Source organism: Candoia aspera, chromosome 1 (genome assembly GCF_035149785.1).
Source record: "Candoia aspera isolate rCanAsp1 chromosome 1, rCanAsp1.hap2, whole genome shotgun sequence".
In the NCBI taxonomy this organism is placed as follows: Eukaryota; Metazoa; Chordata; class Lepidosauria; order Squamata; family Boidae; genus Candoia; species Candoia aspera.
Window position 1 is genome coordinate 44460897 of NC_086153.1, and position 288358 is coordinate 44749254.

At 40.1% G+C, this 288358-nt stretch overlaps 1 protein-coding gene across 2 annotated transcripts; it reads right to left on the bottom strand.

Annotated features, from left to right (window-relative positions):
• Positions 1-45695: 45695 nt before the first annotated feature.
• EML4 (EMAP like 4) lies at positions 45696-218945 on the bottom strand. 2 transcript variants are annotated; one of them, XM_063302940.1, is made up of 23 exons: positions 218623-218945; positions 133588-133770; positions 111244-111373; positions 107148-107327; positions 100901-101029; positions 99888-99913; positions 89461-89584; positions 86687-86836; positions 85812-85881; positions 84732-84842; positions 78282-78377; positions 75399-75533; positions 74938-75073; positions 71820-71971; positions 69909-70034; positions 69673-69804; positions 68263-68330; positions 62525-62613; positions 59508-59605; positions 52428-52515; positions 49956-50054; positions 49331-49461; positions 45696-48602 (listed from the first exon to the last, which is right to left on the bottom strand). In XM_063302940.1, the coding sequence occupies exons 1-23, from the start codon at positions 218645-218647 to the stop codon at positions 48105-48107; spliced, it is 2976 nt and encodes a 991-aa protein (XP_063159010.1). In that variant the 5' UTR covers positions 218648-218945; the 3' UTR covers positions 45696-48104. The 2 variants fall into 2 exon arrangements, with proteins under 2 accessions (XP_063159010.1, XP_063159016.1); XM_063302946.1 differs by lacking the exon at positions 107148-107327 and having other exon boundaries at positions 218623-218944.
• Between the last annotated feature and the right edge of the window lie 69413 nt (positions 218946-288358).

Consider the following 288358-nt stretch of genomic DNA (forward strand, 5'->3'; position numbering starts at 1 on the left):
CATTTATTATACAGAAGTACAACTATAAAAAGAAGGTATCTGATGTTCATAATCATCTCAAAATGCATTTCTATTGGCTCTCTCCCTTTCCTTCATACTAAAGCATTCTGAAGTGATAAGAGAAATGAACTGTGGAAAAACAGTGCTGAATACTGAGGTTCATTTTAAATCTATCAATAACATAGTAGCTATTGTGGGGTAAAATTCATTTTGTGATTTGCTTTTCTTCACTGTTATATTGCACCATGTTGTTGTCATTGTGGACCTCCAATAAATATGCACAATATTTCCATTTTTTGAATAACCAACCCAAATTCTCTTTTAGTGAAATAATTATCATAGGAATAATGATAAAGGGAGATTGAAATGCCAAAGAGGAACTTACTCTTGTTTGAAGAATATATGGAATGGAAAATGACACAGTTGAAGAGAACAATTTTATATATACTTGTAACACCCCTTGAGCTAGATTATGACCTAAAATGTGTTGGAGAACTAAATCAATAAGAAATTTAAAATAAAATGTTTTTTTCTATTGGAAACGCTACATTGAAAAATTATTGGAATATTATCTGTAGTTCTGCATATTAATCTTTCCTGAATTCCCCAAGTTAGACTTTCAGATGAAGGATGAAATATTATCAAGTAAAAATAGAAAGGCGATACTTTTAACCAAAGGGATATTGTTGGGGTTTGTTTCTTCCAGTGGAGAAAAGACCTTATATGATCTCTTAATGGAAAGCTTTGTAAAACTTCCTTAACTTTTCTTCCATCATTCAAGCTTCCTCCTCTTTGTGCCTGACATTCAGGAATATATGAGAAACTACAGAAAATGAGTCCCCAGTGATTCAACTTATTTTAAACAAGAGGTAGGTAGACTGAAATAACTTCCAGGTAAAACCCTTTGCCCAAAGGCACTAAATGCTGCTTGCAAAATATCAGTCTTGCTCTGGAACATTGGAACCGACAAATCAACATGTACTTTGCTCCAGTAAGATATAATAGCAAGGCTCATTTTCTAGTGAGGGCCAAAGTATACAAAGTATCTTTGTGAGCTAGCTCATTGAAACTTGTGCCAGTTGTGCAATTAACCAGATAAAGAACCACATAACTCCCCTTTCAGGATTGCTACCTGCCTCCTCCATTCTCAGAAAGTCTGAATCTAGCACCAGCTTTATTGCCATCTGTACCAGCTTCCAGTTCACTTCCAGGAGCCAAAGTTTAATTATAAAGACCTGAATGACTTGAAGCCAAATTATTTTGATGGAGGTTGGGTTGTTTGAAATACCACTTCCTTCTTGGTGAGCCAACTCTTCCATCCACTCCTTCATCTGAGTTTTGGTTCATGTCTTGAGTTATAGTTGGCTGTGGCACAGAGTTGAGCCTTTCCAACCCTAACTGTGGAACCTCTTCCCAAGAAACTTCAGTTGTCTCCATCTCTTTTAACTTTTAGGAAGTAAAACCACTTGAGTTTTGCCAAGCTCCTCGTGTGATCTGGGTTATAATTTCCTGCTCTTTTATATGATTTTGTTTTTTTTTCCTCCTGCTGTTGTCATTTTGTTATTAGTGGTAGAGGATATATTACTTTATTCTAGAAAGTGGGTCCAGATCTGGAACTTACATTCCTGATGTTGCTTAAGAACGAACCAGGAAGTTGCAGATTCAAATCTCATCTTTGTCTGCCCATCTTTAGCTCCATCAATTTTTATTCTGCATACTGTATGTAACCAATTTTAATACAGTTTTCTACAATACAACAGTTATTCCAGCTGTGCAGCACTTTGGATTCAATCTCCAATCATTTTCTTGCAGTTCTGGGAAAAGACACAGCTGTTTTAGGATGTGGCAGAAACAGCTTTGGGGAATCAAATTCAAACTGTTGCACAGCCCTAACATTTAACCTTTGTTGCTCCCAGTCCATAATATTTACTTCTCAAATAAATTAGTAGGCAAGATATCAAGTGGAGGAGGACAGGGAGAGAACTTTCTGCATTCTATTACTGCCACTGCTGGAGCAACAATCAAGTCAGGCAGCTGGATTGAAGGATGTAGGCAGGTAGGTGATAGGAGATTTGGAGACTGAGCATATAATTGATCCCTGTGGCACTTCTAGTGTCATAATCAGGGCAGAATTTTATTTAGAACTGGAGTTGGAATAGACACAATTGTTTTCCTTGTTTGAGTGCTCTTGACAGAAATTCTGAGATAGATTATTGAGGTGATCATTCTTCAACTGATAATGATTAGCATCTATTTCTCAAGCTACAGCTTCTCAAAAGGAAGAAAGCCACGACAGTATATGTTTACAGCAGCCTTCCCCAATCTGGTACCCTCCAGATATGTTGGGAGTTTGGGAAAGGATGGTTTATTGGGTGGATGAGTCCTTGGGCTACTTTCAGAAGACTTTTGCAGGCTATCTGTTTAGGTCTCTAGTAAGAATAATTTGTTGATCCCCTGGGAATCTTCTGGAACAGTACATATGAGAGACAAATTGGAAGAGGAGGAGGAGGAGGAGGAGAGGAAAGAAATGGAGAGCCCACCCACCCTTGGCTTAGCCACAGTCCAATGAACTTCACTCTGCCTACAACTTACATCTGGTCCCTGACTGATTTCTTCTGAGAGACTAAATTCACCAACAAAAATTCCTCACTGCTGGTCTTGGGAGAAAAAGAAAGTTTGAGTGTGGATTTCCCCATTTTTGCTCCTTCAAAGAATTATTGAATTATGTTCAAACTAGCATGGCTGATTTCTCACTTAGGAGTTAAGAACAAGCTAATGGAGGCAAAAGATGGGAAATCATCCAAAGATTTTAGACAGTAATTTCCTCAAGAATCACTGCATACTCTTTTTCTGAGGATGGAAAAAAGTATTATTCTCTGGCTTTATGTTTTACCCTTTGCATGAATTACTTAGTGTAGAGTTAAGACCTTAGAAAAAGAAACAACAGTCATTCTATTTTTCTGCCTGCTCAAAAGTGAAATTCATGAAAACATTTATGTAAATTGACATAGGTGCTCAACAGTAGGCAGCTGTGATGAACGCCTACCCAAGTTTCCAACCAGACTCACACAAGAAGCTTATGGATATCTGATTTATTACTAGATAGTATGCAAGTTCAAGAGCAAAGCTGAGAATGGCAAAAGCGTGCGTCTTTCAAACAATTAAAGCTTAGACAGTTCCAATCCCTCCCCCCAGAGTCAGAAACAGTCCACTCCCTGCAGCCTGCAGGTGTTCCTAACGGTTCCTGCCAGTCTTCCGGAAAGTGTCCTTGAACAGGCGAGATAACCCAAGTAGACATTCCAAAGTCTCTACATCAGTGCCTGGTACAAAGAACAAGAGCAGCCCCCTCCCAAACAGTAACACATGTCAACACCAGCATGGCATAGGAACTAGTTACGATGTTCACAGGAACATTGAAACAGGAACCATGACAGCAGCTTAACTACCCCATTTCCACCAGGGCATCATCATGACAAGATAGGACCATCCTCTATGCATCTAATGAAGCAGACTGTGATCTATGAATGTTAAGTTTCCCCAGGATTTTTCAATGTTTTGCTGCAAAACCCTCTGGAAACTTAATTACTAAGATTAGTTTCGAGAAGGAGAATTGTTTGGAATGAGTCCCATGTTACTTAGGTGTGGAAAAAGACTAAATTATGTCCCCTCCATTTGGTGATACAGTTTTGAATTCTATGGAATAAAATTCATACTCTGTCATTTTCTGAGTCCCAGATGTCGAATCTACTTTCCCCCCTCTTTGCAATGCTTTTAACACTAAAAGAATCCTATCTGAAGTCTTAACTGCTGGTGGAAATTTGCTTTTGCACACAAAGTATCTGGAATGGTTCTGCTTTAATGGAGGAGTTGTTCAAAAAGTGTGACAATACCAGAGAAGCAAGAACAGCTTTACAGGAATATAAACAAAATAGCCAAATATAACATGATCCATAAATGACCATAAATTCTTATTTAAAAATGGATCTGCAGTTCCTAGTAAAAGCTTGTGTACAAATAGACATTTCCCCTAATTTCTAGAGTATACAGTCTTCCCTGAAGATTTGGTGGTATGAAGCTATTTTCACTTAATACCACAAAATTTCTTTCTTGCTGCAACTGAATAATTCACTTAGATATTCATGAATGTAACTGTTCATATATCACCTTTCTCCATCAAAAGATCTAATTTTCAATATTAAAATAACAATTTAATTGTTATCAGAAAGCACTAAAACAGCCAATAAATCAACATTTTAAATAAACTTAAATAGAAATCAAAAGCTTGGTAAAATATTTTTCTTAAATTTCTTAAGTCTTAAGTGTTCCCTCCAAAATCATTTAAGATGAAAGCAAATTAAATGCCTTTGGTTATTATGATGCTACAATCATGTCCCTGTTGAGTCACATCTGTTTTGGTGATGATGAAACAAAGAATAGAGCTAATGTTGAATAGAATTCAAGTTAATCATTCCATTATCTTAATTCTAGGGCATTATATTATGCTAGACTTAGGGCCCCAATGACTTATCTACAAGTCCTGGTATGCCTGAAGATTCTTTGGAGCCCACAAAGTCCTCTGCAATAGTTTTTACATTTTAAAAAACCAGTATTTTCATTAAGATAAATGGGAAGCTGGCATGGTATAGAGGGAAGTGCCAACCTCTAGCATGGTCTTTGTTTCCTCCAATAATGTTTTTGAGCTCTCAGGGAACCCCATGGCATACTTTTCTTTGGGAAATACCACACTTCTCAGGAAGTCAACACAACTGGCCAGAAAAAGGGTAAAGATAAGCAAGTAGTCCAGTAGGATGGGAGACTAGAGGAGGTGGTAAATTGATACCTTTTAACTGCTAGTAATTCCTATGGCAGTCATTTCTCTGTGCATGATGCAGAGATCTTTGCAAAAGTGGGAAGTATGTGGCCTACTTATTGGACTGTGACTCCCATCTTTCCCCACCTAGAGTGAACAGCACTACTGGGTTGTTCAGCAACATCTGGATGGCCACCAACCCTGCAATATAAAATTACCCAAGTACACATTGGTCAAACAATTCTGGAGAAATGTACAACACAGCATTGAAGAGATTCTGATTAAAGCTTGTAGATTTCCATGTAAAATAAGTAAATAAATGACTCAATTCTATAAATCAAAGAAACAGAAAAAGCATGGAATGAAATAAAATTAGTCCAGTAAACATGGGGTTCAGAACATCTATGCGCATAAATAAATATTTAGGATTGTTCTCTCATAATATATTGAACTTTGCAGTAGAATTCCATTTAACCTTCTTTACCTATTCCTACCATTTTCCAAAATTTCATGTTTATCTAGTCCTTTGCAGCTATAATGGGTATTTTTCTTTTTCACTGTTTAAAAAAGTAGCATTAAAAAAATCTCAAGGATTTTTCCAGAAAAGTTTCAGCTCAATCAGAACTAAACAGATGCCTGTTGAGAGAAAGTCTTATTCATCTATGTGAAGAATTTAATCAAAATGCTGGTCAGCCTTCACTCTGAAGATACCCTTTTTGTCAGACCAATGAACAAAGCAGCTATTTCCATTTGTCCAACAATTTTAGGAAAAAGACAAAACACATCTCCTTCACCAAGCTTTCAACAGTTACTAATTCTAACTGTATTGACTTTAATGTTATGTTATGCATTTGCATTATTAATTATTGCAAATTGTCTGAAGTATTTATAGAAACAGAGAAGCAGATGTGCATTTAATAAATAAATACAAGCCCTATTTAAGGTAAAGGTAAGGCTAATGAATAGAGGTTATTCACATTTAACAATAACAAAATGTATAGTTTAGAAAGCAGTGCTTCCCAGGAAATAATACTTACTGTTGGGAGCAATATTTGCAGTTGCTTATTGGGATCCTAGACTTTCAGGGGCCTGAAGAACAGACATTATGAGCACCAGCAGTTTGTTATTGCTATGCTAGCAGTTAAGTTGGGTCATCAAAATATGAACAAGAAATTACAAAGAACCAAGTGCCACAAATGAATAATTCATGCAGAATCAAAAATAAAATATTTATATTTTATATTGGGTGTTCATTTATTAAAAGGATGTTTACCTTGTTTTTTAACTAAAGAGGCTTAGAGATGTCAATGGTAAATAGAGCCTGTCCTCAAGATTAGGGTCAAAGATGTAACAAACATCTTGAAGAAATGGGGAAGGGGGGAATAGTGGTAAGTGATGGATGGAAACAAGGTCAGGCTCCAGCCCAAAACTCCCCATTTCTCATGCCCATCTGGGATGGCAATAATTCAGGCAGGATGGATTTGCTGCTCACTAGACAGCCACTGGGGAGAGCCTAAGACAACTGGTTTTTCAACAGGGTAATATACTAGCCTGTTTTCCCTGTTTAATATATGTGTGTGTGTGCGCACGCATACAAGCTTATGAGGAAGGAACAGAGAGATTAACATCCTTCCTGAGCAATTTGAATGGAATAGAATATAAACAGAATATTTAATATTGGAACATTTAGGAACATTTTAAGGTATTATCCAGCAGAATTTGACTTTTGCCAAGCAAAGTATTTCACAGTTTCATCAAGCAAGATGAGGATACCTTCAGGATATGATTAAAAAAGAAATCAAGATGGCAGCCACAGAATGGTTCTTTATGTGTGTTGCACATAAAAGCAAGTTATGCTGCTGAAAGTTGTTGTCCTGAACTTAGGAGTAGGAATTCTCCTGCTCATAAATCTTCAGTATATTACAAATCAGGAGTAAAATTCAAGCAGTGTCCCACTCCACTCTTTTTCTATATCTGTGTTGGACCCCCCAAAACCATTAATATCTAATGCATATGAATCTGAACTGTAGATGTAAAAAATAAGTACCTAAATATTAAATGGGGAAAAAAAATATCAGCCTAAAATAATCATTTTAGTTCCAGTACATAGTGTTTCTTGTAATCTGAAAGCTCATTTTTGGCTTCTCACCAATATCTGTAATCACATAAAGCAAAACAGATGGAAAATATCTGTTCCACCCACCAGTTATCTAAACTGTTGGATTAGCAAAGACTCAATGGGAAATAATATTTGAAGTCCACTGAACTCTTAAAATATGTGTTCTATGAAGTTGATCATTCATAATCATGAAGGCAACAAACCACTTCTTCAAATCAGATAACATGTTTTATAGTTCAGTCTTTAATTCCAGCTTAAATTTAGCAGAGAACTTCCAGGAAGTGATAAAGTTGGGCTATCTCAGGAAATTTAATTCCCTTCTGATACAGAGGAAACTGCCCCAAATTGTTGTTTTGGACATCCTGGTGATGATGTAAATAAGAAATACTGGTGCCTTGTGCTTCCTGTTATTCCACCACTCTTTTATGTCTGAAGAAAAATGTCTTTGACTCCCCCACCCCATCCAGAAGGCAGGGTGTTGCACATGTAATGCCTGTAAAAAAAGGGGGGGGATTTTATTCAGATATTTGTAGTCATTATATTGACTTTTTGGACATCCCCGCTCAAATGCCTGTGCCAGAAGATATACATGCATTCAATGCTTGCCTTGTTTTGTAGTTCTATGTTGTCATCATTCTGCCTGTATGAATGAGCCACATAGTGGAAAATCTTGGTGTTACCTCAGATGGATTCATTTAATGTAGCCAAATACTCAATAACAAAATTAAGGCTGCAGTACTACATACTTAGTACCTGGAAATATATCCAATTTTACAAAATGTAGAAAAGTATCCAATGTACTTTTGGGTAGGCATATATACAGTTGCAATGTAAATAATAAAAAGGTCTGGGTGGCAAACAATATGAAAATTTTTAAAAAGTACAAGTACAAAAATTAAAATACATAGCAGACAAGGAAGTATCACAGCCATCACTTAAACAACCAAGAGATGGATCCCTTCACATACTCAGGGCCCTAGGCCTGGGCAAAGAACCAGGTCTTTAGCATCTTATGAAAGGCCAGCAGGGTTGGGGCCATCCTGATCACCAGAGGGAGAATGTTCCATAGGGCAGGTCCTACGGCAGAAAAGGCAGCCTTTCTTGGCCCCACCAACCAGCATTCCTTAGCCAATGGGACCTGAAGCATGACCATCCTGCCAGACCAGATTGGATGGGTATGCAAAGGCCCTCCTAAGCATGGCTGATAACTTCTCTCAGGGCTGCAACTAGGGTCTGTGTCACCCAGGGCAAACATGGATTCCATGCCCATTATGGAGCCCCCCCAGTGCTCATTTTGGTGCCCCCCTAGCATGGTGCCTGGGGCACATGCCCTGCTCCCCTACTCCAGTTGTGGCCCTGCCTGCTCTTCCAGCAGGAGCTGTGAGTTCAGGAGTAGCCCTAGATTGCATAATGGGTATGTCCAAGGCAGTGCCACCTCATCCAGGATCAATGATGGAAAATCCCCAGTACCAGAAGGTCCAAACACCCAAAGCCACTCAGTCTTATGCCCCATCCAAGCCCCCACAGCCTTCAGACACTGGGACAGGACGTCCAAGGCATCACTCAGGCAACCTGGGGTAGAGATGTAAAGCTGGGTATCATCAGCATACTGGTGATACCTCACCCCCAAACTGTTGGATGACCTCACTCAGTGGCCTCATGTAGATGTTAAAGAGGAAGGGAGAAAGGACCAAATCCTGCAGCACCCAACAAAGTAGGGATCATGGCCTGGACCCCTCCCCTCCTATCAAAAACAACTGGAACCTGCCCTGAGGGAAGGAGGAAAACCAGTACAACATAGTGCCATCTATCCCCAACTCCCGAAGCCTGTCCATAAGGACACTGTGATCAATAGTATTGAAAACTGCTGAGAGGTCAAGAAGAGCAAGGATGGATGCACTACCTCCATCCCAGTCCTACCAGAGGTCATCCAGAACACATTCAGTGCCATCTCAGTCCTGTACTCCAGCCTGAATCCTGACTGAAATGGGTCCTGACTGAAAGGGAACTGTTTCATCCAGAGTTCTTTGAAGCTGCAACGTGACCACCTTCTCCACAACCTTTCCTAAAAGCAGAAGGTTGGAAACTGAATGAAAACTGTCCAGACTAGTTGGGTCAAGTGATGGCTCCTTGAGAAGGGGGCACACCACTGCCTCCTTAAGAGCTGATGGGATCACCCCCTCCTTCAAGGAGGAATTAACCACTGCCCTAACCCAATCACACATCCCCTCCTGGGCAGCCAGTTGGCCAAGGTGGCCCAGGAGGGGCATGGATCTAATACGGAGGTGACCAGACTAAGAGCTACAAGAACCCTGCCCACTTCCTCAGGCTCAACAGGATCAAACTCTTCAAGGCCAGAGTCCAATGCAGAGCAAATCTGAGCAACTTTATCTATCAAATGCTTAGCGTATTCCTTGCAGTGGCCCTGAAGGTAAACACCAGAATTACTCCCTCCAAAGAGGGTCCATGTCACCTGAAACAGGGCCACTGAGCAGCTCTCTGCAGATGCAATAAGGACAGAGAAATAATTTCATTGCTGCCTTTACCCCCATGAGGTAGGCTCTAGCAGCAGCTCTAGCCTGTGCTGGGTCAGGTTCACTCCTTGTTGTCAACCAGCAACACTCTAGGATTCTCTTCACCTGCTTCATCTCCCTAAGCTGCTCTGTAAACCAGGGGGAGTTCCAGGATCCATGGGTGTGCTGGAGAGGCTACTTAGGTGCGATCTGCTCCAAAGCCTCAGCCACCCTTTCATTCCTGGCAGCCACCAGGTCTTCAGTCGGACTGTGCAGCAGACCTTTTGGAACAACCCCAAGCTCCCTCTGTATCCCAACCAGGTCCATTAGTCACCTGGGACAAACCGAACTAGTAGCTCCACCCTCCCTGAGGTGGGGGTGACACCAGAGAACTAATAACCAGAGAGCTGTCATGTTGAATCCTAATCTTTGGAATTTGTTCCTTAGCGGTCCCTGGGGTGTGGTTCACCTGGATATTGCGCTATGTAGAAGGAAAGTTCAGCTATACCACTGCAATTACAGCAGGATTTAGAATAGCTCCAACAACAGCTTTGCAGATTTCATCTCTCTCTCCACCCCCCCATTATGGCTCACTATGTCTAATTATCTGTTTAAAGCAGTCTTGAGAACCTTACAGATAATCTCGGGCTCAAGAGACTTGCAACAAGCTCTCACTTTAACTCCCTCCTATTCTTACAGGTTCACCACCAGCACATTGATTTTATTCCACTCTCGGCCTGTGATTCTGAAGTCGTAAGAGTTAAAGGAGGGTTTTTCTTCCTCATGAGTAGAGTTTTTCTGCTGACAGATAACAGCAGTAGACAGTTTAAACTGTGGGGTCACTTAATATCAGCTGCTATAGAGAAACTGGTCTGTAATACTTGCTTGCTGAGTATTAGTTAACTACCAGCTTTTTATTTTTCCTTGTTTAGCATGATTACTCTAGGTTAGTCATCTGTAATGTAATGCCCTCCAAATGCATAGCAAGTTAAATCCCAACATCCCTAGCTAGTACAATGTATTAACTAGGAATTCTGGGAGTTGAAGTCCAATATATTTGAAGGGTTCCACAGTAGGTGGCAGGACATAGAAGAATTTGGCTTTCTTGAAAAGCTAAGTAGGATTAGACCAGGTTAGTACTTGGGTGGAAGATCACCGAGAAATCCCAGAGCAGTAAGCTACCCTGGGAATCTTAAAAAATCCAAGAAGAAGACAATGGTGAGTCAGTTCCGTACTGTTGTCAAGATTACAAGCTTGACTGCAATGTCAGGGTGCTACTGGGGATGGTGGTTATCTGTTAATGCTTTGTTTCATTGAGAGCTTGACACCATTTTCTCTGACTTGAATTATAGCAAGTCCTGCAAAGGCAGCAATTCTGCCCATGGCATCCCTAACATGGTGGCTTGCTCACAGAAAACAGGATAACTTGTATTATTATAGTTGATCACACAGTCAGCCAGATGTTTAGACTGGATTTGGCATTTTTTGTATTGTTGTTGTTGTTGTTATTATTCTATCCTGCCTTTTTTAGTATAACTCAAGGCGGAGAACATACCTGACTTGTGCAGTAGGAAGCAGGGAGAATCAGCCCTTTCAACTTTTCTGCAAACTAAACCCAAGCAGCGTAATATGCTTAATGCAATGCAATTGTAAAGCAAAATTGAAAAAATATTTAAAATTAAGAACATACCATTTTATCTAACATTTATTGCAGGGTTTGCTTCTTAATTAATAATTAGGTCCATCATCCTGTATGCTTTTTTCCCTCACCTCTACAGGTAAAGACAGTTTTATTACTGTTTCTATATAAAACTAAACATTAATTTTGTCTCAGTTAAATAAAAACAAGTTTCTTTGTTTCCTTGACACATGGAAGTACTATTTTTTTTACATCTACAGTGGTTTGTTAGGATAATAAAGGTGCACCATGTCCTCCTAAAAGAGATTTTTACAAAATTGGGTAATTTAAACCTAAAGGATTTCTTTTTTTTCCAAAAACCTCACAACATCCATCATATTCTCCCACATAAGGATTTTTTAATCTACAGTAAACTATCCTTAGGGCAAATATATATCAGTGGTAATTTAAAATCCACTAGGAGGGCAGTAATCCTGATTAATAGATCTTCAGAACTTGTGGAACAAAAAATAAGAAAAGAATGTTTTTTTTTTAAAGAAAAAGTATACTCAGATGTTTTGATAACAGGGTCACATTTATCAAATATTGTCAGTCCTTTGAGATACACCAGCTCAGGAAACAGACACCACCAGAATTACTGGAACTCTATTGTTTTGAGGTAAAATAACAGACTGTTGAAAGCCTGACAATAATTTTCTCCCTCCCCACCCCCTTCCCCCACCCCCACCCCCACCAATATCAAAGAAAATCAAGGCAGGATAATCTTGAGTTTCTTTCTTTCCTGTCTTTCTGGGCTAAACTGATATTTACATAATGGCCATGGCATACATCTTCAAGGCTACATCAATATTCTTCTACAATTATTATGGTTCAACTAAAGCCCAGCCAGATGCTTTACACAGACTTTATTTTTAGATGTTTAATCTGCCTTTATTATTTTTATAAATAACTCAAGGCACCAAACATACCTAATACTCCTTCTTCCTCCTATTTATCTTTTTATTTTATTTTGAAGGTGGATCAGATAATTATGGCTGGCAATTTTAATCAAGGTTTGAACTCTGTGCTGGACTGTAGTATTGTCCAAGTAAGCTACAGTAAATGCTATTATTAACAGAAAATGTTGTAAGCCTATTTATTGGAATTTAACTTGGTCAATATAGCAAGTTCTGAATCCATCACAATGGGAATATACTTCCCTCATAAAACTTGCTTTTAACATGATTATTTAGTTGGTTCTCAATGTTTAGTAGATCATGTTGATAACTGTAGTATACGTTCTATTTCAGTATCTGATCATACTCCAGTAATATTTAAGGAAACATAAATTTACGGTTTCAAGATATATTTGAAAGTATGTTTATTAGAAGATTCAACTTTTATAAAGCAAATCAAACAAATTTTAAGGATTTTGTTTGTATAAGTAGTAAATATGCAGATTGAACAAATGTATAGGATGCTTTTATGGCATATATTCACTGTTGGTTAATTGTTCATACTTCATGGAAAGAAAAATTGGCATAGGATAATCTCGTGAAAGTTAGTGAACTTTTAATGAATTAAGTGAGATATCCTAGGCCAGAATCATATAAGGCTTTTACATCTAAATGAAACTTAACTGTCTTTATGCTGCAGATGCTAAATATTTAGTGAATCAAATTAAGCAATATTATTGGAAGCAAGGGGGGAAACTTAGTAAATTATTGGCTTCTAGGCTGAAACAGTATCTACCAAATGATATTATTCCTGCAGCAAAGGATTCTCAGGACAAAATATATAATGATTTTTAAATCATTATTGTTCTACCTGGATTTATTCAATGGCCTTGGAATTACACATTAAAGATTCTGGAGTTAAAATAAACCTTCTGAAGATTATTCTTGTGAAGATGCTTATTTTGCTACACCGTTATCTCTTCAAGATGCTATTCAGTAAATAAAAAGAGGCAAAAGAGTCCAGCTGATGTTTTCTAAGACATTCATTCATTCATTCATTCAATCATTGGTTAAGGCAACAGGCTAGGAACCAGGAGCCTGAGAGTTCTAGACCCACCTTAGGCCTGAAAGCCAGCTGGGTGACCTTGGGCCAGTCACTCTCTCTCAGCTCAACTCACCTCACAGGGTTGTTGTTGTGGGGAAAATAGAAGGAGGAAGGAGTATTAGGTAGGTTCACCGCCTTGAGTTATTTATATAAAAATAATAATAATAAAAGCTCACTTTTACTCACTCACTTTTGAGGCCACCTGACTCCATGGCATCTCTAGGCAGCTTATAGTTAAAATAAAAAGAAAACAACATATATCAAAGAAAATGAACACAGCTTAAGGGGACTTGGGGGTCTTAGTCTCCATTACCCTATGTGCCATATCAAGTCATAGAAGAACATGGCCGCAAGTAAATGCCGAGCAAGCGCTCTGGGGTGTGGGCTCTAATTTTGAATTTTAGACTTCACCCCGGCCCGCTGGTCCACCTGTTGAGGTTGGGGTGTTCGTAACCCCTTACCTTGTGGGCTGGTGTGGGACTGGGGGAGCCCCCTGGATGGAGCGATGGTGGAGGCTGGTGGATCCTGGCGGGGTGTGGAGTGCAGAGCTGGGATGACCTGGGACTGGAGTGGGAGCTGGAGCGGAGTGGAGAGTTGTGGAGGCTGGAGCGGCTGGAGCTGTTCATGGCCGGAACTGCTGCTGGGGCTGCTGCTGCTGGGGGCCCCCCGAACGAGCGGGAGTGCCTTGCTGGGCCGTGCTGGGCCTCGGCGCCGGGACCCAGCGGATGCAGATGTCGGTAGCGTGGTGGACCCAGCAGCGACCGGACCCAGGGGATATCCGCAGCGCAATGGGCCTCGTGTGGGCATTGGAGGTGCGGCCAGAGCTACGGCAGGGAAGCATGCTGAAGTCCCCCGAACGAGTTGGGGGGGCGGCAGTTGTGGAGAGCTGTGGATGCCATGAATACCAGCAGCGCTGCGGGCCTTGGGTGAGTCACCGATAGAAGGAACCACCTGGCTGCGAAAAACTGCTCCCGGGGCCTTGGCCAGGGCTCTCCAGATAACATGGAGGGCATTAGCCCAACTCAACTGGTGTGAACATCGACAATGCAGTGGGCAGGGTGAGCAGCAACATTGGGGCAGCCCCTGGATAAATGGATTGAGTGGGGGTCCAGCGACCCATAGAAGAACTAGACTCCCCAGTAGAAGAACTGGTCTGCAGGTGTTGATTTTTGTTTTAAGAGCTGAGACCTCAGGACTTATTGTGGATCACCCACCATTCTTTTAGTTATCAACAGCCTGTCAGTTCTGTTGAGATTCCTCCAAGTTGAATGGGGTACTCCCTCCCACGTGTGAGAGGCGGGAAAGGGAGTACAGGTTATTGATTGGGAAGGACTGTATGGGAATACTCGCCTCCTGAGTGAGAGACAGGGGGCGAGGAGTAGTGGTTGTGTGCCCCCCCAACTAGTGAGAGAAGCCAAGGGGGGCACAGTGAATGAGTGAGTAGGTGATGGTGAGGCCCTGACAATGCCGAGAGCCTGGGCTGGTGCGTTTGAAGGGCCCGCCATTGCCTTGTGATTGAATGAGTGTATGAGGGAGTGAGTGATTGTATGCTTGGATGGAGGAATCTCTATTTTTAACCAGGGGTCTTTGGAGTCCAGGACTGGGGGTGAATGGAGCGTGTTCCAGCCCTCCATGCTCAAACCCAGACCCTGGTCAGCAGACCCATGGAGGCCCTGATCTACGGCTGCTGCTTCGTAATGCCAGGTCTGTTAACAACAAGGCCCCCCTCATTTGCGACTTGATCGCAGACAAGGAGGTGGATCTGGCATGCATTACTGAAACCTGGCTGGGCCCGGAGGGAGGCGTCCCTCTTTCAGAGATGTGCCCAGCCGGGTTTCGACTATGGCACCAGCTGAGATCTCAGGGCAGGGGAGGTGGGGTGGCTGTCATCATCCGGGAATCTCTTGTGGCTTTCAGGGGCCATGCTCCACAAGTGACTGGGTGTGAGACCCTGTTTTTAAGTTGTGTTCCCGGGAACAGTTGGGGGTGTTGCTAGTGTACCAGCCTCCCTGCTGTGTAGCAACCTCCCTGCCTGAGCTGCTGGAGGCCATCTCGGGGTTGGCAGTGGAGTTCCCCAAGCTTATGGTTCTGGGGGACTTCAACCTGCCATCCCTGGGACAGACCTCGGAGGCAGCTCGGGAGTTCATGACCACCATGGCGGCCGTAGACCTGATTCAGATCATCCGAGATCCAACTCGGGACAGTGGCCTCACCCCGGATTTAGTTTTCTTGTCGGAGCAGTGGCAACATGATCTGAGGGGAGAGTTACAGCTATCCCCACTGTCATGGTCAGATCACGCCCTGGTGAGCCTGAGGTTCTCCTATGCCACCCCCCTCCGCAGGGAGGCAGGACCTATTTGATTGGTCCGCCCCCGGCGACTAATGGACCCAGCAGGGTTTCAGAGGGAGCTGGGGGTTATACCCGAGGACCTGCTGCATCGTCCAGCGGAGGCCCTGGCTGCCGCCTGGAATACGGAGAAGGCCAGGGCCTTGGACAGGATCGCACCTGTGCGGCCTCTCTTATCCCATTGAACCCGACACTCCCTGTGGTTCATGGAGGAGCTGCAGGTTCTGAAGAGGATTAAGAGACACCTAGAGCACCGCTGGAGGAAGACAAAGACTGAATCTGACCGAACACAAGCTAGAGCGGCTATTAAGGCCTACCTTGTGGTGGTAAGAGTGGCAAAATGCCAGTATTTCTCTGCTCTTATTGCATCCGCAGAATGCTGCCCAGCGGCCTTGTTCAAGATTACCCGATCCCTTCTGGGGAAAGGGGACCTAGAGATCCATCTTCAGGGCCGAGCTGAGGAGTTTTCCAGGCACCTGCAGGATAAAATCGCTCAGATCCGCTCCAAGTTGGACTCTGAGCATGAGGCAGTATCTGGGGAGATACCTGGGGAACATTTGTGCCTTGTTATCTGGGAACAGTTTGATCCTGTTGGGCCTGAGGAAGTGGACAGGATCCTCCAGACTGTAAACACCACCACTTGCCAATTAGATCCATGCCCCTCCTGGCTGGTGAAGGCAGCTCAGGAGGGGACATGTGGTTGGGTCCAGGCGATGATAAATGCATCCTTGAGAGAGGGGGTATTTCTGGTAGCCTTCAAGGAGGCGCTGGTGCACCCCCTCCTCAAGAAACCATCGCTGGACCCCAGCATACTGGACAATTTTCTCCCAGTCTCCCACCTCCCCTTTTTGGGGAAAGTGGTTGAGAAAGTGGTAGCGTTGCAGCTCCAGAGGATCCTGGATGAAACGGATTATCTAGACCCCTTTCAGTCAGGTTTCAGACCTGGTTATGGGACAGAAACGGCATTGGTCGCACTTATGGATGATCTCTGGTGGGAGCAGGATGGAGGCAGTGCATCCATCCTGGCTTTTCTTGACCTCTCAGCGGCTTTCGATACCATCAACCATGGTATCCTTTTGGGTTGGCTCAGGGAGTTGGGGGTGGGCGGTGTAGTTTTATGCTGGTTCACCTCCTTTCTCCAGGGCCAGTCCCAGTCGGTGTTGATAGGGGAGGAGAGATCGGCCCCATGGCCCCTTCTTTGTGGGGTGCCGCAGGGATCAGTACTCTCCCTTCTCCTTTTTAACATCTACATGAAACTGCTGGGTGAGAACATTTGTCACCATGGGATGAGGTATCATCAGTATGCTGATGATACTCAATTGTACATCTCCATCCCAGGTGAAGTAAGTGACGCCATGACCACCCTTTCTGAGTGTCTGGGCGCTGTGGGGGCCTGGATGGGGAACAACAGGCTTCGACTGAACCCTAGTAAGACAGAGTGGCTGTGGATTAATGGCACCTCGTGTCCCAGGAATTTGTCATCTTTAGTGCTGGATGGGGTCGCACTGCCCCAGACAGATCTGGTGTGTAACTTGGGGGTCCTCTTGGACTCATGACTCCTGCTCGAAGAGCAGGTGGCAGTTGTGGCCAGGAGGGCCTTTGTGCAACTTCGTGTTGTGTGCCAGTTACGCCCTTTCCTGGACCGAGAGGCCCTCCAAACAGTCACTCATGCCCTGGTTATCTCCCATATAGACTACTGTAATGCGCTGTACATGGGACTACCCTTGAAAAATATCCGGAAGCTACAGCTAGTCCAGAATGCGGCTGCGCTGACAATCTTGGGTGCTCCAAGATTTGTACACATAACACCTTTGTTGCGTGAGCTGCGCTGGGTCCCAGTTTGCTTCCAGGTCCAATTCAAGGTGTTGGTTATCACCTTTAAAGCCCTACATGGCATGGGACCAGGATATCTGAGGGACCGTCTCATCCCTATTACATCGACCCACCCCATCCGGTCATGCAGGGAGGGCATGTTACGGGCCCCATCTATAAAAGAATTCCATCTAGCAGGGTCTCGGAAGCATGCATTCTCTGCTGTAGTTCCCGCCCTTTGGAACATCCTTCCCCCAGAGGTGAGACAAGCCCCCTCACTCCTGGACTTCCACAAAAGATTAAAGGTTTTGTAGGCAGGCTTGGAATGGGAGGGCAAATAATTACACCTGGGGATGGCTAGCGCCATGAAGTGATCTGGAGGGACCTACCACACTGAAGGTCTGATTAAGATCTCTTTGCCATGCAGACTTTATTATATTTATATTTATATTGTATTTTTGATTGTAATGGTTTTATATTTTAATCTTGTTTTATTGTAAGCCGCCCAGAGTCCCCCTGTTAGGGAGAGATGGGCGGTGAATAAATTTATAAATAAATAAATAAATAAAATATGTCATTGCAGTGTTAATCCAATTTAACCACTATATGCCCTATTGATAATAATGCTTATGTGCCCCCAATGAGACAGAAACCCCAGATCAGAGCCTTGTGGGCTAAACTGGAAACTTTTGCTGCTGACCCTCTACTGTTAAATTCAAATGTATTTGTAGACCTCAATGCTAGATTGTGCCCCAATGACCACAACCTCTATGCACAGCACAAATGTTCCCCTCCCAACCCTGAAGCTGATGAATTCCTCCTCACCTGTTGCTCAAAAGATCAGAAATAAACTTTGCAGGCCTCTGTCTGGCTCTAACAACCTTCAGGCTACATCTCTACATTTTAAATGGAGCCCTTGAAAGTGACCATCCAGCTGAATTTACCTACCTATCTGGCTCCAGAATGTGTGCTATTGACTATATAATTGTCTCTAGGGACCTTCTCCCCTATGCCAAGGTCCTAGAAGTTATGACTAAGTTTGACAGCAATCATTTCCCAATCCTGCTCCAGTTAAATGTCTTCACTCAAGAAACACATACTGAAGACTGCTACCAACCCTTTCTAATGCCAGCAGGAAGAACTTACTACCGAGCAAAGTGGATCCCCCATCTAAATAAAATGATAACTGAGCTACTGGTCTCAGATCACTTACAGTGTCTACAGTCTGCCCTGACATCAGCTGAGTCTCCTATTTACTCTTGGAGAACTATAACACCCTTACCCAAGAGCTCCAAAGCATCTAACCCATAATAACGGTGCTGTCAGAATCCACGATCAAAGAATTGATGAACCATTTGATCGTGTTCATCTGCCATGATGAGCCAATGCGTGTCAAGCACTGGAAGGGAGGGGGATCCAGCAGGAGTGTGAAAGAATACTATTTGGGCTAATGATGAGAGTCAAGGTCATACCAACCAAAGACATCTGGACCTGGCATACAGGACTGTTGGAGCTAAGCGGGGAGGGAAGTGAAGGGGGTTTTTGCTTGCCTGCTTGCTTTTAATTAGGTAGTTTAGGCGAGAATTTTTAGTTGTGGCTTTTTACCTTGTTCTGTACACATCGTCAATAAATCTGAATTCTGCATTTCAACTGATGCATGAGTCAGACCATTATTGGAACAAGTGTGTCAGATTCTTACAAGTGCACCCTTGAGGCAACAACAGCACCACTCCAAGCCATGGTTTGACAAGGACTGTGTTAACGCCAGAACAGCTCTTCCTACCACTTACCAGGCTTATGTATCCAATACTACACCAACAGCTGCACTGGACCTCCTCCAGCAGAAGAGATACTACCAACAACTGCTGGCATGTATAACTTGTTTTAATAAATAAAAGGATTAACATTTTACAGAATGTTACATATGTATCTTTTCATTGTAAGATGCATTTTATTCAACCAAAGATTCTTTTTTGAATGCATTGAACTCCTCAGAGGATGTTTGTGAAGAGCTGGATGTCAATTTCAATATACTGGAAGTGTACAATAGCTGGTGTTTTAGGCTTGCTCTGAGGCTGACCTGTTTTGATTTAATATTTATAAGAATGAAAATAGTACATGGGAGAGATATAAGATTTAAAAATGTCAATGTGGTATTGGACTATATACCAAAAGTTGAAGAACTCTGGATTTATTGTGTATAGACTGTAGCTAAAAAATGGAAAGACTTGGTCAAACTTGCTTTTAAATCTTGTATTGATTACGTCTGTTCTCTCTTCACCTATGATCTGGCTTATATCAACATAAAGTCTTACTATACATTTCTGCATGGCTATGACCCAGGTTTTAGATAGATAGACAGATGATAGATAATCTTATTATGTAATTTTTCCTTTTGTCTTTCTTTTCCTTGTTTTTGTTTATTTCGTGTTTCAGTTTTCCTTTTTCTCTCTCTCTTTCTGTATAGAGATTAAGTTGGTCCTAATCTGTGCTTGAGCCTGGTATCCTGGTTGTATGACGGAGCCTGTTTCCTGGCTGTGGTGAAGGCTTTTTATGGTTCTCTGGCTGCTATGTGTTTTATTTCTTGTTTATTTTATATTTGCATATATTCATATTTGTTTTAATATTGTGAGCAGCCCAGAGTTATCTACGGAGATGGGTGGCTATATAAATTGATTTAATGGATAAATAAAATAATATAAGCAATATGTAATGATTGCCTATTCAAAATCACTGTCAGACTCACACAAGGCTTTTATGGATATCTGATTTAATAATGAATAGTGTGCAGGATCACAAGCAAAGCTGAGAATAGTAAAAGCACGGGATGTCTCCCAGTAAAAACCCAAGCAGTTCCCAGTCCCTCCCCCCAGAGTCAGTACAATTCCATTCCCTGCAGGTGCCCCTAACGGTTCCTGCATGTCCTCAGGAAATGTCCTTGACCAGTCAAGATAACCCAAACATGCATTCTTCGCTCCTCGCATCACAGCCTGGTACAAGGAAACAGGAGCAGCTCCCTCCTGTACAGCAACCCGTGTCAGCACCAGCACGGCATGGGAACATGTTACAATGTTTTCCAGGAACATTGGAACAGGGACCATGACACAATATTTTTCTAAAGTTCTATTATTAGTCAACCCTGTCTAAGTAACATGGACACTTGCTGTAAGATTGTTTAAGCATTGTAAAAATAATATATCTGTCTATTTTATTTATTTATGTATTAAATTTATATCACCGCCCATCTCCCCCAATGGGGAGATGGGCAGTGATATAAATCGGTGATATAAATTTTATTTATTTATTTATTGTTCAAATTTAATTACCACCCATCTCCCCCAAGAGAGGGACTCTGGACGGTTTACAATAAAATCAAACTCTGATCATAAACATTAAAATCTCATAAAACCAGACACATTACACTTATTATAAAATACAATAATAAATATAAAATCCAAGAGGCTATAGAATTCCAAGCTGGTGGGAGGGAATCTAGGGTGCGAGCCACCCCCAAGAATGATTACCCACTTTCCCGCCCCAGGTGAGACAGCAGAACCAAGTCTTCAGGGCCTTCCGAAAGGTCAGGAGTGAAGGGGCCTGCCTCACCTCCAGGGGCAAGATGTTCCAAAGGGTGGGGGTCATTTCCTGGACCCTGCCTTCTCTTGCAGAGAAGGCCCATTTCCTGGACCCCGCCAGATGAAATTCACTTACAGACGGGGTCCGCAACATGCCCTCTCTGCATGACTGGGTGGGGCAGGCCGATGTAATGGGGATGATACGGTCCCTCAGGTAACCTGGCCCCATGCCATGTAGGGCTTTAAAGGTGATAACCAACATCTTGAATTGGACCCGGAAGCAAACTGGCACCCAGTGCAGCTCATGCAGCAACAGTGTTATATGTGCCGACCTAGGGGGACCAAAAATGGCCCGCACAGCTGCATTCTGGATCAGCTGGAGCTTCCAGATACTCTTCAAGGTTAGCCCCATGTAGAGCACATTGCAGTAGTCTATATGGGAGATAACGAGGGTGTGAGTGACTGTTCAGAGGGCCTGTTGTTCCAGGAACAGGCATAACTGGCTCACAACCCGAAGTTGCGCAAAGGCCCTCCTGGCCACAACTGCCACCTGCTCTTCGAGCAGGAGTCGTGAGTCCAGGAGAATCCCCAGATTATGCACCGGGTCTGAATGGGGCAGTGCAACCCCATCCAGAACTATTTGGAAAGCTTGTCAGAAAAAAAAATAAACACCCTGGCCTGTACTTTATGGTGGACATCTGTGTTCAGTTGGAGAGGTGCTCTAGATATATGTAGACAAAGGACAAGTCACCTTCTGGGTATATACAATTCTAATGTAATTCTCACACTGATATTAAAACATTTCAAAATGTAAACTGCTCTATCAAATATCTTTTTAAATGGGAGGACAAGGACTCCTTGGCTTTCCCCAGCTGTAGCCTTGGTTAAATCTATTGGGTGAGCAATTAGAAGATATGGGAGACTTGGTTCAGAGCTACCAGATATAGTAGGGCCATGATGGCTGGGGATGTGATTTTGGCACCTACCTTGACTTGATAACAATAATGATAATGATAATATCGTTATTATCAGAGGAAGAGATGGTTGGCATGTAGTGGAGGAAAGTGCCAACCTCTAGCAACTTTGTTTACAAGCCTGCTTCTGACTCCCTTAGGTATTTAGAAAAGTTGGAAATGTGCCCATGAAGGGAGGTAAGCTGAAGATTGATAGAAGGTATCCTATCAGAGCTAGAAGGGTAAGACAAAGTAACTTCACCAGTATACCTTCAGATAAATACCAGCAAGGGAAAGACAAGAACAGACGATGCACCCCAACAGATGATATATAATTACAGGCTCTCAAAATTTCATTTACAGTATAACCATACAGTATAACCCACCCCCCAAATTGTGTTATGTTCTGTTGAATTGTAGCCAGCTCCTGGCGACTCTGTGGATAAAAGCACTGCAAGCTGTCCTGTCTCTGCCCACATTATGCAATTCAAATATTTATGGAAAGAGGTTCAGCATGAAAGAACAACAGATTGTCAACTCCTTGCGAAATGAGAGGAAGTGGGAATTTGAGCCTGCCATAACAATACTGGCTTTCATCCATTTACTATCGTGATTTTACCTGAAAGGGAAAGGTAGAGAGGGAGTGACCTGTCCAAAATATTAGCCCTTTATTGTTTCAAACTTTTCACAGTTTTAATGGTGACCTTTTTCTCCTCTGTCTGTGTCATCCAAGTTGTCCTATCCCACAATTGTTATCTTCATAAATGTTATATTTTCCTCTGAACTAGAATGAAGAAAAAGTTGAAGGGAACTTTCCATGCTTTTGTGGTGGAGACATCATTTTCTTGGCTGTGAAAAGTAAAAAATAAATATATCCTCTTCTTCATGCTTTTGTGAGAACAGAAAACAACAAACAGTGAACTTTACATTAGAATGTTTTGTCTTCCTAAAAATGAGTAGATTAGTCTGCAATCATTTCATTAGCACCTGGGAGTTTGTTGATCAACACAAAAACCAGGAAGCTGTGCCAAGGGAAATTAGCTTGTCAAGAAATCATATTCATTAAGTTGGAAAGATAGTTAATGTATTTTCCATGTTTAATTCAGAATGATGCTGAAGTTTTAGAGCTGCTCCTGGGACAAAGAGGAACTAATGGTCCTGAGCTCTGTTTTTTTCTCTTTTTGATTTGTATCATTAGAGCCGCCTTCTAGAAATGCCTGGGGGATCCCACCTTTTGACTTCCTTCAAATACATGCCTCAACACCCACTTTTTCATGACCTCTTGTTACTATCCCCAGTTCCTATATGTACTCCAGAGTTGACAAACTGCTGCTCTCTAGAAATTTGGGACTGTAATTTCTGCAATCACTGCTAATTTGGGGCACTCAGATTCCTAGCACCCAAGATGTTTCCTTACCTCACTGGAAACACCTCTCAGTTTGCACTAGCTTCATTTATTTCCCTAGCCCCTCACCAAAGTCCCCATTGCCAAAGTCCCTGCCACTCTCTGTCAGGGTTGCCAATAATGAATCTGGTCCCTGAGTCCTCTGAAAGGTCTTCCATATGACTGTAAGTATCTTCAAGAAGGCAGCAGACTGCAGCATCCACACCAGGATAAGGAGGTAAAGGGGTCCATCAGGGAGCATTCCGGATGAGGGACAATCAGTTGCACCAGGAAGCTGCTGCCTCCCCTCCTGGGACTCCTCCTGCATCTCAGCCGGGTGCATCTCTCCTCTCCAGTTCCAAACTACAATGTATCCCAAACAAAAACCAATGGTATGCTACCCCCCCATAATATAATCCCCCCACCCAGGTAAAACACAGCAAAGACAACTAATTAAACCAAAAAAACTCACTACCTTAGAGGTCACTAACTACACAAAACTGTCCTGATCGCCATGTGCTTGCATACTGATGTACCAACAAGGTTGGTTGCCTGAGGTTCCAGTTGTCAATCCCTTATTACACATGGCAAACTATTATATCTTAAGTTATAGACAGATCCCTTGCACTGTGGAGTGTTCTTTCTTCAGAGTTTATGTTGGCCCTTTAGGTAGACCAGGCTAGGAAACCAAAGTTATGAATACTAGTACTTCTTTTATCATAGGGTTACAATGACAGAATCTTGCAAGTCTGAATGTGCCTCACCCCTCCCTGCCTTTATGTATGAGAGAACTAGGGAGGGTCAAGTCTGAGATGCTTTCTCAAATTACATTTTGGTTTTGGACTCCGATTTTCTTTATCTGACTGTTGTCTTCGTTGCAGCTCTTCCTCCTGTTTGTCAAGATAATTCCCACAGTCCATTACAGTTCCAGCCAGCATCATTACAGGCAAACATGCACTTTTCTCTGAGACCCTGTTCCCCTTCTCCCCAGTTGTATCTCCCCAGCTTATTATATACACACATACACACAGCATTACATGTCCCCTGGAAGCATTCATTCATTCATTCATTCATTCATTCATTCATTCATTCATTCATTCATTCATTCATCTATCAAATTTGTCACTGCCCATCTCCTCTGACTGGAGGGACTCTGGGCAGTTTACAATACAAAACAATAAATATACAATAAAGTTCTAATAAATATACAATAAAATTCTAATAAAATCCCACTAAAACAATTTCTTAACTATCCCAGCTCATAAAATCCAGATGGCTGTGATCTTCAGTCAGGAGGGGCACTTCAAGGCACTAGCCAACCCCAAGTATGACTATTCTCCTCCCTGCCCCAGGCCCGGTGGCAGAGCCAGGTCTTCAACTTCCTCCGGAAGGCTAGGAGCAATGGGGCTAATCTTACCTCCGGGGGCAAGATGTTCCAAAGGGCAGGTGCTACTGCCGAGAAGGCCCGCCTCCTGGACCCCACCAGATGGAATTCTCTTATTGACGGGGTCCGTAGCATGCCCTCTCTGCATGAGCGGGTGGGACAGGCTGATGATACGGGGAAGAGGCGGTCCCTCAGGTAACCCGGTCCCATGCCATGTAGGGCTTTAAAGGTGATAACCAACACCTTGAATTGGACCCAGAAGCAAACTGGTATCCAATGCAGCTCGCGTAGCAAAGGTGTTATGTGTGCCCTTCTAGGGGCGCTGAAAATAGCCCACGCGGCCGCATTCTGGACCAGCTGAAGCTTCCGCATACTCTTCAAGGGTAGCCCCATGTAGAGCGCATTGCTGTAGTCTATATGGGAGATGACCAGGGCATGAGTGACCGTCCAAAGGGCTATTATGCTATTCTGGGCTCTACCTACCCACTCTGTGCCTGTTTATGGTTTGTTGTTTTGTTGTTGTTTGTCTGTTTTCTAATATTCTTTCCTCTGTCGGTTTCTCCAGCTTGCTAAGCCTTCCTTCCTGTCCTTGGATGGTGCTTGGATTTCTTTTAACTTCATAATGGCTCATACTTAGAGAATGAATTTAGCATTTGAACACAGGTATAAATACTCTGTTAAAACATCTCACCATGGATGTAATTGTTCTTGAAACAGAATGCTACAGCACAGTCAGAAATATTTTCTGTCTGGATATAGCTGCTGGCTAAATTGCCAACCAACTTGGCAGGGATGGGGGATGGCTACAAAAACAGGCTGCCTGTTTTATTGTTGCTTTCAGACCAATTTCCAGAAAAGCAGAAGGGGTGGGGGGTGGGGAAGCAGGCCATTTTTCTCTCTTCAGCTTTGGGTGGGCATGATTGAAGCTACATCAGTAAACCTTTCTTTATTACCATCTGACCTTGTGTGTGCTACCAGCTACAGGCTACACTTCCAGTTTCCACCCCAATACCGAAACCTTTCCTCTCAAGAATTGGCAACCTTGGGAGTTAAACATTTGTTCCGAAGAGCTGCATTTACCTGACTTGTGGGAGTCATCACAATGGGCAGAGTCTGTAGCTCAGTAGTAAGTTTCTATAGAAATTTTTCCAGGACCAATCACAGGCACTTCAAGATTTCTTTTTTCTTTTGAGTATCAGGTAAAAACAGATATATACCATGAGATCCCAGACAGCAACCAGGAGAAGACAATACTAAGTTAATAGGGCAGATGGTTTGATTGGGCATAAGGCAGTTTGTGCATTCTGTACATTGAAAGAGACAAATACAACAGACAGATTTAATTTCTTGGAGAAACATAAATTTCATTTAATTTGGAAGTCATATTTAGACTACAATTCAATATATAGATTTGTACCACATCCAACATTTGGATGACTTTGGGGCGGTCATTCTCTTTGTCAGAAATACCTCACAGGATTGTTGTTATGGGGAAAAATTGGATGAACTGCTAGGTATGCCCCCTTGTATTCTGGAATAGATGGAGGGATAAAAATCCAATAGGTGCTGGGCTGGGAAACCAGGAGTCTGGGAGTTCTAGTCCAGCCTTGGGCCTGAAAGCCGGCTGGGTGACCTTGGGCCAGTCACTCTCTCTCAGCCCAACTCACCTCACAGGGTGGTTGTTGTGGGGAAAATAGGAGGAGGAAGGAGTAATAGGTATGTTCGCCGCCTTGAGTTATTTATAAAAATAAAAAGGCGGGATAAAAAAAATTAAAATAAATAAAAAATTAAAATGTTAAAAGTTTGATTAGAAAGTATTTAGCCTGACACAGAAAGGACATTAAGTTCCATGTTGTGAAGGGCCTGGTCCTCTCTAGATGATTTGGGTTATACTTCCCTGTCATTTGGTCATGGTGGCTGAGACTTAGAGGACCTGATGTCGAAAACATCTGGAGGACACCCAACCTAAATAAATGATCAGCAGAGCCACTTGCCAAGACTGGTGGTAGACAGCAGCAAAAGCAGAATTTCTCCAGTGCCCCACTCCTGGCCCCTTTCCAACCCATGAGAAGTGTAGAGGCCCTTCCCCAACCATTACACCTATGACTCCTTCCCCTGAAGGCCTGCCCTTTCCCTGGTGTGCCATTGGCAGTTGGAACCAAAGAGTTTGCATAATAAGCAGGGGATCTGAAACAAGTTCAAAGCCTGCATGCATGCATTCCTGGACATAGATTCCTCATTTGTCCCTTATCTAGATTTTGCCCAGTTTGGGACTTTCAGAAGTAGTGGCTTGAAGAAGTTTTTGTAACACCAAAGACATTGCCAGATGCGTGGCGATGATGCTATTGCCATTCAATCGTGTCTGATTCTTGGTGATTCTATGGACTAGCTCTCTCCACATTTTCTGATCTTGTACAGTTTCTTTTAGTTGTTTTATGCTCTGGCTGGTATTGGCCTTGATGGTATCTAGCCACAGTGATTTTTGGTGGCCTTGTGTCATTTTACCACTGACCATTCCAAGCATAACTGCATTTTCCAGTGAGTTTGATTGCATGATATGGCCGAAATAAATAAGGCAGATAAGTAAGGCAGATAAGTAAGACGGATGAGTAAAGCAGATGCATAAGGGCAGACAAATTAAAAAGGTGTTTGATTTACAGTATACATTTTCAGTCCAAATCACCAAATGCAACTTTAAAATGCAAGCAGGAGAAATTAGCATTTAGCTTGTCCCAAGGAGCCCATTCTATCTTCTGCTTACATGGCTTGTTCATCTGCTGCTGCTGTTACAAGAACTTGCTGCCAAGGAAGATCAAAGATCTTGGCACCAAAAAAACATTCAAGGGGATAAGTGGATCAACAAGTACATTGTGAGTCATGAAGATTTATGTTCAATGCATGTTTGTTTTTGCAAGCTATTAAGCAAAGGAAAAATGATAGCAAGCCATGTACATCCATCACTGTATGGAATTGCACACAATGTTAAGCACATGGATCTCAATAGCATTCATCACTGCAACTGTTCACAAAGTATGAATTAAGTTTCTTATATCATTTCATTTGAAAGGATATGTTTTCCTTGATTTTATTCTTTTAAAAATTGACGTTTATTTTATTCTTTTAAAAATTGACATTCCCACCCCATCATGATCAATAGTTACTCCTTATGCAGAGTACACTTGGACCACTTAATCAGCCTGTCAAAGAATCAGAGTCAAAAACAGAAAAGGGACAGATAGGAAGTGGATTTGTTCAAGAAGCAAGGCTGTATTCCAGCTGGGACCAGAACACAGTGCAGCTTCTAAGCAGTAAGGTCTCTAGAAGTCATGAGAGTTGAATTAGACTTCAGGCAAGGCTACAAATGGTGTGTTTCTTGTGAATCATTGTGCCGAGGAATAAAGGACTAAGTAAGTAATCAACCCAACTTGAGGCTTCTCTTGTAAAATTAAGCCAGATTATTATGTGTAGTTGCGATCACAGTGAGATGCTTGAGAAGAGGAAGCGAATTGCATTGAAGAGTTACAGGCCAATTTAGAAAACTGCGTAGTAACTGAGTGAAATTGGCTTGAAGGGGAGAAGCCAACTGGTAATGAAGAAATGCTGCCAAGGATGGAAAACCCACCCTTCCATGCCCAAATGTTCTACTAGCACGGGCACTTGGAACCATCCATCACCACTAGGAAGTCTGGGAAATGTAGCTTCTCACATGGCAGTAAGAACTGAAAGTTTGAGTTTCTAGATTCTGAAACGTCTATTGTTGTCAGACATATTCATTCTCCCCGTCCCCCTGACCTTACTTTAAGATTACGTTTGGAAAGAAGAAGTCTTCTTGCGGCATATTGCTTGAAAAAAGTGTGTTTCAATTAGATACTCAGATATTGCCAGAAAAGAGGGAAGGACATTTTGGTCAAACTTCTAATACTGGAAAAATTAAAAAGGTGTGACAGCTGTAGAGGCTAAGATGTCATCTTTATGAAGATGACAACTTGCATGTTTATATGACATCCCTTAAAATTAAAGAAAACAATCCTATATAATATCCTTAGAGGTAAAAAGGAGTAATTATGAGTGTTCTGGGTGGAGGTGAACCTGAGGCATGATGATTATTTTTGAATAGCTGAGCTTCCTGTTCTGATAGAATTGTTCAGTAATGGATTTTGTAAGTTCCCCAAACCTGACAGCAGAGCATAATATATTCAATATCCAGTACAGAAAATAAATGAGACATTAGTACTGTAAAGTCACTGAAGCTTCCCCTAAGACTCATAGAGGCCTTGGTGTATAAAGTGATCAAGGGAAAAACTGTTGTGAAACAAAGCCTCAGCATTCAATTGTATGAAAAGCAATTTTTTTCAAGACTTCCAAGAAATTCCTCTACATAGTTTTGATTGTGTAGTCTTTTACTGCGAAAACCTGAAGAGGACCAACTGCAGTAAGGCCAATTCTCTCTGATTCACTAATGGTAGCTTCTGCACATGAGTTGTTCATGTATACAAGCCATGATTATTTAACAGAGCACCACAAAGTGGCTACTGTGTTTCTATAAAGAGAAGTGGGGTACTGCTTTGCTACTTTACTTCAAAGGGTTGCTTTGACTGAAGCATTGATGAAGTGCCCTTTTGATGATCTGCATAGCCAAGGTAGAAACAGATGTTCAGAGACTATAGGATGATCCACAACAGAAAATAGAGCTACAGAAATTATAGTCCTTTCAAGTCAGGTGTGACCTTGGAATTGTATTTTAAAAGAGGGAAGGGGTTGAAAATATATGTTGACATGATCTTTATGGGATATATTTTATTTATTTATTTATTTAAATTTATTATAGCCACCCACCTCCGATGGACTCTGGGCAGTGTACAACCCCCACCCCACTCAAAATCCATAAAAACAGATATAACATAAAACCACAGAGACGGCCTGGACTAAAATGATCTAAAAGCAACACAAATATATACACAGTCACATTTATATACTCTTCTCCTGGCAAGAAACGTAAGATTGCTCAATGAGGATGATTGGTATAAAATAGTTCACTTTTTTATACAACAGATGAAATTAGTCAGATTTGTAGTAGCTGACTGGGAACTTAGAAAGAAGCATATTGAAATAGACATAGTAAATGTAAATAGATACTTGTGTTCTATTAAAATTTTATCTTTCTCTCTAGCGGGGAAATTGTCCATTTTAACATGTTGTTTAAACCTCTGTGCTTTTAAAAGTAGTGTGATGGCACTGTCAGACTGAGAGCAACCTTGCATATGATTTTTATTATCTCACGTTTTCAATGAGATAATAAAAATCATATGCAAGGTTGCTCTCAGTCTGACAGTGCCATCACACTACTTTTAAAAGCACAGGGGTTTAAATAACATTAAAAGTTCTGGATGCTAAAATGGACAATTTCCCCGCTAGAGACAAAGATAAAATTTTAATAGAACACAAGTATCTATTTACATTTACTATGTCTATTTCAATATGCTTCTTTCTAAGTTCCCAGTCAGCTACTACAAATCTGACTAATCTATAGATGAGATATTTCATCTGTTGTATAAAAAAGTAAACTATTTATACATGATTGGCCTAGAGGTATCGTCTATGTTATCAACAAAGCCCTGGTAATATATTTGTTTACATGTAGCCTAATCGCATGAAAGATAGAGATTATACCTCTCAGTTCCAGCCTGGACTGTCAAGTTATGCAGTAATCAGCTGTGATTCATATAAATGTGAGAAGTTTTACACAGGTAGTAACCTATGTTCAAATGTTTGCACATGATGTGCTTGGTGAAGTGGTGCTAAAGCATTCTCCACTGATGGAGAGAAGCCATTTTACTAAGTTACACATGAAGCCCTGAATTTGTAAATGCAACCTGTTGCTAGCTGGACCATTTTAGATTGCACATGTTTCATATGGTTATTAATTGGACACTTCCTCATACAAAGCATCAACAGTAAAGGAACCAGAAGTCAAGACATAGGCTGCAGATTAGCCTGTAGAAGAATAGCAATGAAGGCATCGAAAAAGATATTCAGATGCCAGCACATCTTTATTTTTATTTTATTTATTTATTTCATTTTTATCCCACCTTTATTATTTTTATAAATAACTCGAGGTGGCAAACATATCAAATACTCCTTCCTCCTCCTGTTTTCCCCACGACAACAACCCTGTGAGGTGAGTTGGACCGAGAGAGAGTGACCGGCCGGCTTTCATGCCTAAGGCAGGACTAGACCTACAAAGATCAGAATCACGCAAGCAATGGTTTTCCCTGTGATACTGTATGGAAGTGAAATTGGATATTGAAGAAGCAGTATAGAAAGAGTATTGACATTTTTGAACTTTGGTGCTGGAGAAGACTCCAGAGAGTACAGTGCACAGTCAAGTGAACAGACCAATGGATCATGGAACAAATCAACCCAAAGTTCTTGCTCAAGGCTCAAATTATCCTACTCTTGACACATTTTGCGAAGACCCAGCTCTCTGGAGAAGGTTCTAATTCTGGGAAAGCTGGAAAGTAAGAGAGAAAGAGGATGACCAGCAACAATGTAGATGTTCTCAATTACAGAGGGAATGGGTGTACCCGGGACTACTGCTGGCATAAAAGGTGCTTTTGTGCAAAATTCCACTAAGTGCCCCATGCAGTCTTATAAATCATTGTTGCACTTGCTCTGCACTTCCAGCTGTGCCCATGCTTACTCACCTGACAAGACCAGTGCCAACACCTATAGTTCTGCTGTGAATTTTTAAAAATCTTGCAACTGGTACCACCCCCCATGCAGTACCCCTGTGCAGTGCACAATTGGCGCACCAGGTTGCGGCAGCCCTGGTACACTGTTGGAAGACCTGAAGGACCAGGCTGGGAATGGACCCTCCTGGAGAAAATCTATCTCTGTTGTTGCTGAAAGCTGACACCAACCTGATGGCACACAATCATAATTGATACTATACATATATAGGCTTGCCAGTACAATTAAAAGTATGTTCTGCACCATGGAACTGAGAATAAATTCAAGGGCAGGTGGGGTGGTCCCTCTGACTTAGAATCTTAGCACTATCATGCTGGAAGAGCTTATAGAAAAACCTACAGTGCAAGATGCAATTTAGATTTTGCTTTGTTGCTTTTACCATTATGACAGAGAGACCATCAATTAAACCACAAAGCCACCTTGTTGGGCTTTTGTAAATCTGTAAAAACCTGACTCTTGGGCGTAGTGACTGGCACCTGATGGTGGATGACTGGGAATGTTTTTTTACTTACCCTTTCTCAATATGTGCAATGTGGTCTACTAATGATTTTTTCCTTTGTGTTATTTTTAGTTGCTATTTCTTACTTGATGATTTAATTCTCTTGTATAAGCTTCCTAGAAATATTGAGATGGCGTACAAGATGATAGATGATAGACAGACAGATAGATCGATAAAGATGATGGAAGGAAGAGTAAGTCAGTCAGTAAATGTGGCTACATGAGGCTGAAGGTTTTGAAGGCCAAGGTGGACAAGAAAATGGCTCAGGCAGGAGCAACATCCAAACTACAGCAGTGCTGCACCATCTGAGGAGCTTTCAGCAGTTATAGAAAAGTAATGGAATGAGCACTCGTATTTCATTTTATTTATTTTTAGATTTTTTTTATCCCGCCTTTATTATTTTTATAAATAACTCAAGGCGGCGAACATACCTTCCTTCTCCTATTTTCCCTCCTCCTATTTTTCCCACAACAGCAACCCTGTGAGGTGAGTTGGGCTGAGAGAGAGTGACTGGCCCAAAGTCACTCAGCCGGCTTGTCGCGTCGCGCGACCAGTCCTTCAACCTTCGGTCTATGAGATTCCCCGGGGGGGGAATGAGCCAACGATTCCCTCGCAAGGGTGAGATCGAAAAGACAACGGTAGGTACAGGATTCTTTTGTGAGGAGAGACGCTACATTTCAGGAGGGTGCTGGTACTGCCCGCCCCTTGCCGCGCCCTCACCTCCTTTTTATTCAGCAGCTCTATCAGGGCGGGGGAGGGAGTACAGAGAGAATAGGGAAGTACAAGTCATGCCCTTATAAGGGAATATACAACATTCTGAGGCTACATGAGAGACATGCAATCTAGCTGTGCAGTAATGGAGTCAGGTTCGTCACATTTCTACCGTTTTTATTTAATTTTGTTCCCCCCCCAGGGGGTCTGAGTCGGGGAGCCAGGGACTCTTCAGTCCAAGGAGACCCATCCCAGCTTCCTCTTCCGGGGGGTAGTGTGACTGGGGGTCCTTGTCCATTTCCGATTCACTATCAGAGGACCATCCCAAGAGTGGTGTTTTCTCCATACCTACAGCAGTGACCAGGTGTTGAACAGCAATCTTCGTCTCGGATACCTCTGAGTCCAATGTATGAAGTCTCTGCTTTAAGAAGCGGAGAACGCGACCCAGCACACAGGGGCCTATGGTGCATACGAGAATCAATAAAAGGAGGGGCCCCAACAGAGTGGACAGCAGTGTGGTCAGCCACGGGGAAATGCTAAACATATTTTGATACCATGACATGGATTGTTGGCGTTCCGATTCCCTTGTTTTTAAACGGGAATCTAGCTCTTTCATAGAGTCCAATACTACTCCTGAGTTGTCAGCATAAAAACAGCAGTCTTCCTTCAGAGCAACACACAGTCCCCCTTGTTTGAGGAACAGAAGGTCGAGACCCCTACGGTTTTGCAAAACCACTTCAGATAGAGAGGTAAGGGAATCTTGTAGCGCCACAATAGATTGTTCGATAGCGCGAAGGTCAGTGTCAATGGTAGCAGTAAGGTGACGCAGGTTCTGATCATTGACAATAAGGGCTGATACACCGGTGGCAGCCCCGGCCACACCTAAGCCCAGTAGGACTGATAAGGTTACAGCAGTCACTACTTCGCGCTTAGCCCTGAGGGGGTAATGAGGGGGCTCCAGGATGGAGATAAGTTCTTCAGGGGAATAGATGGAGATTTTGGGGAGTAGGAGCACCTGAATACAAAAGGTGTTAGTTTGTAACAAGGCATCCCCATATACACATGCGGTGAGGCCAGAAGAACATGCCCAAACAGAGTTGTTCCCAGGGATGAAGTATTGGCCTGTCAATCGGGCAGAGATATTACCAGAGGCAGTATAGAGTACACCGTAGCCACCATGGCCGGTGTAACCGTAGATGTTCAAGCGATTTTTTGGGAGATAGAGGGCACAGTGATCATGAGAAGAATTAAGGCAATATTGAGTATAGTCAGCAGGAACACGGCCAAGGCAGCAGCCCTGTCCTATTATAGAGGTGATAGTCAACGTGGTGTTTTGCCAGCGGCAGGAGGAGGCTGAGGTAGAGTTCCGGATAGGGTCAGGAGAACCGACTGCTTCATAGAATGGTGGAGAGGAAGACAAGCAGAGCCAACATCGAGATACGTTAGAAGCGGTGTGAACGAGGGAAAAGGAGGAGTTAAGAAGGGAGACAAGGGGGTTTCTTTGTTTGTTGAGGGGTTTAAGAAAGGTGGAGTGAATGTCGTCGGCATTGGGCCCAAGAGGTGGGGACTGAGGGAGAGTGACCTGTCGTTGAATGTAGAACATGTTGCCATAATGAAACCCGGGCCATCTGGCATACATACGACCTCCCCATTTTACACCCAGTCCTTCAACCTTCGGTCTATGAGATTCCCCGGGGGGGGGAATGAGCCAACGATTCCCTCGCAAGGGTGAGATCGAAAAGACAACGGTAGGTACAGGATTCTTTTGTGAGGAGAGACGCTACATTTCAGGAGGGTGCTGGTACTGCCCGCCCCTTGCCGCGCCCTCACCTCCTTTTTATTCAGCAGCTCTATCAGGGCGGGGGAGGGAGTACAGAGAGAATAGGGAAGTACAAGTCATGCCCTTATAAGGGAATATACAACATTCTGAGGCTACATGAGAGACATGCAATCTAGCTGTGCAGTAATGGAGTCAGGTTCGTCACACCGGCTTTCATGCCTAAGGCAGGACCAGAACTCACAATCTCCTGGTTTCTAGCCTGGTGCCTTAACCAAAAACCAAAAACCAAATTTTTGAAGTAGTTTTGTTGTTATCTTTGTGACTCAGAGCACTTTGTCTACTTCATGTTCATTACTGGAACAGCTTTACTATTAGACTTCAGGAAGCTGATCCTGAGTCTTACTGAGAGGGAGTAGATGACTTATTTAAATTACTCATCAAATAATGGCAATGACAACTGCAATGATATTTGATATTAAATTGTAGTGATAGGCAAAACATACCAATTCAAGCTAATTCTGAATTGGAAACATCCTGTTCTGACTACAAAGCAGCCCAGTTTCTTTGAAATGGACCATTTTAAATTCTAAATGTGGCATCTTGAGTTTAGAATGATTTGAACGTTTTGTTCACCCAAGTAAATAGCATGACATTTTTTGCTGTCACAAATTAGTCTTTATTTTAAGTTGCTGCCAATCTCTTTATTATCTCTTTATTATCAAATTATCAAAAAAGAAAACATTGGCTATTGCTCTTCCCCAGCAGGATTCCTTTTTGCTTGGATTCTTGAATGGTAAAAAGATCTGCACAATTTTAGGGGATCTCTATGCCACCTTCCATTGCTCCACATTGCACCCTCTTCTCAGGAGGGGTCCGGAAAAGACAGTTATGAATATTATCTTAGACTTTTATTTAAAACAAAGAGATATTTTCGAAAGAGATATTATCTATGAATGGACAGATAATTACTGAAGTTATAAAACTGATGTTCAATATAACGTTAGTAAAATATACTGCATGGTATTTTTTTAATTCCAAGGAGAGAAAGATGGGTGCAGGCTCCTCTACCATAAGTGATTAGCTTATTATGGCAACTTGGATTTTAACTTGGGAAGGGACATCATTTGCTGCTGCTTCACCTCAGGAAACAGGCTCACCTTCTGTCTACAGCTTTATTAAATGCATATACAGAGCGGGGAAACAACAGCCCATGTAGGACTCTATATAATAAAATATAGATGGGCAGTCAACAGTGAAGAGAGCCAGTTTGGTGTAGTGTTTAAGGCATCAGGCTAGAAACCAGGATACTGTGAGGTTTAGTCCCACCTTAGCACGAGCCAGTTGGGTGACAAGCCTGCTGGGATGGAGGATCTGAAACATGGGACTGAACCACATATGTACCAAAAGATGAATCGGATTGTGTTAAGCCTCCAGTTGAACAGAGGACATCTTACAGTCTAAAGCAATGTTTCTCAACCTTGGCAACTTTAAGATGTGTGGACTTAAACTCCCAGAATTCCCCCAGCCATCTATTCTATTAAATAGCCAGTTTGGTGTGTGGTTAAGGCATCAGGCTAGAAACCGGGAGACTGTGAGTTCTAGTTCTGCCTTAGGCACGAAGCCAGCTGGGTGACCTTGGGCCAGTCACTCTCTCTCAGCCCCAGGAAGCAGGCAAGAGCAAACCACTGCTGACACCTTGCCAAGAAAACTGAAGGGACTTGTCTAGGCAATTGCTAGGAATCAACACTGACTTGAAGGCACAAAAAACAAAACAAAACAAAAAAAGTCAGCAGTGGAGTACACCTTTCTCATCTAATGAGATATTTCTCCTTTTCGAAGTATTTTTTCTAGCTACTTCCTACTTGACAAATGCTCTATTTTTGCCAGCACACTTTTGCTAGTAAATGATGCCTGGTTGGTGGTACATAAAACGTTTATTCTACCTGGAGGACTCTCTTCAGCACAGAGTCTTGTTCAAGCAAGAGATTGTTTCTATAAACCAATAAGAAATTATTGCCTCAACAAACTTACTTTCATCTAACAGAGTTTCCATGTCGGTATGAGTTTCCTGTTCAATGTTATTTCTCATTCTGATTTCTGTAGCAGCTATATGAAGCAATAAAATGTTATTTTCCATCAGTTTGATAATAACATGAGTAAATGATAACAGCTTCAGCATTGCTGAACTGATAGGCTGCTTTAAATAGCAGTAAGGACATATTTATTTTTATTTATTTTAAAAATTGAAATGCTGCCGAAATAGCTCTGGGCAGCTTAAAAATATACATAAGCATTACAACCACATAGTCAGCAGTATAAAAACAATTCTAAATCTGTAAAACTCATCACACTAAAATGAAATCACAAGTTCCAAAACTACCCAAGGAAGTGAATCTTCACTGAACATAGTATAAGGATAACTTCATGTAGGAAAATAACACACATACCATTATCCTGGGTAAACTATCCTGAATGTATAGTTGGCATTTCTTCACCCCTGTTCATTGCGTATATATGGCCTTCATTGAAATGAACAAAACTGCAGGTCCACAGTTGTGCTCTAAGATGGGTGGTCAATCAAATCAAATCTCAAATCAAATCAGATCAGTAAATGCATGCCTCCCTCTGAACGAGAGCTCACACTGGACTTTTGTTTGGGGCATGATTGTTTACAGGAGTTACCTATTGCCATGGCCATTTTGGGAACAGGTGCCATGGCTGAGCAGCATCACTAGGCAACATTTTCCAAACTAGATTCTCTGAAAAAGGCTTGGCTTTGTGTATGATGGCTGCACTCTGCACTTCTTTGTCTTGCTGCTAAAGTTGTGCTTAATATTTCCTAATAAGTCCAGGAAAAGGGAAATAAAGCCTACAAGACAGAGTACACCCTTGCCCTGAAAGAGGCTCAGTATGTAGTCAGGTCACCCACTGTTCTGAAGCTCTTTGTGTATCTACCTGGTTGAAAGACCAAAATATCAGCTTGTCTAATGTGGGCAGAAGGAAGGGCTGTCCCAGAACTCTGTTCAGCAACCTTTCCCTTTGGAGATTTTTGGATTTTGCAAGTCCTCAAAGGGTGCACAATGTGGGCTCGCCAGAAATAGCTGAACTGTATCTCCAAGCTTCCCTCACTATTGGCCGTACTTGCCTGGGGATGTTGAGAACAGAATTAATCCATGTTAGGAACACCTTCATCTTGGAGCATCTTGGAGATGGGTGAGGCAGCAGATAGAAGATTCAAGGAGAATGAGAACAGCACAACTTGTTGGTAGCAGGAAGTGCTGGCAACCCCCACTGCTTCTGCTTTTAAGAATGAGATTGGGGGTGTTTATTGGTGCAAGAACTGCTGCCTGAATATGCATGTGGGTCACGAGTGACCTGATGAGTCACATTCCTTCTTAAGAGCACACATCTCTTTTCAGTGCAAAGCATCAGCTCATCATTTACCCAATCTCTGGGGAATCACGTCTCAATTTAAAATGGCTTCCGTTCAATGTCTCCCCAAAGGAAAATACATAGTTTTTACATGGAATGCTAGCATCCCCATACCCATCTTTAAAGTTCTCTAAAATACTGTCCCAAACTAAATAAAGATGTGAAGCAAGAATGCAATCTAGACTGGAAGCAGAAACACCACCACTTCTGAGCTATATGATGCAATAAGAAACTGGTGCTTAGAGGCTGCTGTTTTCAGATGCAAGAAGCAACCAATGAAATTAAATTCTATGCAATTGTTCTGCTGCTCATGCACAGTTTTCTCAGCTGTCCATGTTCAACACACAGACATCAGCACTAACTCTTGGCTTGTTCAGTCATGTGCTGTTAGGCCAAGGCTAGCAGTGCAGTCTGCTCCTCTTTCTAGGCGACTCATGGCATCCATGCAAGTGATACATGAAGAGAGTAAATAATCCTGCATAAATCCCAGTCCTGCCACTACTTGATGCCTTTCTAGATCATTTGCCCTTTCCTCCATTGCTTACAAATTTATTCTCATTTATATACTCCAACTGATGATAACACTTTAACCCTCTGTACTATGCAAAATGCTTTTTCATAGATAAGAAAAATTCTACACTGTCATCATTTCGCTCCCCAGTCTCTAAAAACTGAGTACAGATAGCCTTCATCACTTCTGCCATCCTAACAACATCAAGAACAGGCAAAAAATCAAACAAACCCAGGAACTAATCAGTGTTCTCTGTAGCTGACCAATGGGAGGACTAACAAGAGCTCCTAGAGTAACCCAAATCCCCTCTCCTCCATACAAAAGGGAAAGAAAGCAAATTGGAGGCTCCGTCTCCCAGACATATTTTCAGTACTGTACCTGTTTTGTGCATTTGTCTGGCTGTTTGTGAACAAACAAAAATTGCTGCAACAGGAGATCTATCTAGCTGCAAAGGAACCATTCCTCTTGGTTGTTCTCTTTTAAAGCCACAGAAGTTGTGAAACTAAAAGAATAGCACGTCAGGATTTTTGCAATCAGACATTTTTCACTACAGCTTGAACCATGGTTCTTTAATGCTATGGTGACAGGAATGAAGGAACATGACCAGAATTGATCTGAGTTGTTTGGGTTGTTTGCAGACCTTTGCAATTCTTCCCTGGCCCACAGCAAAGCAAGAGAAGTGATTTCCCCTTTATCTTCATTAGGGGACCAGTGAGCTGCGAAGTGTCCATGAGATTGTTTTCCCACCCCCAAGCAACTGACTTGAAATGGAAGCCTCCCAGAGATCTGTATGGTGGGACGGGGAAGAAAGATGAGGTGGCATAAGAAAAGAGGTGACACCAGTGTAGAACCCAGATCTTCTCCAAGCCCAGGGTTTCAAAGTGCTGTGCAGTTTCAAATACACCAGAGCTGAGCCAGAAGGAACCTGTGCAGCCATCTAATACAGCCATGGCTGGGGGGTGAAGAGGTCAGGGGTTGCTTCTGCATTGCTGCAGAACCTTTGTGTGGCAGCCTGGCTGGCTGGAAGAGGACAAGTGACACAGTGTACATAACTGTAACAGTTGCCTATTCTAAAACACCATCAGACTCATGAGCAGGAATTCAAAGATATCTGATTTATTAAAGAATAGTATGCAGGATCACAGAGAAAGCTGAGAATGATAAAAGCGTGCCAAATGCAAACTAAAAACCCTCGGTACAAATGAGATCCCTCCCCCCATAGAATCTTCCCAAGTTCACAATCCCAGGTGCTCCTAACGGTTTCTGATGGTCTGCGGGAAAAGTCCTTGAACAGAGAACGTAACCCAAACACATTCCATTGCAATGAACACAGATACGGAGCTTGGTACAAGGTTTCACAGCAGCTCCCTCCCAAACAGAAACGCGCGTCAGCGCCATGGCATGGGAAACGTTACGATGTATACTGTACATTGAAACAGTGAACATGACATACTGTCCCCCCAAAAGAAAGAAAACACTAAGCAGCAGGCTTCAAAGGGTATCACACAAGTGATGTACATTTTATAGATTGTACATTGACATCATGACACACATGGCATCATTATGGCTTGCACCAGAAACCTCTATGTGGAATTACCTTAAAGCTGCTTAAGAGAGTACAAAGAGTTTGTGTGTAGCCTTGTGAACTGATACTTCAAACAGAAAATTATGGGAAAGAACTTTGTACAGTGAATGATTTTAATAGAAACAGTGATAAAACATGTTTGGTAAGACTGTCATGGAAGCATATGCAGGACAGGATTGAAAGCATAATTTAAAGAATCAGTCTCTGAATTTTACAGAGGTTGACTTCATGGACTAGACTGCCACCCTTAGATTATAGCAGAGCTCCATCTAGTGCTTAGTTACACTGGAAAGTTTAATTCAAGATTATCTCATTCATTTTTGTTAATTTAAAGACTCTTTTTCCAGTTTATTTTTCTAGCTTGCATTTGCAGCATTTAAATACTCTGTTCACAAAATGGTTCACAAAGGACACAATGACAACCTCTAGGCTCTGACCCCGAGACTACTATTCTCTAGTTTTGTCACAGTGGCTGTGTTAAAAAAAAAAAAAAAAAAGTGGCACAGTGCCATGGAAGCTGGTGATCTTGAAAAAGCCAAGCAGGATCCTTATTAGCACAGGATCTGTCTATTAGCACAGCTGTGACAAGTTTTCATTCTGGTTCACTTATTGATCTGGGGAGAAGGCAAGGGAGAGAGAAGATATCCCAAACTTGAGGAATGGCGTTTGCTCCCCCACTGATCCCACAGAGAGGCTTTCCTGTATAAAATAAACCTTAAAAGAGGAAGAAGCATAAGGGAAGATGGTTTACATATCTGTGAAGTTTTCCCTTACGTTTTTTTTGAACAAAAACGGTGACTGGAACGGTATCAGATTGTCTTTTAACCCTACATGTTAACCATGTTGACTTGGGAGTAGGGAAGCAACTGACCACTGGATTGTTTGACATAGCCTTTGGTGAGGGAGGGTGTGAGAAGATCCTTGGACAAGAAGAACAGGGTTAGTCTGGAGTGCTGCCTGCTCATTTTAGATTGCCTTTGAAATATTTAAGCTTTCAGGCAAGACTGGGCTGCAAAGCATTCTTTATCTGGCAACATACAGTCTTGCTTCAAAAGCACATGTGAAATGCATTTCAGGGTAATCTTGGAGAATCCTGGGCCAGATGGTAGCAGTTAGATGTGACCCATTTCTTTCTTGTTTTAAAACCCTGCTTATTACAAACACTTTGGGATACATTGGAGTTTTTTGTTTTTCTCATATACACGCACAGCATAATCATTTTTGTTTTCACTGAGATTGCAAACAAGAAAACACACACACACAAGCAACTGTCAGTTTCAATTACCTCTGAATTTTAAAGATCCTACAACTAATGCTGTATGCGGTGTGCGCGCGCGTGTCAAAAAAGTCAGGATGGCAATCCACAAGCATGTGATTGAAGCCCTGTTTTGTTTTGTTTTTAATGTGGGTCATGATATAAGAACCTGTCAGGAGAAGTTTATTTCAGAGTTTTTCTGGGAAAAGTGAAGCAGCCATTTTTCTGGGGAAAAAACAAAGATTTTACAAAAGTGTATAGATGGTTAACAACTTGAACCACCACAAAAATGTGGGAATGTTCCCCCAGGAATCCACAAATCCCTTAATGTGCATATAGTGAAATAATTTTAGATTTCAGGAGGGGTGAAATTTCAGAATGTGGTTAGAGAAAGGATCTAATCCAAGTTTAAAAGCCTTGCCCTGTGATATAATTCACCCGTGTAGTTTTCTTGGCAACAATGCAGAAGTGATTGGACGTTGTCTTCTGCTAGGTTTTCTTTTTCCTAATTCCAGGTCTAGCCTACAGGCCAGGATTTCTGGGAGATTGTTCATTTAAGCACCCTGCTTAGCTTCCACTTTCAGACACACTTGGCCAGATGCCGTTACTTCCTTGAAGGAGCACCTGTCTTTTGTTCTGTATCAGTTCTTCATTTGGACTTTACAATCTCATCCCACATATATGTTTCTAACTTATTGTAGCATGTTATCTTTTTGGTTTTTAAAATCTGTATTTTAAGATGACTTGCACAGAAAGTGTTCTGTGTAGATGTGTATAATAAAGTGACAAACCCCAAGCTTTAAGCAATCAAGCCAGACCTGGGCAGGATTACATTTTGCTCCTGGTATTTTGCTTACACTTATCTTTATATCATGAGGTGAAGACATATCTAATTAACATGAGAGTAGAAAATGAATAAAAGAATTCTCCAGCAATGCACCGATAGCAGCATTCACTTACCACCATTCAGTTTCTGCATGATTAAGCTTTTGGACAAAACCTGAGCCTTGAATGGCCACCAGCTTGAAACTGAAGCTGGGCATAAAAGAAACAGTAAGAAGAGAAGCTTTCACTTGCTATGGTGGAATGTTTTCTTCCTTTAGGAGCAGAGTTGGGGTTCCTTCCTGGGCAGAGGGACTTTGGCTTAGATCATCACTGTCTCCTGCTAACCCATCACTCTTGAGCCTACACGGCACAGTTGCTTCTCTAGGCCTAAAACGTGCTTTCACCTGCCATGAAGAAAGGGCTTTCAGAGGATTGCAGCTGGAGAAGGCAAGGCTGACTTTCCCTTGTGGCATCTACAGAAGGGGTCAAAAACGTCAAGAAGTGGTTGCCACTATGTGATTGAAGCCTTGCCCCCTTCTACATGCATGTAACATTAACAGAGATATAAAAGGAATGGGGCTTTGCACCATTACATCTTGCTTTTTTTTTGGCTCCCCCTACACCCAGTGCTGGTCCCCTTTCTATATGCTGTGACTCTTCCAATATTTCCATCCTCTCGTGGCAATTCACTTTTTAAAAAAAAAAATTAAAAAAAGTTTCCACTGACACTTCTGTTCATTTGACTGAATGTGGCCTTCAAAGAAAATAGTTCCCAACTTCCTCTATAATTATCTGCCTAAATTTGAATCCACTGGCCATGCAGAAGTTTCAAACAGCCTGCTTGGGATGTGTCAGCATCCTCACGTCAAGTTATAGCCCTTGAACTCTGTGCAAGTTGTAGGCAGAGCAACAACAAATCACTGCAGGGTTATGAAACACCCACACCAAGTTGATGAAAAGCCTGGGGCAATTTTACCAAGCATCTTATTTTCATTCATGTACTTTATTATACATGATAAAATATTACTTCAGGGGAAGACTTGCCATGGAATACCTGCAATGAAAAGGTGTACATATAGAGTATGAGCAACAGAGCTCAATCCAAGCACCAATTTAGTACAAAATTGTAAAGCAAAAAAACGTATTCCCAGCCCACCTGACTACAAAGATTTATAGGTCATGGATTCAGACCACATTTGAAGGGTTTTGGATTCCTATATAGTGGAGATTGCTCCTTAATCTTCTTGCATTAAGTCAGATCATCTTTTGCCCATGCCACCAAATGTGCTTGGAATCCTGTCTGCCATCTTGTTGGTTTTGACACCGCTCCCCACCTGAATACTTCTGATTAGCACATGGATCTCCCACTGAGTTAAGCTGCCTCCTCCAAAAGAAGGAAAATATGAGAAATAGGCCACAACTTCATCTACCTTTGAGTAATTCAGCTCCAGACAGGATTTCTGTATGAAAAAGTGATTGATCGCAAAGTTCCAATAGGCTTTCCCCAGGAATGTTTAGTATGCATTGAAGGAAAAGGGCTTAGGATCTCCACCTGAGAAATCCAAATGAGCAATCTAACACATCCCAGGTGTGCACGTATCCAATTACAGTATCACTTCTTGAATTCTGTACATTTTCTTATATTGCCATGGCTATTGGGGTGTTGTACTTTGAAATCCATAAGAGGTTTTGTGATACATCTAACCAAACTGCCTTTTTCTCTGTGAATGAAATCATAGACGTACCCCTCCGGCAGTCAGGCAACCTTTTTTGTAGCTGGGACAGCAATTTTTATGTAGGAGAGGTAAGTTTGAGAGGCCCAATTGTTTTAATGCGATCTCCCTGCTTTCCCTCTAATTTTTTCTACCATCAAATGACTGACACTTCAGCCACTGACTTTTGATGATTTTATGCTGAATTCCTGAGAGGCACCAGAGGCTGGAAAAATGAGGGACAGCGTATGTTTTCCAGGTTGCCCACTGTTACCCCAGGCAATACGTCATATTCAAACAGATGTGAGTCTATGATAAATTAAAAACAGCATTCTACTCAACTGACATCAAAATGACAGAAAGTGTCATTTTGTAGACAAGGAATATGGAGCAGTCTGATAAAAGAGGTGAAGTTCCAGTGTTCTCTAAGTAATGACCTAATGCTACATCCTTCCAACTTCCTCTGACTCCACCATTCATTAATTTTTCTTTAAAAAAAAACCTGGGAAAGACTTGGCAAAGAACATTGATTACTGGAGCCATCCTGCATTGTAATGCTACAACATTCCCTGTGAGCACAATCACTGTACCACAATTGCAATATTTACACTTTTTCTCCTAAAGCATTTCCTTGTAGGAAAAAGCTTGGGGAGAAATAGTTCAATATTTGCAGACACTGCTTGCCTTTGTCTTTAAAATTCCGGAACACTCAATAAGCTCCTGGAGTGCTCAGATCTGGAGGTGAGAACCTCTGAATGAAAACCCTAAATCTAATCAAATTAGCCTCTTTGAATTAGGGACCCTAATTCAATGCTCACCATCAGAAGTCCCAGATAGCACTGCCCGTGACAAGAGATTGTGGGAATACTTTAAAACATGTAGAGATACTAAGTTACCTTCTTCTGCTCTAAAGTTTGTTGGACAACAAGCCCCAGCACCACTTGTAGGCACCTTTTTCTTAGAACAAGGCCAAATCTGAGTATACTTCAAAGCAGGTGGTGGTGGCTAGGACAAAAATTAAATTTATAGTTAACATCGTTGCTCTTTTGTCGTTTAATTTCCCTTCTCTTGTCATATTCAGAACTAAAATTTGGTAACAATTTGTGAATATTTGGGGGATTATGCATCTGCAATTCTGGATAGGGTTGATAGGAATTGGGAGTCCCACATCTGGAGGCTTACACATTTCTTACCATTGCATAAACCCATTCCTCCCACTATCCAACCCAAATGCATGTTCCTAAGCTGTTAACCTTCTGCATCTATTTCACTTCCAGTATATGTGAAAGAGGAGAGCAGACAGAAAGGCTAATAGAACACCTTGATCATTAGCTTGTAGCTAGAAAAGGAGAAACTAGAATAGTGGTTCATAACCTGTGGATTATCAAATACCTCTCTTCTGGGATAAACTGGATATAAACACTGCACGCCAGACAAAATAACTGAACTCTGATATACAGATATATTTATGATATCTGTATATAAAACCAACCCAAGATATAATTCAGTAAGACTTCTGTTCTTAATGGTCATCATTAACTAATCCTCAATGTGAGGTTTTATTGGAGCCCACTGGCACTTTTGAGAACAGCTGAAACTTCTCTTTCTTAAAGTTGTTCACACATGCTTGTTGTGAACTGAACAAGTACAGTAATTTTTGTCTGTTTGCTTGTTTGGTTTTACAGTTTCCTATTTTTTCATAAAACAAAAAGTTTCTTAAGGTAGTAATAATGTAATCATTTTTAAGGATGAGGAATACTGAGGTGAGCAACTGCTTAACTCATGAGTTCACCCCTCTCAAGATACTTTAGGATGATGGATGGAAGTCTGATTGCAAGGGCACTCTGACTTGGACATCCCTGAATCCTTGCCATGCCCAGAGATTGAGCATGAAGCTTCATCGTAAGTTTTGACACAGAATAGGATGAGTTGGACTCATCTGCTATGCCTCAAGATAGATCACAACTGCCTTGAGTTCTCCAATCCACTGGGACACAGCTGTTTTAGATTACTGAAATTCAAACACATGAGCAGAGACAAAGATACACAAAAGAAAAGATTGCTACATTATGTAGATTCTTTTATTTTTATTATTATTCTTAAATCTTCAGATTTTTCTGCCATGAGACAGGAATGCATGATAGACAGAATGGCTCAAACATCTTCACATGACACACTCAAATCATGTTTCATTCACAATTTTACCCTATAACATTTACAGTTTACATAATCCCACCCATTTCTATTATCACAGATTTAATTATCTATTGAACAGTAGTTGCCAGCAATCAAAAGTTGTAAGGCTTTTTTTTTTCCTTTTCCCTTTTTTTTGGCGTATTAGAAAAAAATCATTTAATCTACATGAGGAAAATCACAACTATTAATTCTCACTTTACATGGCAACCTCAAGGTAAAAGATATTTCCAAACAAAATGCACTGTTTTCATGGTATTCACTGAGGATGAAAGAGCTCTACAATCCATTTAATGTTAACTAAAATTACTAGAAGAACTATTTTACCTTACTGTGTTTTTAGAAGTTGTGTTATTCAGTTAATCTCTCCCTGTGGAAAGAATGGAACAAAAAATGGGGGAGAATTTTCAGTGAATCCCCTTCCTCCATCTGTTATGGATGGTTATAGGACCCAATGAAGCAGACCTGGAAGTTGAAAATCACGGAAAATGTCCCTCCTCCCTGGTAGATGCCTCCTTTCCAAAGGAATCCATTATCTTGATACAGTATTTGTATTTGTGTTGCCCACAGGCACTCTTTGGCAAAGTGGCCAATCATACACTGGAGTACTCCAACGTATTATTTAACAGTACAGCTTTTTAGATAAAGCAAAACAGATCAGTTGCTTGGAATTAACATCTCTATCTGAAGATAATTTTGAGGTTTTCCGGAATGGATGTAAACAAAGATGTATATGCACCTGTATGTATCTGTATGTGACAGTATTTATGTCCTTTGGGTGTCTACACCAATTGTTAATGTTTCCACTGTTGAATAGATTACATACCTGATCTGTACCATTTACTCCTGAGAAGATAATAGAAGGGAATGACAGTTCTGATGCACTTTGGAATGGCACATTCACGTAAACGCTTGCACACTTAAGACTTAACAAACTCATCCAAGGTTTCTAAACACAATTTCTAACTAAGATCTAAAATATTAACACAATTTTAAAAAATCCCATGTAATTAAAATATAAAGTAGGATGTTTTTCAACAAACGTTTACACAGGAAAATCTAGGTATTTAAGAAAAATATAGCTGATGCATTTTTTAATTTTTTTTAAAAAGATATTTTAAACACATAATAAAATGCCATGATATCCCGTAACTGGCCAAGTCCAGCTATCTCTGAGCTGCACGGCTTACAAAATTGGATGAGAGAGAGAGAGAGAGAGGGAGAGAAAAGAAAAACACACAGAAAAAGAGAGGAAAAAAAATCCAAAAATAGCCAACATTATCCAAGAAAATGGGATGTTTATATTACAGCTATTAAAAAGATGGCTGTAAAAAGTCTTTTTGAAAATTTCTTATTTTTAAGGTTATCTCTATTTTTAAATAACCAAGTCAATCATTACATTACTCCCGAGTATCAGATTTCATAACTTAATGCTATTTCTCTAATATTTAGACTCTTACTGAAAGAATTAATTGTATCTGAAGGTCAGGTTTGAACTTGAGAATTAGAACTTCTATCTTCATGCAGTTAAGTCAGTTTGCATCAAAGTCACAGTTGGTGTTCTTGAATTTCAGTATGTTGAGGCAAGCAGTTCCTTGAAATTACATCATATAACAGTCATCAGGTGGAAAACAAAGAACTTGCTATCTTAATTTTCTTCTTTTAAGATCTACTATCATGGAACAATAAGAAGTATACTTTAATATGAGTTGTCTTAGGACAACCAGCATACGAAGTAGTGGCTAGTAAGAACTGATAGTTTTAGAAAATTGCATAGGTATTAATCAAGAAGGCAATAAGCACAGCACTGTCCAAGTGCCACTGTGATGTTGTCTTATTCTCCTCTCCTCCTCTTTTTAATGTAAAAAAAGAAAGAAGAGCTTCCTGAAGAGCTTTCACTAGGGTTAAAACACATAGCAGGCATTACCTAACACTTCTGTTTGCTCTTAAAAGTTCTTTCCCAGAAGATTTCTCTACCTGCTCCTCTCAGCAACTTTAATTCTCCTTCCCTCTTCCCCAGTTATTTGCATCATGCCTCTTTCTCACAGCAATTTCAGAATTATATTTAACCAATGGAAACGTTCTAATTTCTTAACTAGCACTTGACTGGAACTGTCAAAATGAGTCCTTACAATAATTCCATGCATTGAAAACAGAAGTAGATCAAACTAACAAGCCTTCCACAGAAACTTGAGTGCTCCGTGTCAAAGCTGCTTCCCTTCTTTACTTGAACCCTCTTCTTCTTTACAAAACAATGTGCACTGAGAGAAAATATCTAAAGATCATCTTGAGTTTCAAGCTGATAAGACACTGGAGAGTTTTCCTGCTGATCATCAATAACTGTGGATTCACTCTGCTCCTCACTCATTTCATTGGAAGGCTCTTCACAATTTGGCTCTCCTGGATCCTGACTGCTTCCCTCACTTTGCTCCTCATTCTGCTCTTCATTGGTCTTCACAGCATGCTCCAAGTGACTCTCCAAAGATGGTGAAAAGCCATCCATTAAATTTTCACTGGCTGCCATTTCATCAGGTGGTTGATTAAGGGGCACAGGGATGCTTGGCTGTGTAAAGGTGTCACTGGCAGTTACAGGCACTTTGTTTGTGCCCATTTCTACTGCAGTATCATTCTGCGGCAAAGTTGCTTTCTCAACCAGTCTCCACTGAATGATACTCATATCTTTGCCTCCAGTTGAAATTAAATGACTATCATTATGAGTGAAGCTGACATTTGTTACATGGCTACTATGGGCACTGAATTTATGACTTGGAGCCTGTTGACACAAATTAAAAAACATCAATTTTAGGATCAAACTATACATCAAGTAGTATTATCTCAATTTCCAATTACATGTATTTCCCAGAAAAAATGTATCTCATCTTTCCAATGGATTGTAAATTTTACCTCACCACACTCTTCCCCAAAATATGAATCATTATAAACTCAAACATGAATTCTACGTTAAGTCTGATGTGCTACTGGTCACCTTGGCATATATAAACTTTCAAGCAATAGATTTTTCTGGTAGAATAAATATGCAGGTCTCATAGGAATGGATTACTCCCATTCTTCATGTAAATACTGCTGCCATAGTAGTGGGGAAGTTCCTTACCAGACTAATTGGTTAGCATCTTCTAGCAATCCTAGTAAATTAAACATAATACAAATTTCTATTCTGTCCTTTCATTGCAGTCACTGTGCTGCTGACAGTTTAAAAATTGCAAATAAATATGAAATTAAAAAGAAAATGCAGTGAGAGACAAAGAGTAACTTGATCATTATAGCTAGTATGGCAACGGGACAGATTTTTTTTCTAGGTTATATCCACCATTGAAACCACACAAAAATAATGGGAAATTTGGTGCAGAGGAAAGGAAATGGTTATTTCTATAAGAGATTCCATTATTCTAGCATGTGAACCGGGGGTACATGGACATACCATTACAGTCTATACCCACATCTCTTCTCACTCCTGCTCTAAAACATTGCCTCTAGACTTACCTTTGCTTTGGAGCAGGGATATTGAAATAGATGGACTTTACAAAAGTCATCAGCCACAGCTATCACCTTCCTATTATGGGACCTCACAAGGGCATTTATATCTGTTCCATCTGATCCTTCTGGCCACACTCCTTCATTATATGAAAAGAGAAGAATAAGCATGTTACAGAAACCTTTGGCCCTCAAGATCTTGGACTCAAACTCCTATTAGCCTTAGTCAGCCAATAATTCTGGATGGTCACAAGTTCTCCATCTATGGCTTAGAAGAATCTTAAGCAACCTATTACAAATCTTAAGCAATCTATTACAAATGCATGGCTATTTAAGAATCTTAAACTAGATAATCCTATGTACAATAAATTATCCTAGAAACACAATTTCTCCTATGTACTGTATATGAGAAAAGACAAATGTTTTATCTGAAACGGCACAACCCCATTTAAAATATGTTCTAAGTTCTTTTACTCTTAATAAACAGCTAAAAAACTTACTATTGGCCAAATTTAGGAGGCACAACAACTGCAGAATGCTTAAAATACTCTATGAATAGTATGATCTTTGTGTTTTTCAGAGTAGGTTGATTTTAAACTCAAGAATAATAATTAAACAGGATTATGTTACTCACCAAATACCTGAAATCCCAGCACACAAGTGTATGTTGTCCAATCTATGTCCTTACAATCAGAGCGATTCCTTATCAGTTTACAGCCATTTGGAATGTCCCCTTTATAAAAATACATAACCGGTATTGGAGTTGCTATTTATTATTTCCATTTGTATCCAATCTTTCCATCCCTAGGTTCTCAAAGTAACTCTCAGAAAAGCAACATTCAGAAATATAAAGCAATTAAAACCCTGTTAAAAACAGCAACTAATCATTATCGTTCCAATTCAAAAGAGCTAGTTGAAAACAAACGTTATGAGTTATTTCCTAAAGCAGAGAAACAGTAATCTCGTGATGGAATATGTTCCAATATCTTGGGAACAACAGGAGAAGGTCCTCTCCTCTATGCCTAAAAAATGGGCCTCTGAAATTGGTGGAATCTTTAAGAGAGACTCTTCTGTCAACTTCTGTGTCTGGACAGGCTCAAACTACACAGTTAAACTATATTGGAGTGAGGTTTGTTTAAGCTATCTATACTATTATTTTTTTTAAAAAAAACGCTAAATAAAAACAACTGACAAATATTTTGAGTTTGAATAACTGTTGTTTAAAAGTGCTTACTAGCAGCAGTATGTTGCAAATTGAAAATATTTTTTCACTATGCTATCACCTGTTATTTAGGTATCCCAAGTGTTCATGATCCAGAGTGATGGAATGCCAAGCAGATTATTCCACATGGCATGTATGATCAAAGAAGGATTCAAAGATAAAATGGAAATAAAATCAAATTACTCAACTATCTTTTAGCCATAGGAGAAATAAAAGGCTAAACAGCAGCTTTAATTTTTTAAAAAGAGAACATTTTGTTATAATTAATAATGCGTACAGTTTGTACTGTAGATGTACTTGTACTGCAAGCCCAAGAATTAGGGGTGACACAGTCGTGTTAATATGAAAAAGATGATTTCAGCAGACTGGCATTCATAACTGCCTGTGCATATACTACTTCCAGTGCAAATCCTGTTGTAACATGACTGACATTTCTAAGCTGACACATCTCAAATCTCATGAAAAAGCCTCACATATCTTGAAAATTTGGGTCATAGCTACTTTAACTTACATTTTGGACTACAGACCTGTTTCCCTAGGTGCTAACAGAATTTAAACTTATTTATAGTGACAGACAGGGGAGAATAAAACCTTAAACATTCCTTTCCTTCATTGGATTTTCATCCCTTTGCTCCATTGGCTTTAGAGTTAAATGATATAATTTCTTTTATTTCTATACAAGGGAACTCCACACAATTACTATAAACAAAGAAAGTGACCAAAGACACCCTTCAGTGGAGTCTATACATAAAGCTGTCCATCCTACCTCTATGCTCAAAGGGATCAGGATCAACATATATGGAAATAATGTAAATTACTGCTAATAATAAGACAAGTCATCTTCAAATTGAACTTGACTCCTGCTGACTTACATGGATGCATCCATGATTTCTTGGCAAGATACAAAACGCCTCCTTTGTATCTGCCTCCTTTTGGAATTTTTTTGGCTAGAACGATCTAGCAATCTCAATGGTTCCTAAATCTCCTTCAGCTTACAGTCAAAAGCAGGAATGATTGAATGAAATAGGCATTGTGTTTTATAATTTATATGTAAATCCACCTTAAATTGGGACAGATCTGGATTTATCTGACTCACATCCTGCCTATGTTTCATAAGCCACTATTTTTCACCACTACAGAGTAACAATTTATGAAAGACATCAGACCCATCTATAGATCCATGGGGCCTCTTCATATGAGTTTACTGTTACTTCATTATTATTCAGTCTTGTTCAGTTTTGTAATGTTCATATGCTGGATGTCTTCAAGCTCATTTCAAACATACCTTAACGATTCAAGGTATTTTAACTCAAACTTGATTTTCATGTCTATAGTAAGCCTTATTTTGGCAATATAAGGGAAAATCCTGCAAATGTGTGACCATTAAGCTGAATGTAGCCTGCCAGTCATGGATTTTCCTAGTTTAGGAATCCCAAACAAGCAACAAACCCAGGAGATTCTGCCAGACATAAGGAGAATAATTCATTTTGTAGGTCTAATACACATTGAACATTTTGAGCATATAAAATAAAGATTACTAAAAGTACTAAAATAATTCTCTTTTAACTATTACATCAATAAAGAAGGGATTTAATCAAGCAAACACACATACCACTTTCAAGCTACAACTTATACCCTGACATATCATACCCCAGCACCACTCTTGTGAAGTATTAAATTAATCAATGGCCTTGCAGAGACAGCAACTATATTTGGAAGCAACATTAAGAACAAAATAGCTTTGAACAATATTGGAAGGTCAGGTTACAGAAGGTCATATTATTATCCTCTGTCAACAACCGTTCCTTGTACTGCATCCGTTTTTCCCTTCCTATGATTGTTAGCACTTTTCTAGTTTGGAGGTAGTTACAATTTTGTACTCACAGTATAATATTTCATAGTCTCCTGAGTTGGACATTATGTATTTGTTTTCTGGGGACCAGTCAAGGTGTGTAATATAGCTGGAATGTCCCTAAAACACATATACACATAAACAAACAAAAAGGAGATAAAGCAGCTATCAAAATTCCAGTTAAAAGAGTTATTTCTCCTTCTTTCATGTCTTATTTCTCCTTTAAAATGTTCACATAAACAAAATGACACAATAATTTATAAAACTAACCTACCAGGTCCTGTTGTTGAAGTGTGTCCATACATTTTGATAGGGCTGAACTAGAAGCCCATAAATGGGACTACAATTACCATAAATCCCAGCAAGCTTTGAAATTTAAGCACATGGCAGACAGAGGCAGATCCCTGCTTTAATCACATCCCTGTGTACTCTTCTTCCTTCTCAAGTGCAGTGATTTCCTCATACATACATGATTTAGTAGCAATAGCAAATCAGCCTGCCAATAACATCTGAACCTGGGCAAACAAGGTTTATATGAAGATGGAGTAGAAGACTACAATTTACTCTTAAACTAAAAGAGTGGACATACAATAACATAAATGTTTGTTATGACCCGTCTTTGTATAGAGCTTGTTTCATGCCAAGATTTCCTTATGGGATGCTAAATTTATCTGGCTTACATGAATGAATTTGCTTTTACAATTTCCCTGTTGCTCAGGAAAACATGCAATGGGCTAAAAAAAAAAAGAAGAAAGAAAAAGGAAAGAAATCTCTGTCCCCCACCCCCACCCCGCAAAGTGTGTTATTTTGAATCTTTAAGAAATGAGAAGCTAGCTCTAAGACAGGAGGAAAGGAGGGCAATCAATTACTAGATATTGCTGGGCATTTAGCAGCTGTTAACATTTTTACAGAATTTGGAAAATGGGGGGGGGGAAAGCAAATTCAGAGATTCTTTTGTGCAAGAATATCCCTTGGAGCAAATAATATGAGAGCTGAAGATCACATTGTTGCAACAGTCCAAATAGTTTACATTGAATGTATATTTCTATAAGTAACTACCATGCCTTCAGTGGCAGTCTCAGCAAGAGAGTTATTTTACATTTCATTTCTGATTTACCATATACGTACATGAGAACTACTGGCATCTCAGTCTAACAAAAACTACATGTACTATGTAGAAACTCTGAAATATGGAGGATAGGAGACTGTCAAGTTTCTGAAGAGAATGCATAGAATACAGGGCTATCACAAAGTGACATACATGAGCCAATTAAATGCTCACCAATCACATCTCCTTTTATTATCAGATAATTTTTTTTCTTTTTTTTTCTGCCAACTATCAGAGTCATTAACAGTTTACACTAAAAATGTAAAATTAAGAGTTAAAAAAGGCAAACTAACTTCAAAGACACGGGGGAGTTACAGCAAAAGCTTAACTCTGTGGCTGCCAGATGAGCTCTCAGATGACCTCCCTGAGGGGTGGAAGGTCTTACAGAAGATGGTATTCTCTCTATTAATCCAGACCTAAGCTTTAAAATTAATAACCAGCTCAGTGTATTTTGCCTGGAAACAAATTTACATACTAACACAAAGAGTGAAGAATATTCTACAGTCCTCATTCCCTGAAAGTTTTTGGAAAACGTATGACTTGGTGAAGCTTGGGTTCAAAAATGAAAGGCAGAATAAGCACATCATTTTACTCTGATCTTCCAAATAAATATATTTTCTGTCCTTCTTTCATGTGGGGTAATTGTTTATAATGGAAAAAGTTTCCAACCTCCCAATATTTGTATCTCAGGTGAGATGTATCACTTATTAAATTCTGATAGAGAATTTGGAATGTCAAATTAGCATTCAAAACTGAAAGATACATGTGCATTCAATTGACATACAAATTTGCTTTCTAGTCTCTGCATATCCAGAATAATATAGCTGACAAACAAAATAAGCACAATATGGAGAAGAACTGTACTAGGATTCATGACACTTGAACCACGATATACTGTATGAAGCAATGTGGCAAAAATGGTCCCTGAAAACAAGTTTTTGGACACAAAAATAATTCCAGAACTAACTAGAGAACTAATAAGCATGGAAATCATGGAACTCTACTGTATTTTATCACAGTTAAAAGCATATTTTTCCTACATTTAAACTGGAAGGAATCGTATATGTATATATCTTCATGCCCTAAAAGGGCAATCAAAAGGTAAAGGGCTAGGAAATCAGGAGACTGAGAGTTCTAGTCCCACCTTAGGCATGAAGGCCGTCTGGGTGACCTTGGGCCAGTCACTCTCTCAGCCCAACTCACCTCACAGGGTTCTTGTGGGGAAATAAGAGGAGGAAGGAATATTATGTTTACTGCCTTGAGTTATTTATAAAAATAATAAAGGCAGGATAGAAAATACATAAAATTAGAAAAAAGGAATATAATATAAAGTTCATCATACAAATCAACAGTCTGGCCCTCTGGTACACCAATCCTGCAAGCTATAATTAGAATACCATTCTATCAAAATCTGGTTTGTCCAACAAAGCTGAATCAAAAGTATAGTCAGAGATTTGTCAACCCACTCTTTGTAGCCTACAGTGTCTGCAAGTGGTATGAGAAAAACGAGAATGTAAGAGATATGTTTGGGCAGCAGCAACATACTAGGAAGCAGGTATTGATTGGGGAAGAATTCATGGAAAATAAACTCTGGGAAAAACCTTGCGAATGTATTAATGAAGGCACCAAGAAATTCAATAAAGTATCTTCTATGGACAGTAAAAAAAAAAAAAAAAATCTATATGTGAACTCTTGGATAACTTGCCAGCAACCTTCTCATGTCTATTTTATAGCAGCCTGAAATCAAGGAGGGAAAAGCAGCATTATAATTCCATTTGTTCTTATCTATGAGATCAATAGGCTAATGAGCCAGAGCTTCCAATAGTGATTAATCAAAATTATTATATGTTTCTTCTGTTCCTCCCTGAGTTCCCTACTGTCATCAGCCCCCCTCCCCAATTCTTCATACCTCAAAGCCTATTCATATTAACTGCTGCTCTTGAGGCATAACAAGAACAACTTCATTTACATCATCTACAGGTGCACAAAGCAACTTACACGATGCTCCAAATAAAAGGGAAAATGCTCCAAATAAAAACCGAAAAGTCTAATGTTAGAACCTAGAAAATCAATAATTATTCTTCAGGATAACATGTATGGGTGGAACTGAGACAAGAGAGTACTGAAAAAACGATTGGGTCATTCGGAAACCCCAAAATCAGCAAGGATGGTGACTGGTGAGTACTTGCTTTCAAGTTTCTTTCGAGTACACATTTTAGGCACATTTAAGCAAAAGATGAACGGCAAAGAATGACTATAAAAGTATGATAGATATGATTTCTACTACAAAATAGAATTACTGAAGGATGCAAACCTTGTGAAAGCTTCTGAATGTGGGAAAGACTATTTTTTGGTTCTTTCAAGAATGGAACTTGGGAGAAAAACAGATTAATCTCCCAAAAGTTAAATGGAAAATGTATGTAAGGAAAGAGGATGTGGAAGCTGAGAGAAGAATGACAGAGTGTCATATAAGTGTTTGGAGTTAAGCTATTATGTAATACTTACATAATGTTTTGAAAGTGAGGAAAAAGGGTGAAACGAAGAGCCTTCAGCAGAGTGAATGGCATTAAAAATAAAAGTGATTACATGATTCAGAAAGAAACTGAAGAGCAAGGTTTGGACAGGAGTATTTTAGAGATTTGTATGAGAATTATATTGAAGGAAGAAAGTTGTGTAAGTCTATGGTAGCAAAAAACCAGAAGGAGCCTAGTAGCATTTTTTTCTATATTTTTAAATAAAATTTGGTCAGAAAAGGTGCTACCAGATTCCTTACAAGAATTACAGTAATAAGTTGTGGAGCTAAATTGGGTAGAACGCTATAAATATTTGTGTCCAAAGACAAATTGATGGAAAGGAAATCATCAATGCTGTAAAAACACTGCAAAATGCTTAAGACTGCAGGTTTTGATAGAGAAATATTAAAATATGGACTTAGTCCGCTTATAGAATGCCTGTGTGACTGGTTTAATGTATGTGTGAAGAATGTATCTGTGCCTGGTGACTGGAAAAATGCTACTACTGTTCTTCTATGTAAACATATAGTGCACATGCAAAAACAGGGATTAGTTAAGTGTAGCTGGGATGAAGTTTGGCAAAATTCTGATTGAAAAGTCGCAAGAGGTGACAAATAAGCCACACAAAAATTAGAAAAGTGTGCTGTGGCTTTACTTCAGCAGAGGGTGTGCAGATCAGATTTTTGTTCTTCCTCATACCACTGAAGAATGTATGAATTTTAGAAGGAAAGTTTACTGTACATTTGTTGATTTAGAGAAAGCATATGATAAAGTGAATTTTAGAACTATGGAATATTTTGTGTGAATAGGGTTATGAAAGTTGCTTGCTCCATGTGATCAAAGCAATATATGATTAAATGGAATGATGCATGAGAATAAATTGAATGCTTAGCTAATCATTCAACATTGTGCAGGGAGTAAGATGATAAAGATGTACAATTTCCTCTAGGTTATTTGATACATTAATGGATAAATGCATAAGGAATGCTTACGTGGAGCTAATGTGTATTGCTTGGGAATATGAACCTATGTGTATGTTCGTATACAGTTGATGCTATCTTGTTGGCTGAAAACCTGTATGATTTATAGTGAGTGCTAGACTGTGTAATACAATAAGGAATATGCAGCTGAAAATTAATGTATAAAATATCAAGGTACTTGGGTTTGATAGGGAAAATTGAATTAACAGTTATAAGTTATACAAAAATAGTATAAACTAAAGCAAGTAGATGAATCTGTGTACCCTGACAGAATATTTACTAAAGATGGTGGAAATGAGTTGACAAATTTTAAAATGAGCAAATATTGGTAGAAAGGTAATATGCGGTCTGTGACAAGGAATATATGTTTGTTGAAGTAAACAAAAAGGTTATGCGTATAAGAGTGTGCTTCTGCCCACTTTGTTATATGTCAGGAGAAACATGAAAGTAAGTTGAATGCAGTGGGAATGCAGCAGATACTTGTTCCTGTGGCAAAATGAGAAGAGATAGGATCAAGAATGAAAAGGTGATGAATATGATTAGAATACAAAAGTGAGTGACCAGTACATAAAAATTATCTTAAAGTGGTTTGATCATATACCTCAATGAATGAGGATCAAAATGCAAACTGAAGAAATCAGGTAGTCCTCGTTTAGCAACTGACTCGTTCAGCAACCACTCACAGTTACAACAGTGATGAAAAAGTAACTTTGCAACCAGTCTTTGTATTTATGACCTTTGCAGGTCTGTAAAGCAAAGCAGTGGGTTGATGGGGCTTCATCTTCCGGGAAACTGTCATCTTTAGTTCTGGATGGGGTGGCACTGCCCCAGACAGACTCAGTGCGTAATCTGGGGGTTCTCCTGGACTCACGACTCCTGCTCGAAGAGCAGGTGGCAGTTGTGGCCAGGAGGGCCTTTGCGCAACTTCGGGTTGTGCGCCAGTTAAGCCTGTTCCTGGATCGTGAAGCCCTCCAAACAGTCACTCATGCCCTGGTTATCTCCCATATAGACTACTGCAATGCGCTTTACGTAGGGCTACCCCTGAAGAGTATCCGGAAGCTTCAGCTGGTCCAAAATGCAGCCGCGCGGGCTATTTTTGGTGCACCTAGGTGGGCACATATAACACCGTTGCTGCGTGAGCTGCACTGGGTGCCAGTTTGCTTCCGGGTCCAATTCAAGGTGTTGGTTATTACCTTTAAAGTCCTACATGGCATGGGGCCAGGTTACCTGAGGGACCGTCTCATCCCCATTACATCGGCCAGCTCCACCCGATCATCCAGAGAGGGCACGTTACGGACCCCATCCATAATAGAATTTCATCTGGCAGGGTCCAGGAAGCGGGCCTTCTCTGCGGTGGCCCCCGCTCTCTGGAATATCTTGCCCCCGGAGGTGAGGCAGGCCCCTTCTCTCCTGACCTTCCGGAAGGCCCTGAAGACCAGGTTTTGCCATCTCGCCTGGGGTGGGAAAGGGAATAACCATTCTTGGGGATGGCTCGCACCCTAGAGTCCCTCCCACCAGCCTGGGTTTTACATTTCTCTTGGATTTTATTTATTTATTGGATTTTATTATAATTGTTTGATGTGATTTTAATGTTTATGTTTTATGGGGAATTTTATTGTAAACTGCCCAGAGTCCCTCTTCTGGGGGAGGTGGGCGGTGGCTAAATATGAGTAATAAATAAAATAAATAAAATAAATAAAGCAAAGCTGAAGTAAGATCATAAGCTCAGTCGCACTTTCACTTAGCAACTGCTTCACTTAATGACTGAGTTGCTGGTCCCAACTGTGGTAACTAAATGAGGACTAACTGTTGCGAAGGACAAGCGAATAGGTTAAGAGGAAGGGGAAGAAGAAGGTAGGTGAATGGAGTTGAAAAACACCTCAAAAAAAGAGGTGAGAAGTTTACAGAAAAAACAGCAGAACACGAAATAGTGTATGGATGTAACAGAATGAAGATAGTTTGCAGGATATAAAGATATGGAAAGATATAGCTAATGGTATTATTCTAACTTAGTTTTAGCTATGTTCCCTTTTATTTTTCTCATCTCATGCCTCTGATCTTTTGGTCTACTATTTCTTACTCATTTTTTTAGAGTTCTGTATAGAGTTGCTTGTCCTGAAAGAAAACAGAATGACAGATATACGTGTGTGTGTGCATTCGCGCATGTATTTTTAGATGTTAGCAGTTATAAGTTTTGCAAGCAATCATGTCAAACTAGACGTTCCCCACAAGAGGGCAATAGATAACTATATTCTTAAGGCAGCCTTAAGAAGTGGCATATGAAGATAACACTGTGGTTAAGTGATAAGATCGCAGTATCAATTGGGAATATTTTGAAAAGAAATGTGCTGTTCATTTCTTGTGCCATCAACCATCAGAAATTGAAGGCTCATCATGATATTACTTGTGAAATTAAGCAGTTCTGGATGGGAAAGCAGCTAAATCTATACACATTTTCCCTTTATTTACAAAATAAAAAATGAATACTATTTTACAATTTTTAAAACTTACAGTGCACTTTCCATATCTGCTGTACTTTCTTCCATTTTCTGTTACTATGTAGAGGTAAATGAAGTTGTCATGGGAACCCACTGCAAGAAAGGTACCATCTGTAATGCAAGTTAGATACAAATGATAATTGGACAGTGCAAAACTGACTAGCATACCATATCTGAAACATCTGAAGAAGATAACAAAATAAATAACATTCATGATCCAGAGCACATGCTATTTCTATTTTACCTATGGAAGAAAAGTGATAAGCATTCAGAATATTTTAACTTTCATATGAGAGTTCTGAAGTACTTGCATTGGCTCTTGATAGATTATGTACCATCAACTCAGTGTTGACTTTTAGTGACCACATAAATAGATTTTCTCCATGACAGTCTGTCCCAAACCTTCAGGTGTCCCAATGGTACACCCATCAATATTATAACTGAGTTAATCTGCCCTGCTGCTTATTGTCCTCTTCTTCTCTTTCCTTCCACCTTCCCCAGCATTATAGACTTCTTCAAAGAGCTGGATCTTTGCATAACGTATCCAAAGTATAATGATTTGAGCCCAGCCATTAGTGCCTTGAGTGAGATTTTTCAATGGTATTCTCAAGAGTCTTCTCCAACACCAAAGTTCAAAAGTGTCAATACTCTTTCTATCCCGCTTCTTCTAAGTCCACAATTGGCTCTAGAGAATGCCATATCAAAGGAAGTTCATAGAGATGAGCCCACTGTCTCTTCTCCAGTGAAGTTCTCTGCATTCCAAAAACCTGCTACTCAGGGTCAGAGAGAATTGCCAGGCATTATAAATGGAGTTCCACTTACAGAACTATTTCTGCCTGATTCTTCAGGATCTCTTCTCTCTGGCCAGATTCTTTTTGTGCCATGTCATTCAATTCTATACCAAACACAAAGTTGCTTCGGGAGGGAGCAATGGGGGTTCCACTGTGAAATCAATGGCTTTCTTCTAGTAGAGGTTCTCAGGATGCAATTGGCAAACCCAGCCATTGTAAATCAACAAAACCTTTCATGTCTTAGAACTACAACAAGAATTACCCCACAAATTAAGTTTACAATGAGCCAGAATTGTCTACAGAGCTACTGAATGGCTTTTAGGGGTAAATTAAGATTTGCTGCAGTTTAATTTGGGAGTTTGCCTTCCCCCACTCAGAGCTTTATTTCAGTTTGGTTTCCCTTCAACTAAGACTGTTCAGTCAATGAAAACTTCAACTCACAGTCATATATTATATGGGAGTGTGATATTTCAAGTATCATCTTTTCCTATATAAAACTACTTGTCCACTAAAATAATCCAGCAGAACTTATTCTGATTTCCTCTAAGACCAGGGAGGCAGGAAATACAGAATGGGCCATTTCTGTAGCTACACCATGTTTCTTGAAAAAACTTCCCTAGTTCCCATTTGACACACTTGGCCAGAAGCTTGACCAGAGCCTTCTGAAGTGCTTGCAAATGATAATTAGTTGAAAAACAACATAAGCTGATATAGTTTAATTAAAATAACTCTCAGAGAGAATCCTACTCAGACACTAAGACTGCATTTCCCCCTATACAAGCAGAACACCTCACAAAGCTCTAGTGTAACTGCCCCAGCAATGCTGCCTCCATGACATGACATAATTTCTATAAAAGGAAATAGTTGTGTTTAGGAGCAGACTTGCTGAAATCAAGAAAGCGAAGTTATTTATGACTGGAGGTGTACACAGAACATAAATGTGTTTTGTTTCGTGCATGGCTGGATTGATTCTGGATGGGTCACAGACTGGCCAAAATGAAATTGGGAATCTCTTGGCTGTTCCAGGTTTCAGCTGAGACAAATTCTGGATGGTCTTGTGGGGTGAGCAGAACAAAGGCTGGGTACATCTCCCCTTCTCCCCTGCACTAGTCACAATGCCTTTCTTTTCTTCTCCTTCACAGCCAATGTACTTGAATTCAAGCATGGCATAACACAATCAGCCCATCCTCAGTTGCCTTCTTCTTTCCTGCTGCCATCAGCTATTACCGTTTCCCTATTTTCTCCCACCCTGGAGCATGTGTGTTTCAAGTCCACACGTTAACCAAACATGTATGTTCTTGGTCTAGATGAATTGTGTGTGTGTTATGGTTTGGGCGCAGACTGCCTGAACTTGGTTGGTCCATGCTTGGAATGTTTTATGTATCTGTAAATATGACTATAGGTCTATCTATATGCATGACAAACCAGCTGAAGAACTTTGGTGCCTGCCTTGGAGTAGCAAAAGCTTCCTGTCCACCCCTTGCATAGGATACTTTCCTAGAGCTGCATAAAACTTGGAATGAAGCATTCCAAAACCAGGCATTAAAAGATCCTTGGCTGCAATGTCTCTCTGCATACTTAAGAAAACAAAGTTACACAAGGCCTGAAAAGCAGCATAGCAAAATTTTCCTCTGACAGCCTTCCCATCTCCACATAACTTCTTACATACTATAGTTCTCTAATAGTTTAGAACAAACGTGGAGCAGTAAAGATCAGGAACTGTGGCTGTGTTCTATTAAGACCATCAATTTATTACAATAGCAGCAGCAAACATATAACCTTCTTGTATTATTATATAATGGATCAGGGATATTAAAATATTAGGTGAATAAACAATCTGATGCATAGATTATTCAACTGCCAACTGCAGTTAAATGCCTACTTCAGTCAGAACAATGTCCAGTTTTTGTACTTTTACCACTGCCTATACCTGTCGAGATATTATTTTCCATGTGAATTTGCATCACTACATCCTTATTTAGCTACTATTCAGGAAGGTAAGCTGGCAAACAATACTGTTGTTTCAGGTGCAGTAAAACCAAAACCAAAACCAAACAAAAAAAGGATGTTCCATATTGCTTTATTTACTTTACTAAGTAATCTTTTTTAATCTTGGGGTATAACTTGACACAGGGGTTAACATTATTTTGTTCTTACTTAAAACACGGCTTTACGAAAAGTTAACAGATATGTATGAGGAAGTAAACAAATGGTTTAAATACATTACAATTCTGCATACCAACTGTGTAGCGCATCACAGAGAGCTGCTCATTGCCATCGGTATGGATTGAAACCAGATCTCTTGTTTCAGCATCCAAAACAAACCACCTGTGAAGAAGAAATAGAAATGTTCTTGCAAAGTTACTTTCAATTTTTTAAAATGACATAATTGGTTTGAGTACTGTTGCCCTAAAAATGTACTGATAAATGTATTTTTGCTCACAAACATTCCTAAGTCAGTATTTGTATCTCTAAATAGGGCATATAGTGTGTATCACTGTAATAATAAAGTGGGCTTGACAACCTGTTTTTGTGGCCTGGGTCATACTTTCTATTTAAATGTTTATTATTATTTCCCCCCCAAAGGCTGCAAAAGGTCTAACTGGCGATGTATGCAGATAAGACCAAACACATTAAGGAGCATGACAGGTCCATTAACCAGCTATTAAACAGCTACCCACTTCAATGACAATAGGTAGCTTTGCCCCTGAATTTCAGCGGCTGCACTGGCAATTGAAAAAATGGGTTGGGAACCTGGGGCCTGTGGATTGCCCATCCCTGGCATATACAGATCTGTGATTTTAAACACATGCCTATATATCTAATGTTTGTACATAGGCTTAAGTAACCTAATCAAATCAGGAGCTCTGATGCATATGCTGCCAACAGAGAGCACGATTGACCACACAAAACAACTGCTCAGGAAAATGCAGTATCTCTTAATTCCTGAGAAAGGAATTAAATGAGTAACTGAAGCACTCTTGGAGCAGGACATAATAATACCCACTAGAAATCTCTACAACACTCTAAACCTCCCCATTTAAAAAAAAAAAGGCAGGGGGGTGGTAATAAGATTTTATGCAGGACCTAAGAATGGTAAAGAGTTATAATTCTTCCTTTCTAGTGGTTCCAAACTCTAATACTATTCTGGCCAGCATCCCTCCATACATGCTTCTCATTTTTCAGTTGTTGATCCCTTCTTTTCTATGCCTGTTCATCCTGATAGTCAGCTTCTTTTTGCTTTTACCTATAGGGATCCCAGTATACATGGTGAAGATTACCACAGGGGTACACTAAATCTCCCTGTTTCTCTCAAAACTATACATGATGATCTCTTTCTGATTCTTGCCTTGGTATCATCTTAAAGTTGCCCTTGCCTACTCCTGTAGCAGAGGTACACACTTTCCTGGGAATAGGAAATTTCACAGAGTTAGCCAAACTCTTATATATTCTTCTGAAAACTTCTGTTGCTGCTTTTCATTGGTCTGAAGTTGCAAACTCCTCTTTTCTGGCCTTAAAATGTGTTCTTGTTCCTATCCATACGCTAGGAATTCCTAACTATTCTAAGCCTTTTATCTTCTGCCATGAAGTCCATGGCTTTGCTCAATCTGTCTTAACATAGAACTATGGGGAACAAAACAGGCCACTGGCTTACTACAGCAAAGCATTAGATTCTGTTGCTGCTGCTTTCCTCCCATGCTTGTGCAGAGTAGCGGCTGCTGCTTATTCTGGGGAAGTTTCAGCACCCCTTGTCTTGGGTCATTAGCTTTTTATTGCTGTACCACATGCTACTGCTTTTTTTGTTTTTTGCTTAAAAGCCAGTCTTAAATACTTTCTTCTTCAAAAGTTTCTTGCTGTCCTGGAGTCTCTTTTGTTGTTCTCCTTCTTTGGTATCCGTCCTGCAAATTCTAAATTAAGTGTCAACTCACAAATTACCAGAGACAGCCTCTATAAGTATTGTTAATTCTTAAAGCTAGCACTGTTCTTAATTGCATTAATAGCTCAACTTCTTGACTATTAAAGCTCATCAGGATGTTCTCTCTGCCACAGTTTCTATGATTTCTTCTCTGTTGTTTGCATTGTCTTATTGATTTGAAGGATTACCTATGTACCAGAAATGCATAAAAGCCTGTATCATAATGCTGAAAGGGGGGGAGGGTGTAAGAAGGTAAAGAGAGAGGTGCCTGCCTCTATGCTTCCCTCAATCCCAGAATTTAAAATAAAGTATCTTTGGCTTTCACCCTGACTGCAAGTGCTGCTAATTTCTTTAACACCAGTAAGGTCAAAAAGGGAGGAACAAAGCTAAGAGTATTCCACAACAGGTGTAAGGGCAAGTAGGACTCTGCAGGCATGAAGGAAGGCAAATTACCTGGAAGAAGGAATTCCAAAATCAAATCTGTATGGACAAAGCTGAAATATTTAGACAAATTTGGATGCTAGGTGATGAGAACTCCCAACAAACACAAATCCCTTTTCTAATTACTATGGAATAATGTTGAAGTTTCACTGGTAGATCTGGAGATGATGACATGGTAAAAACAGTAAGGAAGTATAGTCACTGATGGTGCCAGTACTGAAAAAGGAAATCTTCAGTTTAAAAGGACACATACATGAGAATATGGATTATGAGAAGTATGAAATAGGGGAAACTGTCGAAGGGAAAATGAAGTAAAATGGGTCAGTTTAAAGATTATTAAAAGATATATTATGCAATGCATGAGGTCATATGAAGGAATGGGGAGGCAAAGATTCCCAAAAAGGATGTTGCTAAATATATGCTTGACTATAATGTATATATACTGTATATATATAATGTTTATATAATGTATATAATAAGAAAATGTAGAAGTGAAATCAAATCAGCCAGGATGCTTCCAGGTACAAATTGTGAAACAGGCTATTAATTATTGGTGTCAAATATTTATTTCTTAGATTTTTATCCGGCCTTTTATTCAGAAATTCAAGGCAGCATATGTAGCTCTCTCTTGTTATTTTTTTCCCAACAATAAAAACCTTGTGAGTTAAGTTAGGCTGAGAAAGAATGAGTGGCCTAAAGTCATTCAGTGAGCTTCTCTAGTTAAGGGTAGACTAGAACCTGGATCTCCCCATTCCTAATCTAGCACTTTAACTGCTACACACTGAGTTAAATTTTGGTAATTAAAATATGCATGCCAGCAAGAACTGATCAAGAGGACATGCAGTCAGAATTTAAGACTGATATATGGAGTAGATTTGATATGTTTAACATATGTGGAATAAAACCTGAACTGCTATGGGAACAGATAAGAGCCAGTGTGAGAACCAAAATGAAAAAAATACTCCTGAAACTTCAAGAAGGACAAAACTGATGTAGCTTTTAGAACAAGTAAACATGACAGCTAGAGAAAGACAGAGGATGAAAGTCTTGAGCAACAAGATGGACTAAACACAGGCTTTCAACATCAAACAAGGAAGAACAAGAAAAAAATATCTCAATCAAGAATGTCCAAAAACAGAGACAAATGGCAAGAAAAGGGAGAGACGCTTTTAAGGTAAGAGAAATCATAAGACAATTTATGTTACAGTTGGAATACTCAAAAGTAATCAGAGATCTGATAGAGGAGCAGTGTCTGCAACAACCTACAATGCCAAAATCATGACAGTCATGCACAGATGCAGCAACTTATGTACTTGCCTAGGCATCAGGCATGCCAGCATTTGCATGTTACACATTCATTGTTTACCAGTCCCCCCATGAATGTCCATATGATAGAGGCAAATTAAGTTTTTTAAAAAGACTATATTGAAATCCTTTACAAAGGATTTCTCTGTTCGCAGAGAAATGAAAATGGAAGATAATTTTCCTTTCTTAGGACAATGGGCTGCAAGAGAGAGAGAGAGAGACTGAGATTGAGTGATTTTAATCCTAGGGAGGATGGCAATGATATACCTAGAAAACATCATGAAAGGTAAGGATATTTCTCTGACAACGAGTATCAGAATAGATGAAGTAATTCCCTCTTTTGGGGGAGATGGGCGGTGGCTAAATTTGATTAATAAATAAATAAATAGTCTTTTCAGTGGTAATATATGACTGTGAAAGGTGCACACTGAGAAAGAGAGAAAGGAAATAAGATAGACATCTTCATATTGCGGATCTGGAGATGGTTACTAAAATTACCATGGACTGCAAGAAGAACCAATCAATCAGTCTTGAATCAGATAAAAAGGAATTGTTCCACTGGAGGAATTATCAGCATGCAGAAACCTCTGGACAACTGATGGGAGTGGTTGATGGACTAGAAAAATGATTATATTTAGCAAGGTTGAGGAAAGCAGAAGAAAAAGGTGGTTGGATAAGTTCACTGGAATTTCCTTGGAAGAGCTACAGATTATTCTTGGGTCAGAGGGATATTTGACTATTTGTCTATGTAATCACCAGGGGCTGAGCTCAATTCAATGGCACCTAACTAGCACATTCAGGAGCAAGTGTATGTATAACGTATCAGCTTCCAAACAAACAGGGCTCTGTAGTGATCCAGGTTTGAAGGGCACGATGGGCATGGATGTACATGTAGTAGTACCTACTGGGAATATTTTAAAGCATTGTCCTAGATTCTAAGAGTTTTCAGAATATGCCAGATGGGCCGCCACAAACATTCCAAATAAAATGTTGCCCTTCAAGATGGATTACTACACAGGTCTAGTAACAAAAAGAGTTAGTCTACTACATTGTGAATATATGCTGGTACTTAAAAAAAGTGAAGAAAACACTTCATTTACATTCTTATGGATAAATTTCGTGTGTGTAGAAAATTACTGAATCTGTCACCCTAGCTCTGCAGGCTGCCCCAAAGAGGATAATTTTAAGTAACTATGATGGGGGTCACTACTTTCTGTACACTGGGAATTACAAAAGTACACCCAAATAACTCCAGACAGTGCAATTCCACTTTTCTTAGGTCTATGAGATTATCTGCCACTACTGTCAGACAGACAGCACTGCCTATAAATATCATGTATAATATCAAAAACACAGCAAAGCATTTTTTCTTGACAAGTTAAAAAAATCCAATTAAGGACAAGAATGGCCAGAGTTAAGCTCATCTTGTAGCAATCGCTTCTTATTATTTTTAAAAAAGAAAAAAACAAATCTACAGTCTTAAAAACCAGGTATCTGGAAAACGGCCTATTCAAATGGCTAAAAACCAATTTGTGGTTAAGGGACCACATGAAAGGCACAACACATGAAACAGCTCAACATACTACCACAACTAGTGGATATGCTGTGTGAAGATGGAAAGAAACAGTGGAAAAATGGCTGAAATGTTTTCATTAGAGAGCAATGAATATTATCAATTGAGGAGAGGAGAGGGGAATTCCACCTCTGGGCAATTCAGTACTGCAGCTGGAGAAATGATGCTTCAGTGTTAAATTACACTCAAATTATCTTCCTTCTGCTATTTTACAGTATTACCCAAATCACTAAAAATGTTTTCTTTGCTATCTGCATTAAATTCTGGGTAACTGCAAGTAGGTATGATGCTGCATCGTTTTTGGAGCATACAAATGCTCTTTAACAAACATGCAAACCAGGTCACACGTAACTGCCATTGATTTTGGATCTCCTGGTTCACTTGGAATAAAGTGACCCATACTAGGAATTGTGCTAATGAAAATAAAAGAGAATCAGAATAGTGTAGCCCTAAAATTCTGAAATATACCCCAAACATTATCAGTATACTACCCATACTTTCTTTATTGATGGAATGTGAGCAATAGTATTCTCTTGCAAGTTAGTCTCTAGCTTAGAGAGCCTAGCTTGCATAGAATAGCATTAGCATGTTTACAATAAAACTGAGCTCTGGTTGCACTTGTGGTATAGTGACCAAGGGTAAAATATGTACAACAACAGTAAATAACCATCAGACAGAGAACAATTTCCAGAGGAGGATTATCTTTGCTTTTGCCTGAAGAAAAGCATTACAACATTTTTACCTTCCTGAGTGTGTTCCTATTGCTACCACTGTACCACTTGGATGGAAGTCAGCACAATGTCCTGGTTCCTGAAAGACACATGTTGATCTTATGATGTAAGCTGAAATTTAATAATATTTACACAGGCAATTATTCACTGGGCTGCTTCACCTGGACTAAGAGAAGTAAATTGGAGTGAACCCCACAGTTCTAGCTTACAAAACCATATGCTTTACAATTACTTCACACATGTGGAGCACATGTGGCCCATTATCCTATACTGATTTTGACCTCATGCGTTTAAACTAAATCTGTAACTGTGCAATCTGAAGATCACATCAAAATTTACTAAAACTAATTTGGGGATTAATGCTAAGGCAACTATGAACCAGACCATTTTAATGTAATGGTTGCTACTTATTTAATAATTTAGCAAAACATTGCTATTCATCCCCAGTTTAAGTAACTGTAATTGACTACTCTAAGAGACAAAGTTTTGTACCACTGTAGAAACACTGTCAGCAACTTTTTCCATCTAGACCAGCATTATTTAACCCCTCTGTGGCTCTTCAGGCATAAATTGTGGTCATCCCTCACTGCTAAATGGGACGCGGTGGCGCTGCGGGTTAAACCGCTGAGCTGTCGATCGGAAGGTCGGCGGTTCGAAACCACGCGGCGGGGTGGGCTCCCATTGTTAATCCCAGCTCCTGCTCACCTAGCAGTTCGAAAACATGCAAATGTGAGTAGATCAATAGGTACCGCTTCAGCGGGAAGGTAACAACGCCGGCTCCAAGGCTTAGAAACAGAGATGAGCACCGCCCCCTAGAGTCGGATTCGACTGGACTTTACGTCAAGGGAAACCTTTACCTTTACCTCACTGTTAAATCTTTGTAACTTAAGATGCCAAAGAATGACCTTCCATGCAAAGCTTATACTTTACTACTGACTTATAGACCAGAGATGGGCAACCTTTTTCAGCCTGAGGCTGAATTTAATATATATATATAAATATATATATATATTTGCTTCCAAAAGCTGCAGCAACATGGTAATAATGATGTGATGTTATAGGAGGGACAGGACAGAGTTTTCAGCTCCCCACTTTCTGTGTAAAATAAGATGTATTAAATCAATCAGAGGCTTAAAAAAAAAACTGGAAATCATGCTGCTGTGAAAAAAAAAAGTGGTTGCTACTGAAGTTTGAAAAAAAAAGCTTGCGAGGTTTTAGGGGCTTTGAAAAGGCTTTTCACAGAGAGCCTTTCACAGCCCATGGACTGATTCCTGTTACAGACCCTCTCTGCAAAGGAAAGAATTTTCTTTGAATGTCATGACTGAAAAAACTACTGTTCAATTTTCTCTTAAGATGGAATCTCTACTTAAGAAACATCCCATAACTACGGCTAATTTCTTCACAGAGGATAGGGCACGTACATCTAGTAGCCTGGTCCATTCAAGAGTGTGGTCCACGGAGTTCCACATACAAACTTGACGATCTTGAGCACATGTTAAGAACAGATCTTTGAACGGATGTGTTCCCAGGCCCCAGAGTTCATCTGTGTGGCCCTAAAAAACATAAGTTTAATTAATGGACAGATATCCTTAGCTATCTAGCAAACAAAACAGATTAAATATCTATAACTGAATTCAAAGAGAAGAAAGGGATGCACCTGTACTTCCACTTGGAAACCATCATTAAACGTTCCACGCAAAATAAAATTCCTTGATGTCCCAAGAATAAATTGATCAGCTTTGCCTTCTGCCACAGCTCTGATTGTCCCATACTGATCAGGAACCTATGAAAATCACACTTCCTTGAAATCCACTTTGTAGATTACAAAGCATAATATATTAATATTCTAAAATATGAAGGTCACAATTATCTTTCTTGTATAAACAATTCTCAAGTACTTCCAATGACATTCAATGTTTCCTTTTTCACTTTGTTACTTTTCCTATTTTTATCTACCTCCTTCTCTCTACAAAGATCTGAATGGTGTATATGACATGATTTGAGTGATAAATATGCATTTAATTTTTTTTTTTGACGTTGTTGTTTCCCTGTTATAATCCCTGTTTCCTAATCCAGTCTTATTTAAGGAAAGACAAGGCAGCAAATGGGATTTCTCCATATAAATCTGTTTCTTTGGGCAACAAATGATATACATAGTTCATTTTTCCACCCATAGAAGATGGAACTTAGTTACAAGTTTCATTACTACAAGCATAAAATAATGCTCATCCATCACTGCAGCTAGTGAGAGCTACCTCACTAGCTGACCATATGTATCAGATTGGCATCTACTTGTTAATTTTATTGATTACCTTTTTAAAAGAATTGTTTTGAAATTATTTCCTCTATTAACAAACTGCAGTTAAACATTCCCAGAGGTATCAGTATAATAAAATAACTGCATTTTTGCAAAATTCGAAGTAAAATGTCTTTAATGTATCTGACAGTTGTCAATGTCAGATGAGGGGATTTTCAGAAATGGCACGCTGCACAATTGAAGTTTTCAAATGTGACTTTATTTTTCTTAACATGGCTACATCCTGTTTTACTGTTTGTAAAATATGTCATACCATGACCACACCAGTTTTATAGTTACTGGATTTTACTGTGCTTTTTTGCGTGCTGTCTCACAATTTGTTTCCTTTTTGTTTTTTGAGTTGGTCAATGACTGTGGCAAAGCACTACCACCAGAATTTTAAGTCAAGAGTGATGTACAAGTAGCTTCACTGACAATACTCCAAATACCAAAGGAAAAATAAATTTGGAAGATCTCTGCACGACATTAAATCCATCAGATAAAGTTTTGGTACAGTTCACTCCAGCAAACCTAATGCAAAAGAAGACAACTCTATTAGTTGTATTTTGTTGTCCGAGAGGTAAGAGAGTCCTGAAGGCTACAGATTTTCCCTATGCCAATGGGAAGGTGATTTATCCCAGAGTCCTCCCTAAGAAGGGAACAATAGTTTCTCACCTTCACCTATACAGAGAACAAAGCAGGCAATGCGGTTTTACTTGAGGTTTTGCAGTCTGTATGGAAAGGTCTATTGGCTGCATTCAGCTTATGGTCCGGAATTTTTTTATCACTGACCTAGCATTTTAGGTAGATTTTTGAGCATTTTTGTGTCATGGGGCTAAATAAGTTTGCTTGCATTTAAACTCCCCCCCCTTTATTCTTAATTTTGCTGTACCTGATTTTTTAAGTTTTTGAAATTTATTTTCAAGTCTTGGATTGTAAATTGACCTGGAATTCTTGTTGGCTGAAAGGTAGCTCAGAAATTCTTGTGCAAACAAACACTGTGTTAATTGTGTGAAGCAGGAGTTAGAAGGTAAAGGTACATGGACACAAAAGGAAAATAGCCACCATGATTCTTACTGTAACCTGAACTTTCAACTTAATATACTTAACAAAATCATTGTGAAATAAAATAGAAAGTAATCTTCTAAGGTTTTTTGAGCTTCTCTGAAGGACGCCAATCTTTAATCTTAATTCTTGCCTGCCCTTCAACTCCCCTCATCTCAGCTCAAAAGTACAGTCTCCCATTATTTGTTCATCAGCTATCTTTCTTACCTCTATTTCCCTTTCAGGATTCAAGTCATGATCCCACAAAATGATTTTTCTATCCTTCCCACCTCCAGTTAGCAGCATCCCATTCCTCATTTGACAGAGTGTGAACACACTGCCATCGTGAGCTTTGATCTGTTTGCTGATTTGATACACACCTGTAATCATGTAAGAGACAATACAATGCCAATACAAAGTGTTTGCCAACCAGCTTAGAAGATTATTTAGAGAAACAAGAAATAACTAGTGCTATACATATCAATAAGAAAAAGACGTTTTGAGGGAAGGGTAGAATCTTTTCTGTGTACATCAGCCTTCCTCAACTTTTTGATCCTGGAGGAACCCTTGAAATATTTTTCAGGCCTCAGAGAATCCCTGTATATTCAGGCTCAAATATAGCCCAGAAGTTACAAAATTATTATATTTGTTTCATGTGTAGGCCTGTATATAGGCATAACAGTGTTCTTAAACTAAAAAATAAAGAATAAAACTTACCTCTTTAATTTACCTACCTGAATTTGAAATAATTTTTAAATAAATCATGATCTCCCAGGGAACCCCTAGTGACATCTCGCAGAAACCTAGGGTTCCACAGAACCCTGGCTGAAAAACCCTGGTTGAAAAACCCTGGTCTACACAGTTGAATAAAGGGAGCATTTCTTAAGTCTGGCCAAAGTGCATCTGAATAGTTTTAACTGCTTCATGATAGTTCCCTGTTTGAACTTGATGGCTAACTTTTTAACAGGAGGAAGAAGAATCAGCTGGATTCATAGACAGATGTAAACAACTAAATTTTAAAAAACATGACAATTGAGCCTCTGATACCTACTTTTGTAGGGGCTGCGGTGGCTCAGTGGTTAAGACGCTGAGTCAGAGGACCATTAAGGTCGGCAGTTTGAAACCCGAGAGTGCAAGCCATGTGACAGAGTGAGCTCCCGTCAACTTGTCCCAGCTCCTGCTAACCTAGCAGTTCGAAAGCATGCAAATGCAAGTAGATGAATAGGTACCACTTTGGTGGGAAAATAACAGGGACATGAAAGGAGCCCCCTCAGGCGTCCCCTGGGCAACGGTGACATCACCGGCAAATCCTCTCAATACAGAAGCGCCTTGGTAGGTGCTTCTGTCACGGGGAAAAAAACCCCCTACTTTGTTACTAAGATGTCTAGAGAAAGTTAAAAAGTGTGAAACATTAATAGTCTTCTGGAGTGGGTAGCTATAATAAATTTTAATAATAATAATAATAATAATTTTCTGCAGACATGCTCAAGATTGAAAATTGAATTAAGAAAAATATATAAACCATAGTTGGACCTTTCTGGTTACTGAAAGATGGACCCAAGAGGAAAGGGGATTCACTTCACCTTTTTTAGGTAAAAGGCAGCCCTTGGCTGTGCCTATCAAAGAAACCCCACCCTTCAGTTACATGTGCTAATTAGTGAAGAGTGTAGGTCAACTTCTTCATTGTTAATTCAACAAAAATTTGCCAATGGCACAAACACAGAGAAGTGGAAGAACAATAAACTAAATCTTTATCAACCCTATGGTAAATTCAGCAAGACTCATCAGTCATAAAAAGACCAACTCAACAAAACCTGGATCTATTTAAATAATGAAAATAATAAATTTTACATTATAAAATATTTGCTATATATAGTGAAGTGTTATTTGCTTTACAGGTTATTATAATACTAAATGCACTATCCATGGTTTGTTTGTTTGTATATTCAATTTATATTGCCGCCCATCTCAAACTAGTGACTCTGGGTGGCTAACAACAATAAAACCAGTCATGATATAAAACAATAAGAACAATAGCAAAAATTAAAAATAAATATAAATACAGCTGAGCGATCTAAAAGCCATGGTGTTAACATAACTATAATTATGCTTTTACTTCATTATTTTCTTTAGAAACAAAGTTCACTGAAAATATATTTTTTCAGTTAAAATGTCTTGTACTGACACTTCCTTTTTTCTTTTTGGCGTGCCTACTTATGCCCCAGCATTTTAATTAGCTGCCAAAGAAAATAATTATCCTTGGATTTAAGAACTTTCTTAGGGCTCAGCATTGCCAGGCATGCATATTTCTGGTTGCTAATAATAATTCTTTTTTTAAAAAAAATAAATTGAAATGAAATGTAGCCTCTAAAGCATATTTAACTTAAAAGCCAGAACGTTAAAATTAAAACAAGGTCTAGTGCCAGTATTTGATGCTTGGCCAGATTAAGAACTGTTAAAAAATTTATATTACGTTTTTCTGTTTCTTTCATGTTTCTATTCATATGAAAATTAATATTGTATTAAACAGCATTCTATAAAAACATTTTATCCAATGTTACAACTCATATGTTAAGTTAGAAACTCTGCACTGCTCATGTACATTTCTTATTCTAATCCCTGATCAGCTGTAGAGGCAAGTTATACAATCTGTTCATATATATTTTTCATCAGTTGATAATTATGAATAGCCATATTGGAAAAGACTAATGATACAACTAGTCAAGTATCCTGCCTCTCAAAGCAGTCAAAATAGGATACTGCCAGGAAGTCCACAAGAAGGATAAGAAGGCAACTATGTGCTGCTGTATTACTTCCCAGCAACAGGTATTCAGTGGCAAAGCAAGCTTCAGAACTTCTGAATTTGAAAGCAGCACATAAACACCACTAGAAATCGTTAGACAGACCTGAGCCATAGTTCGTGGCAACAAGTTTCATAAACTAATTATAGAGCATCCTTCCTTTTATCTATCCTGATTCTGAAATACTCCTCAATTATACTTCAGTTTGTTTTAAATATTTTGCTTAAAACGTGAACAGAACATAAAAGCTTGCTGAGAAGTTTATAACCTGAAAGAAAATTAAAATGTTCAGGAGAGTTTTAAAATCCTTTTTAGATTACTTTTCAAGTATGTTTGACTGATGTATTGCCAGCCATGAGAAACTAAAGACTGATAGTATAGTATTATATGTATTAGTATAGTTTTGTTGATTATATTTATCAGTATAGTTTTGCCATCTGCATTCTCAGGAACCTACAGAGGTAATTTGATTTCCAGTGTTTCTTGCATTTTTATTAAATTTTAAGTATATTTTCATGACATAGATCATTAAATAAGTATGATACCTTTTGATCCTTTTCCTGATGTGCCTTCTACAGTAGTTTTGCTCCATATAAGCAATATCCCACCTGAATCACCAGTGAGAACTTCTCCATTGCCTAAAAATGCTAAGCACTGAACAAATTTGGGTTTGTCATATTTCTGAAAAAGAACAAAATGCATTTAAGGCTTCTTTGTGAACAGCTTATATATGCAAACACAGGCAAGTAAGCTCAATTCAGACCATTTTACTGGGGTTGGGGTTTGGAATATTGCCTTATTAGAACATGTTAACTTACATACATATATATATATATATATATATTTGTCTATAATGTGTGATTAGCTCTCTTATATTCTGAGTAAGAATTATTATGGAAAAGAGTCCCTAAGCCTTTGTTGAAAAGAACATAATCTAATCAATATAATACTTTCAAACATTCTAATTTACAACTTCAGGAAATTTACCTAACACAAAGATTCTTACCCCAAATATTCCTTGTTTCCTTGTTAATGAATTTGTACTCCAAGTCCAGAAAAAGATATGAGATTTGCCCGATGTTATTATTGTATCTTTATCAGTTGGATGGAATGCTACTGCCAGGACAACTTCATTTGTAGTCTTTTAAAACAAAAAGGGAGTTGTCATTACTAAAGTTTTTGTTCTTATAAGTAATTGGAGAGCTTCTTATTATGCATACAGAAACATAAAGCACAATACTGAAGCAGACTGGCTTATTTCTTATTCATGATTCATTATAAGCACTCTCTGTCAAGCAATTTTATTTCAAGGTATGCCTCCCATTATTCTACACAGAAAGCAACATGTGATCTGGTGGCAGATGGGTTTATTTTTCAAATACTTCCAAGGTCTCTCAGCCTTTTGGCTAAGTGTGTGATACTTCCAGAGCTGTTGCAATAATGGGAAGTGCTGTGCACATCCAGCTATGTATAAGAATGTTGCAGTTTACTTTAGTTGCTTTCCATACAAAGGAATATGAAGATTCTGGCTCAGAGACACCATTTCTCTGGGTATTTTACTAAAGCACTAGAGATCGTCAGAATCAGATATTTAGAATGTAATAGTGATAAAATTGGAGAAAGGAGAAGAGGAAAGATTTACCTTGGAAGTGTAGTTTACCTATATTATTTATATCTACTATAAGAGTCCCTTTACACTTATATTTTCCTTCTATTTCTCTCTTTAACTTCACTATCTGTCTCAACTTGAGAAGTTTTGCTGTAGGATATAGGCAGTCTCCTTGACATAACTAGGGGGAGCTTCTTATTCAGTTATAACTCAGCACTTTTTTTTAAAAGTACTTTTTCTACATACTGTCCAAATTCCCAAATAACATTTCACTTAAGCATATAAATTAGGCTAGTTCTTTGAATAAAGCAACATCTTTTTCATTTATCCCAATGTCATTCATAAAGGGTTAATAAATATTTTATCAAACATTAAGTACTATACTGTATACTCTGTTGAAAATGCAGTAATCATAAGAACAATTCAAGAAACAACCCCAAGGATGTTGGGGTTCATGTATGCATATTAAGGCTTTTCACAATTTGAAAAAAGAGCTTTGGATCTTGCATGAGTGTGGTATCTCCCTGCTTCTGTGTGGGGCTGAAAGAAGAGACTGCTACCAGTTTATCACTGCCAACCAGTCCAGAGATTCCTTAGGTGGAAGATACAAATTAAGATGCTTTCCAACCACTCCCCTTTGATTATTTTGGGAGAGGAGTCTGGAAATTAGGCTGTGAGATCTGTGGATAACATCACAGGAAAACTTTTCCTGTTGTCCCCTGGAAATCTGTAGAGACACTGGCTGCTAGATTGTTATGGTCTATTCCAGACTGAACACCTTTCCTAAATTCATCACTGAAATAGGCTACTGCTGAACAGTCCCCAACAAAAAACTGCAGACTACATGAAATCAGATCATAAATATTTACTCTGGTGGGACTGCACTTCTTCCAAAAGTCTTGGACTCTTGCTTCCTGCTGTAGCATAATGTGGAAACCATGGCCAAGGGAGTCTTTGCCCAGGTCCAGCTGGCAAACCAGTTAAGACTCTACATTAGCAAGAATGTCCTGGTTACAGTAACTCACAACCTGATCACTTCCTGGTTACACTACTGTACAACACTTTTTATGCGGCTGTCTTTAGAAATGATCTGGAAGCTGTAGCTGGTACAAAATTCTGCAGCAAGATTGTGATGGGGCAACCCCATCACTGTAAAATGGCATTAATTTTGAAGTCACTGCACTGGTTATCAATAGGCTTCTGGGCCCAATTCAAAATGCTAGTTATCACATTTAAATTCCTTCATAATGCAGCATCAGGTTATATCAGACAAACACCTCAACAAAACAACCTGGCTATCTAATGTGGACATTTAGAGAAGGCATGTTTAGGATCCCACCCTCCTCTTGAGGAACATGGGGTGTGGAAAAGATAACAAGCCTTCTAAGTGGCAGCCTCCATTCTATGGAAGACCTTATCCTCAGAAGTTCAGGTAGCTTCAAACCTCTTGCTTTCTGGAAGCAAGTTAAATCAATACTATTTCAACCCCTAGTTCTGTTTGGGTGGCCATCACAGGTAGACTACTATTGTTGATTCATGGGCTGGAATTGTTGTCTGCCAACCAGGGTGCATATAGATTGGGGCAGCCTATAAACACTGTTAATACAGCATACATGTATCAGATCCATCCTTAACTTTACAGTAAATACAGTGATTATATACAATAAATACAGCGTTGACTGTAATGTAAATATCCTGGCATTGGTAAGCTAACCAAAAGTTGAATACATCTCATTGCTTTGATTCATGAATAGAAGTCAGTTTGTATTTTTTCATTTCATTTCCTTATAATATCCAGCCTTCTCTCACAAACGCTTTTTCCTGTTAACTTAGAAAACACTTCATGCATCTGATGAAATGAATTTTTTTCCCAAGAATGCTTATGCTATTATAAATATGTAGGTCATTGGGTAGTATCCAACAGATGTCTGCCTATGCTGATGGAAAGCTATTTGATCCAGCTGACACTTTGGTTAGTGAATGGAGATATGCTGTAAGTCAGGTTATTGTATCATTGGAGTGACACCACCTGGATGGTATCCTTTCTTGCTTTGGCCACAACACCGACCCATACATTCCCCTCTGAAAAATTGGTGACATTATTAAGAGGGAGAAACATTAAGTTATTCACATAGTAACTATTTGTTTTGAACGTTTTCAAGTTTCCAGTAAGATGGTACAAAACAGATTTATGTTCTTATGCACTGATTCAACATAAGTTTTGTGACTTTAGTAATACAACTAAGTATTACTTGGGTCAAAATGAAATCTACTATTTACCTTTATCTCTGCTACTTTTGATTTCTTCTGCCAGTCCCAAACAGTCAGCATGTGTTCATTCGAATCATCAATCACACACAAATGTGTACCCGAATCCTTGCAAAAAAGATTTAAAAATAAAGTTCATGTCATCATGTTATGTAACTATAGGAAGCAAGATTGAACATGCTTTCACTCAAGTTCCCCAAACATTTCCTCTTGTCTGTAGGAATGTTACGGTGCAATAGTTTTCAGATTTTGTTTAAACGTAAGGGTAATTTACACGAGCCAGATTAGATCATTGTTCCTTATCACACCAGCCTAATTTAATGTGACTTGAGTGTGGAAGGGAAGTATTTATGTGTGACATTCTTCAGAGTCAGCTTTATTTTAAAATTGGGCTCTTACCTAAAAGTGAATGTTGTTGCAGCTGTTGTTTGAGTTACAGATCCTTGGAATACCACTGTTGTCAATATAGGTAAAATAACAAAGTAATGCTTCAGGCATATGCACATACCTAAACCAAGCAGCTCTGTATTAAGACTGGGTGCTATATAGTCTTTAATATGAATTACTACTTATAGGTTTCAGAGTCTCATACCAGTAATTTCAGGCAAATTACTGGTATGAGAAAATGGCATTTATATTTTTCGGTTCTAGTTTACGTATTTTCTGTGCAAAGTGCGTGAAGATGTATCAAAAAGAATTGTTCCATCAGGGGTTAAACCAAACTTTCCCTGCTAGGCTATGATTTATGAAATTCTTCAACGAGAAGTAGAAATAATATGACACAAGAAAAGTTTTTTTTACCGCAACCTCATAAATTAAGTCCCCTCTGCTCTTTATAAAATTTAGTTGATGATTTACATTTGAAATACAAAGTTAACAGTTGAATGGAATAAAGAAATAGAGAGTCCTAAGAAGCATTAAAGTGACTTGGGTAATTGAGGCAGCCTACACATTAAGTGATAAATAAATAATAAATAAATGATACAGCATCAGTATCAAAAACTTCCCTAGATCTTAGCTTACATCCTATTCAATAAAATATAATTTTGGAATTATTAGCAATGTAGATTAGGAAAGGATGATTATAATAAGATATGAAATGAAATGCTGCTATAGAACTGTATAACTATTATGCCCTGTATGATTTTTCTCCTTTATTTGAATTGTTTATTTTTCTTTCTGTTTGGTAGTCAACTAATAAAAGTAAAAACAAACAAAGAAACAAACAAAAACCTCCCTTTCACTTCCTTCCTGGGTAGATGGGAAAATGCATTTGTGGCAATAAATTCCAGCACAACATTTGAAAAATATGTAATAGAAAACCACCAATTAAATGCTCTTTTTCACTTAATCACTTTTCTCTTTTCCTATAATAAGACAACTTATGATATTAGATAAAGGGAGTAAGAAAGACAGAATTAGTACTGCAAACTAAATTAAGTGACTTTTTTAATGAACTAATGCTCAACTTTTAAACACTATGATGATGGGTGGCATATTATTAATAGAAGAGAGGAAAAATTAAGCTTTGAGCATATGATATAGGGTGACAAAAATTGCCATAACATATGAGAAAATTCAGCTCAAATGCCTGCCTTCTGATTGTCTTTATTGCCCTTGACGGCACATTTTTTCTACCCAGGCTTTGAATAAACAACATGTCTCATAGTTAGAAACCTTGGAAATGTCTTGTTACACCCTCAAAACATTATTTTGCAAGGCTTCATACACTTACTAAAAAGCAGACAAATAAATACATATTTTTTGTTTCTGCTTCTCCTTAGAGAATACTGCCCAGAGTCCCTCTGGTGGGAGGAGATGGGTGGTGACAAATTTGATAAATAAATAAATAAATACTGTCCACTGCAGGAAATTCCTGAGGCCCAGTTGTAAGAACTACATGTGACACTCCATTGAAATGGCACTACAATAAACCAAAATAATTGCTTGTGGCAGATAAATCAAGATAAATTTCAGAAAATTATATGTAATTCTTGTTGTTTATTCGTTTAGTCGCTTCCGACTCTTCGTGACTTCATGGACCAGCCCACGCCAGAGCTTCCTGTCGGTCGTCAACACCCCCAGCTCCCCCAGGGACGGGTCCGTCACCTCTAGAATATCATCCATCCATCTTGCCCTTGGTCGGCCCCTCTTCCTTTTGCCTTCCACTCTCCCTACCATCAGCATCTTCTCCAGGGTGTCCTGTCTTCTCATTATGTGGCCAAAGTATTTCAGTTTTGCCTTTAATATCATTCCCTCAAGTGAGCAGTCTGGCTTGATTTCCTGGAGGATGGACTGGTTGGATCTTCTTGCAGTCCAAGGCACTCTCAGAATTTTCCTCCAACACCACAGTTCAAAAGCATCAATCTTCCTTCGCTCAGCCTTCCTTATGGTCCAGCTCTCGCAGCCATATGTTACTACAGGGAACACCATTGCTTTAACTATGCGGGCCTTTGTTGTCAGTGTGATGTCTCTGCTCTTAACTATTTTATCGAGATTTGTCATTGCTCTTCTTCCAAGGATTAAGCGTCTTCTGATTTCCTGACTGCAGTCAGCATCTGCAGTAATCTTTGCACCTAGGAATACAAAGTCTTTCACTGCTTCTACATTTTCTCCCTCTATTTGCCAGTTATCAATCAAGCTGGTTGCCATAATCTTGGTTTTTTTGAGGTTTAGCTGCAAACCAGCTTTTGCACTTTCTTCTTTCACCTTCATCATAAGGCTCCTCAGTTCCTCTTCACTTTCAGCCATCAAGGTGGTATCATCTGCATATCTGAGATTGTTAATGTTTCTTCCAGAGATTTTAACTCCAGCCTTGGATTCCTCAAGGCCAGCTTGTCGCATGATGTGTTCTGCATACAAGTTGAATAGGTAGGGTGAGAGTATACAGCCCTGCCATACTCCTTTCCCAATCTTAAACCAGTCTGTTGTTCCGTGGTCTGTTCTTACTGTTGCTACTTGGTCATTATACAGATTCTTCAGGAGGCATACAAGATGACTTGGTATCCCCATACCACTAAGAACTTGCCACAATTTGTTATGGTCCACACAGTCAAAGGCTTTAGAATAGTCAATAAAACAGAAATAGATGTTTTTCTGAAACTCCCTGGCTTTTTCCATTATCCAGCGGATATTGGCAATTTGGTCTCTAGTTCCTCTGCCTTTTCTAAACCCAGCTTGTACATCTGGCAATTCTCGCTCCATGAACTGCTGAAGTCTACCTTGCAGGATCTTGAGCATTACCTTACTGGCATGTGAAATGAGTGCCACTGTTCGATAGTTTGAACATTCTTTAGTGTTTCCCTTTTTTGGTATGGGGATATAAGTTGATTTTTTCCAGTCTGATGGCCATTCTTGTGTTTTCCAAATTTGCTGGCATATAGCATGCATTACCTTGACAGCATCATCTTGTAAGATTTTGAACAGTTCAGCTGGGATGCCATCGTCTCCTGTTGCCTTGTTATTAGCAATGCTTCTTAAGGCCCACTCAACCTCACTCTTCAGGATGTCTGGCTCTAGCTCACCGACCACACCGTCAAAGCTATCCCCGATATTGTTATCCTTCCTATACAGGTCTTCCGTATATTCTTGCCACCTTTTCTTGATCTCTTCTTCTTCTGTTAGGTCCTTGCCATCTTTGTTTTTGATCATACCCATTTTTGCCTGGAATTTACCTCCAATGTTTCTAATTTTCTGGAAGAGGTCTCTTGTCCTTCCTATTCTATTGTCTTCTTCCACTTCCGCGCATTGCTTGTTTAAAAATAATTCCTTATCTCTTCTGGCTAACCTCTGGAATTTTGCATTTAATTGGGCATATCTCCCCCTATCACTGTTGCCTTTTGCTTTCCTTCTTTCTTGGGCTACTTCTAGTGTCTCAGCAGACAGCCATTTTGCCTTCTTGGTTTTCTCTTTCTTTGGGATGTATTTTGTTGCCGCCTCCTGAACAATGCTGCCAACTTCTGTCCAGAGTTCTTCCGGGACCCTATCTACTAAGTCCAGTCCCTTAAATCTATTCTTCACCTCCACTGCATATTCCTTAGGAATATTAGTGAGCTCATATCTAGCTGATCTGTGGGTCTTCCCTAATCTCTTTAGTCTGATCCTAAATTGTGCAAGAAGAAGTTCGTGATCTGAACTACAGTAAGCTCCAGGCCTTGTTTTTACCGACTGTACAGATGTCCGCCACCTTTGGCTGCAAAGGATGTAATCAATCTGATTTCGGTGTTGTCCATCTGGTGAAGTCCATGTATAAAGCCGTCTCTTAGGTTGTTGGAAGAGAGTGTTTGTTATGCAGAGTGAGTTGTCTTGGCAAAATTCTATCAGCCTGTGTCCTGCTTCGTTTTGTTCTCCCAGGCCATACTTACCTGTAATTCGAGGTGTCATTTGACTGCCCACCTTAGCATTCCAGTCTCCTGTGATGAAAATAACATCTCTTTTAGGCGTGTTGTCCAGTAGGTGCTGCAGATCCTCATAGAACTGCTCTACTTCAGCTTCTTCAGCATTTGTGGTTGGGGCGTATATTTGGATCACTGTGATGTTAGATGGCTTGCCCTGAATTCGAATTGAGATCATTCTGTCGTTTTTTGGGTTGTATCCAAGCACTGCTTTAGCCACTTTACTATTAATTATGAAGGCTACTCCATTTCTTCTGTGGTCCTCTTGTCCGCAGTAGTAGATCTGGTGGTCATTTGATGTGAAGTGGCCCATTCCAGTCCATTTCAGTTCACTGATGCCCAGAATGTCTATCTTTAATCTTGACATCTCACCAATAACCACATCCAATTTGCCCTGGCTCATAGATCTTACATTCCAGGTTCCGATGGTGTGTTGATCCTTAGAACATCGGATTCGCCATTCACCACCAGCACCGTCGGCCACTAGCCGTCCTTCCGGCTTTGAGCTAGCTGCGTCATCACGTCTGGGGCTAGTTGAGCTCATCCTCTGTTCCTCCCCAGTAGCATTTTGACCATCTTCCGACCTGGGGGTCTCATCTTCCGATGGTATACCGACATATCTCTGGTTGTACTGATCCATTTAGTTTTCACGGCAAGAATACTGAGGTGGGTTGCCATTACCTTCCCCAGGGATCGCATTTAGTCTGACCTCTCTGTCATGACCTTCCCGTCTTGGGTGGCCCTTCACGGTTTAGCTCATGGCATCATTGAGGTGCTCAAGCTCCAGCACCACGACAAGGTAACGATCCTTTGCTGAAGATATGTAATTCTAATTGTATGTAATTCTAATTAATGACAAATTCTTCTACTACCAATGATTTATTACAACAATTTTTTATACTGCAAGCGCTACTATACTGCTTAAGTAAAAAGACTAGAAGGATGCTATTTCAAGAAACAGGAAGGGCTAGCTATTTCTGTTAAAGGGCAGAAGTGTGAAACAAGGTTGTTATTTCCCTCTCTGTGCCAATATTTGAAATCACCTTCAGAATGAAAATTAAACTTTTGTATCAGGGCTTGCTAAGATTTCTTGAATACCCTTATAAGAAAGCAAGCTTTCAACTGATGTAAAATAAATATATTTTATTAAGCTATATTTCCAGGTATTACTTTCAGTTAATACTCCCATCTCTGCAAAGCAGTAAACAATAATCTATTCTCTAGAGAGAGGTAACCTATGGCATTCCAGAAATTGCTGGATTTCAACTCTTTATCATTTCTGATCATAAATCATACAGGGTGAAATTGAAGACAATATCAGAATAACAGCAGGTGGCCTACATTCTGTTCTAGGCAGTCAGATTATATAGCATCATTTATTTACCCGCCCACATTTATATGCCTTCTACTCCTGCAATTCTAAGTGGCTGTTTATCCCTATCTCTATGGTTACCACTATAGTTTATTATTGGATAAGTTATATAAAGGATCTAGCTAAGTGTTCAAGTTGGAATGCCTCAATATATTGTATTTGCACATTGATACATGACATTCTCCTATCATGAGATGATTGACTAGTTTTGCTACCAGGACTATGCAATGCTTTGGATTCGGTTCCAGAAAGATGCCTCACAGTATTTGGGGATGGAATCAAGCACCTCTCTGCAACTCTTTAAGGCAGCTCTAACTGCAACACTACCAGTAACTGCTGGAGGCAGCTTTGTTTCACAAAACTACAATTTCATTAATTGTTAATGAGTAAATAAGGAAAATAATGGTTACAAACCAGGTATAAAAAGTATGAGATATACTGGGATTGGAAATGATGCAGTTAATCACCAGAAAATTGACTTCATGAAGAGAGCTTCTTGTATAAAAAATTGAAAGCAATCTTTCATAGCTTGAATAGAGTGTCTACACAGGAAGATATAAGGTTGGGAACAGCTGTGCTAGATGCAATGTTACAGACAAGTGAGCAAAGTTCTCACAGCTATTTATTCAAACACACTCACCCACACACATAATAGGATACATCATTTGAGAAACAAAGACGTGCAATTTTCCTTACTGCTTTTGAAAAGTCCAGACACCCCACTCCACGTTCAAAAGTCCCAAGGCCAATAACCTGTAGAGTCATCAGGCTCACTGAATCCCATACTCTAACATGGGGCTGCAAAGGCTGTAAGTAAAAATAATTTGAAAGGGATGATTACTGAAAAGTTAGAAAGAGACCCAAACAGAACTGATATTACTTTTTTTTTAATCCGTTCAATCATGTCCGATTCTCGGAGACTGCCTGGACAAGTCCCTGCAGTTTTCTTGGCAAGGTTTTTCAGAAGTGGTTTGCCACTGCCTTCTTCCTTCTGCCTTCTTGAGAGTGACTGGCCCAAGGTCACCCAGCTGGCTTTGTGCCTAAGGCAGAACTAGAACTAGAACTCATGGTCCCATGGTTTCTAGCCTGATGTCTTAACCACTACACCAAACTGGCTCTTGATATTATATTAAGCAGACATTGATTTGTATGGAGATAGTCATCAGTTGGTATTGACCTACAGAATAAATATTGAGTTGAGTGAAGTCCTTGCAATAAATACATTTCAGTTCAATATTCTTAAAAAGATTTGGAGTATAATCCTATCCATATTTACTCTAAAATGTGTCAGATAAACAGATATAAGGCTGCAGCTTCCAACCATCACTGTGCCATAAACAACATCAAGAGGTACTGAAATGTTTTAAATAATACAATTAAAGAAAGATATAGTTGAGTAGCAGTATCTGAGCATTTGGATTAAGAGCATTTACTGAAAAACAATGGGTGGGAATCCAGACTTGTGCAATGTGAAGTCCATTCATATCATAGGGCTTTCCCATCTTTTCTTTCCCACTGCACCTCCTTCTTGAAAAAAATGCGTAAGATAAGAAGGTACAGCAGAAGTCTGGTTAAAATAAACTTTTCAAGATTCATGTGGCCAACTGAAGACTTATTTGGAAAATACAAATTGCATAATGCAAGTTAACATGACATGCACCAATTCATGCCTTTTGAATTATTCACCAGACAAATGCAGTAGTAAGATGAGAAATTCCTAAGGGTCTTTCCAGAATCACAAACCAATTATTGAGACAACATCTGCTGAAAACTTACTCTTCCATCTTTATCCACTCCGGCTATCTGTCCAGTTGCAATCCTAATTTTGTCTGGGTGAACAGCAAGGCTAAAAGAAATAATGTATCTTGTTAGGAACAGTACATGCTTTCACACTAACTAACTAACTGGAAGAGGGGAAAAATGTATTTGACAGCTCCATGTAGTTCTTAGGAAAGGAGCGGCATACTGTTTATGAACCCAGACCATTCTATTCAAAATGTTAAATAGGACCTGTTTTGTACCAGAGTGGAGGATCTGTATGGTCTTGTCTTCCTCATGTGATCCAGAATCAGCACACAGGCACACCCAAGACTTGAATGACATTTTTCTCTTTCAAAATCAGAAATTTTATAACCCATAGAAATGTTAGAAAAGTCCAGAGGTAAATAGTTACCACACCAATATTCTGATTTCAAATATTGGAAATATTTATATTTACTATACCATGATTTTCTAAGGAACATACTAAGATGAGGAATTGTTCAGATAATGGAAGAGGAGAGATAAAAATTAATTAGGTATGTAAAGACACAACTTAGTCCCTTATTAATGTTGAGGTGATATGGGGAGAATGCACATTATGTCAGTTTAACTAGCTTTTATTGGAGAAGAACTGAAATATTTCATTAATAATAGGGGACTGGTAAATCTCTTGATAAAATTAAGTATCAGAAAGAATGCCTCCTGCCTCTCCCCACTAATACTTCTGGAAAAAAAACACATGATTTTAACCCAGATACGTGACAGTCTACATCATTGTTCTTGGCACGTTTGTATACTGGATGTTGGAAATCAAGCATTTGGCAAATAGCATGAAAATATTAATCTGTTAACATTAACCTAAAGCATGAATAATGGAAGCATATACTAACCATTTAACACAATCTGTATGGCCCAAGTAATGACGTTGAGTCCGCTCTTCATAATTAAACAGTATTACCACGGATGCTATGAAATATACTATTTCTCCAGTAGGTAAGAGGTAAACATTAGCTCGACAGTCCCTGCCACGATAACCGTATCTATTTTTTTAGTCAAGGTTTTTCAAAATGAATCAGCATTAGTGACAGAACCTTGTGCTGTAAAGATCTGTGGTAACATGAAAACATGTTTCTCTCATATGTTGCCTATGGTTTTAAGAATCAGATATACCCCAATCCACCCCTTGGAATTTTGCCCCCGAGAAACTTGCTTGGGGTCCACACTGGTATCTTTTCAGAATCTGGCATTTTCTCACAGGCAGTTTAAAGTTCTTTTGAAACCTCTAATTGAAATTTATCATTTCACAAGACTGATACTATATTTTTTCAAGCTTGACTGACAGCTGCACAGTTCTTAACTCTTCAGTTTTTAGCTTTTATAAAATCACTTTTGCATTCCTGCTGACATAAATGATGTTGATACTCACTTTTTTTGTGCTGTTTGTACCTTATGTTTGGCATTTACATTTTATTATTTGTACATGGTATTTTTTTATATATTGCCCAAAAAAGCATGGAATGGAATTATTAATAAAGATGACATACTTTGTGGGAAACACTCTTCCTTCAGATGGAGAAAATATCTCTGACTCTAGTGAGAGATAGGGAGACTATACATTAAGTATGAAAATGTGTGTCCATTTGTAAACCCAAATTATGAATTTCTCATTATGTAACTTAATCTATTTTGCAGCCCCAGAATCGTATCAGTCAGCAGGATTTCCTAATGTTGCACTCTATATAGAGACTACCTTAGTTCTACATGGCTTTCTAAAAGTAATGAGCAAAAATCCCAGAAACTTCTCGTAAGGTGAAAGATGTCTAGAATACTGATAATCACCTTCAGTATTTCAGTGGAAGGAAATTTAGTTTTAAATTAAGATTTGAAATAGAGTTATTCTTCAATAGTCAAAACTTGAAAGACCAAACATGATTAGTTAGCCAGCAAGTACATTCTGCCCTGGCATTTTAACTAACCATGTTCAATGCTACGCCAGTTTGTGATAATTAATTATGAAAACAAAAGATATGACAAAATTGTACATGATGTGGTAAAAATTATGAGCTTTCCTGTGTCCCTGTTCTCTTAACCAGCCTCTTTTATTTTCTAGGAATTAATTTCAAATCTTAATAGAAAAGTTGTGTTTTGCTATAAAATTTGATCCAAAGATATGCTACTATCCTTGTATTAGACCAGATTATAAAAAGTTAATGGGGAAGCAATTAGCTATTTTTATTCTAAGCTTTCTACAATTTAGCACTGAAATTGGGGGGGGGGGAGAGATGGGAGGGGGGAGAGAAATAAAAACCCATTAAGTGTAAGATCTATAAGATATCTAACAATAAATCAGGCAAACTGAGATCCAGACTAATGAACTGACAGGATGTCAGCCCTTCAGGGCAGGCCAGGTATGGGAATAGAAAATGCAAGGACTATTAGAAGCCTATTGCTGTAGTGTATTACAGAATCTTGAAAGCCTGCCAGAATTTTCCACTATCCTGCCTTACATGCAGAATCAAGTTGGGGTTATTTTGAGTCTCTTCCTTATGTTTTCCCCAGGGCTGAGATTTCATTTACTATCTATTTTATTTGTTAACAGCTCTTGCATTCCTTCACTATCTCTGCCTCCCTTTACAATGGGAGAGGCATCCACAAGTCTGATGTTTTCTTCAAAATAATGACATTGGTGTTGCTCCATAAGCTCGGCCCCTTTCACAAAAGTGTGTCACATCACAATGCAAAAGAAGTGGAGCTTGCATTATGGTAGTGCTTTTGTCAATCCCTTCCCCCACCCCAGACATCTCTGTGGACACCCTGCTGAAAGGGTAACTTATATAAATAGAAACTGGACTTGTATTCATTTTATAATAGTGCTTGTTACGCAATTAAAAAGTGTATCAATGCTGCATTCACATCTTTGTGTTTACGCACACGTGTGTACCTATATTCATCTGAAAGGAAGACTAGTTTCCCCCTTTTCCCATCAAATGGGATGGCTGTCTGAGATCCACTGAGAATATGGTAACAGTCTACTTTCCGTAACATTAAAAGCTATGTCGCAATCCAACTTGCTACTCTGATCATCCAAACTCATCTGGTGGTCTTCAGTCTTTTCTTCCTGCATGCTGCATCTTCTCTGAGACTGTACATGGGTAATGAAATGTTTGGATGAATGAATGGAAATGTGGTTTGTGTATGGCTTTGGCCTGACATTCTGCTGGCATTCAAAAATTACACACAAGGGAAGGTAGGCCTTAAGATAACAAACAACTAAAAAAGTTCCCTAACTGGTAAAAACACAGACACTTCTCTGATCCAATAGGGCAACTGCTGCCTTCTGAAGTGATAGTAATCCAGCGCTTAACAGTATGAAGAAATATAGGGCTCTAAAGTAATTGTGGGAAATGTCTGTGTGAAACTAGAAAAAAAAATCACTAGGAGTAATAGAAATAATTCATGAGTGGTTGCTGCAAGGAAACTCACATCCCAGGAATTCCAGAAGACAGCAGTATTTTTTTCCCTAGGAGATATTTTTAAAATTTTATCAAATTAAGAGAACCTTAGAGTAGTAAGACAAAATTGGAAGTTAGATTTTAAAGGGAAGGGGGGAAAACAAAATACTGGAAACACAAAGTGTTTTCCTTGAAACGTGCAATTAGGATACACCCACTCCAGTTTTAATTTCTCAGGGGGCAGCTCTGTCTTGATTTCGTAATATTTGTCAACATCTGAAGGAAGGAACATTGTGATGGGCCGTCCCCGCATGAACATCTTGATATACTCGCCTTCTGTTAAAACAAAAAATGCGTACCAGAATGAGAATGTTTTGCAAACAAAAAAATAATAGGCTTAGTAAAGAACTATAAAGTTGACAGTAAGCTCCATTTTAAGAGTATAAATCTGAGATCCAAAATTTTAGGTCAGAACGCACAAGCAGAATTACAAAAGCAAAATCTCGTCAATGGCAAAACACTCATAATAATGTCAGTAAACTAGTGGCTCAGAGTATTGGTGCTGGAGCAGCAGAACATATCTACCCAGCCACCCAACTTTCCCACCCCCCTCCTCTACAAGTGCGCAACAGAATTCTTACTTGATTCTTTTCACTACTACTCATATATTACTTTTCCCCCTTATTGTCTTCTATGGTTTAAAAATTATAAGCAGAATGAGCCAAATAATTATAAAAAAATAGTGCTGGAGCCAGCATCTGAATTAAAAAGGAAAAGGAAAAGAAGCATCAGCAATATTTTACTTTAAAGGTCAAGAGTATGCAGACTAAGCAGGGCTTGATGGCACTTGGGGTGCCATCACACTATTCCAGTGGTTTTCAACTGTTCTGCCACAACACGCTATGAAAGGTCTGCAGGTGGGCTGCGTCATCACCCCAGACAGACTGCCTCCTTTTCTCCTCTCAAGTCCCAGCAACCTGTGACATCACAGAAGTTCCACCTATGAGATGTGTGTCATGAGATGAAAAAGGTTGAAAACCTCTGCACTATTCAAATAAATCTAGAGCAACTGCTTCTCTCTCAAATGGACATCGAGATTGCCCTAAACCCCTCTCTTTGGGGAATAAATCACACAGAATAGCATTGATTATCAGGATTATCTTTGCCTCAGAACTAATACATGAAGTATGCTCTGTGTAGCTAATTTAGAACTACAGAATGGTCACTGTGGGAATGTTGGTAATTAGCAAAATCCTGGATGAAGACAGACTGAAAATGTTCCTTTAAGTAATAACAGTACACGTAGATTCCATCTAAAGTAAGAGAAGGAAATGGACCACAGATGCCAAGTAAAAAACCCATCAAGGAGACATTTTATTAAAAACAAAAATATGTGTGAGTAGAGTAAACTTATACAGATAGTCCTTGACTTAAGACCACAATTGGGACTGGAACTTTCATTGCTAAGTGAGGTGGTTAAGTGAGTCATGTCCGATTTTATGACCTTTTTGTTGTTAAGCGAATCATTGCAGCCGTTAAGTGAAACGCATGGTTGTTAAGTGAATCCAGCTTTCCCCCATTGACTTTGCTTGTCAGAAGTTGGCTGGGAAGTCGCAAATAGTGATCATGTGACCCTGGGACACTGCAACCATCATAAATACATGCCAGTTGCCAAGTGCCTGAATTTTGATCAAGTGACCACAGGGACACTGCAATGGTCCTAAGTGTGAGGACCAGTCACAAGTCACTTTTTTGATTAAGGGGTAAGTTGTGAGAAACATGCCTCCCTCAATAGTAAAACTTTGCTGAATTCCTGCTGTTGATATTTCATTAATAACCCAGTTCCTGTGTTTTGTGTGGAAGTATTTCCTCCAAGTAGACTAGAGGTCTCTTCAATAAAATTGGGAGATATCAAGGGAACATTTTGTGAAAAGATGGGCATGATAAAGGACAAAAAAGGCCTAACAGAAGCAGAAGAGATTAAGAAGTGGTGGCAAGAATATACAGTAGAATCATACAAGAAAGATCTTAATGTCCCTGATAACCACGACAGTGTTATCACTAACCTTGAGCCAGACATCCTAGAGAGTGAAGACAAGTGGGCCTTAGGAAGCATTACTAACAACAAAGCTACCGGAGATTACAGTATTCCAGCTGAGCTATTTAAAATCCTAAAAGATGATGCTGTTAAAGTGCTGCACTCAATATGCCAACAGATTTGGAAAACTCAACAGTGGCCACAGGATTGGAAAAGGCCAGTTTACGTTCCAATTCCAAAGAAGGGCAATGCCAAAGAATGTTCAAACTACCACACAATTGTGCTCATTTCACATGCTAGCAAGGTTATGCTCAGAATCCTACAAGCTAGGCTTCAGCAATATATGAACCGAAAACTACCAGAAGCACAAGCTGGGTTTCGAAGAGGCAGAGGAACTAGAGATTAAATTGCCAACCTTCACTGGATCATGGAGAAAGCAAGAGAATTCCAGAAAAACATCTACAGCACTTCTGCTTCATTGACTATGCTAAAGCCTTTGAGGTTGTGGTTCACAACAAACTGTGGCAAACTCTTAAAGAGATGGGAGTACCGGACCACCTTACCTGTCTCCTGAGAAACCTGTATGCGGGTCCGGAAGCAACAGCTAGAACCAGACATGGAACAACTGATTAGTTCAAAATTGGGAAAAGAGTATGACAAGGCTGTATTTTGTCACCCTGCTTATTTAACTTATATGCAGACTACATCATAAGAAATGCCGGGCTGGATGAACCACATGCTGGAATTAAAATTGCCGGGAGAAATATCAACAACCTCAGATATGCAGACAATACCACCCTAATGGCAGAAAGTGAAGAGGAACTGAAGAGCCTCTTGATGAGGGTGAAAGAGGAGAGTGCAAAAGCTGGCTTGAAACTCAACATCAGCTAAGATCATGGCATCTGGCCTCATCACTTCCTGGCAAATAGAAGGGGAAGAAATGGAAGCAGTGGCAGATTTTATTTTCTTGGGCTCCAAGATCACTGCAGACGGTGACTGCAGCCATGAAATTAAAAGACGCTTGCTCCTTGGGAGGAAAGCTATGGCAAACCTAGACAGCATATTAAAAAGCAGAGACATCACCTTGCTGACAAAGGTCTGTATAATCAAAGCTATGGTTTTCCCAGTAGTAATGAACAGCTGTGAGAGTTGGACTGTAAGGAAGGCTAAGCACCGAAGAATTGATGCTCTCAAACTGTGGTGCTGGAGAAGAATCTTAAGAGTCCCTTGGACTGCAAGGAGGTCAAATCAGTCAATCCTACAGGAAATCAACCCTGACTGTTCATTGGAAGGACAGATATTGAAGCTGAAGCTCAAATGCTTTGGCCACCTAATGTGAAGAGAGGACTCACTGGAAAAGACCCTGATGCTGGGAAAGACTGAAGGCAAAAGGAGAAGGGGACGGCAGAGGATGAGATGGCTAGATAGCATCACCGATGCAATGAACATGAATTTGAGTAAACTCCAGGAGACAGAGGAGGACAGGAAGGCCTGGCGTGCTATGGTCCATGGGCTCACGAAGAGCTGTACACGACTTAACGACTGAACAACAAAATTTCCTCCAAGTAACTAATTAAAGAAATATTTTTTTACAAATTGTATGGTACCTAGGACAAAACAAGCTGTTAATCACTTTTAACACTAGATTGCTTAGAATTTTACTTATCTGTTTGCGAAACAGCAACTATCTATGCTTTGCAAAGCTATGGTAAGTACAAGAGAAACTCAAAATTCAAAGCACAAGTATGTCTGGTATAGCATAAATTGCACCTTTAGAAAATATGGGTCCAAAAGTGCTCTTGGAAGAGCAGAAAATACTACTGCTTTACTGCTTGTGCAAAGCACCTCCTTCCACTTGTGCTGATTCCTCTCTCCCATTATAATCTCCTGAAGAAAACCCCACATCATTTCAGAGACCCTGATTACTCATGTTTTTGGATCCAAGCCATCAAAATGAAGTCTGAACAGCTGAGACCAAGAAATGCTTCACTGCATATACAGTCCATGCCTTTGCCAGGATAGAGGCTTAGGGTTGAATCCAATGAGAGACTAGCCAAAATAACTTAATTCAAGTATGGGGAACATGTAGTCCTCTGGAAGTTCCTCCACTAAAATTGCCAGGAGTTTTTACTGACCATCATGGCCAATAGTGAGGGTTGCTGAGAGTTGTTCAGATGTTAGTAGAACAGCTAGCACTAGCAACACCTAGCAAAATGAATTGTAAAGAAGTATGAAAATGCCTGTACAGTGGATTGTGTAAATGAAGGATTTTAACAGGACTTCCTTAAATAGTAAAAGTTTGCAGCATAACACAACTTGATAGAATATTCTTGATAAAATGAGACATACAAAAGGAAAAAAACACTAAGAATATATGATAAAACAGCTTCCTTTATGTTTCAAAAATTCGGTCTAGATTAAATTGATTACATATTCAATAGTTCAACTATTGAACTATGGATATTAATGGATGTCAATGGATATTAAGTGCCTTTAGTCACCATTCCCTAATGTGCTATATGCAAATTGTACTGGGGGGAATTAGTACTGCTTCCTGGCAGGCATTTTGTCTACCTGCCTATCGTGGGAAGCAAGTGCTTTTGAATACTGCCTAATGAGCTTTTGAAAACACAGAACTCCTAAGAGAACTCAATGACATCAGAACAAAAACAGGAAGTTAAAAGCATGGAGCTTGCGGAGCTTAGATTATAAATAACTCCCTACAAAGATACCAAGCCACTCTTGTGTTCTTCATGCACAGAAATACAAGAGAAAATATAAATACCAGTATTGTTTTGTTTGGGCACATTACGCAAACTTCGTAAAATGAATTCATTTCCCAGATAATTTGATTAAAACGTCTGCATAAACAATCTATCACTAAACTATCTGGGGCAGCTTGGAGAGGCAGTTGCTTCTTACACTTATCCTTGATTCTCTCTTTGAAAGCCAACACCATGAGATGGCCTCATCAGTTTACGAACCTGCAGGGCAATTAAGGTGTTAATGAAAAACTCTTTTGAAAACTGTACAGATAATGTCAGAAGATCAACAAAAGCATTTTCAAACAAAGAATCCTAGCTCTGGGCCAAATTCCTGCAAATACAAGCTAAAAGAAGAAACAGACTCCCTTCTAATTTATATTGCCTTAATTACCATGTTCCAGAACATTAGTCTGAATTTTACTGGATCTTTTCCAAACTATTTAACAGGGTTTTTTTAGGATATGACCAGAAGAGATAGTTCATGTGTATATCTAGCAAGTTTCCAATATTCCCTTTTTTATCCTCAGTTTTTCTTCAAACCTTAGTGTATTAGCTATTTTTAAAAAGAAGTGTGTAATCTCCGATATATTTTAAAAGACAAAAATAATAGAAATTCAGCCATAAACTGGTAACCTATCAAATGGGAAAATAAAGACTGTCAAAAAATGGTTAAAAATAGTATTTTAATATGATAACTTCATTAAAAGAAACATGGTTTACATACATGTTCAGAATATTCTTCCTCATATGAAAGCAACACTCTGACTGTATCTTGATCTTGCCTACCGAATAGTAGAGAGAACCAAAAAACGTTTGCTATAATACTGTAATTGGAGTAAGAAAAAAGAACCATTTGTATTTTTTTTTAAAAAGCCTGACATTAGGATAATGGTTCCATTATCAGACAGTGACAGTTTGAGATGGCTGCTCATTTTGCTTTACAGTATTGTAGTTGCCCATCACAAAGAATGTGTAAATGTCACTGTAACACTGGTGTGCTCGAGCATTGCACACAACCTTATGTTCAAAACAGGAATATTTTTATACAGTATATTGCTCTGGCACTGAGAGTAAGTCATCGAAAAGTGGGATGCAAGCAACCTTTTCTGTCAAATCACTTCTGTCTCTACCTAAGGAAGAAAAAATGTAGCCCTAAACGTATGATACATGGGTTTTGCGGTTCCCTTTGCAAAAGGAAAACCAATGGTTCTGTCATAATGCCATAATATTTGAGACGGTTTTTGCACCAGGCCTTTCTTTTAAAAGAATTAACATGTGTTTCCAAAATGGTTATGGTAAATACAAGTGGGAAACAGCTATATCCATATGGAGACAGTTCAACAGAAACCCTAAGCCATATGCTATTATGTTGTTCACTCTAGACAGAGCCTTATATATCCATTACTGAAGAAATTTCCAGGTAGGGAGAGTGACTTCTAATGCTACTTCTTTCAGATAAGGACCCGAAAATATCCTCCCAGGTTGCCCAGTTTTGTGCTACCATCTGCACAATATGCCACACCATCACTTAGATTTGGAATTTTTAACATAGTATTTTAATTCATTTAGTATTTTTAAACAAATTTTGGATCATAGTATATTGATTGCTTTTGTTTTTACATATATATATATATATATATATATATGTATTAATGTAAGATTGTTATTATGTATAGTTTTATTGTGTCTGGCCTTAGGGCTGTAATAAACTTGATTGATTGGGAAAACAGATGCAACAAAGGAGCCAAAAAAACAGATGAATTTGCACAATTCTAAGTCATTATTTGTATGACTTTATGCATACAAATAATACATGAAATATGTAGTGGCAAGGGAAGACTCTAGACCAGTCTTCTCCAATTTTAGTGCTCTTTAAATATGTTGGACTACAAAGCCCATCATTTTCAAACAGCATAGCTATTGATCAGTGCCTACACAAACCTCCAAGGTACTCATCTCAGCTATTTCTACAGCTCCTTTTTGTTTACATTTTTTCTTGAAAAATAGAACTACAGAAAAGTATCTACTTGAAGGAAGGAATTTCACATTTGCAGGCAAATTTGGAAAATAAATACAAAATTACATGTTGACAGATATATCTCACAATATTTTAAAGCAAAAGCCCTTATATCTACAAAACCAATGTACTATTTATGAAGCAAATGAAGGGGTGGGTGGGTGTATCTCTACTCCATACGCTCAAATCAAACAGGTAACCCTGCACTGCATTACCACCATTCTTGCTAAAGAAATCTGCAGGTAGAGACCTGCTGTCCCTGGCAGCAAGCTGTCAAGGCTTTATGGCACATACAGCCGTGTCAAAAGCTGAGTTCTTAAAATAGGCACTGGCACAGAGCTGCACCCTTGATGTAAAGCCAAACATGGTAGAAAATTTATTAGAACCATTGGAACTGAGTCTGAGAGTCACGGCATGTTGTTGATATTCGTTTCAAGGCATTTGTATGCTCTTGAAAAAATGTATGTACAGTTAGCCAATGCTGTTAATGCTCTAATGAGTCAAAACCCATTAAAAGGAGAAAAAGAATGAAGAAAAAGCACTTTTCATATGTTTCCCTTTAAAATATCATGCCACAAACTTTTGGGATTCAGGCCTGCTTTATAAGACACATGAAGCATTATTCTTAACTGAAATGCACTGCAAACACATAAACAAATGAGAAAACAGAACTATAAACAATGGGGATAAGTAAGTCATGAAGTATTTAAAAGTTTAATCTGCAATAACCCAAAGTAATCTTAAAAGTATGTAAAATGGCCCTAGAGATCATCACAACAGCAGTGATTGGTAATCAACAGGACAATTCTAGCAGTAATTAATAATTATAGTAGGACCAAAAAATCTTTACCTAAAGTCAGATCTATATGGATAGAATCAAATATCCTGACAAATTGTAATATAGTGATTTCTTCCTATGAAACTCCTTTTTAAGAATATAGTGATTTTTAGGTCAGCAGAAGAATGTCCCGGGAGACTGAAATGTTTTCCCACTGTTTTCAGAATGCTTCCTTCTCTTAAGCCTGTAGGCCTTCATCCAGAATCAACAAGAAACCACAGTTTATTATTCTTAGAACAAATTTAATTAAGTTTTGAGCCTGTGTTTCCTGCTTTCCCTTTCTGTTTTTCCTTCTATGTTGGATAACCACAATTTCTATGAAATTTCAAACTAAGGTTATTATTATATGCGGTTTAGTGAGACAAACGAATTTCAAACCTTGGTTTATAAAGCTACTTTGATTCAATAAACTTTAATTGAGATTAATCTTATTGTAAACTTGGACTGTGGTGAAATTTAAAGTTGAAGATTCAGATCCCTTCCTCTGGAAGAATAGAGGGTAATGAGGGATGCATAAAAGCTGCCTTTGACTCACAATGCCAGCTGTTTATTTATTTAAATAATTTATATGGCTGCCTGATCCCAGGCAGCTCACAACAACCAATAAACATAACAATAAATAGCAATAAAAACAGAACAAACCTTTCCCACCAGGTGCCAGGCTACACATACTATTAACCTCCTGACTCAACCTGACCATATATGTTATATATCCAGAAACAACTCATGCATCACATAAAAAGTTTCTGATCTAATAATGTTTATGCTGTAACCAGTATTATTTTTAGAGGATCATAAGCAGGAAACATTTAACATCCAAATGCAACATTTGGAGGTCCAAAACTGTTTTTCAGAGTGGTCTACATCTTGGTCCAATGTAGTGTGACAATTATTAATATGGATATGAAAGCCTTTCCCAACCTGGCACCCTTAGTGTATTGACACTGAAATTCCTATCCTGTAAGATACCTGGGAAATTTGGGGAGCTGCAGCCCCAACAAATTTGGAAGAAACCAAGGAAGGAAAGGTTGGTATATGGAGTGCCACAAAAAACGCACCAAATAAGTAAGGGACATTTGCCCAGGTACAGGGATGGATAAGCAAGTCATCTGGACCAAACAACAGAGGAGGAAGATAATCTCATATTTGCAGATAACTAAAGATTATGAATTTGTGGAAGTTCTAAATATGAATATGTGTGTGCCTCTACAAAACAAAAATTGCAGCCACTATAGAATAAAAAAATATTCCCTTCTCATCCCTATGGGTGGTACATGTCTTCCTCAACCTTGGGTCCTCTACCAGAGGCCTGGGAGTTTGAGGGTTCTGCGCAGTATCTTAGCTGCACTCTTCTGGACAGAGAGCTCTGATGTTGTTCCTGGTATCTGTTGGAGCCACTCTCCTAGCTGGGAGTCACAGCCCCAAGTACCCCTACCACCACTGGGACCACTTTGGCCTTCACTTTCCACATCCTCTCTAGTTCTTCCTTCAGGCCCTGGTACTTCTCCAGCTTCTCATACTCCTTCTTCCTGATGTTGCTGTCGCTTGGCACTGCTACATCTATCACCACTGCTGCCTTGTGGTCCTTGTCTACTCCCACGATGTCTGGTTGATTTGGCCAGTACCTGCCTGTCTGTCTGGATCTGGAAGTCCCACAGGATCTTAGCCCTGTCATTCTCCATGACCTTCTGTGGAATCGCTCCATGACCTTCTGTGGAACTGCCATGCACCTAAATGAACTTGTTCCACATTTCAACCTTTATGCTTTAGTCAAATTTGCAAATCAAAGCAATTTTCTTCTAATCCTCAGTAAGAACTTTTCTTAGCTAATAGTAAGGTTAATATAACTCAACATTCTTTGTCTTCTTTTGATATGCCAGTTGCAGACAGATAAACAAAAATTTCTGACACAAACAAATTTATTATTTTGTAAGTGTCTTAAAATGACATTTTAAAAGCTTTCAATTTTGTTTTTTGATTATATTCTGAATGATTGGTAATACAGAATACAGAGGGCAAGAAAGGATCTGTTAGTTAGCATTTCAGGATACTATTAGGAGATGACCTGGGCAATATCTCAGCTTAGGTGTGTGTATTTTGTGTCCATTCTCCAATGAACATTTGGGATTTAGAGAAAAGTGTGATTATTTCTTGATTACAATGTTGTATTATTGCAGTTTAAAAAATTCCAATAATTAATTTCAATTAAAATTGCATAGACTGGACTCATGTGCTTTGTAGAAGAAGAAAGAATAAAAAGCCAAATTAAAACAAAACAAAACCACATTTAACTAAAAAGCAACCAGCAGGAATGGTTTTAGTCCTTATCTTGATTATTCTTTTGCAAGGTTAACATTTTCTAGTTTTGAGCAGAAATAAAAGAACTTACAGGTGTTTCCTGTCCCAGGTGAAGCCTACCATTTCAAACTAAATCTAAGTTTACAGAAAAGAGAATATGCACATGGGAAAGAAATCAAGTACAGCAAATAAACCACAAAAACCCTATACTACACATGGAGGTCAAACAATATTCACAGCAGACAGAATTCTGTACAGGGGTATCTGTGCTGGATTTTAGTACTGTATGGGATTTCAGGCCATACCCAAGTCCAAAGTCCATGTGACTATCCAACAGCCTGCAGTGTTTTTCTGCATGACAGAAACCCCAGTAGTTTAAAATTAAGGCAGCAGATCCAAACCCACAGAGGAGTGAGCACAAGGAGCAGCTTCTACAAGAGACATGAATCAGGACACAGGATCTTCAGATACAAGGTTCTTCTAACTAACGTATGCAGTTTTCCATTCTATAGGTGTGCAGGCAGAGAAACAAAGCCACTGAATTGTACACAGTAAAGCAAATTTTATCATGTGAACAATAGATTTTAACTAATTATTCAAAAAAAACCCTGCTGCAAATGGTTATAACATATATTAAACTTAATTAATAAAAATAACAGCAAAAAGCAAGTATTTCTGATTACCTTGGCTGACGATGACATCTTTGTGTCTATGGAGAGAAATGCATGATATTACTAATATATGAAAATATGACTCTGAAAGCTTGTATCATTTATCCCCAAACTGGAGCCCTCCAGATGGGTTAGCATAATTCTCAGGTGATAGGGCCCATTGGGATTATTGGCTGGAGATAATGACTATTGTGTTCCAACAGAATTGGAGGGCACGAGTCTGCCAAGAAAATGTCACGAAAGTGGCGTCCCCCCCAAAGGGTCAGACATGACTCAGTGCTTGCACAGGGGTCCTTTCACCTTTCATACACAGGGGAAGACTGATTTTGATCTTAAAATACAGTGACGTTGGTACTTTGGAATATAAATCAAATTACAGTGTTAAATCACCTACATGAAAGGTTATGGATAAAAATACGCATTTTTAAAGTGGAATTTTCTACATGAATCTATTTTTAGAACTTCAGTGTTTTACATTTTATATTTTTAAAAGTAATTCTGCTTTGCACAAAATCTGAATTTAATACTCTAAGTAATGGCAACAAACAGAATAATTGACTTCAAAGCTACCTAGATAAAGGAAAATCATGTGGTATGGTAAGAATGCAGGTGTGTAGAAGACCGCAACAGATACCTGGAGCTTTTCTTGGTGTCTAGAACTACACCACCCAAAAAGCATGCAGGTTCATGACTTGCATATCAAACCATTAACCAAATTTTGGAAAAGGGGTGAAAGGCAATGTAATTGTATAGGGCAACATCCAACATTTCATCATTTTGCTCAAGGAATGTGATCTTCCCCATCCTTCCCCATCTTAATTCCCAAATCTGCTCCTGATGCTTTTATTTAGAACAGATTTGGGTGATGGTAGTGATGAACTCAAGGGAGACAGAAATCCATTTTACCAGTGACAGTGATGGGCAGCACTGGTCTTCAATACTACTATACATTTTTACAAAGCTTTATATACATACTAACAATTCAGGATAATTCTTCTAATGTCAACAAGGAATCCAGTACTTACTTGTCTGCATTCTTGCCACTTTTGGGTATCAATTTTGATGCAGAAGTCGCCCTCACTAATTTATTACGACTGTCTTCTGAACTTTCCCATGTGCTATGTGATTTTTCAACTGTTGACAATCTCTTCAAACTAGGAAGACAAGCACAGTGTATTTCTATATTTAGTGTATGTTAAACCAAGAACTAAATGAGATACCGCAAGCAACTGTACTGGAAACAAAACAGGTCAAGCAGCAGGAGATAAAAGAAATGCCAGGATAGGCCTTTCTCCAAGCAAATCCACAGGACCCTCAGAAATAAGGATTAGATAGTGCTCTAACTGGATCTTTAAAGACAGTCAAAAGGGCAACATTTCTTAAAGCCTCTTAGCACAGTTATCAAAGTTGCTCTAAAACACTTAGTAAAAATAAAAAGATCACTTGATTGGCATGGAGTTATTCCCAAATGCTTAAAATCTAGAAACAACAACTTAACAACTTTACCCATCCTAAATCAGGGGGAAAACCAGGGGAGGTTTTTAAGTAAAAGAGCTTATGAGTCCTGGTTGGACGTGCTCAAAGCCCTTCTTTAAACTTCAATTTTCCATCTGGTTCTGGTTGGTGGACCTAAAGCTTTAATAGGATTACAAAGAATGAATGATTGCTAATCTTTACCACAGTAAAGTAAGCTGTCAAAATGAGTGACTAAGAATGAAACATAGAAAGTTTCCCTCTGAAGCCACCTGGTCTTCAAACAGTAGCTACAAGTCCAGGAAGACCCCCAAACTGTGCATCAATTCCATTTGGGAAAGTACTATTCAGAAGTAAAGACAGAAAAATCACCAAAGCCAGATGGTCCATGAACCCGTTGCCATAGAGTCTTGCTAGGGTTGAACTTAAGCTTGTCCCTCCCCATTCAGACCTTAACAGCCTCCAGGCACTGGGACAAAACCTTGACAGCATCACTTGGTTGCCCAGGGGCCAAGATGTGCAATTGACTATCATCTGGTTACAGATGCTACTTGACCCCATGCTGACAGCAGCAGCAGCTTTATTTAGAAGTTAAATAAAGGGTGAGAGCATAAACAGAAAGGATGAGAGGGGGAATTCTGCAAACTAGGAGCTTCAGGCTCGACCTCTCCCCCCCCCCCCGCCCCCCAATATCAACTGGAAACAGCCATAGAGAGAGGAGGAGAATCAGTGCAACACCATGTCTCCCACTCCCACTCTCCTTAGTTGGTCCAGAGGGATACTACAATCAATGGTACTGAAAGCTGCTGAGAGACGAGAAGAAACAGGATGGTTGTACCACGACCACCCTGGTTCCACAAGAGGTTATGAGTAAATGCTGTATGAATCCAATGCCCCAGCGTGAAACCTGAAGCTCCAGCCCAACCACCTTCTCAAGAACCTTCCCCAAAAGTGGAGGTTGGAGAGTGTACAAATTAGGTCCAGGACTGTTGAGTCTAGTAATGGCTTCCTAAGGGGTGTACCACCACCTCCTTCTAAGTGGGCATGATTACTGCCTAACTCAAAAAGGAATACATCACTGTGCGGATCCAGCCACATGTCATCTTCTGACAGGCCTTCACCAACCAGGAGGGACATGGATTTAATGAACAAGTGGATGAATTAAAAGACCCAGGAACCTTGCCCACTTCCTGGGGAAGTACAGGATAAACTTCTTCCATATAACCAAGCCAGACCGTGACTCAGTCAACCTGATAGATGGCCTTGCTCTCTGACGAGGAGTACCCGGCATACCTGCTGGACCCTATGTAGCTGGTTTTGCACCACGAGAGGGAAAAAAGCTGAAAGCAGCCTTCCAAAGAGGGCTTTCAGCTCTTTTTCCCTTCTTTGCAGCGCAAAGCCCTCTTCGGAGCTCCTGGGCAGGGGGTCAGGCTGGCTTCAACTTTATTTCAACTCTGGAAATCACCCTTATTGGATGTTCCTCTAAAAAGACCTTTCAACTTGACACTGTCGTAAAGTGAACAGGGACTTCCTTATCATAACAGGAGGAGCCGAGGAGATGTGTGAGATGCTCATGAGTTGGCTTCATGATGGGAAGAAAGAAAAAAATCTGAAAGCAGCCATTTCCCCCCCCCCCCTTCTTCCCAGTGCTCCCTCTTGTCCCTGGGGGCTGGCTGAAAAGGTTCCATGCCAAAATATCTGGAGGATGGCTGAAACAGCTCCGTGCTAAAATCCAAGCAGGATTTTCAGCCACAGAGGATTTTCAGCCACAGAGTGGAGAGGTTTCAGAACCCTCTTAACTCTGGAGATGAAAATCCAAGCGGTTCTGGGGCCCTCGTGTACCCACCCGCACTGCACCCCCACGCATCTGCACCAACCTCCCCCACACACACCTCATTACTCCCTCCCCCATCTGGCAGAGCCTGGGGCTTGCAACTTGCAATCTGGACTGCCATCACTAAGCGATGCAGTCATGTGATGTTTCTCCTAATGACTGCATTGCTTTGTGACAGAAGTTCCAGTCCCAATTGTGGTTTAAGTTGAGGAGTACCTGTAAAAGAAAAGAAAAATCCATTTGCCTCAGAGAATAACTAAGTATGTGTTCTGAATGTCTATGGGATCTATGAGCCAAATATCAAGGTAGCCTGATACTACAAAAATTCTGAATGAAGCCAGTGACTAATTAAACTAATGGTTGAACTAAAATTGCATCTCATTAGGATATTTTTGAATATAGATCAGCGGCTCACAATCTGCAGTATTGTAACTCTTTAAGAAAGCTCTTGCAATATTCTACATGAAACACTGAGTCCCATACTCTGGAATTCACACAAATATTAAGCATGACATACTAAACGTAATAAGCCTTTTGTCTAGATATTAATCATTATAGTTAACAATTAACAGTTTTTGAAAACTTGGTTCTATTTTTGCTTGGTTTAGCAAGAAGACAGCTACAAATGAGGTTGAAAATTAGAGTACCTCACAGTTCCTACAGTTGCCCAATTAACTGCCTTGCAATGCATCCAGTTAAAACTATTTTTAAAAGACTATTTGTGCAACAGTAAGTTAATTTCCACACGAACTTCAAAAGCTAAAAGGAAAAGAGAAAGTGACAAACGTTATGAAGTCAAACATTAGGAAAAAATGAGAGCACAGAGTTTCTCTTTTGCACAGACAGTCACAAATTAACATGCAGATCCCAGAAACAAATACCTTGTACAGCAAGATACCAGACAGAAGGGACCAAATTCCGCATTAAAGCTAAATTTGTGCAGGATAACAGAGTTCATGAGAAACTGTTAAGCATGCATTGGTTAGAGCTGCGTTAAACATCATGATTTTGCTTCATGGAAAACATCTGCTGTGTCTCCAAGTACTGGAAAACTAACCAGGTACAGCTTTCCAGTAGATGGGAACATGCAGAAAAAAAAATACATGAGTGACATATGTGAAAGTTTAGATTTAATCTCTGATTCAAAGTGCTCTTGCAGAAGCAAACGACATATTTGCTTACAAATTTTTTGCTCTTTACAGCCTTCAATCTGCTACCCATCTTAGGCAGTGGAAGGTCACTAGACCGTAAATGATTATTTAATGGAATGGTCAACTCAGCCCTCCATCCTTCCAAGGTCAGTAAAATGAGCACCCAGCTTGCTGGGGAAGGTGACGACTGGGGGAGGCCATGGCAAACCACCCCACTCTATAGTCTGCCAAGAAGACGATGCGAAAGCGGCGTCCCCCCAAAGGTTCAGACATGACTCGGTGCTTGCACAGGGGACCTTTCACCTTTCTTTCAATAGCTGTACTTAGGACAGAAGGGTCAGCAAAAAACAGCTGTGTGAGTGAAACATGGCTTGCTGATCTAAGGATCCAAGGCGTATTTTCTATTTTACAGGAATAGGAATAGGAACATGAAACTCATGTTTCAACAATTTGAAGCAGCTTTAAACAATAGTATTAGATTCCTCCCCTTTTGCAACAATATCTCTGAATGTTTGTGTCCAACAATGATTAAAATATATGGGGCTGAATCCAAAGTAAGTTAGCTGTACTAGAGTTTCAGTGAAATTAATATAGTAAAATTAATCATGAATATTTCTGTTTGATTACAATGAAACTTAAGCTGAACGTAATATGCAACTAGCCCATACCTTGGGATAGGTAGCCTATATCCTACAAATGCTCTGGAGGAAAAATTCTGCAATCCCTGATTAGCTTGGCTAAGCTGTTGGGAAGCTATAATCTTCTGAGGGATAACATGTTGCCCACCCCTCAGCTACATTTCAAAAATATACTTTTAAAAGGCCATTTTGATTTTGATGCATAATGCCATTTTATTTACTTATTTATTTACTTGATAAATTTATATGGCCATCCATCTCATATACATGACTCTTGGCGGCTAACAATTAAAAAGAATTCTGCTGCTAATGTATTTGGGAGGGAAAAAATCTGCACAAGAGATTTCAGCCTGAGTCAGATATTTAAGAGCTGCTACCTGCCAAGGTCTCAGTGACAGACTATGTGCTTTACATCTTCAGCCTCTCTGATAAAATCAGGTAGAAATGATCTTTAGAAGCCTCTGACTGAGATCATGGAGAACCATTGCCTGCCATACACTGTTAGGACAGAATAATTTATTCAATTTTTCCAAATTAACTGGATCCCGCTTTGGGATTATACAGTACTAATATGCAAAATAATCTGAAGATATGCTTTACTTCTTCTGACCTACCTAGAAGGTTGTATGCTCTCTGTTTTTAATGGCAAAATGTAATAGGGTAACTGTATTTAGATCATTTCAGAAACAAGCCTCAGGGCTGCTACTTTTGCTTCAAAGAGCTCAGAGTTTTCATGGTGATTCTTTTTTTGATTTTATTCAAAGATGTGGACATTTTGGAACCAGAATGCCTGGGAAATTTTGCTGCCTATTTTTCTCCTCTACCCTAAATCAGAGAAGGTCCTACAGCTACTGCTTTGCATGCAGAATGTCACAACTCCAGTCTTTGGTATCTATAGTTAAATGGTGCTAGGAGATTGGAAAGACCTCTTCTCAATTCCCTGCAGACTAACAGCCAGAGTAGGTAGTCAGACATGATGGAAAACAGTTTCCTAACCTGGCACCAAAGCCAAAGATGATAATGCAAAGCACCCAGCAGAAAAGGGAGGCACTGCAAACCACCCAACACACTGAACAGCAACCTAAGAAACAATGTGCCAAAAAGTGTTATACTACTACTGAGAAGAATTGAGGGCTATTAGAATGTATTCATCCAAACAGCTGAATACATTATGCTCATTGAGCTACGAAATGCACTGAGGATCCTAGAGAAGCTGCTTGGACAAGCAGCGGAACGTTTCAACCGAAAAGAAAGAAATCCAGTTGCCATGACTCAACCCTACAGACAATTCGACCTGGGTGACTGAGAATCGTCACTGAGGATCCTATATAGAAACTGTAGATATGGACAGTGAGATCACTCATACTCTATTTAAATTTGTCTTTCCTTTGTTTCCAGGAAAATGCATGGGGTGCTCTGGTTGGCACAAGCCAGAATGCATAGTTGATGTTTAAACGAACAGTCCTTGCTACCACATTTAGCCTTCTCTCCTGCCTTCAGAAGGCTTTTCTCCTTTGGCTGATGTTATTTCAGGGCAGCCCTTCTTAGCCAGTAACTGTTCTATAGTAACAAGCCTCATTTATTTATTTACTTACTTACTTAGCCTTTATTTGTTAGATTTATATTCTGCCTGTCCTTCAGGGGCTCACATAATGCTTTTCCCATTTTACCTCACAGCAACAATAACCCTGTGAGGTAGATTGGGCTGACAATGACTGCACCAAAGTCACCCTTTAAGTGGACTTCTAGTCCAACACCTTGACCACTACCCCACACCTTACATAATTGACACTGAAGGGAGATCAGATTGACTATCACTGTAGAGTTTCAGACAGGCAATAAAAGCTAAACAATTTTATTAAGCTTTGACAGCTCTTAATAATATTTGGCTTCTTTTAAGTATTTTGTTCTTGCTTTGTATTTTACAGTGCTATTTTAAATTGACCATCATTTTAAATGCTTCTAATAAACATTTACTGGGGGAAAAGTGGCTCAGTGGAGAACTGTTACCCTCCAACAAGAAGTAGTATGAACTCCAAAAGGAGTTCAAAAGAAGGATGGAAATCTTTTGAGAAAAGATCTTAAAAGACATATACATGCTTTTAATGGGAAGCAAAGCATAACGTTAGTATCACTGCAGTCGCTTCCTAGCTCTGTATTTGGGTACTTAGGAAACCTTTTGCCTGGAGCAGAGCTCTTGACTTCTGGGGTCTGCCTGTGTGTTGGGAGAATCTGTGCGGAGGGCTGGGGAGAAGGTGAAGGTGATGCTTGAGATTGTGGGTTTTGATCACTAGAATGAGGGTCCTCTTTTTTCTCTGTTTGTCCTTGATGTTTTTCCTTCTTTTTTTCTGTACCGCTGCAAAACAAAGTATAAAAAAGGTGTATATAGACTGTATATATATATATAAATATAATTTTTTTTAAAGTAAACGAAGAGGGAAAAGCCATTAAAAGTTAATCAGGTTAATTATGGAAGAACCAGATATTTGAATAATTTTCTTCATCCAGCTTTTGCATTAAGAACTTTAATATACCTATTAAACAAGATGGATACTTGGTCTAAGAATTTAGTGAATACATTACCTGATCCATGGAATTCATCAGCACCCTGTCCCTCCCTACATCACATAGGTTATCATATGCTATATTTTTTCCCATCAACATTCAAAAAACAAACTACAAATAACATATTGCAAAAAAACCTGAATATTTGCTTTAAAAACTACTTCATTGTACCTATTTTTAAACAAGGTTTGAGTTCACATTTTGTAAAATTATAGCTCTGGAGTTAACTTTCAGCATTTCTATAGTCAATCTTAAGGCAATACATCAGAAAATATTTTACCAATATAAAATACATGAATATTATTATGATAGCTGTATTAGCAGCATTTTCTTGCAGGTACTACGTGCTTTCACAATATTTATCTAATTTGTTTAGTTTTCTTTTTACATCCTAGCTTCTTTGTTGTCCTAGATGTGGATACATTTGATAGACACTTAGGGTGTTAAGAAATGGAGTGGTATATAAACAATGACTTCACTACAAATAATACTCCTGGGCTTTTTATTTACTATTCTACAATTAGCACAACTGTAGAATAATTTCTCTTAAATGAATATATACCAAACCTGATTATTTTACACCATGTCAATGAACTAGGATTGTTGACTTTTGGAGAAAAAGCATTTTATGGCACCATCTTAAACTGCATAGACACTTCTTTGAAATTATGAAGCTTGGAAGAAAACAAAACCCTGGCATTTTTTTCTATCTTCTATTTAGGGTTAGACAACCTAAGGTTCTCCATATGTTGCTGAAAAGAACTTCTTATCATTGACATAACTGAACAAGCTGGCTAAGACTAACAGGATCTCAATCCTTATAATAACTGGAGGATTACTTATTGCCCATCCCTGTGCTGTACAGTTCCTCCAGTAGGTACTAAATCAGAAAAGACTGAGATAAAAATTATGCTATTAGCTTACACATCAGCAATGAAAAACATATTCCCAGTGGACTGAGAACTTATGAAATCTCACTATCTAGCTCTGCTTCTTTTCTAAAATCAAATAGCTATATGCCTGAGAATTGTAATTTTAAATAAACAGTCCTGTTGAATGAAGTTAATGGCCCATCTAGTTCAGCATCCTATGTTCAAGAATAGCCACAGATGCATTCAGAAAACACACAAATATGGAAATGAGCTTGATAGCCTTCCACTGTTGTTCTCTAGCAAATGGTATTTATGGTTTACATTCTGCTGTTCTGTAAGAAATAAACGGCCATCAAGACTAGGAGCTATTGAGAGCCTGATTCCCCATGAAAACACACAAACTGAACACAAATAAATATTCTTATTTTTCTTTAATATATACAACTACAGGTAGTCCTCAGTTAATGACTGCTCTGTTTAGCGACCATTCAAAATTATGACAATGCTGAAAAACTAACTTTATGATGATTGGTCCTCAAACCTATGACCACTGCAGCATCCCCATGGTCATGTGATCACCTATCCAAGCGCTTTACAACTGGCACACATTTACAACCGTCAAGCATCCCACGGTCATGTGATCACCATTTGCGAGCTTCACAGCCAGCTTCCAACAAGCAAAGTCAATGAAGAAGCCAGTAGCAAAATGGCAAGTCATGGTCACGTGATGTCTCACTTAATGTCCGTGATTCACTTAACGGCCACAGTGGAACTGACACTGTAAGTCCAGCACAGTCACATGATATTTTGCTTAACAACCATGTTGCTTAGCGACAGACTTGCCAGTCCCAATTGTGGTTGTTAACTAAGGAATACCTGTATACAATACTATATAGTTGTATATTTTTATTTGTGTGTTGTATGTTTGTATATTGTTTTGAATTTCTATAACATTATACAGAAACTTATGGAGTGAGGCAGTCTTAGAAATCTGATAAATAAGAACGAAAAATGAATGCAGAACTATCTCATGCAGCTATTTTCAGGCAGACAATTCAAAGCTAAATTTACAGTCCAAAGCAGAAATGGAATGGAATGAGAGTCTGCCCCCAATTAAGCAATAAGAACACAGCACCAATGTACAGCTCATTTGTACAAATTTCTCCTTCTTTCATATACCTTCATACTACTGTTTTCCCATACCATATCTTCCTTCGTGTTTGTTTCCTTCAACTTTACTTTTTACATAGCTTACTCTGTCTCATTCAGATATATAAATATGGGGAGACTATTTTTATCCTTGGATCGTAGGAGGTAAGGCAGAATATTAATGTGATAAATGAAAAACATTTTTAAACTTTACATAAGTTATTTGAAATTAAAACACACATACATAAATCATTCAATTTTTCACTCTAAATTTAACTTCCTAATTTTGATTTTTCTTATCTATAAATACGACCAAAAAAAGGTAAATTGACTAGAATTATATAACCATATCTTCTTACTTTGGAATTGTTTCTTAAAATGTTACTTCACTGTTTAAATTAACATTATTCCATGTTTTGACAAGGAAATTAAGTTGACACTACACTCACTATTTATATGGAGATGGAAATCATTCACAGATAATTTACCAGATGGAAAATCCCTAAGAATGCTAAAGTCTTACATCTTATTTTTTGGTGTCTTGAATAAAAAATCTCCTCCAAGAATCTTCCTGGAACATAAAAGAAAACTGATAGAAGTGGGGAAAATATATCCTACTTTACAGAACAGTATGTATGTATGTATGTATGTGTTCGTTTGTTTGTTTGTTTGTCAAATTTGTCACCACCCATCTCCTCCGAGTGGAGGAACTCTGGGAAGTTTACAATATAAAACAATAAATACACAATAATTTAAGTAGCCTTAAATTTGTACAGCAACAGCCAACAGACTCAAAGTATCCAGGGCACCTGGTTAACTCTTCTTCATTATGAGATACACTGTAGTAAGCCACAAACCATTTTTTCCTCCAATTACTGGGTTATACCAACATGCACCCACCTTAACAGATGACAGAATCCCACCTTTCAATATAAAGGCATGCCCACTCTCACAATGCTTTGGAAACCTTTGGAAAGCTTCTGAGGCCTTCCAAACCACTGCAAGAACAGGGCTCACTATTTGGAGAACAGTGCAAGTGGCCTTGGGAAGAACGCCTCTGCAGCCAGCAGCTGCCTCGTATAGGGCCTCACCAGCAGTGGGAGGAAGACAGCTAAGGTCAGCTGGGCGCAGCAGGGCCTGTGGAGTGCAGGGTGACAGGGGTAGGAGGCTTTGCACTGTGGCACTGGGGTGGCTGGCCACAAGGCAGGGCTTAAGGTGGCACTCCTGGGCAGCAGCTGGGGCCTGGGGCTAAAGTAGAGGCCTGGGGGCAATGGTGGCTGGCTGGGACTGAGATGGGGGGAGATAGGCAGGTGGGGGGAGTTGAAGTACCCCCGCACTGTTAAGTGTGAGCGGGCTACCAAGTGCCCAAATTTTGATCACGTGACCAACAGGGCACTGCAACAGCCATGACTTTGGAGACTGGGCATTAAGTACCATTTGTTCAGCGCTGCCGTAACTTTGAATGGTCGCTGAATGAATGGTCATAACTCGAGGACTACCTGTACAGAATATACAGTACCATCTCCTAGGCCCCCAAATTAAACAAAAAGAAAACTGGGATGGGTGGGAGAGAGAGATTAAAAAGCGAAAAGTGGTGGCAGATTTTTGAATTAGCCTGTTTACCAGATCATCTGTTTAATAGCTCATGTCAATGTATTCCACTGAAAAAGACAGTCTAAGGTATACCTTTTAGCAGCAGATGAGAGGGTTTTTTTCCCAGCAATAGGGATGGAGGGACTACGATTATTTTTTCTGTTTCCTGCGCTTCCATTGGTGATGCAGGACAAAGAGATAGCTTCACGGAGAACAGGCTGACCTAAACAAATACAGTAAGAAAATAATTTGAAACAGTTTTCAAAATACTCATCTGAATTTTAAATTGAGTTTTATTGCACTGAAGATCAGTTTTGACAGAACATATTTTTTAAAAAAACTTTACAATTAGTATTATTACATGGCAATTTATTAGTCAACTGCATGTGGGCAGAATTTAAGTAAAAACTGTCTTTTCAAGATTTGTTTGAATCAACAAAACACCATTTGGAACAACAGTTCTAATGCATTTTTTCCCCTTCATTTTTCAGGAACAAACCTTTTCTCAGTATAGTATAAAACATGGTTGGTTTTCAACTATTTATTTATTTATTTTCTATCCTGCCTTTATTAATCTACATGGAAAAATCTATGAATTGGCTGACCACATCTTGTTATGTATTTGATATGTAAATGGAAAACTCCAAAGACAGTATTAGCAGTACAAAGAAGCCAAACAGCATCAGATTATTCAGATGTCCTTCACAGTTATAATAAATAATGTACTTTAAAATAATGGGACATGATATATCTATTATGTCCAGAGAAAGTACATAGCTGCACTTAATTAACAGAGCATCATTTCATGGACCAGACCAATACAGTTGATGTCCTGTTGGATACCTGGAACAGGGAACTCTTCTTGGTTATCCTTTTCAATCTACAACATTTACAGAAAACTATAGAAGCAGCAAGGTAGATGACTGGAATGCAAATAATAATAAATTCAGTAACATAGCAAAGAGCTCATTTGAAGGCCTATTTTATGGCAACACGTGCAAGAAAGAAACAATTTATTCTGCATATATTGCATTGGCAAGTTCATATCCAGCAGAGCTTTCCCAGGTTGTTAGGATTTAATTTAAGTCCTTCCAATTTAAGTTTGTTCCCAGAAACTTTGTCTGTGATGCTTTTACACAGGTATCTGCTGATAATTTTTTTTTTTTTTCATAGCTAGGCTGACCTGGACTGCAGAGTCAGATAAGGGGATGCTTTGAAGTTCTGAAGATATGGATAAGCTGCTTGGGGCAGCATGGTTCATCATTTATCCTTTGGACCTTTGCTCAATGTAGCTGATTTCATCATGCATGGGAATTATTAAAATATTGATAATTTATGTTATTAATGCCTCACTGAGGGACAGAAGGAAGTCTCCTTGCTTAAAAGAGGCAATGGTTAGACTGTTTGTTAAAAGGTCTACCCTGGGTCCTTTGGTTGTAGACCAGTCTCCAAGATCTTGTGGTTGGGAACTGGGATAGAGAAAAGTTGGTGCGTCAAGTGCTCGCTAAACTGAGAAAGACTGAGTTGTATGCTAAACTGTCAAAATGTGCTTTTCATCAGTCGGAAATTGATTACCTGGGCTACAGGATTTCAGAAGGGGGCATTGAAATGGACCCTGCTAAAATTGAAGCCATTGTCGCATGGGAACCCCCACGCACGCGACGCCAATTACAAAGTTTCCTTGGCTTCGCCAATTTCTATCGGGCATTTGCCCAAAATTTTGCAGAAATTGCCCTCCCCCTCACTGACTTACTAAAGACTAAAGCTCATGGGGATACGCGGCGTTCAAAAAATCCAGGCGCACTACTTAAATGGACCCCAGCCTGCCAACAGGCGTTTGACGCGCTCAAACAGCTATTTACAACTGAACCCATCCTAAAGCATCCCGACCCGACTAAACCGTTTGTGGTGCAGGTCGATGCCTCCGACTTCTCTATCGGAGCCCTTCTGCTCCAAGCCGACCACTCGGGCAGTTTGAAACCCTGTGCATATTTATCTCGCAAGTTCACGGAAACAGAGAGAAGGTGGCATGTTTGGGAAAAAGAGGTGTTTGCTGTAAAAGCAGCCTTGGAAACATGGCGCCACTTATTAGAGGGGGCTTCCTACCCTTTTGAAGTTTGGACTGACCATAAAAACCTTGAGGCATTGAGCACTAGTCGAAAACTCAGCCCTAAACAACTTAGATGGGCTGAATTTTTTAGCCGCTTTGATTTCTCTCTTAAATTCATTCCGGGGAGGAAAAACTTTTTGGCAGACGCCTTATCCCGCAGACCCCAAGATGCTGGCCCTGTGCCAATCGTTCAGGGTACTGTGTGGACTGAAAAGCAATTGGGCTTTGCGGCGGTGACGCGCAGTCAGACGCGCACCCAACCAGCTCAACGGCCAGCCACTCCTCCTCCTTCCAGTCCGGGCCGTTTGCCAATTCCGTCAGATTTGCAACAACAGTTTCTTCTCCACCTGAAATCTGATACTTGGTTGCAGGCAAACTTAGATGCTGTTACTTTTGATGGGGCATTTGCCTGGAAGAATGATCGTCTTTATGTACCTGAGGCTTTACGAAAGACGATCCTGGTGCGCTGTCATGATGATAAACTGGCTGGCCATTTTGGGTACCTTAAGACCCTCCATCTCATCAGACGTCAGTTTTGGTGGCCAGCTCTCCTGAGGGATATTAAAGCTTACGTAGCTGCTTGTCCTGTTTGTGCGGCGACTAAGCGCAAGGCTGGAAAACCCCAAGGCTTTCTGCAACCTGTGGCTAACCCTTCCTATCCTTGGCAGGAAATCTCCATGGACTTTATAGTTGATCTACCCCCCAGTCAACGTAAAACAGTGATTTGGGTAGTCAAAGACTTCTTCTCCAAACAAGCGCATTTCATCCCCTGCACTTCCATTCCCACCGCGCAGCAGCTGGCCCACCTATTTCTCGTACACGTGTACCGCCTTCACGGGAGCCCCTCCCGTTTGGTGAGTGACAGGGGCTCACAATTTACGTCACGATTTTGGCGCGCATTTATGAAACTGGTTGGTACCAAACAAGCCCTCTCTACGGCGTGGCGTCCTGAGACAGATGGATCTACTGAGGCTGTTAATTCCACATTGGAACAATATCTATGTGCGTTTGTTAATTATCAACAAGACAACTGGGTGGATCTTCTTCCCTTTGCTGAAGTTGCTTATAACAACGCCGTACATCAAAGCACTGGCCAAGTTCCTTTTAAAACTGTGTTCGGCCGTGATTTCGTCCCGATACAGGAACTCCCGCACCCGCAATCTCTGCCTTCATCTCTAACCGATTGGGCACAGACTCTGACAGACTCTTGGCAGAAAATCCAACAAGCACTGCAACATGCCCAATCCTCTTATAAAAAACATGCAGATGCAAAGCGCTCCCCGCAGCCTACATTTAAAGTGGGGGATAAAGTCTATCTTTCCACAAAGTTCATCAAATCACCACAACTGTCTAAGAAACTTGGTCCTAAATTTGTGGGTCCTTTTCCTATTGTTGCACAAATAAACCCTGTGACCTTTAAATTGGATCTGCCACATAATCTTAAACGTTTGCATCCTGTTTTTCATTGCAGCTTACTCAAGCCGTTTCTCCTGTCCGACCGATGGCATCCTCAACCATCGCTTCCCCCACCCGTTATGATTGATAGCCAACAACACTTTGAGGTCAAGGAGGTACTTGATTCTCGTCGCCAGCGGTCTACCTTACAATATCTCATTCGTTGGAAGCATTTTCCACATCCTGAGTGGGTTGCCGCTCATGATGTCCGCCCTCCGGACCTTGTTGCTAGATTTCATGCTGCCTATCCGGCCAAGCCAGCTCCTTAGCATTTTTTTGGGGGGGGGGGGGCGATATGTCATGTTCACCGTTTCAGCGTTCTGTTAACATTGTAACGTTTCACATGTCATGCCTCTGATCCGTGTATTGCAGGCTTGCAAGCTTATTGGTATTTTTCCGTTTCACGTTGTTTTATTTTGCTGCTTAGGAATGTATGTTTGGGTTTGTAACTCTGTTCAAGGTTACTTTCTCAGGCCGACATGGGTAACGGTTGCTAGCACCTGGGGGGGGGGGTGGTTGCTAAGAGGGGGTAAGGGCGGGACTGGTTTGAAAGCAAGGGTTTTAGTTTGTATTTCGCGCGCTTTTGCTCATTCTCAGCTTTCTCTGTATTTGCACACTATTCTTATAATAAATCAGATATCTTGAAGCTCTGGCTTGTGAGACTGAGTATTTTGGAGTAGGCAACCATTACAGTTCCCCAGTCAAGAAAAGCTACATCTCAGAGAACTGAAGGGACGGTGAGGCATGAAATTTCTGTATCAGTCATGATCAAAATCTGACCCATAAATGGAGTGAACGTTATTGTTTTAAAAGGTCATTTCAGATGACCAAGCATCTGATTATAAAAGGAGAGAGTTTATAATCTCTACTCTGTGTCACTGACATCCACATAGAGAAGCCAACCATCTTAAAGGCAGGCTATGTAGGAAAGTCAACATTTCCATGAGTCATTACAAATGAATAGCTTCATCTATGCATGTAGCTGCAACAGAGGGCATTCTAAGCAGCGAAATGGATTACCTGAAACAGCTATAACGGAACAGCACTGTTGTGTGTCCCATGTACAGAACTGTTCAATGGCATGATGCACATCAAACACAGGCACGAACTGCCTGAACAGCAGTCACTGTTAACATTTGACTCAGGACTGGAGCCAGATGAGAGCTGAATATGAAATGCGTTCCTGAGTATGGGTGATGGAGATTAGAGGCAAACTGCAGAAGATTGAAGTGGTGAAAATGTCTTCCACAGATAATCAATTCCATCTCCATTGCGATGATTTTCCTAGAATAATATCTGCCAAATTCAAGAGCGATCCTTCATTAAAGTTCTGTCAAATATCCAACTGAGTGAATAAAAGATTACTTAGGTTAAGGTAAAGTCCTCCATAACCTTTCTTTTTCCTTTTTACAGGAACATAACTGGAGAGCCAAAATGGTCTTTATTAATAAAGCTGAAGAATGATGAAGGGTATTGTTTTGCAAGAATATATCAAACAAAATTATTGATCAAGCAGAGTTTTTAAAGGAAGTTAATTTTATTCTTTGAAATCTGTAGCAGTTCTAAATGAGACATGATTAAAATGATGATGGCAGAAGAAACATGCTAAAGTTAATTGTCTATATTAGACCCCACTTCAACGCATGTCTCAAAGACATACTAACTGATCTTAGTCCAAAGCATGGAAAAGAGAATTGCTTGGTAACCCACAGTGACTTGATAGGCACTTTTGGATAAAGTTATTCTTATCTGTTCCAATGTAAAAGCTGCAGTTTTTCATAATTACATAAAGCAGTACTAAATAGCATACCACTGCATCTGTGTATCCAGGTAGAGTAGATAAATTTTAATTTGTGTAGCCTAATGATGCAGATGGAATTCTTGGAGAAGTAAAGATAACCAGATATGTACTTAATCTAGGCCCTTCCTTCTTAATAAAGCCCAGATGTGGCTGGCTGAGTGGAAGCTGTTATATGTTTTGGTATGAGAGAGTGTAAATCCAACATTTTGGAGTTCTGTATAGTAAGTTCAGCGGCAACCCTGGTAGGATTGTCTTCTTTGGATGCACATGCACAGACAGTGAGTGATATAGTGTCTTAACACCGCAAACAGCCGGTTCAGACAGATACTTCAATAAATTCTGAAATACAAGTTCAATATTTCGCACAGATCTATTATTCACCATGTGTGTTTCTTTATAAAGGATACACAAGATGTGCTGAAGTTACATTTTAGATATAATAATTGCTCAACAATCCATTACCACTGATGGAGATTAATTCAGCCTATGTTCTGCTGTCATAATTCCTGGAGAAAGTACTGTCAGAAAATGTTCCTGCAGGATTCCTGTTGATGCCTTGACAAAGAGTTTAGTATTATCCTTATATTTTTTAACAAATATTTGAAACCAGTGGGCAGATCATCTGGAATTTTGAGAGTTTGCCATAACCAAAACATAGATGATTACAGGTAGTTCTTGCTTAACAACCATTCGTTCAGCAACCTTTCAAAGCTACAACAGTGATGAATGAATGCTACTTATGCCCAGTCCTTGATGTTATGGCCATGGTCATGTGATCAAAATTCGGGCATGTGGCAGCCCACCTGCATTTATGACTGCAGGGTGTGCTTCAATGTTCTTCCATCCACCTGTCTACCCCCCATCTCTGCCCTTTTGGCCACTCTTCACTCTGCCACAGGGGGTGGAAGCACGCAGGGCGGCGGAATGCAGGGTGGCAGGGGAGGCGAAATGCAGGGCAGCCAAAAGGGCAGAGCTCGTGGGGGGTGGAGATAGGTGGGGGAAGTTGAAGTGGAAGTGATTGTGGCAGGGCAGAGGAAAGGTGAGGTCCTGGCTCAACGACAATTGGTACTACCAAAACTGCTGTTGCTAAGCGGTGTGGTAATGTGATGTTTTGCCTAATGACAGAAATTCTGGTCCCAATCAGGGTTGTTAAGCGAGGACTATCTGTACTCAATGTTATGTCTTCTTCCTGATTTCAAAAAGATTGCAAGAGTCTGAAATTGTTGCCTGCCTAGCAGCAGCAATACACCAAATTTACTCAAGCCTCAATTAAAACAAGACAGGAGTGTTCCAAGAAATGGGGAACTGACCCGTTGCTCCCAAATGCGCTAGTACTCCTCTTGAATATCCAAGATCTTGATTTGAAGGATCTTTTGGACAGAACTCAATCCTGGATATAAAAATGCTTTTACTCATCTAGGATTACAGTTGTTTTTCAAAAAAGCAAACCTGGCTATGATAACATCTACATTTGTTACATCACATTAATTCAATTTAGCCTATATAATTCTGCCTTTGATGAATGGAACTGCACATTCTTATTTGCAAAAAGATAAAATAAGTATTGTAATTTTATACACTGAATCAAAAACTATTTAATCTTCATTTCTGAAGAAATTAAAATATTTTGCAACTTAAGGAGAATATTATTTATATAACATATGCTCAAATTACAGGAAATCCTCCAGAGAGAGGGAAAAACACAATAATACTTCCAAGCATTTATCAAAGTTGTATATACATTTGAATGAAAATTGAGCCCTGGCTTTATTTTTGTAAGACAAATCCATCCAGCTGTGGTATTTATTTGCATCTCCAAAAATTATTCTTTATAGGAGAAAGATAACTCATACATTCCATATGCATAGAATTTTTTCCATCAGAAATTCCACCTGAACCAATTCTCATGTTCAATTCCATTCAGGTGTCTTTTTCTCTACATTACACAAACCTTCAGCTGAGAAGCAGCTTCTTCTAGGGTGGGGGTCTGGGTAGGTGGGGGAGGCAGTAGTCTTCATGCTGGATTTCAGATGCCACTTAATCCAAGATGACTGCTATTAGTGCCATTAGTGCCATTGTATGCTGTGGATACAACTCAGATCAGGCAACTGTAGCCTTGGGTTAGACTCCATGAGGTCCTAATATATTTCCTAGGCACCACGATGGTGCAGTCTATCTTGCTGGCCTCTCACGTATTAGGCAACATCTTTTACTTTTCTGCTGCTTTCAAATGTGTGTCTGCATAAATCCACACATATATACTGATTCTCAATGACAGTAACTTATAAACAAACAAAAAGGAATCACTACTCCTTGATTATGAAGAAGGAAGATTCCTTTAGCAACAAAAGATGACTTTGATCTTTCTTTGGGTTCCATTCTTACCACAGCTATGCACCAATCTCAGTGTCTGTATCCGAAGAGCAACTGACTTAACTCACCTATTCAAGAGCTGCTTATTTATAGCAAGATATCTTGAATAGTAAGATGGCTGAAATTACAACTCTAGATGTAATTCTGTATTTGAGGCTTAAATGCCAACATATCCTTACTGATCATTTGCTTGCTTGTTTGTTAGTGACAGGGAGACAGAAGTCTTGAATATCAAAACTGAATAGAATTGGAATTCACATATTTTTTCAAGCTTCATCTTGTAAAATCAACTAGGTTGATACATTGTGCCAAACCATAGTTCATTGAGAATGACACAGTTCACTTGTCCAAACATGCTAAAAACCTAAATACCTAAAAACCCACAGCATTATGGCCATATCAGACATATCTGATACGGCTTCATCAGCATGCTTATATACTTATCCTGCCACTGGAAACTGTGTTAATGACCACTAACTGGGAAGAGAAACGCATCACTGTTAATAAACTAAGAAATTGCAAATATTACGTAAGGGTAGAAACTCACCATGATAAAATAGCCAAAATACATTACAAGTTAATATTGAGCCTAACTCAGAGTATTAGTATTTTAGAATTCCTCTCAAGAATGAAGGTGCTGAAAGAAAAGGCTGGCTTGGCATGGAAAGGAATATTTTTCAGCCTGTCTCTTGCCTGTTGCTTTTAAATAACCCCACTTGCTTATGCCGATGGAGCTATGTAGAAAGCAGCAGCAATTTATAGCCAAGCTAGGGTGTATGAGAGTATACCCGAGGGGGGTGGAATGAGAGAGAGATGCAGTTTGGAGCTGGCGCAAATGTTAATGCAGACATTTCTTATCAAGAGAATTGGAAATAATTTATCTCTGAACTACAGAGCTGATTAAAAGCTAAAAGCCAGAGGGAAAATAGTTTGCTAAATGAACCTGAAGCAGGTACAGATAAAGCAGCATCAAGGCCTGGAAAAGTCTCAATGGATGAGATGAAGAATTGCTGCTGGCTATTAAACAGGCCAAGACTGGCTTCATGGGAGAGGGTGGTGTATGGTAGTAGGCCCTTGAAAGAGAAAACTCCAGGGAAACCCATATTAGGCCTGTAGCCCAGTCAGCATCAGTAGATATGTAGCAAGCTTAAATGTTTAGTGGTTCACAGAGGAACTGTAGGTACCCCCATAGTTAATCAGCGCTGTTAATATTAAAAGGCATGCATTTAAAAAGTGGATGGGAGAGGAAAATACAAGTCTGGGTATTAAACATGCTCAGGAGTCTTCTCCAACATCAAAGTTCAAAAGCATCAATACTTTCCTATCCTGCTTTTTCAAAGTCCAACTTTCACTTCCATAGAGTATCACAGGGAATACCATGCCTTGCACAATTCTGATCTATGTAGGCACAGAATAGACACATCATGGCATTTGAATATATTTCCCAAAACCTTCATAGCTGCTCTACCAAGTGTTAGTGCAGCTTTGGGACTTCAGTGACAGGAACTGTTCACTGATAAAGAAATCATATTGGGTGTTATCTGCATATATTACTTAATAACCTAATATAGTGAATATACAGTACATTTACTTCTTTTACCATACTAGTTTAATATTTCACACAACACACTTATCTTTAAAAGCTACTTTTGAAAATGAAGAAATGAAAGAGGAAATGTAGGTTTCTTGCTTATGCGTGCACATTAATAAGATCTACCAAAACTTGTAAGCAGATACTACTAGTAGTACACTGAAATTCAGTGGCTGCAAACAGCACACTATGCCCTGGTTGGTTTTTATCATGGTGTATTGAAGAGGCTAGAAGAAAGCAGTCATTCTTGCGGATGAACAAATAACTGTGGCTCATTTCTGATTTTTAGCTACTCTTGCCTTGCACCTCTGTGAATTAGATAAACCATTAGAGACTTAAAAACAAAGTAGGAAAGAGATAGGAAACCCCAAACTACATTTTCCTATTCCACTAATTCACACTTGCAAACAGACAACGATCTATGGTTTCAAGAACTGTCTTATTGTCCTAAAACAGCCCATAGTTTGTTCACTGAAGTGGGGCTTAGGGTGGCTGCTGCAGGGTGGGGGAGGGTGTGCAAGTGGCTAGGGAGGCAAGTGCAGCAAGGCTCAAGGAGGGTGCATGAGGGTGTGAGTAGCCAGCGAGGTGTGAGCACAGAGGGGCTGAAGGAGGGTGCACAGGTGGAGGAGACTTATCCGAGCAACTTCCCTGCCATTGACTTTGCTTGTGGGAAGCTGGCAGGGAAGGTCACAAATTGTGATCATGTGACCACGGGATGGCACAACTATCGTGTGAGCCAGCTGCCAAGAACCCAGATCATGATCACAACTGCAGGGGTGCTGTAATGGCCAGAACTTAACCACTGCTCTTTCAGCACTGTCATAACTCTGAATGGTCACTGAAAGAATGGTTGTTAACCAAGGACTACTTGTAACAGAATCAGAATGACAGTTCTGTCCCCTGGAACTCTGCTATTCTGAAAGCATACTTTAGTACTGCCAGCCACAGAAATTGCATTTCATCCAGTTGGTCAAACAAGGTAACTGGATGTTAAGTGTCAGTCCTCTCAGGTAAACCAGACAGGAAACACAACCAGATGAGCTAATAGTGTGCTACTTTATTGTAAGGCTACATTAACAGAATCTTGCAAGTCTGAAAGTACAAATCTCCCGCCAACTTTTTTTATAGCCTGATCAATTAGGGTAGATACTTCCTAAGTTTCTTTCTCTGACCATTAAGCAGCTGGGGGCTCCTCCCTCTTTTATCTGACCATTCCCTAGGCAGCATCTCTTCCCCTTATCCCTCAAGGTTATTCCCAGAACAAGGGTACCTACACTGATTCTTAAGCACCTTTTCCTGCTTCAAATATAATTTTGGCACACCTCTAATGTAAATATTGTTCAATTTTTTAAAAAATTGGTCTTGAATAGGCTACTTACTATATCTACCAGGTCTACCTGCTGCCCCATCTCCCACATACTCAAAGCGTTGCTTGATTTTAGCTATCCAATTCTAAACTTCCTGAAATAGACTGGTGTTTCTTTAATCAATAACCCAAAACACTTATTATACTTCTGTACTTTGGAATGAGAATTTAACTGTAGTTGCTGCCAATAATAAAAGGCATTAAAATGTCGCTAATGGCTCTTAAAACAACAAAGCAGCTTTTATAAGAGCAATCTTGCTACATGTCAAGTTCTCTTACAGTACCATCTTCTTCAAGCAACTCATTTTCATTTTTGCTTCCCCTGTATTAAACAATATGCAAATACTACCAAGTAGTCACACTTTGTTTTATGACTCATTAATCATCAGAAGTTGTTCACCAATGTTCTACTAAATTAAAAATACCAAGCTACTTTCAATCCAAATATTAATGTTGCAAACTAAACAGTAACAGAAGTGTAAAATAATATAAATGATACAGTTCATTTCCCCATATAAAATGGATTACAATATTATTGCAGCTGAAAAAAGCAAGTTAGCCAGTAATGTTATCACCAAGGAAAAAATAGTCAGGTAAGCTTTGGAAATCAAACAGGCCAATTTATTAAACATACAGACTTGATGAATAATGGCTCACTTCTTTTTTCTATGTATATCTGTCATGCTCCCAAGTTCAACATTATCAGAACATCTGAATTGCCTCCCATGCATGTTCTAGTTACACGTCTAATCACTGCGGGCTGAACATGAGGGTGGGGGCACATGGTTGGAGTGAGACATCATCTTGTTTGGGTTATCTGCAACTCCCGACTCTCAAGGTCGCTTGCTGAAGAGCCATTGTAGACAGCTGTGGAAATCTACTGTAACTGGCACGAGAGGAAGGTGTAAGGATTGCCTACCCTAATAGACTCAGACTCACAAGCAGGGACTTAATGATATCTGATTTATTAAAGAATAGTATGCAAATACAGAGAAAGCTGAGAATGAGCAAAAGCGCGCCAAATACAAACTAAAAACCCTCGGCTCAAACGTAATCCCTCCCCTCGCCCTGCCGCTGCAAACTCCCCCCCCCCCCCAGGTGCTGGTAACCGTTTCTGCTGATATCCTGGGAAAGGAACCTTGAACACACGAGATAACCCAAACACGTTCCAATCCAGCTGCTAACATATAACAATCCCACGCGATGGAATCCTCCTCCCCTCCCAGACGAAACACACATCAGCCAAATGACATGCGAAACGTTACGACGTAACGGTAACATTGGAACGGTGAACATGACAGGAGGGTGCATACCTGAGAGGGGGAGTAGGAGGGAATCTGAAATCACTGTAGATGTTTAATGGGAAAAGCACAGGCTTTTTCATTCGCAACTTTTTCTCTGTACTGAATGCTTTGTATCATTAAAAGATTTTGAAGTAATCACTTCTGACGCGTGATTAATGAGGGTTTGAGTATTGCAGTCTAAAAGTCTTACATATTGCAAGATTTTAACAGATAAACCATGTATGTGTAAACTTCTAGAAGTACATCTCCCTCCCCCCCACAAACACATGCATATGCACATGTCCAAACATGCATTTTTTCAGTTCTTTTCTTTCACAGAATAGAATAGAATAGAATAGAATACAATAGAATAGAATAGAATACAATACAATACAATACAATACAATACAATACAATACAATAGGACTTTTATTGTCATTCCAATATACACCAAGGTGCACATTAAAATGAAATATCATTGCAATTGGCTCACAAAAAATAATTACTATACTATACTGTATAATACATATTCTTTACCATTCCACTCCCCTAATCATTATCCCTAATAAATATCACAGTCCTACATACAACATGTACCACAATGAAGTAAGAGGGGATTATTAAGAGTTCAGGGGTCTAATAGCCCAGGGGACAAAACTGTTACCTAATCTAGCTGTTCTGCATGGAAGGCAGCGGAACCTTTTCCCAGAGGGTAACAAGGAGAACAAGCCACAGTGAGGGTGGGAGGGGTCCCTGACAATATTCCGGGCTCTAGACGGGCATCGTGTGTACGCTGTACCCTGAATGGGAGGAAGGGAAATCCCAGTTATCCTCTCTGCTGCCCTCACCACCCTCTGCACAGACTTCTTATCTGAGGCACTACAGGCTCCAAACCAAATAGAAATACAGTTGGCCAATACACTCTCTATGGTGCCTCTATAGAAGATAAGGAGGATGGGACGTGGAAGATGCACTTTCCTCATCCGGCACAGAAAATGCAAACAGTGCTGTGCCCGTTTTACCAAGGATGCAGATAATAAAATAATAATAATTGTTTTGTCTTTTTTGGAAAAAGCACTCCTTGCTAGGACTACAGCAAAGAGCTATTCACTTTTCCTTACCACTGCTGACCATTTGGCTTAAAACATGCCATAAAAATGAACAGCTCTCCATGCAAGTGGCTGAACGCCTCAAGTACCTCAACAAGGGAATTCAGTGATGCTCCCCACTTGATACTCCTATCTGCTCCCCACTTGATACTCCTATCTCTACTCAACTCCAGCCCCAGATACATTAGACTTCAATTTAAATAATCTCTGTTAATATTCTGTACTTTATATTTATACTTTTCAGGCCAACATATTGCTCCTTGCATTTATTTTTAGATTTGAATTAATTTTAAAGCATTCGAAAGGAAAGGGTGGGGGGGGGGAAACTACTTTTTGGTATGCTAAGAGTTTCTTTTCTTTTTATATACTTCCAAATTATTCCCTTGATCTGCTGTTTCGAGAAGCAGATTCATGAACCAAGCTAGCAGTAAAGAGGAACTAGCACCTCAGCAGTGGTGTAATTTTCTCGGTAAACCCTTTCTGTGAAAAACTATTTTCTGCTTCCCTAGGTAATACTAAGTTTAGAATATGCCCAGTGAGAACTGGGGTGAGGATTTTTTTTTTAAAGTCATTTTTACAGGAAGCAGAATTTCTTGCCATTGCTAATAATATATGCCTTTTTATGGCAATCTGCAAAAGACAATTACTTTTAAATTTCTAGACAAAGGCAAATTGCCATTTAAAAGTGCTTTCTTAATTTTCTTCCCCTAATCCTATCCCCTGGTTACTTAATTGCAAATGCTTCTCAAGACATTAGGGGAAAGGTCATACTTCCTTAGGAAAATGCATGCTTTGCTTGTTAATTATCCAAGGTTAAGTCTACATGAAGAAAAATCTCTGCCTAAGGGGTAGGAAATTGCTAGATGGCAGCAAAGACTTCTCTGTGTCTCTTTGCTGCCATCTATAGGTCATCCGGGTTTTTGCAGCCCAGCTCTGAAACCCTTAGGACAGCCACTGACAGGATGCTGCCCATAGTCCTCTATTTTCAACAGCAACAGCAGCAATGTGGGAATAGTTAGTTGTTAGAGAAGCTCTCTCAGTTACTTTTGCATTCTCTCTCTTGGATGGACTTTCACATCTTCTCTGCATACTGCTCAACTGCCATGTTTCTATGCGTTACAGATGATCCTGAATCAGTTCCTTTCAACCTGATGCCGTGTTACTGTGTTGCCCATTATCCACACACAACATTCTTATTCACCATGTGCTGCCTAGGAGAGGGCAAGACTTGCAGAAAGATGCCTGGAATGCACCAAGTTGAGGAAGACTATCATATAGTGGCTTAGCAAAGGCTGAGGGAGGGGGGTGCGGCAGTCTGCCCCAAGTAAGAGGGTGCTGCCAAAGATAAGGAGGCTGGCAGCAGCAACCTGACTTTGTTGCTGCAGTTGTGCCTCACCGCCAACCACTAAACAGTTGAGATTGTGCAGATCAGCTGTTTGGTGGTCAGCAGAGCAGTGCAGGAACAGCCAGGGAGCTGGAGCCAATGGTACATCAGCGACCTCTTGGTACAATTCAGCACATGCAGGCAGTCGTAGGACAGCAGGCAGCAGTGGGGGGTTTTTTGGCGGGGTGGGGTGGGGTTGGAGGTTTCAGTGTTCTTCATAGTTTTATAAATCTTTACCAAATGGTGAAAAAGTATTGCGAACTTGAAAGGTTTATTCAAAACCAAAAATATTGTTTTGTTTTTTTCTGCAGACTGTTTGCTGATAAGGAGTCAACAGCTGGACACCCAGCTTTATAACTAGCTTTAAAACCTAGAGGAAATTAAATCCTAAATTCCGTGAATGTGAGGTATCTAAACCATATCTCTCCTACTTGGAAAATGGAAGACCTCAACAATGGAATTAAAACTAAAAAGAAAAATGATAAAATCTATCAAGTATGTAAAGGTAAAGGTTTCCCTTGACATTAAGTTCAGTCGTGTCCGACTCTAGGGGGCGGTGCTCATCTCCATTTCAAGGCCGAAGAGCCGGCGTTTGTCCGTAGACACTTCCGTGGTCATGTGGCCGGCATGACTACACGGAACGCCGTTACCTGCCCGCCGAAGCGGTACCTATTAATCTACTCACATTTGCATGTTTTCGAACTGCTAGGTTGGCAGGAGCTGGGACTAGCAACGGGAGCTCACCCTGTCACGCGGATTTGAACTGCCGACCTTCCGATCAGCAAGCTCAGCAGCTCAGCGGTTTAACCCGCAGCACCACCGCGTCCCTATTCTATCAAGTAGAAATGGATAATTTTAAAAAATGGAGAAACATTTTACATTGTCTTTTGGATGTAATTATGTTTTGGCCCAAACAAAATCTTCCTTTCCATAGTTACAGAGACGATATGTCATCATCAGCAAAGGGAGGAAATTTTTTGGAGTTGGTAGAATTACTCTCAAATTGTGACCCAATTAGAAGGAACATTTTATAAAAATTAAACATGCTATACCTTCTGAAGGAGACTGATTTTATACTTACCTCAAAAAATTCAAAATGAATTCATTTTCTCAAAAATTATGTCAAAGAAAAAATAGTGGGACTTATTAGAAAAGCAAAATACTTTGGAATTTTTTTTGACAACACTCCTGATGTTTCACAAACCGAGCAAGTCTGTGAAATGATCAGATATGTCCATACTGAAGATGGTAAAGCTGAAAGAAAGTGATCATTCTTGGACTTCTTTCCTATTTCTGGGAAGACTGCTGCTGCACTCACAGAAGAGATCTTGAAACAACTGGAAAGTGAAGGACATAAACCATTGTCCTGGTCAAAGATACGACAATGTTGAATCTATGGCTGTCATGTTCTCGTTCTAATGTCTGGTTAACATTGTAACGTTTCCCATGTCTTTTTCTGTTCCGTGTTCCTTCACCCGGGGTTTTTCCATTCCTTCGCCTTCCATTGTTTTGAAGGCTTGGAATGCATGTTTGGGTTTGCGCTCCTGTTCAAGGTTACTTTCCCAGGCGCGTCTAACGGCTTCTAGCACCTGGGAGAAGGAGCGTCCTGACGGGCGACGGGGCGGGACCTGCTCACAAGCAAGGCTTTTAAGTTTGTATTTGGCGCGCTTTTGCTCATTCTCAGCTTTCTCTGTATTTGCATACTATTCCTTTAATAAATCAGTTATCTTTAAGCCCGAGCTTGTGAGACTGAGTATTTGGGTTTAGGCAATCGTTACATAAAGCTGAGAATCATTTTATCCATTTTCCGCTAGCCCCATCCAATCATTGGATAAGAGGGTACGCTAGCGATGACAGAACCTCAACTTCGCGCAAGTGAGGGAAGCGAAGAGGAGCGGGAGGCGGCCAAAAGCCGGCCAGCGCTAACCTCGAGAGCGCAAAGAGCAGCACGTCGGGAGTTGCGAGATATCCAATTGGACGAGCTGCTGATATCCATGCAGGAGAGTCTCAGGAGTGAACATAGAACGGTTATGGAAAGAGCACCGGGGAGGGGGTCTCCACAATTGTCCTGGGAGCACGAAGTCCCCTTGTCACCGAGGGTGGTGGTAACCAACCAACCCCCGGAGGAGCCGGTCACTCCGGCTCGTATGAGGGCATTAGAAGATAAGATGGATTTAATAGTGACGATCCTCAAGGATCTACCCAGAGAGGATCTACCCAGAGAGGCAGAGCCCACCCCGGAGGATTGGGAAGAAGAGCCGTCACAGTACCCCAGGCACAGTACCATGTCGACCCGGGGGAGAAGCAAGACTCGATCAGCCCGTCAAGGGGGGGAGCGAGAGGCAAGACCTCCTAGGGATCGACCACCCATGGGGGCTCGGCGCACGCTGACATTCGCGGCACCGCCACAGCCAGCTGAGCCGGCAAGAACCTTCCCACCATTTGGAGTGAAGTTCGATGGGGATCCCACAACGCTCTCCTTCTTTATTACTAATGCCAAGCATTATATAGAAGATTGGGGTCGAAACTTTCGGTCTGAACATGGCAAGGTCAATTTCATTGCCAACAAGCTGAGAGGAAGGGCAGCGGATTGGTATGTGCAACTATGCCAAGCTGAGGCAACTGAGTTAGAGGACTTCGATGACTTTTTGTGGGCACTTAAAGAGCATTTCGAAGACCCCCTAGCTCAAGAAACGGCCAAAAATGACCTGCGGAAACTCTACCAAGGGTCCCTCTCAGTTGCCAAATATGCATTGGAGTTTAAAGCTTTGGCAGGAAAAGTGGAAGACTGGTCTGAGCCAACAATCATCGAATTGTTCAAGCAGGGGCTTGAACCCGAAATCCTTCGATGGGCTCTGGGCAGAGATGATCCTAAAACGCTCTATGGGTGGATTCAGTTGGCGGGAAGCGCAGAAAATGCCCTACGAACCTATGCCCATACCAAAGAACTTAGACAAACACGTCTCGCTAGAGGAGCGCGCACATCTGGACTTGCCAGCCGCCCCAAACCGAAAACCTGGGAAGAAGAGAGGGAGCAACGGTTCTCCAAGGGTCAGTGCCTCCGATGTGGGAAAGAAGGGCATCGAGCCACGTCGTGCCCGAGACGCCGTCCAGAGGAACGACAGACGAAACCCACGGTAAAGACGCCTGCTCCTGTTCCACCGCGAAAACTGAAGGCAGCCCTCGCGGAACTGGACCCCCCAGACCTTCCCTTCGGAGAAGAGGAGGAAGAGTTGCAATTCGAGCAACCGGCGGGAAAAGCCTACCACCTGCCCTGAAGGGCGCCCTAGGGCAGGTGGAAGAAACCGGGCGTAACCATGATTCGGTGAGTGGAAACTTCCCCACACTGACTGTTAAAGTTAAACTGAGCTCAAAAACCAAAACGGTGGAAGTGTGGGCCATGCTAGACTCGGGTTGCTCCCGTTCCCTAATGCACCCTGATGTCGTAGCGGCTCTGGAACTGCCCACGTTCCCTTTGCCAAGACCCATGATTTTCACTCAATTGGATGGAACTATGGCGGGAGGGAAAGCAGTCAGTCTTTCCACGGGACTGGTCGCCTTGCAGATGGGCTCCCATCAGGAAAAGCTGCCATTTGTGGTAGCTCCAGTGGGGGGTCCTCTGGTAATCTTGGGGATGCCTTGGTTTGTGCAACAAAACCCTTTTATCAACTGGCTGCATAGAACTGTGACGTTTGCAGATGGATTTTACAAAGTACCCGAAAAGGACCTACTGGAGGACATGGAGGGTGGAGGGGTAGCGTATACCACTGTGCAAACGCTTCAACCTCTTGAGGGACTACCCAATCAGTACCAAGATTTTGCTGAAGTATTTGGGGAAAAGGAAGCGGATCGCTTGCCACCCCACCGAAAAACGGACTGTGCCATTGAGTTTTTACCAAATGTAAAATTGCCTCACCCAAAAATATACCCCATGTCTCCCAAAGAGCTTACCACGCTAAGGGAGTTCATTGACAAAAATCTGGCTAGGGGTTTCATTGAGCCGGCAAATTCTCCGGTAGGAGCTCCTGTCCTATTCAGGCCAAAAAAGGATGGGTCATTAAGGCTTTGTACCGATTTCCGCGGGCTCAATGCGGTCTCAATATTAAATAAATATCCTTTGCCCCTGATCAAAGATATGTTATCACATCTGGCCAGAGGCAAAATTTTCTCAAAACTGGATTTGAGAGAGGCTTACTTTCGCATTCGCATAAGGGAAGGGGATGAGTGGAAAACAGCGTTCAACTGTCCTCTTGGGGCTTTCCAATATAAAGTCTTACCATTCGGGTTATCTGGGGCACCTGGGGTTTTTATGCAACTAATCAATGAGGTCTTGCATGACCACCTATTCAAGGGGGTACTAGTATATTTGGATGATGTATTGATTTATACTGAAACCATGTCCGAACATATCCACTTGGTGCGTCAGGTACTGGCTAAATTGAAAAAAGCAGAGTTGTACGCAAAACTGTCAAAATGTGCGTTTCATCAGTCACAAATTGATTACCTAGGGTACCGGATTTCAGCTCAGGGCATTGAAATGGACCCGGCAAAAGTAGAAGCTATCGTGGCATGGGAACCTCCCCGTACCAGGAGACAATTACAAAGTTTCCTTGGATTCTCTAATTTCTATCGGGCATTCGCCCAAAATTTTGCAGAAATCGCCCTCCCCCTTACTGAACTGTTAAAAACTAAAGGACAGGGAGGTACGCGACGTTCAAAGAACCCAGGCGCACTCCTTAAATGGACTCCAGCCTGTCAGCAAGCGTTCGAAGCGCTCAAACAAATCTTTACCACTGAACCAATTTTACAGCATCCAAACCCCTCTAAGCCTTTCGTTGTACAAGTCGATGCTTCTGATTTTTCCATAGGAGCAATTTTATTACAATCTGACCAATCTGGCGCTTTAAAACCCTGTGCCTACCTCTCTCGCAAATTCACAGAAACAGAGAGAAGATGGCATGTTTGGGAGAAAGAGGCTTTTGCTGTAAAAACGGCTTTAGAGACATGGCGACACCTATTGGAAGGCACTTCAAACCCTTTTGAAGTCTGGACTGACCATAAAAACCTGGAAGCTTTAAGCACCAGTCGGAAACTCAGTCCCAAACAGCTGCGCTGGGCTGAGTTTTTCAGCCGCTTTGACTTCACTCTTAAATTTATACCAGGCAAGAAAAACTTTTTAGCTGACGCACTCTCGCGCAGACCCCAAGATGCTGGCCCAGGGCCAACGGTCCAAGGCACCGTCTGGACCGACAAACAATTAAGTTTGGCAGCAGTGACTCGCAGCCAGACCCGAGCGCAATCAACTCCGCCTCCAGCCGCTCTGCCTTCCAGCCACCCACCGCCCTTGTCAATTCCCTCCGATTTGCAACAACAGTTGCTTTCCCACCTTAAAACAGATACTTGGTTGCAGACCAATAGACACATTTTAACTTTCACCGATGATCTTGCCTGGCGCAACAATCGTCTCTATGTACCCGAGGCAATGCGGAAAACCATACTCCAGCGCTGCCACGATGACAAGCTAGCTGGACATTTTGGCTACGTAAAAACTTTGCACCTCGTTCGCCGCCAATTCTGGTGGCCAACTTTACTCAAAGACTTGAAGGAATATGTCACTGCGTGCCCTGTATGTGCGGCGATAAAGCGCAAACCAGGCAAACCCCAAGGTCTCCTTCAACCCGTTGCCACTCCATCTGTCCCTTGGCAGGATATCTCCATGGACTTTATTGTTGATCTACCCCCTAGTCAACGCAAAACTGTCATTTGGGTCGTCAAAGACTTTTTCTCCAAACAAGCCCACTTTATCCCATGCGCTTCTATCCCCACCGCGCAACAGCTGGCACGCCTCTTCCTCATCCACGTGTACCGCCTCCACGGTATCCCCGCCCGTTTGGTGAGTGACAGAGGCACACAATTTACGTCACAATTTTGGCGGGCATTTTTAAAACTTTTGGGTACAAAACAGTCGCTTTCCACCTCCTGGCATCCGGAAACGGACGGATCTACAGAGGCGGTTAATTCTACATTGGAACAATACCTCAGAGCTTTTGTTAACTACCAACAGGACAACTGGGTCGATTTACTCCCATTTGCTGAGGTCGCTTACAACAATTCCATTCATCAAACCACTGGTCAAGTTCCCTTTAAAACAGTTTTTGGACGTGAATTTGTTCCGATTCCTGAACTTCCTCATCCTCAACCGCTACCAGCCACCCTTGCTGACTGGGCAGACTCTCTCAAAGACTCATGGTCTAATATTCTACTCGCTCTCCGCCATGCCCAGGCTACCTATAAACGCCATGCCGATGCAAAGCGTTCCCCAGAACCATCCTTTGCGGTCGGGGATAAAGTCTACTTATCAACTAAGTTTATCAAGTCCCCACAACCCTCTAAGAAACTTGGTCCTAAATTTGTGGGTCCTTTTCCAATTGTTGCTCAGCTCAACCCCGTTACGTTTAAACTTGATTTGCCTCACAACCTTAAACGTTTACATCCTGTTTTCCATTGTAGTTTACTCAAACCCTGCCTGTCGTCGGACCGTTGGCATCCGCAACCCATTCCTCCACCTCCCCTCATGATTGACAACCAGCAACACTTCGAAGTGGCATCTATCCTCGACTCCAGACGCCAGCGCTCTGCTTTACAGTACCTCGTCCGCTGGAAACATTTCCCTCATCCTGAATGGGTTGCTGCTCCAGACGTCCATTCTCCTCGTCTCGTAACCCAATTTCACTCTGCCTATCCTGACAAACCGGCTCCCTAGTTTCTTTTGGGGGGGCAATATGTCATGTTCTCGTTCTAATGTCTGGTTAACATTGTAACGTTTCCCATGTCTTTTTCTGTTCCGTGTTCCTTCACCCGGGGTTTTTCCATTCCTTCGCCTTCCATTGTTTTGAAGGCTTGGAATGCATGTTTGGGTTTGCGCTCCTGTTCAAGGTTACTTTCCCAGGCGCGTCTAACGGCTTCTAGCACCTGGGAGAAGGAGCGTCCTGACGGGCGACGGGGCGGGACCTGCTCACAAGCAAGGCTTTTAAGTTTGTATTTGGCGCGCTTTTGCTCATTCTCAGCTTTCTCTGTATTTGCATACTATTCCTTTAATAAATCAGTTATCTTTAAGCCCGAGCTTGTGAGACTGAGTATTTGGGTTTAGGCAATCGTTACAATGGCCAGTATTCAGGTAAAAATCAAATAAATCAATCCCAAGTCCTCATTTGTGTCTTCTGCAAAATTCCCTGAGCATTTGAGGACTTCACTTTTTTGGAAGCGTTTCTTCACGTGTGACTTTTATGGAACTTTGGAAAAGATTTATTCATTCTTTTCAGTCTCACCTCATTGATGGAAAATGCTGCAGAATGTGAATATCACAGTGAAATGACCTTCCCAGATAAGATGGAGTGCTCAATATGAGGCTGTGAGCACACGTGAACATATCGCATAGCAACAGCAGTTCCAGTAGTCCCAGCTGCAGTCATTAGACCAGGACAGCACCATCATTAGGCGAGGACCTCATGTTTCTTTTGCCCTAGCACACATGCCTTTGCTTCAACTCCCCCAAGCCACCTATCTCCCCATCATCTCTGCCCTGGGACTGAAGTAGAGGCCTGGAGGCAATGATGGTCAGCTGAGACTACTGAAGGCCCCGGGCCTCTAATTCAGCTCCAGCGCTGCCGCCAAGGAATACAGGGTGGCTAAAAGGGCAGTGATGAGGGGGAGATAGGCAGGTGGAGGGAGTTGAAGCACCCCTGCCATTGTAACTGTGGATGGGCTGCCAAGGGCCTGAATTTTGATCACGTGACCACAGGGGTGCTGCAACAACCATAACTTCAAGTACCGGTCACAAGTCCCTTCATCCGGTGCCGTCATAACTTTGAACGTCGCTGAACAAATGGTCATAAGTCAAGGACTACCTGTAGATCACACACTCAATCTTACATGAAAACAATATGCAGAGAAGGCCTATCTTACCTTTAGTCGGTGCCGATTTTCTCACAGATGCAACGTGATCTTCTGAGATGGCAAGTCGTCTCAACACATCAGCCAGAGCTGCTTTCAGCACTGTGATTTCATCTTCTTGCTGCTGCACTCTCAGTTCAAGAGCCGAAAGGCGATCTTGGACATCAGAGGTACTTGCTGCAGAAATGCTATCATCTGTGAATAAAAGATATGAAGCTTTCAAGCTGTATCATAACATTCTAAAAGAGAACTTTTTGTACATTTATATTGTGCCATCAAAATAAAAGCTCATGATGACGAATAATAAAATAGAAACAACCAATCCATATAACAGAAACAGGAGAAACACAATAAAATTGAGAGTTCTGTGAAAATATGGGGGGAGATGGGCAGTGGCAAAAAAAATTGACAAATAAAAAAAAATTTAAAGTCTCAAGTTCATTTCAAGTAGATTGAACTGTGGACATATACTTGTATCTGTAACTACAGTATCATTATCTGCAGCAGGGTTTCTCAGCCAGAGTTCCGTGGAACCCTCAGGTTCCACGAGAGGTCACTAGGGGTTGCCTGGGAGATCATGATTTAAAAAATTATTTCAAATTTGGGCAACTTCACATTAAAGAGGTAAGTTTCATTCTTTATTTTTATTTAAGAACACTATTGATGCATATATACAGGCCTACACATGAAACGTATATAACGATGTGTAACTGCTGGATGGAACCAGCAGAGGAGCTGGCACCTGGGTTTGGCGAAAGTTGGGAAGTATGGAAATCGCTGAACAGACTGCGCACGGGCATAACAAGATCCAGAGATACTCTGAACAAATGGGGCTATCCGGTGGCCTCTGCCCTTTGTGAATCTGGAGACATGCAGACAACAACGCATATGTACACTTGTCCTCAGTGCCCCGATCAATGCACATTTGAGGACCTCATGACAGCGTGACAGAACACAATTAATGTTCCCAGCTTCTGGGCAAGATCTGTTTAACTTTTATATATTTTAACTTTTATATCTTATATTTTAAATTCTATGTTTTACAGTATGCCTTATTTTAATTGTGATGCTTCTGACACGAATAAACAAACATTTGTAACTTCTGGTCTGTATTTGAGCCTGAATGTGCAGGGGTTCCCTGAGGCCTGAAAAATATTTCAAGGGTTCCTCCAGGGTCAAAAGGTTGAAAAAGGCTGATCTATATTATCTACAGTTTCATTATTATAGAGGCAGTTTGGCATCCTTCAAATGTAATTACCAGAATTCCCAACCAAAGTGGCAACATTTGGAGAAATAAATACCTTGACTGTAAACCTTTTCATTAGATGTGAGAAATTGTTAAAAGTCCCATATTATAGTAAGCAACTGCTTCTACCCACACAACCCAAAAAAGTGCTTATGGAAGATTAAGCTAAGGGGTACCAAAAAGGGAAGCTTAACGAAGTGTGCAAACTAGTATACAATATCCCTCATTTCACATGGTAGTAAAATAATACTTAGATTCATCCAACACAGATTAGAGCACCGTATATACCATTCTACATAGAAACTGAAATTTCAGATATTTAAGATGGTTCTAGAAAAGATTGAGGAACAAGGTATATTGCTGATGGGTGCTGGATAATTGAGAAAGCCAAAGAATATCAAAAAGAAGTCAATATGTGCTTCACTGATTATAGAAAGACCTTCAATTGTGTCGACCATGTTGAGCTGTAGAACGTCCTTACAAATGGGAATCCCAGAATATATCATTGTCCTCATGCAAAACCTATACACAGGATAAGAAGCCACAATCTGGATGGAACATGGCAAAGCAGACTAGTTTCAGGTTGACAGAGGAGTGAGGGAAGGCTGTATACTCTCTCCTTGTTATTCAACCTATACACCAAATATACATCGAGGGAAGCTGGCTTGGAAGAAGATGAGTGTGGTTTTAAAATTGAAGGAAAAATCAACAATAACCTATGCTGGTGACACTTCTCTGATAGCTAAAAATGTAAATAATCTGCAAACTCTAGTAATAAAATTCAAGGAGCATAGTGAAAAAAATGAGAATAAGATTAAACATAAAGAAAACCTAATGACAACAGTTATAGCAATCTGCTCTAGAACTGAGAATTATGACACTGAAGTGGTGGATAGCTTCTGCCTTTTAGGATTGACTATCAATAGTATGAAAACAAGTAATCAGGAAATATGCTGCAAAGTAGCAATGAAGGCACTGGAAAAGGTATTTCAATGCTGTGATTGTCTGTGCCTACAAAGATCAGAATTGTGCAGGCAATTATTTTCCCTGTGATGCTCTATGGAAGTGAAAACTTGGCTTTGAAGAAGCAGGATAGAATGAGTATTGGTATTTTGAACTTTGGTGTTGAGAATACCATGGATAGCCAAGAAAACAAACAAATGGATCATAGAATAAATCAATCCATAATTCACACACAAGGCACAAATGACCAGGCTCAAATTACCATAACTTGGACACATATTAGGACATTATAGAGAAGTCTATAATGCTGGAAAAGATGGAAGAAAAGAATGACCAGCAGCAAGATGAATGGACTAAATTACAGCACCGATGAGTGGTGTATCCATTGGATGATCTGAAGCACTAGATTTGGGATAGATCATCCTGGAGAAGGTCTATCAATATGGTTGCTAAGAGTTGACACATTCCATGGCATAATCAATTAATCACAATAAAGGGACCTGCCCATATTGTACTATGCTGTTATAATAATTACAGTCACATCAAGGCAGATAGAAGGTCGTTTTGGTTCGGCCATAAGACACAGTACAACTAAAATGCTAGTACAAAACCAACTACTACTTATAAAACCGTAAGTAGATCTTTTAAAAAAATTAAAACAAGCATATAAACTCCCTCTTCACAGCAGGGCCAAATAAATTAGTTGCAGGCATTTAGTAGAATTTTTCTATCTCTGAATTCACCAGAATCTGCTGGCAAGAAACTATTCCAGATAGCTATTTTATTTGGCTGCAGTGGCACAACATAACAAGTTGTGGGGTACGTGCTCATCTAATGAATCAGTATACACAAAACCTTAAACTGGATGAAATATGACTATAATGACATCAAAACCAGCTTTTTACTGCATTATAACTTCCAGGTATACATTACTGCATTGTTGTTGTTTATTCGTTTAGTCGCTTCCGACTCTTCGTGACTTCATGGACCAGCCCACGCCAGAGCTTCCTGTCGGTCGTCAACACCCCCAGCTCCCTCAGGGACGAGTCCGTCACCTCTAGAATATCATCCATCCACCTTGCCCTTGGTCGGCCCCTCTTCCTTTTGCCCTCCACTCTCCCGAGCATCAGCATCTTCTCCAGGGTGTCCTGTCTTCTCATTATGTGGCCAAAGTATTTCAGTTTGGCCTTTAATATCATTCCCTCAAGTGAGCAGTCTGGCTTGATTTCCTGGAGGATGGACTGGTTTGATCTTCGTGCAGTCCAAGGCACTCTCAGAATTTTCCTCCAACACCACAGTTCAAAAGCATCGATCTTCCTTCGCTCAGCCTTCCTTATGGTCCAGCTCTCGCAGCCATATGTTACTACGGGGAACACCATTGCTTTAACTATGCGGGCCTTTGTTGTCAGCGTGATGTCTCTGCTCTTAACTATTTTATCGAGATTTGTCATTGCTCTTCTTCCAAGGATTAAGCGTCTTCTGATTTCCTGACTGCAGTCAGCATCTGCAGTAATCTTCGCACCTAGGAATACAAAGTCTTTCACTGCTTCTACATTTTCTCCCTCTATTTGCCAGTTATCAATCAAGCTGGTTGCCATAATCTTGGTTTTTTTGAGGTTTAGCTGCAAACCAGCTTTTGCATTTTCTTCTTTCACCTTCATCATAAGGCTCCTCAGTTCCTCTTCGCTTTCAGCCATCAAAGTGGTATCATCTGCATATCTGAGATTGTTAATGTTTCTTCCAGAGATTTTAACTCCAGCCTTGGATTCCTCAAGGCCAGCTTGTCGCATGATGTGTTCTGCATACAAGTTGAATAGGTAGGGTGAGAGTATACAGCCCTGCCGTACTCCTTTCCCAATCGTAAACCAGTCTGTTGTTCGTGATCTGTTCTTACTGTTGCTACTTGGTCGTTATACAGATTCTTCAGGAGGCAGACAAGATGACTTGGTATCCCCATACCACTAAGAACTTGCCACAATTTGTTATGGTCCACACAGTCAAAGGCTTTAGAATAGTCAATAAAACAGAAATAGATGTTTTTCTGAAACTCCCTGGCTTTTTCCATTATCCAGCGGATATTGGCAATTTGGTCTCTAGTTCCTCTGCCTTTTCTAAACCCAGCTTGTACATCTGGCAATTCTCGCTCCATGAACTGCTGAAGTCTACCTTGCAGGATCTTGAGCATTACCTTACTGGCATGTGAAATTAGTGCCACTGTTCGATAGTTTGAACATTCTTTAGTGTTTCCCTTTTTTGGTATGGGGATATAAGTTGATTTTTTCCAGTCTGATGGCCATTCTTGTGTTTTCCAAATTTGCTGGCATATAGCATGCATTACCTTGACAGCATCATCTTGCAAGATTTTGAACAGTTCAGCTGGGATGCCGTCGTCTCCTGTTGCCTTGTTATTAGCAATGCTTCTTAAGGCCCACTCAACCTCACTCTTCAGGATGTCTGGCTCTAGCTCACTGACCACACCGTCAAAGCTATCCCCGATATTGTTATCCTTCCTATACAGGTCTTCTGTATATTCTTGCCACCTTTTCTTGATCTCTTCTTCTTCTGTTAGGTCCTTGCCATCTTTGTTTTTGATCATACCCATTTTTGCCTGGAATTTACCTCCAATGTTTCTAATTTTCTGGAAGAGGTCTCTTGTCCTTCCTATTCTATTGTCTTCTTCCACTTCTGCGCATTGCTTGTTTAAAAATAATTCCTTATCTCTTCTGGCTAACCTCTGGAATTTTGCATTTAATTGGGCATATCTCCCCCTATCACTGTTGCCTTTTGCTTTCCTTCTTTCTTGGGCTACTTCTAGTGTCTCAGCAGACAGCCATTTGGCCTTCTTGGTTTTCTCTTTCTTTGGGATGTATTTTGTTGCTGCCTCCTGAACAATGCTGCCAACTTCTGTCCAGAGTTCTTCCGGGACACTATCTACTAAGTCCAGTCCCTTAAATCTATTCTTCACCTCCACTGTATATTCCTTAGGAATATTAGTGAGCTCATATCTAGCTGATCTGTGGGTCTTCCCTAATCTCTTTAGTCTGATCCTAAATTGTGCAAGAAGAAGTTCGTGATCTGAACTACAGTCAGCTCCAGGCCTTGTTTTTACCGACTGTACAGATGTCCGCCACCTTTGGCTGCAAAGGATATAATCAATCTGATTTCGGTGTTGTCCATCTGGTGAAGTCCATGTATAAAGCCGTCTCTTAGGTTGTTGGAAGAGAGTGTTTGTTATGCAGAGTGAATTGTCTTGGCAAAATTCTATCAGCCTATGTCCTGCTTCATTTTGTTCTCCCAGGCCATACTTACCTGTAATTCGAGGTGTCATTTGACTGCCCACCTTAGCATTCCAGTCTCCTGTGATGAAAATAACATCTCTTTTAGGCGTGTTGTCCAGTAGGTGCTGCAGATCCTCATAGAACTGCTCTACTTCAGCTTCTTCAGCATTTGTGGTTGGGGCGTATATTTGGATCACTGTGATGTTAGATGGCTTGCCCTGAATTCGAATTGAGATCATTCTGTCGTTTTTTGGGTTGTATCCAAGCACTGCTTTAGCCACTTTACTATTAATTATGAAGGCTACTCCATTTCTTCTGTGGTCCTCTTGTCCACAGTAGTAGATCTGGTGGTCATTTGATGTGAAGTGGCCCATTCCAGTCCATTTCAGTTCACTGACGCCCAGAATGTCTATCTTTAATCTTGACATCTCACCAATAACCACATCCAATTTGCCCTGGCTCATAGATCTTACATTCCAGGTTCCAATGGTGTGTTGATCCTTAGAACATCGGATTCGCCGTTCACCACCAGCACCGTCGGCCGCTAGCCGTCCTTTCGGCTTTGAGCTAGCTGCGTCATCACGTCTGGGGCTAGTTGAGCTCATCCTCTGTTCCTCCCCAGTAGCATTTTCACCATCTTCCAACCTGGGGGTCTCACCTTCCGATGGTATACCGACATATCTCTGGTTGTACTGATCCATTTAGTTTTCACGGCAAGAATACTGGGGTGGGTTGCCATTACCTTCCCCAGGGATCGCATTTAGTCTGACCTCTCTGTCATGACCTTCCCGTCTTGGGTGGCCCTTCACGGTTTAGCTCATGGCATCATTGAGGTGCTCAAGCTCCAGCACCACGACAAGGTAACGATCCTTTGCTGAAGACATTACTGCATTAGCAAGGTGCTAATGAGCAACACTGAGATGTCGATACAACTATTCCTACGATTATCAAACAGGGTACCAAAAGAAGAAGAAAAAAAACAGAACAGTATCTCAAGCTCATCTGGTATTCTGCTGTGAAATACGATTCCTGTTTCCTACTGTTAATAAGGACAGAATATTTCAGTTTCAGTATTATTTTTAAAATTGCCCATTACTGATCTATACTCTGAAGATTTTAAGCAATTAAATATTACCTCCCCATTGCCAACATCAGCAGCTTAATAAGCATTTGTTTTTCTCAGAACGAAATAAACTCTCAATTAGATTTATCCCTCAGAAAAGGAAGAATAAATGGGCAATAGTTTTATTTGTTGGGCAGGAATCTAGAGATAAACTGCCATCAATGATTAAATCACAATATTACTGCATGAAAAATGCTAATTTGAATTGTAACACAGCACAGATAACAAAAATGCTTTCTTTAGCACAAAGCTCTGCTGAAATAAACTAGAGCCAGTTTTGAGCACCACATAGATTTAAAGGTGGTAACAAAGAAGCACAACAATTGGGTAGTGAAACATACATGTCTGTAAGCTCTGGAAACACTTAAAGGTGTTAGTAACAGGATGAATGTGTGGGAAATTTGAGCTCCAGATTCAATAGATAAGATACTTGCAGGGCTGCCATACTGCTACAAAAATCTAGATGGCCACAAGGTGGCAGCAAAGAGATACATAACTCTTTGCTGTAATCTAGTAATCATCCGGATTTTATTGCCCAGCATTGGTAGCCCTTATATTTGTAGATTTTAAATCTACTTAAATGTGACCTAATACCTTGCACATACACAAAAATATCACACTGTCACTGATGTTTCAGAACTGTTTAACATTTTATGTTTCATATGCCATCCACTGCCTTTGATCTTGACAGCTGCGCTCTTGATGACTGAGACAGGTATATTTTGTAAGTGAAAGACAATCTTCAACGAGAGGGTTTTGAAGAAGAAATGGTGAAGTGTTTTTAAAAGAACTTATGGTAGCATCAATTGCCGACACAGAATTCACTAAAATGCATCACACTTAACCTTGATAACCATTTGAGACTTCTTCTTCCTTTCCTTTTAATCGATTCAGTCGTGTCAGATTCTCAAATAACTAAGCTCGATGCACGGGGTAAGCCCCTGCAACTTACAAGTTATTCTGAAAATACAGAAAGAGGGGCAAAGAGGTATGACTTCACACATTTTACTTACCTGCACAAAGCAGTATCCTTGTGACAAACACCATGTCAATTACAAAGATAGCTAAAAGTCTGATTCCATGACATAACATGGCGAAGCGTAACAAAACATAAAATATCCACAAACTTTGATATATTTTCTTTGTTTGTGACTCTGGAATGTTTTTGCCCAGAAGGACAATTGTCTTGTTTAAAACCATCATTTCCTGATCAATTCTGGGACATTAAAGACAAAACTGAAAAAAAGTTGAAGTTATTATACTGAATAATCTAAGACAGAACAAGCCTGACTCTTCATTTATGAATTGTGCTTATTTTTTTTAACTGATATTAATCTGCAAGCATTAGTTATCCCATATAATTGAAAATGGAATGGGACGGTGTCCCAGAATGATTTACTTTGAAATGGAAGTAGTTCTTTCGCAACATAAAGTCACAACTATGATGTTGAAGAGGCTGAAGCTCATAAAATGGTTACAGTATTCAAATGGAATTTTGATATCTTTTAATGTAGTGATGCAAAGAACAGATTAGGAAAAAAAGAGAGAAGTTACAACTCTGAAGACTATTCCAGCCAAGGTTCCTGGTTCCATTTTTGCACAAATTGGCTTCATGCCACATCACAAACTCAACAAAATAGACTGCGAAAGTTGTATACAAAAATGTATACAAAAATGCAAAATTGCAGAACCATTTCTTTTGTATTGTTCCCATTCATTTCCAATATAGTGTTTTGGGACTCATGGAGTCTTTTTACCTTTACAACTTTCAATAATTGATGACTGGAGGGACTGGGTTCTGTTTTCAGGGGTTCACTAAACTTTTGTCCACTTTTATGAACAGGTTGATCAAGGGGGATCCTAATCTTGCTGGGATTTTGTAAAAAAAAGTCTTTGGATATAGGACTTGCTCTCTCTAAGACAAGTGCTGACAACTCAACCAGCTGGCTATGATGTTGAGTTATTCTTTTATGTAATTCAATGAAGAGAATAGGTATTTCTCTACCTTGCTGTAAGTCATGTGGCATCTTGATCTGGATCTGCTCTGACTGTTTACAAAGGCTTTGGACATAACATTAAGGTGCCACTCACTCAACAGGTGTAAAAGTCCCTTCGGAGCCAACTGTACCGAACTCAAGTCCAATTGGTTCATCAATTCATGCTGGGACCTTGATCTCTACTCTGAACATAACAGGCTTGCCTCTTGTCACCGGATCCCTAATTAGCTGTCAGAATAGCATTCCCTGTGCCAAATTGACTGGAATTAGCCCCTATGGGCTCTTAATTGGCACCCATATGCACAAGATGAGTTCTTTTGGCAATTTGGTCCTGGAGTGGGAGGAGGAGCCACTGGTAGTAGAAGCTGGCCAAAGATACTGAGTCCAAGGCCTAACTATTGCCCCCTGTAATTTTGCCAGTGTTGTGAAAGTCAGCTTCCCAGATGCTAGGATGTCCCTTACAACCCTTAGAAGCTTGAAAGTGCACTCCTCACCTAGGAAGTTTCCTTTCCTTTGAGTTAATGGTGACATCCAGTTGAAGGATTATTTTGAGGGTACAAGTGTGCTCTTGGTAAAATTCACCATGAAACTGAGCTCCTGGAGGCAGTGAAGTGCTGTTGAGGCTGCTAACTCCAAATAGGGTACTCTGATAAGCAGAGAAAATCCCAAATGAACCCATCTGTCCTTGCACTGTGCTCCCCAGCGTGCCAAATATTTGCAGTTTTCCACTGAGGGGGCATTTTTTTCTTGGTTCTTGCCTAATTTGCTTAGCTTGTTGAAGTACATTATTGTTCGAAGGTTGTTTTCCTGTCTGTTCTTGTTGTAGTCATCTCTGGAATGAAAGGCCAATGCCAGTCTTCTTTATCTTCTCACCTCCCTCTTAGGACTGGGAGGAAGATTTTTTTTTTTATCCTTGCTTTCTCTTAGGACTGAACTGAAAAGTAAAAAGTAAAAAAGCTTTATCCTGCACTTGTGATGCCTCCCATTTATGGGACAGTGTTACAAGGACAATTCTCTTACTGCTTAACTTTGGTATATCATTTTTATTTCTTCTGTTCTATGCCACCTTTATTTGTCACAGATTTAAGACTGTTTAAAAATAAATTATACTGATCCTGTTGAAAAAAATAGTTTTATCGGGGGAGGCAGAAATTAAATAATTTGCTCAGATAATCCAGAAAAGCCTGTTGGGAATTAGCAGATTTGTTAACTCAACTTTGCCGCCAATCCATTCAGAGCTTCTACAAGTTTTCTTGTGTTTTGTCTATTACTGCATCCACAACTTGACACTCTTAAAATACACCAAGACAGCAAACACCCGCCCACCCACCCCCAGGAAATTTCAAATCAGTATGGCCAAACGTTTGGTCTAGTGGTTAAGGCAACAGGCTAGAAACTGGGAGACTGTGAGTTCTAGTCCTGCCTTAGGCATGAAAGCTGGCTGGGTGACCTTGGACCAGTCACTCCCTCTCAGCCCAACTCACCTCACAGGGTTGTTGTTGTGGGGAAAATAAGAGGAAGGAGTATTTGGTATGTCGCCACCTTGAGTTATTTATAAAAATAATAAAGGCAGGATAGAAAATAAATAAAAATTTTAAAAAATAAATTCTGTAGTTCACACACATCAGGAGGACACCAGTTTGTGGACAGACAGTCTCTAATATTCAACTATACCTCCAGTGTTCTTCTGCTGGCAAGCTTATTATTTTGAATAGCTTGAGGCTGAGCAGATTTTATGGCAGCTGAAAATATTTTACCTTAAACTGCAAAGGAGTACAATGATTCTCATAGAAAATGTTTCAAACCATTTGTTAAAATATCAAACAAGAACAAGAAAATGCATCCAATCATTTTGATTTTCCTCTGAGGACTTCAGGGTGGCTTTTACACCGTCAAGTGTTCTCCCATGTTATATGATCAGACTTCTTTTCCTACAATAGAAAAGCACCACTTACTAACCACAATTTAAAATAGAAAAATATTTAGGCATTGCCCCTGTACGGGACAACTCCAACACTGCAGCTTTCAAGATAATGTAAGTACCTGTAATTTTTTTAAAAAGCCTTTAGCTTAAATGAAAGAACTATAGATAATATTTAAGTACACAACCATATTAACAATAAAAAATATTACTCAGAGCCAGCAATACTGAAAAATTGCCACAGGTTGGGATCTCATCTGTAAATCTCATCACCGCTGCTGTTTCTGCCACTAGCATCCCTTCACTGTCTTATGATGATGGACATGTTTGCTTTTCAAACAAAATGTGTGCTGTAGCCAAACACTGACCACATAAGATCTGAATGGTAGTATTTCTATAATGGCTTTTATCAAGTTCGCTCCTGGAAACATCCCAGAGAGTGGAGTATTCTAATTACTCAATTTTGGAACATGAAAACTAAAGAAATTTGAAGTTTTCTAACTGTGTTCCAGGATCTGTCTAAATATGGTGGCAATGGCATCAGCAAGCAAAACTTTATGTTAATACACACACACACACACACACACACATACACAAACACACACAGAGCATGTGCAAGCATTTTCACATATTGCGCTTTAATAAAGAAATACTAGTTTTGTATGAGAACTGATACATAAACCCTAAAAGGCAGATTCATACTGAGGTAGATTATTTTTATGCCTGTTTACATGCAGTAGCTAAGTTGACAGAAGCAATTATTTATTTTGTTGAACACACTATTGGCATGGATTCACATGTACTGTAACATGTGAAGATTTAGGGTGATACATGAAACCATTATCGATATTAGGGAATGACTTTTCTGTCCAGAGTCGGCTTATTTAAGTGGATTATATTCATCTAACATTTTTAATGTAACCAGTTTTATTTGCAAATTCAGATACACGGCAAAGTCCTTTGACTGTCGATTACTATTGTTCTTTAGCCAAATTATAGTTTTTTGCACAAATATCAACCAACATATGAGCTTTCAGTGCTGATTAACTAGTTGGTTAAATAAAAATGAGTGTGAAAATAAAAAAGAAATGTTGGTTATTTCCTAGAATGACTGTAAACCAAATCTAAAGCAAGAAAAAAAAATCTGCAATAGAAATCAATCTTATATGAATATTTGCTCAATCTGATCCAGAATAGAACCTTAAAATAAACCCAGTTTTTCATGTTTCAATTAAAAATGAAATGCCTCCAACAAGAATTAATAATGAAACTATTTCACACATTTTATGTTTGTCTAGGCTCCTGCACTGTCTTCTTAAAAGGACAACTTGCAGTATTCAAAGTATGATAATAAATAATTCAAATTAAAAAAGATGTTTCATATCTATAAATTGCTAAAATTATTGTAACTGAAAGCATAATGTCTATGGCTCAGAAGTGGATTATACTTCTGTACCACTTAGGTTACTTTTCTTATAAATGAAAAGGAACCATTTACTAAACACTTATTGAGCTGAAGCAGAATATAAAAAAGGAAAACTTAAATACCAAAATACATGAAAATTTGTAAATACATAAAGCAAACTGAGATCAAATTCCCTTTAGTACTTCTAAATGCTATCCCCAACCATGCAGCATGCAGTATTTAAGTTCATCTGACTTCAATGTACTATTTCCCCAAACCTGCTCCTTATGTTTCGGAATGGCAGATTTATTATTATTTTTTAAGTTATAATCAAAGTCCACAAATGCAGCACTGTAATATTTAGTTTCAGTGGGATTTGTATCACATCCAAAGAAGACATTACACAAAAATAAAGCATCAAGTACAGAGCTGAATCAAACCTCCTTCAGCTCCCTTGCTGCCATTTATCTGTATGATCAAAAGAATAAATGTTATTCTTAAAGGCAGTATTTAACAACTAAATTAACAGTCCATCTAAAACAACTGGGTTCCTCTCTACCCAATTTCCAACAAGCCCTGCTCCTACATTCTGCACAATTGTTAATATCTTAATACAACATTTTATACCACCTTACACTTAACACCTTTGCTTTTTCAGTGGAGGGAGTTTTGAACATTAGTGGTATTAGTGATATTCTTATAAAGGAACATTTTTCTTCCAGATTAAACTGTAGAAAGATATAACAGTAGTGAAGCAGTTTCTATTTTAATATTCAATATCTTTCTGTATAAGTAGTTTTCCATTCAACTTTAATCCCCTAAAATTCCCCCCTCCTTCATATACATATATGTGTTCATTCCAAAACTGATTTAAGCGAATCAGCAGAATTAATAAAGGTTGCATTATCCTGAGTGTGCTTGCAAAATAAGATTGAATTTAAACTCTCACATATATTTTGTTCTTGCTCCATAACCTTAGCATGCTTTCAATAGGCAAAGATATAGACACGCACAGAGACCCAGCTGGTCTACATGGATAGGTACATATATACGCACACATGTTGGAGTGAGAGCTGGATAGCTAACTTTCCTGTATCTATACACATCAAACTAACGATATATGCAGGGGGATTAGTACTGCAGTATTTTAGCATCTGTCAATTAAGAGAAAGCATGGAATAAATTTGGAAAATATCACATGCTAAAAGAAATACAAACTGTATTGTAAATGTTTCAGATTATAACATACATAATGAAGTATTCTGCACAGATATTATATGTATTCTGCACAGATATTTATAGCTCCCTGCACATCTCCTGTTCATGAAAAAAAACTATCCCAGGATTCAACTTTTAGCAAAAGCTACTCTAGTTGAAGTGTCTTACATATAAAGGAGTGTCAAGTTTAAACTGAAATTAATTCAATTTCTATGCCAGGATTCTTTAGTGAGATGGGAATTTTCATTCTGCCATACGGAATGAGTTTCAGCTTAGTCTCTCTTTCACAAAATACATCACAGCCATTAATTGATAAAAACAGATTTCATTTAAGGCTTCCATAAGTGATCTAGGAAAAGAATATATTTCAAGGCAGCAGTAGAAGTTCATTTTTCCTGATATACGTTTGATTTGATAAATATTTTGTTGACAGGATAATGAAAAAATTAAATAAGAATAGAATTTCCCCCGGAATAGTAAGATATAACAGGTATTCACTGGCATTGACAGTTCACAAAAAAAAAAAAAAGCTGTACTTTACCAGTGCAGAAGTTCATAAGAGCTGATGAACTGCACACAGAAGCAAGACAAGGCAAGGCGTCTTCCATTCTTGCCACCTATGTAACAAGAGCTGCAAACCAGTTCTGTCTACGTTTCCTGCTGTCTTCCCAGAGTTTCAGAGCAATCCCCAGTTCTTCAAATCAGATAACATACTTTGAATTCTGAGGAAATCCTGCCAGTCCAGATGGTCCACCGCAAACGCACTTAGGCACAGCACAAGTAAGAATCTTTAAGAAAAGCTTCTCTCTTTCTGGAACTCTAACTTACTAAGGAGATATTCCCTTTTGCCTACTACCACTTAGCAAAGAGTGTGCGTGTGTGGGGGGTGAGAAATAAAGAGAGAGAGAGGGCAGGCAATCTGAATAGGGGTGGGTTACATGGGGGGGGGAAGAGAAATGTGAGACTGCTGTAAGGAGTAGCTAAACCTTAGTGGCCATAAGTACAGTAATAAGGCATTTACTAGAACAGACATTATGCAGTGATTTAGCATATAGAATAAACCAGAAATTAAAGAATTTGCCAAACACTACATGTTTAATTTGTTGTATTTTTAAATGGAAGGATAATAAGCCTTTTATAAGATTTTTATTAAGTGACATATTATTCTGTGAAAGAAAATCCAGACCATCTTTTGTTTCAAAACAAAGAATCTATGGTTTAAATTTAGAGACCTGAATTTTAAGCTCCTCTTTGTCAGGTAAGGCTGAATTGTTGATACCAAAGCACGTAAAATAATGAATAGCAATAATCATTTTTATGACATCAGTAAGATGAGTTATGTTTTTCCCCTATAAGTCATGTCAAAGAACATTCACAATGTTGATTTCTACAATGTAAAATATTCCACAATAATTGTGGGGGGAGGGAGAAACTAAAAAATTATGCAGAGAAATCAGTGAAAAAGACAAAGCTAGCAGTGTACCCACTGAATACAATTAGAGAATAAAAATATTTGTTTCAAAGTACAAAAAAAAAGATATGACAAACAAGTTCCACCTATATAGATTTGCTATAATGTAAAAAATGAATCATAGACTCGATTCTTTTGTGACTTGAAAAATAGTAAGTATACAATTTGGCATCTTGTGCGGATGAACAGAATATGTAACCAGAAGCTATCACCACTTTAACATAATGTATCAACTTTGGTCAGATATATACTGTCAGACTAATTTCTGCTGAAGCATCTCAGAAAAATGACAGAATACAAATAAGATTCTCTCTCTCTCCCCCGCCCGCATGGCATAATTTTGAAGTTACATACTTGACCATTAAAAAGACACAGTATCGCCAATTGGGGAAAAATGCAGCTCTCTCCAGATTATCATTTCATTACAAATGTGAGAACTCATATTACAGCTGCACAACAGTCCATTTAATATGATAATGCTTTTGTCTGACTTGCAAAATTGAACAGAGCCAGAGGAAAGTTAATGAATGCAACATGTGTTCAGTCTTTTGGTAGCTGTGACTAAAGCCAACTGGCAGAATGTTCACGGCAAGATAAAAGTCAAAACAAAGCAATCTTAGTATGTAAAGTGCTCCCCACCCCCAATAGGCCTTTCATGCATCTCTCCAAGTGCACAGCTTAAAAATATACAAAGGGAAAGTAGCACTACAATGAAAGCACAAGTTGTGGTGGTAGCATATTAGTTACTTTCCTAAAAAGTTGCCCACTATTATCAGATTAGATTTGTCAATGAGTCCTCTTCTCTGGATTCCTCTCTGCAAGCATGACTTTGTGCACAGAAAACAAATTCTTGCAATCTACATTTCAACTGCCTGTGCTCATTCCCAAACTCAACCAGAATAATTCAAGTTCATAGATGGAAGAACTAACAACAATTTATTAATGAAGTGGACAATATAAAGAACTTATAAAGAATGTAAGAACTAAAAATCTTTTGTCTATTTCATTCATAAGTATGTGCACTCTACAGCTCTGCTTTATTTTCTTAGTGCACATGACTTACTATGTACTATACTGGTAAAGTCATGGCAGATGGCAGCACCTAGCTGACCTTAGCTGATCTCGAACAAACCCAAGAAACTCAGCCCTGGTCAATATCTGGATAACCATCAGGAAATCCTAGGCCTGAAATCTAGACTGGAAAGTCAAAAAAAAAAAAACACTTCTTGGAAGAAGTCAATAGCAAACCAGTTTGTTTGTTTGTTTGTTTGTTTATTTATCAGATTTGTCACCACCCATCTCCTCTCACCAGAGGGACTTTGGGCGGTTTACAACAAGAAAGTTTCATGTTGTTGCTATTTAGATACATTTAAATATTCACCAGGATGTGAACTCAACTTGGAGGAATATACCAGTAAAATAAAGAACCCTGTGTTACAACTAGGATATAAAATCATACTATTTTAGATCTGCATTAAGCTTGGGTCTCCCCCCCCCAAAAAAAACAGTTATGCCAGTCTTCAGCTGATGCAACTAATCCTGCACATATCTTGAGTGACAATCCATTCACACTTTGAAATTGCCCCATCACTCATACTGCTTTTTAATTTCTTTTTACTTCTGCATATCAGAACATTAGAAGCACCCTGCCCATCTAGATGAGCATTCTGTCATGTAAACTGGGTGCTTTCAAAAACATAAACACTGGTGGAAGGGTAATAACCCCTACTACTGCTCCCGAGATATTCAAGGCATGCCAATTGTGATTTTAGAGGTAGCAAAACACCATCGAAATTAGTAACAAAATAGCTACAGAGAAAGAAAGATCATGCATCTAAAATGAAGATTTCAAATGATGTCAGGAGTCTTTCAACAATACTAGAAATGGAAGTAGGCACAAGCAGGCGTTTAAGGATACACTAATTGTCAGCCCTATGAGGTAGATCACACTCAAACACCAAAGTCATAAATACTAAAAACTACTTTTATTTTAGGGTTACAGTAACAGAATCTTGTAAATCTGAATGTGCCTCCCCCCTCCGTGCCTTTATCCTAAAAAGAACTAAGGAGGATCAAGTCTGAGATGCTTTCTCAAGTTCCATTCTGCCTCAAGATTTCTCTTACCTGACCATTGTCTTGGCTGCAGTTCTTCTTCCTCTTCCTCAAGGTTATTCTCACAGCCCATTACATCAATATACACTTTAGTAATATTCTTTATTACAAAATATTGTAGACGTAGAATCACCCAAATGATTAAAAAATACTGTAGACTTAGAATCATCCAAAATACATTCCGTTACTGATAAAGGACATTTAGACACTAATGCACCTAGACCAAATTGTGTAATTGATATTTTAATTGAATATATTTTACAACTTTAGGCAATCATAATTCCTCTTGCTTTAAAAACTTGATTAGCAATAATTTGATCTAAACTATGAATACCCCTACTTGCTATCTCTCTCCCCCACACCAAAAAAAATTTACCTACAATTTTCAAACTGAAGTCTGTCATGTGAATAAGTGTTGAAATTATATTTCTGTCCTAACCTCCAAATGTCTCTTTACAAATATAATAGAGTTATGGCAAAAAATAGAGCCAAGCATCTGCCATGATATCAGAAGGGCCACATACTAACTTTTTAATTAAGTATATAATAGTGGTTGGACTTGGTTGTTAAGTGTTCCACAGAGAAACTGAATTCAAAGTACATGCCCAATGAATAAGCTGAAAGTAAAGGCACCCAAAACCCATCATCATACGGTAGATGTAATTTAGATAACATCTAGGAAATTGTCCTTCCCATAGAAAACTTAATATCTTATTGATCTCCTTAGTTCAAGTGCATTATCATAGGAATTTGTATAAGTAACTATTTCAATCTTGCAGTAGTATTAATTTTTACAACATTCACAACATAGGAAAAAAAAAGTAACGACAACCATCAACTCTACATACAGCTTTCAATAGCAAACTTTTTTTCTTTCTTTCAAAGTTTTGTATTGAAGAATTTGCAAAATCTTAATTCTTGGTTATAAAAAAATACAGTGGCATTCCAAAAAGGCATATAAATGTGTAATTGCAAAAATAATGGCTTCATATATATTTTAGAAATTTCAGTGAGGAAGCTAATTGCCACTGTTTTTTAAAGTAAATACTTTAAAAACTGTAGTCTACTTATGAAAACCTGTAAACAAATGATATCAGAATCAGCATACACAAATGTTAAGAAAACCTTTAATTTTAAATCTACAACATTAAAATACTTGGAAGGGTGAGAAAGGCTTTAGAATTTTCTAAATTTGGCTGTACAACAAAACACAGTCACATTTATTTTCAATTACATGTGAAAGGGAATGGACCTTTTTTTAGAGGGTACCTCATATCACTATAAACAGGATGATCTACACTTATCTATAGGAAATGGCTATTTTGTTAAATATCCTACAATAAACCTTCCTGTTGAAAAAATACCACCACCATCACCGAACTGATAACACAGATGGCAGTGTGGAAAAGAAGGGAAGACAAGAAGATATATGAGAATTGTTATTTTACAATTAGGATTTTAAAAAGAGTTTTTCACATTCACTAAAAATAAAACAATCTTGAATAGTCACTATGTGAAATGTGTTAATCTAGCCATTTGTCTGTAATAGAAGAGCCATTTAATTTTACTAAGTATAGTGGAGATGGGGTTCTTCTGGAGTTAATAGGATGTGAGAAGGGAAGGTTGCTTACCAAATGTTATTTTCCCATTTCTTCCTCTCAAATGCATAATTTTGTGACCTTCAGCACATCATCTTGGCCCCAGAGATGAGGCAGGCCCCTTCACTCCTGACCTTACGGAAGGCCCTGAAGACTTGGTTCTGTTGTCGCGCTTGGGGCGGGAAGGTGGGTAGCCATTTTTGGGGGTGGCTCGTGCCTTAGAGCCCTTCCCATCGGATTGGAATTTTTCTAGCCACTTGGATTCTATATTTATTTATTGCATTTTGTATTTGTAATGTGCTTCATTTTTATGGGCTTTTAACATTTATTGTTGTAGTATTGATTTTATTGTAAGCTACCCAGAGTCCCTCTTTTGGGGGAGATGGGTGGTAATAAAATTTGAATAATAAATAAATAAATAGTAGAGAATTATGGGGCTTTTCAGACTAACAACCAACCTGCCATAGTGTCATGTTCATCATTCCAATGGTCTGGGTACATCGTAACGTTTCACATGTCAATTTCCAGATTCGTGTCTGTCATTTGCTGGGAGAGGAATTTCAGCCGTGCCGGGCTGTACTCTCCTTCATGTTACTGAGGAATGTGTGTTTGGGTTATGGCATGTGTTCAAGGTTACTTTCCCAGGCCGATGTGTAACGGTTACCAACACCTGGGAGGGGGTGGTTGCTATGGTGGGGCGAGGGGCAGGATCGGGTTTGAAGTGAGGGTTTTTAGTTTGTATTTGGTGCGCTTTTGGTCATTCTCAGCTTTCTTTGTATTTGCACACTATTCTTTCAATAAATCAGTTTTCATTAAGAACCCGCTTGTGAGGCTGAGTATGTTAGAATAGGCAATTATTACATAAAGCTGAGAATACCTTAAATCTCTTACCACTAACATCCTTCCAGTGTTACTGTGAGGAAATAAAGTTAGTGATGGCTGAACCTACTTCTCGCTTGGGAGAGAGTGAGGAGTCCAGCGTGGGGGACTCGGATTCCATGGGACAAAGAAGGGAAAGAACCCTCACTCTGGAATCGGAGGAACTGTCGGAGTCTTCGGACGCCAGCTCAGCTACTGCGAAAGCGGTAAAGTCCAAGGTGGTCAGGAAGGCAGAGGGAACCCTGTCCAGAACGCCCCAGGCACCTGTAAAGCCAAGGTATCCGCTGTCCCCAGATGTGGCCATAATGGAGAGGAGTGGGTCGGACGTCTCCGAGGCCACTGAGAAATCACAGAGGTTGGAAGCCAGGGTAAAGTCTTTAGAAGACATGATGGCAAGGATGTCATTTGCGAGGGGCAGCCAGGACAGAGGAAGAAGGGAACATCAGTCCAGATGGTCGTCCCCGTCTGTTTCTCCCTCCCCCCCTCCGAGTGTGAGGAGGAAAGACCGGAGGAGGTACTGGGGGGGATCGCCACCGCGTAGTCCCCGACGGGTGTCTCCATCGCCCCCGCAGCAGGCTGAGGACAAAGGGAGGGGACGAAGCAGAGATTGGAAGAGAAGTCCCAAAGTTGGGGTTGCGAGTCCCCCCCCCTCGAGAGGAAAGGTCTCCAGAGCCCAGAAGGAGGACTGGGTGGAAGGAGAGGAAGAGCAGCCCACAAAGAGCCAGGTATAGGGATTTCACTGTCAAGTTTGATGGGGATCCCACGAAGCTGTCATCCTTCTTGACTAATGCAAAAAGCTATATGGAGGAATTTGGGAGGCTGTTTCCTTCGGAAAGGGCAAAGATAAACGCTGTAGCTACTCAACTGGAGGGGAGGGCAGCTGATTGGTTTGTCCAATTAACCGAAATTGGATGATTTCAGAGACTTTCTGTGGGCGCTAAAAATGCACTTTGCTGACCCGTTAGCAAAGGAGAAAGCTAAGGTGGCTCTGAGGGAACTGTTCCAAGGATCCAAATCTGTGGCCGAGTATGCCCTAGAATTCCAAGCCCTAGCGGCCAAGGTCGACGATTGGTCGCCAACTACTCTAATAGAAATGTTTAAAGATGGAATGAGACCCGACTTGCTGAGATGGGCGTTAGGAAGGGCAGATCCGATCACTCTATATGATTGGATTCAACTGGCGGGGAATGTCGAGCAAGCTCAGGCTAAGTTCGCACAAACCAGGAGGGGCCCCAAGCAAATGGCCATGACGAAGATGGGCAAGGCACCGGGCACCACTGGCAGAGCGGGACGTACGACCTGGCAGGAGGAGAAGGAGAGCCGTTTTGCGAAAGGGCAATGCCTGCGATGTGGGAAAGAGGGGCACCGAGCAGCAGCATGCTCGCAGAGGAAGACCGAGGAGCATCCGGCAAAGCCGTCAGGGAAATCCCCCTCCGTGCCCAGGAAGATGAAGGCAGCGATGGCTGAAACCGAGGCTGAGAGCATTCCTTTCTATGGGGACAAAGGGGAGATCGAGCCATCTCAGCCAGCGGGGAACGCCAGCCACCTGCCCTAAGAGGCGCCGCTGGGCAGGTGGTAGAGGAAGGGCGCGACCACGCTTTGGTGAGTGGAAATTTCCCTACGCTGACAGTGAAGGTGAAATTGGGGTCCCATACACGAACTGTTGAAGTGTGGGCAATGGTCGATTCAGGGTGCTCGCGGTGTTTAATGCACCCTGACGTGGTGGCTGCGTTAGGGCTACCCATGTTCCCTTTGAAACGGCCCATGATCTTTACCCAGTTGGATGGATCTACAGCGGGGGGAAAACCGGTGACTCACTCCACAGGGATGGTGGGATTGCAAATGGGCAGCCACTGGGAGAAACTGCCTTTTGTGGTGGCGCCTGTGGGGGGTCCGTTTGTCATTTTGGGGATGCCTTGGTTTGTCCAACAGAACCCACAAATAAATTGGGTGCACAGGACGGTGACTTTTGCAGATGGGTTCTACAAAGCCCCTGAGGGGGATGACGTGGACAACAGCGCTGTGGGGAGGGCAGCAGCAGCAACTCCGCATTTCCTCACCAGTCCGCTAGACGGGCTGCCGGAACAATACCAGGACTTTGCAGATGTGTTTGGCGAAAAGGAGGCGGATCAGCTGCCACCACACCGCAAAACTGTGCCATAGAATTTATCCCTAATGCACAATTGCCTAAGCCAAAAATTTATGCTATGACCCAGAAGGAACTAGCCATGCTTCGAGAGTTTGTCGACAAAAATCTGGCTAGGGGTTTTATTGAACCGGCCAATTCCCCGGTAGGTGCTCCTGTTCTCTTCAGACCAAAGAAAGATGGAACTTTGAGACTATGTACAGATTTCCATGGATTAAATGCAGTATCAATATTAAATATCCCTTACCGTTAATCAAAGACATGTTAGCACATCTGGCGAAGGGGAAAATATTATCTAAGTTAGATCTGAGGGAGGCGTATTTCCGTATTCGCATACAGGAGGGGGATGAATGGAAAACTGCTTTCAATTGCCCTCTGGGCTCTTTCCAGTATAAAGTGTTACCTTTTGGGTTGGCGGGAGCACCTGGGGTCTTTATGCAACTGATCAATGAGGTCTTGCATGATCATTTATTCAAAGGGGTCTTAGTGTATTTGGATGATGTGTTGATTTATACTGAAACAATGGAGGAACATGAAAAACTGGTGAGGCAAGTGCTCAGCAAACTGAGAAAAGCTGACCTGTATGCTAAACTATCTAAATGTGCATTTCATAAGTCTCAAATTGACTATCTGGGCTACAGAATTTCTGACAAAGGTATTGAAATGGATCCAGCTAAAATTCAAGCCATCCTGGAATGGGAGCAGCCATGTACACGTAGGCAGCTCCAAAGTTTCCTGGGGTTCACGAACTATTATCGGCAATTTATCCAGGGGTTCGCTGAGATAGCATTGCCGCTCACTGAATTACTCAAAACGAAAGGGTTGGGGGATACCCGAAGGGTAAAGAACCCTGGGGCGTTGCTCAAATGGACGCCTGCATGCCAGGTGGTTTTTGACAAACTTAAACAGCTATTCACTGCTGAACCTATTCTGCAACATCCCGATCCAACCAAGCCTTTTGTGGTTCAAGTGGATGCCTCTGACTTTTCCATTGGAGCACTCCTGCTGCAAGCAGATGAGTCAGGGTGTCTAAAGCCCTGTGCTTACCTATCTCGTAAATTTTCTGAGACAGAAAGGCGGTGGCACGTTTGGGAAAAAGAGGCTTTTGCAGTTAAAGCTGCTTTAGACACTTGGCGCCACTTGCTGGAGGGCGCTACCTACCCTTTCAATGTTTGGACTGATCATAAGAACCTTGAAGCGCTCAGCGCGCCTCAAAAGCTCAGCCCCAAGCAAATCAGATGGGCTCAATTCTTCAGCCGTTTTAATTTCAAATTAAAGTTTATTCCGGGGAAGAAAAACTTTCTAGCTGATGCCCTTTCCCACTTGCCCCAGGATTCAAGCTCTGCTCCTGACGTGGTGGGCAACTTATGGACTGAACCCCAATTGGGGATGGCAGCTGTAACTCACAGCCAGACTCATGCACAGCAGCCCAACGTTTCACTTCCACCCCGTACAGGTAGTTTGCCAATTCCCTCTAACTTGCAACAACAGTTTCTCTCTAAATTGAAATCTGACACTTGGTTGCAAGCGAATATGAACAATGTTACTTTTGACCGGGGCTTTGCTTGAAAGCACGATCGCCTCTATGTACCTGACGATTTGCGCAAGGACATTTTGCTCCGTTCCCATGATGATAAAGTGGCTGGTCACTTTGGGTTTGTGAAAACCCTCAACTTGATTCGGCGCCAGTTCTGGTGGCCCACGCTAAGGCGTGATGTCAAAACTTACGTTGCCTCCTGCCCAGTGTGCGCCAGATCCAAAAGGAAGGTTGGCAAGCCCCAGGGGTTATTGCAACCCGTGGCCAATCCCTCTCACCCCTGGGAGGAAATTTCTATGGATTTTATCGTGGATTTACCTCCGAGCCAGAGGAAAACTGTGATTTGGGTTGTAAAAGACTATTTCTCAAAACAAGCCCATTTCATTCCCCGTGCTTCTATTCCCTCTGCTCAACAGCTGGCCCGCCTCTTCCTTGTACACGTGTACAGACTCCACAGGAGCCCCGCCCGTTTGGTGACTGACAGAGGCACACAATTTACTTCCCAGTTTTGGCGGGCTTTTATGAAATTGGTGGGCACTAAACAAGCATTGTCCACTGCGTCGCATCCTGAGACTGACAGATCTATAGAGGAACTTAATTCCACGCTGGAGCAATATTTGCATGCTTTTGTTAATTATCAGCAGGACAATTAGGTCGATCTCCTGCCCTTTGCTGAGGTCGCCTACAACAATGCAGTGCATCAAAGCACTGGGCAAGTCCCTTTCCATACTGTGTTTGGCAGGGACTTTGTTCCCATTCCTGAGCTGCCCCAACCGACGTCTCCTCCCTCGTCTCCTACGGATTGGGCAGCACATTTGGGGGACTCCTGGCCCAAATTCAACAGGCTCTGGCAGATGCCCAGGCTGCTTACAAACGCCACGCAGATGCCAAGCGTGCACAGCAGCCACCTTTCAAAGTCGGGGATAAAGTCTATCTCTCCACCAAGTTTATCAAGTCCCCACAACCCTCTAAGAAATTGGCACCCAAGTTCGTAGGTCCTTTCCCCATTGTGGAACAAATTAATCCTGTTACATTTAAATTGGACTCGCCACACAATCTTAAACGTTTGCACCTCGTTTTTCATTGCAGTCTGCTCAAGCCTTTCCACCAGTCGGATCGCTGGCACCCACAGCCTGCACCTCCTGCACCCATTATGATTGATGGTCAGCAACACTTTGAAGTCAAAGAAATTCTTGATTCACGGCGGCTTCGTTCTACACTGCAATACCTTGTTCGTTGGAAACATTTCCCTCATCCTGAGTGGGTTGCTGCCCGCGATGTTCACTCCCCTCTTTTAATTGCCTGTTTTCATACTGCCTATCCTGCTAAGCCTGCACCTTAGTTTAGCTTCTTTAAGGGGGGCGGTATGTCATGTTCATCGTTCCAATGGTCTGGGTACATCGTAACGTTTCACATGTCAATTTCCAGATTCGTGTCTGTCATTTGCTGGGAGAGGAATTTCAGCCGTGCCGGGCTGTACTCTCCTTCATGTTACTGAGGAATGTGTGTTTGGGTTATGGCATGTGTTCAAGGTTACTTTCCCAGGCTGATGTGTAACGGTTACCAACACCTGGGAGGGGGTGGTTGCTATGGTGGGGTGAGGGGCGGGATCGGGTTTGAAGCGAGGGTTTTTAGTTTGTATTTGGCGCGCTTTTGGTCATTCTCAGCTTTCTTTGTATTTGCACACTATTCTTTCAATAAATCAGTTTTCATTAAGAACCCGCTTGTGAGGCTGAGTATGTTAGAATAGGCAATTATTACACATAGGGTCCTTTTCAGGGACATCGTATAAATTAAGTTCCACTGCAAAAGTTTTGGATTGCCCATACAATGCTGGATTTAAATTACAGCATTCTTACAATATTACTAGCAGTTTTATTATTTCATTCTTTTTCTCACTTTAATACTGGAAAACTCTAAAAACCAAAGAGTTTATCAGGCATATATAAGATCCAAAAAGTCCTTCTACTTTTTCATTAGCAGATCATCATTGCTACTGCCATCAGGTATCATATTGCTTTTGCAAATCCCTTGAGCACCAAAGATCTCATGCTGTGAGGCTGGGAAGTGATTTAAGAGAGGAACACTTTTTGAGGAAAGACAGGACTAGAAGAAGAGCTCTGTCCTTTCAACGTGATTATACTGACATCAGCATAAGATGTTTTCTCTTTAATTTAGTGATTATTTTTTTGCAGAATGCTTTTTTATTGTTAGTTAAGGAAAGTATACTTGTTTCTTTCCTAATTGTTGAAGAAACAGTCTACATATCTCCCTCATCTTCTGTAAATATATCCCATCTCTAGATATCCCCTATTCCACATCACGAAAGTATCCCTTTTTCCATTTGCATGCAGAACTATGAACTTCTGTCTACATCCTTTCTTTGAAAAAGATTATTTTTCTAGTTCCATTTATCAGCTATCCCCTTTCATGCCCTGATCTTCATTTGTGCACTGTAATACTTGCTTTTGTGTTTGTAATACTTCCTTTGCAGACCTTTTTTTTTTCTTTTTACCTCTCACTATTTTATTCCTTTACCTCTCACTATTCATTTCAGGTACCAGTTCTGTTACCAACTGAAGGTAACAAAATGTCTTGGAACAGTCCTAACTGGAAAGTCAGGCACTCCTCCTGAAAATGTTTGGTAACGTTGGATTTTGCTGCCACAATTTCTCCAGTTGCAAGAGCCAGGAAGGTATCTCGAATTTGCTTCGTTTTCAGACTGCAGTACTTAGTGTGCAGTTTAATCAACTGCACAAAAATAGAATGGGTGGCTAGCAATTCCATTTCTAAGGAATTAGCCTGAGGAGTCACTTTAAGTTTGCAATATAACTAAATAATCAGACTTAGTTCACTGAAAAAGGCATTTAATATGGAACAAGATTTTTTTTAGCCTGACATATTAGAGAATTAAGAAAATAATTATATTGCAGGGAACTGATGTGAGGGAAAAGAAAGAAAATTATGAGTGCAACATGGACTCATTCTCTATAAATACTGAAATTAACTTGCTGCATTTCTGCATGATCAACATTTATTTTGGAAAAATTGTTCCAGGCCTACTGCATCAGCAAAAAGAATGAGGCATTTGCAGCACAGTTAAGGAACAGTGAATAAATAAATTACATAAATGGTTCTGTACCTAAAATTGTCTTGTTAATGAGCCTATCCAGAGTTTTGCATAAACAGAATTAACCCCTCTGGCTCTGGCAAAGATCCATTTCCTCATGCAACACTATCCGTTGAAAACAGCCGCTGAGCAAGCTGAAGATGTTCCAGCTAGTGCAAGAGCAGTTCTGGACCCAATCCAGTATTACTCAAATTTGAAAGTTTGTGTTTGCTCAGCTTCAACCTAAAGTGTATCCCAACACAGTAAAGCACATCTACTTCACACAGAAAAATGTTATCTGCTACAAATAAGCCAGTTTGGTATAGTGGTTAAGGCGCTGGCCTAGAAACCAGGAGGCTCTGAGTTCTAGCCTGCCTGAGGCATGAACAACCAGCTGGGTGGCTCTGGGCCAGTCACTCTCTCTCAGCCCAACCCACCTCACAGGGTAGTTGTTCTGGGGAAAATAGGAGGAGGAAGGAGCATTAGCCAGGTTCACTTCCTTGAGTTATATATTAAAAGGGTAAGACAAAATAATAATTGTAATAATACTAATGAATTACTTATAATTACCTACTGCAGTTGCTTTCATCAAAAATACGTATCAAAATATGTTATTAGCACCACACTGAAATTATGGCATTCGTATCTCATTCTTTTTCCATGTTTTCAAAGATGAAGTTGCAGTTTTGTTTTGAATGTTCCAAAGTTATCTTATTCTAATCATGAAACAATCAGGAGACCGCCCGACAGTGCCACACAGGCAAAGATATATATGGGATAGAATGTTGCTGCAGCTCAGTTTTCAGTCCTACACTTCAATCATCCTTTGGAGGAAAGAGCAAAAATCCCCATTATAAGTCAGAAATATGAACATCTGATTGCAAAATGTCAGAGCCACATATAAAACAAGCTAGTACAAGAAGAGAGAGTTAGTTACTGCAACATGAATTCCTCAAGAGTAGGGATATGCAAAATTCATTGATTTGCAAAACACTGTTTAAGGAATTAATTCTGGAAACCAGACCCAGGACAAAGTCTTAAGGAGCTTCCACATTACTATTCAGGATAAAATAAACATATGCTTCACTTGCTTATAAGACAGATTTTTTCACAGATTTTTTCTTTATACCAAAAGAACAACAACCAAGAGTCAAATCTGATTTTAAAAGTTCTTGTCAAATGCAAAGAAAATGTATTAAATAATGTGAAAATATCCAAAAAGGGTTAAATGTGAAACCATCAACATCAACCATCAAATGCAACATTTTCTTGAATTCTTCAGACCAGTTTTGGAACAGCTTTACAGTATTTATAGCACGGAATGTTTCAATTTCACCCCTCAGAATCAAAATACTGCAACTTCCAAATTAGTTTCTTGCTATCTGCCATGTGCTCACAAAATGCTACAAAGACAACTGTTCTGGCTTTAAGTCTAAAATGAATGAGTATTTCTTGTTGATTAGAGGAGACTATACATCATTAGTACCACAGGTCTGCTAGGAAAAAGCTTGTATTTCTCTCTTTTTTTCATAACCTAGTTCTGACTACAAAGGAGGATACCTCAGGCTAATTATTCATATCCCTCTACAGATGGCTAAAAAGAGAGCAATTTAGGAAATCTATTAATTACTTTGCAAGGTGGCTGCCAGTGCACACATACACCTGATTATTGTGGTTCAAAACTGTCAAAACTAAAAAACAAAACACACACACACACACACCATTCTTATAGCCATTCTATAAGGATGCAAGACATCATTACAATAATGTGTGATTGCTGAAAGATTCTAAAGTCTACCAATGTTAACTATTAATATAAAATTCTATTTGTTTTTATCAAAACAAAAAAACAAAAAATAAAAATAAAAACTTGTGGGAAATCAAGTGCCATTTCTAAACAACAGTAATCAGTTGAAGCTGTGGACACTGCAAAACCGGGGGATTTTGAGTGTCTTGAGCTCCTTGTCCTAAGTAAGTTTTCATTGCTCCACTCTCTAATATCAAGATATTCAATCTAATCCTACCTTCTTGAGAGAACATGCATTGTATCAAAAATTGTTATGACAAATTTTATTCAAACAACATGCTTGCTTTTCGTTTTAAACAAATGGGAGGGAACTAAGTGCATGTCTCACATAACTGCAAAATTTGAGATAATTTTGTACAGAAGTGATCCCTAGAGGAATAGTTATAGGGGCTGTTTATAGACACATTATTATAATAGGAATGATTCCAAGAGGCAGGGTAGGTTACCCCATTCACCTAGTCAGCTTTCAATAATGGAACATACAGCAAAAGCTTTGCTATCTTAATCACCTATCATGCCTTTGCCCTTCTGAACTTTTATTTTCATGGAGCTGCTCTGCTCTACAATAACAAAGATAGCATAAGCATGGGCAATTTTGCATACCACACAATTCTCTTATTATCAGGAAATATATGAGAATCTTTAGACAAACAGATGCTTATCTAGATAGCACAGCAATGGGAATACCACTGAAGGCAGACCACAGGTGTTATAAGCCTAGTTACATGTCTCCAAATATACAAGTATAAGACACTTGGTCATGAAAGACAGAAAAAAAGTGTTTTAAACCAGTAGATATGAGACTTATTGAACCCAGTGCCAAGAGAACTGGGAGATAAGAACAATTCTAAAGCAAGTGAAAAAGGCTGCTTTTGACACCATATTTACTAATGAAGAAAGGGCAAAAGGGTCATGTTAAAAAATGTGGAGACAGAATGTCAAGAGCTAACACTACAAGTTCCTTTGTTGATGCTTATCTCTCAGCACAGAAAAGTCAATCTGTTTTACTGAAGCAGGAAAAGAGCTTTTGTTGTTGTTTATTCGTTTAGTCGCTTCCGACTCTTCGTGACTTCATGGACCAGCCCACGCCAGAGCTTCCAGTCGGTCGTCAACACCCCCAGCTCCCCCAGGGACGAGCCTGTCACCTCTAGAATGTCATCCATCCATCTTGCCCTTGGTCGGCCCCTCTTCCTTTTGCCCTCCGCTCTCCCTAGCATCAGCACCTTCTCCAGGGTGTCCTGTCTTCTCATTATGTGCCATTACCTTCCCCAGGGATCGCATTTAGTCTGACCTCTCTGTCATGACCTCCCCGTCTTGGGTGGTCCTTCACGGTTAAGCACATGGCATCATTGAGGTGCTCAAGCTCCAGCACCACGACAAGGTAACGATCCTTTGCTGAAGGAAGAGCTTCACTAATGAATAATTAAGAAACATGCTAGTTGGACAACTGCAAGAAATATCAAAACCACCAAGTCCTTTAAGGAATAGAAATATTGTTATTCTAATTATCAAGAAACAGAGCTTACTATAAATGTTACAGCAAGAGCTCACAGTAAAAATCTCTGAAACAAATATAGTTTTGCTCTCAAAATTCAAGCATTATACATCTCACTTGGAGTTCATTCAATTTATATGTTGTACTGGGCCCAATGACACTGACTTGAAAACATGTCGTCAATAGAAGAGGTCCACAACTGAACAAAATCTTGGTAAGTTTATACGCTGGAGTGGCTAAAGCATGACTGGCAAATGAACAGTCAGGAACAATTAGCATTCATGGTCTTAGAAAAATACTTTTCTACTCTCCACTAAAATGTGGCTGAATACTACATTTCGCTGACCTTGAATAGAATACAAATGAAATAACCTTCTCCTCGCCCTCATCCTCTCCACAATCTCTAAGCAGGGTGGTAGTACAGGAAGAAAAACAAAATACAGCAACAAGAGGGAAATAAGAATAAAAGTAGATGTGTATGTGAGGAGGTGATAAAAGGGGCATGCTGTGAACAGGAAGAAACTAAAGAATAATGCCAATTGCTTAGTCCAAAGGTACATTAAAAAATAAACTATTTTAATTAAACATAGCAAGGATAATATGAGGAAGAAAATGAAAGTAAAAAGTAGGAAGTGGAAAGACTAAACAATTTTTTTCATAAAGTTTCATAAAAAGTAGTGAAAAAATAAAAAGGAATTAATGGCATTCAGTGAGAATGAAAAGTAAAGCACGTTTTTAGGTTGAAGTACAATTATTTCAAAATAAGTTTCTCCAAGTCAAGGAATCTGTTCATGGTCAAATGCGTAAGTCATTTCTTACCAATAATTTTTCTATCAATTTCAATGTATGAAGTGCTTTATATGTACCTAAGTTTGATTTTTTTAGCTGCAATTCGTAAAGCACCAATATTAAGCCTTAGAATCACCTCCCTGCACCTGACTCCTTCTGTACCAAAGTAGATCACTAGATAACATCAATGTTCCATGTCTTAAGTTATATATCTGCTACATTCTAGAATATGAAATACCTCATACCTGCACAAATATTTGATCTAGAGCATTTTTGTAACTGTACAAAAACCATGAGCATGACGTAAATCAAAGCCCCTTGCAAGAATAAATCCTAAATTGCTTTATAACTTATTTTTAAAAAATAATGTTGTATCCACAAGGACATCTGCCCTAGGTTTTAATGGAATGCAGTTTGTTTTAAAAAGCAAAGCCGTTATCTCAGCACATTAATGTGTTGTAAGAGATGAAGGATGTTTCTTATTTTAGAAAACCACAACTATTGACAGCTAAAGAACAGATGCTTCACCTCTGTGGTGTCATCTTTGATAAAGCATATATTTCCACTTCTGATTTTTAATAGAAACCCAATAGCCCTCTTGAGGGTTCTGACTTGAGGGTTGTGACTCCTGACTTTTCTGAGAAGTAATACATGTATTCTTCTTTAGGAGAAAAATATCCCTCAGGATAAATTTAGCTCTCCCATTGACATTTTATCAGATCCATGGTGAGCTCCCTGCTGCTACTCTATTCTTGTTCTTAGAACATACAAATCCAATGTTAACTAGATGTTAAACACAAGATGTTTAGTGACAGGTGGACTGGCCAGAGATATATTACAAGAATATTGTCAGTTTTCTGAATTAATAACTAAATCAGAATCTTGCAAATGATGAAGCAAACAGAATGGAGAACTATTTCTTTTCCTGATTTCTTAAAAGCTTCTTCCATTATGCTATCCAATATTGAAGGTCAAGTCTTTTGCTTCATAGGAACAGTTTTTAAATGAACATGTATAGCACAAAGTATGCAGGAGTGGGTTAAAGCCCAAGACAGATATTCCCCCTTGATGCAATCCCCTCTACTGAGGAAAAAGTTCATAGACTTAAACAAATCAATTCTTCACTCCATTTCTCATATTATATAAATTGGACGGGTACCAATGCTCTCAGTGCTTTCTTGGTGATGCACTTTGGAGCATCACCAAGGATATAAAAACCTGTACTGATCCTATGTAATTGCCCAATAGGCATGGGAATTTCAGGTTAGAAGAGTTGATTTTATATGTTTTACAATGGAATTGTTTATAGCATTTTAGTTCAAAGATAGCAGACTTGGTTTTCCTATCTGTTTTGAGCTACATATAACAAACAAGAAGAAAAAGGGGGAAAAAGCAATAATAAAACAAAAATATAAAAACTTTTTAAATAAATATTTATTTTCAACTTAAGACTGATAAACAGGACTTAAAGAATGCTTCAGCCACCTTTGCCTAGGTAATGGTTCTTGCATGTTTCTGTCAAGGTCATCTCTCTTACTCTCTACAATTACAAAAAAATTCTAATCTAATTGTAGTTACATGTAAACATATTTAAAATTAACTGGTATTAATATGAGATGATATGAAGCCCACAAAAACCCATTTAGTAGCCTATAATTTGTTCAGGCATTCCTATATAAAGTAAAATATGTATCTATATTACATATTATGTATGATTTATGATTGATATCTGAATAAGAAGAATAATGTTGATAAATGGATTGCATCAAGTTATAATTTCCCCCTATTAGGTAGCTTAGCCCTCCCAAGGGGATTAATCCCTTGACACTGTTGGACTGATCAATAGGTTCAGTGTCCCTTAGAGAGATGCTGGTGGAAGCAGGAACTAGTGAGAGCCAGTTTGGTCTAGTGGTTAAGGCAATGGGCTAGAAACCAGGAGACTGTGAGTTCTAGTCCTGCCTTAAGGCATGAAAGCCAGCTGGGTGACCTTGGGCCAGTCACTCTCTCTCAGCCAACTCACCTCACAGGGTTGTTGTTGTGGGGAAAATAGGAGGAGGAAGGAGTGCTAGGAATGTTCACCACCTTGAATTGTTATTAATAATAATAATGATGGGATAGAAAACAAACAAACACTCCTTGTAGAATCAGCTTTGTCAGTAAAGTAAAAAGGGAAGGGTAAGAATAATCCGAGCCTCAAGTGGCGCAGAGTGGTAAGCAGCAGTATTGCAACTGAAACTCTCCCCACGACCCGAGTTCGATCTCAGCAGAAGCTGGATTCTTGGGTAGCTGGCTTAGATCAACTAAGCCTTCCAGCCTTCCAAGGTCGGTAAAATGAGCACCACCTTGCTGGGGAAGGTGACGACTGGGGAAGGCAATGGCAAACCACCCCGCTATAGTCTGCCAAGAAAACATAATGAAAGCGGCATCCCCCCAAAGGGTCAGACATGACTCGGTGCTTGCACAGGGGACCTTTCACCTTTCACACAAGAATAACCCACAATAGGGGTGAGGACAGGAAGAAGGAAGGAAAACCAGAAAGAAGGCAATGGCAAGTCAATTCTATATTATTGCTAAGAGAACTATATGTGCATGGCTGAAAGATTTAGGGAAGTTTCTATACCAGATGATAAGACACCCATTCACCCATCCCTGATCAAAAGGCACTTTTCTAGTTACTGGGGACAAACACTGAATAGATCTGAAGGCCATGACATGTGCTAATATTGAAAGAGGGGCTCCTCATTTTAGAAGGGCACATATAATTAGGACATGGAATACAGGAAGTATGAATTAAGGAAAATTTGAAACTGGCAACATGGAAATGAAATGCAATAAATTGGACATTTTAGTAGTAAGGGAACATAGGCAGACCACATGAGACACTTTAAATCTGATGATTACAAGATATACTATACACTGCATGAAACCATATGAAGAAACAGAGTGGCAATAATACCCCAAAAGGACATTGTTAAATAATGTTCAGCTATTATCTAGTAAGCCTAAAATTCATATCTCTTAGAATTAGTGTTATAGAAGTGACTTACAAATTTATTTATTTATTTATTTATTTATTTATTTATTCAATTTCTATAGCCGCCCATCTCAGGAAGTGACTCTGGGCAGCTATAGAAATCAAATAAATATTGTTGAAAGAATAAAAACTGACCTCAGAAACAAGGAAAGGCTTCTAAGAAAAATGACAAAAGTTGAAGTACTGTATGCCTAGAGCAGGGTTCCCCAACCCCCGGACTACAGATCAGTACCGGTCCGCGGCCTGTTAGGAACTGGGCCGCAGGAGGTGAGTGCTGGGTGAGCGAGTGAATTTACAGCCTGAGTATTTACAGCCGCTCCCCATTGCTCGCATTACTGCCTGAGCGCCGCCTCCTGTCAGAGAAAGCAAGCTCATTGGCTGCTATCTCCAAACGGCCTGAAGAAAAAAGAATAAAAGGTTGGGAAAAAGAGGAAGTGCTTGAATCATCCTGAAACCATCCCCCCCTGGTCCGTGGAAAAATTGTCTTCCACGAAACCGGTCCCTGGTGCCAAAAAGGTTGGGAACCGCTGGCCTAGAGAATCAGGACCATATATTAGGGAGTATATACAAACAGTTAGATATGGCACAGAGATAAATCAAAAACTGCATGACAGAATGGATGTAAAACTTTAAAGAAACAATCACAATACAACAATAGAAAGAGCTATGGTCAATGAAATTTACCCCACATTACAATTTATGAGAAAACTGGTCAAAATGTTTATAGGCCATATACAAGTCCATCAATAATTGCCAAGATAGACAAATCATATAGTAATAAATGTTGGAAATGCCATGACACAGAGGGAACATTTTACCAAATGTGGTAGAAATGTAAACAACTACTGGAAAGAAATATGCAGCACTATTCAGAGAATTTTAGAAACCAAATTTGAATTGAAACCATGTTTTTTAAATTGGGTATAATTCCAGGACATATCAACAAAACATACCACAATTTATACATGTTGATGGCTGGAAGAATAAACTTAGTACAACATTGGAAAAGAGATACATTACCAATGATATCAGATTAGGAACTTAAACTTGGAGAATACACATCAATGGCGAAATTAACAGCACAGATTCACAATAAGAGTTTGACTAAATTCAATCAAGATAGGTTCCCATATATAGTATATATTATGCAGCAAGGTACATGTGTGTGTGTGTGTGTGTGTATGTATATATATACACACACAAACATACACATATATTTTTAGAGTATGGTTTTTAAGGGGAAAAAAAATTGATTAAAGAACTGAAGTTAGGGGTGTGTAGACTTTTTATATCCACTGTGTGTGTGTATGTGTGTTTGTGTACACACGCACACCCACATATACACTTTTAGAGTATGGTTTTTAAGGGGAAAAAGAATTGATTAAAGAACTGAAGTTAGAAATTTATGAAAATTTTAAATGCTTATAAATATTGTATAGTAGTCAGAGTACAATGAAGGAGTTAGAAACTAAAAATCTATTCAATTAATGTTTTATTTTTCTCTTTTTTCTCTTTTTCTTTTTTTTATGTTAGGTAATTTATTTTAAAATAATAAAACAGCAGAGATATTGGCATCTACTCAAAAGTTTAAAAAGACCTTTAAAATTGTAACAGGTGCTAAATGCAACATCCATATAGGCAAATGTAATAATATAGAGAAAGGGCAGTAGAGGATTCTTGGATTATTTCCCCAGACCTGTTTCAAGCAACATAAACAGAAATTCTACACATGGACTATGAGATGGACAACACTAGAATCAGATCGACTACATCAGAGAAAACAGAAGATGGATAAATGCAATTTTGACACCTAAGTAAGTGAGTAAAGTTTATTGTTGTAACCACAGGTCATAACGTAAGAATGCAATAAAATACAATTTTATTTACTTACAATTTTGATACCAAGAATGCTTCCAAGTACAGACTGCAGAACAGTCAATATATTAGTGGTCTGCGAGCAAGAACTGTTCTGGAGGAACTACATTCAGAATATAGGATCAATATGAATTACAGATACTTATAAGAAATAAAACCTGAGAAACTATGGGAAGAGGTAAGGAACAGCATGAAAACCAAAATGTAAAAAAATATTCCCAAATTTCAAAGAGGTAAAGATCCAAGTGGCTTTCAGGACAAGTTAACGTCATAGCCAGGGAAAGACAGGTTGAATATCATAGTCAACCTTGTGGATGGATGATGACCTTTTGATGAATGCAGACTTTCAAATAAAACAAGAACAGACAAGAAACATATGTCAATCAAGAAGGTCCACAAATATAGAAAAATAAACAAAAATGGGGAGAGACCCTTTTTTAAGATCAGAGAAATCACACAAAAACATAAAGCTAAGGTAAAAAATAATTATCTTAGATCTGATATAAACAAATGAAGATAGAAAGACGACACTGCCCTCCATTACAAATAGGATTGAGGGAGAATATGTCCAGGAAATGGCACCACAAAAAAGGGCAAGTTAACAAGCAATAGAAGTGCTATGGACTAGAAAAACAGCAGGTACAGATGAAATGCCCACTGAGCTGATTAAACTCTCAGGAGAAGAGGCAGTTAAAGTGTTAACAGATCTATGTCAACAAATATGAAACAAGAGTGTGCGATCAAGACATTGGAAAAGATTGGTCTATATGTCCATGCCAAAGAAGGCAGATAAAGAATATACACTCACACAAGCAAGGTTTTGTTTAACAAATTACAAAGAAAAATAGACCTATTTATGTAGGGAGAAATGCTAAATGAGGAGTTATAAAAAATACAGAGACATGAGACCAGACATCTAACACAAGATACATTACAGGTAGTCTTCACTTAATGACAGTAATTGAGCCCGGAATTTCTATCGCTAAGCCATGCGGTTGTAAAGCGAGATGGCATTGTTTAGCAACAGCAATCCTAGCAATTCCTCTTGCCATCATTAAGTGAATTTTACCAGCCGTTAGCCTGAGCACCCACCCCCATCCAAGCCATTCCAGGCTTGGTTCCTCCCAGCCCCGAATACTGCCTTCAACTCCTCCCTGCATCTCTGCCCTTTTGGAAGCCCTGCAACCTGCCTTGGGAGCGGGAAGCCCACCCGGACAACACATCCCTTCCCATCCTGTTCCACCCACGCTGGTGCGAGGCCACCAATAGCAAACTCCACCCTCCCCAGCCTGCATTCTTTCACCCAGCTGCCTCCTCTCCCAGTTCCCCGCGCCTATCTTTGCCTTTTTCACTCAGCCGCCGTGGGTGAAGCAAGAACGCCTGGCTGCCTTCGCTGAGTCCTTTTCAGACACAGCTTCTCGATCGCTTCTTCCACGTGGCTCCCTTCAGAACACCATCTTCTCACCTTAACGCTATCTTCTCAGCTTACACTATCTTCTCAGCACCGCTGAGGGTGGAGCTTGCTATTGGCAAGCGCCCAGGCAGGTGGGATGCATGGGTGGGATGGGACACCCACACAGGTGGGCTTCTAGTCCCAAGGCAGGTTGCAGGGCTTCCAAAATGGCAGAGATGGGGGGGAGATAGGTGGGGGGGGAGATGAAGCACCCCCACAGTCATAAATGCAGGCAAGCTGCCAAGCACCCAAATTTTGATCATGTGACTGCGAGGGTGCCGCAACAGTCATAATTTCAGGCACAGGTTGTAAGGCCATTTTTTCAGCACCATCATAATTTCAAATGGTCACGGAACAAATGGTCGTTAAGTGAAGACTACCTGTATTGTAAAATAAGGAAAAATCAGAAGAATTCATTATGTATGTAAAAATGTAAAGTGAAAAATCTGGGTTAGAGTTAAATATTAAGAGCTCAAAGTAATGTCAACTAGCATGCTTTGCCAGTCCCCAGTAAAGGTGGTAGTTAAATTTTGTTTTCTTGGGCTGAAAAATAGATAAAAATGGACAGTGTACTGGAGAATAGATTAGTCCTAGGGAGGATGGCAGTAACAAACTAAATCAAACTCATGAAGGATGAAGATATTCCTATGACAACAAATATCAGACTATTTAATTAATTGTAACATATGACTGAGAAACTGGATATTGAGAAACAGCACAAGAAACAAGACAGACACCTTTGAATTATGGATCTGGAAAACCAATTGATAAATGCTGGATCAAAGACTGGCTGTCCCTTGGGACAATCCAATGATCAGCATGCAGAAACTCTCACAATTGGGACATATGATGTAAGCAGAGGATAAACTAGAAAATAAAACTGGACTTGGTAATGTTGTGAGTAATAGAAGACGACAACCAATAAGGTGGGTAGATGAGATCAAAAAATTGCAGGTCTGTGCTTGAAACAGCTACAAGTTATTAATAAAAACAGAACAAGGTGGCGAGCACTTGAATCACCAGGAGTTGAGCCTGACTTGATAGTACTTCATTTAAAGGGTAGGAAACTATCTTTAGTTTTCAAACAAAACTATCTCCCTGATTACATCAGCCTGCCCCATTAGATCTGGCAGAGAAGGTATGCTGTGGGTACCATCACCAAGGGACGTACATTTGGTGGGTCCCAGGTGACGGGCCTCCTACACCGTGGCGACTGCCTTATGGAACATTCTTCCCCTCAAAATTAAATTAGCTCCATCCCTTTTGATGTTTCGAAGTCCCTCAATACCTGGTTATGTCACCAGGCCTGGGGCTCCGAAGGAACCAGAGACATGCTTAGATGGCTCCATTTGTGAGGTGGCTATTCTTATTCTTTTTCTGCCTAGGGTTTGTATATTTTGTTTTTTATATTATTTATCTTCTAATATTCTTATATTTTTATACTCATACTCATTGTTTTCTATAAGTGCTGTTTTTATCAGATTGCTGTATGCTGCCCAAAGTTGCTTTTGGTGAGATTGGCGGCCATATAAATTTGATTAATAAATATTACTCTTCATAACATAGCAGATAATGACAAAACTATGAAAAAAAATTATACTGTTTGGGGGGAAAAACCACTAATGCTTGAGAAATTCTCAACAGGATTTCACTTTTAAGAAGATTTTGTTAGGATCTTATTAAGTAAAACTTGTATAAAGTTCTTCAATAAAGATACATCTATAAATTTACCATATGAAATGACTATGTGGCTGATTTCCAGCAAGACACAACCAAATTTTACTGCCTATACAGAGATAACAAGCTGCATTTTTATTACAACTATAGCTTTGCATCTAAAACTAGATACAGATTAACCAGTTGTCTTTTATTTAAACAAAAGCCGTTTCCCCTCCCAAATATATTGTACAATTTGGGAACATTCATGGTAGTTACTGAAGCAGATTCTATTATATGAGTTTGTTAACTGAAAACAGGCACATCGATGTCAAGAGTTTTCCAATACTCTGGACAGAAGGCATCACGAGTATGAGTCATGTGCTGTGAATATCACATAACTCTGACTTGAAGACAGGGTTATCTCTCCTACACAGAGCAAATTTAAGCACTTAATTATCAACATATTTAAGTTTACATGGATTCAGCTTAAGTATGAAAAAAACCCACAACTTATTCTAAACTATTTTTAAATATGCAATGTATAATTCTAGCTATCCTAGGTATATTAGTTATAAAAAATCAGCCTAGCTCCAGAATCATTACAGTTCTTCCAGGTTCAAGTTTCCATTTGACTATGAAGTTCACCAGGCAACTTTATGTCAGTCACTACTATGTCATAAGTGGTGTTGTGGGGATAAAATAAAAAAACTACTGCCCTGTACACCACCATTTACTCCTGGAGAAAAGAGGGAATATAAATGTAATGTAATAACATAACACTGCATAGTAGCATAATTCCAAACTAATTCACAAAATTACTAATCTGAGGATAATAGTATACATTAATAAAATAGGCAGATTGTTTTCTAGTATGAATATGGATTCCCTTTCCATACAAACCAGGAGCACATCAATTCCAGGGCTTGCCTCAAACAACCCAAATCAGCAAGGACAAAAATACAGAGACTCGAATTTTCTTTTTAAAAACCAAGTTCATCTACATAAACAGTTGCTAATATAAAATGGGTTGTTCACAAATCTAGGAAGAGTGTTTTGGCTGAAGCATGGCAAAACTGTTTTGGAGAGGTTTCAACTAAATCCTACACAGACTGGAGATAAAACCCACAACTAAGGACTTTAAATAAAGATTTGTACTTTACAGGAAAAATGAAAGAATGGCTGTACCAAGACCTATTAAACCACTCAATAAAAGATCAGGAAGCATACTGATTCATAAAGTTCATGAATACTTTTGTTTGTGCACTGTTTAGAAAATGAGTAAGAAATAAAATTAACCTAAATTCTGAAGGCAAATCTGACATTATACTGTAAGTATAAATTCCTGGAATATAGCAACTGAACGACACAATTTGTTAAAAACAGCAGAAGCCACTGGAAGGAAAGAGGAATTGCACTGAATATTAAAAATATCCAAACCTGCTCAGAAATCCAAGTGAATGACATTGGTGATTCTGTAAAGACTATATAAACTAATCCAGTGCTTCCAATGTACCAGCATCAACTACCAGCCATTGCAATTAATATATATAGTTAAAATATGTGTTGAATCCAAATTAATGTTTTGTGGTTATTACTCTATCAATTTCACTATACTCCAATAAAAACTTTATCTGCAAAGGAATAACATCCCACTGAGACTTTCTTCAGTGCTTTGAACTATCATCTATCAAATCCTGCTGCTACCCAACTGTAACTGAATGCAACAGTAAATAAAGCCTACAAAGAAATTTGTGCTCACTTCAAGGGGTTTTATGACTTCCAGTGCAATTGCAAAACAGTATGTTAATATGCTTTAGCTGTTGTATAATTCCAGCAGAGACAAGCATACCAGATATTACTGCAAGAAAAGAAACAAAGGTTAATAACAGAAATAACTTTGAAAAGATGTGATTGCGAAACCTAATATGGTCAAGTCAGATTTGGGGCTAACCCAGCTTCATCATTCCAAAGGGAACTAGTATGGCTACCCATTTTTTTCACAACATTACCCAGTTATTAATTATTTACATTGACATTGCTAAGAAAAATGACATGACAAAAAGAATACCTTTGAAGTGTAATATATTCTCACTTTTTCAAAACCAGACTTTTATTAAACAAACAAAAAAGGAAAAGGGATTCATACTGTATGCAGCCAGACACAATACTTCCAGGTTCAAAGCAGCATCTCCTATGGTGTGTGAAGCATGCAGAGTTACAAGAACTCTTAGAAAACAAACAAACTGAGGAACGCAGAAATCCTTTGAAGCTTAAACTGAAGTGACAAATTATTCAAATGTAAAGGTCTGGACTAAATGCTTCAGCCATTAAAAGGTGCTACGATAAATGTGTCCACAGTGAATACCCCCCACATTGAGTATCCTGGTAACACCCATTTTTATCTTTGAACCGCAGGTTGGACAAATGAGGCTGTTGAGATTCTATCACAGTGTTCAGAGGCTATATGGACCTGGATGGGGAGGAACCAAGTCCAACTCAATCCTACCAAGATCTGTGAATATTAGGGCCACCTGGATCTGGGAATATTTCACCTTTAACTTTGGGTGAGGTTACACTTCCTCAATCAAGAGTGGGTGCAATCTGGGGATCTTACTAGACTCATAGCTCCTGCTCAATAACCAGGTAGCAGCCATGGACAGGAAGGCATTTGCACAACTCCATCTGGTGCACCACTTGCACCCTTTTACTGGATCAGGAGGCCCTTCAGATAAAGTCAGTCATGCTCTGGTCACCTCATAGCTTGACTTTGCAATGTACTCTACATGGGGCTGTCCTTGAAGGCCACTCAGAAGCTTCAACTGGTGCAGAATGCAATGCCACAGGCAAAGATGAGCATGCCCAGGTATGCCTTTGTGACTTCCTTGCTTTGTGACCTGACAGGGTAGACACACCTAGATCCCTTCAATTAAACAGTGTTATCTACTGGGACCCAGGAGGTGTGCCTTCTTTGTCACGGTGCCTGCCGCCTGAAATGAGGTTCCCCCAGAGATACGGGTGGTTCCCACCCTGATGGCATTTCAGAAAACCTTAAAGATCGGGCTGTTCTCCCAGGCCTTGGTTAGGGCCTCTGTTGCATATATATGTGTGGGTGTTGTTGGCCAGATTTGCCATCTTGTTCACTATTTTTTTTCTCTATATTGTAATTTTTACTTTGTCTTGTTTTACCCAGAGTCAGTCTGGAGTCAGGCAGTGCCTAAACTGAATAAAATAAAATAAAAATCACACAAGGTTCCTACTGCTTGCAGAAATGTTTTTTTATTTCTATGTAAGGGTCAAATCTAACATTTTTATTACATATGAACAAGTGATTATGACATTGTTATTCTAGATATTGTTTGCATTAGCTATACCAATTGTTCCACAAGCATAGGAGTCAACAATACATATAGGCAATTCAGCCAAGATCCTATTAAAATTTGAAAACTTAAGGCAACAAAATTCAATTCACTACAATATAATACAAAATTCAGCCATAGGCTATAATGAGGAACTATTCAACCTACTGTACGGTACCCACAATTGCTTCTTCTTCTATTGTTATGAGATGAAAATAGGAAGAATAATAGGCAAATCATGCAACAATTAAAAAAAAAAACCTGAGATGTAAGAAGAGTTTCAAAACCTTCAAAGAGACTCCACCATAATTAATCAATAAATTAGGGAAAGAAGCTCCTATAAGCAGTTTTCAAGATTCTGTACCTTACTCAATCCTTGCATTAAAACAGCTTATTAATGTCAGTGTAATTCTTGCCTCCTGGATTATGCTGTGAAAGGCTTTGAGATTTATAAAGGAACAGTCACAGAAGAGTTATTCATTCAATACAAGACAGAGCTTGACAAGTGGCATAAAGGAAACAGGATTTTTTAGTTTTGTGTCTTTGAACTGAGGAGGATGGAGTGGGAAGATGAAAAGGGAATGAGATGGGAGAACTGAAAGAACTGAAGAACTGCAGAGACTAGACATGGAGAAATTGGGACTAAACTACAGGTAAAATGAATTAAGGAAAGAGGAGGAATAGCAGCAAACTAGATTTTTAAAGAAAAAGAACAGCAGAATAAAGTCTACCTCAGTCTCCAAGTAAACTTGCCTAAACAAATTTTAACAGAAAAATGAGACAAATAGCAGAACAGCACTCCCCAAAGTAGTCTGATAGTCAAGATCTGCAGAGGTGATAAAATGTAATGGCCAATTACTCATATCAGTATCAGAAAGCTTATCACAAACTAGAATTTTCTGGGGATTTCCATGCAGAACTTGTATAGTGAAAATAAAGAAGAAATGGTTCATAATGGGGCACTTTGTTACAAAGTAGAAGATGCCAATAAACTTAGTGAGGCTTCATGCCTTTGGTTTGCAAATGCAATTATTCCCATTACTTGACACAGAGCATTGTTTAGAAAATCAGACTACCATACGGCATTTTAGGAAAGAAAAAAGATTAACAGTAAATACATTTAAAGCATTAATATGCTGCCTTTGTAACATACAGTCTTGTAGAATCTTTCAATTAAATAAACATGTGGTCAAGCTTTGTTGAAATAAGAATTTGCAGCAATACCGGTTTCCCACATACAGAGGGCCAACAGCACTTTGTACAGACTGCAGGCTGGTTACCCCTACATCATTTGCAGGCTTTAAAGACAGCACAGAATTTAATTCTAGAATGACAGAATTCTTTTTCAATTTTAATACCTGCTACCATTTACCATTTACAACCAACAGCCTTGCCCAACTCTTCATCTTCCAGTTGTCTTAGAACTGTAATTCCCGTAATTTTTACTATGGCCTTTTGGACGGGGAATTCTGAGAGTTGCAAACTTAACATATCTGGTATTTACCAGTCGTAAATACCATTAGTTCAGTGCCATCGTAACTTTGAACCGTCACTGAATGAATGGTGTTAAGTGAGTAATACCTGTATTTTTTTTTATAGTGTAAGAGTCTCACCCGTCTGCTTTTATATTAGTGACAGGAAAAACTTCATAGATACAATTTTGAAAGGGAAGTTGTTAAATGATAACATTCTGTTGCGATGGGAGTAGGGCATTTTATTAAATTTGCATAAGCAGTATTAATACAATCAAAATTGATCCAGATAAGAAGAAAATTATCCTAGTCAGGAAGCTAAGTTGCAAACTGCTACTCAGACCAGCAGTTTTGGATCTGGCAGTGGATTTGTGCTACACACAGACTTCCACGTAGCATCATAGCTAGGATTGTCCACTACCAGTTTGGGCTGATTCACCAGCTGAAATCATACCTGAAGAAGGCAACCATATACCTGTCTCAAACAAACGACTACTATAATGCTCTCTCAATAGAGCTACTTGTACAGCCAGTTTAAAAAGCTCAGCTATATAAGGCCCGAAGCTGGTAAGATGGGAACCAGTGCTGCTCAGTCCAGATAGAACCACTGTGAGGACAAGGAGCCGGTGTATTACAGCCACAAGATTGAGAAAAGGAAAGCCAAGAAGCTGTTGACCTGAAAGACAGGGAGAAAAAGGCTTTAAATCCCCGAATGGTTCAGGACAGGGCCCTAAAACTAGCCTCTGAACTGTCATTAAGATCTGTCAACATATCTGGTATTTACCATGAATAAGTAATTTCAATAGTAGACTCACATTCGCGAATTTGCTCTAAGATATTCATGTGTATTCATTCCCTATATGAGGACCTACTCTAAAAAATTGGTTAAACTCAAATAGATCTATCATGTGGAATTCAAAATTCAAATCTCACCTCCTAGATGAGTGCTTATGTACTATATGGGTTTTATCTAAGTGAATAAGGATGTGGAAAATTGTGTGCTACTGGTATGTTAAAAGACTCCTTGTACATTGTGCAAAATGCAAGGAAGCCAAGCTGCAAGGCTGCAGTTGGCAACACTCCATATCATGACCAATGTGTACACCTGATGCACAGGAGATTTGGTCATGCTAATTTCAAGTATATAGCACAAATGCCACAGCTGTGTGCTGACCTAAAGATAAAACCCTGTGACAAATACTTAGATTGTGTAGTTTGCAAAGAATGCAAAATACTAAAAGCTCCTGTGGGTAAGCACAGTGACAAAGTTACAACTGTTGTTGTTTATTCGTTTAGTCGCTTCCGACTCTTCGTGACTTCATGGACCAGCCCATGCCAGAGCTTCCTGTCGGTCGTCAACACCCCCAGCTCCCTCAGGGACGATTCCGTCACCTCTAGAATATCATCCATCCACCTTGCCCTTGGTCAGCCCCTCTTCCTTTTGCCTTCCACTCTCCCTAGCATCAGCATCTTCTCCAGGGTGTCCTGTCTTCTCATTATGTGGCCAAAGTATTTCAGTCAAAATGATATTCAGATTAATATCATTCCCTCAAGTGAGCAGTCTGGCTTTATTTCCTGGAGGATGGACTGGTTTGATCTTCTTGCAGTCCAAGGCACTCTCAGAATTTTCCTCCAACACCACAGTTCAAAAGCATCTATCTTCCTTCGCTCAGCCTTCCTTATGGTCCAGCTCTCGCAGCCATATGTTACTACGGGGAACACCATTGCTTTAACTATGCGGGCCTTTGTTAGTGTGATGTCTCTGCTCTTAACTATTTTATCGAGATTTGTCATTGCTCTTCTTCCAAGGATTAAGCGTCTTCTGATTTCCTGACTGCAGTCAGCATCTGCAGTAATCTTCGCACCTAGGAATACAAAGTCTTTCACTGCTTCTACATTTTCTCCCTCTATTTGCCAGTTATCAATCAAGCTGGTTGCCATAATCTTGGTTTTTTTGAGGTTTAGCTGCAAACCAGTTTTTGCACTTTCTTCTATCACCTTCATCATAAGGCTCCTCAGTTACAACTAGACCTTTGGAAATTGTACACTCTGACATTAGTGGTCCTTTTGCTCCACGTCTTGGACAAGCAAGGTATGCAATGACCATCATTGATGATTTCTCAAGATACACATTTATCTACATCTTAAAACATAAAGATGAGGCATTTGAGAAATTTAAAGGTTTTGTGACATGGGCAAATGGAAAATTCCCTAGGCCTGTATCTGCACTCCAATGTGATAGAGGAGGAGAGTACCTTTCTCACAAATTCAAAAGGTTCCTAGCGGAAAAGGGGATAGAACAAATTCTTTCTAAGCCTTATACCCCTCAGCAAAATGGTGTTGCTGAAAGAAAGGGCAGAACCTTGCAAAATGCAATGGAATGCATGCTTAAAGATTCACATTTATCTTTTAAGTATTGGGGAGAGGCAATATCTACTGCCTGTTATGTACAAAACAGATTGTATAACTCTGTGATTCAGGACACTCCATTCCATTTGTTTTATGGTGTGAAACCAAAGGTAAACCATCTTAGAGTGTTTGGTAGCACTGCTTGGGTTCACATTCCAAAACAACAGAGAAGGAAAGGAGGCCCCACAACAAAGAAAGCCATCTTTGTTGGCTATGAACAAAGCCAAAGGAGCTACAGGTTCATAATGGGAGAGAAATTAATAATTAGCAAAAGCGCTTCTTTTGCTGAACAAAACTGGGGGAGATTAAATTCTAGCTCTCCAGTTGATCTGACCACCACAAGAGAACAGCAAGCACTTGCTAATGGTGATCTTTTGCCTGATGAGGACATTAAACCAGAAAAGCAAACTGAAGATCTGTCTGATGAGACAGATGCTTCTCAGGAAAGTGATAGGAGTCAAAATTTAAGCCCTGTATTACCTTGCAGATCTCAGAGGAGTAATAAAGGCGTTCCTCCATCACATTTTCAGGCTGAAACAGTAAAGGCTTTTCACATATTCACAGAACCTGAGTTTTTAGAACAAGTGAACGCTTTACCACCTGAGATTGCACAAAATTGGCATTCTGCCATGCAACAGGAATTAGCATCCTTGAAAGAAAATAAAACATGGAAACTGGTAAATCTACCTCCCAATGAACACTGTCTGGGTTGTAGGTGGGTTTTCAAACTGAAAAGGGATGCTGATGGCAAAATCCAAAAATATAAAGCAAGGTTAGTTGCAAAAGGGTTCACTCAAAGGAAAGATTTAGACTTTGACAAGACTTTTGCACCAGTTACTAAAGGTGAATCAATTAGATTACTGTTAAAAATTGCTGCACTCAAAGGAATGTCAGTTCACCACTATGACATTCAAACTGTATTTCTCTATGGTGATTTAGACCACAAATTATACATGCAGCAAACCCCCTGGCTGTGAAAAAGGGGAGAATCTAGTCTATGAACTGCAGAAGTCAATCTATGGGTTAAAACAAGCTGCTAGATCCTGGAACCAAAAATTAGATGGAAAACTGCAGAATTTTGGTTTTGAAAAAGGAAAAGCAGATCCATGTGTATATATGAAGAAAGACAAACAAGGCTGTATGCATCTGTGCATTTATGTTGATGATTTGCTGCTGTTCACACCAACAGAAAAACAAAGGCTTGATTTTGAAGCCTGCATGAAAAGCCATTTCACATTAAAAAGCCTTGGAACTGTAACAAATTACCTAGGTTTGGAAATACACAGGGAGAAGGATGGTAGCTTTCTGTTAAACCAACATAGTAAAATTCAAAAGCTCCTAGAGGATTTTAATATGCAAGACGGTAAACTAGTCTCTACTCCGATAACAGATTTTCAGAAAGATATAGGAGAAACTCAATTAACTGAGGCAGAGAAATATAGATCTGCAATTGGAAGTTTACTGTACGTTGCAAATCACTCTCGCCCAGATATCTCAAATTCTGTGGCCATTTTAAGTAGACAGGTAGAGAAGCCTACATCTACTGGAAAAGCAGCATTGAAAAGGTTAATGAGGTATTTGCAAGGAACAAAGAATTATTGCCTGAAGCTAAATGCCTCTGGAACAGAGAAATTGCAGGCATTTGCCGATTCTGACTGGGGAGCAGATGTCAGTGACAGAAAATCCACTTCTGGGATTTTAATTCAATTTGCTGGGTCAAGCTTAGGCTGGCATTCTAGAAAGCAAACACTTGTTGCAATTTCCACTGCAGAAGCAGAGTTTTATTCTCTAACACAAACCTGTAATGAGGTTATATGGTTTAAACATTTGTTAACAGACATAGGCATGGAAGTGAACCAGCCTATAACTGTTTATGAGGATAATCAAGCTTGCATTGCTATGGCAAAATCTGAAGCCTGCAAAAATAGGACAAAACATATCGATATTAGATATCAATATATCAAAGATATGATAAGCAAAGGAGAAATAATGTTAAAATATTATGAATCAAAAGACATGATTGCTGATATTTTAACCAAACCTCTTGCTGTACCAAGACACAAAGAGTTAACAAAGCAAATTGGTTTGCATCTTATTCTGTAGTATAAAAAGGGAAGTTAATATGTTTTCTACTACAGATTAAGGTTACTATGGTAACTAATCATTTGGGTGAAGAGATTGAATTTAATTGTCCCCTTTTCAGTTGTTAATTTTTGCACCTGGGGGGAAGAACTTGCCTGGACTTGTTTTAGTTTCAGTTTCCCTTCTGTGTAGGCTTGCAGAGAATATGCAGCTGAGAGAAATATCTCCTCTCAGCAAACAGCCTTTAAATATGTGTTTTCTGTAAATAAAATTATTTTTATAGAAATGCCTGGTGTGTCTTTTCTGATCTCTCCTGGGCCAAATGCTTTCCTAGCAATCTGCCAACACCCTTGTTGGGGTCTTTCATGATCAGCACTGTCCTAACTGGTGCTAGCCAGTCTGGTGGGAGCCTGCTGCTAGCAGCTGGTTCATCTGTGTTGTTAGACGTTCATGTGCTGCTGTTAGTTTCTTTAGCCAGTAGGTGTGGATCATGTCCGGGCCAGGTGCTGTCCAGCTCTTCACGTTCAGGATCCGCTGTTGGATGTCTGCTACTGTGATGGTGACTGGTTCCTGCTCTGGGAGATTTCTGTGGTCTGCTCTCAGCTCCTGCAGCCACTTTGTACTGGTGTTATGTGTCTTCTTTTTCTCCCATATGTTCATCCTGTACTGTTCTGTTTCTGCTGTTGGTGGCTATGCTGTTACTGTGCTGTTGCACTGCAGCTGGGAGTACACCCTGGATGGTTCTTTGGTGAACAGGGCATTTATCTTCTTGGCCTCTGCTTCTCTAGTGTATCTCCTTAGCCTGGTAGCCAGTGCTGTGAGCCTTTGTTTAGCAGTCTAGGGCTTCAGATGGAGTCAGGCCCTTGTAGTTTTTCAGTAGCCGAGTCTTATCCTTAATCTCCACACCCTTCTGTAGTTTCACCAGCTGACTAACTTCACTTTGTTGCCTTGATCTTAGCCTCCAACATCATTTTCCAGGGAGGGTATGTACTGTTGTTCTTCCTGATCATGTAGCCGAGCATCTCCAGGATTACAGCGGTCCATTGGTTTGAGTTATAGTGGTAGTAGGGATTGTTGTAAGGGCTCTGTTGGCATCTTCGAGCATACTACCTGATGGTACTTTTCCACCAAGCCTTGGTAATTAGTCTCGAGACTTGACTGTAGCTAGTCTATCCATGAACGTTTACCTCATATCAGCTGCTGTGCTCTGTAATGGAGAGGGTGGCAGTGATGGTCCAGCTACAGGTGTTGGCTACACCTTCAGTTCTTCCAGGTCTTCTTGAGTCTGGAATTTAATGTGTAGTTGGTCTATCTCAAGGTTCCTCTTCACTATGTTGAAGCACTGGGTAACTAGCTGTTTCTCAGTCAGAGTGGATGCAGGCCTTCTGTCCATCCATAGTTCCCTCATACATTTCATATATCCCCTCTCATTAGGTCTACTGTTGTAGTAGCATTCCATCATGTGCCTTCAAGTCAGTGCTGACTCCTGGCAACTGCCTGGACAAGTCCCTGCAGTTTTCTTGGCAAGACTTCAAAAGTGGCTTGCCATTGCCTGCTTCCTAGAGCTGAGAGTGACTGGCCCAAGGTCACCCAGCTAGTTTTGAGCCTAAGGTGGGATTAGAACTCACAGTCTCCCAGTTTCTAGCCTGGTGCCTTAACCACCATACCAAACTCCAGGCATATCAACATGATGTTTGAGAATATTTGTTTATTTAGAAATTTTATATGGCCACCCATCTTGCATATGTAACTTGCACACATACATAGTGAACAATTCATAAGAAAACAATATCATAAAACCTCTATAAATAAAACAAAAACACAATTAAAATAATCATAACACATTAACCAAGGTACTGTATTACAAACTCACAATACAAATCACACCTATATTGGGCTCAAATAACATCTTAACCTGCCCAGAGTCACTTGTTGAGATGGGCGGCTATAGAAATCGAATAAATATATATATAAATAAAAATAAATCTGGGGGAAAATTCATGTCTTCACAGCCTTCCAAATGTCAAGAGGGCTGGGGCCTCCTGATATTTATTAATCAGATTTATATCCTGCCACAATAATAAGTTATTTATAAAAATAATAAAGGCAGGATAGAAAATAAATAAAATAAAATAAAATACTCTTGGTGACTTTTTAAAAATATTTTTTTAAATAAAATAATGAAATGTTGGCCCAAGTTCCATTATCATTCCCTAGATTAGGTACATCTCTTGCTCCTAACAGATTACAATATATAAATATTTTCGTTATGTATTTCTTATACCAAATGTTATCCCACACCCCACTTTTTCCTAAGGAATCCCAATTTGCCATGAAATAAGTTGAAACTGAATAAGTAAATAGCATCCTCCATTCTTTATCCCATAGTCCATAGAGCAGACACTTTGCTTTTGATGTATGACTTAACATATTCTTATAAATAATAAAACAAAGCACAGTATTACAATGTAACCAAGGACCCTAGAAACTATCGCACTATCATAATCCCCTACATGCCAGGGTCAATTAACAACCTGATATCAACTTGAGGGAAAAGCTAGTTCTTCAGAGTTTTCTGTAAGGATAAGAGGATGGGGGCCATCCAGATCTCATGGGGAATGCTATCCCACAGGGGAGGTGCTGTAACAGAGAAGGCAATTTTTTTCTACCTTGCCCAGTTTACACATGACAGATAACGTCATTCTGATATCTTAAACAGGGATCTTCCATACAACCTATTATTTAATCAATTTAACATATAATTCCAAAGATGTGACACAAGACTTTCTGCATGCAAAATCTAAGTTCTGCCACTGATCTATGACCCCTGAACTCTGCTGAATGGTCCAAAAGACCATCTTATGCAGAAAGAGGCCACCTGATTAAGGACCTTAATAAACTTTTTCAGGTAACTGTTACCTGTTCTGCTTCAGGAAAATGGATACATTATAACATGTGTGTTTGACAACCATTCATCTACTTGCCTGTTGCAAATGATCAGTTTCTCTAGATAGCCAAACACGAAACTTTATAGAAAATTGATGTATTAGGCCCAAACTGCCATATATATATGCATATATACATAGCCTTCAAGTCAGCATTAACTCCTGGTGACTGCCTGGACTAGTCCCTGCAGTTTTTTTGGCAAGGTTTTTCAGAAGTGGTTTGCCATTGCCTGCTTCCTAGGGCTGAGAGAGTGTGACTGGCCCAAGGTCACCCAGCTGGCTTTGTGCCTAAGGCAGGGCAAGAACCCACAGTCTCCTGGTTTCTAGCTTGATGTCTTAACCACTACACCAAACTGACTCTCCAATAAATATACATTTCAGCAAATGAACATATATCAGGGGGAGGGGAATAATGAAAAGGTGCATTTGCAAAAACTGGTGAATTACCAAAAATATAGAACCCAAATGATTCAGCATAATCTCTACAATAAGGAAAACCAAATTATAGTTGCACTCCATCTGTGGCAAGAATTTGACTTTAATATTAAAAGAAGGTTGTGTTAGGAGAGGATGTAGATTCAGGTTATTTGGTTGCTTGCTTATTTATTTATTATTTTACAGTACTCATAGCTTGTCCCAATACTAAAGGACTCTGGGTGGCAGCAACATCAAACAAAAAGAAAAAAACCCAAAAACAAACAATATCTAAATTCAGATCAGTATCAAAAACAAAACAAAACAAAGCAAAGCAAAAATAAAACCTTAAATAAGATCCAGGATAGGTGCCCAGAGTTAGCCAGCTGGGACTATAAAATCACTGTATTAAAACAACTTCAACCTGAGTACAGAATTGCTGTAAGGTAGGAGCTGCATGTTCTTCTGGGGAAAGAGTATTCCATAAAGTGGGGGTTATTTCAGAGCAGGTCTGCCTCTAAACCCTACTGCACAAACCTCATGAAGGGAGTAACCTTTTAGCAGGCCTTCCCCAATGACCAGACTGGACAGGCAGATTCTGGCAAGCTATTACCTATTGTATCCTGGTACTGCATCATTTAGAGCTTTAAAGTAAATGACCAGTACTTTAGATCAGGCCCAGAAGTGACTTCACTATAGATTTGATATTGAAAACCAACAGGCCTTTTTTGTGACTGAATCCATGACAGTTTCATGTGGAACATATATCATTTGTCACAGCATGCAAAATATTCTGTATTCTGTTAGAGAGCCAATAACAACATTTTGTTATCGAGCTCTCTTAGTCATTTGTAACTTTGACAAATTACATCCATATGGTTTGAAAACCTATGCATTTGATTTTTGTGCATAGAAACAATTTTAGTGCTTTGAATCTTAATTATTTTCTATTCGGGGAGTATAAGAAAGATGATATGCCACTCTCCTACAAAAACTGAATTAGCAGAAGAAATGAATTGTTAAACATTTTTTTACTCTACAATATTATCACTGAACTATAGGAGCAATTATAAATGGTTAATGGCTACAATGCTCACATCCCAAAACTGGAGTTCAGTCAAAGAGAAATCCTAGTTACAGAGATCACTCCAAAAGTCTTAAATTGAATCCCATTCCTACAAGAGTGAGACATGTTATACAAAAATGTTCTGTTTAAGCAGGAGAGTATTTTGAAACATGTACAGGTCCTCATATGGGACGCGGTGGCGCTGCGGGTTAAACCGCTGAGCTGTCGATCGGAAGGTCGGCGGTTCGAAACCGCGCGGCGGGGTGAGCTCCCGTTGCTAGTCCCAGCTCCTGCTCACCTAGCAGTTCGAAAACATGCAAATGTGAGTAGATCAATAGGTACCGCTTCGGCGGGAAGGTAACGGCGTTCCGTGAGTCATGCTGACCACATGACCCGGAAGTGTCTATGACAACGCCGGCTCCAAGGCTTAGAAACGGAGATGAGCACCGCCCCCTAGAGTCGGATTCGACTGGACTTTACGTCAAGGGAAACCTTTACCTTTACCTTACAGGTCCTCATACAAACACATACTATTTGGGCTGAACCTTGCCCCCCCCCCCCTGAGTTTTCATGGAGCAAGCATATGCAAAGATAAAGACAAGGAAGAAGTCCTGTTCAGTAAAAAGAGCAAAACTGAGAGTCAAAGATATTGCCCTCAGCTATGTTTTTTTCATATTAACATGGCAGCCAAATACACTTCAGTTCTCAAGTCAGTGCTCCTGCCTTACTTCAAGGATGAGACAGAGATACTTGGAAAGTGGATTGCTTATGATTAATCTTTAAGAAGAGGGAAGATCCTTTTATTCAGGCACATCTTATTTAAAGAAAAACAACTTAAGGACTGATATACCAATATGGCTCAAATTAAGAGATAAGAAGAGAAAGATCTAAATGTACAAAGATCTGTAGTTTTATTGGTGTTGTTTTCAGATCTTCCTTTAATTTGAATGTAGGAAGGAGATTGGAATATAGGAAGGCATTTGTAACTTTGTTTTTTGTGTACATCTGAGCTTACATTTTAAAAAGCTTTAAACGCTCAAGTATTTTCTCTTTGCAGAAGTATGTTTTAAAAAAAATATTAATACTGAACTCAGATTATAAAAGAGGCTGAAAGCCCTTTTGACATGTTTTAATGTCAAAAAATGGCAGCTGAAGATCAACAGATAATTTCCTTTGATAACTTCAGTTGCACAGACTTGTTCGCCATCGCCCTCCAAATAACTTGGACCCCAACTCCCATTCCTCTAGGGATTTTGAAGATTTAAGCAACAAATCATTTTAAGTTTTTATACAGGAGTATTTTTCCACACGCATAATTTGAAAAAGGTATGATTTGTAAGTTACATATTCCTATCCATGCAATGTTGTATTATAATGCCATGTAATTTCAGCAAACCATAATATCAGAAATCTTCCATTCCAAAACTCTTAACAGAAATTATGAAAGCTTGGTTTTCCTTGCAAAGATAATCAGGGACTAGATATTTAGAGCATAACCTTGCATTCCCTATTGCATCACAGAAGCTCCAAAAGCATGGAGAGAAATGCCAAAGGACAGGTAGAACATATACATTATTAATTCCCATCCCACCAAGATTATACAGTAAATGCTCAATTCATTGGACAAATGTGGGGAAAGGGTATTATAGAAAAATATCTTCAGATAATACTCAGGAAAGGACTGGGAAGAGATATTAACATATTATTCAACATCTATCCAAAGAGAACCAGACAACCAGAAAGGCTGAGTATTAATAATACACCACAGCCCACCTTCATACTTATAAGTAGACAAAATGAAAGGCAACACCGTGATCCGCATGCTTTACCCACTCTAATGTATTGTTGATGGTGAGCATCCAAACATGATATATTCACCAGCAGCTTCCAAGTTAAACTATTATAACGAGATGTGCAGAAAGCTGAAACTCCCCCAAATATTGAAAAATTCACAAAGAATTGAGATTCTTGGAGTCCTGCTGTTGTGTTTACCTGTATTAAGTCTATCATCTGGAAATGCTACTAAATATCAGATATCTGAACTTTTCTTTCATAATTCTGTTTCTATAAAGAATACTATGAGAAGATACCATTTTGCTTCAGTATAAAGAGGGAAAGGAGCTGACTGTTCCACTGAGCTTTTTTCTCCTTATATTTTAAAACATATTTTCATAGAAAATATATTTCAATGAGATTCTATTATTGTTGCTACGGTTAATGGAATAATAAGTTTCTTGTTTTTGTCAAATTTTTAAGCCCACTTTCCCCACTTTTTGTGCATATAGTGGCTCTACTGGGTGGGGTATATAGCAAAGCACTGTATTCACAAGCATGAATACAAAAATAATGCTTTAGGTTCAAAAGCAAAAAAATGCTTTGCAGCACATGGGGAGCATATTGCACTTATCTGCAATACAAACAAGTCTTCTCCTGGAATCATGCTGCAGCTGTGGAAAAGGCATAGCTGCTTTAAAGAGTAGCAGTCAGATACTACATTTAGGGTCCCACACACTCCAAAGCACCTTTTTCTTTCCAAAACAAACTGCTGCCAGCCTTATGGATGTCTGTCCTAAACCTTGTAAACCTCCTTCTCTTTCTCTGTGGGATTTTCAATGTTTATTTTTATCACACATCATAAAATTAAAAATACCTTTCACATGCTACCAGTTAAGAAATAATTAACTTTATAATGTCACCAGTTGATTATAATCAAGGAAGATATAAGAAATGTACAATCCTGACTGCTCTTATTTTGTAGTTCCTTGAAGCTTTCTATTGTAAACTAAAATAAGAGAAGTCCTTGAAAATGAGTCATCGCAAACAAAATCTAACCAGCAAGATAATAATTAACTAAGAACTGACACAAATCATACAGTGGAATATACAGTGGTGCTTAAAAGTTTGTGAACCCTTTTGAATGTTCAGTATTTCTGCATAAATATGACCTAAAACATAATCTGTTCTCCACACAAGTCCTAAAACTAGATAAAAAGAACCCAATTAAACAAATGAGTCACAAACATTATATTTGTTCATTTATTTATTGAGGAAAATGATCCAAAACTACATATGGGGGGGAGGGGCAAAAGTATGTGAAGCTTTGCTTTCAGTAACTGTGTACCCTCCTTGGGCAGCAATAACTGCAACTAAATGTTTCCAATAACTGTTTGTCCGTCCTGCACATCATCTTGGAGCCCTGTACAGGTCACAACATCCTATTTTATTCATAACACTATTCTGTTGTCAGTCACTGGAGGGATTCTAATGTATTCCAATAACTTCTAACAACCTTGTTCAGGATTAAACCCAGTCCATTGCCAGTTTTTTGTCAGCTACATTAACTCTTGTAGCCAATGTAAAGTGCTTGAATGCATTTTTTAAATATTCTTTTTGAAGTCTTACAGCTTTGGAACATGAATCAAGAATGTCTATCTTGCAGCATAGTTCAGGCCACTGCAGATTTTGAAATTTTAGATTTTCTCCTTCAGTTCTCCTTATCTTCTCTCATAATCTTATTTTCATCTGTAAGGTAATGTAATTGTAAAAAAAAATCCAGATTATACAAAGGTGGTTATTTAGCAGCAATGCAAATCTCACAGAAAGAGACATTTTTATGAATACTTTTTTTGCAGCCTGTTCTACAGCCTATAGTTCTGTCTGAAACTATACTATAGGATACATAATTTCTTGTTAATTGTTGCACTTACATGCTATTACTAAAAAAATATAAAATAATCTTCAAAGCTTCTGCTCCAATTCCATATGCAGAAGTTAGGGGAGGATTGCTTTTTGCCTTCTCTTACATGCAAAAAGTGTATATTTGGGTTAATATAATTGAAATCACCCATTGGGTTATAAACAATTATGGTTTAGTATGTTGCACGAACTTGGCCAATTACAGTTTACCAGACTATAACAAGCAAACAATGCCTAGTATGATGTATAAATCCAAGGTTCTTGTTTTTCTGGGCAGAAGCAAAACCAGACCGAAGGCAACAGTATAGAAGCTTCTGATCTGTACCTTACCCCTGTATCCCTGTTTGTACCCAAAATAACTGCACCCTACTCATTCTTCCCATTCCAAGTTTCTCTTGAAGTGTGTGTTGAAGGCCCCCTCCCTTCCTTGGTAGAAAAGCCAAGGGAGATTCTTAATTTAGTGTATCTTGGGCTTGCCAGGTGCTGGAACTGCCAAACCATTACAGCTAGAGAAGGCTGGGAAGCTGTGCTGTTTGAGAGAGGAAGAGAGGCTGAAGGAGAAGCAGAACCAGAAACAAGGGAGAGGAATACAACCCATCCATTCAACAGAAGGAATAAGTGAAATAAGAGCTACATAGAAGAGGCATAATCCCAGCTTCTTCAAACTTTTCGGTTTTTTGAAGAAGGTATCTATGATTAACCCTTAAGCTACCTAGAAAAATTGTCTTGTTCTTAGTAAAAATATCATTCTGAGAGCCCCCTACATGGGACCTCCAGAATTTTAGGGAATACTGTCCAGCAAAAATAGGAATAGAACAACAAAAAATAATGTTTCCAAAGAAACCAACAGTATAAGATTACAAGACAGTAAAGTGACTAATTTGGAGACTGGCTTCCACCATTTCTTAGTTACTTGATGCCTTTCACTTATATGAAAGTAAATACTGCAATAGGAGCTTATATTTGGCGTACACTTGCTGAAATCTAATAATTAAAATTAATAAAAGTTCATTTACTTTTGGGAATTGATTGTGTTCTGGCACAGCATGGAAGAACTAGTGAGGAGTTTGATATCCCACTCCCAGTGGAAAGGAACAACAGTGACAGCCATGGATCCCATTTGAGTGTATGTGGAGTTCTCTGTGGATCTACAATGGGCCATCTCATGCTATTTCCAAATGTCAGTCTATAATATGACAATGTCCATCCATGAACTGATTGTTATAGAGTTGACCTGTCATATATTAACAAGACTTGGTTGGACTTGGTGTTCTTCTCACCCAATTCTGCCCACATGGGTACTTGGTACAGCACAATCTAGGCTGGAGGATAAAGAGGAGTGGTGTTGTCATCTAGAGATTCCTCACTGTCTTTAAAGATTTGAGGGCAGATACCTGGTGTTATGCCAGAGATAAATAGTAACATTTCCAGTCTATTATTCTCTGTATTCTCCAATAATTTCTCTGGCAAGCTGCCTAAGGTTCTCAGAGATGATTTTGGAGAACCCCAGGTTGATATTCCTCAAAGATTTTAATGTCATGCTAAGGCCATCATGACAGGGGCAGCTTCATGATCACTATGGCAACTATGGACTCTCAATTCATTGATGGCAGCACATGAAAGAGGTCATACTTATACGATGTATATACAGTGGCTGTATTGACTGTTATGGATGGTCACCTCAGCGGCGAATTTTGAATTTTGTGATAATTCTTTTATTGTTCAAATTGTTTTTATTGTTTTAAATTGCTGTATTATTTTTGTTTTTATATTGTTTTTAACTGTAAGCAGCTTAGAGTCATATACTGAGATGAGCAGCTATATAAATTTGATAAATAAATAACTGGTACACAACAAGCTATTATGTAGCTATTATGTAGCTCTCCCTATAGGCTGCCCTATTTTCTTGGCAAGCTTCAGCCAAGAGCAAGCCTGCTTATGAAATACTCTGACAAATAGCATTGAATTCCATTATTTAGATTAATGTTGTATGGATAAGAATAATCTATTCTTATACGTTTTGTTGCCTTGAGTTGTACAAAGTAAAGGCAAGATAGAAATCAAATTAATACATAAATATTATTTTTTCTTGATTTGGGAATGATATTGGGGAAACATATTGAGATATTGTTCAAACAAGTATAGCAGTAATTTTTAAAAGTCCTGCCTGACACATACCCTTGCACATTCCACATGATCTGGGCATCATGTTTACCTAATCACCTTCCTTTTCCCAGCCCAGAATATATAATTTCATATTATACCAAATATGGATTGTGTCTGAACGGTAAGCAGGCTGAAATATGTTAATACATGCAAACATACACATGTGGAGAAAAGGTGGAGGGTAGGTCATTTATATGCCCAGAGTAATAGTTAATTATCATGTACATATTTTTTAAAATTGGATGAGCTATTTGTGCTTCATTTTGACCAGTATTTACAATAGTCTCGGTGCTATATGTCTTACTTGTTTTCTGGTGGTTAATGGCATAAGGTTTCATGCTAGGAAAAAAAAACAAAGGAAGCAATTATGCAACATTAGCTATTTATAACATAATTTCCTTTTTTATTTCCTCTGAAAATGAAGCATCTTTGTTAAACTTCAACTAAAGCTAATCTGTAAATTGTTCCTAATACTGTTAACACATGAATGGAGCAAAAGAAAGCCAACAAGCTGACAGCCATCCCATCAATAAATATAATGATGTTGATAATGCCAAAAAAGTGCTTCCCAATTGTCATCTTATTTTAGCACAGTACACTGTGTCCAAAGTTACCTTTGCTAAGCAGAATAAGCATGTGATCTGTCCCAATCATTCACAAATATTATAAGCACTAGGTCAGTGAGTACCTGGCACTACAATATTAACTGAACAAGACATCTGGCTACTGATAAAGACTGGACCTTTAATTTGAGAAATACAGATGGCTAACAAAACCTGTTTTAAAGCTAAAAATAAATTGTGAAAGGGCAAACATCTATAAAAATGGGTATACTAAAAATGAAAAGGAAACATTTTATAATTTTAGATGTATATTTTCAACATCAGCATATATCAAAGCTAAATGATTACATATACAAGCAATTCTGTAAAGGGACATCAGTTTGCAGGGAGACAAAATTAAAATCTCCTATGAACCCAAAATAGCCATCAACAAAGAAGCTTAATATCACCTAGCTGCTTCTTCCCTTCTAAATAAAAATTAATTCAACTGCATTAGCCTCAGAGAGGACTGACTCATTCAGACACCAGTAAGTAAGTGAGAGATAATTACCTGGTGTTAAAGCAACATGCACAGAAGAATGACTTATGCAGAAAGACGGATTTAAAAAAGACCTATAGTGGATCAAATTGAAGGTCCTTCTAGGCTAACACCCTGTTCTCCACAGTAAGCAAACCAGGGTGCCTCCAGAAAATAGAACTTCTTATAAGGTATCTAAGTGAATGACCATCCCATACCCAATAGCAGATACCTCCATAAATCAACTGTACATGTAAGAAGAACTTCCTCTTTTCTTTCCCAGCCAGCTTCAACTACGCTGAGCTTCAAGCATTATGAAAGGGGATAGGCACTTCTAGATGGGTGGCTTTTGTTCTTTTATACTCCAGTATTAAGCCTTTTCAGGATATACAAGAAGAGTAGACTGACTCACAATAATTTAATTTAATATGCCTCAACTATCAAGAGTTTAGGAAACATGTATAAAATCACTGCAAAATTATCAACTCAAAACGTTATGTAGTATACAAATAGAACACAGAAAGCAAGTTAGCACACACAGAATTAACAGAAAGTGAAAACAATATTTGAGGAAAAGTCCTGCATGATATATAGTAGCAGCCAGATAGTGTCGAGTCCTGGCTTTGTCATGTCAGCACTGTAAGGTTTGAGGGTAAGCTGTCAAGGAAAGCAAGGCAGAAAACAAGAGCTGAATTAGCAATCTAAGGCCAAATATAAGCAAAGTGAATCCATGGGCTGCTGTTCAAAAGAACATATCAAAACCTGTCACAAACCTCCTCCTCTTCCTCATCTTTATACTAAAAAAACATGGTTCTCCTTTCTATTCTAACTGGTAATACTGCCATACCAATAGCATACTGCTATTCTAATTGGTAATACTGTCATGGTTCCAGCCTGAACCCAACGAAGCAGCACTCTTGGCACAATGCAGGTATGAAAGAGTCTTTATTGGGTCAGCATCCAAAACACGTTAGATTCAAGTAACTTAGTGACACATGAGTAACAGCATAAGTACCTTCATCCCCCCTCCCGTCCAGAAGCCCCTGGCGCCTTGGTTTATTTCCCTGTCTTGCACTCCTCCGTGAGAATTCACTGTCAGTGCAGCCATTCACTTTCATCTGTCCAGGGTGCTGAATTGCCGTGGTTGCCTATCAGTTAATCTACAAAGCCTGTCCGCTCTGTTCGCGCCTCAGCCTTCTTCCGCCTGTGATTTCTATCTATGGGCTGATAAGCACTTTCCTGTCGCCGCCTGGCCGAGGTGGCCTGGTGGCTGCCAGTTGTCAGGATGATCCCCAGGGGCCATCATGACACGCTGCCCCCCCAGAAGGATTTCTCCTCCTTGGCTAACTGCTCTCTTGCTCTCAGCAAATGCCTGTGACTTTCCCCCCTCTCTGGGTTTTCCTGGGAATTTTTTATGGAACTCTTTCGTTAGGATGGGTGCGTTCACATTACTGCTATCCACCGATTTGCTCTGAGATTTAGGGAAGTGTTTCCATTGTATTAAGTATTGCAGTTTCCCCCTGTGTTACCTGGAGTCTAATATTTCCTGTACTTCAAAGTGTTCCTCCCCATTGACCATCACTGGAGCTGGGATCTTTCCTCCTGGGTGCCAGAGTTCTGAGCCCTTAGCTGGTTATAATAAACTGCAGTGAAAGACAGGGTGGATTCTCCTCAGCATTTTTGGCAATTGTAATTGCACTGTGACATCGTTGATCACCTTTGTGATCGGAAAAGGTCCTATGAATTTAGGTCCCAGCTTTTTCGAGGGCTGTGTGGATTTAAGGAACTTAGTTGACAAGTATACCTCCTCTCCAACTTTCAATTTCTATTCTGGGGCCCTTTTGCAGTCTGCATATTCTTTGTATGTCTCCCTTGTGTGTTTTAGCGCCTGCAGTATTGCTGGCCACCCCTGGGCTATGTGCTTCACTCATTCATCTAATGTTAGTGTTTAGGGTCCACTTGTGGGTAATTCTGGGAATGCTGCGAAATCCTATCCATTCACTACTCTAAATGGGGTGAATCCTGTGCTCTGATGCACAGAGTTGTTGTAGGCTACTTCTGTGAAAGGGAGGAGGTCTACCCAGTCATTCTTCTAGTAATTGACAAAGCACCAAAGGTATTGTTCTAGGGTTTGGTTTGTGACAGGATGATGACTGGAACTCAGCCCCTGCTCCACCCCAATCATTTTCAGAAAAGATCTCCAGAATTTGGAGGTGAACTGAATTCCATGATCTGAGACCACCCTTTCAGGGATTCCGTGGAGCCAGTAGATATGCTGTATGAACATATTGGCTAGCTGCCTGTCTGTTGGAATGCCTGCGCAGGGAATGAAGTGAACCTGTTTTGAGAATAAATCAGTTACTACCCAAATCACTGTCTTTTTGCTGCTCTCATGTAGCTCTACTATGAAATCCATGGATATCTGCTTCCATGGTTGCGAGGGTTGGCCATGTTCTGCAGCAGCCCCCTGGGCTTACCCCCCACACGTATAGCCATTGCACAAGTCAGGCAGCTGCTTATGTACTCCTCCACGTCTTTGCAGAGCACTGGCCACCAGAACTGTCTCCTCACTAGGTGCATGGTTTTTAGGAACCCAAAGTGCCCAGGTGACTTTGCATCATGGCACCTCTCCAGGATTTTCCCTCTAATAGAGTCTGGGATGTAAAGCTGCTCCCCACTCCACCATAGTCCCTGGTTCTTTCTCAGTTGGGCTTTGCTGCCCAACAGCCATTTATCGCTCTTTAATGCTTCCCTTAGTTCCTTCTGCACCCCTTCCTCTACCCTAGGCTCTGGCTTGGTTGCCTGGCTACGTGAGACAGCTGCCCCCCCTCTTTTCGCAGGCAGGGTGATTGTGCTCACTACCTCCTCCCTTTGGCTGTTGTGTTGCAGTAATCAAGCTAAAGCATCAGCCAAGAAGTTCTCCCCCTGGGGAGGTATCTGAGGGTGAAACTGAACCAGCTGAAGAATGGAGCCCACCTAACCTGTTTGGGGCTTAGTTTCCTAGGGAGGTACACTGCCTCCAGGTTCTTATGGTCTGTCCAGACCTCAAATGGGTGGGTCGCCCCTTCCAGCCAGAGCCTTGAATGCATTTGTGCCCATCGTACTGCGAACGCCTCCTTCTCCCACACATGCCAGTGGTGCTCTGTGTCGCTGAACTTACGGGAGAGGTATGCACAAGGTCTAAGCTTCCCCTCCCCATCCTCCTGCAAGAGGACCCCTCTAATCCAGGATCCTCTGGAGCTGCAGCACAACTACCTTCTCAACAACCTTCCCCAAAAAGGAAAGTTGGAGACAGGATGAAAATTGTCCAGGGTGGGATCTAGCAATGGCTTAAGAAGGAGGCGAACCACAGCCTCCTTAAAGGGCTGGGGCACTACCCCCTCATCCAAAGATGCATTAACCACTACTAGTACCCTCCTGTACATCACCTTCCGAGAGGCTTTTACCAGCCAGGAGGGACAGGGATCTAAACCACAGGTGGCTGAGCTCACATTGCCTAGGATCTTGTCCACTTCCTCAAGAGCAACAGGGTCGAACTGTTCCCAGATAACTGGACAAGAACCTACCCCAGGCATCTCCACAGGACCAATATCCACACCAACATCCAACTGGGAACGAATCCAAGTGACTTTATCTGCCAAAAAATCAGCAAATTCCTCAGCACACCCCTACAAGTAGACCTCCAAGTCCTCCTTACCCAGAAGGAATCAGGTCAGCTTAAAGAGGGCCACTGGGTGATTTTCTGCAGATGCAATTTACGTGAAGTATTTCTGCTTCGCCACACAAATCTCCACAAGGTAGGCTTTAATAGCAGCTCTTACCCATGTTCGGGCAAGTTCATTCTTCATCTTCCACCAGCAACACTCTAGACATCTCTTGATCTGCTTCATCCCTCTCAGTTCCTCTGCATACCACGGGACATGATGAGGACCACAGGGCAGAAGAGGCTGCTTGGGTGCAATCCTATCTAAAGCCTCAGTCATGCTATTCCAGGCGGTGACTAAGATCTCAGCAGAACTATTACAGCAGATCCTCAGTTATAACCACCAGCTCCCTCTAAAACCCATCAAGGTCCATCAGTCACCAGGGCCAGCCCACCCACTGCTCCCACCATATTTCTCCATACCTGACACCACTGAAATATAGTGCCCCACCCCATTCACCCCACCAATCACTCCATCCCCCATCCTCAACCTCTCCTTCTCAAACTAAGGGAACCCCCCTCCAAACAACATACATACAACATACACCAGGGTGAGAGGTAAACCCAACAAGTGCTATAGCGACAGCTCTCAGCAGCTCTGTTTACAACTGGTCCTCGTAATAACAATAGTCACAGCATCCCCATGGTCACATAACTGTGATCTGGGCACTCAGTGACCAGCTCGCAATTATGACATCACAGCATCCCACAGTCACATGATCACCATTTGCAATCTTCACTGCCAGCTTCCAACAAGCAAAGTCTATGGGGAAGCTGGCAGGATATCAGAAATGGTGACTGCATAACGTCACACTTAATGACAGTGTGGGATCTGCTTAACATTGTCAACTGGAAGTGCTAGAACTGCCATTATTAAGTGATGTTATGCTTTATGACTGCCTCGCTTAGCGACAGAAATTCTGGTTCCAATTACCATTGTTATTCTAGGAATAAATGGATTCTCAGATACCTGTATTCCCTTTTCAAGTTGTATTTTTGCTTGTTTTTTCTGAGGCAAATTATTACAATGTAACAAGTAGCCATGCATTTTACTGGCAAGCGTTTGCTTTCTTAACAAAAGATAAACAATCAATTCAAGCTTTTCAACTATCCCTCATCTCTCACCAGATTCTTAAAACTCTTATAGTAACAGATATAATCATTCAGCTCTTGCACCATCTCAATTATTCTTATGAATAGACCACTAATTATCTTGTTTTCTCTTCTATTTTTAAACATAACTGTGTTTCATATTTCTCCATCAATGCTAATCCCTCCATTAATACTCATTCCTAGTTTACCTCTTTTTTTACACCTTTTCCTGTTTATAATCCTAACTTTTTCCACTCTTGATGACATCTTATTAGTAACTCAGCCTCTACATTTTTTTCTCTATTGCTTTTTAGTGCCTATTCTGCAAATCAATTTTCTTCTTTCAAACTGTAAGTCATATTATAATTAAAAAGGGAAGCCTCACTTAATTATCTTCTTGTTTCCTTTCTATTTCATTTTGGGAATTTAACTTTTTAAAAAAAATCATCTTGAATTTACTGGGACTGTACTTCTGTACAAGATAACTAATTTACAAACTTGAAATTATTGTGTCTGTTTGGGCTATTATTTTTCTGTGTTCCAAATAAATATTACTAACTATGGCTAATGAGAAAATACCTTTCTATCTTATCCCTCTCCCCTAAGTAGATTAAAAAACACATAAGCAATATTAGTTGATTCATAAATATTTGATAACTGTATTATGTTTGAAGTTTCACATTTAATACATTTCTTATGCTTGAATTCTGCTGTATTTTTTAAAATGAAGAACAAAGAATGTCATCCTTTACCATATAAATTATGATTTGTTTTTGCTTACTCACTTTATCCTTTTCAACACCCCTTCTTTTAGCATTTCGCCTTCTGAATTTCAGAGAGGGAGAGAAAGAAAGAGATGCTTTGTAGGATCAGGTATTTGAATCAGCATTTCCCAAAACTCACTAGCATGCGTCGTCGACTTCCTGAAGTTTCTATATAAAAGAACTGTTGAAGTGCAGGAGGGCCTGCTGTCTGCAGAGTCAAAACCAAAGATGGTCACAGGAGAGGGAGGAAGAGGAAAGAAGAGGAGGAAGAAAGGACATCCCCCTTGTCATTTAGAAAGAGGAAAAGGAAATAACATAATGGTCCACCTGAATATAGGTTTTTCTGCTCTTCATATTTTATCACCCATTTGGGAAGATTATTTCCTGTTGGCAGAGAGAGGACAAGAGAACTCTGTCAGGGTAGTATAGGGGATTGGTATGCAATATGATGTTGATCGCTTCCAGACTCTCTCCTATAATAACCTAAAATAGTGTTGGTGACATTTACTGTACATCTGACTTTCAGTATAATAGTTGGAGGAAGATGTGGGATTTGCAAAACAGATATTCAAGGACTGCCAGATGTTCAATGGTGTTAAATCCAAGGACCCTGTTCAGGTCTTAAATCAGTGTCTAATGTCAGAAATTAACTGGATAAAGTGAAACGTGATCCAGAAAATACATAAAAACTCCTGAAGATTTGATAAGGAAATCAGGGAATAGGGATTCAGTCAGTGCTGAATAGGGTGTAACTCCTTTGAAGGTTCAAGTATATTGTCTGCAAGTTGTCCTTGTTGCGGCTCAGTTTTCAGCTGTGGCTAAACTGTGGAATGAGTCTGGTGATGGGAAGAATGTGATTTATTTTTTAAGAAACCCCATTGATTGCTGATCAGTTTCCAGGCATAATTGAAAATGCTACTTATAAAGTCCTCCGTGACTTGAATCCAAGCTATCTTTTAAAAAAATGATCTTGCCTTATAAGGGAGTTGAGGCATTAAGAAACAGTTACCACAATTAAGAGGGACGTTTGGTGTGATCAACAGAGGTCAGACTGTTCTTCTGTTGCCCTATTGTCAGCAGGCAAAAATAGTTTTATTTATGCAGACTTCTGGCATATAAGCAGGGGTTTAGTTGAAAGACAGGAACATATGGGTGTTTTTGTTCTTTTTAATTGTGTTTTAATTATGCTATTTTTTCATTAAAGTCCTTGATCCATTGGTGGAAATGAAGGTTATAAATCCAATAAATACAATACTAATGTTACTATATCACCAAGTTTTATTCTATTCTAGCTAGTCACCCAATCCTCCATTATCTAGTCTAAATTCCCTGTTTCATTTTCTTAAAAAGCAAACCATGAAAGCACTACTACTATGCCTAATTGTCTTGTGTGAAATAAATTCTCAGATATCTAATCTATAAGGTAGACTAAAAATAAAAAATTAAAATATTGGGCTGTTTAAAGAAGAAATCAAAGCAGTAGTTACTAAAATACAGTGCCACTATCCTAACCATCTTCTACCATTTCATTATTTTAAGTTTACCTCTTAAAACAATGAAAATAACAATTTAACACGTGGATAGGGTATGTGTAAGGATACAGTGTGCTTAAATGCAAGGATTCTGCATATGTCCACGGCAAAGATTTTAGTGTCAACTTATTAAGGCTCAAGTAATTACCAGGTTCATTTTTCAAATAATAAAGGCTGAACAACTACTTGATTTTCCAATCACTATGTGTAGACAAAAAGGCAACATTAACCTAACTGGGATTTTCCTAACATTGATTGTAATAGTGTGCCAAGTTGCACTGTTTTAATTTTTTGCCCTTTAATAATACTGGACCTTTAGTGGTGTAACTCCTAAAGAACTGAACAAAAACATGAAAACCTACTATGAATCAATTTAAAGAACTTATACAAGACTGATAAAAATTCACATAATTGCACTGTGAGCCCACTCTGGAAGTTTATTCACATTTTAACTATATATAAATTATTCTGTGTCCAGCCTATTAAGCCAAAAGAAATGTATTTTCCTATTCTGCAGCCAAATCTGTATCAAGATCCAAACTGCTGCTTTTTCCTCAAGCAATTTGGCCCATTTTTTTAAAAAAATCAAGTATGTTAAATGTAAAAGCTTAAAACAAACATTTGGGGAAACACTCTTTGAAGGTGAAGGGGGAAAAGAATGTTAAAAGATAGGAATGAAGAGAACATCAGCATCTGAGACAGCTTAATCTATGTTTTAAGGAAAGAAAGAAGCAGGAAGCATTGCTCACATGCAAAAGAACAAAGATTGCATCAACTTCCATTATTAGTTAATCTATACACATTCATGCAGCTCCTTCAGATCAAATAGAACCCACTTAGTAGTTAAATGGCCACAATTTAAATCTCATTTCAAACTTTTCCAAGAAGATAATCACCACTAAAGACAAAAGAAATAAAACAACCAAGTTCAATCTCACTTTCAGCTTGAGTATCGACTCTGGCATACACATACCAAGATTTCAACTGAAAAGTCGTATCGTTAAGAAAAAAAAATTACTATCACTGATGGCACTCTTCTACAAATAAACTTCATTAACAAGTTTGCATATTACTAATCATAATTAGAAACTATCCTTCTAGCTAGAGTATGGGAAAAACTGAGAAAACTGGAGGCACTTTACATGAAATATTAATGAATAATTATTGTATAATGCAAAAAAAATGAAATCATATACTACGTTCTTTTGCTTGCCTATTACTTTATCATTTGCAAAGTGGAACAAAGCAATATTTAAAATACAGCAAGAAATTGCAGTATCATAATCACAATATCATAATCTAGAGTCACTAATAGGGGCAATATAAAGATGAACATGTCTCCCACTATAGGAAACATCAAAATCTGATAACATATTTTATTCCCAATAAACTCACTAGGCTTCCCAGTCTTTGTGAAATGATTTGTGCTGTTCAAATATATCGCTGTAAATTCAAAAGCTTTAAAAGTAATCCTGGTCTTAAAAGCAGCCATGAACTTATAGGCAATTAAAAAATCTGTTCTCAAAAGTTTCACCACAAGCAATAGGAAAAGCTTTTATAAAGTGTAAGGTGTGTCTTCACAGCCTGAAGCAGACACATTAATTTAAGGTGTGGAAACTACAAAGATTCTTATTAACATAAGACATATCATCAAGTCTAAACAAGATAAGTAGTTATATTACATATATGAATTATTGTGGAGAAGAAAATTAAAGTTTTAAACAAATTAATCAAATATAAGCAACTTGAAAAAATATGTTTCTTTAAAAATTGAAGATATATTCACACATTAGCATAAAAACTTTGTATCTCAGGTTACAGGGAGGACTGTGTATCAGACTTCATTTTTTTACATGTATATTCTGCTATAATTTATTGTAAGCCACCCAGATAATTTTTACATTTTGGGTCTGCTTACACATTTTTCTATCAAATAAATCAAAAGTTAGTGACTTTTTAGAACAATTTTTAGTTTTGCAACTAAATCTGTTTTGCCTAGAAAAATATATGCATTAGCTGTGTTTTACTTGCCCATGACCATCAGTGACAGGAGCTCCATGCAACAAAGAATCAGTCTGTCCCACTGCTACCAACTTTTTGTAGATTTTTTTTCCAGCCAGGTCAACAGACATACAGGTAGTCTTTGCTTATCGACCATTTGTTCAGTGACTGTTCTCACAACCGTGCTGAAAAAATAACTTTATGGCCCATTTACAATCACAACCTTTGCAGTGTCCCTCAGTCACATGATTGCCATTATAGTCAGTGTGTTTTCCTGTGCCTGACCTGTGGTTTTTTCTTTCTTTCCCCCTTGCAGAGCAGAGAGATTGGAGAGGGATTTCAAGAGAGCAAGCTGTTTGCTCTTCTACACATTTAAAGCAATGAGATTGCACCGGCAGCCCAGGGCTGGGAGCCGCGGGCCCACTATGCAAACAGCGTGCAGTACTCTCCTGAAATCTCTTTCTCTTCAATCTCTCTGCTCTGCAAGGGGGTAGAGAAAAACAGCAAGTGATTTCTGTAGGCAATCTCTCCTTTGCCTGATCCTTCCCCCCATACCTCGCAGAGCAAAGAGACTGGAGAGAGATTTCAAGAGAGCAAGCTATTTGCTCTTCTACACATCAAATCATTTGTTGAGATGGGCAGCTATAGAAATGAAATCAATCAATCAATCAATCAATCAAATAAATAAATAAATAAATAAAAATCATACCGGCAGCAGGAAAGGGTCAGCGAAGGAAAGATGAAAAGATTGCCTACAGAAATCTTTTTTCCCCTCCCCTTTGCAGAGTGAAGAGATTGGAGAGGGAGGGATTTCAAGAAAGTAAGCTGTTTACAAAATGCATCCACAGCTCCCAGCCCCAGGCTGCCAGTGCAATCGCATTGCTTTTGATGTGTTCAAGACAGTAAGCAGGCACTCAAGCATTCCAAAGGGTGGTGAGTGGTTAGGAGGCAAACAAAAGCCAAAGGTGTGAAACTGAGTAGTCTTCCCTCTTTCCAGCCAGAAAGTACAGTTGCAGTCACGTGATTTCCCACTAAGTGACCGCTTCACTTAGCGGCAGAGTTGCCGGTCCCAATCAGGGTTGTTAAGCGAGGACTACCTGTACTGTCTATTGCCATGCTATCTGAAATGGAGGGAATTTCCCTCCACTATAACTAGCACCAAAATGTGTAACATTAGCATAGAGCAGCCTAATTTTTAAAAGTGCAGATAAATAACTTACAGGGCTGCAATAAGTTGTATATTCCATGAATATCTGATCTGTTTGGAACTATATTTATGTCAATGTTGGAAGAAGTAATTGCAGATATAAAGTTATTTGAAATACAGGGTTCTGAAAGCATCTTATTTTACTCATATAATACTGTCAGCAGCACTGAATATTTCTTTCTGCAAGGAAATGAGGGGGATTTGGTAAAACTCTGAATCTTCCTATTTTTAAAAAAAATTAGCACTTTTCAGTTGGAATTTTGGTATACTAAAAATATAAAAATTGGCAAAGATGCATATTTTATATTACATATATCACAGTATCTTTTTTATATTACATATATCACAGTATCTTCTTAATGGAGATATAAAAATATATGATTAAACTAAAATACTAGTGAGTGTTTATTGTTGAAGTAGATATATTGTGTTCAACATGCTAAAGAAAACCAGGAAGCAATTATAACTCTCTTCTCCTTACAGCCTTCCGTATCCAAAGCTTATTGCCTTAAGATCTTTTCCAGGGTTTGAATTCTATGTTTGTTTGTTAATTTATTTATGTTTAATGTACTTTATCATCAGATATCAGGGAGCAGATGTTATAATCCGTAATATATTAGCTCACCACAACAAGAAAGCCTAATTTAGCACCTGCAGTTTCATCTGACTCAGACAGTATGAAGAAATAATGCTTATAAAGAAAATGACAAGACACTTACCTTGCAGAAATCCAGCTATTCTAGCTATTTGATAGAGTAATCACATAAATAATCATTTTCTTATAATCCCATGCATATACTCACTGAAGAAATCATCCTCCAAGGTCAATCATATTTTTGTGCTTAATGCTTCTGAAAATGTTTCTTCAATCAAATGGGCTTTCAAGTTCCCATTTTCCCAGGACATAGCTGAATAGCTGCCAATTTAGTTGGATGCACTAGAAAAGCTCATACAATTCCAAATTGTTAAAATAATACTTTAGGCAATATGAAAGAAAAGAAAAGAAAAGAAAAGAAAAGAAAAGAAAAGAAAAGAAAAGAAAAGAAAAGAGTGTGAAGAGCAAGCAGAAAGTTCTTTTAGGTCCTGTGGAAATAATGACTACTCCAAGAAATCACGGAGGACTAATTTATTCACCCATGATGCAAGAAATCTTCTTTGACCAGCTTTAATCCTAAATATATTCCCTGATCCTTAGCAAAAGCTGGGAACCATGAGCAAATCAGCTGTCACTTATAAAAATTATCCTATTATCAGTACTGTATACCAGCAACACTATGTTCCCCAATTAGCTATTCACCTGAAAGTTACTTGCAAAACAAAAGTTATGGGCTGGAGTTTGTTACCATTTTGGATTTGGAGGGGAAAAAAATAGTAAATCCTTATCAAGTTAAAATGCCAACTAAAACTACAAATTGTATACTAGAGAGAGCCATTTTGTGATTTAAAACTCCAGTAAGGCTGAACAGGATTATGGATCAACCAGGAATAGTTGTCTACAAACAGCAGTGAGTAGCAGTATTCATGAAAGTTAAGCACTGTCCAAATAAGCATTCTTTTGAAATTTTTAAGTACCTATTTAAACCAAATAGATGTGGCATGTCAAATATGAAGCATGTAATTTTAGCCCTGTTTGTCCTTTAAATACAAATGCAAGAAATGATCTCTATATTTTAAGGAGTATAGAGATTAAAATACACACTTAAGTGCTATATTTGAAAGGTAAAATACAAATTCTCAAAAAAAGAGTGAAATACCTACTGAACATGAAGGTTCCCTAATAACAACAGATTCAATTAAATTTTGAAGCACTATTCAACACTTAAAAATATATAAATGTATGAATGAATTATTCTGACATTAGCCCAAAGATTACCCAAAATTTTCACAGAGAAAATGGGGACAAAACCAAGGTTATTCATATCCAAGTACAGTTTTCCAATACTGGTCCATAAGGTAAAGGTAAGGATTCCCCTTTAGTCGTGTCTAATGACACGCTAGGGGGCGGTGCTCATCTGTTTCCATGGCCAAACAGCCAGCATTGTCTAAGGACATTTCCACATCATGTGGCCAGCATGACAATCACAGAAACACTGTTATCTTCCTGCTGAAGCAGTACCTATTTATCTACTCGCGTTTGCATGCTTTCGAATTGCTAGGTTGGCAAGAGCTGGGGCGAGTGCAGGAGCTCACTTCGCTGTGCCAACTTGCAACCTTCTGATCGACAAGCCTGGTGTCTTAACCACTCAGTCCCCACGCCCCTGCTGGTCCATAAGAGCAAACTTAAAAATATCTGTTGGTGGCATGAATGCTTCGACTCTGCACATTTCATTAATCTACATTTTGGCATTTTTTCATGACATATGTACAGTCTTGTATAGCTTCTAATTTCAAATATAATTTTTCAGAAATTGTGCAAATTGATGGATTTGTTCTTTCTTATGTTTCACTAGAAAGTTCCAGTTCAAAGGACAGTTGTGTCAAATATTTCAAACTGCAAGAGCCATTCTGGGAAGGATATTTCTTCCTGGGCTATACAGGCACCATCTGCAATAATGTTTTGGGCATTCAGATAACAATGAGAGGAGGAAGTATTTATGAAACAACTGTGTAAAAAGCTTGCTTTTTTGTAAAATCATATGCTCATAATATCTTTGTCAAACCTCTCATATAAGATGAAGAATTTGCTTTCTTTTTATCTTCACACAAGACTTAGACTCCTAAAATCTTAATGTATCCATAATATTATCAGGCTCCATATATGTACAATAAATTCACATAGCGTTAAGAACACATGAAAAATGATTTTATGAAAAGTGAGAAAATAGGATCCTGGTTAAAACAAGAATATGGACATAGTTCTATGGGCATATAAGGACGTAGATTATGGCAGGCCTATACAAACTGCTACACAATTAACTTCAAGAACTGTTTATATATTATAAATTCTCAGAAGAATTTCTTTGGATGTTATTCCAATTTTCTTTGGACACGTTTTTTGCACTTATTATTAAATAAGTGTATTTATTTATCTGGTACAAAAAAGTTATTCTGATTGCAAAGACAGTTCTTAGGATCCCCACCACAGGTAATCAATTAACATTTTACCTGTAAAAGCTCAACATTAAGACATCTTTTCATTAGGGGTAAACAGCATTGGAGAAAGAGGACAACACTGCAAGAATTCTTCCCTAAGATGACCATGGATAAAGAAACCAATTGCTGTTAATGTTCTTACACTAATACCTCAGCATGTAAATGATGTTGTCTGCACAATCTAAAGGACCATATAATTAGGAAATATAATGTCCTAATTATATGACAAATAGTGGGACAAGACTCAGGGGTGGCATGCAAGGATTTAAGAGGGTAACTTGTTTAAAAGGACAAAATCCAGACAAAAAGGGAGGAGTGCACATGTTTTGAAATCCATGAACTATATTATTCCAGGAGTATGCTATTTTTATTTATTTCAAATTTCAAATTTCCATCACCGCCCATCTCCCCCGAAAAGGGGACTCTGGGCGGTTTACAATCAAAATTAAAACACATAAATTACAATATAAATAACTATAAAAATAAAATAAATATATTTGCTGGCTATTGACTGCCAAATCAGGCAGAACATCTGGATAAGATTATGAGAGCCAGTTTGGTGTACTGGTTAAGGTACTGGGCTAGAAACCGGGAGACCGTGAGTTCCAGTCCCGCCTTAGGCACAAAGCCAGCTGGGTGACCTTGGGCCAATCACTCTCTCTCAACCCTAGGAAGGAGGCAATGGCAAACCACTTCTGAAAAACCTTGCCAAGAAAACTGCAGGGAAACGTCCAGGCAGTCTCCAAGGATTTAACACGACTGAACAGATTAAAAAAAAAAAATGAGATTATTCAACTTTCAGGGGAGATAAATGCTTTATTTATTTATTTGTTTGTGACATTTAAAACAACATGACTCTGGTTGGTGTGCAAAAACAGTAAACAAAAATACACAAATAAACAGTGCATGCTACTAAAACAAAACAAAACAATTAAATGGTGACCAGAATTAAAATTTGTTGTATGCTTCCTAATGGAAACTTTGCTCAACCCAACCCAAGCACCTTGGAAAAGAGCCAGGTCTTAACTGCCTTTTAAAAGTTTGCAGGGTTGGAGCTAACTATATATTGGGGGGAGATTGTTCCAAAGTGAAAATTCTACTACTTGGACATTCATTAGGAGACCAACTCAGCCAAATATTGCAGGGTCTCAAATTACTTAGCAGTCTTGCTGTTTCAATTCTCCAAAAGAGACAGTGGGAATAACTCTTCTAGATCTGATGCTAATCAATAGGGAAGAGCTGGTTGAAAAGAAGTGGAATCCTTAAGAAGAAATTACCATGTCAACCTGGAGTTAGATACTATAGAAAGTATAATCATATACTGTATGCACACTCGATATAAGGTGAATTATATTAACCAATTCAAACAGTTCCTATTGGTTTATTATTTTGTACACATGTTAAATCTTCTAAGGTCAAAGGGGGCTCAGACACTGTCAGTCAGCACTTTTCAGCAAATGAGACTTGTGCCGCAACACTTTGAGTAACAAAAGGTTATCATCTAATCATATTACTTTATCTACGGTAAATAAATTAATAGCTTGCAGAAAAGTAAAATTAATATTCATTCTATTCAGCAAAAGGACTGCTTTCCTATCCAACTGTGCATTCCTCCATAATGTTAATTTAGCATGTTCATGAGAATAAAAAGAGAATTGGCATGGTACTGCACACCACGCCCTCCTAGTAGGTAGCAAACTAAAACAGACATGTTAGAGAAAGGGGGGGGGGGAAGAGAGAAAACGAAAAGAGAAAGCCATTGTGGGTAATCAAGAGTTATAGACAAAAAGGTATTTTCTCTTCTGTTTCTTTTTTCTCCCTCTGCAATGTCTGTTTTCATCTCTCAGTGTAAAATTAAATAAAAGTAGGTAATGCAGCAGAAGGGGAAATACCATGCATTCCAAGTCAGTTGGACCCTATCACTGTCCAACTAATAAGGGGTGTCAAATGTGTCGATAGCCCACAAAGGTAAATTTCAAGTGGGCAAAAATTTCCATTCATTATCCTTGGAAGAAGATATACTTTATACTATATTGAAAGAAGATATACTTTATACTATAAAATTCAATCTAGAAAATTAAAGTTTAGTTCTGAAAACTGGAGCTTCCTGAGTGGGAAGAATTTCCTCACATAAATCTCTAAAATAGTTCATTAAAGTCTTAATTTTCAGTTTTAGGGGGGAGAGGGTTTGGGTGTATGTGCCTCTGAATCAGTGTTGATTCCTGGCAACAGCCTGGACAAGCCTCTGCAGTTTTCTTGGCAATGTTTTCAGAAGTGGTTTGCCATTGCCTGCTTCCTAGGGCTGAGAGTGACTGGCCCAAAGTCATCTACCCAACCATCTTTGTGCCTAAAGGGGGACTAGAACTCACAGTCTCCCAGTTTCTAGCCTAGTCCCTTACCCACCACACTAAACTGGCTCTCTAGTTTTTGCTTTAGCTCTTTTGTTTTTACGTTTAGGACATATGGCATTAATTACCCATGCCCAAATTTTAATTTTTGAAGTATTGGTTTAACCCCATATGATCAGTTTAAATGAAGCCCAGCTATTCAAATCTATTGCTATTTTTAAAAAAATAAAGTTTAATCTTATGATATATATCCCTAGATATTCTCAACCAAGTTAGCATTTCTGGATACCAGCAAAATTATTCAGACAACTGATTTTTACAGTTTAGTAGCCCCCAAATTCAGATCTGGACCAGAAAAAACTCCAAAACCAGTAGTAAATTTTCGTACTTGTTTATCATTAAAAACCAACATATTATCTGCATAGAGGACCACGTTAGACTTGTTATTTGCATATACTAAACTCCAATCTTACTATTTAGCTAATAGTCCGTGCTAAAGCTTCCAAGTACAAATCAAACAATAAAGGAAAGAGTTAGATAAAATTCCATTGGCCCTTTATGGAGAATAAAAAAAAAATTCTTAAATCATTTTTTAAAATTCTTGAGAAAGAAGGAAAAAATAAAAGAATAAAAAATACTATTACCAATTAAAAGTAGTACATTTAGAAAAGAAGACACAAATATCTGCCAGTTTTAGATTTCAACCAAGAATATTTGGGGTAAAGGGGGGCTGTTTTCCTTGTTTTCTGCAAGACTAAGCCAAATTAACTTTAAATCTGGTTCTTAAGAAGAGTTTCCTTTTGTGTGTTTATCCAGCTCAGTAGTCAATGTAAGGTAACAGTATACTTCATTATCAACTAACATCAAAAAGAAGACAGGAAATATGGCTCAGCTTCCAGTGTAGATGCCTGAATACATCATGATACTACAAAGCTAAACTAATGAGATGCCCTGGTCTCTCATCCACGGCGGTGCAGCCAAAAGAAATAGCAACATTGTTGAACAACACAGAGAAATGCAGTTCTACCAGCATAGGTGGTGAAGAACCTGGAGAAGTATATGCTTTTACAAAATCTTTTATCCTTACCTCTAAAAGCATCTTTTTGCATAGAAACTGTTTTATAAAATGTGTTCATTTAAAAGAGATACTAACAGAACATTAAGAAATGAGCACACCAGTTAAAGACTGAATGATTAAATGGGCTAAGAATTTTGGGTATAATATCATGTTGGAACAATGGGAGAACATGTGGAACAAAGGCTTGAAATTTACTTTGAATTATAATCTAAAAGAGAATTTTTATAAAATGATGTATTGTTGGTATTCAACACCTAATAACTTGTCAAAAATGTATAACAGAATAACAAACATTTGTTGGAAGTGTTCTCTGGGTGAAGGAATTTATCATAATCTCTGGTGGACTTGGAAAAGGCTAAGAAATTCTGGGATCAAATATGTGGTAGTATCCAAAAGATTCTTAAGGCAGATATACAGTTGAAACCAAAACTGCTTCTCTTGGGTTTGATGGATAAAACAGCTTGAGAAGCAGCATGGGACTTTGCTTTTATACATGATAACAGCAGCAAGACTTTTATATGCACAAAGATGGAAAGATTCACAAATCCCCACATGGAAGAAAGGATGGTTAAATTAATGGAATTGGCACAAATGGCCAAGTTAACAGCATTGATAAGAGAAAATACCACATCTGGATTTGTTTTTACTTGGAAACCACTTTTGGACTATATGCTTGTATCTGAAAAAAATGAAATTCTGGTTTTGGGTTTTGATGATTAAATGGTTTGATTTTAGAGAAATAATGTTACTTAAGGTTTAATTAATGGTAACAGATTATATTTATATAATATGCTTTTATATCTGTGTTGGAGAAAGTCGGAAGTCACTTTCTTTCTATATTTTCTGTTTCTGCACCTTTATAGTTTCTCTTTTTTTTAGTTCTGTATTCTATCTTTTCTATATTCTATCTTCTGTATTTTAACTATACTTTGAAAATTAATAAAGTTTAAAAAACGGGGAAAAAAATGAACACACCAGAACAATGCTGTGCCTTAACTGCTACCACAAGATCTCTCATACTTCCTTTACAGTGAAAAGCACCAGAATGCACTAATCAGCCAAATTCTAAGTCAAGATGGAAATTCAATAAAAACATTTATGCCCATCAAATCTTTTAATCAATTAAAAAGTACTTGACATCAAATTGATTCAGAAATTTGAATCAACTTCAAAGTCAGAACACTGTGCTAAGAAAAGCTTTAGTTATTAGTAAAGCCAATAATAAATAGCAGACATTTTCACACATGCAATGTAATCAAGTTCATTCAAGATGCAAGTTACAGCAGGGTTTCACCATCTTGAACTACCACATTGTATCCTGCCAATTTCTTTTCAAAAGAGACACGTACAGCATGTATTCTTTAGGCAATCTAAAAAGGTAGGAACGTAATATGTAATGCACTTTGATATGCTGATCAGTCTCAACACTGAAATAAAGATACTCATAAATAGTAAGTGTAATCTTTCCATGAGTCACCCATGTTTAGTTAAGAAAAGCAAATAGAGCATTTTAAGTTCATTTCCTGTGCCTGTTTGATCACAAGTTTCAAAATGTCCAGGAAAAATTATTTGACAGAATATGGAATAACAGGCAGATTGCCAGGCTTAAAAGTATGTTGTTAATTATGGTTCACCAATTTGTTAATTATGGTTCACCAGTTTGGTTCCAGCAGAAGCTGGATTCTCGGGTAGCCAGCTCAGGTAGACTCAGCCTTCCATCCTTCCAAGGTTGGTAAAATAAGCACCCAGCTTGCTGGGGAAGGTGACAACTGGGGAAGGCAACAGCAAATCACCCCACTCTATAGTCTGCCAAGAAAACATCACGAAAGTGGCATCCCCCCAAAGAGTCAGATATGACTCGGTGCTTGCACAGGGGACCTTTCGTCTTTCAATATTTGGTTCCAGGAGATGCTTGAACTGCCAAACATTCTAAAACATAAAGAATGAGGCCCACATTCAAAATAATTTAAATAAATAATATGTTCTTATGCTAAATATCTTTCAGACCAGGAAAAAGCTATTTAAAAATAGTGCTTGTTTGTGTGATTATGCTGGTTATTTTGGTTTTATATTATTCTTGTTTGCTTTTCATTATTACTGATACTTGCATCTCAGAATTATAAATTAAGTTATAAACTCCTTAAATAATTCTTACCAACAGATTTTTGTTCATATGTAATTATGAACCAATTTATAATTTCAGTTACAATTAGTTCATCACTTTTCCTATTTTAAAAATCCTTATGAAAAGTCATACATTTTCATGTACACATATTTACTTATACTTTCCTAATATACACATTATCATGAACAATTTTTCCTAATGTGACATTTGTTAAGTTCAATAATATACCTATTTTAGCATATTTTCTTCTTACATGTGCTTTTGTATGTGCTGTTTGGAGAAATGCATCACAAAACTCATAAAAATGTAAATTTTAAAATACAGTTGCACTGTGGCTTATAAAAGGTAAATTGGGTAAATAATAATTTACCAATTTCTTCCCTCAGACAGTCCTCTTTTTAGGAGAAAATCATATTTACTAACAATACTGCTCATATGATACTTTTATATTATTTAATTAGAAAACATTTGTATCCTCCCTTTCACCAGAAATATTTAAGGCTTCAAAAACAAAAAAGACAAATCTCAATATATTTAAAGTAATACAAAATTTAAGAAGTACAAAATTAACCCAATAATAAAAAAAAAACCTGATAAAACCAGCAAAACTATAAAGCTCAATGAAAAGCCTGCTTAAAAAGGAAAGGAGAGTCTTGAGGGAAAGGAAACCATCTGAAAAATATAGCGGCTGCAATCCCATTAAAGATGACAATGTTCTAGAGAATCTTTTCTTATAATTCACACCACCTGTACATAGTACTCTGACATAATGTATCTCTACAGGTAGTCCCCACTGAACGATGGTAACTGGCACTGGAATTTCCATTGCTAAGCAATACAGTCAAAAAGTGAAGCATCACGTGACCTCATTGCTTAGCGATAGCAATCCTGGCAGTCCCCATTGTTAAGCGAGAACCGCAGGTCGTTAAGCAAGGACCTCACATGACTGTGACTTGCAACTTCCTGCCAGCTTCCAACAAGCAAATTCAATGGGGAAACCAGCAGGAAGTTGCAAGTCACAGTCATGTGAGGTCCTTGCTTAACGACCTGCGGTTCTCGCTTAACAATGGGGATTGCCAGGATTGCTGTCACTAAACAATGATGTGTTCTGGCGCAGTGCAAGCGAGGGCAGGCATGTGGGTGGGTGCTGCAACCGGTGGGTGCCGTGGAGCGGCATCAGTAGGTGCTGCAGCATGGCACGAGTGCAGCTGGGCACATGAGTGGGTGCTGCGGCCCAGTGCAAGTGTGGTCAGGCAGGTGCTACGGCCCGGTGTGAGTGCAGCCAGGCAGGCGCGAGTTACCAGTGTGACCTGCAACTTCCTGCCGACTTCCCCATTGATTTAGCTTGTGGGAAGCCGGTAGGGAAGGTCACAAATAGCTATCACGTGACGCCAAAATGCTTCAACTGTTGCAAGCATGAGCTGGTTGCCAAACACCATGATCATGTGACCACAGGGATGCAGCGGCAACCATAATTCTGAGGACAAGTCATAAGTCCCCCTCGTTCAGGACTGTCATAAATTTGAATGGTCGCTGAACAAGTGGTCACACCCCTAAGATTGCCTGTACTGAGGTCTTATTTTGTGGCACTGCTAAACAGCGCAGGATTTAAAGCTGGCTTCCAATTCTACATACACTGGAAATGGCAAGGCAGGAATAACCACCTCGATACAAGGCTAAGTTTTCTCTTGATGGCAAATCCCACTTAGTCTACCATGTGAATAAACCAGAATTCTTAAAGATACTGTTTTTCATTTTGTACAAATATGACCAGTTGGCAATTAAAGAGACAACCAGTGAACTTCTCTAAACAGAGTACAGAATTCCTGAAATGCCTTTGATTAGATTCAAAGATAAATTTCAGAAGCTGTTGGAATATACAAAATAGTACCAGGAAGAACTAGGCAACCCTGTGCCCAAACTTCAAGTGCTTTTAAAAAGTAAACGAATTAATTTTAGCTGGGGAACTAGTCAAAAGTCAATATAGGTGGGAGCCATACATTCCAAACAGGAAACTTTAGTCAACACCCTGGCTATCACATTTTAGATCCAATGAAGTTGGGTGCAGTGAATCACATGCTTTAGTCAGGCTTTTGAAATATGCTTAGCTTATGATCGCTTTGAAAAATCCCTGGACCCTATGAGGTTTCCAGGCACTTTTCAAAGACAGCCACTAACAAAGAAATAACAAATATTTCTTCAGCCTGACTTTAGCAACAGGCACATGATTATGAAAATAGGAGGAGGAAGGAGTATTAGGTATGTTCATTGCCGTGAGTTATTTATAAAAAGAATAAAGGCAGAATAGTAAATAAATAAATAAATATATAAATAAATCTAGAGCAGGGTTTCTCAACCAGGGTTCTGTGGAACCCTAGGGTTCCACGAGAGGTCACTAGGGGTTCCCTGGGAGATCACAATTTTTAAAAAAAATTATTTCAAATTCAGGCAACTTCACATTAAAGAGGTAAGTTTCATTCTTATTTTTGGTTTAACACTGTTAATGCATATATAGAGGCCTACATATGAAACAAATATAATACTTTTGTAACTTCTGGCCTATATTTGAGCCTGAATGTACAGGGGTTCCCTGAGGCCTGAAAAATATTTCAAGGGTTCCTCCAGGGTCAGAAGGCTGATCTAGAGTCTTCAAAATAAGCATACCCAGCACAACAACCTAAACCAGGCAAATTTATACCGGCCACCTTCTAGAAGAAGTCAGAATCCCCCTGACTCTGAGCCTATATTTTCACAGGGGACACTATCTTAAACAGCGTATCTTTTGGTCTGGTGTTATGTTAATCAGAAGTCCCTCTGTCTGCTCTAAGAAAGCATTAATGGGTTATCTGACATCCAGTGATTTATCCCCTCAAGCACTGGCTTAGGATTTATACAGCATCCCTAAACTGTGATGTCTCAGATAAAGCTAAATGGGATATGTTACACTCCAAATCACTGAACTACAGCGGCTATATAAACATATTAAATTGAGGCAGAGCGGTTGTGTACTAATGTGAGAGGCACAGTGAGTTAAATCCCAAGTCATAGAAATAGAAATGGAATTCAAATCCGTATCATCTAGAGCAACATGTAGAAGGGAGACTACATGTTCTTTAGGACTTTGTCCCCAAAAAAAACCCTGGGAACAGGAAGGAAATCTTCCAGTCCACAGGATTTTTTTTATTATATTATTTTGAAGCCTGCCTTGGAAATATGTTTAAAAATGACACAAGCAAAAAATGCAACTGATAAAATACAATCTTTTCAAAACACCACAGTTAGGTAGGCAATATTATTACCTTCACAAAGAGATAATTTGCATGATCCCACTAAGATAGTTCAAGGCTGAGCTGGGGTTTCAAGGGGGCAGAAGAAACTTTCTGGATTCTACCTTACACTTAATCTTCATTAGAAGCAATCTAACCATTGTTTCTACATTCTTCCTTCAGGTTTCACTTTCTGGATTAGGATCTCATGTAAATATAGTGATTTTTTAATGAAATTCCTTAACTTTGTAATTTCACTTTTTCCACTATTGAAATAGCAATTATGGACAAGTAGTTTAGAAAATTTGGAAAGGGACAACTGGTTCTACAATGGGACACTGACCCAGTTTTCCAAACACTGATTCATCAAATGACTTTGACCTACTGAATCTCTAACCCTCTTCTCATTTCACTCCACAAACTCATATAAAAATATTCCATGAATGTTAAAAGAAATATTTTATAGTTGAAATTGAAATGTTCATACTGTATTCTGCTAAGTTTGCTACCTTAAATCATTAAAACAAATTTCACTGAATGCAGTAGCACCAACTTTTAATGAAATATGGTTATAACCGTATCATATACCTGTGATGGGGCAGAAGCCAAATTCTTACTTATGGTATAAATTTGTGTCAGGGTCATACCACTTCAAACTACAAAGTAAGAGCTTACAGTAAAAAATTAGCATGACAACCTAGCTTCTCCTTAGCTTTTTTTAAATCTGCAAGGATAATTTTTTTTTCAGGGAGAACTTACAGTACACACCGATCAAATTATAGTTTTAATTCCATGCAGTTAGCTGGAACTTTCAACTACATAGGTTTCTGATTTCAACAGGATTAAATGCCAAGTTTTAGTATAACTGCAACCCAAGTAACTAAAGATCAACAGTTGGACAGCGTTATCTGTCAATTCTCAATGGCAAAATATAAATTTCTATTCCTTGTGTCCTTCCAAATGAACTAAAACAAACTATATTTCAGACTTAAAATGACATGAAAAGTTGATTTATGAAACACATCTCCATGAAAATTAAAATGATCACATGGATAAAAAAGACAGAAAGGGCAGATGAACAAGGTGTTGCTTAAGCATTCCAAGACTACACAGAAAATATCTTCCCAAGAACAATGGAACCAACTCTTCATTAATACCACTGTGGCATTTGTCCTACGTGAGCATTATATTATAACTTACCGTTACTGCTATACAAAACAGATTTTTGGAAGTGAAAGTTGAAGGCAATTGGCAGTCTGCTGGAGGCAAGGACATAAATAAAATTGTATTGCTCTCTAGTCAGGCTACAATTAAAAAAACTGGAAAGGACATAAGAATGGATTCCCATTAAAAAAAAAGATTCCCATTTGTGAACAGAAAACGGACTTCTCTGGTTGCAAGAGATTAAATGAAATAAGCAACAAGCTTTTTTCAAACCACTTTCAAATCAGTTACAAGGAAAAAAGATATATTCTGCCCCCAATCTTAGATCTAATTCTTCACTCAAGTTCCAGTTCCACTTGAGTCATTGCAATGGAGAAATGTATGGTATAATTACTCCAATCAGCTTCACTCCTAAGTATTCTTGAATATCAGGCTTAAGATCCTCCATTATTTTCCATCTACAACCTATTCATTAATGTCAACTTGCAATGCCAGTCTGTTCATTTTTAAACGTTCCACAACAGTCCAGAGGTGTAATCACAGATCACAAAACTAATCATATGCACTGTACTGATGATTCCCAGGTTCCATAAGACCTGATTTACATAAACTCAATTTTATGCATGTTTCCATTCCCTGCCCTCCACTGGCTAGAACCAGCACTGCCTCCGGTTCTTAGGACCAGGTCTTGGTCTCTTAGTAACTACTGCCACAGTGGTTCTTGTTACCCACTCACCTCCCCCAGGGCCACATAGCCCTATGTGCCCATTGCTGCAGCAAACCAAGGCAAATACAGTCAAACTTATGATTATCGGTCCCCCTCCTTGCTTTTCCTTAAGTGTTGTTTGCTGGCTTACCATGAGGAAGCTGACAAATGTCCCTCTGGGAAGATTCTGTCATGGGAGAGCACAGCTTTTCATGACTCTCTTTTGCAGGGATTTCTCCTACTCCTTTCCCCTCCTTGACTGTTTCTTGCAAACAGACAAGCACAAGACCTAACACAGGTCCACATGCATGGCCTATTTTATAGGACATCAATCCAACACAGCATAGGCCAGGCCAGGCCAGGATCACATCTCAAAGCAATGCTTGAGAAGCCATCTTGTGCAAAGACGTAACATTTCCAGAAATTCTGAAGCCATCAGAAAAGGAACTCTTTTTCTGTTCTTCTCAGGAAAAAAAACAGAAATTTTTAGAAAACTGAAATAAATGCAATGCTCATTTTCATGCCCCTCTTCAACTAAGTTCACTTTGCAATTTAAAGAACATGCAATGCAATATACATATAAACTGATTTGCTCTTTCAGTTGTTTGGTTCTATTTATTAAGTGTAATTTAATCGGACAATAATTATGCCTACTATTTTATTTTAAAATGTATTATTTTTTGTACAAATGAAATAAGCTGCAGAGCCTTAACAGACCCATTATCTCTTAATTCTGTCAGTTTGACAAGTTAGAAAAAAAAATACAAGTCAGAAAAAGCTATCAACAGACAATAAAACCATGTAATGTCCTTGGAGATCTAGAGCTCAAGAATCCAGGTGGAACTGATCCACTGGCCTTTAGAGTAGAAGTCAGCAGTAGAAAAGCCCACAAGCAAACAAGGCACTGAATCCTCCTTCCTTCTTTGGTGAAAAGAGCAATACCACAGGATGAGCAGAAATATATCTTGCCCTTGCATTTGAGAGTTGTACTGCACTGTTCGTTCTCCATATACTATTTGGGTACAGGAACTGTAGTACTCTGATAATTTAGATAAAAATCTTCCTATTACATGTTAAGGAAAAACATTTTAGGGAAATATAACAAATACGAGTACTTGTTTTATTGCATTTATTACTGTAAAAGAAAATACTTCATTGAAGTTTCTCTTTCTGAAATTTAAAGGGGGGGCAAAAGGCCCTTTTCCCCCCTTTATCCCCTCCCCCCATCTGTAATCTCGGCATAAAAGGAAGAGAGGAAAAAAGAAAGGAAGGTGATCTGGAAGCAAGTAGAAATGTTATTTGGGATTCACTGCCTAAGGGCAAATAACAGGTTCACCTACAGTAACTTCAATGGAATCTTCTCCTGCTACACATACAGACACACACCAAACCTTGCAGCACATTTGTAGGGGAAAAGCAGGTACAGCAACTCCTAAGAGAAAGAACCCAAACACACATGGAGAGAGAGACTTCAATCAAGATAGAAAAGATGGTATCCGCTTCCTCTCCATAGAAAGGATTTTAATGCATCGACTCTTGATTTTATTAGCGCCGTGAGCGACGCTGGAAAGGTCAGAACGTAACAGGACGGCGTCAGAACAAGAAGTGCTCCTTTTTCTCCTTGAAAAGAGTGTTAGCAATTGAACGATAAAGCCATGTGTACATTATTTAGTGCATTTTCCTCCAGGGAAAGAGGAATGAATTCGTGTGGACCAGGTTTACATACCGTGCCCCAGTATCTTAGTTAATGTCCTGAAATCACCCCACTCATTCCAATCTGTGATCTTTTCCGAAATGCACCAATGCTTTTCTCTCAGCGTTCACCAACATCTCAGTTTCTCTTCCCAGCCGCCCCACCACCACCACCCCGCGTGCATTTTTCAGACGAAAGACTTCGCCAAACAGCTTGCAGGGAGGAAGGTCGGGGAAAGGGGTCGTCGCCGCTACACTTCACCGCGAAAAACGTTCACCTTGAGGATCGAGGAGTCTGAGGCGTTTTCGCGTCGCCCAAGTCCCCAGCCCGCCCCTCCGCGCTAAGGAATCCGGGGGAGGAAGCGGAGCTGGCCTGGGTTAAGCCACACACACACTCATGGCAACGCTACCCCGACCGGCGGCCACCGGCTTGGCTACCGGCCGCCCCGAGCCATTACTAGGCGCCGCAACTTACCCAAACTGCCGGCGAAACCGTCCATTTTGGGCGCCGCGGCGTCAGCGTCCGAGTTCGAGCTCCAGCCGCCGGCGCTGTCTGAGAAGGCAGGAGGAAGAGGCGGCGGGCGGGGGGCGGCTCATTCACTCGCGCCGCGGTTGCGGCTGCCCACTCCGCGCCAGAAGCACGCGCTATCCGCGCTGGCCGCCCGCGCTCCCTCCCTGCCGGCCTTGCTGCCGCTGTCGCCGCCGCGGACGCTGCTCTCGCCCCACGCGCCCCCGGCGCAGCTCGGCGAAGGACCGGTCCGTCTGCTCGCCCGCTTGCTCCGACCACCCCACGCAGGAGCAGGAGCCGCTGCCAGTCTCTAGCCCCCTCCCCCCAGCCACTCTCGGGCCCGCCCTGCAGAGCCCGCTTTGCTTTCGCGCTTCCGACTCCGCCCTCCCTTGGCAGCCGGGGCTTCCCCTCGAGCGGCAGTTGCGGAGGGTCTGGGGGCGAGGCGGGCCTGGAGGGGGGTCGCTGGCGGCGGCGGCAGCAGCGGAGCCCTAGGTTTGGTACGCCTGCGGCCGGGTTCGTGTAGAGTCGGAAGTCGCCGAGTAACAGGGAGGCCTGACTCCAAGTAAGGCTGCCCTGGAGCCTGGGCGGCTTTTTGTCCGTCGCGTGTTTCGGGGTAAGGCGTTAGTCCAGCGGCTTTTCTTGGGAATAACATCCCAGTAAACTCAGGAATAACTTCTGATACTTAGCGGAGGGTTGTCACTGGCAATTAAAGAAAGACTTATTCGAGAGTAACCCCATTTAATTTAATGGGGAACTGCCACCTGGAATGGTTTCAGGATTGTTTACCATTCACTGATTGCTTGAGTCAGCAGAAAACTATACCGGCATAAAATTCGCTGTCCCAACTACCAGCCTTTATTCTGCTTAGTCTCTTGTGAGTCACTGCCAAATCGTGCTTATTTCTTATTTATTTTTGTATACAGACCTTTGTATACTAGCCTGTTTGTATACTGGCCTAGATTGGTTGTCATCAGCCCATGTTAGGCAAAAGAAGGGGTTGAATCTTCCAGTTTTTCAGCCTTACTTCTTTAGCAGTCACAGTGAACATTGCCTATCATGACTGCAACAGGAGCTGGGTGGGCCCGACATCAGGATTCTGTCAAGGGTCTTTATGGACTACTGTCCTGTACCCCCATTTTGTCCAACACAGGCTTAACAAAGTGTGTAACTAGTAAAGTTCCTGAGAGCAGTTCTTACGCCTGCCATTTCACTGTTACACTATTATATTCTTGTGCAAAGCCAGCGAAAACAATTGAGGAAGTGCACATAACAGTACCACTTGTACAATCCAGCTCTGTAGCACAAATCTGCTCAAGTGATGGCACAACAGCTGCCTCCATATCTGCTCAAGTATATGTTCAAAAGGTACATGAAGCTTCCTTTAGATTGAGTGACCACTAGTGAACAAACATGCATCCCCATCGTTTTCTTTGCAGTAGCACAAGAGCGAGACAATGATTAAAACATCTCCATCCATCATCCACTCAAAACACCCAATAGGTGCCTCTCTGAACACATCCACTGCTGCTTCTCCAATATCACAGGTGGCAAAGCATTACAAAATTTACACATCATAAGGCTGCTGCTCCTGGACATGCTGGATGAAAGGGGAAGACACTACAATAATACCAGTACAACTAAGAATGATTTAAGATTGGAACCAAGATAAATGCAACTTCAGGGGGACAAGGGTTGCAGTTGACGGTGCCTGTACCATGATTTAAGTGCAAGTGCTAGTCTAAATTTGATAGAACCAGTGTGACATACTGATTGAGGCATTCAATTTGAACATGGAAAATCCACATTGTAATTTTTGTACCATTCTTACTCCCAGAAAAACCCAGCTGTAAAGGTTTAAAAAAAAAGCAAGGTAACACAATAAAAAATAATAATCTGGTCTTGGAATAGTTATGATCCTACAAACAATTGGATGAACAATTGTTTTCTGAAAGGTAACAGTGTGGGGACCAGCCAAACTTTCATTGGGAAGAGTTCTGTAAGGTTCAAATCCTCACTAAAAAAGGAAACTCATTGATGACAGAGTCAGTTACAGTTTCTCAGCTCAATCTACCTTTATTTATACCTTGCAGAGTTGTTGAGATAAAGGAGACCCCACTTGCAGCATTAAAAAAATAATAAAAGCAGCTGCAAACGTCTAAGATACAGGATTACACCAGTAGTACAGCCAACTGCAAAAATAACTGCTACATATGTTATTTAGTAGCCCATACTGATATACTGTACAATATATACTTAAATGAGATGGGGATCTGTTTAGTAGCCAGAAGCCTGCGGTGAATGGTTTTGAAGAGGGCAGTTACTACAGTCAGATTGGGCCAAATGTTTCTGTTTTCCCTTACAGGTGAATTTGGACTGTTTGTTTTGTATTGACAGGTATTTTAGGGTTACATTTCAGTTATTGTGTGTCTTCTGCCTCCAAAAGGCTGAAAACATGTTACTACTTTTCAGTCAGGTTAGGGAGACTATGAGGCCTCCAATTTTCATCCCAGATTTAAGCAGTGCCAGTGTTGGGTTTTTTGTGAAGTGTTAGGATACTTTGCAATGATCTTGAGAACAGGTTTCTCAATGAAATAGGCAAAGACCACTAAATCTGCTTCAAGGGCCAGATCTGAACCTCTGTAAATAATCTAATCAATAGTTGTTCAAAGGATAGTCCAATTCAGAAAAAACATGTTCTCTTCCCTTAGGCTAATATACAAAAAACTGAAAAGCTGTAACTTTTGCTTTTAACCATAGTTTTGTGAAATTTTCAGGGAAGTAAGTTCTATTAATAAATTACAGTAATATTAATAAGACGTGCTGAAACATAGTTTTGAATTATTCTCCCTTTACATTCTTATTTTGAAAGTGTCCATAAACATTTTTACTTTTCACCTGAATGGAATGGGAATTTCTAGGAAAGGTAGAAAATAATAAGGGGACAAAGTGTGCCAGAATTCATAGAATTTGGAACAGAGGTTGTGAAGTGCCATAACTTTTTTTTGTATAATTTTACTAAAGGTTTTTAAAAAGAAGATAAAAACTAATACAAACTAATATAAGGTGAGAAAAAGAAAAGAAGAAAGAAAGAAAAGAGAAAGCTAAAAGTGCAAGGAAGTGGGGAAAAAGTAAAAGAAAAATAGAAAAGAAAAAAAAATATGCAAAGAAGTAGCTTCCAATCTTTACAGCAGTTATAAGTACAGTTATAAATTTACCGCTTACTCTATGGTTACAACATAACTGTCTTCTTTCTATAATCTATTCTGTCTGATCATCAGAATCATAAATCATAAATTCATTTTTTTCTGTTTCCCATGAAAAGTCTAAAAGGGGTTCCCATTAGCAATAAACATAGATACTGTCTTTGATCAAAGAAGTCAAAGCCATCTCAGCAAGTTCCATCATCTTCACCAACCATTCCTCCATTGTGGGTAATGCCGAATCTTTCCATCTTTGTGCATACAATAATCTTACTGCGGTTATCATGTATAAAAACAAAGTTCCATGATTTTTTTCCAACTGTTTGTCCATCAATCCCAAAAGAAAAACCTCTGGTTTCAATTGTATAATTTTGTTACAGTATACAGATGGAACAATGGGAAAACATGTAGCTGAAAGGATTGAAATTTACATTATATTATTGTTGTAAAGAGAATTTTTATAAAATGATGTAACGTTGGCATGTGTTACCAGAGAAAATGTCTAGAATGTATAAAGGCACTTCAAATTTATGTCGGAAATGTGAACAACAAGAAGGGACATTTTATCATGTTTGGTGGACATGTAAAAAAGCTAGAAAATTCTGGATTGAAATACATACACTGATTCAGAGGATTTTAAAGATTAATATACAACTAAAGTGGCATAACTTTAATATTTGATTTTTTTAAAAAGCAAGATGCCTATAATTTTGTAAAGAAATTTAAAATTGAGAGAGTCTTTCTAGTGAGCAGTATCTTTTCCAAATATCAGATACATTGGTGGTTTGTAGAAAAGGAAGGGTGTTTATAAGAAAGTATAGTATTCCTTCTAAATGCGGAAGAGCTGATTGTCAGAGATTAGACCAAAAGTAAAAACAGATTAAAATCAGAGCTTAATGACAGATTTTGCATTAGAAAAAAATTGATTTAGCATGGTTCTCCTGAGTCAAATAAGATCTATTCCAAATTACTTGATTTGCTCCAGAGTCTTTGTCCTAAATTTTAGACCCAGGAAGTTACAATTAAAAAAAATAGAGAAATAGATAAAATATGTGATAATTTCAATTGCATACAAATAACACACTTGTTAATCTAGATATCATTTAAAGTAGAATACTAAATTTCTTTTTAATGACTCTGTCTCCATTATAATTAGGAATGTCACTGAGATCACTGTAGTATAGAAATTCCTTGCATGTCAGTGCATTCTAGGAAATACTCCATGACATTTTATGATTCTTGAAAATTGTTTTTTGAATATGGTTTCTAGTATTTGTTACGTGTTACAGTATAATTATGCAGTTGGGGGTTTATGATAGACAGCAATGTAGTTATAAAGTAGACAAGTTTACAGATGAATGCTCATAGCTATTAATAAAAAAAAATTCTGCACAATCAGTCAAAATGTGCCTCATGCTTTTGGGTGTTTCTGGCTGGAAATTCTCAGTTTAGTAGACCACCTCATCTGGAGGGTACCCAGCTGAGAAAGCTACTATAGAGGAATAGTCCTGATGTTGCCATTTTCCTTTTAGGAAAAAATAGTAATAATTAGACTACATCACTTCTTGTGACCTTCATTCCTTATCTACCTCCTCCACTCTCAGCTTCTAAAAGGGCTTCTGCTCTCTGAAATTATTCCGCTTATTATCTCCTGCTGTTTTTGGAACTGCTTCTAAAAATTCCTGTGTGAAAGAAAATACTGTATATACATTGCTGGACCTCATAAAATCTCTACTGTACAGTTATGACACATAACAAATTCTGGACAGCATTTTCAGGAAACCATTTTCCTGAATCCATAAAATGTCATGGAACATTTTCTAGAATGCAGTGACATGCAGGAAGACTTCTTTCAAATTCACCATTTCCAGGAAACATTTGAATTATCTCCTTACTGCCTAGTTACCATATTGTGACTATCCCAGTAGCTCTATAAGTTCATTGTGTCTGTTTTATACTGTTCACTCCTTGAGGTTGGAGACATCAAGTATTCTTTATAAAACGCTATGTAGGGAGATGATTATAGACATATTAATACACAAATGCACACATCCTAGTGTATGCATATTTCAACACAGGGAGAAGAGTGCCCATGAACAATAGTGTAGCAGCTATTACTGATACAAGTCATGTGTTCCTGTAATACTTGGAGAAGCTCTTTGAAAGCAAAACTTTATATAAGCATACAAGAGAGGAAAATCAAATATATGCAAATCCTACCAAAGTAACTTACAAGCAGTATCAACAATCATAAAAAAAACAAAAACAAGTTATTTTAATAGTAGCAGCTACAGTACTACTAGTGCTGGAAGCTTTCCCACAGGTACCAGTGTGAGAGCGAGAGAAAATCCTTGTGGTGTGTCTTTGCCTGCCTTGCTTTTTTCGGGGATCTATCTTGTCAGGATGTTGTTACTGTCAGTAATAAGAGAAAGCTCCAAAAAGGGTAGCTGCTGGTTTGGGGAGCAAGAGTAATCTTTACCAAAGTGGGTTTTTTAAAAGAAATTTATATGAGGGAACTCGTATAAGGAACTCCCATACCTAACTTTTAAAGTGGTATAGTCCTAAAGGTATTCTACTGCCTCAATAAATGTATGAAGCTCAATTTAAAAGATCTGCAGGAGTCTCACTCAGTGTGCATCTACGTAGCCTACACTGTGTTAACAAGTATGCTAAGAGATTAAATGAAACAGAACCAAACTCAAATTTGCTGAGGGAAGGTATTAAACAGAATGTAATAGTGATGCAGTTGTTTTGTGATGGTTAGCTTTTTTCCTAATAAAAACACAGTAAATCTGCCAGTATCAGACTGCTACCTCACCAGAAGATTCTCCAATGTTTCTAGTTAGTGCAGCAGCTAACCAGGGATATTGCAAGGAAATAAACTGCATATTGTTCACATGACAAATAACGCAGAACTCTTGCACATATTAGATTAGTTCTGGTCAGTCTCCATGATATTTCTTCTATTAACAAATGCTCTTTGCCAGTGGAAGCTGTGCTTTTAACAAAAACATTTAAGAAATTTATTTTTTTTTCCTTCCAATAGCTGAGTTATAAAAGCAGCAGGCTGATGAACTTAAGGGAACACATTGCTCTACTAGTAAAATCTGTCTTCAGGTAGAAAATATTAAAGAAACTCTGAATGTGGGCAACTCAGGAAATTAAGTAAAGAAGCCATGGAATACCATCTGTGTCAGCAAAAGATTTTGGCAGAGTTAACTGAATGAGACCATTTTCTTCATGGAAGTATCAATATAGCTTTGTGACATGATGAGTACAGACTGCCATAAGTGACTATTACCCCCACTGAATTTTTGCATCATTTAATTTCTGAAGCAACGCAGCCTTGAGGAAATGTGTGAGGCCCATTGGCCATTTAGCCCAACACCCATTCAGTGGAGGTTATTTATTCAGTTTATACAGCCACCCATCTTGCAATAGTGACTCTACTGACAAAATATAAAAACTCAAACAACAATATAATATCCAGGAAGGATGGTAAGTAGGAACAAGCATAAAATAAGAGCTCATTACCCTTTTCAAAGAAAGAGCAAATGCATAATCCTCATTGGTGCCAGTTTCTGGTTTGTCTACTGATTGTGTTTCTCTTATCATGTGGGCTCAGAAGGTCCATATGCCTTCAACAGCCATTCCTAGAAGTCTTAGCTTGTGCAATTAAATGCAAATGCTATAGAGCTCCCATCTGGTGTTTTATTGGAATCTTTTCCCCTTGAGTAGGAATAAAACATAAATTGGCAGTTTCTCCCTAAATATTGCAAAAGGATCCTGCAACAAAATGATTGCTGTGTTCAGGATTCCAGACATTGCAAACTTTGACATTCCCCCTCCTGCTTTTGTTGTTCCATTTTCCCCTAATAATGAAATTGCCTTTCTGTGTCTGCTGAGTATCTTAGTGGGCCATTATTGAAAAGAGGATCCTTGTTAAAGGATTCTTTTTTCCCTAAATATGTTTGTATTTTTGCGAACTCTAGAGAATGTGCCTCCTTTGCATAGTAGCACTAGGACAATTTATATTCTTAGTATATGCTAGTAGGGCTCAAAATGAAATATTTTGTCAGGGAAAGAGAGCTTCCATTGGGGACTTCCAATATCTTCCTACTCGCACAGCAGGCTACCCAGAGAAAGGGAATGCAAAGCAAGTGAACAAGGAGGCTGTCATTACAGTTGTGTGCCTTTTCCTTCATCCTTTTTTAAGTCTACAGTCTCCTGTCCTTTTCCCCAATATTTTTTGGGAGGATTTTAAAGCTCTCAAGAGTCAGTCAGCATTCTGTGACCATTAGACATGCTCCATCTTCATAAAGCTGTTTGGGATTTCTCCATTTTTATGCTGCTATTGTTGCTGCAAACTTTGGGATTACCCTGCATCTGCCATGTAACCCTCTTGCATGAATGTTGTTGCCTGGCTATATAATGAATGGAACCTAGAGAAAATAGCCACCACTAAAATATGAACTAATTTCCAAGCCTTTGGGACTGAAGCCATACTGTATATCAATTTCCTGAATAAACTATGCTTGCCCAGAGAAAGTACATCTCCTTTCATTTCACTTTGTCTTTTAAATCAGGATACTGCTTTGTGAACACCATTGATTCAGGGAATTATTATGTTGTAGAACTCTGCAACCCAGTCTTCCCCAAGCTGGCATTCTAAAATTCCCATCAATCTGTTTCCTGGAGATAAGGGAGGGAATGTCTCTTCTAAGTCAGCATGATAACCAAATTAGCTTTGGAAGAATGGAAAATGTTTAGCCATCATAATATGCATAATGTATTCTTAAACTTCTCAGCTAGGTTTTACTATCTCTTTAGATACTGCCAGTACCTCATGGGAAGCATACTAATTTTTCTTCCCTCATTTATCATTACCGCAGCTTCATGTCAAAGGACTGTGGCTATTCCATGTAAATTAAACACTTCCCTGTTTTATCAAGAGTAAATGTACATTTAAGGGTAATTTATAGCCATAATCTCAGGAGTTCATACAAATTTCCCAAGCAAAAGGTTTACAAATTATACATTTCGTGCATTTCAAACAATTCTCAAACATTTTCTCTAGAAATAAATGGATGCATTCACAGAGATATTTCTTTTATAGCAGGACTGGGCAAGAAAATTTTTGCACCTAATCTGAAGCATTTATCTTACCAGCTAACCTTGTTCTCTTATAATGAAAGCATGTCAGACTACTTGCAGCCAATAATAAGGAAAAGTATGGGGAGTTCCTGCTTCTTAGCTTGGTCTTAACAATCAAGAAACTCAGATACCTTTGAGAACATAGGCTGGCTCAGGTGCATGGGTGGCTGACCTCATCTGTTTTTAGCAGGGGAACATCTATTTGAATACCTAGAGGGCACTGGGAAGCTCCCAGGCAGCTGAGCAAAGGAGAAAACAAGCAGGAGATAAACCTAAGGAACAATATGGCTTGGGGTAATAACCCAAAATTTAGTGTACAATTTTGAGCCCACAGTATGTCCTTACATAGAAAAGTTTGCTTCACACTGTTTCACACTTTCTAATTTTAGGTTTTATTTTTTGTACTTCAATTATTTAAAATCATTTTAAAGAGAAAACAATTCATCTTGACTTCTACATTGACCAAGGGACCGATAGACACTGGGAGGCATGGGTGCAGTCTTGCCTCCTAGAAAATATATCATAGCTGGGCTTCATTCATTGTCTAGAGAAAAAGCAGTTGCTTCCCAACCACCATTTAAAAGTATTTTGAAAGTAAAGACTCTTCCATGCAACCCTTCCTTCAGCACAGTAAACTGTGTTACTGTGCATGCTTCCAGCCCTTAGCTGGCAGAAAAATATACTGGCATAACTTGCACTGCCCTACAGTGCCCTCCATCTTCCCTTAAGAAAGTGATAGTCTTCCTTCTCATCAAGAAGCCATCTCTGGAGCCCACATGTTGGATAATTTACCACCAGTCTACAACCATCCCTTTCAGGGAAATATTGTTAACAAGGTGACCTCTAGAAGCTTTCAGGTTCAGAGGACTCTGGAGGGAACAGATTATCTGGACCTCTTTCACTTGAGTTTCAGACCTGGACACAGTATTGAATGGCTTTGATTGCATTATTGTGAGATTAGGATATGGGTATTGCATGCATCCTGGTCTTTCTTGATCTCTTGGTGGACCAGCTCAGGGGTGTGTGAGTGGGAGACACAGCCCAGTGGTTCTTCATCCTCCATGATCAGTTCCAGTGGAGTTGATGGGGGAGGAGAGGTCCAGACCTCAGCCTGTGCTTTGTGGGGTATCTTAGTGCTTGTTTCTCTCATTTCCATTCCTCAAGTACTGTCTCGGTGACTGAAACCTGTGGGCATCTGGATGGCGATGAGAAGCTGGCAAACTGTCAGCCCTGTGATGTAGGCAAAGTCAAAAAACAGGCACAGGAATACCGTTTATTGTTGTTGGACAGAATAACAAAATCTTGCAAGTCTATCAGAGTTTCTCTATGCTCCTTATACCAAATAAAAACAAGACAGAGTTATTTTGAATTTCTTTCCGATGATTTCCTCTGTCTCAGGACTAAGAAATCTTTTCTGAAAGTCTCCCCCTTGCTCCTGCCCCATTCCCAAGACCAGGTCCACATTCCTTCATACCACAACTCTCAAAATTGCTCCTCTCTCCTGTGTATGAAGATAGACCAGGGAATTTATGAAGAGCAATGGACATAGAATCACTCCCCACCTATTGCCTGCAGATGCAACTGGCAGCTTGCCAAGGTCAACAAACAAACCTGGAAGAGAAGAGCTAGAAAATACTCCCTTCCCTCCTGTTGCTTGGCGACTACCACTGGAGATTCCAAGGTGGCATGAAGCAGAGGCTCCATCTTATGAATCATTGTCTGTTGATACTGGTGCCAGTCCATGAGAATGGGGCTTCCATGGCAATTTGGATCGGGAGGCCCTTCGAACAGTCATTCATGCCCTTGTTATCTCCCATATAGACTATTGCAATGCGCTCTACATGGGGATACCCTTGAAGGGTATCTGGAAGCTTCAGCTGGTCTAGAATGCAACCGCGTGGGCTATTTTTGGCGCCCTTAGAAGGGCACATATAACACCTTTGCTACACGAACTGCATTGGATACCAGTCTGCTTCCGGGTCCAATTCAAGGTGTTGGTTATCACCTTTAAAACCATACATGGCATGGGACCAGGCTACCTGAGGGACCGCCTCTTCCCTGCTACATCAGCCTGTCTCACCCAATCATGCAGAGAGGGCATGCTACGGACTCCGTTGATAAGAGACTTCCATCTGGTGGGGTCCAGGAGGCAGGCCTTCTCTGCAGTAGCACCCACCCTTTGGAACATCTTGCCCCTGGAGGTAAGATTAGCCCCATCGCTCCTAGCCTTCCGGAGGAATTTGAAGACCTGGCTCTGCCACCAGGCTTGGGGCAGGGAGGAGAATAGTCATACCTGGGGTTGGCTAGTGCCTTGAAGTGCCCCTCCTACACAATGACTGAATGAGATGACAGCCATCTGGATTTTATTTATATTTAGTAGCTTTGTGAAATCGTTTTATAGTGTATTTTGTATGTTTTAAAGTGTATTTTATATTGCATTTTATTATAAATTTATTGTTTTTTGGATTATATTGTTATAAACTGCCCAGAGTCCCTCCAGTGGGAGGAGATGGGCAGTGACAAATTTTATAGATAGATAGATAGATAGATAGATAGATAGATAGATAGATAGATAGATAGATAGATAGATAGATAAATTTCAGATGGAACTGGTCGACAAGTTGTGTGTGGATGTCCTTTTCTCATTGCCTGCAAATGCAATGACCTCTCCTATTCAGTGTTACCCTTCAAGTAAGTAAGATATTCTAAATGTCCTCTTCTGTATCTAGAATCCAGAATATGTTACACCTCATATTCCTTTTCTCCATCCACTAGAACTGAGGGGGAGGAACACGAATTGTTGTTTCTGGTCTGCTGTGCAAGTAATTTTGGCTAGAAGTGGAATAAAAGTACTTAATTGCTGTTTTGGTCAGTATTTGCAATTATTTATGCATTACATTTAGAATTGTATATATTCTCATAGAGATGGATTTAGGCCAATAAGTCCAACCCTCTGCTCAATGCAGGAATTCACATTAAAGCATCCCTGACAGATGGCAATCTAGCTTCCACTTGGACACATCCACTGAATACCACCACTTTGTATAATTGGTTCCACTGTTGTATATCCTATACCACTATGTCTGGAGGCTGTCAGGGTCTAGATGAGACCAAACAGACTGAAACTGAACCCAAGCAAGATGGAATTGCTGTTTGTGCATCAGGTTTTCTGTCAACCCAGTGTTGTCTTGATGGAAAAGTCCTATCCTGAAGGAGAAGATTCTGACCTCTCTCAGAACTCTGGTTGAGAAACCCTGTCCTAGACTTAAGATTTACTGCTAGTTGAGCAAGTGGAGGCCATGGCCAGGGAGGCCTTTGCCCAACTTTGGCTGGTACACCAGTTGCAGCCCTAGCTGGAGTAGAAGGTTCTTGCTACAGTAACTCACACTATCACCAGCACACATCTGGACCACTGTAGTGTGCTCTACATGGAGTTACCTTTGAAGATTGTCCCAAAGCTACAGTTGGTAGAAAATGCAGTTGCCCATTTGTCAACTGGTTCCTTGCACTGATAGTACGTTATATCTGTGCTTCAGGCTCAACATTGGGTTCTGATAGACACGTGGGTGCAATTCAGATTTCTAGTTTTGACCTATAAAGCCTTATGTGGCTTGGAACATGAATGCCTACAGGATTCCCTTCTCCAGTAACAATCAACCTAGTTGATGGAGTTGTCCTGGGAGAAGCTGCTGGTTCTACATTACCTCCATGAAGTAGGACTGTCTGGGTCCTACATGATTCAGCAGTTCAAGTTAAATAAATAAATACTTGCTCAATTCTGTATTCAATTCTTATTTTAAAGTAATTATCTGCACTTTTCATCCTAAACTTCAGCAAATTTCAATCCACGGGTCAGAATCCCATAATCCCTCTATTCAGGGGTGTGTTCTTTGTGAATACTCATGACAGTGCATTGCAGTATATTCTATTCAAATTTAAGACAATAGCTCTGGTACTTTATCCTATGTTCTTGTTTAGGTATTTTGTAAAAGCAATAAGCCCTTCAGATAGCTGATGCTGCAGTCAATATTTTATTAGAATAGAAGGTTATCTGAAATTGTCCTAAATTGTTTACTTGTCTGTAGGCAAACAAAAACAGAGAAACTCTGAAACATGATTCTCAGTTTATTGTCACCAAGAATTTATATCATAATATATAACAATATTAGCAGTACTGTATTGTGCAAGAGTGGGATACATTGTTATGCGTTATTGTTATTATTGATTGATTATGCAAACCATAATCTTGAGCATTCTCAATTGTTACTCTATTACCTTAGCCTGCCATATATGTTGTAACTTTTGCAAACTCTCTGGCTTCTTTCTTCTAGAAATTTCAGTGAAGCAGGAAGCAGAAAAAGCTGTTTCTGACCAGTGCCTTTTGTTTGATCAGGGTTGCAATATCCTCAGTCTGTAACTCTTAACCCTCCCCCACTCTAGTCTGCTGTCTATTGTTGTTTGAAATGGTCTGTGTTATGTGCTGGCAACAGTGAGAGAATATTTCTTTCCTCATCTCTTTCCTCATTGCTCTATGTAAGATGTTCTTTTTATTTTGTTTACTTATTATATAAGAATGCTTCAATCTATTAAGTAGACTTTCGGTTGGAAGTTTAACCAGATACTGCTTCATTATAACTTGAAAAGAATAACAGAAAAAGAAATTAAAATTGCAGGGACAAGAGTCTTGCCAGATCAGAACAAAAAAATATCTAATCCATCACTATGTTATTACAGCCAGAAGCCTCTGAATCCCATATGCAGGTCAGGAGTGCAAGAGTAGCTTTCCATCTTTTTTCCAGCAACTGCCATTAAGAGACAGGCTGGAGACGAAAGATTACATCTGATAGCAAAGACAATAAACTGCCATCATTATTAGTCCTGGTAAGGACAATAACTCCATGATACAGCACATGTTCTGCATAGAAGTGCTTTGAAGATCGATCTTTGATATATCCAGTGAAAAAAATAAGATTAAAGAGGCTGAGAAAGGCTACTACCTGAGGACTTTGCTGCCTGTTAGAGTAAAGTAGACAATTCCAGGACTAGGGAACCCATAATCTAATCTGATATAAAGTTGCTTCTTACGCTGTCAAAGGAACAAGTTCCACCAGTTATCATTAATGATGTACTATAGTTTGTGTGCCGTATCCAATAAGTGTCTCCATTAGGCCCTAAGCATGGCTTCTATAAATTCAGTAGGAAACCTCACATGGATTTGACTGAAGGCCATATTTAAACAGTTCATTTTCTTCAGCTGCCATTAGGCTTAAACAGAATGGTGTTTCTATTAATATAAAGGTGGAAAAATGCTAATATATTTCAGTTCAATAATAAACTTCCTCAGAATGATAAAATATACTTCTTAATGTATATTGAATACTTTAGACTTCAAAATTATATATTTAAAATCCCACAGTGCTGCAATATACTGTATATATCATAAGCCATGTACTACATGGAGGGACATCTTCTCATCTCTGGCTTGCTGCAGGGATGATGCCATTAGCTGCATCTGCATCTGAGGAGAGTACAGGTAGTCCTCGGTTTATGATGGCAGTTGGGACCAGGATTGCTGTCCTGGTTGCCGTCATAACCCCAAGACGCATAGGTCATTAAGTGGAAAGTGGCGGGAGTCCCAAGTAAGGAGCATGGGTTGCTATGGGGGGTGCTGCAGGGGGTTGAGGGAGACCAGGGGAGGGCTTGGGAGGCATGGAAGGAGCTGTGGGTGGGTGGTGGGGCTTATCAGACTTCCCAAGTAAACCAGACAGGAAGCATGACCAGTGAGCTAATATTACTTTATTGTAAGGCTATGTTAACAGAATCTTGCAAGTCTGAAAGTACAAATCTCCCGCTGTCTCCTTTACAGCTTGGAAAGCTAGGAGGGTCCCTTCTGAGCCTCTTTCACTGTTCATTATACAGCTGTGGGTGTGAGGTTTGAGTCTGACCCTGACTCTGAATATGAAACTTATCTTAAGCCAGAAGGGGAAATGAAACTTACTGGGGAAGATCTGGGGAAATAGAAACTAGTAATGACTCAGCAGAGCAGGAGAATTCGGAGACGTTGATTGGGCAGAATCCAGAGGGAGGTTTGAATCCTCCAATTAGTGCATGAGAGGGGAGAGCGGAGGAGTGAGTGAAGCAAAAGGCAGCCCAATTGGCTACAGAGGAGAAATGGTGCAAAAAGGATTGCATAAAAAGGCACCAACACCAGGAGCAAACTGCCAGAGACAACCGTTCTACTGTGCTTACAGCTTCAACAGGAGAATCCTCACCAGGTAATGGAGCCTTGCCTGTAGCCAACACAGAATCAATGCCAGCTTCCTCTATCGACGTGGGCCTACCTCCTTTGCACCCAGATCCAGCGGAGTCCAGCCTTGCATCCAGTTCCGCTTCTCATCTTGCCACCCCAGTCGAGTCCAGCCTTGCCTCCTGTACTGAGCCTTGTCTTGCCGTTCCAGCCATGCTCAGCCTTGCCTCTAGTTCCAAGCCTTGTCTTGTCACTCTAGCTAAGTCCAGCCTTGCTTCCAGTTCCAAGCCTTGTCTTGCAGATCCAGCCAAGTCCAGCCTTGTCCCCAGTTCTAAGTCTTGTCTTGATGATACAGCCGAGTTCAACCTTGTCTCCAGACCCGAGCTTTGTCTTGTCGCTCCAGCAGAGTCTTGCCTAGCCTCTGTGGTCAAGTCTAACCTCGCCTCCATGCCACATCCTGCAATCAGACCAAAAGCTACCTCCTTGCCACACACTATAGTCATGCCCGGTCTTGCTGATTCATTGAGACAGCTGAGTTCTCTCTTGCTGTTTTGCCACAATCTCCTGCTACTCTTGACCTGGCAGCTTTGCCCTGTGTTCCTCCATTGCCTGGGTGGACTTGATCGAATCATATTGCCTATTAATAAGAACTCTTTTCTGTTGTAAATAGTTGGTTGTTAATAAAGATTTCCATTTTATAATCTTGCCTGACCATCTCATAGTCTGAACAGAACAGTGGGCTATGCTGTCTCTTATCTGACTGTTCCCTAGGGAGCATCTCTTTGCCCCATCTTTCAAGGTCTTTCTCACATACCATTACAAGGGTCCTGCAGGTGGGAGCAACTTAACTGGAGTGACTTGTGACCTTCCTTGCTGGCTTCCTCATTGACTTTGCTTGTGGGAAGTCAGCAGGGAAGGTTGCAAATAGCGGTCACATGACCATGGCTCCCTGCAATGTCATAATCACAAGCTGGATACCTGAGTGCTCAGATCACAATCACGTGACTGCCGGGGTGCTACAATGGCCAGAACTTTAGGGACCGGTCGTATGTCCATTTTTTTTTCAGTGCTGCTGTAACTCTGAATTGCTGAACAAATGGATGTAAGCCAAGGACTACCTGTAATAAAAATGGACCATCATACAGATCTATTTTAAGAATTGCTGAAAAAATAGTTTGAAGTACTTGAAATATTAGTGTTGTGAAAATTGTATCATTCCAGGAATGGAATATTTCATTATCCTCTGGACCATATGTGAAACACTACAAACCCTTTCCAGTTAAGTTCCAGAAGATTTATTTCCCTGTAGCTGCTGGATCATCCCCTGAACAGTCCATTTTGCACAGACCTATGGAATATGTTTTATCATTACTGCACAATTCATTTTGGGCTGAGGGCTATACTTGGTTTTGGTGTGTTGAGATCCAACAACCAAAAAATGAATGGAACGAGGACAAAAATTTGATTTGATTTAGCAAAATAAAGTTATTCCCCATATATTTAATAATTTCTAAGGGTGTACAGAGCCTTCTGCCCCATCCAATACAGAGACCCAGATTGGAGTTCCAGAATTGGCCCAATCTGATGCAGATCACTTGGATGACCAGAATCAGCATGAGGTGTGAAAAAAGAGAGTTCCATTCTTTATGGTCTGGCACTGAAAAAAGATGAATGGCTATACATTTTAGTTTTTTTCAACAACAATTTGCAGTCAAGCTAGAATCTTATGAAGGGATTAAGTGTGTCAGATTTCATGGAAACCACTCCAGTATGTTCATGTTACTGTTCTTTAAAATAATGTTTAAGTGTCCATAATTTTATTGTTTGGGAACGAACTATGATGACATTTTCAGCAATAGGTCCCATGTCAAATTTCAGACAGGTACATTGAGGAGATGGATAATGCTGAATACTGGGGGAAAATTATTGAGTATTAAAGTGGAAATATGAGGGAATAACCCATCTGTCTGAAACATAATCATTTGCTCTAGAGCATGTCAGCTGGCTAATACATCTCACAAAATTTCAACACACCAATGTTCAGGATGAATGACTGGATGAAAGAGAAAAACAAATAATAAAACTAGGGATCTCATTCAAATCCTTCCCCCAGGATCTCTAACTCAGTCAAGATCAGTTTTATTTGAAAGGAAACTTGGAGATCACCTTTTCAACCAAGGATTTTATATAAGCAACAAAAGACATTTTGTGCTCCTTCATGCCACAAAAGCTATGGAGAAACAGATAAGGATGGAGTTTCATGGAGCCCAACATCTGGATGAACCCAGTTCAGAACTGTTTGCTTCAAATTTGAAATAAAAGAAAATAAGTTCTGTTCACCTTGCAGTCCAGGCTTCACCCAAAGATGATGCACACTCTTAATATTTCCTGTTTTCTCTTAAAATTTGGCAACAACTTTTAGAAAGCATTGTGGACCACATCTAAAAATGGGGGGGAAGAGACATAAGCATGTGACCTTGAATAGTAATGCTACATAAATGTCCTATGTAAAATATTATTATTATCATATTTGTATCCTGCCCGGATATCCACAAGTGTAAATGGGCATCTCCTCTCATTTTTATCTTCCCAACGACTGTGGTAGATTGAGCAAATAAATTGACTGGCCCTATGTCTTATAATCCATAACAAATTGTGGCAAGTTCTTAGTGGTATGGGGATACCAAGTCATCTTGTATGCCTCCCGAAGAATCTGTATAACGACCAAGTAGCAACAGTAAGAACAGACCATGGAACAACGGACTGGTTTAAGATTGGGAAAGGAGTACGGTAGGGCTGTATACTCTCACCCTACCTATTCAACTTGTATGCAGAACACATCATGCGACATGCTGGGCTTCAGGAATCCAAGGCTGGAGTTAAAATCACTGGAAGAAACATTAACAATCTCAGATACGAAGATGATACCACTTAGATGGCTGAAAGCTAAGAGGAACTGAGGAGCCTTATGATGAAGGTGAAAGAAGAAAGTGCAAAAGCTGGCTTGCAGCTAAATCTCAGAAAAAAACCAAGATTATGGCAACCAGCTTGACTGATAACTGGCAAATAGAGGGAGAAAATGTAGAAGCAGTGAAAGACTTTGTATTTCTAGGTGCGAAGATTACTGCAGATGCTGACAGCAGTCAGGAAATCAGAAGACGCTTAATCCTTGGGAGAAGAGCAATGACAAATCTCGATAAAATAGTTAAGAGCAGAGACATCACACTGATAACAAAGGTCTGCATAGTTAAAGCAATGGTGTTTCCTGTAGTAACATATGGCTGCGAGAGCTGGACCATAAGGAAGGCTGAGAGAAGGAAGATCGATGCTTTTGAACTGTGGTGTTGGAGGAAAATTCTGAGAGTGCCTTGGACTGCAAGAAGATCAAACCAGTCCATGCTCCAGGAAATAAAGCCAGACTGTTCACTTGAGGGAATGATATTAAAGGCAAAACTGAAATACTTTGGCCACATAATGAGAAGACAGGACACCCTGGAGAAGATACTGATGCTAGGGAGAGTGGAGGGCAAAAGGAAGAGGGGCCGACCAAGGGCAAGGTGGATGGATGGATGATATTCTAGAGGTGACGGACTCGTCCCTGGGGGAGCTGGGGGTGTTGATGACCGACAGGAAGCTCTGGCATGGCTGGTCCATGAAGTCACGAAGAGTCGGAAGCAACTAAACGAATAAACAACAAATGTCTTTTAGTAAGCTTTGTAATCAAATGAGGATGTGAATTTTGGTTTCCCCAGAACTAACCCAACTGCTTAACCACAAAACCAAATACAGCTATTTTGTAATAAATAAGGGTCATCAAAGAGTTATTCAGTGTATTGAAACCATTATCTTCAATGCAATGCTTTGGCCCCTTGATTGGTTGCCAATAGGTTTCTGGGTGCAGTTCAAAGTGCTGGTTTTCACCTAGGACTGCTTTCTCCTGCCTGGATCAGTATGTTCTGCCTGGAGAAGCTCCTAGTTATAACCAAGGTCTGTGAAATAAGGGGAATGGAGGCCAGGAGGCTCTATTTGTCACTGTACAGTCGGTAAAAACAAGGCCTGGAGCTGACTGTAGTTCAGATCACGAACTTCTTCTTGCACAATTTAGCATCAGACTAAAGAGATTAGGGAAGACCCACAGATCAGCTAGATATGAGCTCACTAATATTCCTAAGGAATATGCAGTGGAGGTGAAGAATAGATTTAAGGGACTGGACTTAGTAGATAGGGTCCCGGAAGAACTCTGGACAGAAGTTGGCAGCATTGTTCAGGAGGCGGCAACAAAATACATCCCAAAGAAAGAGAAAACCAAGAAGGCCAAATGGCTGTCTGCTGAGACACTAGAAGTAGCCCAAGAAAGAAGGAAAGCAAAAGGCAACAGTGATAGGGGGAGATATGCCCAATTAAATGCAAAATTCCAGAGGTTAGCCAGAAGAGATAAGGAATTATTTTTAAACAAGCAATGTGTGGAAGTGGAAGAAGACAATAGAATAGGAAGGACAAGAGACCTCTTCCAGAAAATTAGAAACATCGGAGGTAAATTCCAGGCAAAAATGGGTATGATCAAAACAAAGATGGCAAGGACCTAACAGAAGAAGAAGAGATTGAGAAAAGGTGGCAAGAATATACGGAAGACCTGTATAGGAAGGATAACAATATCGGGGATAGCTTTGACGGTGTGGTCGGTGAGCTAGAGCCAGACATCCTGAAGAGTGAGGTTGAGTGGGCCTTAAGAAGCATTGCTAATAACAAGGCAGCAGGAGACAACGGCATCCCAGCTGAACTGTTCAAAATCTTGCGTGATGATGCTGTCAAGGTAATGCATGCTATATGCCAGCAAATTTGGAAAACACAAGAATGACCATCAGATTGGAAAAAATCAACTTATATCCCCATACCAAAAAAGGGAAACGCTAAAGAATGTTCAAACTATCGAACAGTGGCACTCATTTCACATGCCAGTAAGGTAATGCTCAAGATCCTGCAAGGTAGACTTCAGCAACTCATGGAGCGAGAATTGCCAGATGTACAAGCTGGGTTTAGAAAAGGCAGAGGAACTAGGGACCAAATTGCCAATATCCGCTGGATAATGGAAAAAGCCAGGGAGTTTCAGAAAAACATCTATTTCTGTTTTATTGACTATTCTAAAGCCTTTGACTGTGTGGACCATAACAAATTGTGGCAAGTTCTTAGTAGTATGGGGATACCAAGTCATCTTGTCTGCCTCCTGAAGAATCTGTATAATGAGCAAGTAGCAACAGTAAGAACAGACCACGGAACAACGGACTGGTTTAAGATTGGGAAAGGAGTACAATAGGGTTGTATACTCTCACCCTACCTATTCAACTTGTACGCAGAACACATCATGCGACAAGCTGGCCTTGAGGAATCCAAGGCTGGAGTTAAAATCGCTGGAAGAAACATTAACAATCTCAGATATGCAGATGATACCACTTTGATGGCTGAAAGTGAAGAGGAACTGAGGAGCCTTATGATGAAGGTGAAAGAAGAAAGTACAAAAGCTGGTTTGCAGCTAAACCTCGAAAAAACCAAGATTGTGGCAACCAGCTTGATTGATAACTGGCAAATAGAGGGAGAAAATGTAGAAGCAGTGAAAGACTTTGTATTCCTAGGTGCAAAGATTACTGTGCATGCTGACTGCAGTCAGGAAATCAGAAGACGCTTAATCCTTGGGAGAAGAGCAATGACAAATCTCGATAAAATAGTCAAGAGCAGAGACATCACACTGACAACAAAGGCCCGCATAGTTAAAGCAATGGTGTTCCCTGTAGTAACATATGGCTGCGAGAGCTGGGCCATAAGGAAGGCTGAGAGAAGGAAGATCAATGCTTTTGAACTGTGGTGTTGGAGGAAAATTCTGAGAGTGCCTTGGACTGCAAGAAGATCAAACCAGTCGATCCTCCAGGGAATAAAGCCAGACTGCTCACTTGAGGGAATGATATTAAAGGCAAAACCGAAATACTTTGGCCCCATAATGAGAAGACAGGACACCCTGGAGAAGATGCTGATGCTAGGGAGAGTGGAGGGCAAAAGGAAGAGGGGCCGACCAAGGGCAAGATGGATGGATGATATTCTAGAGGTGACGGACTCGTCCCTGGGGGAGCTGGGGCTGTTGACAACCAACAGGAAGTCCTGGCATGGGCTGGTCCATGAAGTCACGAAGAGTCGGAAGCGACTAAACAAATAAACAACAAAAATCCTGGCCCTGTGGAATAGTTTTCCCTTAGAATGAAACCTTGCTTCATCTCTTCTAACATCTCAGAAGCTTCTGGAGAAAGAGCTTTTCCAGACAGTGTTTGGTGGGTAGTTTGTCACTGCCATCTTTATTGTATTCTATTTTGTTATTTTTGTTAGGAGGAGTATTTTATCATTGTGACACAGACTGTTGCTTGATCTATTTGCTTTTTAAATTTACATTCTTACCATGGATGTGTTAAACTTTAACTATGTATTATGAACGTTCTGTTGTTGGCTGTTGCTGTAAACTGCCATGAGTCTGTTGTTAATTTGGCAGGATACAAATGGAATAAATAAATACAGTTACTTCAAAACATCAGCACCCAGATGTGGTGCTATCAGGGGGCAGGATTTTGCATCCAAAGTGCAGGAGAGCCAGAGATGCAGGGGGGGTAGTATACGATACTTTGAAGTAGATGAAGTAACAAGGGGAGAATCTCTGTAAGATCCCAGAATCTAAAATTAACTTCCTGCAGCAATGCTTATAAGTATATTTTATTCACTAAACTGATGGACCTGGCCCAGATGGCCAAGTTAACAGTACTGATAAGAGAAAATACTGTGTCTGGATTTGTCTCTATTTGGCAACCACTTTTAGACTATTTGCTTGTGTCAGAAAAAAATGAAGTTTTGATTTTGAGTTTTGATGATTACATGGTTTGATTTGATAGAAATAATGTTACTAAGGGTTAACCAATGGTAAGAGATTATATTTGTAAATGCATTTATATCTGCATTGGAGAAGGTCGGAAGTCACTTTCTGTTTTCTCCCTATCTCAGCACTTTTATAGTTTTTCTTTTTTTCTTTAGTTCTGTACTCTACTTTTCTATATTTTACATTTTGTATTTTAACTATACTCTGAAAATTAATAAAGTTCTTTTTTAAAAAAAATAAGTATATTTTGTTCACATGTTGCTTATAAAAACCTAGAATAAAACTTCAGACTCAAAACATACATGGCAATTATACTCCTGCGAAGCAGAATTATTGGGGCAGGAAGAAGGAGGAAGCTTTGGGTGCTCTAAAATTGTTTACTTTACATTAGAACAACTGGCCTCCAGGAAAATGTGCTCTGGTATCTTTCATCTCTTTCTCAGTTCTAAAAAACATCAGTTGCATGTTTTTACAGCAAATGAAATTTTTAATGAAAAGGGGGGAGCCAAGCTGAGACATGAGTTTGGCTTTTAATTCTAGGTGGCTGCAGGGTGGGAAATGTTCCTTTCCACATCTTGTATTTGAAAGGCATATCCCATTGTCAATCAAGGCTTTGATATTTACAGCCAGGGAAATCAGCTTGTCATATATCACCAGTCCTTAAAACAGTATGAACTGGTAGATGGAATTTCACAATGAGTGAAAAAGGAGAGAGTGAACCCATATTAACCAACTTGAATGCTGTCTTCTGTCAGGATCAGTCAGGAGTTTAGCCAGATTCCCAAGTCTTTCCATGATTGTATGGCTTTTATCCCTTAGAAAGAAAGCCAGTGTCTTCTCCATAAGTCTGAGTCATAATTGTCAGGATTCAAACTCTGAAGTTGGGACTTAAGGCCAAAGATGACAACATCAATCTATTTCTGACTTGCAATGGAAACACATCAGAGAGACCAGAAACTACTGCTGAAAGTAGTGTAGTTCAGGTTATCCCTCCTGGAAAGACAAATGCTGGGTGAGGTTGCTAAAGTTACAGCTATTCTACTATCATCTTCCTTTCCTTCAAGGCCTCTGTATCTCCCTCCAAAGGCACTGGGAATAAGGCAGAAGATGGTGGCAGTAGCTGCTCTGCCCACCATATCCCTTTCCAAGACTGGGCTGTACAACTGGGCTTTTCACTTCTGGCAACCTTGAGGTGGACCTTCCTGCCTTTAAATGTGCATCAGGCATCGTCAGTAAGGCAATTTCATCAATTGTGCCCGATGTCCTGTTCATAAATGCTTGTGGAGCCTTGTGCTATAATTGCTTTTGAAGAGAATTGGGATATTTTGAATGATTTTTGCCTTGTAATTGGATGTACTTCAGTTTTCTAACCCAGGACTACAAAAGGTACAGCCTGGGGCCTAATGTATCCCACCAGCATCATTTTTGTGGCCCTCAGAACCCATAAAGTGGGTGGGAGCAAAATAATATATTTTTTAATGTGATGTTTAATCGGCACCCCCCTCTTCCAAAACAGACCTGGTCCTGTCCACTTTGGGAATGTGTCTTTTGGCATATTACACAAACCCTGGACCACTTTTCAATCATGGATCAGTAATATTTCTTTGAAGAGTGGGACAGAAATCAGTGAAATGGATACATGATAGAAATAGGTACACATCTGGAAAGGGAAGAAACCAACATCAGCCAACAGCCCTCCCCACATCCCCATGCTTCATCATGCTGGCTCCAAATTCCAGGCCTGACTTTATGCTATGATTGAGCTAACAAGGTTCTGGATAGCACGTGGTTTCAGAGATGGCTTTGGTAGATGGACCAGATACTCTGAGACTTCCCAACAGAGAAACAAGAGTACAGAAGGCTTTTCTATGGCTGTTTCCCTCCCTACAGAATGCATTCTTCCCCTAGAGCCCTCAGGAAACAAATCAGCTACACCCTATCTGAGAATTGTGCTGTGTCCTTGAGGCAACCTCACATGGGTTTATGCTCCAGCCACTGAATTTGCTAACAACAGATCAAAGTATCTTGATGCTCCTACTAAATAAGATTATTTTTCTTCTTTCTGATTGATGACTCCCTATCCAATACAAACAAACAGAAATATTGACATCAACTGGAGCCTGGTGTATAAGGCAGGAAGAACTCTCTGTCTTTTTGTGTGTCTAAGAAAATTATAACTGTCCCCACTTAAGAGCTTCTGAAGGAGCTCAGCCAAATCTGTTCAGCAGACAGGAGAGTGAAGGAAAGATGGCACTGCTTCTTTTTATCTTCTCCACACACAGGCAAGCTTAGTTTTGACTGTAGGGCGTGACAGACAGTTCGCTGTGAAATAAATGCTAAATGGAAATTACAGCCCCTGGGAAGTTTAAAAAAAATACTGCCACATCTTAATTTGCTTTCCAATTTTTACTAAAATTCAGTTTGTTTTCCTTTTCCATTTTATTTTTAAAACCAGCAGGAACAATCCATACATTTTGTACACATTTCTCCAAACAAACCATTTTGTGACCACTTCGTTTTACACACTTTTTGCAAGCTATTCTTCTAACACAATCTGTTATCAAAGGTAGTTTTACTGAGGTCTTCTCTCTAATACTATACAGCTCCTGAAATCAGGTTAAGTGTGGGTGAAAGATTTTTTAATGCAAAATATATGTTTTCTGGGTTCATACAGTGGTACAAAGAATGTTGAAGATTAATCTTCAACTGAAACCAGAACTTTTATTTATTTATTTTATTTTATTTTCTATCCTGCCTTTATTATTTTTATAAATAACTCAAGGCAGCAAACATACCTAATACTCCTTTCTCCTCCTGTTTTCCCCACAACAACAACCCTGTGAGGTGAGTTGGGCTGAGAGAGAGTGACTGGCCCAAGGTCACCCAGCTGGCTTTCGTGCCTAAGGCGGGACTAGAACTCACAGCCTCCTGGTTTCTAGCCCAGCACCTTAACCACTAGACCAAACTTTTCTTGCTGGGACTAATGGACAGACAACTAGAAAAGACTTTTTGTACATGGTAACTGAAGCAAGATTATTACACTATTATTTAACTTCGTTTTACACAGCTCAGAGCCATCTGTTGTGAGATGGGCGGTTATATACATTTGATAAACAAATAAAATAAGCACAAAGATGGAAAGACTCTGAAATGCTCACAATGCCGAAATGGCTGGTGAAAATGAAAGAATTTGCAGAGATGGCAAAATTGACTAGTTTGATTCGAGAAAAGACAATATCTACATTTATTGCTGACTGAAAAATGGACTTTTTGCTGAAAATGGAAAAAAAAATGAACTTGTGATTTATGGGTTTAATGATTAGAAAGGGTAAAATATGGAAAGAAGGGAGACATGATGTAATCTTAGAGAGGATAAAATATAAATGCATTTATAACTGCTGTAAAGAAGACTGGAAGCCACTTTATATCTTTTTTCTTTTTCTTTCATTGCTTTTCTTTTCACCTTTTTTACTTTACTTTCTTTTTTCTTTAAATTTGTATTGTTTTTACCTCGTAAAAAACTTCTCTAATAAAATTTAATTTAAAAAAATATGTTTTCATTTCCATATGTTCTCCTACCCCTACCTTAACAGTTCCTGATTAATAGCATCAACTACTAAGATGTAGCTTTTAAAATACCAGGCTTGGCTCTGGCACATTTACATTCCATTTATTTATTTATCAAATTTTATCACCGCCCATCTCCCCCCAAAGAGGGATTTTGGGCGGTTTACAATTAAAAAAAAAAAATCAAAATTCAATACAATTATAAATACAATAAATATAAATATAGATAGACAATAAAAATATAACATGTGATAAAATCCAGGTGGCTGAAGATTCTACAGCAGTCTGTGAAAATAAAATGGCCATTCTAGGGCACAAGACATCCCCACGAATGACTATTCCCCTTCCCACTCCAGGCATGCTGGCAAAATCAGGTCTTCAACCGTTTTCTGAAGTCCAGGAGGCTAACCTCACTTCCGGGGGAAGGATGTTCCAAAGGGCGGGAGCTACTGCAGAGAAGGCCCAGTTCCTAGACCCTGCCAGATGGAATTCTCTTGCAGACGGGGTCCATAACATGCCCTCTCTGCATGACTGGGTGGGATGGGTCGATGTGATGGGAATGAGACGGTCCCTCAGGTAGCCTGGCCCCATGCCATGTAGGGCTTTAAAGGTCATAACCAACACCTTGAATTGGACCCAGAAGCAAACTGGCACCCACTGCAGCTTGCGTAGCAAAGGTGTTACATGTGCTGATCTTGGGGTTGCTCATTTTTTTCCCATAAAAAAGAATACATAATTGTCATTTATACATTTACAATTCAGTGTTCCAAATATTGCTTCTTAGATGTGGTTAAATACTGTTAATATTTTTAGATTCTAATTCTGAAAAACAACCTCAGTTGCTGCAGAAGTCAATAGAAGCACCCAGAATCAAGGTAATTTTGTGATCATGAAAGTCTTTTTTTAAAGCCCACATGACATATTAAATACTAATCTAACAGAATCCTAAAGAGTCTCTTTCTGATCTGAAACACATAGTTTTTGAACAGAAGAATTTCTCACTGAGGCGACTCATTGAAATTCGACTTACCAAGGGTGAATAGAGATGCACTTTATAATATGATTACTAGCGTTCCGAGTAGGTGAGAATGAATCAATTTCAGCTTTGCTATGCTCCGCTTTTCCCAAATGTAAATTTGTTTTAACTAGAGTCTGTCCAAAATTGTGTGTGTGTGCGCGCGCGCGCACGTGTGTGTGTGCGCAGTGTTTCCTAAATCAGATGCAATTTGTGCTTTAAGATAGAAATGCCAATTTCCTTAGTAGATACATTTTTATATACATCTTTTTGAACTATGAGTTCTCTTGTACAATTCAGAAGGGGACTGATTTTTCTATGAAATTGCATTCTACTTTGCATATATATTCTGAAGAAATATTTGTGGTATGTTTGAATAAGGTGTATTTGAATAAAGACTTGAACAAATCAAATTCCTCCTCTATCCCCACTTCAATAACACATGAAAGGGGAGGTCTGTGTGTATTAGCCCTAACCCAAAAGCCCTGGCCTTGGGCCCTCGACTTCTACCTGCACACACTGACAGGTATGTTTAGTCTAATACACTTATTGTCTCCCTTTGGAACTTCAGACTAAAAGTGTAAAGGCCAAGAAGGAGTTGGGTATGTAGCCCTGCTGCTGTCTTTGTTTGCAGTATGCAGCTTAAGGAAACTTCCGCAATCACAAATTACTATTTTGAACGGTCATGGCAAGGTTTATTTTCCATAGATTTCAATATATTTTACTTACCACAGGCTATAAACTTTTTGCATCTCATGTCATTCGACTCTACAGTTTACATTTTTCTTTCAGAGTTCCATATGTTCATTCATCTGCCAACTAAGGATTACATTTTATTCTTCTGATCAACTGTACTATTGTTCATGAAAGTGTAGGTCCATGTTAATTTTTAAATTTTAACTTCAGACTTTTCTTGATCAGCTGCCCTGCTTAAAATGTAGATTTCAGGGGTGGGGTAACCCAGACTCATTAGTTCTCATTTGTAACCTTCTCTTGCTCTTCAAGTATTGCTTCACATTTTTGCTATTACAAATAACATCTACTAAAGAAGAAAAGCTAGAAGCAATACATGGTGCCTTTTGATTGATAGTGCTAATCCAGAACTGAGTATGTAAAGAACCCAGGGACCCTTGCTTGTTCCCACTGTGAGAAATTAACAAAACAATCCCTCTGGAAATTGTGAATAGGTTTTTTTTTTTGTCAAACAGTTGTACTCTAAAATTAAATATAAATGGTAATTTTTCATAATTAAAGCAAACATGTTGGAAATGAAATAAATACCCAAATACCTCAACCTGTTTTGCTGTGGAAAATAGTATGTAGCAGTCAATTTTTTTTAAAGTACTATCTTACATAAATACTAAAGACAGAAAAAAAAGGATGCCTTCCATTATCTACTGCAATGGTCAGCTGTGCTCTGAAAGTTCAGAGGATATGCAGTCTATTGAACATAATAAGATCAGTACATTATTTTCTGTCAATTTTCATGCAATCTCCTTTGGCCTGTCTACCTTGTGAAATATAAAAACTCATAAATTTCCACTACAATGGAAATCTTTTCTTACTGAAGATATGCTTCAAATAATTGTTTAGCCTTGACCATGTCAGCTTTTTATATCCTTGTGCCTTTCAGATTTTTCAGAATATAGTATCATCAGCACCAATGTTCAAGGTTAGGTACCAACTTGGAGAAACACATTCATGATATTGGCAGAATCTAAAAAATCAAATCCAAAATAGCTTGCTGCAGGTATACTGGAAAACTATATCAAGCACTACAGTAATGAATGAAGTGGGGAACTAATATGTCAACAGATTCTTGTGGCAAGGGGTCGACTGGAGCTTATTTTATGTATTACCCATTTTATGCATTATGCATTTTTCAGAAGACCCAGCCAGGCCTTCTGCTGACCTTCAGCCAAAGCCCCTCGTTAAGGAAAGAATCTCCGCTTCAAGTCATCTGCATCCTTCTTAGTGTGCATGACCTAGAACAACACAAGCACTATTGTTGCACATTGCGTACAGTTCATTATTTCAGTCAGCAGTTGCATAACATACGATTTATGTGACTTTAGTCTGAAGGAAGGTTGCATACTTTTTAACTTATATAAGTTAAATGTATGTGACTTTAGTCTGAAGACAGCTCACAAGAAGTAAGCATGAAGGTGTACCAAAAGCATGCTTAACTGCTGTTTAAGTAGCTGCCTATATAGTGGTTCAAAAGTTGTATGAAAAGTGTTTCATAGGAAAAAAATCAATAATACAGTTTTTGTTCATATCCCTTATTTTTTGTAATTCCTTTCCTTCTGTTAGCTTCAATGCTAAACTTTCCCTTGTGCATGCAAAACCTTGTTTTTGAATATATTGTACATGGAATGATTGATCTTATGGAAATGACCTGAGGCATGAAAAGAAGTGCATTTTGAGAGAAACAGGACAACCCATATGAATAGAATGACTTTGGTGCTCTTTCAATTGGCTGTGCTATATTTTTTTTTCCATACAAAATCACATTGCCTGTAATTTTCCATATCAACTTACCTTTTATTTAAATGAATTCAGCTTGACTTTTTGGCTGAAATAAAATGAGAAAGAACATGTAAGTATATGAGTCAGGAGAGGGAAAATCACATGCCTCTATTTAGTAGTCTATTGCTCATTAAATGATTATAAAGACTGTTTATCCTCTTTTAAGTTCATTTCAGTTGGAGAATTTGAATTGCCACTGGAATGACTGTGGTAACAAAGGAAATTCTATCAGCATTCAATTGCCTAATCAAAAAGAGAAGCAAATAATTTCAAGACGTGTGCTGGCTTGGTGTGGCTTTTGTGGCAATTCTAGTTTCTTTGCATCACTTCCAGAACATTCAGAGATCCAACAGGGGGGAAAAGTCATATTGATTGGCAGAGATTTGATCAAATATGAGGTATCTACCAGCGCAGCTAACTTTTTATAGATGAGTTGCTTTATGTTAAAATTAGAGATTCATATAAATAGGCCTGTTTAAGAATTAGAAGCAGCTGCAGATAGTTTGAAAACAATTTGGTTGCACTGTGAATGATTTCCCTACAGAGCTATCAGATATATGCATGGCATATATGTAGGAACATGGAAAAACAGTATGTCTCATTTGCTGCTTGTTTCTACGGTGGGAGCCATAGCTAATAAGTGCATAGTAAACTCAGAATCAAATAATATTCAGAAAAACTACACACCTAATCTGTAATTAGTCAAGCATTACAATTCACATTATGGATTATTTTACTCAATTCAGATCAATTAATTAATTAATTACTCGGGCTTTTATGCTGTTCCAGTCAGGTAACTTACAAGTTTTCAATACAGTATTAAGTTTAAAAATATACAGTACAAACATATACATCAAGACATTCCCCACACATACGGTATGTCTCCCAACAGAGTACACACTCAGTTCTTCAGGAGTCTGTTGCATGTCCATAGGCCCTCCTGATGAGCCACGTCTTCACAACCCCCCAGAATGCCAACAGGGATGGGAACATCCTTATCTTCTAGGGTAAGCTATTCTAGCGGAGGTGTTAGGGATCTGTCTGAGTCCTGAGGATTCAGAATCAGACTAAGCCTTGGCCTGCACTGCAGAAGTTAGCTGAAGGGAGTGCGCATGAGGAGACTGGTGACCCAGAGCCTGAGCTAAGCAAGGTCTCAAGCCTAGAAACATAAATTAAGAAGTGCACAGGGAGTAAAGTGGTTTGCTTGAAAAAAAAAAAAGTGACTTAGTCAATCAGTCAAACTAATAGGATTATATAAAGAAAACAGCATCTTGATTGGCTTTTTGTGGCAATCAGTGTTCCACCCTACCTATGACCCTATCTACAGTATATGCTGGTTTGGATTTCTTGGATTATCTAGTTGAACTTTGGAGTGGAACCTGACCACTCTTGGTTCATTTGTGAACTGGTGTTCTGTCTCTCTGGGCTATTGAAAAAATAAGTTTCTCTGTTTCCATTCTCTAAGCAGAAAGTCTGCAATTTGTTTATGTTACTACAGATAAGGATTTACAACTACAATAAATACGTTGAGTTTGTTATCAAAAGCTAGCCCTGTATCGGTATGTGGGTGTGTCATAGGCAGCAATAAATGGGAGCCATCACTGAGAAGCCTTGCTCCTGTGGTCACTGATGGTGACATTTCCTCAGCACAGGGAGCCACAGTAAGCATTCTGTCTTGGATCTCACTGGACATTCAGATTCAATGCAGAATATGTCATCTTGCAGATACCCAGCTCCTAAACCACAAAGGACTTTAAAGATAGCAACCCTAACCCTGAATTGCACCTGGAAATTATTTGATAACCAATAAAATTCCTGAAGTAGAAATGTTGCATGCACCAAATATACAAATGTACCAATTGTACATCTCTTTCCCAGGTGAATTAAGTGATGCTATAGTTCTTTCATGGTGCTTGGAAGCTGTGGGAGTCTGAATGGGGAACAACAGGCTTCAACTGAACCCTGGTAAGGTGGAGTGACTGTGGGTGCAGGGCTTTTCTGGATCTGGGGGTTTATCATCTTTGGTCCTAGATGAGGTTGCACTATTCCAGGTGGACCCAGTGCATAATCTGGGGGTCCTCCTGGACTCACGACTCCTGCTCAAGGAGCAGGTGGCAGTTGTGGCTAGGAGGGCCTTTGCCTAACTGTGTTGTGTGCCAATTACACCCTTTCCTGGATCAGAAAGCCCTTCTTTCAGTCATTCGTACCCTGGTCATCTCCCACATGGATTATTGCAATGCACTCAACATGGGGCTACCCAAGTATCTGGAAGCTAAAACTGGTGCAGATTGTGGTGGCGCAGACAGTTATGGGTGCATCTAGGACTGTGCATATAACTCCTCTGCTGCATGAGCTGCATTGGGTGCTGGTTTGCTTCTGAGTCCAATTCAAGGGGTTGGTTATGACCTTTAAAGCTCTTCATGGCATAGGCCCAGGTTACCTGCGAAACGGTCTTATCCCAATTACAGCAACCCATCCCACCCAGTCCAGCAGGACAGACATGTTACAAACCCCATCAGCTAAAGAATTCCAACTGGTGGGGTCCAGGAGGAGAGCCTTTTCTGCTGTTGCTCCCACCCTGAGGAACATCTTGCCCCCAGAGGTGAGGTTGGCCCCCACTCTTCAAGCCTTCCAGAAGAGTGTTAAGACCTGGCTCTGCCACCTAACATGGGAATCTGATAGTTGTATGCAGCCCTAGGGATGGCTGGTGGGTTGAGTATGCTCTTTCCATCTTTTTAACTATGTATAATAAATTCTGGACCAGCTGGGGCTTCTAGATGATCTTGAAAAACAGCCCCATGTAGAGCAAATTGCAGTAGTCCAAATCTAAGATGACAAGGACATGAGTGACCATCACCAAAGCCTCTCAATCTAGAAACAGTCACTAGTAGCTTACGAGGTGGAGTTGTGCAAAGGCCCTGGACATAGCCTCCACTTGTCATTTGGAGCCATGTGTCCTAGACGACCCTCAGCTTGCAAAAAAAGGCTCTACAAGGGGGAGTGCAACCCTGTCCAGAACCAAAATGCAACAGTTTCTGAATCCAAAGCAGCTCCATCTTGCTTGGATTATGTCTGAGTCTGTTTTTCCCCATCCAGATTCCATCAGCCTCCAAGCCTCAAGGCAGAACCTTGATGACACTTCCTGTTTGGCTCAGGGTGAAAATATATAATTGGTTATAGTCCACATATTGATGATACCTTATCCCTTGCCCCCAGAAGCTTTATGTAGATCAGGAAGAGAATTGAGCCCTGAAGCACCTGACAACTTAATTTTCAAGGACTCTCTGAGGCACTACTCCCCTTGAAATAGCCAACTCAGAAAAGAGAACCACTGTAAAACAGAGTCCCCATTCGTAATCCTTGAGGGCAGTCCCAAAATATATCATGATCGATGGCATTGAATGCCACTGAGAGATCCAGCAAAATGCAAGAGGGGTAGGGTCTAGGGCTCCACAGTTTAGCCCCCCCCCCAATTTTGCACATTTCTTGATGGGTGACGATTTAACAACAACTTGGGCTTGAATTACCCCTAACAACACGTGCTTTGATTTTATTTTTTATTATTTGCTTTGCTTTCATAAGAGACATGTTTTTGCTCATCTGGAGCAAAGTCAGGATGCCTTTAAATATCAGTTATAGGGGAAATAGCAAGAAAGGGGGTTGCCTACCTCTGTGGGGGTTTTTTGTGAAATCGGTTATTGGATCAGATAGGCCTTGGAGGAGCTGGTAGGGCTGTCCTTCTTCCTACATCCTGTATGACTGCCCTTCAAAGGATACTATTTGATCAACTAAGGGCTTGGCCACAGGCACACAGAAGCACATGCCTTCTCTTGCTTGATCTTTGCTCTTACTTGATTTTCACTCTATGCTGTAGGGAAGGAGAACTGGACCCCGTGTTTATTGACAAAGATGATGTTAACATATGGTTTTTATTTTGGAGATACAGATCAAAAGTAAAATAACCTGTCATTCCTGAGTCTGGAAGGCAAACAACAGATTTCCAACTCTTGAGAAAAGGTGATAGTGAATTTTCCTGTGTCTGTAACTATGATCAATACCGTATTACCACTGCTGTACCCTAGGTGTTACTGAGACTTAGCCCTCATTCAGAACTATATAGGTTAAATGATACCAATCAGCCAATATTTGTAGCTCAGAGTTGAACTGTGGAATCCTTGGTGCTCTCTGAGCCTTGTTGTTTTCTTGCAGACGTTTGGTTCGCACTGAAGATGTTGTCTAGTCTGGCAGTGAAATGTCTGCAAGAAAACAACAAGGCTCAGAGAGCACCAAGGACTCCACAGGTTAAAAGATCTTTGAACCTGGCTACATTATCCTTAATGAATTTACTCAATAACAATGCACATAGGTTTTTGGAAAGCAAAGAAATAACTATCAACACACATGCAAGTAGAAGCACACAAGAATCAAAGTGTTCAAATGACTGGGGGAAATTAGCAAACATTTCTTTTCTAGAGTCATTTATTTATATATACTTTATGTATATGTGTGTGTGTGTGTGTGTGTATATATATTGATTTGTGTAAATACTTCAAAAATATAGAATAAAGATTACAGTGCATCTTGAAAGAATAAGTCATACAAATTAATGCAATTAATAGAAATCAAAACTAGTAAATAGATTATTCAATATTATCTTAATATGGGAGGTGATTTTAATTGAGATTCTAGGATACCAGGGATTTCAGATAAAATGAGGTAAGTGGAGATGCTATGAGAACATGTTCTCCGCTGAGGTCACATAGTAACCTGGGAGAAAACTAAGCCATAGTTGCAAAGGGAAGGGGAGGAAAAAAATAAGGGATTTGGGGGGGAATTCAGATATTTTTGTACCAAAACTTCTTCCCACAGCAACTCCCACAGATTTTTTTGCTTGGTACTTGTAGAATCCACAAATAGGACATTCCTATACTTACAAGGTACATAACAACAGAAAAGAGCAAGGCTTACCAAACATTTTGTAAAAGTTTTGTAAGCACTATATTGCTTTCTTGAGCCCTGATTCATGAGCAATCTCTGAGCCAAAAAATAATTCCATAGGGGATATAGATGGTGACAAGAATGCCAGCAATACTTCTAGAGCAAAAGTGTCCCAATCTGTGCTCCAGTCAATGTGGAAAACATATTCCACCCAGCCTCAAAAACCCATGCATACAAAACTTGGTGGAGGTTAGAAGATATAATACAAGGAAGAAAAGAGCCAATTTGGGGAGAAGGAATTCTTCCCAGAAAATACAACTTAAAATATAAACTTACATTACCTTTTGGGGGCATCTGGCATATAACTATAGCAAGGATTATTTAAAGTAAGAGGAAGGGCAGCATTTTAGGGTAGTAAGTTAGGATGATCAAAGGGCAGTTTAGAGGGGTTACCTAATGAACTGCACATAGCAAGAAAAGTATCTCCCATACCTTCTTCCTTTGGTTAACAAAACTTCATTGTTGGGACATGCCCTGTATCTAAGAGGCTCTTCCCCATGCAGGTAAGCTTTTTTTAAAGATTTTTTAATCCCTCTTTATTATTATTTTTTATAAATAATTCAAGGCAGGGAACATCCCTAATACTCCTTCCTCCTCCTACTTTCCTCACAACAGCAGCTCTGTTGGGCTGAGAGAGAGTGACTGGCCCAAGGTCACCCAGCTGGCTTTGTGCCTAAGGTGGGACTAGAACTCATGGTCTCCCAGTTTCTAGCCCGGTGCCTTAACCACTAGATCAAACTGGCTGCAAACCATTTCATCACTTTGCAAAGAGCCTTCATCTCCAAACTGAACTACATTGACCACTGAGTAGTTGACAGATAACAATTAAAGTATTTATTCCATTTTTCAGCTGGAAAGGTTCCCAGAACTGCTTACAGAGCAATATCTCACGATTCTCAGCTTAGCAATTTAGGAAAGGGAATGACACAGATGGAAAATGGATTTGGAGTGGAAAAAGAATACAAGAATACAGGAACATTTAGGCACCAATTCTTAAAGTTTTCAGGGCTATAGAATTATAAGTTATATATGCAAGGCTACTGAAACAGCTTTAATGCTGCTGCACATTTTTCGTATCAAGAAGACTCTTAATGAAAGAGTTCAGACATTCTTTGTATGACATAAAATCTCCTGATTTATTAGCTGAACTTCTATAAGCGGCCCTGCTTTTTTTTCTCTCTTTTTCTGTTACTGACTGAGGTCACTTATGGGATGACGGCTGGGACAAAGGCAGAAACAGTCTTTAAAAATGGCTGTCTCATGTTTGTTTTATGTCCCTAGTGCCTGTGGAACATAAGCATTCAAGTATAACTTGCTCCAACAAAACATATAGATGTTTTTGTTTTTAAATCACTTTTATTTGCAGCCATCCTTTATGGACATGAGTTACTATTAGTAGAAGCTTCCCCATTTAGCACTCTCAAAATACGTCGTACTACAGGCTCTATTACTTCAAGGATAGTATGTGATTGTGCTAAGTGTACATACATGTGCACATAGACACACACACACACACTGTATATACAGTATATACATACACATGTATGTATATGTATGCACACTGATTTATTTAACAGGGAGAGGAAAAAAAGGAAGGAAGCAATAGGAAATTTGAGACAAACAAACAATTTACTTAATGTTTCTACAGAACATAATACAGGAAAGTTAAGTCCACGGTGCAACGATCCATAAACGAGGGATTTATATTTAAAACCCATCTAGGCGTAAAAGGTAGTTGTAGATCTGAGCCTCACTTGACTGTGAAACAATTTGGGAATGATAATTGTGAGAGGACAGAAGGTGATGGCATCTCTCTCTCTTAGTCTTCTTGATCTCTATTTCATCAGTCCCTTTTTAATTGCAGAGTCTCTTTTCCAACCACTTGTATCTCATTTTTCTCCCTTTCAGGACCCATTCACACAGGCAGACTCACCGCAGTAGTTCAGAATCAGTGCTAAACCCCTGCGTTCCTACAATATTGCTGGTATTTGTCAGCTGAATCTGTTCCCCTGACCTCCACTTTGCTGCAGTTTATTGTAGTTCACTTGAAACCAGAGCATATTTGGCATTTTTGTAACTTTGTAGAGCTTCTGTGTGGTCTGTTGTCCCTTTGTCAGAAACTCTTGCCTCTACCACTTCTCTTGGTAAAAAATACTGATATTCTCTCTTTTCGCTATCATAGCTTGCTATGGTACAACAGAGGAGATATGTTTTGTTCTTCTTTTTAGCAACTATTCAGATTTTCTGGCCAACAGACAAATGGACAAAATGCATTAAAACATGGATAGAGGAGGCAAGTGATGTGGCTTTTCCTTTTGGCACAGAATGGGGGCGAGGGGATTATGGCAGCTCCAGGGGCTGTGGCAGGGAGTGGACATTTTTTGAAATACTCTCCTGTTGGTTAGGGCATAGTGTTCCACTCTCCTATTGGTCCACTGTAACATGATACTCAATGCCTGTTTGCAGTGTTCCAATGTTGGCAAAAGCAAAATGATGATAGGTGGGTTTTGAAATAGCTTGGTGAGATCAGAGTAGTAATAGGAAAATGCCTTCAGATTCTCTAGAAGCTCTTCTTCTTGTCTTAGTCTCAGCCAGCTTCTTCATATTTTCCTCAGAACTGCCAAACTCCTTTTTGTCTCTAAGACATATTATACCGGCATAGAAATGCTGAGTAGAGTTTCCAGGGGTGGGGATGTTATAAGGATGTTCAGCAAAATGTGCAAACTTCTTTCCAATCTTTATACCGAAGGTGAAGTTCTCTAGCAAAGAAGTACATGGGGACACTGGGGGTAGAGTGTTTTGTATGTACCACAATTCTTCCTCGGTTTTGTCCTATCTGATTTGTGTTCCAGCTAAACTCTATAAAAAGCGGCTATAAAACATTCACCCAATCATCTCTGCTCTCCTTTAATGAACCCTCTCCTCTTCAATCTTAGTTCTACCAATTCCTTGACAATGTTTTAGTATCTAATACGTATTATAAATTCTTTAGTAGGTCACTCCTAAGATTCTTGGCCTGCTTGCTGATGTAGCGTGCCAGAATATATATTCCCATTGTTGCTTTTCCTTTTCCACTGTTTAGATAACCTTTACATCTCAAAGGATATGACTTTCATATTGTTGTTTATGTATTATTTCTTCTCTAAAGAAATTTACTTCATCTTATCCTGAGTGGCTCTTTCCTTGTCATACTTCCTTTTGGGTTTCATTGAGTTTCTTTGATCCAAACATACTTTGAAGCATATTAATTGTATTTATTTTTTGATGTGCCTCTGTTTGTGAGGTTTCTGTCTAATCAATAGGCCCTTCTAGGTTCTCTGGAAGAGCTTAATATAGAGATTTGTCCCAAGACTGTAGCAGTTGCCACTTTTATTATGATTCAGGATTAACATTTGTATTTTAATTATACCATTTATTTATTTATTTTTCAATTTTCGATTACCGCCCATCTCCCCCCAAAAAGGAGATTTATACCATGTGCATAACAGTAAGTAAGTGCACAATATCCATGGTATAAAAAAAATAAGAGGAACTTATGTGGCATTGGAAATGTGGGATAATCAAAGTCAATCAGATTTCTCTATGCTTGGTCCTATAATTTTTATCTGAGGAAGCAGATCTTGAACACATTTAAAGAAAAAAACAGGTGGATGAATTCATAACTTGGGAAAAATGTACTAATACTGTGCATAGTTATTGTAGGCAGCTGCAGGAAGAATTTCAGTGATCTAGTGCCATATAGCTTTTGTTATGTGTTTGCATTCTTTTCCAATAGACAGCTGTTACTCATCTTATGTGCCTAAAATCATCATGCCATACAATGCAGAATTCAGTGTAAATTGATATTATCAGGGCATTGTATGGTGATCATACTAGTTGAAAGACAATATATATTCTCTCAAAAATGAAACACAGCCTTGCTTTTCGAAAAGAAGTACTGTATGAAACATAGTAAAAAAGTGAAGACACGTTTGCTCCAAAATTTTAATCAAACTTAATACCTGTTTACCTTTCATGGGGAAACTTTAAAAATGCAAACTGTCAGGGTACTTCAGGAGAAGAGACTACTAGTGATTGTCATTTAATTTTTGGAGGCTATATATGTGTGCATGAAAGGGGGCATTGTGTGTATGTATATTCCTTAAGTTCCATTTCAATTGCTGATCTCTTATGGGGGTAAGGCAACTGTCACTGTCATGGCAAGATAGAAGAAGAGTATTATTAGTGATTAAAAGAAGCTGTTGCGGTATGTCTATATGCATGAGAAAGACTGTGGTTATCAACTTCGTGGCTTCCCAGATGCTACTGTGGTAACAGAATACGGATTAGATAAGCCTGTAGTCTGATCCAGCAGGATTCCTCCTAAAACAAACAGAAAGCTCTTTGGTGTTTGTGTGTGCATGTGCAATGCTGTCAGTGTAGCCTTGCTCCGAATAAGACACGGACTCACTTAAAGGGTTTAAGGATTTCCGGGTTTACTGAAGCAGAATGCATACGGAGAAAAAGACGGGAATGCGGGTGTGGTATCAGGGTCTCCCATTTATACCCCGGTGGCGGACCTTGTTCTCCTCCACCCCCTATTGTCCCCCAAGCCAGGTCCGGATGGGTGATTAGCGTTGGTATGGGTCCGACAATGGGTGGTTCGGGCGATCTCCGACGTTCCCCTTTGTCTCCTTGCCTTCGTCCGGTGCAGGTGCGTCCCCCAGAGTAATGAGTGGGAGTTCCCCCGATCTGTTAATGGTTTCCAGATCCTGTCCGAGGTGTGTTTCTATTGTCCTGTTGATTTATTTATGGGTTTGGGTGCTTAAGGGATGATGTGTGTGTTTAAAGGATAATGGTTATCCCTTCCTCTTTCCTGATGTGCATGTTCCCCGTTGTGATGCACTTATGCCTTGCAATGGGGAACATGACATGCTGCCCCCCTAAGAGAATTCTAAGGTGCCGGTTTGTCCGGGTATGCTTCGTGGAAGCTTTTGACCAGCTGTTTTGCTGAAACGTTTTGCACTTGGACCCACTCTGGGTGTGGAAAATGTCGCCATTTGACGAGGTACTGTAGGGTGCCCCTTAGTTTCCTGGAGTCTAGTACCTCCTTAATTTCAAAATGTTGTTGCCCATCTATCATGATGGGTGGAGGCGGGGGGGTTTCATTGTGCCATTTTGAAGGGGTGGCTGGTTTCAGTAGGGCACAGTGGAATACTGGGTGTATGCGCTGCAAATTGTGGGGTAGGTCCAGCTTGAAGGTCACTGGATTGATAATTTCTATGATTTGGAATGGTCCAATGAATTTGGGTGCCAATTTCTTTGAGGGCTGTGGGGACTTGATGAACTTAGTGGAGAGGTAGACCCTATCTCCCACTTCGTAGTTCGGTTGTGCCGCCCTGTGATTGTCTGCAAACTTTTTGTATGTAGCTTGCCCATCTGCGAGGGCCAGCTGGATGACGGGCCAAACCGTGGCCAGTTGTGTCGCCCAGTCATCTGGGGAACAGGGTAGGGTGTCTGGTTGGGGCAGTTCCGGGATTGGCACAAAGTCTCTGCCATAAACCACTTTGAATGGGGTGTGACCTGTGCTCTGGTGCACTGCGTTGTTGTAGGCTACCTCTGCAAAAGGTAGCAGGTCCACCCAATTGTCCTGTTGATAGTTAATGAATGAACGTAGGAATTGCTCCAGTGTGGAGTTAAGAATCTCCGTAGAGCCATCTGTGTGGGGGTGCCAGGCCGTGGACAGTGCCTGCTTGGTCCCAATAAGTTTTAAAAATTCTTTCCAGAACCTAGATGTAAATTGTGTGCCCCTATCAGTCACCAAATGGGAGGGGGTGCCGTGGAGTTTATAGATGTGGGTAAGGAATAGGCGTGACAGCTGTTGCGCGGAGGGAATGGACGCGCAGGGTGTGAAGTGTGCCTGCTTGGAAAAATAGTCTTTTACCACCCAGATGGCCGTTTTTCTTTGGCTGGGTGGTAGGTCTACAATGAAGTCCATGGAAATTTCCTCCCAGGGACAGGAGGGGCTTGCTACTTGCTGCAGCAGTCCTTGGGGCTTCCCCACCTTTCGTTTTGACGTGGCACATGTGGGGCAAGCAGCGACATATTCTTTAACGTCCTTTCTGAGAGTAGGCCACCAGAATTGTCACCTGATTAAATGTAATGTTTTGACGAACCCAAAGTGCCCGGCTGTCTTGTCATCATGGGAGTGGTTTAAAACTTCCGCTCGCAATGTCTCTGGCACGTACAGGTTCTTCTGTCTCCAGGCTAGACCGTTCGTAACAGATACATGGTGTTTGTTGGTTTGCAACCATGTATCTGTCTCGAGGGCTTGAACGAGTCGTTGTTGCCAGTTCGGTGAAATTGACCTGCGGCTCCCTCCATTCGCGGGTGTTCGTGCTGGGGTGCTTTGGATTCTTGTTTGGCTGCGCGTGACAGCAGGGCAGCCCAGCTGTGTGTCGGTCCACACAGTACCCACAATGTCCGATGCCTGGCTGGCATCCTGAGGCCGTCGGGAAAGAGCATCTGCTAGGAAGTTCTTCCTCCCCGGTATGAACTTTAATTTAAAGTTAAACCGGCTGAAGAATTGCGCCCAGCGTACTTGCTTTGGGCTGAGGCGTTTTGGAGTGCTGAGAGCCTCTAGGTTTTTGTGGTCTGTCCAGACCTCGAAGGGGCAGGAGGCCCCTTCCAGGAGGTGCCTCCATGTCTCTAGGGCTGCCTTGACTGCGAATGCCTCCTTTTCCCACACGTGCCATCTCCGTTCCGTTTCGGAGAACTTGCGGGAAAGGTACACGCAGGGCTTCAGCTGATTGTCAAAATCCCACTGAAGCAGGAGTGCTCCGATGGAGAAGTCGGATGTGTCGACTTGCACGACGAAGGGTCTGGTGGGGTCGGGGTGTTGCAGTACTGGCTCCGCTGTAAAGAGGCTTTTGAGGCGTTCGAAAGCCCTTTGACAATCAGCTGTCCAGTTCAGCAGCGCCCCCGGGTTCCTTGATTTACGTGTGTCTCCCAGGCCCTTTGTCCGGAGTAGGTCAGTTAGAGGCAGCACAATTTCTGCCAGCCCCTGGATAAAACCCCTGTAGAAATTTGTGAAACCGAGGAAACTTTGGAGTTGCCTCCTCGTGCGTGGGCGCTCCCACGCCAGTATGGCTTGGACCTTGCTTGGGTCCATCTCGATCCCCCTTGCCAAGATTCTATAGCCCAGGTAGTCAATTTGGTCCTTGTGAAACTCACACTTGGAGAGCTTGGCGTATAGCTCTGCCTTGCGGAGTTTCCTGAGCACTTGCTTTACTAAGCGTTCGTGCTCTTTTTCGGTCTCTGAATATATTAAAACATCGTCGAGATAGACAAGCACCCCCTTAAATAAGTGATCGTGCAGGACCTCATTATTTAACTGCATAAACACTCCTGGTGCCCCTGCTAACCCAAATGGTAAAACTTTATATTGAAAAGACCCCAGTGGGCAGTTGAAAGCCGTCTTCCATTCGTCCCCCTCCCGTATTCGTATTCGGAAGTAGGCTTCCCTCAGGTCCAGTTTTGAGAATATCTTGCCCTTTGCCAGGTGGGCAAGAATGTCCTTTATTATGGGCAGGGGGTATTTATTTGAGATGGACGCGGCGTTCAACCCGCGGTAGTCGGTACAGAGCCTCAGTGACCCATCCTTCTTTTCCCGAAAGAGGACGGGGGCTCCGACTGGTGAGTTTGCGGGCTCAATAAAACCCCGCGCTAAATTTTTATCGACAAACTCCCTTAATGCTGCCAGCTCCTTCTGGGTCATCGCATAGATTTTGGGCTTTGGTAGGGGTGCGCCAGGGACCAGTTCTATGGTGCAGTTTGTTTTTCTATGGGGTGGGAGTTTGTCAGCCTCCTTTTCGCCAAACACATCGGCAAACTCTGCATATCTGGCTGGCAGACCCTCCAGGTTCGCTGCCTCCAGATGCATCGAGGTAGTCGCCGCCCTCCGCATTGCAGCACGGGGAACCCGATCCCCTGTGGGTGCGTGATAGCGCCCATCCGCAAATGTGATTTCCCTGGTTGTCCAGTTTATTTGTGGGTTGTGTTGCACTAGGATGATTAGGGGTTGGCCCACTGGTGCCACGATGAAGGGCAGCCTTTCCTTGTGGCTGCCTAGCCGCAGTGCAACTTTGTCCGTGTATTGGGTGATCGCCCCCCCCCCGCTGTTGAACCATCCAACTGTGTAAAAACAATATGGTTCTGAAGTGGATAGCAGCGGAGGTTTAGCGCGGCCGCCAGGTCCAGGTGCATAAGGCACTTCAAGCAGCCAGAGTCAATTAGTGCCCAAACTTTTTCCGTCTTTTCACCGTGGGTTAGGGTGACTTTCACATATAGGGTGGGACAATTATCACTCACCCCGAAGTCATTGCGCCTCTTGTTTTCTTCCACCTGTCCTCTGGTGCTCCGTAGGGCAGGTGGCTGGCGTTTTCTGCCGGCTCGTCGTTGTCGCTTTCCTCGTCTTCGGTGCAGTAGGGGAAGTCCTTTGCCGCGGTTTCACCCATCGCGACTGGCATTTTCCTGGGTGCTGGGGTTGGCTTGGTTGGTGCCTTCCCCGAGCTGTCCCTCGCCTTCGCTTTCGGGCAAGCCGCCACCTTGTGATCCTCCTTCCCGCACCTGAGGCACTGACCCTTGGCGAACCATTGGTCTCTTTCCTCCTTCCAAGGTTGGGGTCTCGACTTCGCTGGTCCTGCAGCTGTGCGGGGTCCTCTCGCCGCCTCTGCCTGCTGCGCTTCCCTTTTTGCTTGGAGGAAAGTGTCCTGGGCGTCCTCTGCCTCTCCTGCCAGCCGGATCCACTCCACCAGAGTGTCGGGGTTATTTCTGCACAGTGCCCACCTGAGCACGTTCAGGTTGAGACCCTCCTTGAACCGCTCAATGAGGGTGGACTGGGACCATACTTCGACCTTACCGGCCAGGGCTTGGAACTCCATGGCATAATCTGCCACGGAGCGCTGTCCTTGTTTGAGGGTTTTCAGGGCTCTTTTTGCCCTCTCCCTTTCCAGGGGGTCCCTGAAGTGCAGTTCCACTGCCCAGAGGAATTCATTGCAGTCCTCTAGTTCCAGGGCTCCTGCCTGGCATAACTGGACATACCATTCGGCGGCCCGTCCTTTTAGTTTAATTGCTAAGGCATTTACCTTGCCTTTCTCTGTTCAGAAGTAGGGGCCCCATTCCTCCATATAGTTCCTTGCATTGGTGAGGAAAAAGGAGAGTTTTGTGGGGTCCCCATCGAGGGACCTAAGTCCTTGATCACTGCTCTCAGTGGGCTGCAAGCCGCATCTGGGTGTCTAGGTGTGCTTTGGGCAGTCGGGGCTCCATGGTCTTGACGTGAGGATTCCCTCCATCGGGCGTCGGGTGGTGTTGGTGCCATCTCTTGCCGGCTCCCACTTCGTTCCGGTCGTCTCGCCATCGGGGTGGGAGGGTGAGGTGCAGCCCATCTGGCGGGTTCCTGGAAGTGGACTCTGCCTGGCGCTGCGTTGTCCTCTGGACCTCTCCTCCGTCTCTCCGGCTGGTGTGTCTCCGAGGGGGGGGTAAGGGGTGTCAGGCATTTGGTGCCTTGTCCTTCCACGCCCCAGCTGTGGGATTCGTACGCCTCTGCTAACCTCTGGAGCAGCTGCTGCATCGCCTCCAGCTTTTCCTCAACCTCGCTCAGCCTTGCCGCCGTTCGCGAGCCCTTCTTGGTACGGTCGCCCCTCCGCTCTCCTTCGGTTCCTGACGCCGTGGATGATGGGACATCCCGCGGTTCCTCCAGGGTTCCAGGCGATCCGGATGAGGATCCCCCCGTCTCATCAATGGTGGCCCACGTGCCATGGGACTCACGGGTGGCGTTCGTCATTGCTTCCCCCTCCGAACTTGATCCCGAGCTCACCTGGTCCTTGTGCCGTCGGGGCCTCGGGCACCTGCCATTCGTGGGGATGGGCATTCTGTTGCCGGTTGCCGGGTAGCCGCCTCGCCGTGAGATGCAATCTTCCATCACTAGCTTGGTTCCCTCACAGATTGGATCTGGACTGGTGCTAGTGGAAAAATTTTTTTTCAATTCCCGTCTTTGTCAGGGTAGCCTTGCTCCGAATAAGACACAGACTCACTTAAAGGGTTTAAGGATTTCCGGGTTTATTGAAGCAGAATGCATACGGAGAAAAAGACGGGAATGCGGGTGTGGTATCAGGGTCTCCCGTTTATACCCCGGTGGCGGACCTTGTTCTCCTCCACCCCCTATTGTCCCCCAAGCCAGGTCCGGATGGGTGATTAGCGTTGGTATGGGTCCGACGATGGGTGATTAGGCCGATCTCCGACATTCCCCTTTGTCTCCTTGCCTTCGTCCGGTGCAGGTGCGTCCCCCAGAGTAATGAGTGGGAGTTCCCCCGATCTGTTAATGGTTTCCAGATCCTGTCCGAGGTGCGTTTCTATGGTCCTGTTGATTTATTTATGGGTTTGGGTGCTTAAGGGATGATGTGTGTGTTTAAAGGATAATGGTTATCCCTTCCTCTTTCCTGATGTGCATGTTCCCCGTTGTGATGCACTTATGCCTTGCAACAGGGAACATGACAAATGCTGTAATACAGCAGGAATGGAGAAATGCTCAGGTAAGGGATTTTATGCATTACAGGGGAAAGATTGGACAATTGAATTTGAAAGGGTAAACCACTGAGAATTATGTTACATGTTCCTGAGTTGAAAAAACGGTATTTCAGATTTGGTAATTGACTAAGAGTTTTAAACAGATCTATCAGACCACAAGCAATGCGCAGAAGTGGAAGAAGACAATAGAATAGGAAGGACAAGAGCCCTCTTCCAGAAAATTAGAAACATTGGAAGTAAATTCCAGGCAAAAATGGGTCTGATCAAAACAAAGATGGCAAGGACCTAACAGAAGAAGAAGAGATCAAGAAAAGGTGGCAAGAATATACGGAAGACCTGTATAGGAAGGATAACAATATTGGGGATAGCTTGGACGGTGTGGTCAGTGAGCTAGAGCCAGACATCCTGAAGAGTGAGGTTGAGTGGGCCTTAAGAAGCATTGCTAATAAGTGTCATGTTCACCGTTTCAATGTGCTTGGTACATCGTAACGTTTCGCATGTCATTAGCTTGATGCGTGTTTCATCTTTGCAGGGAGGATGGTTCCTGCTGGGAGTATGTTTATCTCTTGGCTGTGAGCTCGGAATGTATTTGGATTATCTCATGTGTTCAAGGTTGCTTTCCCAGGCTAGAAGAGCTGACGGTTGCCAGCACCTGGGACGGGTGGCTCTGTTGGTAGGGAGGCGGGGTTACATTTGCAGCAAGGGTTTTTAGTTTGTATTTGGCGCGCTTTCTGTCATTCTCAGCTTTCTCTGTACTTGTCACAAGTTTCCTAATAAATCAGATTTCATTTAGCAACCTCTTGTGAGTCTGAGTATTTGGACTAGGCAATCATTACAATAAGGCAGCAGGAGACGACGGCATCCCAGCTGAACTGTTCAAAATCTTGCGTGATGATGCTGTCAAGGTAATGCATGCTATATGCCAGCAAATTTGGAAAACACAAGAATGGCCATCAGATTGGAAAAAATCAACTTATATCCCCATACCAAAAAAGGGGAACACTAAAGAATGTTCAAACTATCGAACAGTGGCACTCATTTCACATGCCAGTAAGATAATGCTCAAGATCCTGCAAGGTAGACTTCAGCAATTCATGGAGCGAGAATTGCCAGATGTGCAAGCTGGGTTTAGAAAAGGCAGAGGAACTAGGGACCAAATTGCCAATATCCGCTGGATAATGGAAAAAGCCAGGGAGTTTCAGAAAAACATCTATTTCTGTTTTATTGACTATTCTAAAGCTTTTGACTGTGTGGACCATAACAAATTGTGGCAAGTTCTTAGTGGTCTGGGGATACCAAGTCATCTTGTCTGCCTCCTGAAGAATCTGTATAACGACCAAGTAGCAACAGTAAGAACAGACCACGGAACAACGGACTGGTTTAAGATTGGGAAAGGAGTAGGGCAGGGCTGTATACTCTCACCCTACCTATTCAACTTGTACGCAGAACACATCATGCGACATGCTGGGCTTGAGGAATCCAAGGCTGGAGTTAAAATCGCTGGAAGAAACATTAACAATCTCAGATATGCAGATGATACCACTTTGATGGCTGAAAGCGAAGAGGAACCGAGGAGCCTTATGATGAAGGTGAAAAAAGAAAGTGCAAAAGCTGGTTTGCAGCTAAACCTCAAAAAAACCAAGATTATGGCAACCAGCCTGATTGATAACTGGCAAATAGAGGGAGAAAATGTAGAAGCAGTGAAAGACTTTGTATTTCTAGGTGCGAAGATTACTGTGCATGCTGACTGCAGTCAGGAAATCAGAAGACGCTTAATCCTTGGGAGAAGAGCAATGACAAATCTCGATAAAATAGTTAAGAGCAGAGACATCACACTGACAACAAAGGCCCGCATAGTTAAAGCAATGGTGTTCCCTGTAGTAATATATGGCTGCGAGAGCTGGACCATAAGGAAGGCTGAGAGAAGGAAGATAGATGGTTTTGAACTGTGGTGTTGGAGGAAAATTCTGAGAGTGCCTTGGACTGCAAGAAGATCCAACCAGTCCATCCTCCAGGAAATAAAGCCAGACTGCTCACTTGAGGGAATGATATTAAAGGCCAAACTGAAATACTTTGGCCACATAATGAGAAGACAGGACACCCTGGAGAAGATGCTGATGCTAGGGAGAGTGGAAGGCAAAAGGAAGAGGGGCCGACCAAGGGCAAGATGGATGGATGATATTCTAGAGGTGACGGACTCGTCCCTGGGGGAGCTGGGGGTGTTGACGACCGACAGGAAGCTCTGGCGTGGGCTGGTCCATGAAGTCACGAAGAGTCGGAAGCGACTAAACGAATAAACAACAACAATCAGACCGCCAGTAAAAAGAGCTGCCATTTTGAAGATTTACTAATTCAAATGACTACATGTAGGTTTGGATCACAAAAATCCACATATGAAAATTAAGATGAGAGACTTGCTGCATTAGAGCATAGGCATCAGTTCTTAATCATAATAACACAAAAATGATGAAACTTTTGATGTCCTGACACAAACTCCATCCTTTCATACATGTGGCACATGCAAGGGAATAAGGGATGGAGCTTGCATCATGACATTGCAATGCATACTTTGTAGGTTGCTCTCTCTGCCCTGTCCTATGGATACTAATAGATGTAAGGCTAAGAGCTAAGGTGTCACAGAATGCTAATCTTGATAGTTCATAGCTAGGATGTAAAATGCTTCCTAAAAACTTGGATTCTACCTTTGTATACTACCTTTGATTTAGGAAATAGTGGAATACTATCAAGACTAGGAATTATTAGCTGTATTCTCTGTGAATTATAAAACCATCTAAACTAAAACCATCACAACACCTGAAGGCAATACATCCAGTACTTTACTATGAGCTGCTGTGCAAAGATGTACTTCTTATAAGTCCTGAATCTCTCTGCATTTATTTTCTGAAGTTGACCTCTTGTTCTAGTACTGTAAGAGAAAAGAAGAGAAAAAGTTTTCTCTGCCCATATCTTCCATTTCATTATAATTTTATCCACCTTCCTTCTAAGTTAAAACACCCCAACAATCTAGCTTTTTCTCAAAGAACTGTTCTAAGCTACTTCCAAGTCATGATAAGTCAGAATTACATTAATTAAGAAAAAGACAAGCAACAACATGGATTCAATGTAAGCTTTGTATTCAAGGCCATTTCAGTACCTTTAGAGATGTCTGTTCCGTGAGGAAAAGTGTTATGCAAACAATCGAAATACCAATTCTGTGCACAAGTAACAATGTAATATTTGAAATGCATTTGAAAGCCAACGAAGTGTACATTTTGAATAAGCAACATTTCAAGCACTGCTGAAAATAATGTCATGTCCTTAGGTTACAATCTACCAAATATGGATTATGGTGACAACATAATTGTCCTTGTTTCATTAAAGAATCAATTGAGACCCTTAAATATTTTTGGGCGTGGAACATAGTTGATTATCAAAACTTTCTATTATAGAGGTAGGTTAAGCTAATCTTTTAATATGCTTAATGTTTTCTTTTTTCTCCTGTAGTCATCTTAGTCATTCCATTCAGTAGACAACATGGTGGCTTTTGTCTAGACTTTTCATTTGAAAAAGCAGGTCTTTGCTTGAAAATGATTGACATTTTCAACTTTTCACTGCAATACAAATCTCAAAATCAAGCAAACTTCTTTTTTAAATTGGTAAGAGACCAGATTATCTACAAGATACACACTGCAGCTTAATGCAGAGAGAAGTTGCCCTGCATATTGTAGAGATTCAAATGCCATGAAAACCTAATAACTCAATTTCTTAACATAAAAGAAGTTAGCAAGTGAAGCCAACTGAGACATCAAAACATCTTACTAAGAGAAACTTGAAGAAGATGTTCCCAATGCATCTTCAGCCTTTCCCACAAAGAATAGCAAGGGGGAAATTAATTTCAGGAACTGCTCTCTTTATGCAGCTTCTCACTTCATTGAGATGATGTGTTCAGGTCTCAGAAGAAGCTCCATGAACCTTTAATCATGTCCTCACCTTTTCTGTGGCAGAACGTCATCTGTCAATATCTCATGTGTGTACACATATATGCACAATTTGTTTTTCAACTGCATTATATTTCCTCTTAGTTCCAGCTATAGAATAAGAAAATGAACAGGCTGACTGATGTTTGTTGTGTTCTCAGGTACTCGGTCTCCCTTGACTTTTCAGTGTTAGAGCCTCAAAGTTCTGAACCATTTTGGTCACTTTCCTTTCAATGAAGGACTTCAGGCCAAAGTACTTTCTTGTCCACCACTTGACTTTCTTTCCTCCCCCTTTTGGGAAGACATCTTTTTTAGAACTCCCTTATCAAGAATGCAGCAGCACAAAAAGATGTTGTAAGGCCACAAGTCTTCCAGAGCTGAGGATCTGTGTTCATGCCCTTGTCTGCACGTCAGAATTTCCATCATAAAATGTCAGAGGAAATGTCAAGTTTCCGTCGTATCCCAGCATTAGATTGTATAGTTAAAAACAGTTGCTTTTACACAATCCTGAGTTTGTTAGAAGCTTCTTGAGATACGTACTAAATGGTCCATTAGGGAGGACCTCCAGAGAAGGGTTCTAGACTTGAGGGCCCATGAGGTTCCACCAAGTGTGCTTTCAGAGTGTCAGATGACAGTGGGAACAGGGTAAACAAGCCCAGAACTTGGATTAGACATGTGCAGGATTACAGGTGCTCATTTTATGATTTTTACTATAGTGTTAGTAATAACTATTGGGTTATTTCTTTTTAAATGTTATATCTTGCCCTTCAACACCAAGTTTTTCCAGGTTGACTTACAATACAGTAAAATCTCTCTCACACATGTATACATATATAATTATAAACACAGTAAAATGCAGTAATTCTAATATACTGTATGTTACAGACCCCGTCTGTAAGAGAATTCCATCTGGCAGGGTCCAGGAAGCGGGCCTTCTCTGCAGCAGCTCCCACCCTCTGGAACATTCTTCCCCCGGAGGTGAGGCAAGCGCCTTCTCTCCTGGACTTCCATAAGAAACTGAAGACCTGGTTTTGCCATCTCACCTGTGGCAGGAAGGGGAACAGTCATTCTTGGGGATGGCTGGCACCCTAGAATGGCCCCTTGTATATGCACAAACTGAAGTAGAATCTCACTGCCATCTGGATTTTATTGCACTTTATATTTTGATCTTTTATTTCTATCTATATTTAATGGATTATTTATAGTTTGTATTGAATTTTGAATTTCGTTTTTATTGTAAACCACCCAGAGTCCCTCCTTAGGGGGGAGATGGGCAGTGGTAGATTTGACAAATAAATAAATAAATAAATTATATAAATAAATAAATAAATAAATAAATAAATAAATAAAGCAATAAAATGGATTTAAGCAACATACATGTTTCAAATTAGAATGTTACTTGATGCTGAACCAGCAGCTCATCCCCTGGTCCATCAGTTCCTGCCCTGGACCCAGAGACTTTACAAAGGCTTTCTCTACTTCGCTCCACCTGAGAATCATGGCATCAGAAGATAACAGATAGGAAGCCAGACCTGTTCAAAGTCAAATGTGCTTGGACAAGGTAAAACCTATGGAAGCTTGGAGAGCAGCTAAAAAATATTTTATTATAATTTATTGTATTTATATCCTGCTTTTCATTCCCTCCTATTTTTCCCCCAACAATAATTTTACTGTTATAAATACAAATAATAGCAATTAAGAAGAACATTTATTTATTTCATTCCAAACTAGTCAACGACAACTCTATATTTGCAAAGAAAAATAATACCAACTAAAAAGAAAACGGAAAGAAGAAAAAACTTTAAAGCAAAACAAATGCAACGGTACAGTAACATTTCTCTTTTTCTGTTGTAATAAAAAAAAAGGTAATATCATGATTATACAAATTGCATGGAGTTCGGGTAGAATGGTTGTTCCCAAGGGAGTCCTGTCAGCTAATGGTGGCTCTTAAATAGAGCCTCTACCAGATGGGAGGCAGTCAAGGCTGGGTGCACCCTTGCCAAGTGAAAAGGCACATAGAGTGCCTTTGCTCTGCTTGGTGCAGAGCATGGTGTGCTCAAGGGCTGGGCAACCTGATCCTCACCATCTCACCATGGGTGCAGCTGCTCTTGAGGTTGTCTGGCTGCTCCAGCCTCAGATGCTAGCTTGCTTACTGACTCCTGAGGCTGACACTCATCCAGTACATCCAGAGCAGAATCCTCGGCAACAGATCCCTCTGAGTCTGAGATAGGCATGACAATTGGATTTTATTTTTAAGCATCCATGGAAGAGTCCATTAAACTGAAAAAAGATTTTTTTGTTGAACTAACTTAAGCATACTTAATGTTTCTTAAAACCTAAAACCACTGATTTTGTAATATAGGATACTCCAGTTCTCTATTCCAAAATTCTTCTAGATTATCCAGGTTATTTGGGGGCAAATGTATAACTGTTGATTATAATTGTGTTGTTGGTTTAAGTTCTAAAAATCTTCTCCAGTACATTTAAAACTACTAGAGTTTCAGAGACTGCAATAGCATTCTGACCAAATGAGGAGTATATCAAATGTCTATATATTCCCATTCAACTGTTTTTGGTGAAGTAGATTCCTTTTGTATCCGTGAAGGTTTAAAAGTTTTGTTACTAATTAGCTGATTGTGAATAATCATCCCATCTTTTCCGCAAAAATATGACCTTTCTTGTAATTTTAAATTAAGAGTTATTCCAAAGCATCACATTTCTTAGGGCAACTATGTTCAAATTTTAATTTCTTTCCCAAATATGTCTGACTACCTTAAGAGCTGGAAAAATCACAGAATTTCTACTATAATTAGATCAAGCATATTTTAAAGATATCAAATAACTCTTTGGTAAACTCACAGCAAAACATACTCGATTTAGTTTTCTTCCCAATATATTATTGAAGTTAACAAAATGCCAAGTGATAAATTTTAAAGTTAGGAGAATTGAAACCACGATTATCATTTGACATGAGTTACTTTAAAACAGAAATCCTAGGTAACTGTTCCATTAATTTGTTAATCTATTCTATTTAAAATATATAAGTGGAACCAAAATAAACAGTCCTTTCAAAATACATATCAGTCTTGAAACCATATTCATTTTTACTGCATTACTTCTTCCCAACAAAGTATATTCATCTATCCCATGATATCCCCTTTTATCTAAGTAATGCAATTTGACATATTCATGTCTATTAAACAAAATTGTTTCCTAGGAATAATTATTCCCAGATATTTAATATAATCTTAGCAATTCCTATTTTTTTTTACCCACATTCAAAGATACAGTACTATCATTTTGCATAACTTTAAACTTATTCCAATTTATTGTTTACCTAGAATATCTACAAAACTAAATAAAGATTTTTGGTGATCATCAAAAAGACCTGAAATATTATCAGAATATAACAGCAACTTGTATTTACTTTTTGCTATATGTACAGCCTGAATTTTGCCAAAGTTCCAACAACAGATTTAAGGAGATGGGGGCATCCTTGAAGTATTCCATGTCTCATCTTGATTGCAGGCTCTGTAAAGCTGTTGGTACAAAGCCAGTCTGTAAAGGCATTTGTGGCTAACTATTCCTAGAACTGTCCTAAATCCTAAAACCCTCCAGGACTGACTCATCTCATCTCTGACTTCTTCCTGTCTGCTCCTGTTGATGCTGTCTTCCTGTAAGTCTATTTATGTGTATGAGAAACTTGGACTGACATTTGCAACTTTAAGATAAGCCTGACAGATTTACTGTGTCCCTAACATAGATAAGAGCTGCCATTTGGGAGGCAAAAAAGTCAGCAAAATGGGTGGCAGGCCTATCTCACTGGAAAAGGCAATTCCAGAGTTGAAGGCTACTAGCTTTTTCCAAGAAAATAATTCCAGCAGCATGAACCAACTGTTTATATTTCTGTACTCAGACTAGTGTTTGAGTCTAAAATTTGAAATTTCACATGCCCCCTTTTTAAAAACGTTAGCATTGTTGACTTGTTATTATTGCTTTTACCCATATCAAGAATAAAAATGCAAGGCTCCTGTTCCTTTTTTGCCTGACAAAATGTTTTTGCCCACCGGTGAGTTTCATTTACCAATCAATTACGTCTGCTTATTTTGGCTGTCTGATGCCTTTTTCATCACAGGATTGGTTGGGGTTAGGGTTATTGATTGATGGTTGACAGCTACCTCTGCAAATTCATGTACCCATGCAGTACTCACAAAGACATCACACCCACTGATTATGTCTGTGGTAGGCAAAAACTTTCTGGACATGAGATTTTAACACTAGTGGCAGGCCAGGAAAGAACAGGAGCCAAAAGCAACTGTAAAAATATGGTACAACAATACCGGGAAAGAAATATTAATTGAACTTTACAACTGAAGTAATACTTATGGTCATGTAATTATATAGAATGTTCTATATAAGAACATTCAATCCATTTTACTTCTTTATTTTGTGATACATCTGCACAGAACACAGTTTGTTCATCGTTACTAATATTTCCTTGCAGTTCTCAATTCAAATACATTTTGATTATAGTTCAATCATATGATTGAGCTATGATTAATGCAAGACAAAACTCTAAGTTTGGGTCCCTGTTTTGTGGGACTTCAGATTTTGTCCTGTTTGCCTTTGGGCAACCCCACTCTAGCTCAGAATACCAGACTAAATGAAAGCCAGTTGATTCTTTCATCACCACAAGACTCTTCACTTCACCAATCCATCTAAGTCTGTGTTTCTCAACCTCAACAACTTTAAGCAGTGTGGACTTCATCTCCCAGAATTCCTCAGCCAGCCATCCTCTATCCTCTTCAGCTGGCTGTCAGTAAAGATTCTGGGCCTGGCCCCATGATACTTCACACTTTACTACATCTCTAGGTGCTTGCTGTGATATCCCATATCTCTTGTGATACCCAGATCATCTGATTAGTCCTAACCTAAAACCAAGTCAAAAACATCCAATCCACAAACAAAATAATTAAGCATGTCTGTTGATCTCTCACCCCACCCCTAAGCATGGGCATTTGCAGAAGATTGGTGAGAGGGAAAAACGATGAAACTCCACCCCTTAAGTACTTGAGTGTAGCAATGCAGCGCAAGTACAGAAGGGTAGAGCTTCATCAGGACATACATTATTGAGGTTAGCTGTAGAGCCTGAACTGGGTAACAAGCTAATTCCATATAGCTTCCCTAGTAGCAGGCCAGATGCTGCACTGAAGAGGAGGAGCCCACAGGTCAATGATAACTTTCTCCAATCCTATCCTTGCAGGGCTGCTTAAATAAGGAAGAGGCAGGCTTGAAGGGGGGTGGGTGTGTGTGCCCAGATTTGAAAGAGTATTGTGGGTTTGCTGCTGTGAGGGAGGATCTCAGTGGAAGACCAGCTAGTGATGCATACAAATAGAGATTATATCCAGTGAATGCTGAAGAAGCTAAAGAATCACCTTTCAGATTCTTTTCCAGTTGTCCCTACTTCCTCCATGATTACTATGCTCTGCCTCTCTTCAGGCCTGGGTTGGGGGACTTGTGAGGGAGGCACCAAGACAAATTCACTTTTGATCCCAGACTTACCTTGGAACCTCTTTTTGTTGAATGTTAGCCCTGCAATGTGAAGTTTATTTTCACTCTCTGAGTGAGAGATAAAGGCAGTGGAAGGACCCACTTAGAACAAGAGTGCAGGTGGGAATGCATTGCCAGCCGTATAAGACTGTAGTGGGAGATGTAGCGATTGCCCTACTCAAATAAAATGCTCAGACTCCAAATCTAAGTTTAAGGTCTGGTTTTATTTAGAATAAGGTGCAAACAGAGAGAAAGCTGAGAATGAGAAAAGCGCGCCTAAACTCAAACTAAATAGCTCCGTTTCCAACAACGATCCCCCCCCTTTGCATACAGAACAATCCCACATTCCCAGGTGCTCCTAGCGAGCTCTGCTGATCGACGGGCAAAAAGACCTTGAAATTTAAGAGATAACCCAAACACATTCCTTCCTGGCACAGCCCTACACATCTCCCTGCACAAGGTTTATCAGCAGCACCCTCCCAGCCAGGGACACGGATCAACACTCTGGCATGCGAACCGTTACGATGGAGCGAACATCGCAACGGTGATCATGACAGAGAAGGACCCACAAGGGAATGGAAAACGCTAGGCTGAGGTTTTGACATTTGTAAGATGGTAGGGGCTAGGACTGATTGGCATTAGGCCAAGTCCTATGAAGGGATTGATGGTGAAGAGTGAGATTTTTTGGATAGATGTTTCAGTGCTGGGGGGGCGGGTGGTTTCCAAAATATGTATGGGGGATATGGAGATTGGGTGGCAAATTACCACAAGGAATAGCAGCAACGAAGTACTAGATCATGTGCTAATACAATAATAAGTATATTTAACATTTTATAAGCTATCCTGGACTCTTTGATGAAGAACAACGTACGGCAGGTGAGTAGGTAGCATAGAAATATAGGTGGGAAGGAAGGAAAGAAGATCCAATCTCTCTTTAATGGCTTACCTTTTCTCCTAGGACTGGATTATTATTATTGTTGCTCTGGTCATTTATTTAATGAATTTCCATGTTGTTTTTTGTTTCCATAGAAAAGCCCAAAGCAGTTTACAATACAGTGCCTAATACAATATCATTTTCTGCTAATAAAATAAAAGTGAAAAATATAAAGTATTATTATTTGGATGGTATTATTATTTGGATGTTAATAAGCATAGTTAAAACTATATGTCTGGGGAACCCAGATGTACTATCAGCTGCTGAGAGTCACTGTTGATTGTGGTGGCATACAAATAAGTTTAATAAAATAAATAAATAGATCAACCAATCAATCACCTGTCAGAAGAAATGACAGATTCACACTGTGATCTTACCTGATCTCAAAAAGGAGATCATTCAGAATAGCAGGTGCTGCAATGGAAAATGCCAACCTCTGATTAAACTTCAGAAACCATGGTGCAAAAACCAAGGCATCCTGCACGGAACGCTATGGCTAGGAAAGCCTGTCTGGATAAGATGATTGTCAGTAGAGGGATTTTAAAGAAGTCTTAACCTGATGGTAGTGCACATGTTTTTGGAGTTTAGTTATTCCTTGACTTCTTCAGTTAAAAAGATCATAGATAGCTAGCCGAGCTGAAAAATACATCTGCCTGGGAGTGGAGAGATACTATCCATATTTAAGTGTTGACATTAAATGCATGAGGCCACAGGAGGCCAATGGCCCTGCCCTCAGCATTCCTATGCATGCCTTCACCAATCCAATTCCCAGCAGGTGGGATTCTTCATCATATAGAATTCCTGATCATAGCAAGCTTTTAAGCACATTCAGCTGAATGCTCTTAGAATTCCCTTTCAGACTTTTGCATAAAATGTACAAAAGTTATGAAAAGAAGCAGGAGAACTGGTATGTATGAGGATATTGAAGCCAGAGACAGCATGCATGCTCCTGATTTTCTACATACTTTTTTTTCCTTACATATTCAGAGTTACCCCTAAGCAGACAACTCAACAGACTCTATCGAATTAGGGAGGGAGGGAAGAGAAAAAAAAAAAAATCATACCTATATCCTCTGCAGCATTAAGTATGCTGAAGTACACAGAAATTGGATATTAAGTAGCCCTAATTCAGTATAGGATCAGATTGTAGTAAACTCCTTTGTGATCATAAGGGCTAAAGCGTCTGAAATATGCAAAACTTGTGAGTAATGACATAATGAAGTATCATAAACATCCTGGCAATGCCTGTTATATAAAGAATTACAGTTACAGCATTTGTCCCACATGCTTCAGAATAGCTTACTATACTATATGAAGCTATACCCATATGGGGCTGCAATATCTAAAAGAACTGAACCTGGCAGAGAATTAGTTCAAAGATTGGTGAGTCACTTTTTTATTTTCCAAATTTTTTAAGCACTTACTACTTTAGGATTTGACTGTACATTGTATACATATAGGAGATGGTAGTGAAATCCAACATTCAGTCTTTTTCAGTTCTATGATTATTGTTCATGACTTGAGAACCATTTCTGGCCTGTGAAGATACTTCAAATTCATGAAATATTCGTAGACCAAATGGTAGCTAACTAAATTGAGAAACACTGTGAGAATAAGTCCATAAACAAAAGATACCAGTTTTCTTGTACCTTGATACTGCATCTCATACAAGGGTGGGCCTAGGGAAATTCTTTAGACTGGCAAGCAGGAGGTTATCTACCTGATTTGGTCCAGTTCATGCAAAATGAGTTATGGAAAGAGTTAGCTTGATACAATTCAACAACCAAGGTAAGGAAAGCAAGCTGGGAAAGACAGGTCTGAGGACACATGGGGTCCAGAAAGGGAGAGTGTAATGATTGCCCTAGCCCAAATACTCAGACTCACAAGAGGCTGCTATATGAAATCTGATTTATTAAGGAACTAAAGGCAAATACAGAGAAAGCTGAGAATGAGCAAAAGCGCGCCAAATACAAACTTAAACCCTTGGTGCAAACGTATCCCGCCTCCCTCGTAACAGCCCCGCCCGGCACAGGTGCAAGCAATCGTCAGAGTTGCTAGCCTGGGAAAGTAACCTTGAGCGCAGTAGATAATGCAAATACATTCCAGAGCAAAGCCAAAAGATAAGTACTCCCATCCTCCCGAGAAAGATGAAACACGCATCCTGCTAATGACATGCGAAACGTTACGATGTATCAAAGACATTGAAACGGCGAACATGACATACCGCCCCCCTAAAAAACTCTAGGGACCCGGCTTAGTGGGATAAGCAGAGTGGAAACGGGCAACTAGGACAGGGGAAGCCACATCTGGTGCAGCGACCCACTCTGGATGAGGGAAATGTTTCCAACGAACTAAGTATTGCAGAGTATTGCGAAGGCGTCTAGAGTCCAAAATTTCTTTAACTTCAAAGTGTTGCTGACCGTCAATCATGATGGGGGTTGGAGGTGGAGGCTGGCGATGCCAGCGATCAGAAGGAATAGTTGGTTTGAGCAAACTGCAATGAAAAACAGGGTGTAAGCGTTTGAGGTTATGAGGCAAGTCAAGTTTAAAAGTTACAGGGTTGATTTGAGCGGTAATTGGGAAAGGACCCACAAATTTAGGAGCCAACTTCTTGGACGGTTGTGAGGACTTTATGAACTTGGTGGAAAGGTAAACCGAATCCCCTACTTGAAACGCCGGCTGAGGAGCACGCTTCCGATCAGCATACTGTTTGTAATCCAATTGTGCCTCAGCTAGTGCCTTTTGAATCATTGGCCAGGAGTCTGCCAGTTGCGACGCCCAATCACCCGGAGTGGCCGATCCGCTCGAGGGCTGCGGTAGATCAGGGATAGGTACAAAGTCTTTGCCATGGGCCACCCGAAATGGGGTTTGGCCGGTGCTTTGATGCACTGCATTGTTGTAAGCCACTTCGGCAAAAGGGAGGAGGTCTACCCAATTGTCCTGCTGGTAATTCACAAAAGCTCGAAGGTATTGCTCTAGAGTAGAATTTAAAGCCTCTGTGGCCCCATCCGTCTGGGGGTGCCAAGCCGTGGACAGGGCTTGCTTCGTTCCCAACAATTTGAGGAACGCCCGCCAAAATTGTGAGGTAAATTGTGTGCCCCTGTCCGAAATTAAGCGAGAAGGACATCCGTGTAGCCTGTACACGTGTACTAGAAACAGGCGGGCCAATTGACGTGCCGACGGAATGGACACGCAAGGGATAAAGTGGGCTTGTTTTGAGAAATAGTCTTTGACCACCCAAATGACAGTTTTGCGTTGACTGGGTGGTAATTCAACAATAAAGTCCATGGAGATTTCATCCCAGGGGCAAGAAGGGGCAGCCACCGGCTGCAGCAGTCCTTGGGGCTTCCCCACCTTGCGCTTAGACATCACACAAACAGTGCAGGAGGCAATATAGTCTTTGACATCCTTACGTAATGTGGGCCACCAGAACTGCCTCCTAACAAGGTGCAAGGTTTTTACAAAACCGAAGTGACCTGCCAGTTTGTCATCGTGTGAACGTAGTAACACCTCTTTTCTGAGGCTTTCAGGGACGTAGAGGCGGTCGGATTTCCAAGCGAAGCCTCGGTCAAAAGTAACATTGTTTTTATTTGCAAGCAACCAAGTATCCGTTTTCAATTCTTTTTGAAACTTTTGTTGCAACTGGGAAGGAATTGACAAAGCGCTCGGCTGGGCGGCATCCGCAGTGGGTGGCTGCTGCGCGCGCGTTTGGCTATGCGTCACAGCCTGCATACCCAATTGGGGCGCTGTCCACAGGGTGCTAACCACTTCTGGCGCTGCCCCCGAGTCCTGAGGTTGCCTTGACAACGCATCAGCCAGGAAATTCTTTTTCCCCGGAATAAACTTCAAATGAAAATTGAACCGATTAAAAAATTGAGCCCAGCGGACTTGTTTCGGGCTCAGTTTTCGAGGGGTGCTAAGAGCCTCCAAATTTTTATGGTCAGTCCACACCTCAAAGGGGTGATTCGCCCCTTCTAACAGATGCCGCCAAGCTTCCAATGCGGCTTTTACTGTGAATGCCTCCTTTTCCCATACATGCCAACGTCGCTCAGTCTCGGAGAACTTGCGGGACAAGTAGGCACATGGCTTGAGGCATCCTGTCCCGTCTTGTTGCATCAACAATGCCCCAATGGAATAATCGGAGGCAAACATGACAGAGAGGAACAACCACAGCTCTTGGTGAATGCTTGATTCTGAGGATTCCTGGAGATGTGGTTTTCCTTCCTGCTTAGGTATGGGGCTCCATCTGGCATTGTAATAGGAACTGGAAGAGTAGAGTGCTCACTGTTCCCTTGTCTAGTCTCCATGCTCTATCAAGCTGATGCACATTGAAATGCACATTGATATTGGTGTTGGAGAAGACTCCTGAGAATACAGTGGAGAGCCAAGAAAATAAACAAATGGATCATCAAATAAATCAACCCAGAGTTCTCACTCAAGGAACAAATGACCAAACTCAAATTATCATACTTTGTGCACATTATACAAACAATTGCCTCTCTGGAGAAGGCTCTAACTGGGAAAGCTGGAAGCAAAGCAAAGCAAAATCAGCAGTGGACTGATCCATTGCCACAGTAACCGGACTCAATTACAGTGGCAATGGATGCACTGTTGGAAGACCTGAAGGGCCAGGTTAGAGATTGGTTAACTTAGAGAAAATGTATTTGATCCCTAAGAGTCAACACTGACTTGGTGGTACATAATCAACATAATTAATATATGCATTGCAACCACCCAGTTTGCTTCAATGAATGTTGGCAACCCAGAGCCGACTCTCTAATCTAAACTTAGGATGGGGTAATGGTGCACGGATCCCAAGCACCTCCAGCCAAGCATATGAAGACCAAGATTAATGGTATCTCTGTAACCGTTTTTGTAGGGATAGACCTTTGTAGCTGAATATCATTGCAACTCTGTCTCAAAATAAGCTTTAACATTTACATTAGGGAGACAGAAACCACTTTTTAAAGCTTGCCAAGCCCATGTGGATATCTTATTTCTTTCCAGAGTGATTAGCCTTCTATCTCAAATGGACATGAAGACTGCCCTTTGCAACCACATCTGTCTATATTCAGTTTACCCAGTATCTACTAACTAGTGTTGCCACTGCACTGTATATAAGATACACGTCTTGTGATTTGATATGTTAAAAGAAGACAGTGTTCATTAAATACATTTTGAAGTCAGACAACAGGGTCAGCTTGTGAAATAACAACAGAAGCAGAGGTGAAAATAGCACATTTTTAAACATTGCCAACTCTTTGGATATTTTATTATGGAAGTAGAAGCACTGAAGTTTGCAAGTAGTGCATAAGAATGAGAAATGACGATTGCTAAAGCCAGTATACATTCCTCCTGTATAATCAAAGGCCTGTGAGAAGGTAATTTGCATCTCTCTGCAGGGGAGAGGGGAAGTGGCATCATGTCAAGTTTATAAATATTAATTCAGCCCCAAAGCCAGAATAATTGGACTCAAAACCTACATTTATCCTGGCTTCATTCCAAACAATCATAATCACTGAACACTTTGAGTATCTACTAAAACAAGCTTAAGCTGTAAGATTTTTGACTAATATACTCATTGCACGCAGTCTTCAATTCAAATGTCAGACACGCTCATGTATTATGGGCAATATCCAGCACCTTTTCTTCCTTCTACCTGCAACTCCTTGTTCCTCTTGTTAAGGTTTCCCTACTAACAGATTAAGCTACTTTTATACCTAATCATTTGGCCAGGTGAAGGGGTTGCATTTGATTGTCTCCTCTCACGTGCTTCATGCAAAATAGCCTGGGGGGAGGACCTGCCCGGACTTGTTCTTCACTTCTTTTTTTTCTCTCTGCCGGCATGTAGCAAGCCAGGTAGCTCTCAATGAGAGCTAAGTCCTTTAAATGTTTTGCTTTTGTTTTTGCTTTCTGTAAATAAATTATTTTTATAGAAATGCTTGGTGTGTGACTTTGTTGACCTCTCCTGGGCTAAAGGCTTTCCCAGCATCTGCAACAGGTTATGTGCCCAGTAAACAACGCAGTAAAACCCAGAGAGAAAAGAGAGATCAACTCCACACCTCATGCACAATTTAAAGGCAGGTAGCAAAGACCTGTGAAGATTTTCTTTGGAGCCACCTGGAGATTTTCCAGCAACTGCCGGTCTGCAGGACTTAGAAGCTAGCTGAGGTGACTTGCAAAAGAAGGAAGAAGCCATGGCTGCCTCCCAGCCCTCAGCGATGCCTCTGGAGCGCCTATCAGAGACCAACTATTTGAATTGGGCCCTGAAGATGGAGATGTATCTTCGCAGAGAGGATCTTTGGCTGCAAATTGGTGAGCAAACCCCCCAAAATCCCAGTGCTGAATGGCTGAGACAGGATGAGCGGGCTAGAGCCACCATTATCTTGGGAGTTGAGGACAATCAGCTAGTCCACGTGCGAGGCATGCAGTCTGCAAAGCAACTTTGGGACGCTTTGAGAGACTTATATGTAAAGGCAACAGCAGGGAGTAAAGTTACTCTGACGAAAAAGCTGTACAGAGCCTACCTTGCAGAAGGAGATAGCCTTCCTGAGCACCTGCATTATATTCAGCAGCTGTTTGTTGAGTTGCAGGAGAGAGGAATGGAATTTACACCTCTCACAAAATCCTATATCCTCCTGTCCTCACTAAATGCAACATGGGACACGCTGATTTGTACCCTGGAGGCTATGCCTGAAGCAGACCTCACCCCATCGTATGTTACACAGCGCTTACTCGCTGAATGGGAGAAGAGAGAGGAAAGATCCCCCCCCATCTCTTCTGGAAAGCTGCAAGACCAGAAAATAAGGGAAAAGAAGGGAAAGGAACCTGAGGCCACAGCGCTAGCAAGCCAGAGATGCTTCACTTGTGGTTCAGCTGGACATTTGCAAAGAGACTGTGCCATGAGACCCAAGAGTAGAAAGACAGAGCAGAAGAACACAAGGGCAACACAGAAGAAGGCTCTTCAGACAACCCAAATTGCACAGGTTGCTGAGAAGGGTAATTCTGATGTATGGGTGTTAGATTCTGGGGCCAGTTGTCATTTATGTAATTGTAAAAGCTCTTTTGTGTCACTGTCTAAAACTGAAAGACAAAGTGTATCTTTGGCTGATGGGTCTGTGACCAAAATTATGGGACAAGGTGACTTGTATTTATCCTGCTTAGGAGAAACTGTAAAAGGTGTGTTGTATGTGCCAAATTTACAATCAAACCTTTTATCTGTGGCACAATTGGCTGCAACAGGGTATATCATAACATTTAAGAAAAATGGTTGTGAGATACGTAAAAATGGGAAATTGTGTGCTACTGGTATGTTAAAAGACTCCTTGTACATTGTGCAAAATGCAAGGAAGCCAAGCTGCAAGGCTGCAGTTGGCAACACACCATATCATGACCAATGTGTACACCTGATGCACAGGAGATTTGGTCATGCTAATATCAAGTATATAGCACAAATGCCACAGCTGTGTGCTGACCTAAAGATAAAACCCTGTGATAAATACTTAGATTGTGTAGTTTGCAAAGAATGAAAAACACTAAAAGCTCCTGTGAGTAAGCACAGTGACAGAGTTACAACTAGACCTTTGGAAATTGTACACTCTGATATTATTGGTCCTTTTGCTCCAAGTCTTGGACAAGCAAGGTATGCAATGACCATCATTGATGATTTCTCAAGATACACATTTATCTACATCTTAAAACATAAAGATGAGGCATTTGAGAAATTTAAAGGTTTTGTGACATGGGCAAATGGAAAATTCCCTAGGCCTGTATCTGCACTCCAATGTGATAGAGGAGGAGAATACCTTTCTCACAAATTCAGAAGGTTCCTAGTGGAAAAAGGGATAGAACAAATTCTTTCTAACCCGTACACCCCTCAGCAAAATGGTGTTGCTGAAAGAAAGGGCAGAACCTTGCAAAATGCGATGGAATGCATGTTAAAAGATTCACGATTATGTTTTAAGTTCTGGGGAGAAGCTTTATCGACTGCTTGTTATGTACAGAACAGGTTGTATAACTCTATGATTCAGGACACTCCATTCCATTTGTTTTATGGTGTGAAACCAAAGGTAAGCCATCTTAGAGTGTTTGGTAGCACTGCATGGGTTCACATTCCAAAACAGCAGAGAAGGAAAGGAGGCCCCACAACAAAGAAAGCCATCTTTGTTGGCTATGAACAAAGCCAGAGGAGCTACAGGTTCATAATGGGAGAGAAATTAATAATTAGCAAAAGCGCTTCTTTTGCTGAACAAAACTGGGGGAGATTAAATTCTAGCTCTCCAGTTGAACTGACCACCACAAGAGAACAGCAAGGACTTGCTGATGGTGATCTTTTGCCTGATGAGGACATTAAATCAGAAAAGCAAACTGAAGATCTGTCTGATGAGACAGATGCTTCTCAGGACAGTGATAGGAGTCAAAATTTAAGCCCTGTATTACCTCGCAGATCTCAGAGGAGTAATAAAGGCGTTCCTCCATCACGTTTTCAGGCTGAAACAGTAAAGGCTTTTCACATATTCACAGAACCTGAGTCTTTAGAACAAGTGAATGCTTTACCACCTGAGATTGCACAAAATTGGCATTCTGCCATGCAACAGGAATTAGCATCCTTGAAAGAAAATAAAACATGGAAACTGGTAAATCTACCTCCCAATGAACGCTGTCTGGGTTGTAGGTGGGTTTTCAAACTGAAAAGGGATGCTGATGGCAAAATCCAAAAATATAAAGCAAGGTTGGTTGCAAAAGGGTTCACTCAAAGGAAAGATTTAGACTTTGACAAGACTTTTGCACCAGTTACTAAAGGTGAATCAATTAGATTACTGTTAAAAGTTGCTGCACTCAAGGGAATGTCAGTTAACCACTATGACATTCAAACTGCATTTCTCTATGGTGATTTAGACCACAGATTATACATGCAGCAACCCCCTGGCTATGAAAAAGGGGAGAATCTAGTCTGTGAACTGCAGAAGTCAATCTATGGGTTAAAACAAGCTGCTAGATCCTGGAACCAAAAAGTAGATGAAAAACTGCAGAATTTTGGTTTTGAAAAAGGAAAAGCAGATCCCTGTGTATATATGAAGAAGGACAAACAAGGCTGTATGTATCTGTGCATTTATGTTGATGATTTGCTGCTATTCACATCAACAGAAAAACAAAGGCTTGATATTGAAGCCTGCATGAAAAGCCATTTCATATTAAAAAGCCTTGGAGTTGTGACCAAATAACCTAGGTTTGGAAAAACACAGGAAGAAAAATGGTAACTCTGTTAAACCAAAGGGGAGATAATGGTAATGTGAATGGAAAGACATATAAAGTCAGAGAAGATTGGTTTGCATCTTAATCTGTAGTGTAAAAAGGGGAGTGTTAAGGTTTCCCTACTAACAGATTAAGCTACTTTTATACCTAATCATTTGGCCAGGTGAAGGGGTTGCATTTGATTGTCTCCTCTCACGTGCTTCATGCAAAATAGCCTGGGGGGAGGACCTGCCCGGACTTGTTCTTCACTTCTTTTTTTTCTCTCTGCCGGCATGTAGCAAGCCAGGTAGCTCTCAATGAGAGCTAAGTCCTTTAAATGTTTTGCTTTTGTTTTTGCTTTCTGTAAATAAATTATTTTTATAGAAATGCTTGGTGTGTGACTTTGTTGACCTCTCCTGGGCTAAAGGCTTTCCCAGCATCTGCAACACCTCTCCTCCCCAAAGGAGGAGTCCTCCAAAAGACTGGGGAGGCTTCTCAAATCTTGTACTATTTGGGTGAATTTCCCAGTTCTGACAGTTCCTGCCTCCCCAGTCTATTGTAGCACCTTAGGGCTTGGTTCACAATGTTCAAAAGGTAACCTCAAGGGAATGTTCTTAGGGATATGGGGCTTCAGGACAGAAGGGAAATGAAAAGATTCAACAATGCAAGATTTGCCAAGGCTATTGTGCTAATCTCTACTGTTCTATTAACCCTTGTATCTCCAAACCAAATAATATACCAGATAATATGCTAGCTATGGTATATTTTGTAGAAATATATTTCTAGAATGAAATAGTATATAGTGTATGTTGACTTGAATAGGAAATAGTGTAAGAACTTACATTTTAGATATAAACTTTAAACCTCTGTTCTATATCTAAAAGAAGAACAAAAGAAATGTCTGTGGTAAAAGTGAGATTTACCTTTGCCCTTTTTAAACCCAACAACATTCAACTAGCTAACAAAATAGCTTTCTTTCCATCATTCGCTGCTGATAGAAAAGAACATGCTACACATTAAAATTAGTTCCAGAAAGCCGCAATGTTTCATATTCTTGGTGTTATTCCATTTTCCAGTGAGTGGAAGTAACCACCAATTGTCCACAATGCTAGTGAGTTTGGAGTTTGTTCCCAGATTATTTATGTATTATTTTTTTATAGGGAGCAAACCCCACACTCACTAGCACTGATGATGTTACCTAGTTGGGTAATGAAATGTCTGCAAGCAGACAATCAAGCTCAGAGAGCACCAAGGATGCTACTGTTGTAATATCAGTTTGTAGCCTAAACCCCCGCTTCAGTATGACTTTTCTTCATCATCATAAAGGAAATACAATAACAATTCTATTTTAAGATCAGTTTATAGACTTTAGTTTATGGACCTTAGTTCTGGCAAAAACCTGCTTGAAGAAAGCCTACCTCAGATAGAATCCTCTTTGGTAGTTGACCATTTCTGCTGAAGCTCAATTAACTGTCGATGTCTTAACACCTTGTCAGAAAGCTTAAGATGAAAAAGCTAAGTTGAGCTGAGCTCAACTCTTGGTGGCTTTATGGATACATCCTTGAAGTTTCCTTGGCAACAGTACAGAAGTGGTTTGCCATTGACTTCTTCCTCTTTTTTTTAAAAAAACTTCCTGATCTAGCGCATTGTCCTGGGATTCAGATCAATTAGTAGGTTATATGCTGTTATAGCATGAGATAAGTTAGGCAGAATATTTATTTGTTTATTTACTTATTTATTTAAACTTTTTGCTTTTCTTCCATGAACTTCAAGCAGTAATAAGACCCGGACGATGTCATCTGTGGGGTGAGAGAAGGGGCAGTCAGACTGATGCCAGCAGTGTTGCACATTGTGATGCAAGGCCCACCCTTTTTCTGTGTGTAACATGCTGTTACATACACACTCAAAGGGACAAAGCTTGCAGCACGGCAGTGCTTTTATCATTGTGATGAAAGGAGCATCTAAAGTTCCTCTGGATGCCACTGGATCCTAATCAGTTGAACATCAGAGCAGCAGGTCTTACTCATATTGCTGCTTGTAAACCTGTGACTTCAACATCCCTGGCTTGGGTCTGCCTCATATAGTATTATAACTCCATCTACAGATTAGCTCAAGCACGTCCAATGGTACTTGGCAATGGTGCATGTTTTGTTAGCGTCCTTGGTGTCAGGTGCAATTCAAAGCATTTGTTCGCTCTTCTATTATGAAGGATGAACATTCTAAATCATAGTACCCTAGTGAACAACAGATGGACTCAACTAAGAAAAAGTCCGGTGACCATTTGGCTTGCTTAGCCATTATGTACCTGTAAACTGTAAGCTTCTGGGAAATGCCAGAGTTGCCTCATCAGGTTTCACAGCACAAAAAGGAGATGTGGAAGTTCCTGGCTAATTCACTTTCTGCTCCTTGTAATAGTCAAGGCATCCTTTGCTTCTTTGCTATAGATGTCACCATTGCTGCTGAGTTGAATGTATCCGCTGTAGCTGCATTTTACTGATAAGTTGCCATGGAAGGATTATGTACAGGGGAAAAAAATCCTCAGAGGGCTTAACTGCATTTTATAAGAGTGGAAGGATACCTTCCACTTTTTTTTTTTTTGTAAAGTGTTGGTTATTATGGTAAATTCTACTTATGAATACAAGGCCAGGAAAGGCATTCTTAAATCCATAATCCTCTACCATCTGGAGAAGGATCTCATAATCCATCTCTTTGACAAAAATTTTCCACATGCATTCTAGGGAAACTATGCATTCACGATGGATCTGATCCCAGTTAACTGAACTGTAACTTCAAGGTTTATTGTTGCAGTTTAACTTAGCATTGGTTGCACAGTGTCAGTTAATTTTGGTGTGTGAGTAAACAGCATCATTTTACTTCATACTACAGTATACATACTGACAACAAAGGTCCGCATAGTTAAAGCAATGGTGTTCCCCGTAGTAACATATGGCTGCAAGAGCTGGATCATAAGGAAGGCTGAGAGAAGGAAGATAGATGCTTTGGAACTGTGGTGTTGGAGGAAAATTCTGAGAGTGCCTTGGACTGCAAGGAGATCCAACCAGTCCATCCTCCAGGAAATCAAGCCAGACTGCTCACTTGAGGAAATGATATTAAAGGCAAAACTGAAATACTTTGGCCACATAATGAGAAGACAGGACACCCTGGAGAAGGTGCTGATGCTAGGGAGAGCGGAAGGCAAAAGGAAGAGGCGCCGACCAAGGGCAAGGTGGATGGATGATATTCTAGAGGTGACGGACTCATCCCTGGGGGAGCTGGGGGTGTTGACGACTGACAGGAAGCTCTGGCTTGGGCTGGTCCATGAAGTCACGAAGAGTCGGAAGCAACTAAACGAATAAACAACACAACAGTATACATAAATTGGATTTTCTTGAATGGTGGGGAGATTAGTGCCACTTAGAACCTATTATTTTAGAATAGCAGTGGGCACCTGTGGGGCTGACTGATCTTTAGACAGTTTTAACTAGACCCAGAATTTTATTTTAGGTTTTATTAAAATTTTATTCTTAAGTAGAGTCACAAGAAAAATATTTGGAAGTTGCAAGAAATATATTCCTTACTTTAATATCACATCTGTCTTTTATAAAGACATACTCATATGGAATATTATTATAGTATCTTAACTGCATATTTATTTATATGTGGTAGTATTTTATTACCATGAACTTTTCAGTTTACATGACATCAGTGTAACCTGAGCTGTACTGAAGTTGCCACTTTATGTAGCAAAAATGCTATCCTTGCCCTTCAAAACACAAAAACTGGGCATTTTTAGGAATATTAGTCTGGCATGAGATTGCCCATGGATAGAAATATGAAAACAAGAACCCATTTTTAGTTGAGATGTATTTATTTAATAATATTTGTTGACTATCACAGTCAGTGAAGATTGTGGGCAGTTTACAATAAATGAGTTAAAAGAACCAGAAGCAATAATGTGAATAATTCAGAATGATATAGCCACAGTCACTTAAGGCCAAAGGCAAGAAAGAATAGGACATGCAAAATGCTGGAAGAGACGTGGTCACGCATACAGCTAAATGGCAAGATGGTTGGCTGGAGTGCTGCTTCCCTGGCACCAGCAGTTGGAAAACTGGACTGCTGGGTGTGTGGAGCAGCTGAAGCACATGGATCAGCTATGATGCACTGAGCAGTGTTCAGCCATGCGGCAATGGAGGAAACCATGCTGGTGGTGACAGAGGAGGCTTTTAGCTGGCTGGCATGGAAAGTGCGAGCTCCGGTGTGGTGACAACAGAGGCAACAAAGGCAATTTGGAAACTAAGATCAAGGGATTTGGTGGGGTAGGGAATGGGCTGCAGCGGATGCAAGGTTGGGCTGAGATGTCATTTTCACCTCTATCCTTGCAGCTATGGCTCCCCTCCCCCTGCCTACCCATGCAGCCATTTTGCCTTCTCTGCTGGTCAAAAGAATCGAGTGGAGGGACCGGCAAATCCGCAGACTTTGTGGACAGATGGACTAGGGCTGGGGGTAGGAGAGGGTGTTTCTTCCCCTGAATAGGGTCTGTTTCCCTGCCTACGGATAAGAGCCAGGGGGAGGGGACTGACTGATCATCCTCAGAGTTATTTTGATGCTGGTTGTGTGAGCTCCTGCCAACTGAGTAAGAGTGGACTGGTGGGGGAAGGATGAGGGTATAGGGTGGAGTGGGCTGTTTCTCTGGAGGTGCTGAGTGCTAGAAGAAGCAGAAGCATCCTGGGTTGACGGCCCAGAAGGAGGCTGTGACTGGAGGTGTCTGTATGGTGTGTGGGGGAGGGCTACAGGCTTGGACATGGATCAATTTAGCCAGGGGGAGGGGGAGAGGTCTTGGAGAAGTGGGGGCAGGCTGTAACATCCTGGTAGTGATGGGTATGGGAAAATTTGGCAGGAGACCAAGAGCAGGCCACACACGGGGAATGGGCCAGAGGTATATTGTTCCTGCGGCACATTCCAGTTCCTCAAGCTCACTCACGGGCCCTGGTTGGCAGACTTTCAAGACCCTGGATTGTTGGCTGCTGCTACTGAATGCCAGTAATAAGGCCACCCTCATCCATGATTTGATCATGGATGAAAAAGCTGGCCTGGCTTGCATTACGGAGAACTGCTGGGAGAGGAGGGAGAGTTCCACTTTCTGAGATGTGCCTAGCTGGTTTCCAGGTATGGCACCAGCCAAGGCCCCAGGGTAGGGATGGTGGGGTGGTGGTGGTCATCCAAGATACTTGGGAGGCATCCAGGAGTGCTGCTCCTCAGATTGCTGGATGCGAGACAAGTTGGGCTGTAAGAGAGATCACTTGGGACTGTTTGTTAAGTTGGGATCTAAGAGGGATCAGTTGGGACTGTTGCTATTGTACCAGCCTCCCTGCTGCATAGCAACCTCCCTGCCTGAGCTCCTTGACTCCATAGCCGGGTTGGCAGTGGAGTTCCCCAGGCTTATGGTCAGGATTTCAACCTGCCTTCCTTGGGGGTGGGGGTGGAGATAGCTCAGGAGTTCATGGCCACCATGACAGCCATGGCCCTGTCCCAAGTCATCCAGGGCTTGACACATAATAGTGGTCATTCGCCTGACCTGTTTTTTCTGTCTGAGCAGTGGCAGAATGTTCTGAAATTGGGGGAGGTATTGGTTTCTCCCCCGTCACAGTCAGATCACTTCCTGGTGAGCCTCCAATTCTTTGGTGCCACCCCCTCCACAGGGAGGCTGGACCTGTTAGGGCGGCCCACCCCAGGCAACTGATGGACCCAGTTGTGTTTCAGAGGGAGCTTGGGGTTGTTCTGGGAAATCTGCTTCACGGTCTGGCTGAGGCCTTGGTGGC

Bases quoted from the DNA above. Each gene is read 5' to 3' on its own strand.
- EML4 (XM_063302940.1), bottom strand. From the start codon at position 218,647: ATGGACGGTTTCGCCGGCAGTTTGG. The intron at 133,771-218,622 runs GTAAGTTGCGGC...TTTTATTCACAG, and splicing joins CGGTTTCGCCGGCAGTTTGG to ATGATAGCATTTCTGCAGCA. The intron at 75,074-75,398 runs GTAAGAATCTTT...GTTCTTTTTCAG, and splicing joins GGAAACAAGGAATATTTGGG to AAATATGACAAACCCAAATT.